Here is a 260,103-nt window from a genome sequence, read left to right on the forward strand (position 1 = left end):
TAAACTGTGTGCTTTGTACATTTATTGATTGATAGATAAATAAATAGTTATATGATATTATCCATGCAAATCTGTCTTTTGCATTATTTTACTTGAACATTTTGCTTTTATAGAGACAAAACAGTTCACTAACACTATGCAATTTCCCAAAAAAGCACCTTACCTTATCCAAAACAGTGGCACTATCCGATATTAGTTCACATACTCGTTATTCCAAACATACTGCAATGTTAATAGTGGTATTAGGGAATTCATAATGTGGCCATGCAGCAGGACTCTGTATTAGGTCTCCCTGAGTGGCTTAAGTGCATGTGAAGACAGTTCTCACTTCATCTCTACAAGCAAAGCACAGTAGTCGACACAGTAAATTTGGCTTGTGTGAGGAGGGGCCAGTGGGTTAACACTATATAGTCTTGACCACTATCTACAGCTGGAATGACAGTAATGCTGGGACTCTTCAACAGGAGCCTGATGCCAAACAGCTGACTGTGATGGAGGGGAGGGGAGCTGGTTACAAAGGGAGAATGAGGGGGTTGCCAAAGGTAAAGCTGAAGAACCAGATCTTGTGCACCCTGGTAAGAGGCCAGCAAAAATAATTATACTCTATAATATACATATATATATATATATATATATATATATATATATATATATATATATATATATATATATGTATATATATATATTCACAAAAATATATATTCTCTCTCTTTAATATTATAATATATTATTAATATATTACAAATGAACAATTTTATAATTAAAAGTGCTTACAATAGGCCTGTGTAAACAATTGAGAGAAAAAGATATGATTTGGTACAATTCATTTTTTTATTATTATTATTATTAATGCCAAAATACTTCATAGCAATCATATAACCACAACATCCTCACAAACAAAATACAAAACAATAATACAAGATAGAAAGTTTATAAATAAATAAACAAATAAATGAAAAAATAAATAAATAAAAACAATAAACTAAAAACAAACAAATTAATAGGATAGACCAGAGGAGTAAAATTATACAAGGTTAAACATTGAAAGCAATTTTTGACTTTTGAGTGATTTTTTGTTTTTTATGCCCATCAAAGATAAAACTCAATGAAATAAATATTATCATGATCCAGTGATTGTACGAATCAATCTCCGCATAACGGATTCTATCGATTCGATCTGGAATAGATTACAACAGGAAGCTCTCAATGCGCATGCGCTCCTTCTCCTCTCCCTTTCTGCCAAACTGTCGGCCATGGCTCCGATTGTGAGTACGAGCAAGTTTAAGAAAAACGATAAAATACAGTGTGTCACGTACCTCTAAGCCTGCAGAAACCACTGGAGATTAAGGCTAAACCATTGAGCATTTGATTAATTTGGTTAACGAAAGTATATATGCATCAGTGTTGTGTTTTTTAAAGCGTTTGTTTACTGGACGTTTGGAGCGAGGCCTGCTCGTGAATAACCACGTTGTAGCAACCACCCGTTAGCTGATTAGCATTTCCCATAGAACCGACGCCGATATACTGCGTGTTTTTGAGGATACTTTATAGATTGAAAATTCAGACAAACTGTGTCTTTGTTATTTTGTTTATAAATCAGTTTCTCCAGCAAAGATTCGAAACCACGAAGCTAGTTTAGCCCAAAAATGATATGGCTGCGTTGAAGATTTAATTTCATATTTTCCCCAAAGTTTTCAAATATATTTAGTTAACGTTATTGCCTTTAAATATGTGTAAACGTGGGTCGTTGTCACGTATACTGTCAGATTCCAGTTTTGCTAGAGCTCATTTTAATGAATGATAGACACCTATCTTTAGTGTAGATGTATTTTAATTAATTCAGCACTTATCATTTTTTTTATTGTCACCACTGATTGTCGTTGATTTCATCCATATGTGTCTTTTTGAATCTTATAGAAAAAGCAGGTGACCAAGGGTGGGAAAAAGAAAAAGCAGGTCCTAAAGTTCACCCTGGACTGCACCCATCCTGTGGAGGATGGCATCATGGATGCTGCTAACTTTGTGAGTAGAAACTGATCATCTGATGCCGAGTGCACACAGAACCAGAAATCTCCAATCAGATTACCTGATCAAAAAGACATTTTGGGTGATTTGCTAAATCTTACACATGCAAAGCTGTATTTCCTGCTTTCTTCAATATTTGAGCCTAATGCTTTTCTGCAGACTTGTTGAAATTCTGATTATGAAGAATACAATGTGCACATCACTCCTTTTTTCCTGCATTCTTTATGGGTGCCGTATTTTAAGTTTTTTGTTGATCCATCATTGAGATCCATTTCAGATAGAACTACCCATAAACGACAAGCTATAACAAAACTAACTTTTAGTTGTTTGTCAGTTTCTTCCATTCTGTTAATGGCCAGAAAAACTTGCATAATGGACTCGCTTCATGCTGATCGTCAAATGCGTCCTTAATTGTCTAGTCCAGCATTTCCCAATCCCAGTCCTCATGCCCCCTGCCCTGCATATTTTGTATGTATCTCTTATCACGTACAAATTTGTTCTATTCGACCGTAAGTGCCCTGCGAAGTGGACTTCACTGGATATTCTGCCATGATTTCTGTTAGAAACGAGTGCACATGTTCTATTCAAAGGGCATTAAAGTGTGCAAGATGTGAATTTAAATTGTATTTATTTATAGAGGTATATGTCCGTGTGTGAAGGTGCTGCAGGCAGCGCAAATCCATGACTGGGATTGGGAACCACTGGTCTTGTGTGAATTTTTAAATTTTTGTTTAAATACTAAAAATAAAAATGTACCCCCCCCCCCCCCCACAAATAACTGTTAATTGCATCACAGCTGCACTAGGGTCAGAATGGGCTCATGATTTTTTGGTTATATTTCTATGTGATCTGGCATGTCTGCATTTGTCTCTCTGCAGGAACATTTCCTTCAGGAGCGCATCAAAGTAAATGGTAAATCTGGTAACTTGGGTGGTGGTGTGGTCTCCATTGAAAGGAGCAAGAGCAAAATCACAGTGACATCCGAGGTCCCCTTCTCTAAAAGGTAAGTCTGAGATTAGAGATCCAAATGCATGCAAACTTATTTCTTTGACTATAATATTAAAGATTTAGTTCAGTTAAAGTGAAGATGTCATTAAGATTATGGAATGGAGAAATTTAGTTTATGCATTACCAAACAGAAAAACAAAATTTAAACAGTTTATTGCAATTACCTGTTATTTCCAGTGCAATTTTGATTAAAGGGATAGTTCACCCAAAAATGAAAATTCTGTCATTAGTTCCTCACTCTCATGTCGTTCTAAAACCGTAAGACCTCTGTTCATCTTCAAATTAAGATATTTGATGAATTCCGAGAGCTCTCTGACCTTCCATAAACAGCAAGGGTCCTACCACGGTCAAGGCCCAGAAACGTAGCAAGGTTTAATAAAGTCGTTATTTTTGTTTTCTTTGCACACAAAAAGTATTCTCGTAGCTTCATAAAATTACGGTTGAACCACTGATGTCACATGGATTATTTTACCATTGTCCTTGCTCCATGTCTGGGCCTTGACCATGGTAGTATGCTTGCAGTCTATGGGAGGGTCAGAGAGCCCTCAGAATTCATCAAAAATAGCTCTGTGTTTTCTGAAGATGAACGGTAGTCTTACAGGCTTGGAACGACATGAGGGTGAGTAATTAATGACATAATTTTAATTTTTGGGTGAACTATCCCTTTAAAGTGCCCCTATTATAGGTAATGAATAGTTCATATTTTGGTTTTGAGAGTCCCCAACAACAGGTTGACATGCATGCAAGGTCAGAAAACACTTTCATATAATGTCTTATAATATGCATTTACTTTTACCTTATTTGCTCTACGACTCCCAAATGATTCGCTCAATGATTCATTTTTGACGCTAATCTGCAGTGATTGGTCTCATTTTCAGTTCATCATGCCTGTAATGCCTGATAAAGCAGCGTTTGTGAGCACAGTGCTACTTTGTGTACAGTGTTACTGGGGAAACTGCTAGTTTACCAAGCTGCACCTAGTGGCAGAGAATAAATTTGCATTTTCATTCAGACTAGGGGTGTGTGATATTGAAAAAAAGATATCTTAATGTTTTTGGATTTTTTCGATAACTATAATTAGACAATATTTTGCAGAGTGTGTTATTGTGCTGATATCTGACTACCGTGGACAGCTGCAGTTTTTGATATTCTTCATATTCTGTGTGGTCAATTCACATCAGTGATTCATCTTTTCATTTAAGTTTAAATAGATTTTTACCTTTTAATAAAGCAATCTTTTTTCTGAAAGTGTACATATTTTGAGTCAAATTGTTACATTTAATCAGTCAGTTAAGATAATGCACATTTAGGCTGTTACCAAACAAATGAAACCAGTATCAAAATGAATCTTTGCAGAAGTTGCATTTGAAGTGGCATTTAGATGTATTTACACTCTATTTAATGCAGCTCAGAGGGACATGGAGTGCTTTAACCAGTTACAAATGCATGATTTTTTGACATTTTAAACAAAACATTGAATACTGTTATTTAAAATTATTTTAAAAATGAAAATAGGCTTTAAATTGAAACCGCCAGTAGGTGGCAGAAAGTCACTGGTAATAACGGAGTCATTGTGACTGAACCGAATCATTTAACGGTTGATTCACGAAACACCGTCATGATGCTCAGAGACGCAAAACAGTGCTGTAGCTGTTTGGAATTATTTTTTGTTGGCGAAATGGAGCAAAAACAGGCAATATGAAGTCTCTTAATTAACTTGTTTATTGAACTGTTGTATAAAGTCAATATCATACTTGTAATCATGCTTATTTTTGAAGAAAAAACGGCACTCTTCGTGTGATTTTAACTATATGATACGTAAATATATACATTTTTTTTTTTTTCATTTTAATAGCCTGAATCATGGAGTGAAAGACACTCTAAATACACACGTGCACCACGTAGGCTAATGTATGCGTGCTCTTTGTAGGTGTTTTGTTTGGTTTTTGCAAAATACTCTTATTGTCAAATTGCACATCATTAAAACAATTACGATATTATCGCAGACGATATATATCGCACACCCCTAATTCAGACTCATGTGAAAAGACCAAGCGGGCGGGCAATATGCTAATGTTTCATGTTGACTTCAAGAAACGGCTTGGAATTCGTTTTAAAAACGACTCTCTTCAATGATTCAGGGTCGACTCTTTCTTTTGAGAGACAATAACTTTATACATGGTGCACTTTCAGATTTAAAACTTTGCAGGATGTTTTCATTCACTTAGAGCTGTTACACACTGCATGAAATGTAATTAGTAAAAATCCATAATAGGGGCACTTTAAGATCTTATTTTTCTCACAGTGTGCACACTTTCATTCCCAGTTTTTCCTTGGATTGCAATTGCATGCAAGCTGTTGTTTCACTGCTGTATTGTGGTGATGTAAAATGTTTGATTATTAAAGGTGAATTGAAAGGTGCTATACATATTTTAAGTATTTTTGTCTAAAGAAATTGTCTGCCATCTTGATATCAGTTTTAGTAGTCTAAATTGAATAGATGTGTCAATGAACATCGTTTCCTCGCTATAAATCAGTCCCTGTCTGTTCACACAGTCAGAATGCTGTTAAATCATACACGTGCACACCAGAGTGAAGAGTTTAAGACGTGTACATCGTCATTGTGACTAACAGCCCACATGTTTTGCAAATTGAAAGTGGGCAAGTATTGTACTGATAGTTCTGTTAATGGTTTGAGGTTTTTTACATTTGTCCTTAATTTCTTCAATGAACTGAAGCATACTTGCACCTTGCGATCAAATGTATGTTTTTGTTTAGGTACGCTCAAATTATTATTATTTTTTGTTATATAGACTATAATCATGCATTTCATTTGATGCTGAATCCCAGTCTGCTTAGAGCTTTACTATTAAACACATGAAAGCCATGGCCATGGGAAAGGCTTCTTTCTGTGCCAGCTTTATTATTGTTAGTGTTTTGGACATAGCAAAGCGTTTTGAAAGTTGCTCCTTGTATATATCATCTATTTCATCTGCTCAGATGTGACTTAGTTAGGAATTAGGACACATTACTATGATTTTTGTTTAATGACTTGTGAAGTTTCATGCAAGGCTTTTATGAGACATTGCATATTTAAGTAGTTGTTGCTGCTTTTGTAATATTGCATGAACTTTTCAGAAAGTGTCATGGCATGTCATTTACTACTTGTTCTTGTTGAATATTTGTTTGAGAAGCAAGACCTTATAAGAAGGGCTTTAAAAGCTGTTAGGAGAACCACTACTACTAATTTTACACCTTATAATTGGAGGCTTTATGTACCTTTCAATTAAGATATTTTTGATAACTTTATTGATTGTTACACAAGGCAGAATTTAAGGGTCTTTTGTTTTACCCAGCAAGCCAAGTGGTAGGAATACAAGACAGTTAGTTATAAAACCTGTATCTATATTTATGAGTTTGGAATTACCTGTATTTGTAATTTTTGAATGCACATTGAAACATCTCCGGTATTCTTAGTGTTTATGACCATATTACTATCTCAGTTGCAACCATATGGAATATTTAAAACTTAACTGTTTGTTGTTTTCAGGTACCTGAAGTATCTTACCAAGAAGTATCTCAAGAAGAACAACCTGCGTGACTGGCTGCGTGTAGTAGCGAACACCAAGGAGAGCTATGAGCTGCGCTACTTCCAGATCAACCAGGATGAGGAGGAGGAGGATGAAGATTAAATCCATGCCACTCTTTTGTAAATTCAATAAAATTTCAAAAGAAATCAGTTTCCTTGTTTCTGGTGTGTTCATTGCATTATGTTCAAAACATTGTCTTTTGCTGGGAGGAAAAGAGTACTGGATAAATCCATTTGATTTATAATTGTGCATTTTCTTTCTATTTTTAGAGCCAAAGAAGCCTTTAACTACTTATTTATTTTACTGCATATAGGATTTATCTACCAAAGTTTGTGCACTCATAGGGTTCAGAGAGTCCTTTTAATCGGGAAAAACCTGCATGATATGCTGAAACATCTATACCAGTCTAAAATGGTTGCTAGTTTTAGCTGGTCTACCAAGCTTGAGCTCAACTGTTTGGGCCAGCTTAATGTCATAAGAACTAGACTGGGAGACCAAACAAATCTGCTTGAGTCAGTTTATGCTATTTTGAATGATTCTTGCATTGTGTAGCAGAGGTTATTTTAAATGTCTTTGTCTGGCTTGATCACGTAGAGCGTCTCTCTGCCGTATCCTTGGCAACGGCTCGTAATTCTCCGGTTGTCCTGAAGCAAGTAAATGAATTAGAGGGTTTAATATATATATGCATGCATATGCGGAGAGACCGCCCCAGTAGTATGCCTGTTTTCTAAAGGAGTAGCGTTTAATTTAAATAAGACAAACCTGGCTTCACCATGCTTTAGTTCACCCAAAATGAGGCAGAATGCCCCAAGTCACCGTTTACTTTCAGTGTACGTCAAGAAAATGAAAGGAGAGTGAATGGTGACCGAGGCTGCAAGTCTTTTCTCGTGGGACACACGTCATACAGGCTTGGAGCTACGTCAGGGTGGCAATTGTTTTTTGAGTGAACTGTACCTTTAAGTCCTTTAAAACATCTCAAAACAAAGTCGTCAAAAATGTACGTTCAGCCGTGACCTTGGATATTCAATTAGTCCGACCTCAATTTGTACAAAAAAAAAAAAAAAACAGCACAAAATTTTCAAGTTCCTATTATGCTCTTCCCTCGATTGAGAGGCAACTTTCTCCCGTATGTCTCCCTGTATAACCTCACATTCCTCGAACTTGAGCGGGAAAAGGGCAATGCTCTCACTACTAGTTAAGCCAGTGACCAGGCGAACAGCACTAACTAGTTGTGTCGGGAAACTATGGGATGGATTGCCATGGCAACCGACCAGACGTCACAATCTGGGCATGTGTGTTCCATTTTTGTCTCTTTCTTATTTTCAGACTGGAGGATTTGGATAGAGAAGAGGGAGAAAGGAAATTTTTTTTTTTAAACTGGGCAGCCATCTTTTATTTTATTGAGAGCATATTAAAAGAAAATTATCCTCACCCTCGGTGGACGTCTCTTCTGAACCTGAAAATCTGGGCATTCAGAGGGTTAAGTTTCAGGACTTTATTCCTGTATCTCGGATGTGATTTTCTTGTTAAGCGGTAAAGATGCCCGGATCGCTAAGCAATGAAGATGAGGGGCAAGACGATATGGATTTTGAGGACGACGTGCCAGGTGAGGGGGTAAAGAGTCACAGGGGAGGGAGAGTTCTGCCCTTCACAACTGCGCTGCTACGCCTAGTTGAATGCGGATGAAGAGGGGCTTGACGCGCGTGCGATTTATTATAGTCTCAATAGCTTCTGTTCTCACTCCGGACACTGTTCGTCCAAAAATAACAGCGCACTGTCCGACTGTATTTGAGTCACTAAAGCGCGGCTGTCCATCTGTCTGCGATTCTCTTTGAGATAAAATCGTTCTCTGTAGCTGTTCGTATAACATCATCCGGCTGTTTGTTTTTACATGCGCATTTTTCTTTGCATATAAATGAGTTATGCATGCACCCGTTGTCTTTTTTTTCCTCTTTCAAGTCAGGCTGCTCTGATATTGTACTCACTGTGCACAATGGTTTCCAAATCTGATGGACTGTTTTAATATAAAGTCTGGTGCATGGCAATGCTGCAGTCTCATTGTAAAAAAATGTATGCAAGACGGAGATGGGGGGGTTTATACATTGTTTAGAACTGATCTAAACAAAGAATCAGCTTCCCCGAAAAGGTGTTATGGCATTAGCTGATATTAAAGAGCTGATGGTGAAAGTGCTACTCTGTGGTCACTTTGTCTTGGAAAAGTAGTGCATGTGCTTGATAGAGCCACGTGTGACAGGAAAACATCAGCTACAATGATCCACTGCCTCTGTGGTCTGTTTGAGGGGCACAGACTTTAGCCAAGACAGCCTCCACAGTATCTTACAAAAGGTTTGTTAAATTTACAGTAAAGACTGTCAGTACTTTACTATGATTTTATAGGTTTGGTGATTTTATATTTTTGGCTTCCTAAAGGTATGTGGCATTGTATGATATTAACATATTTGATTTATTATTAATGTGTTTGTTGCTGTAAAATGGACTGATATCGATAGAGTTGATCAGAATTGTCCTGCTTAGCCTGTAGTTATCAATTATAAAAAGACTTTTGACTTATTTTCAGTCATTTATAATAAAATGTTATATCTTTTACCTTATGTATTTAGTAAGTGTATGGTTGTACTGTAGATTAGCAGGTTTACAATTTTTACATTTGTTTCCTGTTACAATCAAATGTTTTCTATCTGTGTGTTTGCTAAAAAAGGGCCTTTGCTTAATTTAAGTGAATGTATGAAACTGATGCTTTGTGCAACAGCTGCTTTACAGAAAATTATTGTTGAAAAGTGACACTTTATGTTGATGCTGCATATGCATTCTTAGGCAATATGAAGGCAATTATTATGCTCCCCTTTGCATTCAAGGTTAACTCCAAACCCAACCTTATCAACGGGTTAATCGCTGCTGGTGACTACTGTATCCTTATGATTTCACTCTGTTTATGCTTCCTGTTTAGGTGAAGGGCATGCACCTCATCAGTCTTATTATTATTATTATTAATGATAGATTGGTCTCCATTGGTTGTGAGAACAGGGTTCTCAGTGGTGTAATGGAGAAGCCGTGTAGTTAAGACTCCGTTCTGCCTGCATGCCTTTTATACATTCACGGCCCTCAGTTCAATAAAATCAATACGTTTATAGTTTTTCGCTCACAGCGTGGTCTAGGTTGCCTCTGAATTAGTCATGAATTAATCACGTGACAGACCTGAGCACAAGTATCTCATTTGCACCCCAATCGCGTATTTACCTTCTTTTTTTACGAGGCGGTAAGGTAACATGGCTGAGATGAACGCTGCTGAGGGCTGCAAACGATTTGAAATAATGTGCAATATGCAGAAGAATTAATAATTGAGAAATAATTCATGAGCCAGCGTGCTCATTCTGCGTAGACAGTAAGCCCCCGTATGTGCTAAAAATGAGAAATCTATGCAGTGCAGGACTGGCCAGGATTTTGGGTTATGCTGTTTAGTCCCATTCACTGTGATTGCTTTGATTGCAGGCCAGAACACCTTCACTGGTTCCTTTGCTGAAATTAGAACAAGGTATTTGATGAATGTTTTGGTGAGATTAATAAATGTAGCTAATTTTTAAGATGTGAAATGAGCTATTAAGTTATTTAATTGCGAACCACCGCATAATAATTCCCATACAATCAATCCAGTTCATCTCGGGCTTATCTATAAAGAAAAGGCATATTTTAAATGAATTATAGTGAATCTAACATGCATAAGTAAAGTAATAGGATGTATATTGAAAATGCAGTTTGAGATTTGCAATCAAGACTGTTCACTGCATGATCCAAACACTGCAGAACACATGACTGCTGCCCCCAGCCAGGAGTAATGAAGGGATCACTAGTGCATACCCTAACCGCAGATTTAAAGAGACAAACAGATGATTTATAAAAATGTTACGATGAAAACATTTCAGTGGTATGCTCAATAATTGCATGGTTTTTAATGTTACTTCACTTCCATTGGATTTGGTTAATGGATGTGCATCGCTTATGTTAAGATATGCACATTTTAATCCATTAGTTTTAAACTGTTACAACTTGAGTCCATATTCCTTGCGTGCCCGTCAGGAACAAAGGAGTGGAGTGGCTACATAGAGGCGTTTTCCTAAAGATTTGCAAAATCAATAGCAGATTCTATGGATAGTTTACCCACAAATTATATTCTGTAATTTACTAAATCTCACATCGTTTGAAACCCGAATCACAATGTGAATCACAAAAAAGAAGATATTTTGAAAACTGTTTCAGTGTTTTTTCAGTGGAATGAAAATGTTGTTTTGGCCCTCACTGACCTGAATTATATTGACAAATGTCTTCAAAAAATTCTTTATAATTTTGTCTGCAAAAGAAAGAATCTCGTACAGGTTTGAAAGGACATAAGGGTGAGTAAATGAATTTTCTTGGTGGACTATCCCTTTAAGTTATTCTTAAAAGAAAAGAATCATCATAGTCATAATGAAAAACATTCTATATTTTATCCCTTGTTCTTGTTATTGCCGTTTCATTCATTCGTCATAACCCAACAATGCTAGCAAGAGTTTCTTTTTATGTGGATCCTCATTAGGATGCATTAGGGTGAAGCTGAGCCAAAGTCATTTGAGTGTTTTCTGCCCCCTTCTTGATTTCCACCATTCGAAGTCTGGTTTTCTGTTACATAGTCATATTCTTTGAAACTGAAAGATTATCATGAGCTGCTCTGTTCGGTGGGGGCTATTTTTGGAAGCTGCACTGTGAAAGCTGACACCCCTTCTTCTTTGCTAGAGTTTGTGCTTGCACGTAAATCATTGTTGCATCACATGCTTATGTCTATGTGTCATCAGTCTCTGCATCAGACTCCACAGAGTGTCAAATTAACACATCTTGCAAATTTTACCAACAAATTACTGCAGTGTAGCATATGCATGCTGGAATAAAATAATTATAGCAACTAAACTCAATTACAATGGCTTTGTTCTTGTTATATGAGACTGCTTTGCTTGTGTACTTGCAATTTGTGCCACTGTATCTCTTTGTAAAGCAGAGCAAAGGTTTGTGAATCAGCCTTGGGACCTAGAGAATGGATATAGTCTTCAGAAAGTTAGACACAGCCTATAAAACTTGAAGGTCTCAATGAGGGGGTGTTCCAACCATGCTGTCTCATCACATTAACGGTGGGGGCACTATTAACATACGCAGTCTGTCAGACAGCTAATGTGTTTTCCTGTAAACGTCCCTCTTCCTAACAGCGAGACCGGCCGTGAATCCCATCTCTAATGGAGTGCGGCACTGACCCAGCCCTTGTTGCAAGGTCAAAGTTACCCTAATGTCCGTGCTTAGCTGACACACAAATGTGTGGCTGCAGTCATGACATTTTCAGGCCCGCTACCAGTAGCGAATGGCAGCAGCACAGCTTCTAAACACCTGGCGGTTCCTGGCCGAGGCTCTGTTTACTCGGGAACATGGGCACAAAACGTGACTACCTATTACAGCGAGTCCAGGATGCAAAAATAGAGCTATAGTTTTGGGGAAATCAGGCTACAGATGATTTATTATTCATACATTTTCTTTGCATATTAAATTGGAATTGGATTGGATTGAAAAAAAATATATACACTTCAGCTTATTAGTATGCATATACTGAATAAAAATATGAAATTTCACCAAAGTGCAAAAGAATAGGATAAAGTGCCTTAATATAAAAAAATATATATATACTTCAAACTATTCATATTTAGAATGAAAATATGAATCTGTACAACGACAAAATCTAAAGAGCTTAAATGTAAGTTGACAATGTAAAACCTTTGGCCGATATCCTCACTTCAAGAGTGCTGTGTTGCATCACCACGACTGTAAGTGAGACATGAATGAAGACGAGATGTGAGCTTGATGCGCCTGGCAGGCAGCAGACATATTCTGCCGGCATGAAAGAGCCTCCCTGTGAGATGTACTGCTGACGCACTGCCCTAAATATCCGTCGTCTCGCAGGCAACTGCTCTGTTTATGTGCTGCAGAAGATTGAAATAAGAAGAAACCTCCCAGCGGCTGACAGAGAGATGGGGAGCTCTGTATTTTACTTGAGTAAATACCCAAAATGCCCTATAGGGCTGCAAGTGAGGCTTGAACGGTGCAGGGGCTGCTCTCACCAGAGTTGAAGTCTTCAAACAGTGGCAGCTAAATGAAGGTTAAGTGGATTTCGAGGATAGCATCCAAGAGGCTGGGAAAGCCCCATCTCCGGCAGCTCCCACGAGGCGTGGTGGGCTGTGGGACAGGGCTTTAGCTGATTGACTCCACCACACACGCTGCATATATCATGGGCCGCTGTCTGAGCTGATGATAGACAGGCGGCAGGAGTTGCACCGTAGTGCTCCGGTTGCAGATGATGCCTTCCTGATGTCTTTTTTTCCCATATCGCTTAGCCTTTTTGACAGCGTGGCATCATTGAAGTGTTACATCGAATATGCGCTGCCAGACAGTAGTTTTTTGTTTACAGTGAGAGATTCACAGTTCAGCAGGTGGCAGAGACCTCACCTCTCTCCTTTCGCTCCCCTTTCAGTGTGTCAACAAAATCTTTGCTTTTCATCTAATGGAGTGAAGGAGCCTTCTCTTCACTCAGCAGAACAGACAGAAAGAGATAGATAGGTGCACACTCTGATCTTTAATTTGAGAGTATTCACATCAAAATTGGAGGAAAGGTTAATGAATTTAATAAGCTCTTTAATAAGTACCTCCCCCCCCTTTTTCAAAAGACCATAAGTAATTGGACAGTTGACTCATAACTTTCATTATGTCTACATCAATTAAGCAGGTAAAAGTTCTGGAATTGATTCTAAGTGTGCCATTTGCATTTGGAAGCTGTTGCTGTGAACCCACATCATGTGGTCAAAGGATCTCTCCATACAAGTGAAGGAGACAATTGTTAGGCTTCAAAAACAAATCCATCAGAGAGATAGCAGGAACATTTGGAGTGGCCAAATCAACAGTTTGCTACATTCTGAGAAATGCACTGGCAACATAAAAATGCCTGGTGGATGATTGGAGGATCCTCTCTATGGTAAAGAAAAGCCCTTTCACAACATCCAGCCAAGAGAAGAACACTCTCCATTCGGTACAGTAGTCAAAGTGTACAATCAGGAGAAGACTTCCCAAGAGCAAATAGAGAGGGTTCACCACAAGGTGCAAACAAGGCCAGATTAGATCAACCTAAGATCAACCTGATTAACTGTACATATAGTGTGACTCCCATCTAATAATTCGCTATAGGCTAAGCTTTGTGCATTGTTACTTTTGATATGAAACAAAGTCTGAGATTTCAAATTCTGTCCATTATATTAGGAAATTCAAGCAATAAATACTGTTTTGGCACTTTTTGATGTGGCGTGATAGATCACTGTAGACACCTAAGATCAAGTGAAGTAGCACTGCACTGAACTGATCATCTCTTTTGCTTTACTAGTGGATACTCGCCTGTGCGTAGTCAAACACGTAGCAAAAGTCTCATGGCAGTTTTATTTTTGTTCTGGAGCTGATGATCCCGCGCTCTGCTGCTACACTGGTACACACTCACCAACAACTGGACAGGGGTGGGAATTACAGTTATAAATTACAATAGATCACCTCAGTGTAATCTGTTAAAGTGATGGACAGCCTGCAGATTACGTAAATGATGGAAAATTTTGGTGATGTCCATGAGTTCCAGACTTAAGGCAGTCATTGTCTGCAAAGGATTCTCAACAAAATATATTTATGATTGTCCAATTACATTTGAGCCCCTGAAAATGAGGGAATGTGTATAAAAATGTTGTAATTCCTTACATTTGTTCAACCCCTTGAACTTGAATTAAAGCTTAATGTCTGCACTACAGTGTCATCTTGATTGTTTTATTTTAATTCTATTCTGGTGGCATACAGAGCCAAAATTATGAAAATTGTATCAGTGTCCAAATAATATATGGACCTAGCTGCAGGTAGATACGTGTGAACCTCTTGTGTTATTTCTCAGATGAGGATGAGGAAGGTGAACGTCGGAGGAGTGTTCCCCTGTCACCCTTAGAGAGGTTCTTCTCTGAGGATGATTCAGTTAAACAACATAAGAAGAAGAAACCCAGCAAGATAATGGAGGGAAAGGAGCCCAAAGTTAAGAAAAAGAAGAAGAAGGAGGTAAGAAGCCTTTTAATTTCTATCTAATTGATTGAAGCATGGATGAAATAGATGTTGTCATCACATCATCAGAATGTGATGACTTATCGCTCAACTTATCATTACTGAAACTTCCAGTGTTTTTTGGTTTGTTTGTTTTGTTTTAATTTTTTTATGAATGGGGAAAATTGAAACAGTTCTAGTTCAACACACACTCAAAGGGATAATTCATGTAAAAATGAAAACTGAGTTATTGGTACTCACTCTTATGTTGTTCCAAACACGTATGACTGAATTTCGCCTGTGGAATGTTAAGGAAGATGCTTTGATAACTGTCCATGCAATGAATATCAGTGGGGTCCAAAATGGCACGGAACCCCATTGATTTTTATTGTTTGGATAAAAAAAACTCACTTTTAATTAATTTTTTAAAATATATCTTTAGGGCTGCACCAGGCTTGTCAATATTGTTCAACTCTCTGATCTGAGCCACTAGATTCACCTTTGGGCCCGGTCTAGCCAATAGCATATAACACCTACTTGGGAAGCGGGTATAAAGATAGTAAGGCTCCATCTGATTGGTCAAACTTGGACAACCTATGCATGCAACAAATGCTTGGCACATAAAATAAATGTAATTTATCGCAACTCTCTTCGATACGGATATCATATATTCTATTATCGCGATAACGATAATTTTGTGATATATCGTGCAGCCCTATATATCTTCTTTTGTGTTCCACTGTCCTATTAAAAATATTTTCAGGGCTCCCTCCCAAAAGTTAGGCTGACATTAGACCACCCACACAACAAGTAGTGCCCTGATCTGACTTCAGTCTACATTACACACCACAGTACTCATGAAGAAATATTTAAAAAAAGGGCTAGGTGTGCTTTTGTCTCCAAGGCCGTGGCATAAATGCTGTTCCTATGAGTTGAATGATCAGTATGAAACAACTTGCCTGACCTAGGGGCATTTTGTTGTATTTTTTTTAGCGATCAGCCCTTTTCCAGTCAGCTCTCTCTCTCTCTGCGCCTTGGCGAGAGATAAAACGTTTGACAGGTCAGTCGGTCACAGTCCCCCCAGCTGACTGTATTTACCATTGAGATAATGAGAGGGATTCCTCTCTTTCTCCTCCCTAGCCCACTCTCACTTTATCTGCCTGCTTGCACAGATTCAGTCTTTCTCTCAAACCTCCCTGCTTCTCAGCGGTGGTAAATGTGCCGTGGCGAGGGCAGAGAGGTCTCCCCTCAGTGGCTAAGAGCCCTGCTTGGTGTCAGTCATGCTCTCCCTGTAGTGCTGTGTCAGACACGGGATCAAATCAATGGGGGTCAAAACCGCCGCCTGCCCTTCTGCTGTCCGCAAGTCTAACAGCTCAGCTCGCCAAAGCCGGCCACCTGCGCCGGAGCCCGTTAGACTGTGGAGAGTATAGGGATTGTGACAGCAGAGTGAGAATTGGTGCTTTGTCAGATGTAAACAATGATAAGTGACATTTCAGTAGTACAGATGAGCTTTTTTTCTGCTCTGGTGTGGTGAAGATGAGGATGTTTTGGGGAAAAGGAAAAAAAAAAGATCCCAAAGATGTCTGACACTGTTGCGCAGTTCTTTTCCACAGAAAATGCAGCATTTATAGGCATAGTTCAAGGCAAGGCAAGGCAAGTTTATTTATATAGAATATTTCATACACAATGGTAATTCAAAGTGCTTTACATAAAAGGAAGTAAAATAGTCATAAAAATAATAATAACAATCACAACAATAAAAATAAATAAATAAATAATAATAATAAAAACAAATATTCTCAAGCTTGGTTCAAACTCTTCTGCAAAAATGCAGATTCTTTCATCAATTTCTTACTCTCATGTGTTTCCAAACCCGAATGACTGACTTTCTTCTGCGGCAGAGTTCACGCTGCTTTTTTCTCCAGATACTGGGGCTGCCAAACTACAAAAAGGACAAAAAAAGCATAAATGGAACAAGCACTGCAAAATAAAAAGTCTTACAATTTTAGTATTATAAAAGGACTGTGTTGTTTTCAAGACAAAATATTGAAATGTCAGTCAGAAGATTAACATTTATAGCAAAAGCATAACCCTAAATAAATTTGGTTAGTTTTATGTTTAAAGAAGAAAAAAAGGTAACATATTAAAATAATTACTGTTAACAGTAAAACAATAAGCCAATAAATAATAAGCAATAATTTGTAATTTATAAATTACAAATGCATTGCAGATTGTTAGTTAATGCATTAACTAACATTAACTAATGGGACCTTATTGTAAAGTGTTATCAAAAAATGGCAAGAGGGAGATATTTTCTCTGAAAACATAATGTATAATGTGATATTACTTCAGAAAATATTTATCGTTTTATGTATGTTTAGATATTTTTACTAGAAAATAAGATTAATTAAGTTTTTTGTTCATTTAACTCATTTGCTATTTTCCAACTTGTAAAGCAATACAGTAACTATGTGTGTGGAAAAGCCTGAAATTGTAATAATCCACAGTAGGTCACAAAACTAATTTGTATCCAATTAGATTTAACATTAAAATGTATTGTGAATGGTTACAAGACAAAAGAACCAATGATATCTTATGCATGGAAATGATAATCTGCCTAAAACATATAATTTGTGTTCCACAGAAGAAACAAAAAAAAAGAGACAAAATTTTCATTTTTAGCCAAACTCTCCCTAAATACTGCATTTTCTATGGGGATGAACTGGAGGATGGTGTCAGCCTGAAAACCACACATTATTTACATCAGATCTTTTTTCTCCTTTTGAGGTGCATTGTCAGAAAATTGTGGTTTGGATTTTTGGAGACCTTTTAGCTCCAGCTGTGAAGCTCTTTAGTGGTTCTACTCATTGCCTCTTGCATGATCACCCCTCCTTTTTCACTCCCTCTCCTTCCTCTCTCACTTTCTCCCTCCCCCATGCACGTGATTGAGATTTGTCTAGACGGGCCCTAGAACACAGGCACTGCAACCATGGGGACTCTCCATAACAAGCTCGTTATGCAAACGCGTCTGATTGGATGGCGCTGTTCCATTGGCTGCTGCAGTAGAGAGAGCTCCCCCTACACCTCCAACACTGCACAGTTTGGTTTCCATGGCAACTCAGAACTGCTGCTGGTGGAGCTTGTGCGCTCTGCGGCAGTGCTGGCCTACCCTGCGCTGGAGAGACGTCTGCCAGCCAGTGCACAGCTGCAACACAGCAACAGGCTTTCTCCAATCATACACACACACACAGAGTAATTCACCCACTGAAACATGTGTGTTCCCTAGCAGCATGATCGTTTTGATTGGTTTCCCTGCTTCCAGATGTTACTAATAATAGTGTCATAATGATCTAGCTTTTCCTTTATTGAAAATGTGGAGTTGATTTTACATTAATCAATAGTTAGGCCATAGTAAAAACCTGTTTTTATTTAAAGTCTGTGCATTGAGGTCTTACCCAATTAGAAGGAACTCCGTTTCATGCCTCCTACAAGTACAGTTATATTTTTGCTCCTAAAATCTGAAATGGTCCATGATAAAATTTATAGCACTATTTTTGATAAGTCAGCACAAAAGTCTCTTTAGGACAAGCTCACTTGGTGAGAATGTCGGTAACACTTCCAGGCTTTTTTTTTCTATGAATGGAGAAATGATTAATTACATCATATTATTATTATTGTTGGTGTTAAATATAACAGTAATCATAATATTTAAATAATCTTTTTTATTTTACAGTACTGGGGGGTATATTACAGAAACTTCCTATCTTAGGTCTTAAGATATGATAATTTAATTAAGGGTTTTTCACAAATTCGTATTACATAAGCAAATCTTAATTTGATTTAAGATTCTTATCTTAATCTTATCTTATGTTTAGTTAAGAAATCTTCGATAATAAACTGTCAGGCCTGTTACCAAACAACCAACTATGTGCAACCGGCTGCTGAGGTAAACAAAACCAAAATTTCTAAAATATTCTTATTAATTATATATTGTAAAACAACTGTACTTTAAAAAAAACAAAAAAGGTAGCTTCATAACAATGGTAAAATTACAATTCTTAAATCTTAATTTTTTCACTCGCTGGAGCCGAGATTATTTTGGTGGGAAACTGCAAAGGAAACCTTCCAGTGAAAAATCCAGTGAATTGCTGTGATCATCTGTCCATAAAAATGTTTATTATGTAAATGTGAAAATAAAGCATAACTGACACATGTTGCATTCTTAAATGCATGTTAAACAGCACACATGGTGAGCTGCTCACATGTAAATGAACACAGTGCTACTCTTCATTCTGAAACACAATGCATTTTGTGGTTTGCCAAGCGCACTAAGTTATATCGCAATTTTGGTTTTAGCTTGATTGAAAGGTGCTTTGCTAAAGCAATGGCACAAAACACAATAGATCTTTTATGTTGTTTTGAGAAGTATACAAATGTTTATAGTTCATTATGAAACATCAGTTCCCTTTCAAGACAGTCTTTCAACAGTGCGTAATTTCTATGGGGAAATCCCTTTCTCCAAACTTTGTTGAAGCCTCATTGAATCACGCTATTCCATTGCAATAGCCAAGGTGTTCAAGCGTCCATCTGACTGGTGGGCTCAGCCGCTATAAACGCCTCACCAAGCGCACCATATTACCTCAGAATCTTCCTCCTTCATGAAGCTATGAAGCCTACTATCTCTGGCTGTTGAAGGAATGCTCCAGTGGACAGTGCCTGGATTGCCTTTCCCTGGAGTTTTCCAGTGAGTATGACACCTTTCATATTATGGTGGAAAAGCTGTCTGCACTTCTTTTCCCCTCTGCTGCTGAGCCATGGAGGCAGAAGCCTACGATGGGTCAACTGGCGCATCCCCTTGTTGACCCAAACTTCTCATGTCTACTCTTCAGGATGAATATTTGCAGCCTGTCTTTCTGGACTGCCCCACGCAGATGCAGTGCTATGCGAGTTTGCCTACCCTCGGGACTCGGGTATCAAGCCTCTCCTCACCCCAAGTCGGGACCTGAACTTGACAGGAAATTGGCCTCGTGCTGTTTATGAGAGGAGATTTACAGAGGTTCACAGTCCCTCATTCACATGATACAGGCATCCCCCTGCCTCGAAGCAACAGCCTGCTGTGTGCAGTTCTAGTCACTCGATCACTCATTCACACGATACCAACAGCCCCTCACTTCAGAGCAGCGGCCAGCCACAAACAGAGTGGAGACAGCTGCGCCATATAGGTAGCCTTAGAAAGTGGCCTGCCTCATATAAACCTAAAATGCACCGCTTGCTGTCTCACTGACTACAGCTTTTTTCTGCACTCTTCCTCTATGCACAGCACAAATGCGCAATGTTATCAACCCCAGCCTCAGCCTCTGCCATTCAGCCTGAGCCACATATTGTACTGAAGTCGTGGCGGTAATGCCATCTGTTCCCAACGCAAGAGGCTATGAAGCCTACTATGTGGACGTGGAGTTGTGCTCAGTTTGGTACAGGCCGACAAAGGCGCTCCTAACTTGTAACATGCACAGGCAGTGCCCATTGAAAAGCACTGTTTATAGTGTGTTTATATAGTGTTTGGTGATCTCAGCATGGCCGCTGTACTATTGTGATTGGGTATCATATTGTTAGGTACGAGGGTGTATAAGGCACTGGAACGGGCGACGCTTCAAATTACGATATTTTTGATGAAATCGAGAGCTTTCTGACCCTGCATAGATAGCAATGTAACTGAAATGTTCCCAGACCCAGAAGCGTTCCGAAGATAAATCAAGGTCTTACTGGGTTGGAATGATATGAGGGTGAGTAATTAATGACAGAATTTTTATGTTTGTGTGAACTAACCCTTTAATGTAACCTTGGGTCCCTGAAAGGAGGGAACGAGACGTTGCATAAAAATATCCTCAGGGTCATGAGTAGCTGTCACTCAGTCGAAAAATTCTGAGGAAATATTGTGCTCGGCGCCACCTTTATAGTAGCATTTATTGCAGCACTCGAACGCCATTGGCTATTGCAACGCAATAGTTTGAAATGTTGAGGCTTTAGGAAAGTTCAGAGAAAGGGATTTCCCTTAGCGATTACGCTATGTCTCATTCCCTCCTTTCAGGGATCCAAGGCTACGTCAAGTAACCCAAGCCGTTTCAGTTACCATTATGGCAATAAATGCACACTTGCTACTATGAATAGGGAAATTTGTTTATTACGATTGAGTTTCAATAACATCAAATCAGCAATAAAATCTGACATTAATGGTACAATTAATTATTCTTCATGCTAAAATCATGCAAAAAACTGTAAGGTAGTTTTCATTTGGGACCAGCTAAGGTATATGTGCAGGTTCCACCAAAAAGGAGTTTATCTCTTTACTGAAAGGCTCCCGTAATTCTCCATCCTATAATGTAGAGTGCTCCATCTTCTTTTCCTTTAATGTCTCTGCCTGTGCTCCCAGGGGATTCCAAGTGGGCTAGATGACATGTCAGACAGAGAGGATCATGGTCACAGGTCAGGAAGTGAGAGCAGTACCTACAGCACCCTGAAGAAGAAAAAGAAAAAGCCCAAAGAGAAGAAGGAGAGGAAAACAAAACAGCGAAAGAAAGATGATGATGAGGACGACGATGATGATGACGATGGAAACTTGAAGGTTCTCACTTGGAAATGCTCTGTTATGCTCTATTTGCCTTGAGAATAAATGAATAACAATTTCTCATGTGACACCAGGAGCCAAAGTCATCCAGTCAGCTGATGCAAGAGTGGGGTCTTGAAGATGTGCAGTATGCCTTCTCAGAGGACGACTATAAAACCATCACCAACTACAAAGCCTTCAGCCAGTTTCTTAGGTAGGATTTCAGTTTTCCTTCTACACAGACATTCTATTGCCCTGCTGTCAAGATGTCTTGTTCTATTTTAAAACGTTCCTTCTGGCAAATGCTAATGCCTGTATGAAGTAATGACATTATGATGACAGGTTTTCTAATAACAGGCATTGAAACAAGATGTACTCTCAGACCCACACCATGCATGTCTACTGTAACCAGCATACTATTTGATTCGATAGAGACTCTTTTAGTGTATACTTCCGGTTTCTGATTCATGCCTGAGAACAATCAGTACTTGAGGTAAAATCACCACAACGCATGGCCACTCTTAGCTTATTGCTTTAAAATTGGTCACAAATCTCTTTTTTTCTGTGGTTAGGCCCCTCATTGCCAAGAAGAACCCCAAGATCCCCATGTCAAAAATGATGACAGTGCTAGGAGCAAAGTGGAGAGAGTTCAGTGCGAACAATCCTTTCAAAGGTACCTCTGCAACTGCTGTAGCGGCTGCCGTAGCTGCTGCTGTGGAAACTGTCAGTGTGGCTCCACCCATCTGTATTAGAAGTATCCAACAGATCTCACCATCTGGCCCAATCAAAAAAGCCAAAACCAAAGAGGGAAAGGGTAACGTAAACTTCTTTTTGTTGATTTTATATAGGTATATATAGATTTCCAAAGCCGTTAGTGAAGGTTTTTACATTGTTTACATACTGCATGTAACATGATTAATGTTTGGCTGCAGGCATTTCTTTATTCAAATGTGTTTAGTGTAACTTTCAAACTTCAAAATTTCATCCTAGCTGATGCTGAATATTATAGGAAATATTTTAACATCAAAATATTTTATACTATAGCTTTAAGTGGACATATGTGAGTTTAGCTTCTTCACAAAAATACATGTTTGCAAATCTAGAATGTGTTTTATGTATGTCTGAAGAAAGGAGTATTGATCTCAGATCTCACAAAAAAAAAAAAAACGTTTCTGTTTTGTTTATCTCATCTGGATTGCATTGCAGGGCCTGGTGCTAGAAAAAAAAGTAAGTCAGTGAAAGAAACAAAAAAGAAAGGGAAACCGAAGAAGTCCAAATCAAAAGCAGGCCCGGGTGGAAAAAGGAAAAAAGGCTCTTCGGTGAGAACACGCTTTCACTGAAATCTTTCTAGGGCTTGATGCGTATCACATGGAATGATGCCTCATAGCTTTTCAATTGAGAGAGAATCGAATAATTTTTTAGCTTTTCCACTTTCAGAGCAATTCATGGATCATTTGTATAGATATACTTCCCCATTGTTCTTGTTCCAACCAGTTTTATTGGGTTCTTATTGAAGTTGTTTTCCAAGACCTTTTCATTTTTGATGAAGACTTATTGTGCCTTTTGCATAAACTGTCTTATTACTCAGAGCGAGGAGGATTTCCCGGATGACTTTTCAGACTTTGATGACATCAGCATTCACAGTGCCTCTGTACGCTCAGACACTTCAGCGGTACCCAAAAAGAAGTCAGCCCGCCGAGGACGAAAAAAAAGAAAAAGTGAATTTACTATTATAATTATTATATTATTGCACTAATATTTTAATTATATTTTATTATAGCCATTACTCCAGTCTTCAGTGTCACATGATCCTTCAGAAACCATTCTAATATGCTGATTTTTAAATATTTTTGTGTCAATCATGGTACATTCTTTCAAAGATTCTTTGATGAACAGAAAGTTCAAAAGAACAGAATAAAGTTAATGTGTCCTTGCTAAATAAAAGCACTTTTAGAGATACTGATTCTTTGAACAGTAGTGTAAGTTTAGATGACAGAATCAAAGGGTTGCTGCATTGAAATTTTGTTGTTAAAATTATGAAGTGTTTTGTATTGAAATTCCACAGTACTTCTGTTCAATAAACCATTTAGGTTTCTCTTTAAACTCCATTGTTAATGTAGGAGAGGATGGAGACGGCTACGAGACAGACCATCAAGATTACTGTGAGGTTTGTCAGCAGGGAGGAGAGATCATTCTATGTGACACCTGTCCCAGAGCATATCACCTGGTGTGTCTGGATCCAGAACTGGAGAAAGCCCCTGAGGGCAAATGGAGCTGCCCCCACTGCGTGAGGAAATCCCTCCTTGCTTCACCACAAGAATATACTTGCAAATAAATACACTCTAGTATATTCAAAACCAGAGAACCAGTGCTATTCAGACTGACAGTTTACTGCCTCATCTCTCAGGAAAAAGAAGGCATTCAGTGGGAGGCCAAAGATGACGAGGAGGAGGAAGACGAGGTTGCTGGTGAGGAGGAAGATGACCACATGGAGTTCTGCAGAGTGTGTAAGGATGGAGGAGAGCTGCTGTGCTGTGACACCTGCCCTTCCTCCTACCACATCCACTGTCTCAACCCACCACTTCCTGAAATTCCCAATGGAGAATGGCTGTGTCCACGATGCATGGTGAGAAACGTCTGCATAGGTCGGTTCAGTTAAAATCATTCTGAAGACTTTTTAAAATAGCTGAAAATAATACTAAACTTTTAAAATACATTTTTAATTCTCATTAAGGTTCTATTATTTAACCAAAAATACAGTCATATTGTGAAATATTATTAGAATTCAGCTCTAGTCTTCAGGGTCACGTGATCCTTCAGAAATCATTCTAATATAATGATTTAGAGCTCAAGAAACATTTCTTGTTATTATCAAGGTTGAAAACAGTTATGCTGCTTATTATTTTTATGGGAACCATATGGATTCTTTGATGAATAGAAATTTTCTTTGATAAATTTAGATCAGTTTAATGCAGTTTTATAAAAAAGCATTTTCATGACATTTTAAACCTGGCTCAAATCAAACTATTAAAGTCCAAATAAAGGCATGTATTGTTTTGAACATTGTGCATCCATATTTTTTCTAGTGTCCCCCGCTAAAAGGGAAGGTCCAGAAGATTCTGCACTGGGTGTGGAGCGATCCTCCTCTACCACCCGAGGTTCCCCTTGGGCGAGATGGAGAGAAGGTGGACGGTTTGGCCAAAATACCGCTGAAGGGTCGTCCAGAGAGGCAGCTGTTTGTGAAATGGGCTGGGCTGTCCTACTGGCACTGCTCCTGGGTCAGCGAACTACAGGTGGGATTCCCACATTACCTCCGCAGAGCCAGCTTTGTTAAATCATTAAATCATGCATGCTCTTTTGCCTTGTGCTTTTATCTCTGATCTCTGTTTCTTTCCCTTGATGCAGTTGGAGCTATATCACACAGTAATGCACCGTAACTACCAGCGGAAGAACGACATGGACGAACCACCACCATACGACTATGGCTCTGGGGAGGAGGAACTTAACAGCGAGAAGAGGAGGAGCAAAGACCCTCAGTATGCAGCCATGGAGGAACGATTCTACCGTTACGGCATCAAGCCGGAGTGGATGATCATTCACCGGATCGTCAACCACAGGTGCTAATGCTATACTTCAGACAACATACTTTTCATGCAGAAAATTATGATATAATTATATGCTTTATGACTGTGTTGTGTAAATTTAAGTTTTGATAAGGATGGAGATGTACACTACCTGATTAAGTGGAGAGATTTGCCGTATGATCAGTGCACCTGGGAGGCTGATGATTTTGACATCCCAGATTATGACAGCTTTAAACAAGCCTACTGGGACCACAGGTAAGCCACGTCACTTAAATTTCAAGTTGTTTTAAATGAGCACAAATAACATGCAGAGCTTTCCATGAAGTTGGTATTAAATACTGTAGTGCCTGAAGCATTACTAAATGCATTTTTATATGGCCAGTAAAATGTTGATCATCAGCCTCAGAAATTCAAGCTAAATATTTTATTTTTATAGCTTCATTCATTTAATTTAAGACCTGCAATTTCTGAAATCCTGCTCTCCATTTTAGCAAAACACAATAAACAAACATCCAATTTAAATAGACAGCATTTCTAAAATAAAACAGAAATTCCAGAATGGGCAACAGGTTTAATGTTTAACCTAAATTAAGCTTTCTCTAGTTAGTAGCTAGTTTAGGACTAAATGATGGTTAATAGTAATTAATCAGCCTATTTACCAACAATTAAAATTATTAATTTATTATCTAAAAAGTGGCCAAGTAGTATTACATACCATTTTCTAATATTTTGAACAGTATTATGTGCAATATTTCATATGTACATATTGTATATGTATTGTAATAGTAATTTCGGCATTTATAATTAGTAGGGATTCAAATATTTAATTGCGATTAATCGCATGATTGTCATGAGTTAACCCACGATTAATCGCAACTTAATCGCACATTTTTATCTGTTCGAAATGCACCTTAAATGAATACTTTTCAAGTTTTAAATACTCGAATCAACATGGGCATGGACAAATATGGATGGTTTATGCAAATGTATGTTTATTATTAGTGAAACCATAGTCAACATAGTGTCAGAGAGTCACAGTCACCGCCGTCAACAGCAATCACCAGATCACAGTCACCTGAGTTCTAATCACCCGCACCTGCAGTCCCTCATCACCAGTCCTATAAACGTCACTCTTTCTGTGACACTCATTGTTCGGTCTATGCTTCACTACCCCGAACAGTTACCTGACTCCGTATGCACTCACCTGTGTTTACTTACCTTGTAGACTCTCCAGCGTAGACTCCAGTTTCCTAGTTTCCCAGTCTCTCCAGCGATTCTCCAGCGTCGACTCTAGCTCTCCCGAGCTCACGGTTTCCACTCCTCTGTGAACGAGACAGATATCGGTTCTCACCAAGACTATCTGAATTGGACGAAGCATCAAGACACTCACCTGCTTCTCTCTCTCCTCACGATCTACATTACCTGTCAATAAACCATCCTGTTGTATCACTTACCTGTTGTTCCCGACTCAGTTTGTAGACAGAAGACCGGACCATTACCGACACTTCTATGGATTCCCGGCCTTCGTCTCTGACGGACCTCCTGGAGGAGCTGGTCAACGCACTCCATGCCTCGCTAATGCTAGCTCCAAACCCTCCACCATCTGTCTCTGCCAGTCCCATGGCTTTACCGGCTGTCTATGCGGGCGATTCGGCTGAGTGTGGCTGCTTTCTTCTACAACTGGCCTTGTATATTGAAATGCAGCCACAGACGTTTCCCACCGAGCGCTCGAAGGTAGCCTTTTTGATAGAGCCATATGGAACGCCAAAACTGCCATAATGAATTCCTATGAAGCATTTACTAAGCATTTTAAGGAGGTGTTTGGATGTGCTACCGGAGCACTCTCGGTGGCGGACCAGTTACTGCGCCTGCGTCAAGGCACGTCCTCTATCCACGAGTACATGGTACAGTTCTGTACTCTGGTGGCAGTTAGCGGTTGGAACGAGGCGGCTCTTCTCAGCGCTTATCGGCAGGGATTAGATACCAGCATCCGCGCCCAGATGGCGATATATGATGATACCGTCGGATTAGAGAGCTTTATGCTTTATGCAGAAGGCGAACCGCATCTCCCAACACTTATCTGGCTGCCACCCTACCGAAGTCGCTCACCAGCCAATTGTTCCCCAGTACCAGAGCCCATGCAAGTAGACGCCACTCGTCTCTCCAACTGTGAACGAGCCCGCCGATTGGCATCTGGGCTGTGCCTCTACTGTGCTTCTCCGGATCACATCATCAAGTCCTGCCCCGTTAGACCCCCACGTCCAGCGGTGAGTACATTTTAGATTGACCCAGTGATTTCCAGGTTTACTGTGCTGACTGTACAACTGCTCACTCCAGTCCAATCCGTTACAGCCTCTGCTCTTGTCGACTCGGGCTCCTCTGGCAACTTCATCTCCCAAGACCTCCTAAGTCGTCTTCACCTGCCCTGTCAACGGCATGCCCGGGAGCTCCGAGTCGAGATAATCAACGGAAAGCCGCTTGGACGTGGGTGTGTGAAGTTTGTGTCTCCTCCTATGAAGATTCAGATCGGCAGCTTGCATGAGGAGGAGATCAAGTTTCTGGTACTGGAGGAATCCACCGTGGATCTCATCCTGGGGCGCCCCTGGCTCATACTCCATTCACCAGAAATCAGATGGGAGTCAAGTGAGGTAATTCGCTGGAGCGAATTTTGTCACTAACACTGTCTCAAAGAAATTCCACGTCCACCTCTCAAATCACCCGCTGCTCAGGTCGCCTCCACGTGGGTTGAGAGTCTTGAGTCTGGCGCGACTCCCTCCATCCCATCTGATTATAGGGCGTTCCAGGATGTCTTCAGCAAGCAGGCAGCCACCCAGTTACCACCTCATCGGCCATGGGACTGTGCAATCGATTTGCTGCCTGGATTCAAACTCCCCAAGGGTAGAGTATATCCACTGTCCATCCCGGAGCACAAGGCTATGGAGGAATACATCAAGGAGACTCTTAATCAAGGTTACATCCGGCCATCCAGTTCACCAGCGGCATCAAACAACTTCTTCGTGGGTAAGAAGGATGATTGATTATCGAGCCCTGAATTCCCAGATAGTCAAGATCCCATATCCACTTCCCTTGGTCCCGCCCACTCTAGAGGAACTCTGTGGGGCCCACATCTTCTCTAAGTTGGACCTGCGAAGTGCGTACAGCCTCGTTCGGATCCGGGAGGGTGATGCGTGGAAGACGGCATTCATTACTGCTTCCGGCCACTATGAGTACCACGTGATGCCGTATGGCCTTGCCGTCTTCCAGGAGTTCATGAATGAGGTGTTCCAGGAGTTCCTCCTCCGCTTTGTGATAGTCTATATCGATGACATCCTTATTTACTCCCGGAACCTGGCCGAGCATCGCCACCACGTTAAGCAGGTCCTCCAGAAGCTCCATCAGTTCCACCTGTACCTCAAACTAGAGAAGTGCAAGTTCCATCGCCCCACCGTGCAGTTCCTCGGCTACATTATCGGTCAAGAAGGTATCCAAGGGAAGGTAACAGCAGTCGTGGAATGGCCAACCCCCCCAGTCAGTTAAGGAGCTTCAGAGATTTCTGGGATTCACCAACTTTTATCGCCATTTCATTAAGGATTTCAGTCTGCTCACAGCCTCACTTACCACTCTGCTCCGCGGGAAACCCAAGTCCCTGTCCAGGAATCCCAACGCCCACGAAGCATTCGAGAACCTCAAGACCGCATTCAGCACGGCCCCCATCCTTCGTCCATGTGCCATTCGTGGTGGAAGTGGACGCCTCCACCACGGGAATCGGGGCTGTGCTGTCCCAGCAGTTTGGTGAGCCTCCAAGCCTCCAGCCTTGCGCATACTATTCTAAGAAACTAACCCCAGCCGAGCAAAATTACAACATCGGAAACAGGGAGCTGTTGGTCATCAAGCTGGCCCTGGAGGAGTGGCGGCATTGGCTGGAGGGAGCTAACCATCCTTTCACAGTCATCACTGATCACAAGAAACTTCAATACCTCCGTGAAGCCAAGAGGCTCAATCCTTGACAAGCACGCTGGGCTCTATTCTTTACCCTAACATCGACAAGGACATCAGAACTGCCACTCTCACCGAACCTGCTCTGCTGGGAGGCCCAGAAGGGAAGACTTTCGTTCCATCTTCCCAGTGACAATCTCTTCTGGGCTCAGTTCACAATGTACCGGCCTCTGGACATCCAGGCAGTCAACGGACCCTCTCGCTCCTCCAAGCTCGGTACTTGTGGCCCAGTATTTTCCGTGATGTCATCAGGTACGTCCGTAGTTGCTCAGTTTGCGCCATATCATCGACTCCTCATCATCTGCCCGTGGGCAAGCTCGTACCTCTCCCCATTCCTCACCGACCCTGGTCTCACCTGGGAATAGATTTTGTGACTGATCTCCCTGAATCGGAAGGTAACACCTGCTTACTAGTAGCAGTGGATCGCTTTTCTAAAGCATGCAAATTTATACCTCTCCGTGGACTGCCAATGGCCTTGGAGACTGCAGAACACCTCTTCCATCAGGTATTCAGGAACTTCAGAGTGCCAGAAGAAATAGTATCGGATCGCGGTCCACAGTTCATTTCCCATGAGTGGAAAGCCTTCTTTCGCCTACTAGGAGTCATGGTGAGCTTGTCCTGCGGTTATCATCCTCAGACAAATGGCCAGGATGAGTGAAAAATCCAAGAACTCGGATGGTACCTCCGGGCTTACTTCCAAGAAGATTAGTTCAGCTGGAGCCGCTTCCTCCCGTGGGCCGAGTATGCACAAAATTCCCTCCGACAGAACACCACAGGCTTCACGCCTTTCCAGTGCATACTCGGTTACCAACCCCCACTCTTCCCGTGGACGGGAGAGCCGTCGGAGGTTCCAGTTGTAGACTACTGGTTCCGGGCGAGCGAAAGAGTGTGGGACTCAGCACACATCCACCTCCAGTGGGCAGTGTGGAGACATAAGAGCTTTGCAGATGCTTGGCATGATCCAACTCCCATCTACCACTCTGGAGACCGGGTTTGGTTGTCCACCCGTGACCTGCGACTCCGCCTGCCCTGTAGGAAGCTGAATCCCCACTATATTGGTCCGTTCAAGATCCAGAGGCAGATCAACGAGGTCACATACCAGTTCCAGATACCCCTCAGATATCGTATTCACCCCACGTTCCACGTTTCCCTGCTCAAACCATGCTCTTCTCTCACTCCAGATCAGCACGAGCCGGACGACCCTCCTCCTCCTGAAATACTGGACCAGCCGTCTGTATATCAAGTTCGCAACATCCTGGACTCGCGGCGAGGCCGGCTGGAGTATCTCATGGACTGGGAAGGCGACGGACCCGAATAGCAATCCTGGGTGGCCCGGGACGATATCCTTGATCCTATGTTATTGCAGGAATTCCATCGTATCCATCCTGATCGTCCCACACCCAGAGGCCGTGGTCGCCCCCGTCGCTGCATTAGGGCATCAGGAGCCGCGGAGGAGGGGGTAGTGTCAGAGAGTCACATGCACAGTCACCGCCGTTAACAGCAATCACCAGATCACAGTCACCTGAGTTCTAATCACCCGCACCTGCAGTCCCTCATCAGCACTCCTATCAACACCACTCTTTCTCTGACACTCATCGTCCGGTCTACGGTTCACTACCCCGAACAGTTACCTGACTCTGTATGCACTTACCTGTGTTTACTTACCTTGTAGACTCTCCAGCGATTCTCCAGCGTCAACTCCAGCTCTCCCGAGCTTACGGTTTCCACTCCTCTGTGAATGAGACAGATATCAGTTTTCACCAAGACAATCCGAATTGGACGAATCATCAAGACACTCACCTGCTTCTCTCTCTCCTCACAATCTACATTACCTGTCAATAAACCATCCTGTTGTATCACTTACCTGTTGTTCCTGACTCAATTATTATCATGTTAATTTTGACAGCCCTAATAATTAGATAAAACCTTTTTCCCCTAAAATTACATTACAAATATATTTATACTTTTCAGCCTTGGTTCATGCTAGCATCCTATTAGTTCTCAAAGTAGAAAAAAAAATGTGAAAGAAAAAAAGATTTGTGCCTTTAATGAAGAAATGGGACATACAGGGTGTTTCTCCAACGGAAGGCTGCATATCTCGGCTGCCACGTCATCATACGTCTCTGAAGGCCATCTCATTTGGAAGGATCCTTGGAAGGCAGCCTTCGTTTCGCCTCCTTCATTCAGCTGAATTTGAAGGATGCATGGGATGTATCCTTTGCGACCTTTAGTCACCCACAATCCTTTGTCCCCATTCCATTTCATTAAAATAAACTGACAAAAAACGAGGCATTAATGAGCTTGTCTGAATTCATTATGAAATTTTAGATACAAAGAATGTTTTCAGACATGAAATCATAGATGTTAGTTTTTGATTTGGTGTAAATTACTCAATAAACGCTAAACTGCCAATAACTTAAGCCACGGGAGACTGTAGACAGCTGTGATTCATTGTATTGCATCAACAGAAATCCAAATAATATAAAGGTTTGTAATACAAAGTATTTTTCCGAATTTTTTATTTTCGTGCTGTGACTTTGAGGGCGGGAACATATGTGACGTAGCCACACGCACTTACTAGACCGTCTTATTCTAGCGTTTATATGCCTATAAGGACTCTAGCCTACAAGACACTGAAGGACTGAACTAGGAAGGACGCAGCCTCGGTAGGATGCAGCCTTCCGTTTTAGAAGCACCCAAAGAAAAGTGTGAAAAGTGCATACACTCACTGACTCTGATTTTACCAGGGATCAGGTGCTCGGTGAAAGCCATCACCCCCTGCTGTTCAGAAAGAGACTCAAAGAGCAAGTAAAGAGGAGACAACCTCCACCAGACACTCCAGTTCTGGATGTGAGTGCAATCGCTATTTTGCTTGATTAATATATGGCTGAATTTATTTTGCTTTATGATTTTACACTTTTTCAGTTATATTTTCAGTTATCATTCTCTCCTATGTATGTGTCATTGGTCACAGCCTACCATCAAGTTTGAACAGCAGCCGTGGTACATTGATGACACAGGTGGAACTTTGCACCCATACCAACTGGAAGGCCTGAACTGGTTGCGATTCTCTTGGGCCCAAGGAACCGACACAATCTTGGCTGATGAAATGGGGCTTGGCAAGACTGTGCAGACAATAGTGTTCCTGTACTCACTCTACAAAGAGGTCTGGGCGCCAATTGAACTTTCTTTCAAATGCATTTGAGAGAATAAGGGAACAGAGTGTAACTGAGTTGCTTGTTTCAGGGTCACTCCAAAGGGCCGTTCCTGGTCAGTGCGCCACTCTCCACCATCATCAACTGGGAGAGAGAGTTTGAGATGTGGGCTCCGGATTTCTATGTTGTGACTTACACAGGGGACAAAGACAGCAGGGCTGTCATACGTGAGAATGAATTTACCTTCGAGGACAGCACCGTCAAATCAGGTCGCAAGGTTTTCCGCATGAAGGTGAGAGAGTGCTGTGGACTAACCTGATAGACATTTTGATGCCTTATTCCGTGTCCCATTCAAAACAGTATTTTGCATTAAAACCAAAGTTGATTTATGTTATTCTTTAACTGATACCTGAATTACATATTTCAAATATTCCAAACAATTTAAAAAGCATCCTAACTTTCGAAAGGTTTCATTCAGAAGTGCATTGTTTCTGATCAGAGTTTCTCATCACAGAAGGACACACCGATAAAGTTTCATGTCTTGCTGACATCATATGAACTGATCACCATTGATCAGGTAATACTTGGCTCCGTTACCTGGGCCTGTTTGGTTGTGGATGAAGCCCACCGACTGAAGAATAACCAGTCAAAGGTACAGTATTCAAGGAAAAATTTATGATATCATCATATTAATAACAATTATGTGTAAAAAATATATAAAGTAATATATATATAAACTGCCATATATATATATATATATATATATATATATATATATTACATATATTACATATGCTTTTTTGTTATGTTATTGTTTTTATATATGTGACCCTGGACCACCTTATGAGTCATAAGTAGCACGGGTATATTTGTAGCAATAGCCAACAATACATATACACTGTATGGGTCAAAATTATTTTATTTTATATTATTATATTTAAAATTATATTATTATATTTTTCTTTTATGCCAAAAATCATTAGGATATGAAGTAAAGATCATGTTCCATGAAGATATTTTGTAAATTTCCTACCGTCAATATATCATAACCTAATTTTTTATTAGTAATATGCATTGTTAAGAACTTCATGATTCATTGATTTTCTCAATATTTAGATTTTTGTATCCTCAGATTCCAGATTATAATAGTTGTATCTCAGCCAGATATTGTCCTATCCTAACAAACCATACATCAATGGAAAGCTTTATTTATTTATTCAGATAATGTATAAATCTCAATTTCAAAAAATTAATCCCTATGACTGGTTTTGTGGTCCAGGATCACATATACAGTATTTTATATATATTAATTACATGATGTGGCGCTTAATTAATCTAATTAATCGCACATCAAATTTAATTGAGGAATTACTCCCAAAAGATAATTTAAAGTCATTGTTGTGTAAAGCATCAAACAGACTAAAAAGTAGCTTCAGCAAGAAATATTTTGTTTGATAAAATTTATTACATATACTCTTTTGGACCATGAGGGTGAGTAAATGATGACACAGTTGTAATTTCTGGGTGGGTGAACTATACCTTTAACAATTTATTTTATGAATTTTATTATTTTTACTATGGAAATATGAAATTATTTCTTTAATGAAATGATGCTCTAAATAATAAACTAAAACTGCCAGTAGGTGGTGGTAAATGTCTTAATGATTAAGTCATCGAGTCAATAATTAATTCATTTGATTCTTTCAAATGGCTGATTCATTGCAGGAGTGAAGTAAATGGTTCTTTATGAATGGTCCTTTGAATCATTAGACTTGTTCGACTTGAAGCAGATCATCATCATCCGACCGATCGGTGTATGACATCAGTGTACCACAAGAGCTATACAGGTACATCTCAAAAAATTTGAATATCATGAAAAAGGTCAATATTTTTTGTCACTCATTTCAGAAAGTGAAACCCATATATTGTATAGATTCATTACACATAGAGTGAAATATTTCAAGCCTTTATTGCTTGAAATTTTGATGATTATGGCTTACAGATAATGAAAACCCAAAATTTAGTGTCTCAGAAAATTAGAATATTACATAAGATCAATAAAAAAGTATATTTTAAACAGAAATGTCAGGCTTCTGAAAAGTATGTGTATTTCTATGCACTCAATACTTGGTTGGGCCTCCTTTTGCATGAATTACTGCATCAATGCGGCGTGGCATGGAGGCAGTCAGCCTGTGGCACTGCTCAGGTGTAATGGAAGCCCAGGTTGCTTTGATAGCGGCCTTCAGGTCATCTGCATTGTTGGGTCTGGTGTCTCTCATCTTCCTCTTGACAATACCCCATAGATTCTCTATGGGGCTCAGGTCAGGCGAGTTTGCTGGCCAATCAAGCACAGTAACACCATGGTCATTGAACCAGCTTTTGGTACCTTTGGCAGTGTGGGCAGGTGCCAAGTCCTGCTGGAAAAGGAAATCAGGATCTTCATAAAGCTTGTCAGCAGAAGGAAGCATGAAGTGGTCTAACATTTCCTGGAAGATGGCTTGACTGTGGACTTCAGAAAACACAGTGGACCAACACCAGCAGATGACATGGCAGCCTAAATCATCACTGACTGTGGAAACTTCACACTGGACAGACTTCAAGCAACATGGATTCTGTGTCTGTCCACTCTTCCTCCAGACTCTGGGACCTTGATTTCCAAATGAAATGCACAATTTACTTTCATCTGAAAAGAGGATTTTGGACCACTGAGCAACAGTCCAGTTCTTTTTCTCCGTAGCCCAGGTGAGATGCTTCTGACGATGTTTCTGTTTCAGAAGTGGCTTGGTAGCCCTTTTCCTGAAGACGTCTGAGCGTGGTGACTCTTGATGCACTGACTCCAGCTTCAATCCACTCCTTGTGAAGCTCTCCCAAGTGTTTGAATCAGCTTTGCTTGACAGTATTCTCAAGCTTGCGGTCATCCCTGTTGCTTGTGCACATTTTCCTACCCAATTTCTTCCTTCCAGTCAACTTTGCATTTAATATGCTTTGATACAGCACTCTGTGAACAGCCACCCCTTTCAATAATGACCCTCTGTGACTTACCCTCTTTGTGACCCTCACTGACCATCTTCTGGACCATTGCCAAGTCAACAGTGTTCCTAATTATTGTGGTTTCAAAGAACAAGAGATACCCAGAATTTATACTGTATGGATGGTTATTTATTGAAACTCAAATGTAAATATTCTAATATTTTGAGATACTGATTTTTGACTTTCATTAGCTGTAAACTCTAATCATCAAAATTAAAACAAAAAAACTTTTGAAGTGTTTTACTTTACATGTAATGAATCTAATATATGTGAAAGTTTCACTTTTTGAAATGTTACAAGAAAAAATGAACTTTTTCACCATATTCAAATTTTTTGAGATGTACCTGTAGAGAGCAGACAGCTCCTTATACTTTTGAATCGCTCTCGTGGTCCTTTGATGTCATAGACCGGTCGATCTATGCAGCGCCGGTTCAAATCCAACGTGTCTATGGCCAATGGTTCAATGCGCCAAATGGTTCACCCAGTTCGTTCCAAACATGCATTAAGAAATGTAATGCCACTGTGTGTAAGAGACTAACAGTTCTGCTTTGTCTTTATATTTTCGTTGGCAAAATTGAGAAAAACAGACAACATTGTGTCTAAAATAACAATATTAACTTTTTACTTACTGAACTGTTATATAAGATCAGTATCACATTTGCACTTGTGTGATATTGCACTTAGCCTATTGCTCATGTGATATTATAAATTTGAGACAAAAACTCAAACAGGGGAATTTTTGCCCCATATCTTGAATTTTAGGGACATTCTAACTACGTTCTCTAGGCTCCATCAGGCAGTGAGTTGTTGCCCTGCCTCATAGTTGTCATCAATCAGCATGTATGAAATGGAAGATGACCCACATATGTCTGGGGCGGGGCAAGTGCGTTAAATGCATTAACAATTTTAATGCGTTATTTTTCACCGGAATTAATTAATCAATCTAATTAACACGTTAAATTACCAGCCCTAATTTTTATATATATGTTTTCTTTGAGGTACTTTGTTCACAATAATAACATAAGAAATTTAGAAGATTTTTTAAGAATTTAGAATTTTATAAGAATTTTGGGAAATTGAAGGAAATATAAGGAACATTTCAAAATGTAACATTTTAGTGAATAAATATTTTCAGGTTTGTTATTTTCAGTTAGATTTTGAATCAGATTTTTTTATTGTCTCAGACTTTTGACCCCACTTTATATTGTAATATTATTATTAATATAATAGAAAGTTCATGGTTACTTAATAGATTTAATAAATCAATTTATTAAATCTATACTTAATAATCAATATATCAATGCTCAGTTTTTCAGAATTCTGAACGGCTACAAAATCTACTATAAGCTGCTCCTGACTGGAACCCCTTTGCAGAACAATCTCGAAGAGCTTTTTCACCTGCTCAACTTTCTCACCCCAGAGCGCTTCAAGTAAGATTGCAGACTGCATGATTCACCTGGTGATTCATACTGTAGATCCGCTCGTAAAATAATGATCCCCCGCAGAGCGATTGCGGGGCTTAGATTGAAACATGTTTTTCATATGATTTGATGGAAGTGAATTCTATCTCTCCTTATATCCAAATTAAAATGTTGTTGTGAGCAGTAATCTGGAGGGCTTTCTGGAGGAGTTTGCGGACATCTCGAAAGAGGACCAGATTAAGAAACTACATGACCTGCTAGGGCCACACATGCTCAGGAGACTGAAGGCAGATGTGTTCAAGAACATGCCGGCAAAAACTGAGCTTATAGTGCGAGTAGAGCTCAGCCCAATGCAGAAGTCAGTCTTGAATGCTCTGTTCCTAATGCTAAATTATTAGACTCGGTATCATATTTCATGTTTTCCCATGCAAGATAATTTCATGTTTTTTTTTTTAATCTCTCACAGGAAATACTACAAGTTCATTTTGACACGTAACTTTGAGGCATTGAATTCCAAGGGAGGAGGGAACCAGGTGTCTCTTCTTAACATCATGATGGACTTGAAGAAATGCTGCAACCATCCCTACCTGTTTCCAGTGGCTGCAGTGGTGAGGAGAAAATGTGGAGGGCAGGCCCACAGTTTATATCACTGCAGTGGTTTATTGTTAGCCCATGTAATGGGAATACATTTTCTTTTTTATAAGATCTATTTAAAGACTTTTTTAAGAGAGTGTATTGTTTCTTATGTCTGCAGTGAATTTGATGGATAATACCGGCCTTATCTTACATTCTCATGTTCAAGGACAAAAAGTTCTGTGGTTTTGAAGTTGTTTACTCTTAGAAATTGCCTGCTGACTATTAATAATGCTTGCTAAGGCAAGCACTGCTTTTTCTGTTGCTTATACTTGAAGTTAAGGGTTTTCCAAAGTTATAGATGTGAATGATACCCCAAATGAAGTGGCTTAAGGAGATGTGCTTTCCTGCATTAATATAATTCACTTGGTGGATTATAAAACAATCTCATACTTACACTGGAGGGACATGAGCCATATCTAAGAACCAGAATATCGTAGACACTGAGGACTTTTTACTTGAACCCAAAACACTCAAGCAACCATATTCTACTCAGCTAAAAGACATAGACCACCTTAACAACGGCATAGCAATATCATGCTAGCGTTTTGATATTGGGCACCCTTCTTGTTTTCTGAGATGTTTTAACGGTTGCTGCAGATGGTGTCTTGTAACAAAACATAAAATTGGAAGTAAATTACCATTCAAAAGTTTGGGATCCTTAATTTAAAAAAAAAAATAGAATACTTCTATTATACTGATGAATAGTGACAGTTACAAAAGATTTCTATTTCAAATAAATTCTGTTCATTTAGATCTTCTATTCATCAAAGAATTTTGAAAAATGTTTCCACAAAAATATAAAGCATCTTTTTTACACATTGATAAAAAATAAATGATTAATGAGCACCAGATAAGCATATTAGAATTATTTCTGAAGGATTATGTGACACTGAAGACTGGAGGAATGACTGGTGAAAATTCATCACAGGAATAAATTATATAAAAAAATAAATAACTGAAAGAGAAAACTGTAATTCTGAATTATATTATTAATATTTCACAATATTATTGTCTCCTGTATTTTTGATCAAATAAATGCAGCCTTGGTGAGCATCATAAAATTAATTGTAAAACCCCCAAATTTTGAACGGTCTATAATACAGTATAGTTTATAAAACAGCTTGCATATTTAATTAACATTTGTCAAGTCTTTTGTATGTTTTCATTTTTATGTATACAGGAAGCTCCAGTCTTACCCAATGGTTCTTATGATGGCAACCTCCTGGTGAAATCCTCAGGAAAACTCACCCTGCTTCAGAAGATGCTCAAAAAACTGAAAGATGAAGGGCACAGGGTTCTCATCTTCTCTCAGGTATAGTGTATGGTACTTATTCTCTCTTTTAGAGCTTAGAATGCCCTGTGAATAACAAAAAAAGCCTTGAATATGTGGTGGTCTTGCCTTTATTTCAGTGGGAGATTAATTAGATGGTAAACTGTGAATAGAAAATAAGAGCGGAGCTCATTCATCTTTTAAATGGAGTTGACAAATGAAAAGGCGGGGCTTATATTTATCTCCGCTTTATTGTTTAGTCCTTAGACTCTTTTCCCTCCCATTTTAAATTGCCTGTGGAATCACTACATCCATTAATTTGATGAATGGCACAGGTAAAGGAAGGATGTCTCGACGAGACATTTTACCACCCTTTTATTTCCTAAGTGCTTGAAAATAAACATACATATTAATGTTATGGCGTGTTGTATGTTTAAGTCATTTAAGCTTGATTAAAGAGGAGAGCTGTGTTTCTGTCCCCTCTTGTTGTTATATTTCGCATAGATGGAATTAAGTATGAGCTTGCAAGCAGAGTTTGCTTAACATTTTGTTTAAGTCTGCCATTTGTCCCTTTGTTGGATATCCTCATGTTTGTGTCTCATCCTGCACTGTTGATCCCTCTCTCAGATGACAAAGATGCTAGATCTGCTAGAGGACTTCCTGGAGTTTGAGGGGTATAAATACGAGCGTATTGATGGGGGCATCACAGGGGGGCTGCGACAGGAGGCCATCGATCGCTTTAACGGTGAGGATGCCAGCAGTGAAGCCGCAGTGATGTGAAGTCAAGTCACCTTTATTTATATAGCGCTTTTAACAATACAGATTGTGTCAAAGCAGCTTTACAGTATCAAATAGGAAAATAGTGTGTTGGTAATGCAAAAGGACAATAGTAAACCTTACATTTTCAGTTAAAGGCAGTTTTTACTAACTCATTCATACTGTGTCTGTCTGTCACCCTGTGTGCAGCACCCGGGGCTCAGCAGTTCTGTTTTCTGCTGTCTACACGTGCTGGAGGATTGGGTATCAATCTGGCAACCGCAGACACAGTGATCATATATGACTCTGACTGGAACCCACACAATGATATTCAGGTAATGCAAACACCAGTGCTGGAGAAGCTACTTTGAACGGTGACTTATAATTTAAAGGGGTCATATGATGCTTTTTTTAAAGATCATTATTTTGTGTATTTGGTGTAACAGAATATGTTGACATGCTTTTACAAAGTCCCTCCTTCCGACAAGCGCATTCTGCTCTGATTGGCCAACTGGCACAGTGCATTGTGATTTGCCGAACACCACAAGCACTCGTTGAAAATGTAACTCCCCTTTCCATAATCGCGAGGTTCAGCTTTCAAAATAAAAGTAAAGACCATCAGTTCAAGCCTGAGAGGAGAAAAGAGTCGCTGATGATGATGCTCGTATGTGTTTTCACACAAGCCGCGATTAAGAAAGCTGACTCCATGGTGATGTGACCCTGTCTCTCTCTCTCTCTCTCACACATACACACACACACAAGCCGCGATTAAGATAGCTGACGTGCTGTGATGTGACTCTCTCTCTCTCACACACACACGACGCGCAAAATTCCGCATTTGAACAGTCAATAGCCATTACTTACACAGTCGCTGATTCAGAAGCACCAGATTGTCATAGCAAAGTCAGAATTACCTCCTCTCCTAGGTTCACGAAACGGTCGTCCATAAAATGTGTTGCTGTTCTGTTGTAAGTTATCTTAATAATTCCTAAATGCATCTAGTTTCGGAAGGCCAAATAAAGTGCTTTTGCTTTCACATACAAACACACAGCGTCTCCCTGACACAGCTGCATCAACACCAGACCTGCCGACCTGTACGCATTTTGCGTAGTGGGCACGCATTTTGACCTCAAGGTACGCAGGCACGATTTGTCACTTTAAACTATGCAAAAACCTGGTGACGCCTTTGTGCACGCACAAAGCACAAAGCAATCAAGCAACAGTAATTTTTTTACTCCCGCCGTCTGATTTCTTAAAAGAGGACAGTACACACGGTACTTACAACTAAGGTAAATGGGTTGGGGTGGATGTGGAAAGTTAAAATATTGAGTTGAGTTGAGATAACTTAATCCTCTGGAGTCGACCTGATCGCATTGATATTCTAGACGAACTGTGAAAAGCACTCATTCATATTCAGTCAGATCTGCTGCAGTTTATTTGTGTTCATATAGCTGCACTCACTGAACAGCGTCCTAATATTAGGGCTTTTAGTCCAAAAAGTGCACGTACTTGGATAAATGCTGATATATTTACACTAGAGCTTCGCTCGTGTCTAATAAACCTTTAAAAACGTATTTCCGGAAAATTCACATCTGCGTTCGCGCAGCTGTTGACACAGAGCAGACAGTTACCATGTTTGGGTAACAGCTTCACAAACAGTCTTTTCAACTACACAGTATTATTTCTGTATTACAGTCATTCATAAGTTAATAGTTCAGATATAAACACTGATGTTTATGATGTTTATTTTGTAGCGATTAAAATAGACCTTTTGAAAGTTAACTGGCACATCAAATAACGTTTGTGTCGATTGCATTGTTTCGTTCAAATTAAACACTTTTAAATAGGCTTAAATAAAACAGCAATGATATTTTGTCACACATTATTTTGTTTTGTGGGAGAATCGTGATCTCTGTTTGAGACCAAAAAAAAGTAGTGTAAAGTTATGTGCTCGGTGACAGAAAAGTGTGTGTGTGTTCATGCTTTGCAGCTAAAAAAAATAAAAACATGACATCAGATGAGGACACTGACAGGGAGAGAGAGAGAGCAGCAGACCTAAAAGAAACAAAAAGAGTCCATGCCCCACAGCAGTTCCTCACAAAGTACCCCCCCAAGTGGTTCTCCAAAATAATTTCAAAGGTTTTCAGGTCTGCAACACTAACTGCGGTTAATGAAACCATGCCTTCTTTCTTTGCGTGAACCTTTGGGCAGCATTACACAAATATTTCCACACCGTGACATAGACGTGTGGGGTGTGTTTGAATGAGCCATTTTAGGGGGAGGTAGCAGAGTCTTAACTTTGATAAAGAATATCTCTTTGGTTTTGAGACTTTAGTCTTTGCAACTTCAGGGATCTTATCTATGCACAAACAGCTTGTAACACTCCAAAGAGAAAGGAAAACTTGAAATTGCATCATATGACCCCTTTAAAGTAGTTAAAGTGTTTTTTTTTTTTTAAGTATTTAGCTGGACTACAAGCTACTAACTAAAAGTAGCTACACTTCCCTAGTAAAAAAAAGTTATACGTTTAAAATAAATATGTTTCATACAAAGTATAGTTCAAATCTATTAACATATTTACTAACATATCGCTCGGGACTTACTGATATAAATATTATATCAATTATATAAACTTTTTTAGAGTACCACTTGTGCACAATGCACAATTCTTAATATTAAGTCTAAAATGTGTTTTAATGTCACTATATTTGATGAGGACTGAATGATCTTTGAATAATAACGGTCTTTAAATGCAATATATTTAAAGTGTACCTAAAGTATACTTGCAATAGTTCCACTTTAGCACAATCATACATACTTCAGTGTATCTTTAGTTGGACCTCGGCACTACTTGTACCGTAAGTGCATTAAGTACAAAATTAAGCAGACTTTAGGTATACCAGTTTAGTATACCAAAAGTGCAATTGCAGGGTATTTTTATTAAGTACATAAATATGTAGATGTATTTTTATTATACAACCCGAATTCCGGAAATGTTGGGACATTTGTATTCATTTTTTATTTGAATAAAATGAAATCTAAAAGACTTTCAAATCACATGATCCAATATTTTATCCACAATAGAACATAGAGATTTTAACAAATCTTTAAACAGAGAAATTTTACACTTTTGTCCACTAAATGAGCTCATTTCAAATTTGATGCCTGCTGCAGGTCTCAAAAAAAGTTGGCACGGGGGCAACAAAGGGCTGAAAAAGCAAGAAATTTTGAAAAGATTCAGCTGGGAGAACATCTAGCAACTAATTAAGTTAATTGACATCAGGTCTGTAAAATGATTGGCTATAAAAGGGATGTCTTAGAAAGGAAGCGTCTCTCAGAAGTAAAGATGGGCAGAGGCTCCCCAATCTGTGAAAGAGTACGTAAAAAGATTGTGGAATACTTTAAAAACAACGTTCCTCAACGTCAGATTGCAAAGGCTCAGACAACAGTGCATCACTCATTGCTAAATGGACCCAGGAATACTTCCAGAAAGCATTGTAAAGTCGGTAAACACAGTCTGCCACGCCATCTGCAGATGCCAACTAAAGTTCTATCATGCAAAAAGGAAGCCATATGTAAACATGGTCCATCATGTCCCGTGGGCCAAGGCTCATTTAAAATGGACTGTTTCAAAGTGGAAAAGTGTTCTATGGTCAGACGAGTCCAAATTTGGCATTCTTGTTTAAAATCACGGATGCCGGGGGTAAACATGCTCCCGTCCCAACTATTTTGAATCCTATAGCAGGCATCAAATTTGAAATGAGCTAATTTTGTGCATAAAATTGTAAAATTTCTCATTTGATATGTTATCTAAAAAATATTGTCTCATGTGATTTGAAATTCTTTTAGTTTTCATTTTATTCAAATTTAAAAAAATATCCCAACATTTCTGGAATTCGGGTTGTGCTTAGCATGAAATAAACGTATTTCAAATCCATTTTAGTATGTTTATTTTTCCATAGGGTGAAGCTGTTTAACATGAAGCATATATGTCAGGGATAGGCAACTATCCAACCCTAATCAAGCACACCTGCCTGTAACTTTCTAGTGATATTGAAGACATTGATTAGCTTCTTCAGGTGTATTTGATTAGGGTTGGAGCTAAACTCTGCAGGACATCGGCCCTCCAGGACCAAAGTTGCCTATCCCTGATATATGTGACCCTGGACCACAAAACCAGTCTTGAGTGTCAATTTTTCAAAATTGAGATTTATATATCATCTGAAAGCTGAATAAATATGCCGAGAAAATATTTAAAATATTTGGCCGAGATACAGCTATTTCAAAATCTGGAATCTGAGGGAGAAAATCGCCTTTAAATTTGTCCAAATTAAGTTCTTAGCAATGCATATTACTAATCAAAACAAGTTTTGATATATTTACGGTAAGAAATTTACAAAATATCTTCATGGAACATGATCTTTACTTAATGTCCTAATGATTTTTGGCATAAAAGAAAAATTTATAATTTTGACCCTCGCAATGTATTTTTGGCAATTTCTACAAAAATACCCCAGCGATTTAAGACTGGTTTTGTGGTCCAGGGTCACGTGTGTGTGTGTTTGTGTGTGTGTGTGTGATACATTGTGTTATAGAAAGACATTATATTACAAACTGCGTGGCTGTGTTTATCTATAGCTCTCTATTATTTAATCATAGATTTTATTTTCCTTTCTGTGTTCTTCTTTGACTTTCTCTTCATCTGCCTTTTCTCTTTGTCTTTGCAGGCATTTAGCAGGGCACATCGTATCGGGCAAAATAAAAAGGTGATGATCTATCGCTTTGTAACTCGGGCATCCGTAGAGGAGCGTATTACCCAGGTAGCCAAGCGAAAGATGATGCTAACCCATCTGGTGGTGCGTCCCGGCTTGGGCTCTAAGACGGGCTCCATGTCCAAACAGGAACTAGATGACATCCTCAAGTTTGGCACTGAGGAGCTTTTTAAAGATGATGTGGAAGCCGCCAGAACGATGGGTGAGCTGAAGTGGTTTAAGATAAACATTTTGACACTTTGTGGATTCCAGTAGTTCATGTCCTAAATCTCTTCAGCAGGAGATAATAAAGAAGGAGAGGAGGGCAGTGTGATCCACTATGATGATAACGCCATTTCCAAACTGCTGGACCGTAGCCAGGATGCCACTGAAGACACAGAGATCCAGAACATGAACGAGTACCTGAGCTCATTCAAGGTGGCTCAGTATGTTGTGAGAGAGGAGGATGGAGAGGTGAGATACAGATGCTTTACTGTCTGTTCCTCATGCCTTTTTCTATTATACAAGGGATCAAAGATGAATGCTTGTCAATCCTTTCAAAATTAATACCTTAGACTACCTTTTCTTTCACTCTTCTATGCTCAAGAAGGCATAGCTGGGCAAGTTTCAGCTTTTTCACAAAAGCTTCTTGGACTGTTGTTTGTTAATGGAGTTAGTATTGTGTTTAGCAGCAGCATCGCTATGGCTTTGTTCAGGCAGGCAATCAGATTGAAGCCGGAAAAGACAAAAAGCTTCCAATGCAATGTTTAACCTGTTTTTTTTTTTTCATTAAAATTTGACCTGATGCGTACACTACCATTCAAAAGTTTGGGGTCTGTACAATTTTCTTTTGAAAGACATTAATACTATGTAAGGATGCATTGAATTAATCAAAATTGGCAGGAAATATATTTATAATGTTGTAGAAGATTTATATTTATATTTGAACTTTCTGTTCATAAAGTGTGCTGGAAAAAAAATGTACCACATTAAGCAACACAACTGTTTTCAACTTTGATTATAAGAAGAAAGTTGTGGCCTAATGGTAGAGAGTCGGGCTTATAACCCAAAAGTTGCGGGTTCGAGTCTCAGGTCCGGCAGGGATTGTCGGTGGGGGGAGTGAATGTCCAGCGCTCTCCACCGTCGATACTATGACTGAGGTGAGACCCTTGAGCAAGGCACCGAACCCCCAACTGCTCCCTGGGTGCCGCAGCATTGGCTGCCCACTGCTCGTGTGTGTGTGTGTCACTGCTCACTTGGATGGGTGAACTTCCGAGCACAAATTCCAAGTATTGGTCACCATGCTTGGCCACAAGTCACCTCCTTTCATTTTCCTTTCCATATAAGAATAATTTCTGAAGGATCAAGTGACACTGAAGACTGGAGTAAAATTCCAATTTGCCATCACAGGAATAAATTACATTTTAAATATATAAAAATGTCAAGTTGTAATAATATTTCACAATTTTACTGTATTTTTGTGTATTTTATCAAATAGATATAACCTATATTTTCAACAACATTTCAAAATCTTATTGACTCAAACTTTTGAGCGGTATATGTCATGTCATACAAAGTACACAACATTTGGAGCTGTGTTCGAATGTGTTCATTTTCACTCTCTTTTTCTTTATTGTCACTATGTGAATGTCGCTTGTTCTCTTATGAGGCTGAAGGGAGATGTCATTATAGACATGGGCAAAAGCTAAATTTCTAGTTTTCTATCCTCATTTCACACTGACAGCGACTCTCAGTATGAGAAAATCTCCTGGGTTTTTGCTGATGCTTACATCTTTACTATAGAAACCCATGTAGATGCACAGCTGTCAGAACAAACTGATCAGATTTTAGCTATAGCAGATTGACAGACATTAAGTCCGAAAGGTCAAATTTTGAGGATTTGTGTGAATTTGTATGCATAGTATGCTTTGAAGTACCTTGGAATACCATATGCATATTGTAATCATTTAGTACAATATCAGTGTACTGTGAATCATCTGATACCATATCTGTACCATTGTACCACCACAGTCCATTTTGTAAGGTATCTGTCTGTGTTGGAACAAAAGTGGAGTTTTGGACAATATTAGCATGAATCCTTTTTAATTTGTGATAATTTTGTACTGATAAGGGACAACACAAACTACGAAAACATATTTTATTACATAAACAGTTTATACATAGAAAAAAATTAAATTTTCGATTCATCAAATTATCCACCTTTAGCAGCTATTACAGCTCTGCATAATCTGGGCATCCGAGCTGTCAGTTTATTCAAACATTGACTTGATATATTACTCCAAGCCTCCTGAAGGATTGCCCACAGATGATTCACACTGGTTGGACACTTCTTACGGACATCACGGTCCAGTTCCTCCCATAGTACAGTAGCTCAATTGGGTTGAGGTCAGGTGATTGGGGAGGCCATTCCATGACAGACATGATGCCAGCTGACTGTTTCCTCTCCAAATAGGATTTGCACAGCTTGGAAGTGTACTTGGGGTCATTGTCTTGTTGGAAGGTGAAGCCAAAACCACACTTTGCCATGGGTGTTTCCAAACTTTTGGAGGGCAGTGTATATAATCTGCATTTGTGTGTGTGTGTGTGTGTGTATGTGTGCTCTTGCAGGAAGAGGTCCAGAGGGAGATTATTAAACAGGAAGAGAATGTTGATCCAGACTACTGGGAGAAGCTCTTGAGGCACCATTACGAGCAGCAGCAGGAGAATTTAGCCCGGAACCTGGGCAAAGGAAAACGCATCCGCAAACAGGTCAACTATAATGACGCCTCTCAGGAGGACCAAGGTACCCAAACTCAGATGATGACTGTGCTGTAATGTAGCATAGAACTATGTATATGAGTTTACAAACATTCCATCTCAATCCTGTTCTCAGAGTGGCAGGATAATCTTTCAGATAATCAATCTGAGTACTCCGTCGGGTCTGAGGATGAGGATGAAGATTTTGAGGAACGTCCTGAAGGTAGACATCATTATATATGTATAAACATACACACACACACACACACACACTAATGATTGTGTCAGTATGATTTTTATTCTCTGAAAGAAATATATATAGTATCTCACAGAAGTGAGTACACCCTCACATTTTTGTAAATATTTTATTATATCTTTTCATGTGACAACACTGAAGAAATGACACTTTGCTACAATGTAAATGTAGTGAGTGTACAGCTTGTACAACAGTGTAAATTTGCTGTCCCCTCAAAATAACTCAACACACAGCCATTAATGTCTAAACCGCTGGCCACAAAAGTGAGTACACCCCTAAGTGAAAATGTCCACATTTTGTGTGGCCACCATTATTTTCCAGCACTGCCTTAACCCTCTTGGGCATGGAGCTCACCGGAGCTTCACAGGTTGCCACTGGAGTCCTCTTCCACTCCTCCATGACAACATCACGGAGCTGGTGGGCCCAATTAGCCATTTTCTCTCTCCGGTGTCATGTGACTCGTTAGTGTTACAAAGTCTCAGGTGTGAATGGGGAGCAGGTGTGTTAAATTTGGTGTTATTGCTCTCACTCTCTCACACTGGTCATTGGAAGTTCAACATGGCACCTCATGGCAAAGAACTCTGAGGATCTGAAAAAAAGAATTGTTGCTCTACATAAAGATGGCGTAGGCTATAAGAAGATTGCCAAGACCCTGAAACTGAGCTGCATCACAGTGGCCAAGACCATACAGCGGTTTAACAGGACAGGTTCTACTCAGAACAGGCCTCGCCATGGTCGACCAAAAAAGTTTAGTGCACATGCTCAGCGTCATATCCAGAGGTTGTGTTTGGGAAATAGACGTATGAGTACTGCCAGCATTGCTGCAGGGGTTGAAGGGGTGGGGGGTCAGCCTGTCAGTGTTCAGGCCATAGGCCGCACACTGCATCAAATTGGTCTGCACGGCTGTCGACCCAGAAGGAAGCTTCTTCTAAAAATGATGCAAAAGAAAGCCCGCAAACAGTTTGCTGAAGACAAGCAGACTAAGGACATGGATTACTGGAACCATGTCCTGTGGTCTGATGAGACCAAGATAAACTTGTTTGGTTCAGATGGTGTCAAGCGTGTGTGGCGGCAACCAGGTGAGGAGTACAAAAACAAGTGTGTCTTGCCTACAGTCAAGCATGGTGGTGGGAGTGTCATTGTCTGGGGATGCATGAGTGCTACCGGCACTGGGGAGCTACAGTTCATTGAGGGAAGCATGAATGCCAACATGTACTGTGACATACTGAAGCAGAGCATGAGCATGCCCAAGAGGGTTAAGGCAGTGCTGCAAAATAATGGTGGCCACTCAAAATATTGACACTTTGGGCCCAATTTGGACATTTTCACTTAGGGGTGTACTCACTTTTGTGGCCAGCGGTTTAGACATTAATGGCTGTGTGTTGAGTTATTTTGAGGGGACAGCAAATTTACACTGTTATACAAGCTGTACACTCACTACTTTGCATTGTAGCAAAGTGTCATTTCTTCTGTGTTGTCACATGAAAAATATAATAAAATATTTACAAAAATGTGAGAGATGTATTCACTTCTGTGAGATACTGTACTTATATTCAGCAAGGATGCATTCAATTTATAAAGTTATAAAATATATCAATTAAAAAAATAAATGTTTCTAGAGCAATAAATCAGCAATATTATAATGATTTCTGAAGGATCATTTGACACTGAAGACTGGAGTAATGACTAAAACTAAAACTAAAATGGACCAGTTATTTTGAATTTATTTCACATTATATTTGACATTTTTATTAAATAAGAGTAGCCTTGATGAGCATAAGAGACTTCTTTCAAAAACATAAACATTTTTTACTGACTTTCATCGTACTTGGTACACACCTCCAGGAGGACGCAGACAATCTCGCAGACAGTTGAAGAGCGATCGGGACAAACCATTGCCACCGTTGCTGGCTAGAGTTAGTGGAAACATAGAGGTAAATCTTCTTGCAATATTGTAAAAAGAGAGAGTTTGTGTGTAATTCCTTGCTTCAGGTGAAGCTTTGGCTATTTACCTTTGGGATTTCAGGTTTTGGGATTTAACGCCCGGCAGCGGAAAGCCTTCCTGAATGCGATTATGCGCTGGGGTATGCCCCCACAAGATGCCTTCAACTCTCACTGGCTGGTCCGTGACCTGAGAGGAAAAAGTGAGAAGGAGTTCAGGTATGTGTGTTTCTCTGTTATAGTTAGTGTATGTGTGTGTGTGTGTGTGTGTGTATATATATATATATATATATATATATATATATATACATACACACATACACAGGGTGCGATTTGTGAAAAAGGCAGAGGGAGGATGCTTTTGAAAACGTTTTTCTCTCTCCATAGGTGGAAGATAAGGGGGCTATAGCTTAAGTAACCTAATGTTAGTGTAATCTGTTAATAACGCACATCATAAACCCGTCTTTTTAGGCAACTAGGCTACCATGAGTGTGATGTCATGAAATGTTTTTAATACGACGGAAACTGTCTTTATCATGATCACAATCTATTAAAAACATTGTAAGTTAGGCCTATTATTTGTAATGATTTAATTTCCACGGTTATTCAAGCAATGAATAAATTATATAGAGAAAGCGAGCAAAGAACACAGTAGCTGTCAACGGAGCTTTTTGAAACTCCGAATCAGTTAAACCATTGAGTCGCAAAATGATTCGAAGCGCTCCAATCGGATCGCGTATTGCGAATCATTTGATTCAGAACAGAACTTCAAAGTGCATAACGCAAATCATTTAATTTAAATTGGGACCTCGGAGCGATATATATATATATATATATATATATATATATATATATATATATAATATTGGTTTTACATTTTCATTTATTGTTTGTTTTTCAGGGCTTATGTATCTCTGTTCATGAGGCACCTGTGTGAGCCAGGGGCAGATGGAGCAGAGACATTTGCAGATGGAGTCCCAAGGGAAGGCCTATCCCGCCAACATGTTCTCACCCGGATCGGTGTCATGTCTCTGGTCCGCAAGAAGGTGATGAACTACTTCCTGCATTTTTCCTGGTTTTTAACTTGATGGATATAAATATCTAATTTGACGTTGATTTGTTTATTTATGATTAATTAAAATTATGTACTTTAACATTCTATGGCATTATGTACTTAATTGAGCATTTAAACTTATTTTGTATAAAATAATAAATATAAAATAATAAAATAGCAGTTTAAATTTGATTAAATTTGACACAAAACACTCTACTGAAATTTGAATGTGTGTATATAGGTTCAGGAGTTTGAGCATGTGAATGGTAAGTTTAGTACACCAGATTTGATTCCTGTGGGATTGGAGCTGAAGAAACTTCAAATCTTAAACACTGAAAGTGTCTCATCGGACCCCAATACGCCTGTTCCTGCCAGTCCGGTTCCAACTCAACCCAGCACACCTGTTCCTTCAGGTTTGTGAAAGTGTGCACTGGTTTGGGTGGTTTATGAGGACACAAATTTTTATAATGACATGGGTATGATAGAGGTATTACAATGTGAAGGTGGTTTAAGAGGACACTGCCTATGTCCCTGTACTGTAATTCAAAAGGCTTAGAAAACATGGAGTTTAGTTTTTTTGTTTTTATGAAAATCTAAAAATGCACAACGTTTTCTCTAAAGGGTAGGTCCAGGTGAACGGTTGGTGTAAGGCGATAGAAAATACAGTTTGTACAGTATAACAACTATTACACCTATGGAGAGTTCTGTAAACCACCAATACCAATGTGTGTGTGTGTGTGTGTGTGTGTGTCAGGGCTGGGTAAAAAAAAAAATTCTAATTTTTAATCAATTCTAATTTTTACGAAACAATATAGATCCCAAAAATTTATTAGTCAAGCCTGTTTTCAGTTAATGAACGGAACATTGTAGCGTGCCTCAAATCCAATAAATCACAGTAAGCTTTGTGTTTTGTTACTTTTTATATGAAACAAAGTCTCAGATTTGTTTTACAGTGTTCCAACAATAAAATCTGTCGCTCAATCAGTGTTTCAACCGTGGAAAGAAGTCAATATCAGCTTGTAAACAATAGAATGTCACGTAACGTCACATTTACCTAATTTTACTGAATATATGCACCATGACATATTCATTATAATTTTTACTGTTTTTCAATATTTATTGTATAAATTTGTCAAGTTTTTTTATGACAGCTGCCATTTAAATGTTTGTTTCAAAACACAAATTGGAGTAGAAATATAATTATGTAATTGTAAAGTTAGTATTACAACCTGACTCGTATATATTTTACAGCATTAGTTTTTTTTTCCCTTGAGAAAATTTGCCATATACTGTACCTGATATACAGTATATCCAAAATAATTGATATTGAATCGTATCCAAATTGAATCGCAAACTTGGAAATCAAAAGCAAATTGAATCATGAAGTTTGTCCCAAAACCCAGCCCGTGTGTGTGTGTGTGTGTGTGTGTGTGCACTACTCAATGAAATGCTGGTTGTTTGTGGTTAACTAGACAGTAGCATTTGTTTTTACAGAAAAGACAGAGTCAGTGTCCGGTTCTCAAGAAGACAAAGAGATTACAGAACCAGAGAGTACCAAATCGCTGGACCCTGAGGTCAGACTGAAGTCATCCAGAAATATCTTTTTTTCTGTTTTTTATTTCTCTTGTCTTAATTAAAATCTCTATCTTCTTACAGCAGCCAGTTATGTCAGAACCCACCGCTGCACCAGAGAAATTCAGGGAGGGAGAAGAACCAAAAAGCGGAAGTCCAGAAGGAAAAGGAATGGAAGAGAGCGAGAAGAATGACACTAATCTTGTCCATTCAGAGCCATCATCCAATCATGCACAGCCGCCCAATAAACCTAGTGAGCAGTCAGCCAATCAGACACCTTTAGGTGAGGGTTCTAGACCATGCGTATAATGATTCTATAAAACATTTCTCTCAATAAACAAAATATTAAAATATTTTGTTTATTCAAGACTGTGGTAAAGGGAAAGAAACTTCCCCGGAGAGAAGGGAAAATAAACCCAGCCCAGCAAAAATAGATGATAAGGAGCAAAAACCAGGTCAGTATTTGTGGTATTTGTTTATTATACTTCCAGAAACACAATAAAAGGAGTGGTCGAGATTCCAGAGCCATTATATCTTCAAATTGGCACCTTAAAGCTGCAGTCCGTAACTTTTTGTGTTCACAATTTACAAAATGTATATAAGCGAGGACACCATGAATCCATTTTCCAAACCATGTTTTGGCTTGTCTAGATACACCTATAAAAAGTGGCTATATTCTGACTATTTTCGACTGGTTCGGGTAGGTACCGCTGCGGAGTAGCCCAGTACCTGCGTGATTCGTCATAGACATAGACAGAGAGAAGTAGCTCCGGCTACAATGTTCTTCTGCAAGACGCACGCAGTTCTCTAGAAGTTTATTAACTGCTAGAGCACCATAAGTTACGAACTGCAGCTTTAAAAAACACACTTTCCACTAAATGGGTAAATAACTGGGCTTAAATCTTTTTTTTTTTTCTTCAAAAAATGTAAATGTCAGTAAAAGGACGTGCTCAAACTTCAGAAAATGTTGTTTGTTAAATGTTTTGTTTTATTCATTTTCTGTAGAGAATCCCTGTTACCAAAGAATATTTAAGTTTAGATTATTTTATTTTTATTTTTTTCTAGCATTAAAAATTAAACAGACATCCAAATTAAATAGACAACATTTAGAAAATAAATTAAAATTAATGATACAATTAAATAAAGTTGTTGTTTTATTGATAAATTTATTGTTCCCATAAATGAAAGCTCAATGTTGTCAATGCTAAAATTTGTGTAATTATTGGAATTAGATTTCTGTCCGTTTAATAATAAAAAGATCTAAACCTTGAGGCTTAAAAAATGAACTGATCAATTTGTACCCTATTGATGGAAAGTACAGGACCAACCCCTCTTCTTTGTCAAACTATGTAGTTTCTGCAGCCATTCCTGATGATTTAAAATCTGAAGACCCCCCTGAGAACCAACTGAATGGAGAGAAAGACATGAGGGACGACGTGGATGAGAGCCACAGAGATGACAAGAACAGCATCAAGATTCGTTTCATGTTTAACATCGCAGATGGAGGATTCACAGGTGAGTTGTAGTCTCATTGACGTTGTTCTGATTTGCTGTCTCGCTTCAACGGGAGTCAACACATTGGTCACGTATTTTATCATGGACAGCAGATTAAAAATTCTGGTGAATGATAGGAGAGATAAAGAATGCATGGATATGCATGAGTGTTTATGTGTGTTCAGAATTACACACGCTGTGGCAGAATGAGGAACGCGCAGCTGTGTCATCTGGAAAAATGTACGACATCTGGCACCGTCGCCATGACTACTGGCTGCTAGCTGGCATTGTAACGTATCCTCACTGTTCCTTCCATTGTGCATTTGAGCTGTCTTATTATTCCTTTAATAATCTAAAAAAAAAAAAAAAATTGTTGTTTTTGTTCTTTTCTTTTCTTTTGGTTTCTTTTTTTCTTTAGGACTTTTATGAAGTTATGAACATAAATGATTGTGATGTGAATGTGAATAAATAGAATGGAGAATTACAAGGAGACCAAAAATTTTAATTGGTTATGAAGTGATTCTTTGTTGAATAGAAGGTTCTAAAGGACAGCATTTATTTGAAATAGAAATATTTTGTAACATTATAAATGTCTTGACTTTTTTGATCGGCTCAATGCATAAATAAAAGTGAATAAATGGAATAAAAGTATTCATTTTTTTATTATTAAAAAAAATAATTACTGACCCCAAACTTTTAAATAATAGTGAGTAGTGCATACTAGTGTTCTAATCATTTTATCCACCACTGTATATATAGACTATATTGCCAAAAGTATTGGGTCACCACCTTCTATTGGTGTTTGGTGATGAGTTTTTGGCTCAAGATCTGCATTTAAAGTCACACCAGAGGGGTTCAGCTGGGATCAGGACTTGACTTTCTGCAGACCAGTCAAGTTCTTCCACACTGACTGAATCAATCATGTCTTTTTGAACCATGCCTTATACACAGAGGCACTGTCATGTTAGAATAGAAAAGGGTCCTGTTCAAACTGTTGTTTTAAAATTAGAAGAACACAATTACATAGAATAACATAATATGTTTAAACATTAAAATTTGTACTCATAGAAATGACTAAAGTAGTCAAACATGTTCATTAGAAGATGGTGACCCAATACTTTTGGCAATATAGTGTGTGTGTGTGTGTATATATATATATATATATATATATATATATATATATATATATATATATATATATATATATACATACATAGTGTATTCAAAAATAGTTCACTCAACTTATTGTTTAAAGTGCTGTTTTCCACTACAAGATCTTCGACACTTCGGGTTGTGTGCTTCATTGTAATTGTGGGTAATGCATTTCCAGTATATGAAGCAAATCCTTAACCAGGTGCTCTTAGACATGGCTATGCCCGCTGGCAGGACATTCAGAACGATCCACGGTACGCCATCCTCAATGAGCCTTTCAAGACTGAAATGCACAAAGGGAACTACTTAGAAATGAAGAATAAATTTCTTGCCAGACGTTTTAAGGTACAAGTTATTGTGTGTTTTATTTTAATTCATTCAAAATAATCTTTTATATTCACACATTCTTTATTCACATTTTAGCTCCTGGAACAGGCTTTGGTAATTGAGGAGCAGCTTCGGCGTGCGGCATACCTGAATATGACTCAGGATCCCAGTCACCCCGCCATGGCCCTCAACACACGTTTCGCAGAGGTGGAGTGCCTGGCTGAGTCCCATCAACACCTCTCCAAAGAGTCACTGGCTGGTAACAAGCCAGCCAATGCTGTGCTGCACAAAGGTCATTTTCTAAAAATATAATAAACACCCGGATGCTTGGAACTGCCCCATATTGCTTGCTGTTAATAACAATAGCTTCATCAACTGAACATAAATTAAATATTAATTACTGTTCAAACAATTTGTTAATTCTCTTATGCTCACCAAGGTTGGATTTATTTGATCAAAATTATTAGTAAAAACAACAATATAGTGAAATAGTAATACAGTTTAAAAAACAGTTTTTGTCATAATATATTTTAATGTAATTAATTCCTGTGAGTTGCCTTTATTCAGTCTTCAATGTCACATGAGCCTTCATCATTTTAATATGCTGATTTGCTGCTAAAGAAACATTTATTATTATTATTATTATTATCAATATTATTATGCTGTGCTGCTTAATGTGATGCATTTTTTTCCAGGATAGTTTTAAAAAAGAAAGTTTTTTTTAAAGGGGACCTATTATGTCCCTTTTTACAAGATGTAAAATAAATCTCTGATGTCCCCAGAGTGTGTATGTGAAGTTTTAGCTCAATATACCCCACAGATAAGTTTTTATAACTTGTTAAAAGTGCCACTTTTAGGGTATGAGTCAAAACGCGCTGATTTTGAGTATGTTGCTTTAAATGCGAATGAGCTGTTGCTCCCGGAGAAAAGGGCGGAGCTTAGCTCAAGCTCCTGCATTAGCAGTGCTAGCCTTTGCAAATAAACATTCCACGATTAGTACAAGCCTGTTATCTTTACAGAAAACATACTCTGGGTGCGTCTCAATCAGCTCCCTAGCTCCCGAGCTCGTGAATTAGTAGATTGTGTACACAAATTCGGTCACTGGTAAGTTCCCTGACTCACTGCACGTTGGGACAGTGATCACTCGAATTCCAGTGACATTATTACGTACAAAGTCAACGGACAACATAGTAGAACGTCACCGCTTGAATTAATAAACAACAGACAGGACAGATCTCTTTTTGATATAATTTTTTTATTCTCTTTAAACACATTGTTCTGTTACATGTTCTTACAACTTTTCAGCCGAATTTCAATTATAAATGTTAAATAAATGTGATCATTACCTGTCTAGCGATGTGTGTTTATATTGAAATAGACGAATTATGTTGAAAAAAAACGGTTTGTCTTTTCAAATCTTCGTGTATCATTATATTTATCGAGTTGACTCGTGTGGTTTATGTTTCACGCTTCAGAAATGTGACGTTATTTCTGGTAAGGGAGCATAGCGAGCGTCGATGCTCCCTAGTTTTTGCGGTGCATTGTGGGATTTTTCCGAGAGCGAATGTTCCAGTGCACTGGAAAAATGTTCCGATTGAGACTGCCCTTAAAATGGCCGACTCCCTGATCAGTGCCCTGACTACTGAACAAGGGAGCTGATTGAGACGCACCCTCTGTTTCAGAGTCAGTCATCTGATTATACTGTGCATAATAAATTTGCGTTTATGAATTACATAGATGGGGAGCACGGTGGGATAAAAATAACAACATAGCTGGTCTCATGCTATCACAAACTTTAAAAGTCCCACTTCTGATCTTTAACTACCACATTCCTATTCACGATCATTCAGATAGCACTTGAAGGCAGCATCAGTGAAAACAGGCAGAGACAATGATAGCTTCAGCAATTAGCCTTACAGAGTCCCAAGAAGCTCTTTCAGAAAGGCAATTTGGAAAACAAACGCATAATACTTACTTTTGTTACTTAGTCCACTGAACGGCAAGTTGTAGATGAATCCAACTGTAGCTTTATTATACAGTGTGAAATCCAAAATCCAAACCAAACACAAAGACTTGACTTGACTACAGACATGAAACAACTCACCAAACAGAGGTTGATACATCAAATACACGACAAGAGACAAAAGGCTTGTTCGAGGTGAACTACACTAGCCTACCGCCAGCTGGCAGAGGCAGACAGTAGTGAAGTATTTTTACTCTGCTGTAAAAGTACTTTTCAGGTGTCAGTACTTTATCATAGTGTTTTTCTTTAGAAAACTTTTTCATAACGTTCCAAAGCATAATATTGTACTTTTACTGCAGTATGTTTCATATGATATTTTTGTATATAGTTTATGCTTTTATCAGTGTTTTTGATAAAAATGACTCAAGATAACAGTGCGACTACACTGAAAAAGCTTTTACTGTTATAAAAACAGATTTGTGAGCATTATTGGAATTGAATTGTTAGAATAAATACGCAACACACTTCGTGCTTGTCATCACAGAATCTAACCAATGAGAACAAAGTGTCTCGTCATCAAGGCTCTTGCAGCCGATTTTGAGCAACTGCAGCTCCTGACCTTGGTGGCTGGTCTCGTTTTGCTCTCGCAGTACTTTGATGACACATGTGATCGTAAGGCGGCTGCAGCGCCGATCAAAGTCGGACAAATGTTCTAACCAGAATGCATTGCTTTTGTCAGTCGGCAGCCGATCTTTACGGTGCCGCATGAAGTCGGAACAAGCCTAACGGCTGCATGAGGGCTATAAATACCAAACAAAAAGGGTCACATGACACAAACCAACCAATGGGAAACAAGGTATATGACTAAAGCAACCAATCACAACATGACACACAGACAAGAGTAGCACATGACATGATCACATGAGGGGCAAGGAGCACATGACAGGAACATGAAACAAGGCAAAATATCAAAATAAAAGACCAGAAGACCTAAACAAGAATCAAACCCAAACCCCATGTGACACTAGTTGAATAATGAATACTTTTAGCAATAATGAATACTTCAAGTATACTTTTAGCAAAGTGAATATTAATTTCTTTCAAAACAAAACAAACTTTTTTCTTTGACGTTCACTGGTGTTGTTTCAGTGTTGAATCAGCTGGAGGAGCTGTTAAGCGATATGAAGGCTGATGTGACGCGGTTGCCCTCCATGCTTTCGCGGGTCCCACCTGTGTCCGCCCGGCTCCAGATGTCAGAGCGGGGCATCCTTAGCAGACTCACCAGCCGGGGGAACGAGCCGCCACCTCAGCAGGTCAGCGTGACATGTGTTTTGCCAAATGTGTAATCCATATAAGATGAATAATAGATGGGCCTCATGTGGATGAACCTTCATATAAGAATGTTCTGTTTCATCTCCCCTCAGCCTTTCCCTCAGGGCTCTTTCAGCTGTTCTCAGATGTATAATAGCGGTTTCGCCGGTGGCTTCCGTGGACCTGGAGGCACTGCGATGGTGAACTACAGCCAGATGCCCCTGGGGCCGTACATCAGCGGTTAGTGGCCTACATTAGCCTTGAAATGAAGAGCACATAGTAATAAAAAACCTAGTGATCTGGTTCAAGGAACAGTTCACTTAAAATTTAACATTCTGCCATCATTTAAGGCCAAGACGATAACTGTAGTGATCACTATATCAGCATCCACACCAAAGCACGATAATGTACTGTTTGTTATAAGTATGTGCTGCATTATGTTGTCTGCTGCTTTAAATTCTCAAGCTCTGATTGACTCTGATTGAAAAAATTGTTTTGAAAGTGATTCCAGTGATGTCATTCCTTTGTGTTGTTTTTGTTCGTTGTTGCATGGACTTCATTGGTGTGAACGGGCCTTTACTTATCCTCATGTCATTCCAAACTTGACTTCTGAACAAATGCCCATACAATTTTCAAAATATTTTTTCTGAATATCTTTGATCTGTGTTCTGCTGAAGAAGTAGCTGGTTTTTCTGAAGCAGATGATACCAACAATAAACTAGAGCATAGACATCTACATCAATATCTAGTTTACTACCAAGTGAACTTTGGCAAATTCAGTGATTAGGTTTTTTTTTAGTTATTGTTAACTAAAACTAAAATGAAAACTACTGGAATTAAATAAAAAGAACAAACTGAAATAAATGTTTAAGTTAAAGTACTAAAACTAAAATAAAATTAATTAAAGCTATGTAGAAATAAAGTTGACAAGCACATAACGAAATTACTAAAACTGAAATATCAAGAAAAAAAAGCTAAATCAAAATATGGATACATTCTATAATAGTATAACAATAATAGTAATATAACACTGTGTGCAGGCAGGCTGAGAATAAGACTTACCTGACTGAGAAAATAATTAAATAGGTTTAATATATAGAAATATAATGCTGCTGTTTTCTTCTTCTTAGTGTCCTCAAACGGACCTCCAGCCCCATCCAGCCTCCTGGAGAAGAAGTCCAGTGATGCTCTGCGAGATGTGGCCACCCCTGATTTAAAATCAGGCAAGCCTAGCGATGTTATATGCATTGAGGACTAACACGCAGCCGTTCCCTCCTCTTTCTGTACAATACCTACAGACAAAACCATGGAGAACTCCTCCAAACTATGAATATTAAACAGCAAACCTTATCAGTTGCACTTTTGTCTTTCAGAATCTGTACTTGTACGCGCCTGTAAGTTTTATTCAGTAGAGTTCAGTTTCTCTTTCATTCTTTTTCAACTTCTGCGATATGAAAGTCTTGATCGATTAAGGAGAGACTAAGGACGCTTACGAAGAGGGCACCATAGTTCTGACAGTCCTCTTGAGTTTTTTTTTTTTTTAATTACAATAATTATTTTTACATCATGGCTTGTTTTTCTTGATGGCCATGAAGGACATTTTCATCTCTGCTAATGTTGAGCCATCTGGAGGTGCTACTAGTTCCCGGCCAGTTCAAGGACCGGACGTCCCACCTCTACAGCCTGTGCTTTACTCCTGGCTCTGCTCATGGATTGCGTATTGTTGCTGCCTCTGGAGGTTATTGCTGTGTAGTGCATCTAAACACAGAATAGTGCAATGACTGTCATTTTCTCTGCAAAACATCAGATGATTTTACAATATGTCACCACTAATGTTTGCTTTTTGAATTGTGCTGGATTGTTTTTTTAGTTGACATTCCCCTTTAAAAAGAAAAAGAGTGTTGACCATGTAGGTTAAAAGGTGCTCTCAGTATATTTCTTTTTTTTTTTTTTTAATTTTGAAAAAAAGTTTTGAAACTCGTTTAAAACAGTGTACACTTAAAATTAGCAGGAGCCTAAGGAAAAGCTTATTTACATAGAGTTGGGCTGCCTCGTACTTGCTAAACAAAAATGTCAGATTGCACCTTTAAAGGATAGAGCAGTATTAAATCAATGGCAAATGGAATGTTTCATGATCTATGAGCTGATACTTTGAAAATCTTAAATGGAATGTTTAATTTGCAACGTGAACTCTATTCACATCATCTGGCAAGCTGTTGAATTATTAATGTTGAGACATTATTTTGATATGTCCCTCGCTTTGTAAAAAAACAAAACAAAATGCATTTACAGTAATTCATTTGCAATGAAAATATATGGGTTAACTGTACAGGCTTTTAACATGATTTTATCATAATAAAATCATAATTTTATAAGCCTGGAATTTTTGGTAACACATTACAATCTCACAATTTTGTATATTCATTTGTTTTATATAAATTCGATTTAATTTAATTTCATTTTAACTTTTTCAATCTTTACTTTTAGCTGAATAAGTCATGTAGGTGCTTCAACACAAAACAAGTTTCACATTTCTGGTACAATGCATTTTTGTAAAGACATTTTGTTTGATTTTACAAAGTGAGGGACAAGCCAAAATTATATTATACTATTATTATACTATATTCATACAATCAACAGCATGTCTGGGATTATTCTGTTTTTCATTTCTGGAATTCCGCTCCACAGGGATATTTATGCATTGTTTTTACCATGTTCCTGAATTCCTCACATTCAGATGCTTATAATTTAAAAACTTAATTCTCCACATTTTGTATTATTATCACATCATTTTATTGTCAGATGCATTTTGCTTGACATTTTGTGAATTGCTGAAAACTTGGACCCTAAGTGTGTCGGTTTTTACTAGGCCAAGCTTATGGATAGTATTGACATGATAGTTCTGGTGCCATAAGTGGTGTGGATATGGATTGTTTTTGTTTCAATTTGAAATAATATGCCTTGTGTAACTGTGTTTTTAAGCAGCGCACTTTATATGGAGATCAGATGTGACCACAGAGACGGCACCTCCAATGGGCCATTTCAAACACAGTAGAAACCTAACTTGTAAACTAAGTTTCAGTCTGTGGTATAAGTCATGTTAATTAATGTAGATTAAGTATTTTGTTTGTTTTCTGCATCTCAGCGTCAATGTAAATGGCACTAAAATCTCATGGCTGACCGTAAACGTGATCATAGCTTCTTTTTGCAGTGGTTTCATCTTTAAGGGGTTCAAGATGATCATTTTTGTGTAAACTATGAATGTGGAAAAATAAAACGCAGTTAGAGGTTCACACACACACACACTTACTCTAGGAAGAAAAAAAAAAACCTCAAATGATTTCAATGAAACAAAGACAGCCTCAAGAGTCAAGGGACCTTAAATCCAAGGTTATACAGAGAGAGCCAGCAGCATAAAATGTGTTGTGAAATTAAATTTTGTTTTAATCCTGTGTGATGAGTTTACATCATTTAATTTGTATTTTTTATCACAGTATTGATATTGACATTAAGCTCCATTTAAATGCAGTCAAACTGAAGCCACAATGAATGTATGAAGTATTTAAAAAGCTTCAGTCTAATATTAGAAGTCTTTTCATTCAAGTACACACTAGGCTTCAAAAGCTACTAAAAGACCCTGGTCAAGACACCTTTGTTGCAATGAACGCACAGCATGTGAGATGTCTTCAGATTACTTTGTACCAGAGGGATCTTTGTCTTGGTTTCTAAACAGCTGTGAGAAAAACTGTAAACAGTATTGTTGTTCTGCAGAGATAAGAATATGGAAAAAAGATAGGTGAACTACCATTTCACTTTGTACTCAGTGTATTTGTTTAATGTTTTAATAAATCCTCTCCAATAATGTGTCTGATTTATTTATTTACTTCTAATTTGAATGTTAAACCCTGTGGGAAACTAATTACCCAATGTGGGCCAGTTGAGATGTGGGCTTATAAGTTGGTGCCTGAAACCTGGAGTGAGCTGACTGGTAGCTGCCTTGTGCTGACTGCAGGCACTGGGTTGTGACACAGTCTGTAATGAGCCTGCCCTGGTTGTTGACAGCTCAAACATGCATTTTAGTCTGGGACTAGCCTTGTGAAACTGGGAGACAGAGCTTAAAATACAATTTGCATACAGAATATGATCAAATGAATGACAAAGTGACTTAATTACATGGAGCAGTTAATTCTGAATTTATAAAGCAAATGCCAGGAGAAGAGCTTCTAAAACTGACAACATATAGGCCTAACAAATGCACACTGCATCTGCAAAGTAGAAGTAAATACAAATGAAAACTCGCCATCAAAGGCAGAAACACTGAAATACTACAGACTGAAACATTACCAGTTTGCTGTTTAGGACTTGAAGCTTTACACGGATTGAAACCACTTTTCTGATTCGAAAAAGATGTCTTTACTCCTCATTAAATGGATAGTCTGATGAACTCAGGGCTTTCCACCACAAGGCAATGCCCCCAAGCCATTCAGGACCACAACGGAGCCATTTCTGCACTGTCACAGCAAAGATGATTTCTGACGCCTCCTTTTTCTCAGCTTTCCCTCGTTGTTGTTAGGCATCTAAAGTATAAAAACAAACAGGATGTTAAAACTGCACAATGTTGTAAAACATTTGATTAGTAGTAGTGTATAACTGAAAGAAGGGGGTCCTAAGTATTTGGACATTTTTAAGTTTACATTAAAGCTAAAACATGGTGAATTCAAATTTAAGCATTTCATTTTAATATAGAAAGTAAGCACCTATAGACATACGTATTATTTTGAGACCCTTAATATAAATCATTTTTCATGTTTGGAACAAATTGGATTATGCACTTTCCACACAGCAGCTCACTCTGTGCCCTCTATTTTTAAGATGTGCCAATAATATCAAACTACTGTATATTGATATTAATGGCATTACTTAATTATATATTGTTTATAAATTATATAATACAAACTCAAAGAGTATACAGCTAGCCTAACGCCTCTGTACGTGCTTGCACTTGCCTTCTGCCTCTCACTCTCTGGTGTTCCCCCAAGTGTGCCAGTGTGTCTCAGACATTCCACAGACATCTAGCCCTGCCAGCTCACCAGGACCACCTGAAAACCTGGCAGAGAACTGTGATGGACATCCTTCAGCCCAAAGCAGCCACTGACCTGCAATGGCAGAGACAGGAACAGCAAGACTGCAACACAAGTGGACACCGGACACCCAGCCTGAACCACCAGGAGCTGACTAGCATCATCATTTCCTTGGCCTGCACCCTCAAGGGCCTCAGACAGGAGGTAAATGAACTGAACCTGCAAGTCACAGAGTTCTACAGGGAACTGACACTCGCTCAGCGAGAGAAGTCACAGAACGGATGCAAAGAACCTTAAAGAATGGCACAACAGAAGGAAATCATCTTCAGGAGGCTCTAACAGTGGCTGCACACCAAGTGCTGCATGAAAAAGCCACCAGACATGACCTGGAAAGAGAATTGTTTCACACAAAGACACTGTTAAAAACAGCGTATGTGGAACTTAATGAGAGGGACACCAGAATTAAGGCCTTAGAAGGCCATCTGCATGCAGCCAGAGCTGAAGTCCAAACTTTGACTCAGCAATTCTGCAACATTAACGAGGAGCTTGACATGGTTCAGAGAGAACTGAAACAGTCCTACCGACTGTGCATGGACTCAAGTCAAAGGCACCCTGCTGCACGTCACACAGCCAGCAGTGCAAATCCCCTCACTCCTGTACACGGATACAAAGGGGGGAGCCAAAGCCTTCTGCTTGACATTTCACAATTCAGGAGAGCCCTGAAACAGCACATGGAGTGACACTCAAAGACCTCAACCGAATGGCCAGAAACATTCACACCAGAACTTGCAGGAGAATATGATCTGATAACACTTGTTTTATTGCTCAAAGGAATGCGGGAACTCACTTCTTTTCCCCTTAGGAAAGAGACATGGACTCTTCTCTAATTAATTCATAGAAAAACCTTTCTTTGAATGAACACACATGTCTTCAAATCATTGTGTATATTATTACTGTTCTTGTATATGTTTTTGCATATTGTATCCTGTTTTATGCATGATTATGATAGAATACTAGTTAATATTGCCTCATGTATATCATTTTTGGTCTCTATCAATTCGTCTTCGGATGATCTAATTGAGAGTGTATATTATAAGTTGTAATAATTTTAGAACTATTATTTTAATTTTAGCTTTTGGAAATCGAGTTGTATGGATTCGATATTGATATGATTAATTAATATTAATCAATACGTCCAACTTATACCTTATTAACGATAGTCCTGCAAATCTTTAAACATCAGTATATCCTAACACAGTAATACAGAATTGATTAGGTAATTTTGAGCATAGGTAACGCGATTTTTGGCAAATAGTTTCAGACTTGAAAATCACTTAGACCAGACAAAAGGTTCCTTTATAAATCAAAGTTTATTTGCTACTCTACAATACTATTAAGCTAAATAACACAAAACAGAATACGTACACACACAAACACACACACATTGCAGGCAATGAACTTGAAGAAAGCTTAAAAACTAGCACTCTTTTGCTAGTTGCTGAAACCTTCCCTGAGGAAGTTTCAAGCAGAGAACTTGTCTATCTTTACTCCTAAAATTACTTCAACCAGTTTCCAGCAGAATTATGGAGAATTGTTTGATTACTTGCTTTAAGTTGAGTTTGACAGCTGATCGGGTGTTTCCGCGTGGTCTCCGAGGGGTCTGAGGGAACCTCCGACTGATTGGCTGCTGATGTGTCGTCGTCTGACGCATTTCAAGGAATGCCCTTCGGTGGTTGGTTGGCTTCTTTGTGACGTGATGACGCTCAAAGTTCTTCCTTGAGTTCCTTTCGCGTAGCTTCAGACTTTCAAGGGTTTCTTCAGAAGTTTGACTAAGTATTGGTAGTTGTTCAATGCTCGGCCAGATGTTAATGGCAGGGAGCGATTTTGGCACGACTCAATGAGACGAAGCCAAGGTTTTCAAGCAGCGCGCGAGCAAGCAGCACAAGCCAAAGCTGGGTGTCTGTCTTTATCGGGCTGATTTCAGTCCGCCTCTTTTACTGTTTGATCCAATCACAAGTGTTTCTGTAGGGCAGAGCCCCGCCCTGTACGGCTCAGTTTTCCGTCTGTAAATTCTTTGCTGAGTTATTTCATCAAATGAAGCACATATCCTAGCAGATACCTATAAGTGTTTTAATCATACATTATGATGAGAAAAGTCAACTTTCATCTGCCCCAAATTATCGTTGACGCAACTGGCTTTCATTCAAAATCAAACAACAGGTATTTGGCATACACAAAGTACATACCTTAATTTTATATACTACATGCGTTAATGCATCGATTAACATCCTACCTTCTAAATAATCACAGCAAACATATGAAAGACAGGAGATACATTGTTAGTATTTATTGTCTATTGAGTATATTGCTTTATTAGTAGTGGTGATTATTACTTGTCCTTTTGGAATATTTTATAAAGGTCTGATTTTCTTTGAAAATCTTCTTGGAATGCGGGAGAGAAACAGGAGGTCAGGAAGTCAATTTGGGCATGCATCTGCAAAACTTCAACACTCTTCTCGTAAAACGGTCTCTCATTATTGAATTATGCATTAAATGGTCATCCTAGACCATGTCCAGATAGGGAGTTATTTTGTCCTGTTTCGGTTGAATTATGGTTAAGTGATAAGAACCAACCATGAAGTCTTGTTTTAAATACATTCCAGATTTTCTCCACAAATCTATCCATGTTTTAGGGGTCTCGTGAGACGTTAAAGAGAGCAGAGCAGGATGTTGAGCGCGGTGCTGGTCATTTATTAATTTTACGACCACAGATAATGAAAAGAGGGGAGTTCCTCAGGATTGTGCTGTCCTGTTAATATACTGTAGTTGTGTGTGTGTGTGTGTTCTTGGTTCGACAAGGTTCTACAATGTCGATACCTATGCAACATATAAGTGTTCTAAGAATCTTTAATAGTTTGTATATCAATTCCAATCCGGTTAATATGCAAATTACCATGCATGGAGAAAAAGAGTCGTAAACTTTCCCTCCAAAAGTTCAAGTCACCATAGGCCCTTTGACTCCCAGAGGTGTGACCTCTATAGCAGATAAAGCTTTCACGTAAGTGACGCCCTTGCAGTCTGCGGTTCTGTTAGATTCTGAGAAGATGAGGATGTGAGCTAGAACTCTTTTGCACCTTTTAAGTTTTGCGCCAGGCCTTGCGGCCTTGACTTTCCATTCAACCAAAGCTCCTCGGACCTTAGCAGATCTTTCTTAGCTCTTTTTCACTTTCTACCTGGGAAGAACATTTCTACCTCAGAACATCTTTGGAATTCATCACTTTTCAACCCGGAAGAACGTGATCGGGAGTCCAAAACCTTGAAACCATTAAGACTTTCATCTGAAACTGCATTCCGGACACTCGTCACAACCAAGAAATGCAAGTATGATATTTAACTAAACGAAACAGAGGTTTTGTATAAGTTATAGACCCCGTTATGAATGACGCTGATGGTTTTAATCAGGTGGTTAAATGACTTTTTCCATAACTGCATTCTCTGGTTTTCCTGATGTTTCATCCATCAACTCTCATTGCCATGTCCCCATGTATGAGTGATTGCACGTATGTTTGTTTGACTAGTTTGCGTTAGTGTTTAGTTAATAAAAGCCGTGTCCACAAATTACACGAGTTTCTGGTTCTGCCTTGCAAATTAAATGTCTCTTTACGATTTTGACCCTTACTACATACTAATGTATTAATACTTAGAAAGGTATTTTTTGTGTTGATATGAATTTACACTGAATGTTTGCTGCACGAACAGATTAGATGATGGCAATTTAATTCTGTGACGGTTATTACTGTCAGTTATGGTTGATGAGCCTAACTGGAAGGTGAAATTGCGATGAAGTGATGGTTTTGCTGAAACTACAATCAGTTCTGTCTTAAACAGGTTGAGTTGAAGGTGATGTATAACATTGTTACTTAGTGCTTATATTGCTTAAATACCATTAATTGGATGCATTTGTGGCCCAATATGCTGGGATTGTTACAACCAAACACAGCTTTGGACCCAAAAGCAGAACACAGACTAAAAATGCAAATAAAAGTAATTTATTGCCAGAAGTCAAAAAACGCATTCCATCTCTCTTTTGTTGATAGTTGTTGGCTGAGGTGAACTGGAACCCAAACAGGCCAGAGAATTATTGGTAGAGCAGAGGGAGTAATTTGTTGATCAGGCGTGGCAGGCAGAATGCAGGATGAACTCAGGTGGAGTGAGGTCTAGATCACAGGAGAAACAGAATTAGAATTCCAACAAAACACATAACTAGTGATGTGACGTTCGACACAGAGGCTTTGAAGCTTATATATTAAAAAACAAAAAAACATTGCGTAAGCATCGTTTTATTTTTATCCTAATTTATATATTAAGGTCAAATGAACTTTGCCCATGAAATAACAGTCTAAGGACTGAGGCAGAGTTAACATTTACAGATCACAGATTTAATTCATGAGTTTGTTTGTTTGATTTATTTGAATTATGTTTGTGGCAGTACACCGACTTTGACAATGGCCATTATTTTTATACAAAAAATTAAAACAAGGAAACAGTAGTAGAACCAGATGTGAAACCAGCAGCTGTAATGAATCACAGCACTTTGGAAGGTGTTATTCATTTTTATGACCACAAGATGGCCACAACATGAACCGTTTTAAAAAGCTTCAAGTAATGAACCTTTTTCCCGATACAATTGGGTTGAAAGCTTCACTGGTTCAGAACGCTTCACTTTGCCATCACTACACATAACACAAAAACTGGTCTAAAGACTCTGGGAGGCCTTAGCACAGTGCCACATAGGCTGACTGAACAATATGGCAGAGAATGTCTGAAGACCCAGGGTTTAAGTACTGGAGGCAGATGAGTTGATTGGCAGCAGGTGATTCACATTCAGCAATCAGCCACAGAGAAGTGCATAGCCATGCCCCGGGATACACCAACTCAAACACACAAGCACAGACAAAAAAAAAAAAAAGGAAAAAACAGCTGGCCAAAAAATCCAAATCACTCACAGGGATAGGCTTCAGCCCCCACAACCCTAGAGAGGATATGTGGTTTGGAGAGTGAATAAATGAATGCACGAACTTCCAAAATTCTTTGACTTGCTTTGATTTTGTTTTTATTCTTACTGCTGTTCAGCTTAAAAATACCTTTCCATTATGTTTGTCATTTTCATCAAAACACCTGTGCTTTTTTTTTTGGGGGGGGGGGGGGGGGGTGTTACAGGATCCTATGTATCCAGCCTAAACCATTCATCAAAAGGACTGTGAAAGCGGGAACTGTTTGAACAACCAGTGGCAGTTTTTCATTTCAAGTACTGGTGACTTTGATTTTGTCTGATTGCGACGCTGTCCTAACACTAACTAAAACTAACTAAAAAATGATCAATAATTGTCAAGTCTGAGTACTCTAGTACTTGTACACATGCCTTAATATATACACATATACACAGTCTTGATGTATAATGCATTGATGTATACTGTAAATGCAATAAAAAATGTAATCATACATCTTGTCAAGTCTTGTTACTTCTGGATTTTCTTTTTTTTCCAAAATTATTTTATGAACAATCCTATTAAAGACAATGTATAATATGATGAATGTAAGGATATTGACCTGGAAGAAATGGGGCCATAAAGAACCTACAGTATTCATTAGGGAAACAGCAGCTCCTGTGTCTAATTCCATTTCCAAGATTTCTCCCTATACTTTTGGTTTAAGACAGATGTGTGACAATTCCTCCGTCTTAGTCATCACATGAAGTGCAAGCTCTGTATCCATAGTGTCATCACTTGATGAATCTTTCACATCGATCTGATGCACTTTCTTTTTCTGTTGGACATATTTCCTCCACTTTGACTTTGCCTTTACATTTTCCATTGTGTGTTTCCCTTTAATTCTACACACTCTGGAAATGTGGCCTTTTTTATCACAGTTGTGGCACTGTTGGTCTTTGAAATAGCAATCTCTCTCATTGTGGTTTGTTCTTCCACAATGGTAGCACTTGTTTCCTCCTTTTTCTTGCAAGGACAGTGCATTCACTTTCAAAGAGACACTTGTTGAGATAGACACTGCAATCTCCACTGCATTTTGGAATGTGAGCGCTGCTTCTGTGAGTAGCCGTTTCTGTATGGACTCCGTTTTCAGTCCGCACACAAAACAATCACCCAACGCATCTTCCAAATGCATCCCAAATTCACACGGTTCACTCAGCTTTTTCAGGACTACGACATACTGTGCTACATTCTCTGTCTCGTGCTGACTGCTGTTATGAAACCTAAATCTTTCTGCAATCACGATCAGTTTCAGAGAAAAACATTCTTTCAAAACAGTCAAAATGTCATTGTATGATTTCGAACCCGGGTTCTCCGGGTGATTAAACTCCGCAGCAGTCGGTATGTAGATGAGCCCATTACACTCAACAACACAGCGACTCATTTCTCATCTGAAATGTCATTTGCAGAAACAAATTGTTCAAACCTTTCTATGTAGGTAGCAAACTGTCCAGCTGACTCATCAAAACGATCCATGTGACCAATAAACACAGCCATTTCGTCGGGTGTTGTTCCACAAATTCACAACAGTCTTCCAATCAAATGTTTTCAGTAGTCGGTCCTTCACTTCACACTCAGGGGTTTGAAAAGACAATCCTCCTTGCCAATGTTATACATTTATCTTTTATATAACATGAATGATACACTGAGACGACTGCTGTCAACTCACTTGTTTACTGAGAACTTTTCTATCAGTTTTCTTCACTGACAACAGAACACATACAAAGGGCAAGATCTAGATCGCCCTCCAGTGCTTAATTAATAATTGATTTTTTTATAAAACATCTAGTGCATATATAAACAGAATTGAGGTCACAGTTTTAATTACTTAGGACAGTAAAGAGAAAACACCAGAAGAAAGATGTCCCTGATCATTTGGTTGAACGTTCCATAGTCCTGCTGCAGGGAGACACGATGACTGCATACGAGGCAGAGCAATAAACTGCAATGTCCATAATGTACTGTAAGAGGCCTAAGACAGTGCTACAGGGAGACAGGAAAGACAGCTGATCATCCTTGCAGTGGCAAACGACAAGTCCCCCCAGACGTGTTTGAGAACTTGCAAGCACCTTGGTGGAAATGCGAGGTAATATCTCACAGCAAGAACTGGCAAATCTTAAATGTCCGAGGATAAGATGCACCGTGGTGCTTAAAGTAGCTGGTGGCTACAAAAGATGCTCACTGTGACATTTGATATTGACCCCCCTCTTTGTTCAGGCACTCCATTTGATCATCAAATGCCTTTAAAACTTCAGTTTGTCCCAGTTGTTTGACTTTATTAATATCATGTTAAGATTTGATGGAAACAAAAGCAGTAGAAAGTCAGAACATTTTTGGATTTATATGCACACTATGGCAAGCAACTGTTGAAATACCCACTAGTGATGTCAATGTATAACTAACAAGCAACCTGTGTAGAGGACCCAGAAACTAGTTTCCTATTTTTTGCATAACCAGCCTGTTATCAATCCTTGACCCAAGCAGTTGTAATCAGTACAAAAATAAGTGCTTTTAAAGAGACTTTAGACTAATTACATAACCACAAACTAAGAAAATATCACTCAAAGATGAAAATTTAAGATGAGGTAAATTTGTGCCAACAATATAGAACTTCCACTAAACACAAGTGGTTTTCCCTTACCTCTTTTCCAAACACCAAAAACCACAAGTCTGTTTAATAAGTGATATTTATTGTTCCAAAAAACCCAGAGCAAAACACAAAATGAACAAGTTAGGCTGGCCAAACACTACATGATTTTAAGGCCGATTTTAAGTCCGATTTGCAACCACCGATTGCTTGTTGCAAGCATTTTTTTGTCCAAAAAATCCTCTATTGTGTGCTGTCATTATGATTATTTGACTGCTCCCGATCAAGATGGAGCATCCCCAAACTCAAAAAACATGTTTGATATTTACGACTCTTGATCGGGGTGCCTCTGACGTGATACCCAAGATAGCCAATGAGAGCGAGCAAGTGTCACCTACCGGATGTTGCGTGCTTCTAAAGCTGAAACTTGGCAGCCACAAACATGCCATGAAAGCAGAGAGCATCACCCATATTCTTTTCTATACTTTTTCAATGTGAAACAGAACACGCAACAGGAGAGCCAGCTGACAACTTTGATTGTTCTCTATTTGTTTTTATTCTCTAGTCACTGTGAAATCGTTCCTACAATCTACAAATGTGTGGTCTCGCGGTCTGGTCGAATCATCTAGTATGTGCTTTCAGAGGATTATTAAGGCTAAAAATCCATTGAACTCTCTTCATGTCTGTGGTCTCCCATGGTTTTAAAATAGTTTAAGATTTAACAGCCTCAACATGCCTGGTGAAAAGTGCTTTTATTGAGTAGCGTTCCCCTCAGTAGAAATCGCGTTTCCCCTTCGGGGACCCCCCTTTTATCGGGCCCTTAGAATCGTTCTTTATTAAAATTGAATAAAAGTATTATTACATTTGTTATCATGCTGATATCTGGGGTGCAGTGGTGATGCTTCACAAAACCATAGTATAAGGCAGTGGCGTAAAACAGTTTTGATAAATAAAAAAATACCACGGCACATTACTAAGCACTGAAACAGGAAAAAAAAAAGATAGAAAAGGAAAAAGTTTTTTTTTTTTAATAATAAAACATTGTATCGTCAGAGTTGTTCTCATGATATAGACGATGAAGCGCTATATGTACAGGATATTTAAAACGTACAAAAGTATATTTGTTAGAACTAGATGGCAAAAGCTAAGACTCTTCTCTGCTCTTCCAACACACAAAAAACATTAACATTTACAGACAGTGTTTTAGTGAAGAAAACGCTGTACTTATTCAAACAGCAGGTATTTATTATTTACCCTTGCATTGCGAACAAGCCGAGATCTGTCTCCAGGCTGTGTGCGCTGCGTGGCGCTTCATTCTGAATGGAGGCGGGGTGAAGGTTTTAATGACATTTTGAGGATTACAATTTTAGTGGCAAGCTCTTTTGAATGCTTTTCATTGGTTAAATATTTGTGAAACCCTCAAACAGACATAAGGAAGATCAATAGCAGTGATTTAAAACAATAATAATGAAATATAATAGAGTTAGGATTTTCCACGGCACACCTGACTGGGCTAGGGCATGGCGACTGCCATACTATGTTATACGGAAATGCCGCCCCTGCTGGGGTGTATTCCAGAAAGCGGGTTTTGTTGGAAACTCAGAGTTTGTTAACCCCAGAAAAGGGAAAATCAGGGTTTTCGGTTCCAATAAAAGACAAAAACTAAACCTCTAGGTAAGTTACCATAGTATCGCACTCTGTGAACTTAGAGTTTCTTTGGGTCTCCTCCCCCTTTTTAAAGTGCATGTGATGTTTAAATACCTGTTTAGTTAAACAGAATTAAAATATGCAAAATATAAATGGGTTTTCAAAGCAGATTTAAACAAAGAAATAGAAGAAGAAGATCTTATGTGGAGGGGAAGACTGTTCCAGAGCCTAGGTGCTGCCACCGGAAGAAATTGACTAGACGACCGAAGAGATCTAGAGGTGGAATGCGGAAAGAGGAGATTACAGATATACTGGGGAGCATAACCATGTAAAGCTTTAAAAACAAAAAGCAAAATCTTAAAATCAACACGAAACTGAACCGGGAGCTAGTGTAGAGAGGCGAGAACTGGGGTAATGTGCTCACGTTTTCTGGTGCCAGTCAATTTGCCGCATTTTGCACCAATTGCAACCGGTTCAGAGATGATTTATGCAGACCCAGATAAAATGAATTACAGTAATCCAAACTTGAAGTTATAAACGTATGAATTACAGTTTGAAAGTCCTTCATGGAAAGCATCTTCTTGATTCTAGCAATTGATCTTAATTGAAAGAAACTGCTTTTTACAACAGTACTAATCTGCTTATCAAAAGACAACGCGGGATCAAAGACAACGCCAAGGTTTCTAACACGATCACGTACATTTGATGACAGCGAGCCAAGCTGCTTGACAATGCCAGAGGACACAGCTGTTGGACCTGTAACGTAAACGTAATATGTAATTTAAAGGGAAATAGTTTTCAATTATGAATCGGAGTAGTTAATATAAATTTTAGCCTCATTGAGAAACTCAAAGCGAGGGTTAAATAAGTGATTGATGTTTGTTCAGGTCTATGCAATAGCACATATTGCTGTAAACTCATCCTTTCCTCACTTTCTCTCTTTCTGCTACGTGTGAATGCTTGTGTTCATGTGTTAGATTAGTTAACATATCTTTATATAATTTTTATATAAATAAAATCGAATTTATCTTGTGTTTTGTGCTCACAAGTTAATGTCTTAATCTGCCGATCTTGTTACTGTGCTATTAAATAGTGTTTTCACTATATTTTGGATTTTAATATCCAGTGCAGAGTTGATGTTATATGGTTTGGTCAGTGAATCGCTGCCGCCTCAGTGATCAGCCGTGAAACAGTGAGTCTGTTCAAATTCCTTATAAAATCATAAAATGATTCCCTTTGAGCTAAATTAAACTATTTCTTTAAATTACATAATATTAATATGTTACACCACCACCACATCTGTTAAATATACACAAATTATTCACAATTAATTTGGTCATCTTTATTTCATACAAATACAAAAGCAACAATTATTCTTTTCTCTGTTGGATTTTAATCTTGGTATTGTGGCCATCTGGTCAAAGGCGCTGGTGCAGGTTCTCCCCGCATTTTACGAGTCTCTGCCTTCTTGCTGTTGACTGCATAGAAGTCAAAAGTTTATTTCATTACCTTAATTAAGAAATGTATGTTGGATTAGAGAATATTTAATGTGAAAAGAGCATTAGACGATGTGGAAAAAGCTGCTGCACAGTAAAATAGACACTGACATTTGTTGAATGTCTCAAATGTTTGTAAAGTCATGCAGCCTACACCCATGAACCTTTTACACTTGAAGCTTTACCTGATTGAATTGGGTTTTAGATTTAATTTTTTCTGCTGTCACATTTTTTTTTTTTTTGCCCATGGGGTACCATATAAATAAAGATTACTTCATTAATTTACCATTCCATTGATCATGGCTTTTCAAAATTGTGGTGCACGCGCTAAACTCAGAGTCAACATACTCAGAGTGGATTAAACTAACTCTGTTAACCTGTTTTGAAACTGAAAACTCAGAGTTTCCCATCTCAGGATAACTCAACTCAGATTTCAAGTTTTAATTCAGAGTTTGTTAAACCTCCTTTTTGGAATACAAAAAAAAAAAAACACTCTTTGTGAGATACAGATTAAGTTAACTACCATCCATATATATATATATATATATATATATATATATATATATATATATATATATATATATATATATATATATATATATAAATCATACATAATTATTTTAGCAGTCTACAAATTAGAATGCTTCAACTTAACCAGCTTCCTGTGGCCATACTTAAGCTCTTGGTTTATAAGGCCAGTCACAGCCTCACACCTCGATACCTAGCGGAGTTAGTGCAACCATTAATTCCTGCATGGACTCTCAGATCTAGCAATGATAACTTGCATGTTGTGCCCTATAACTCTACGGTGGGTGGTAGGGCTTTCTGTATTATAGGCCCTAAACTATGGAATAAGCTGCCCCCTCTCTCCAGACCTTTAAGTCTCAACGTAAAACTAATCTCTTTGCTTTTTTTCTCTGTAAAAAAAAAAACTAATTTACCTCTCTGCTTCTCAACTTCTGTCTGTTTGACACATGACCACCCGCTTGACATAATTGATCATATGATTGAATGACTGCTTATTAACTGTAATTCTTTGTCACCACTTATCTGAATGTCTGGTGTATTTTGAATGCCAATTGCTTGTATCATTTTGTAAAGCATCCATGGGTTTTAAGGCACTATATAAAGAAAAAGTGGTAATTAACAAGCAACCTGTGTAGAGGACACACTAGTTTCCCCATTTTTTGCATAGACAGCTTGTCGTCAATCCTTGACCCAAGCAGTTGCAATCAGGACAAAAGAGTTTTAAAAGACACTTTAGTCTAATTGCATAAAAAAAAAAAAAACTGAAGATGAGGTAAATGTGCCAACAATATAGAACTTCCACTGAACAGCGTTTTCCCCTTACCTCTTTTCCTAGAAGGTCACACACCTAGCATCATTATATTCCTATAGCAGTAGACCCCATTTAAGTTCTTTGCCGAATAGATGCAGAAAAAGAACCCAGCAAACACCAAAAGTCTAATAAGTGATATTTATGGTTTAAAAAAAAAAAAAAAAAAAAAAAAAAAAAAAAAAACACTAAATTAACAAGTTAAAATCAACTATGACTTGATGCAACAGCCTCAACATGCCTGGTGAGAAGTGTTTGTTTTGAGTAGCCTGGGAGCTCAGTGGTGCTGTATCCTGAAGGTCAGGCTGCACCACAGAATCATAGCTTGAAGCAAGTTGCACATTACTGGGTTGATCTAGGGGTTAGGAACCAAAATTGGAAAGAGACTCATAATTTGACTGCTCTGGAATAGAAAAGAGCTGGAATCCATGCACTGCAGAGACGACACATATGGGCCACTGGGCTGGGGCACAGACTGGTAGCTGGCTTTTACTGACTGCAGTCCACTAGGCTGTGAGACAGACTGGTACAGGGCCTGTCCTGGTTTTTGGCCACTGGACTGAGGCACAGACTGGTAGCTGTCTTGCGCTGATTGGTAAGGCAAGGCAAGTTTATTTATATAGCACATTTCATACACAGTGGTAATTCAAAGTGCTTTACATAAAAGAAAGTGAAATAGACATTAAAAATCAATAAAAACATGGAAATAAAAATAATAAAAACAAGGAATTTTAAAATGATATAGAAATTGATTTAAAATAAATTTAAAGAAAATGATTATACATAAAATTCATTGCAGTCAGTTCGGATATATAGCACAGTGCTCATTCAACAAATGCACAGTTAAACAGATGAGTTTTGAGTCTGGATTTAAATGTGGCTAATGTTTTAGCACATCTGATCTCTTCTGGAAGCTGGTTCCAACTGTGGGCCACATAATAGCTAAAAGCAGACTCCCCTTGTTTTGTGTGAACCCTTGGTATTTCTAACTGACTCGATCCTAATGATCTGAGTGGTCTGTTCGGTTTATATTCAGTGAGCATATCAGCAATATATTTAGGTCCTGGGCCATTGAGTGACTTATAAACAAGTAAAAGTACTTTAAAATCAATCCTAATGTAACTGGAAGCAAGTGTAAGGACCTGAGGATTGGTGTGATATGCTCAGATTTTCTGGTTCTAGTCAGAATCCTGGCAGCAGCATTCTGGATGATCTGCAGTTGTCTAATGGTCTTCTTGGGAAGGCCGGTGAGGAGACCATTACAGTAATCCACCCTGCTGGTGATAAAAGGCATGAACAAGTTTCTCCAAGTCTTGACTGGAAACAAAACATCTAATACTTGCAATGTTTTTGAGATGATAGTATGCTGATTTAGTTACTGCTTTGACATGACTACTGAAACTAAGGTCTGTCTCCAGAATCACCCCAAGATTTCTGACTTGATTTTTAGTTGTTTGACCCCTAGAGTCAAGGTATGCATTCACCTTGAGAACTTAATCTTTGTTTCCAAATGCAATGACTTCAGTTTTCTCCTTGTTTAACTGAAGGAAGTTCTGGCACATCCAACTGTTAATTTCATCAATGCATTGGCAGAGGGAGTCAATGGGGCTGTAGTCATTTGGAGATAAGGCTAGGTAAATCTGGGTATCATCAGCATAGCTGTGATAGGCTATTTGGTTCTTCCTCATTATCTGACTTAGTGGGAGCATATACATGCTAAACAAGAGCGGTGCAAGAATTGAGCCTTGTGGGACTCCACATGTCATGGACGTCCACTTAGACTTATGCTCTCCTATACTCACATAATAACCTCTCCCTTCTAAGTATGATCTGAACCATTTGGGTGCCATCCCAGAAAGCCCGACCCAGTTTTCCAGTCTCTCTAGAAGTATGTTATGATCGACAGTGTCAAACGCAGCACTAAGATCTAGTAGTACCAGCACTGATATTTTGCCAGAATCAGAATTGAGGCGAATATCATTTATTATCTTAATGAGTGCTGTCTCTGTGCTGCGATGTGCTCGGAAACCAGATTGAAAATTGTCCAGGTATCCATTTGAGTTTAAGTAGTTGTTCAGCTGATTAAAAACTACCTTTTCAATAATCTTACCTATGAAAGGAAGATTTGATATGGGTCTATAGTTGTTGGAAAAGTCCCAGAAAGTAGTGAGGCGTTCACCACTTCTAAGAGATCAGCTTCTAAACAGTTAAGCACATTTTTGAAAAAGGATGTGGGAAGTGTGTCAAGATAGCAGGTTGAAGATTTAAGGTGCTGTACTATTTCTTCCAAAATTTTGTTATCAATTTTTTTAAAAACACAGTCACTTCTTTTTGAAATTGCGGTCGAATCTGTGTGACCTCTGCATAACTTGAGGATGTGCCAATCTCCTTTATGATATTATTGATCTTCTCAGAAAAGGAGGAAGCAAACTCATTGCATTTTCTGTCGGAGAGCATTTCACTGGGAATCTGACTTGGGGGGTTTGTCAGTCTCTCAACAGTCGCAAAAAGAGTGCGAGTGTTGTTTAAGTTACTGTTCATAAGGTTTGAAAAGAAAGTCTGTCTAGCTGTGGCTAGTTCTACATTGAAAGCATGAAGGCTGTCTTTATAGATGCTATAGTGAATTTCGAGTTTCGTCTTCCGGCACATCCGCTCAGCTTTTCATGCTCTGAACTGCTGTTGATTTTCTCCAAATTGATTTTTGTCTGCCCGTCTTCTTGCTGACCTTTATCGGAGCAATATCAATAACATTCTTAACTTTTGAGTTAAATGACTCCAGGAGAAGATCAACAGGGTCTGCAGAAATGCTTGGTGTTAATGATATTGCCTTCATAAATAGCGCACTAGTGTTCTCGTTAATGCATCTCTTACTGATAGAGACAAATCTAGATTCAGTGGTGACTGAGATCAATCTATCAAAGAAAATACAGAAGTGATCAGATAGTGCTACATCCTTAATTGCAATGGATGAGATGTTTATACCTCTACTGAGGAGTAAATCTAGAGTGTGTCCACGATTGTGTGTGGGTCCGTGCACATGCTGACTCAGGTCAAAAGTGTTTAAAATAGTTATAATTTCTTTTGTAGTTTTGATTTCTGCATTATCTACTGTATGTGAATATTAAAATCCCCTGCAATAGCAAAAATTCAACCTTTAAAGGAAATCATTGATAACAGTTCAGTGAACTCATCAACAAAGGCTGGAGAATATTTTGGAGGCCTGTAAATAATGATAAACGGGGTGCGTGGAGCACCTTTCAGCACAATACCTAGGTGTTCAAAAGACAAATACTGACCAAATGACATTTGCTTGCACTGATAAACATCTTTAAATAGAGCAGCTACACCTCCACCTCTCCTAACAGTCCTGCAGACACTTATAAAATTAAAGTTAGGAGGGGCTGTTTCATTAAGGACTCTTGCACTGCAGCTGTCTTCTAACCAGGTTTCATTTATAAACATAAAATCCAGGTTGTTTGTGGTTATTAAATCGTTGATCAGAATTAATTTTTAAGTGAGCGAATATTTAAAAATGCTAACTTGATGGAATTACATGTTGTCTCTACAGCAATCTTAGATTGATGCATTATAGGCCGCAGGTTAGATGGGTCAGCCGTACGGCTTGAGAAGGCCTTAGACTTTCTATTGCATGATAAAACCGAAATAGAGGAGGCTACAGGCACGCTGGGTTCTCGCTTTTTCTGTAAACATTTGTGAATGTTGTGGCTAATATAGCGGGGACCTGACACATCACTGAGAGCGGTTATCAGTTGTTTTTGGCTCACCTACACCAGATGGAGAGGAGTTTGGGCCCTGGCGTTGTGGCAGCGGCCGGAGAGCTCTTGCAGGAGGAGGGTGATCTGGGCCTGCAGTCTTTGGTGGTTGTGGGGCCCATCGGTAGGTGGTTTGTGCTGACTGCAGGCCACTGAGCTGGGGCACAGACTGGTAGCTGGCTTTTACTGTCTGTGCCTCAGCTTAGTGGCCTGCAGCCCACACCTTCCAGCCTAACCTAACCCTAACCTTGACTACTGATAAAGCCATCAGCTAGGGATGGGGGTAAAAAACAAAAATAAAATTGACATGTTGATGAACCTGGGTTATAGAACTTGACTGAATAAACCTTACCACTTCCAATTTCACCATGGACAGAGAGACTGAGAAGGGCCATAGAAAAACTGTAAAACAAAAGACTTGTCTTCAGTATTTGACAGAAAGTATGATTTAACATCACACCTTAAGAGTCGTCTAGTGGGCTCCTCCATATCCAACCAGAAATACACCAGTTCCCTACCTCAGCAACACCACTACAAAACCAAAAAGTATGTTAGACCCAAACATGTTAGTGGTACTGAACTGTTCCCTTTATAGTGCCTGCACCTTCCATTTACCAGTTGTTTCCTGACAATCAGTTGTCATGGAAACCTGTAATACAAAATTATTAGGTTCAGGTGTTACAGCTCTGATTAACTACTGTTTTATTCTTGAGTCATGCGAGCAACAGTTTGCTGACTGTTCAGAAGTCTTATAGAATTGATTTGGTCAAGTATACATACCAGATGTTATTGATGTTTTTCTTGTAAATTTATACTTATGGCTTTATATTGTGTTCAATCAATCAACCGAACCGTTTAGAGTAGGAGGTACTACAATCATTATTTTCACATATTTGTATATTGTATATATGGATGTGTTAATCTGCACTTCCCAGTTGCAAAAATACAGACTGGTATCGGGTCTGTCCTGGTTTTTAGCCACCGGGCTGGGGCACAGACCGGTAGCTGGCATGTGCTGACTGCAGTCCACTGAGCTGGGGTGCAGTTTGGTAGCTGGCTTTTACGGACTGCATTCCACTAGGCTGTGAAACAGACTGGTACCGGGCCCATCCTGGTTTTTGGCCACCGGGCTAGGGCACAGACTGGTAGTGAGCTTGTGCTGATTGGTAGCTGGTTTACGCAAGATGCTCACTGTGACATTGGATATTGACCCCTCTCTTTGTTTAGGCACTCATTCCATTTGGTCATTAAATGCCTTTAAAACTCCAGTTTAGCCCGATTCGGACGGTAATTGTTTCTCATATGGACGTCTGTAAAAATTAATTTACATATCACCTCAGTGATAAAACTCATGGATTCGGACGGCGATTTATTCACAGTGGAGGATTGAGTTCTGTGATCCTGCGAACACGCTGCTCACGTGGCCAGTCACGTGATTGTGTGCTGTAAATAAAATTTATTTTATTTACAAATTTATTATTGTGTAAAATGTATTTTAAAATACTTATGTAAAATATATTATTATTCCAAGCAAATTTTATTATTTTATTTAAATTTATTTAAATCTCCGGTTTAAAAATAGGAAAATACGCGCTATAGTTGTATATAATATATATATGCGATATCCGTTTATAATACACATTTTAAAATTGTATTGCATACTTGCTACTACCATAAGACCCATTTCGAATGTTTATGTACTTTTCTTCTCTTTCTGCTCTCACTCCTGTGGCAGAGCAGTTATGAAGTATTGTTCTTTTAAATACTTTCCAGCATTTCAAAAATAAATATGCAAATTACACCGAAGTACAACAGCTACCGTATGGTATCCGGGAGTGTTCAAAAAGAGTTTAAACACTGAATTTAGAATCTATTTCTTCTCGTAAACTCAGAGATGTGGATTCTGACAGCAATTAAATTACCACACGACGTTGGTGTTCATAAAAAAAAAAAAACAGAAGGTAATTTGGCCGGGGATTTTCACGGTGGTGGTGAGAGAGAAAAAAAAAAAAAAAAAACCTGGATTCGGATAGCAATTAAATCACCAACTACCCCCTGTATATGGTGAAAATCACTTACGTCCCCCTGAGAAACAATTACCATCCGAATCAGGCTTTTGTCCCAGTTGTTTGACTTTATAAAAACATGTTAAGATTTAATGGAAACAGAAGCAGTTGAAAGGGAGGACTTTTTGGGATTTATATGCACACTATTACAACCAACTGTAGAAACACCCACTACTGATTGTTAACAAGCTAATTATAACAAGAAATCTGTGTAGAGGACACAGAAACTAGTTTCCCCATTTTTTTGCATAACCAACCTGCTATCAATCCTTGACCGAAACGGTTATAATCAGTACAAAAATAACACCTTTTATAGACACTTTAGACCAGTTACATAACCACAAACTAAGAAAGCACACAAAGACGAAAATTTAAGATTAGGTAAATTTGACCAAATTAGAACACATTTAAAGTTTGTAGACTTGCAGAACCCCCCCCCAGAAAACACCAAAAGCCACAAGTGTTTAATAAGTGATATTTATTGTTTCAAAAAACCCAGAGCAAAATACTAAATTAACAAGTTAAACTATGCAGCTATGACTTCACTTGTTGCAACACCCTCAAAACGCCTGGTGAGAAGCGCTTGTTTTGAGTAGTCTGGGAGTGCAGTGGTGCTGTATACTGAAGGTTAGGCTGCACAGACTGCAACACAGACTCATAGCTTGAAGAAAGTTGTACATTACTAGGTTGCTCTAGGGATTGGGAACCAAAACTGGAAAGGGACTCATAACTTGACTGCTCGGGCATAGAAAAGGGCTGCGGTTTTTGCCCAACGGGCTGGGGCACAGACTGAATGCTTGTTGGTGCGGACTGCAGGCCAGTAGGCCATGAGACAGACTGGTATCGGGTCGGTCCTGGTTTTTGCCCACCGGGCTGGGGCATAGATTGGTAGCTAGCTTGTGCTGACTGGTAGCTGGCTTGTGCTGACTGCAGGCCAGTAGGCCACGAGACAGACTGGTATCGGGTCTGTCCTGGTTTTTGGCTACTAGGCTGGGCCACATACCTGGCTTGTGCTAACTGGTGGTCACTGGAGTGGTCCACAGATTGAGAGATGGTTTGCACATGGACACTTGGCTGAGCCACAGACTGGGAGACTGCTTGTGCTGGTTGTTGGACACTGGGATGGGGCACAGACTGGTAGCTCGCTTGTGCTGACTGCAGGCCACTAGGCTGTGAGACAGACTGGTATTGGGCCAGTCCTGGTTTTTGCCCACCGGGCTGGGGCAAAGACTGGTAGCTGGCTTCTGCCAACTGGTGGCCACTGGGTTGGGCCACAGACTGGTAGCGGGCTTCTGCCAACTGGTGGCCACTGGACTGGTCCACAGACTGGGAGACTGCTTGTTGGACACTGGGCTGGGCCACAGACTGGTAGCGGGCTTCTGCCAACTGGTGGCCACTGGAGTGGTCCACAGATTGAGAGACTGCTTGTTGGACACTGGGCTGGGGCACAGACTGGATGCTAGTTGGCGCTGACTGCAGGCCACTAGACTGCGAGACATACTGGTATCGAGTCAGTCCTGGATTTTGCCCAAAGGGCTGGGGGACGGACTGGTAGCTGGCTTGTGCTGACTGCAGGCCACTAAACTGGGGCACAGACGGGATGCTGGTTGGTGCAGACTGCAGGTCACTTGGCCACGAGACAGACTGGTATCGGGTCTGTCCTGGTTTTTGGCTACTAGGCTGGGCCACATACCTGGCTTGTGCTAACTGGTGGTCACTGGAGTGGTCCACAGATTGAGAGATGGTTTGCACATGGACACTTGGCTGAGCCACAGACTGGGAGACTGCTTGTGCTGGTTGTTGGACACTGGGATGGGGCACAGACTGGTAGCTGGCTTGTGCTGACTGCAGGCCACTAGGCTGTGAGACAGACTGGTATTGGGCCAGTCCTGGTTTTTGCCCACCGGGCTGGGGCAAAGACTGGTAGCTGGCTTCTGCCAACTGGTGGCCACTGGACTGGTCCACAGACTGGTATCGGGTCAGTCCTGGTTTTTGGCTACTAGGCTGGGCCATATACCTGACTTGTGCTAACTGGTGGCCACTGGAGTGGCCCACAGACTGGGAGACTGCTTGTGCTGGTTGTTGGACACTGGATTGGGCCACAGACTGGTAGCTGGCTTCTGCCAACTGGTGGCCATTGGATTGGTCCACAGATTGCGAGACTGCTTGTGCTGGTTGTTGGACACTGGATTGGGCCACAGACTGAGAGGCTACTTGTGCTGGTTGTTGGACACTGGGATGGGCCACATACCTGGCTTGTGCCAACTGGTGGCCAGTGGAGTGGTCCACAGATTGAGAGATGGTTTGCACATGGACACTTGGCTGGGCCACAGACGGAGACACTACTTGCTCTGGTTGTTGTACACTGGACTGGGGCACAGACTGGTAGCTGGTATGTGCTGACTGCAGGCCACTAGGCCATGAGACAGATTGGTAACGGGTCAGTCCTGGATTTTGCCCAAAGGGCTGGGGGACAGACTGGTAGCTGGCTTGTGCTGACTGCAGGCCACTAAACTGGGGCACAGACTGGATGCTGGTTGGTACTGACTGCAGGCCACTAAGCCGCGAGAAAGACTGGTATCGGGTCCGTCCTGGTTTTTGGCTACTAAGCTGGGCCACATACCTGGCTTGTGCTAACTGGTGGCCACTGGACTGGTCCACAGACTGGGAGACTGCTTGTTGGACACTGGGCTGGGCCACAGACTGGTAACTGCCTTGTGCCAACTGGTGGCCATTAGGCTGGGGCACATACCTGGCTTGTGCTAATTGGTGGCCACTGGACTGGTCCACAGGCTGCGAGACTGCTTGTTGGACACTGGGCTGGGCCACAGACTGGTAACTTGCTTCTGGTAACTGGTGGCCACTAGGCTGGGGCACATACCTGGCTTGTGCTAATTGGTGGCCACTGGACTGGTCCACAGACTGAGAGGCTACTTGTGCTGGTTGTTGGACACTGGGATGGGGCACAGACTGGATGCTGGTTGGTACGGACTGCAGGCCACTAAACTGGGGCACAGACTGGATGCTGGTTGGTACTGACTGCAGGCCACTAGGCCGCGAGACAGACTGGTATCGGGTCCGTCCTGGTTTTTGGCTACTAGGCTGGGCCACATACCTGGATTGTGCTAACTGGTGGCCACTAGGCTGGGGCACATACCTGGCTTGTGCTAACTGGTGGCCACTGGACTGGTCCACAGACTGAGAGGCTACTTGTGCTGGTTGTTGGACACTGGGATGGGGCACAGACTGGATGCTGGTTGGTACTGACTGCAGGCCACTAGGCCGCGAGACAGACTGGTATCGGGTCCATCCTGGTTTTTGGCTACTAGGCTGGGCCACATACCTGGCTTGTGCTAACTGGTGGCCACTAGGCTGGGGCACATACCTGGCTTGTGCTAATTGGTGGCCACTGGACTGGTCCACAGACTGAGAGGCTACTTGTGCTGGTTGTTGGACACTGGGATGGGGCACAGACTGGGAGACTGCTTGTGCTGATTGCAGGCCACTAGGATGAGAGAAAGACTGGTATCGGGTCGGTCGTGGTTTTTGGCCACTAGGCTGGGCCACATACCTGGCTTGTCCCAACTGGTGGCCACTGGAGTGGTCCACAGATTGAGAGAAAGTTTGCACTTGGACACTTGGCTGGGCCACAGACTGAGACACTACTTGTGCTGTTTGTTGGACACCGGGATGGGACACAGACTGGAAGCTGGCTTGTGCTGATTGGTAGCTGCTATGTGCTGACTGCAGGTCGCTAGACTGGGGCACAGACTGAGAGACTGCTTGTTGAAAACTGGACTGGGGCACAGATTGGTAGATGGCTTGTGCTGACTGCAGGCCACTAGGCCGTGAGACAGATTGGTATTGCGTCAGTCCTGGATTTTGCCCACTGGGCTGGGGCACAAACTGGAAGCTGATTGGTGCTGACTGCAGGCCGCTAGGCTGGGGCACAGACTGGTAGCTGGCTTGTGCTGATTGGTAGCTGGTATGTGCTGACTGCAGGCCACTAGGCCGTGAGACAGATTGGTATCGGGTCAGTCCTGGTTTTTGCCAAACGGGCTGGGGGACAGACTGGTAGCTGGCTTGTGATGACAGCAGGCCACTAGGCCGAGAGACAGACTGGTATCGGGTCAGTCCTGGTTTTTGCCCACCGGGCTGGGGGACAGACTGGTAGCTGGATTGTGCGGACTGCAGGCCACTAGGCCGTGAGACAGATTGGTATCGGGTCAGTCCTGGATTTTGCCCACTGGGCTGGGGGACAGACTGGTAGCTGGCTTGTGCTGACTGCAGGCCACTAGGCCGTGAGACAGATTGGTATCGGTTCAGTCCTGGATTTTGCCCACCGGGCTGGGGCACATACCTGGCTTGTGCGGACTGCTGGCCAATGGAGCGGTCCACAGATTGAGAGATGGTTTGCACTTGGACACTTGGCTGGGCCACAGACTGGTAGCTGGCTTGTGCTGACTGCAGGCCACTAGGCCGTGAGACAGATTGGTATTGGGTCAGTCCTGGATTTTGCCCACCAGGCTGGGGCACAAACTGGATGCTGGTTGGTGCTGACTGCAGGCCGCTAGGCTGGGGCACAGACTGGTAGCTGGCTTGTGCTAACTGGTGGCCACTGGACTGGTCCTTAGACTGAGAAACTGCTTGTGCTGGTTGTTGGACACTGGAGTGGTCCACAGATTGAGAGATGGTTTGCACTTGGACACTTTGCTGGGCCACAGACTGGTAGCTGGCATCTGTTAACTGGTGGCCGCTGGACTGGTCCACAGACTGAGAGACTGCTTGTGCTGGTTGTTGGACATTGTACTGGGGCACAGACTGGTAGTTGGCATCTGTTAACTGGTGGCCACTGGACTGGGGCACAGACTGGTAGTTGGCTTGTGCTAACTGGTGGCCACTGGACTGGTCCACAGACTGAGAGACTGCTTGTGCTGGTTGTTGGACATTGTACTGGGGCACAGACTGGTAGTTGGCATCTGTTAACTTGTGGCCACTGGACTGGGGCACAGACTGGTAGTTGGCTTGTGCTAAATGGTGGCTGCTGGACTGGTCCACAGACTGAGATACTGCTTGTTGGACATTGTACTGGGGCACAGACTGGTAGTTGGCATCTGTTAACTGGTGGCCACTGGACTGGGGCACAGACTGGTAGTTGGCTTGTGCTAACTGGTGGCCACTGGACTGGTCCACAGACTGAGAGACTGCTTGTGCTGGTTGTTGGACATTGTACTGGGGCACAGACTGGTAGTTGGCATCTGTTAACTGGTGGCCACTGGACTGGTCCACAGACTGAGAGACTGCTTGTGCTGGTTGTTGGACATTGGACTGGGGCACAGACTGAGAGACTGCTTGTTGGCCACTGGACTTGTCCACAGATTTAAAAACTGATTGTTCAGAGTGCTGGCTGCTGGCTTTAGATGACTGTTGGGTGCTGGACTGGGTCACAGACGGTGAAGTAGCGTGCACCATATGTTCAAAGCTGGGCTCGGCCAGAGACTCATAGCTGGCTTGTGCTGAATGCTGACTACTGGGCTGGTCCACAGATTGAGAGACTGATTGTTCAGAGTGCTGGCTGCTGGCTTTAGATGACTGTTGGGTGCTGGGCTGGGCTACAGACGGTGAAGTAGCTTGCACCATATGTTCGAAGCTGGGCTCGGCCAGAGACTCATAGCTGGCTTGTGCTGAATGCTGACTACTGGGCTGGTCCACAGATGGAGAGACTGATTGTTCAGAGTGCTGGTTGCTGGCTTGAGATGACTGTTGGGTGCTGGGCTGGGCCACAGGTTGGTAGCTTGCCTGTGCTGGTTGCACACTGCTGGACTGAACTCTGGATTCATAGTGTGACCCATAGCTGCCTTGCACTAACTCGTAAACAGGTAGGAAGGACTCATTTCGTCGCTGCAAAGGCTCAAAGACAAAACTGGAACTTGAAGTCTGGACTGGCCTGCTACCAGAAAAGAGCTTGGAACCAACTTGTTCAAGTCTACCTTTCTGGGCCTTGACAAAGGGCTGTTGGCCACTAGACTGGGAGCTGGCCTGCATTAGTTGTTGGGTACTAGACACTACAGACTCATTACTACTCTGCACTAGAGTTTGAGAACTGAGCGGTGCTGGCTGGGGTTCAGACTCACTGCTCACACTTGTACCCAATGCGGTCACCACAGAACCAGAAACAAGACTGCCACTACCAGCTAAAGATTTCTGAGAGCCTTGAAGTTGACTTCTAGCATTGGAGTCAGAACCAGGTGTATAAACTCCTATAACTGGACCAGAGCCAGAAGAGCCAGTTTGAGGATTATAGTTTAAACTGCTATGTACACCCTTAACTGCAGCATTGTAAGTGATATTCTTGGCCCCTAGAGGCTTGATGGGATTGGATACATCTCCTTGGCCATACCAGCTGGAACTTTGGTGTTCCACATCCTGCAAAGGGGGACCAGTCTCATATCCAGGATAACCTTGACCGCTGATAAGTGCGCCAACTAGGGATGGGGGGGGTAAAAAAAAAAATAAGTTTTATCAAAATAATCAATATGAATAGACATTTATGGATCAACTTATTCTACCATTATAATCATGTGTATTTGCCTGCATGTATAGAAATCTGTATGAGAATGGAATGCACAGACATAGTGAAGCTGCATGTCCTGTTTTGACTTTAGGCTAAATATGATGGGGCTCTTTCACAGAACATAAGATTAAGGCTTCCTGGCTGCATTGTGGTTCCATAACAAATATGAAATATTGAAGACAGCTAGAGGAAGAACTCAAAAAAAAAAAGATTCTGGAAATTCTCTGCAGACTCTCAAATGAATCATCTTTGATAATGCGGTCTATTTTTCTGGCATCAAAACCCCAAGACTTCAAGAGTGATTCTCCATAGACATGGCAGGAGCCACCACATGTTGACAAACCTGGATTATAGAACTTGACTGAATAAAACTTACCACTTCCAATTTGACCATGGACACAGAGACTGAGAAGGGCCAGAGAAAAACTGTAAAACAAAAGACTTGGGTTCAGTATTTGACAGAAAAACAAATATACAAAAATAAATCAAAGACTTTGATTTAACATAATACCTTAAGAGTCGTCTAGTGGTATCCTCCATATCCAACCAGAAATACACCAGTTCCCTACCTCAGCAACACCACTACAAAACCATAAAGTATGTTAGACCCAAACATGTTATTGGTATTGAACTGTTCCTTTTATAGTGCCTGCACCTTCCATTTACCAGTTGTTTCCTGACAATCAGTTGTCATGGAAACCTGTAATACACAATTATTAGGTTCAGGTGTTACAGCTCTGATTAACTACTGTTTTATTCTTGAGTCATGCGAGCAACAGTTTGCTGACTGTTCAGAAGTCTTATAGAATTGATTTGGTCAAGTATACATACCAGATGTTATTGATGTTTTTCTTGTAAATTTGTATTTATGGCTTTATATTGTGTTCAATCAATCAACAGACCTGTTAAGAGTGACTAGATTAGGGAGGTACTAAAATCATTGTTTTCACACATTTGCATATTGTATATGGACGTGTTAATACAAACATTTTTCTTCTTTATTTAAATTGTTTAAAAAAACTAGAGCAAAGTGCACTGGTAATTTTTGCTCAGATTTATTTTGATGAACCACATAGCAATTGAAAAATCTGGCAGGACTATTTCTGTGAGCTTTCCTGTGGAGAAAGCTGTGTTCAGATGAGACCCTCATCAACTTAAGCTTTTGTTTTCTGTTGAATGGAAATTCCAAAAACATGTTAGTACTGTGCTTGGAGGTATCAAACAGGAGGTATCCAAAAAGCTCCAAAAAGACTCCAAAAAGCTTTTACTGTTCTAAAAACCGATTTATGAACAGTATTTTTATTTATTTGTATTTTTTTTAAATTCTTGAAAAAAAAAAAACTAAAAAAACAATCACAAATGTCATCGTCAAAACACAATACAACAACCGTTCGGGGACATTCAGTCTTCCAGTCCAAAGTTTGAATCTTAAAAAAAAGAGGTTTGCATTTAGAAAATTTACATTTATGAATATGATATTTAGCTAAAAGGAAAATAAGGTTTATAAAATAAGCATCACTTTTTTTCACATTCGTCAAAGCCAAAATGACATTGCTATAAGTAAACTCAAAATTAGGATTCACATAACATTTGATAAAGTCAAGAATGTCACACCAAAATGATGTTGTGTAAGAGCAATTCCAGAATAAATGTAAAGATGTTTAATTGTTTTCTAAACAGAAAGAACAGTTGGTATTAATATCATTCTTAAGTCTTTTAAGAGAGCACTTATACAAGTAAATTCTATGAATCAACTTAAATGCAATTTCTCTCATTTTGTTAGTAATTAAATATTTGTGAGGTAATGACCAAACTTTCTTCCAGGGAATATCACTTACTAAACCATTCCAATAAGAGATTACATAAGGCACAGAAATACTACATCTGAAACAAAACTCTAATTTTCTTATTGTTTCTTGACTTGGATGACAAAAGACACTGTTTTCCAACAAATGTTTTACAAAGATCCACTGAGTTATATGAGATTGGAAAAGAAAGACCTCTAAAAAGCATGAGAACTCCATGTGGCACTGCATCAGCAACAAGGCTAAGAACATAAGAACACCATTGAGTGTCTCTCTTTGCACATGTACAGTATTGGTGAAGCATTCGTATAGTTTGTATTTTTTATCTTCTATTTTTTAGTTTGTATAGGGTAAATATCTATGTGAAGCATTCGTATAGTTTGTATTTTTTATCTTCTATTTTTTAGTTTGTATAGGGTAAATATCTATGTGAAGCATTCGTATAGTTTGTATTTTTTATCTTCTATTTTTTAGTTTGTATAGGGTAAATATCTATGTGAAGCATTCGTATAGTTTGTATTTTTTATCCTTTATTCTTTTAGTTTGTATAGGGTAAATATTTATGCCCCTCTATTATATATATATATATATATATATATTAAAACAAAAAAAAAATATTACACTTTATCAAGCTAATCATTTAGAAGAAACAGTTGCTTGTTGAATAAGCATTGCCAACATGTTAAGTGTTGGCTACATCTTTAGTGGTCACTCTTTTACCCTCAATCACAGCAAATGGACTGTGAAAGCCAACTCTCTTTCCTTCCCATCTCGCCTTCTCTACCGTCGGCCACAGTAGAGATCTTGCTTCCTTGTCTTTCTGCGAAAGATCTTCGAAGATCTTGATCTTCTTTTCCCTGAGAAGGACGGACGTTTTGGCATCTCTACAAACTTTGTCCCGCTGGGACCGCAACGAAAATAAGACAATTATGCGACGAGAGGATCTTTCCGCAGCAGAACGAGGTCCCAGCCTATGAGCGATGTCAACTCCACGGGGCAGATCTGCAGTGATGCTCGGGGAGACCTGGGTGAAGAGGTCGATGATCATCTGCTTTACGTTCTCACCTGCTTTCTCCGGAATACCAGCGACGCGAAGATTCCATCTTCTCGTGTACGCATCCAGATCATTATACTTATCACGAAGTTCAACGTTGTGTTTTTCCAATTTTACGATATCGTTGTCCAGTTCCTCAGTTTTATCATTCAAATGCTTCACCTGTTCACCGTGGAATTCGAGGGAGCTGACTATCTGTTTAAAGACATGGAGTTGGACAGTGCAATGCCTTAGCTTTACAAACTGTTGTCATTAGTGGCAACAATTGGAGCTACATCTGCAGGTGTAGAAAGGAGCTTCTCCTGTTTAAAGCGGCTCAAGTCCTACACCCGTAACACAATGGGCCAAGGCCGTTTAAGCAGCCTAGCTCTGCTGGCCATTGAGAGGACACTGGTCAAGTCACTGGAAAAGACGCCTAGTTGGTACGACAGGGTCACAGAGAATTTTCTTGAAAATAATTTACGTATAAATAAATGGACAATTTTTATGATGTAAGCCGAAAATGAGCTTCCCCTCTTTGAAAGACCAGCAGCCGCCACTGCATGATGGTGTTTTGTGTTTGCATGAATGACTCTTGTGCACCTTCTATATATTAGTATATACTTCTGCTTGTGGCGAAGCTACTTGTGATGAGCTTTGATTCTTCATGTGACTTTCTCTTGTACCACCTGCATTATTATGGTGATTGTCAGTATGTTAAATCAACCCGGTCTCATCCCAACTCGTCACATATTGACGCTTGGTTTTTGCGTCGCTTTTTGACGCTCAAGGTACCCCTTTAGCGTCACTTTTCGACGTGAAGGGAAGGTACCCCTTTAGCGTAACTTTTCAGCGTCGATATGCTAACGCGATATTGGGAATTTTATCGTCATAATAAGGTTGCCATTATTTCATATATGTAGGAGTGTGATTTTTCAATGTAAACAGTCAAAATATTTTTATTTATATGACTTACCCAACCCCTGCCCCTAAACCTACCATCTGTGAAGAAAATGCAAGATATAGGAGGCAGATGCAAGTACTGGCATAATTTATTTAAAAATGATTAATATACGCTAAGTGTTTCCTATTTAAAAAAATTACCTTCCCAACCACAGCTGCCAAAATTATTTAGTAAAGACTATAGATTTTTTACAGTGTAGATGGGGCAGAGGGCTGGCTTTATAGGTTTGTGGAATGTTGCAGTACACTTGATCTAGAGTGTTTATTTATAAATTATGAATTTTTACATAATTTAATTGTGTTTTGCACAGTTTGCACAATACCGAATGGTCACCACTTAGCTAATACTATTTATTCCACTTTTGGCCAGTTTGTAGATGCTGTAATCCCTGTCTCTCTTTCTGTCTTTCTCTCTCCCTCCCTTCCAGGCTTGTCATACTCTGTTTTTCCCTTTAGCTCTCTAGACCCTACCCCTTGGTCATCTAACCTGACTTTAATTGGACGACAAGTCTACCAGCAGCTCAGCCATTGGTGGAGCTTAACAGCCATTATGCTTGTTCAGAAGGGCAGTAACTGTCCAACAGCAGGGGAGGGAAGGAGCGAGAGAAAAGAAGGGAGTGACAGAAGCCAGGGGAAGAGGGGGGCTTATTCAGCCTACGAGGAGTGGAGCGGTTAGTGCACGGAGTAGGTAACTTGCTGCCTGTGGGAAAGTAAACAGCACAGGGTATTTGCCACCCTGTCAGAGGCCTCAGTCCGACAGCATTGGATAAACGGAGGATGAGGATGTGTACAAAGAGGCAGCTGATTTCATAGCAGGAAGTGCATGGGAGGTTGTTGGGATTAAAATCCCTCTTGGGAGGTGCTTAAGCTTTCCTGTGGAAGTACTACTGAGGACAAAAAGGTGAGTTGTGTGTTTATTGGTCTATCAGTTTCATTTTTCTCGTGCACACTAATACTCCCAAGTTTGCTTCCCGTTCATGCAACAAAGGCAGGGGCACCATGAAAAGGGGTCTTTTCTCTAGAGTGGGGGTAGGAGAAGAGAAGACAGAAGAGGAAGCTGTGCACTCTCCCCAATTTCAGTGGGAAACAGTGGGATTTTACAAATCTCCGTAAACCCAGAAAGACACTCTCACAGGCAGATAGAAAAATAACATTCTGCCATCATTTACTCACCCTCATGTCATTCCAGATCTTGTATGACTTTCAGTGGAGCACAAAAGATGATATTTTTATCAATTTCAAATGGTTTTGCGTATGGAAGTCCTGTACTGAGACATTTTTCAAAATATACACTTTTTCGCTGTGAATGAAAAATGAAAGCCATAGAGTTTTGAAATGATATGAGGGTGTGTAAATGATTTTTACTATTTTACTATTTCTATCCCTTTAACCCAGTTCTAACCAGCAGTACTTCTGACACATGATACAATTGTCAGGTGCTCTAAACGCAAACTGGGAATGATCAAATATTTTCAAACTCCATGTGCAAACGTATATCTGATTTAGGGAGAAATTATAGCAGCTTTTTATGGACTAATTCCAACATAAGATACATAATCACACACTTTGTGTGTTACTGAAGGGCCTCACAACCCTGGCCTTCCAAATCTGCATCTAGCTGCCACTCAACTTTCACCGACTTCCTTTTACATTTACCAAATTGCATAGTTTAAAAATGGGCTGTGTTCCGTTTTCCTCCTTTTTTCTCTATGACAGTTCAGCGTCGTTAGCAGTCCATGCATGTTTGAGAGAGAGCTGCTGTACAAACACACCCTATCAGTGGTCTCTCCAATCCAAAGGGGGTTTTGGGCCCTCTGGGATGACATTCATACAATAGCAGGGGCCTCTTAGCGGATGTGATACTGGATATTGGTTGGAGGGAGTTCCGTCCACATTTTAGTGCGATTTTGAAGGTTTCTGTCTGACACCCTAAGGCATGAGAGAAAATCTTCAGAAAGTGAAAGGTGTTGTACAAAGTCCTCTGCCCTGTTTGAGAACACATTACGCAACAACAGGAGAGACACAAAACTCTATATGTTCAGCAGGTGAAAGAGGAGCTTGAGCTTTTTATGTGATTGTTTCTATAGATGTAAAGGTAGAATTGAACAGATCTTTTGAATCTATGCATGCCAAACCACATCATGCTTTGAAGGTTTGAGGATGTGAATGAACAATCTGACTGAACAATGACATGTTACATGACTCTCTTTGTTGTGTTTTATTTGTTATACTGTGTTTTGGCATCACTATTATTAGGAGGCCAATGGAATTCCTTGCTTCAGTCATTTACACACGGTGACTCATTTTATTTTAGCATTATATAGCATTTTAGCATTATTATAGCATTTTATTTTAAAGTTGCAATGAAACAGAATTAGCAACAGATGTTTTTTTTATTTAAAATGTAGTGTGTATTTTTATTTAAAATGTAAAATGACTTGATTCTATGCATCAGCTTTTGATGCATTTTAAATGAATGCAAATGAACAATAGCTGATTGGAGAATATTTAATTTTCTTTGAAAAGTCCAGTAATGCCGATCAAAATTCAGTAATAGTATTGCTTTAACAGCACTTATCAGATGAGAACAAAAATTTTAATTTAATTGAGTTGAACTGAATTGAGTTAGATGATGACACTAACTTGACACTCCTGACACTGTTATTGAACTGAACTGAATCAAGATTGAAGTGATTCGAGCTGAACTTGTTTCCTAATTGATGAACTCTGAAACATTGACAGTTATTGGGATGAACTGGAACAACACCTGACCTAAATCAAGCCAAATAATGACTTTATTATCTTCTGTCAAGTTGCTCTACAGCTTAAATTGTTTGTTTTTTTCATAATTTATATATATTTTTTACTATATTATCATTGTTTTTGTTTTTTGTTTGTTTATTAACGTGAAGCTGCACTAAATATTATGAGGTTCAAAGATTTGTTTTCTCCTAAATAAAACATATGCACACATAAAACGTTTACAACATGATCTATAAAATAAATAAATAGGCAGAATTTTCATTTCATCCTGACTTTAACACACTGTTAATTTAAAAGTGAATTATAGACAAGCCCAAGGATGAATAATGCCTCCTTGCATGTCTGTGGTCTGCAGAATCAGCCACTGCTGACCTGGCACATTTTGAGTATGTGCAGTTGTGAAAATAGAGGACATGTAGAGGTGTGTACACAGTCATCCTGCAGTTTAAATAGAAGGGTAACCTGCCATTAAGTCAGAATGCACTGGTGTATTTGTTCATACATCCTGCTAAAATTAAGAAAGGAGATACACATGAAAAAATTAAAAATTTTAAAATTTTAAAAACGGTAGCGAGTTGCAACACAACCTTATTTTATTATCTGACATACTTAATAATCATACTTAAATTTAATATTTTGCAGTGCATTCATTCATTCTGAGCACATGTCACATGTGGACAGGGATGGCATCATGAATCACTGTCAGCATATCTCTGAACTGTTTTGTGGTAACTCCAGCTATTTAATGCAACAGACTCTTGGGATACTGATAAGAAGCGGAAAAGGATGTTTCCTCCTTGTGTTGATACTGTACACTGCTCCATAGTTTTATTAGCAAGAACCAGTGGTTGTCAGCTGGTGGTTTGCAACTCAAAAATGGGTTGAAGTCTGCAGGAAAAACAACACAAATGTATGTTTGTAATATAATAATGTACAAAAGTTGCTTCAATCCTGTAAATATTCTTATATCAATCAATAACAGTGTAAATGCTGTTGTTATGTTGATGTTATAAAAATCAGCAGATGTACATCATGACAGAACATTCAGGGAATGACACTAAAAAAGAGTGTGAGGGGGCAGAAGATGTAGTAGGTTATATAAATAAATAAATATATATATTTATATATATTTTTTTTTCTTCTTTTTAAGAGAGGTATTGATTGAAAACACTTTATTTTATTGGGATTGACATAAAAAAAATCCAATCATAAATCCAATTAAATTATTTCAGTTCAAATTCATCCTTTACTTACTGTAGTTGAAGCTAGACAAATAAGGCTGATGCAAACACAGACAGGTATTGATGCTGCAGGGACCAGCATTGCAAATAATATTTATTATTGATTTACCTATCAATAAAAATGAAATGTAAAGGTTAGCATTCTATTCAGAATGTTCTATTCAAGAGAATGCAAGTAAATTAAATAAATGTACATATATTACATTTGTATTATTCTAAAAGAATTTTAACTCAATGGGGCGGTTTCCCGGACAGCTTTAAAGCCTAGTCCTAGACTAAAAAGGCCTTTTAAACCAGATTAACAGAAATCTGCTTTCTCTGTCATGGTTTTAAATAGTCTTAGACTTAGTCTAGTCCAGAATTTACAGGGTGATTTCCTGGAGGAAGACTAAAGTTACTTCAGGACTAAATTGAACCTACCAGGAGGCAGATTGACATTGTGTTTCCGGTCTTTATATATCACAATTATTGGCATCCTTGAAGAAATGTGACACAATGTGACACAAAATCCTAAACTTTCATTGAAGTAAAATGAAAGGTAATGGAAATCTCATTAAGGGAAATCCCTTTTATTTAATACTTTTTGCAACCTCCTTTTGCCAGTTTAGAAGCTATGGGTCTCTCCTATAATGCCTGATGAGTTTAGAGAACACCTGACAAGAGATCAGAGACCATTCCTTCATACAGAATCTCCCCAGATCCTTCAGATTCCCAGCTCCTTGTTGATACTCTCTCCTCTTTAGTTTTCTATAGATTCAGGTCAGAGGACTGGGACGGCCATGGCAGAATCTTGGTTTTGTGCTCAGTGACCCAGGTGTGTGTTGATTTTAAATCATTGTTCTGTTGGAAGATCCAACCATGGCCCTATTATAAGGCTTTCTGACCCCAAGACTCAACTATTTTGTGCAATTCTCCAGCTGTGATCCTTGGAGAGTCTTTAGTCACTCAAACTATCTGCATTTAGACAATACGGACAGACAATATACTGCAGGCAGATTTATAACATTTCCTGTTGATTGGAATTATTGTCCTAATGGTGGTAATGTAAATGTTCAATGCTTAAGCTGTTTTCTTACTTTATTATTATTATTTATTTATTTTTACTTTACACTATTACACTATTTTGTGTTATTTTCTTGACTTTTGCAAAGGTTTTGCGAAGCTCAACAATCTGTTGCTGCACATTTATAACGTAAACATTTAGAAATATTTGACGATAATGTACTTTTAAAAAGGCATCTCCTTTGGTTTTGGAGGTTATCCAAACTTCAAAATTTCCTTTGGTTATACGCTTGTTTTCATTAATATTTTTAGCTTAATGTTTTAGCTTAAGCTCCTATTTTAGCTTAAAAATTTCTAACTAGGAGTCTTAGCTTAAGCGTGATTCAGGACCAATCTGAGAGCAACTCTGAGCAAGGAAAAGACAAAAACATTTATCTTAGTGAGGAGGCGGGGCTGAGTCCTTTGCTAGGAATGACACAGTCTTTTTAAGAGTAGGGTATATTATAAGCCTTCACTTTGAAATTACAGGCATAATTTTACCTCTCGCTCTTTCTCTCTTTCTCTCTCTCTCTCTCACACACACACACACACACACACAAACACATTATATATGTATATATATTCTTTATTTTTTATTTACCATGCTGTCATACTTACCGTGTTTTATAGGGAATGAACAGAGACATAGCTTAATAAGTGCTGTAACAGACCCAAATCATCACTGCTGCATAGTTGCATTTTTCTAATTGTCAAATATGTTAATGTAGTGATTACGTCCATTTCTGGCGCTATGACATTTCTGTGCGGTGTCTGAGATGTTAGCATGTCTTTAATAAGATCGGTCATAAACCTGATCCCTGCACGATCTCATGTGTAGCGTCTTATTAACTCACTGTCCTGCATTGTGTGCAACACATTTCTTCTCCCTCTTCATGTTTTGTCCATTTTCTCCACTGCTAAAGAAACTCTTAAGCCCCTTAAAAGTCCTCGTCCGTACTCCTAACAATTTTGGACCTTAAGACCTCTTTTAAGGGTTAAGATGCTTTCTGAATGACTTTTTTCTTTACTAGGATCTTTTCTTTCATTTCAAGAGGAAACGCCCACATTTTTAAGAATTTTCTTAGAATTTTGTTACTAGGAGCAACTCTTAGCACTAAGATTCTTCATGAATACGGGCCCAGGTGTGCTAAAAAAAAAAAAAAAAGTAAATATAAATGGCAATATAGATCTTCAGAAGTTTTACTCATAAGAATTTCTAGGACTTCAAATTATTGTGGCAAATGTGTATTAGAGAGAAAAAAAAGCATAATGTCATTTTGTTGAAAAGTTAGATTTTGACTTTTTAATTTTCTATTTACTTTGACTTTTAATTTTCTTTTTTTTTTTCTTTATTTAGATCAAGAGGATGAACAATACAGATTTATTTTCAAAACCTTATTTGATTTTATTTTCTTAGGGTACCAGTATAAATCTGACAATGCCCCCCCCCCCCCCCCCCCCCTCTCTCTCTCTCTCTTTAAAACAGCAGCTTTATGTATAACAATAAATAATGTTAATAATGATAATTAAAAAAATTTTTTTTGCAAAACTGATAACAGCTGATAGTAAGAATTTATGCAATAATTAATTACAAATATATTTCTAGGCATTTATTTTATTAGACACCTGGGCCCGTATTCACAAAACATTTTATCTTACCACTTAGAGTTCTCCTAAATAGCAGTAAGTTTTTAGTTAAGGTTTTGTTCTTAAAACCTATTCACAAAGCTGCTGAGACAAACTTTTACTAAGGAATAGAGAGAATCCTTAACCTTAATTTTTGTTACTCAGCCAGTGTCCGTGGGTCTGGTGGACCCGCTGCAGTTTTGGGTTTTTAATTCAACACAATCAAAAATTATATAAAATACTCAACAGATGTTTACTTCATCCCAATTACAAGCAATATAAACAGCATGTATGGTCAAAATGTGCCCTTTACCTTTGTTAGATTACATTTATGATTTAAAGATACAAAATATATTTTTTAAGATTTTTATGCTACAACATTGTGTGGGAATGGCAGGGGCAGAAGCACAAAACTCACACTCTTACAGACTCTCTCTCCCACACACACACATACATACACATACACATACTAATATATCAGTCCCAGACAACAGGAGGACAGAGTGAAGGTACACAGGACCTACAATTTCCACTCTTTTATTAGCCCCGTTTTAATATAAATGTGTAGGGGGTGTACAGTGAGTGGTCATTGAAAATTTGTTCTGATATATGTTCTTCACAGAAAATGGGCCAAAGCCAATGAGTCTGAGTTTGAAAAATAATTAATAGTATAATTTTTCTTCTGATAAAAATTGAAAAAGGGTCCAACAGACCCGAACACCATACTAAGAGTAAGGGCAGGGTTGACCTTGTTCCTATGGATGATGTCAGCATGTTTACTAACTATGCACACAGTGATTGGCTGATAGTCTCTGTCAGAGATTTATTCATGGGAATATTGTAGAGAACAATATTTTGTTGCCTTATTCAAATAAAGGTTTATTAAAAAAGTTAATTGCCACATTCAAATAAAGATTTTAAAATGCAGGATAAAGCTGGCCGCACTCTAGATGATTTTCAAATCTTAAACGATTTTAAAACCATGGGAGACCACAGAAGACATTTCAATGATCAAGAGTCATAAATATCAAATATCATACATATTTTTATGATTTGAGTTTGGGGACGCTCCGTCTCGATCGGGAGCAGTTCAATTAATCATAATATTTTTTATTTTGTATTTTGACAGAATTTCATGGTACTAATTAATATATATGCAATAATTATGACAAATTGTATATAATATCGACTATAATACAAAAAAATTGTTTTTCAAATATTTTCCATTGCTTGTCAATTCAATTTACAATGCCTTTAAAATCCTTTTTTTTAAGCCAGATTAGTGCCATCTGGTGGGAGTAAAATAAGAAAAACAACTGCAATACCATGGTTTAGCCCATAGATTCTCTTATAAGGTTTATTAATTCTCAAATAATCACAGGGAAATTTGGAGTTGGGATAACCTCCAAAACCAAAGGTGATACCTTTTTAAAAGGTCATAATTGTCAAATGTTTCTAAAATGTTTACGTTCATAGGCAGATTGCTGGCAACAGCCATTATAGGATAGTTTGTGGTTTGGTCTTAGTGCCTAAGAGTCCTCTTCACTACTCCTAACGTTTCACAGATTTAGGAGCTAGTTTTAGTGCTAAAACGCTTTGTGAAATACTCCTAAAGCAAACATGTAGGAGTCTTAAATTTAGGATTGACACGCTCATTATATATATTTACATTTAGTCATTTAGCAGACATTTTTATCCAAAGCGACTTACAAATGAGGACAATGGAAGCAATCAAAATCAACAAAAGAGCAATGATACGCAAGTGCTATAACAAGTCTCAGTTAGCTTAATGTAGAACACGTAGCAAGGATTTAAAAAAAAATGATAGAATAAATAAAAATAAAATAGATAGAATACAAAAAAGAATAGAGAAGATAGTGTTAGTTTTTTTGTTTGTTAGTTTTTTTTTTAAGACAACAAGCAGTTAGTACACGAGTAGAGTGCAAGTCTAAAAGAGGCTTTTTTTAAAAGAATAGAATTAGAATAGAGAGTGCTAGAGTTAGAGGGTCAAATAAAGATGGAAGAGACATCTGGTTTGAGCCGATTCTTGATTCAGCTGCTCGGATTGAGTTGGGCAGGTCATTCCACCAGGAGGGAACATTATTTAAAAATCTGTGAAAGTGATTTTGTTATCATATTATTATAATATTATTTGTTATCATTATTTTTAAGATTTTCTCCTAAATCGGCGAGTTATGAGCTACTTTTAGACTTAAGATGTTTTGTGAATAGAGCCCCAGATGTGTGCAGTTTACTTAGCTTGATTCAAAATAATAATAATAATAATACAAAAAAAGTATCTTGCTCAGTAATGTTTTATTTATTTATTTATTTTTTATTTCAGTTTTTTCCCACTGCTATTGTTTGCCAATGAACAGCCTATCAAAACTGTTTACACATTTACAAAATGTTATGCAGTAATGTTCTTCCAAGTTCAGGTAAATGCCCCCAAGAAAAATATTATTGGTTTCTCTTTCATATTTCAATAAACTTCATGGAGTTCCCAGGTACGTTTCAATATTAACTTTGTCTCAGATGTTTCTCCTAAAATACAGTAATAAATAAAGCTATACAATTATTGTGATGAGTCAACAATTGTTATTTTAATTGTAATGCTGGAACAATTGATATCTTTTTTATATATTTCTTTTCCATGAGACTTTTTCTTGGGTTATAAACCACAACTGACAGTAGTTCTGGATATCCATGCTCTGTGCTTTGATGCAGACTGGTCTTAACTAATGCTGCATTACACCATGTGCAAATAGGTTTATGGTCTGCTTCATAAAAATATAAGTCGAAGCATTTTTGGTGGGACTGTGCACATTGGTGTCATCAGCCAGTCAGCATAATCATGATGTCAATTTCCTATGGTTCTCCTTGGTTGAGACTGTAATGTCATATATTGTCATCAGAAAATGGATGAAATATTGGAGACAGACGATCCTTTCTCTTTAGCAGTGCTTGGTCACACCATTTCTCACATCACATACCATTGACCTTTTGACTTGTGATTTAACAAACAGCCAGGCATTCCTCTGTGATGAATGCAGAAACAGCGCTTTGTGAGTTTGTTCCAAGGTCTCATCACAAGAGTGCCATTGTGTGTGGTATAACATGAAGTGGGCCCACTGGAGAAGCTGTGTTTGTGGTCCAATGTAAGGGACAGAAGGCCTTGGACACAATGGCTTTATCAGAATGGACTCACATGAATGTTCTGTAAAACATGTCTGCTGTTGTTCGGGCTCCCTTTATTACATTAGCATTTTTGTAACTGATTCAGTATTTGAATAAACATAGGTAAATCATTTGTGGTTAGGTTTTCAGACAAGCAGATCTTGACTCAAAGTGATGGTGTTCATTGTACACAAGACATATTTACTGATTATTAAATAATCTAGCGAGCCTGCCTAATGAGATTAATTAGTGATGCATTACTGTTTAGTTACGAAGCATGTAGATGCATTCTGATTGTACCTTTTACTTATGCAAACCAAATTTTTATAGTCCTTTAAGCTTATGATATTCCGTTGCAAAGATAGTAATTAATAAACAAAATCGATTTTCTGCCTTGTATGCCTGGCTGTGACATCATTTGTGTTCTGCTCATAAAACCTTATTAGCTGTAATCTATTCCCTTATCCCTACAGTTTAGCAGAAAATCCAATTCATATAAAATCATGTCCTTGTGGACAGTGAGGTCATCAACCAAAAGGCAACATCAGCAGACGTATCACTGCATGGAACTCTGCCACCAAAGGAAACAACTGTGAGGTCATTAAACTGCCAAATGTGGGATGAGGGAGCATTTGCCTTAAATGGTGCAACTCATTAAATGAAGCTTTTTTTTTTTACAGTGACGTAGATGTGATAACTAAAGAATGTTTAATAAACTATGTGTAGTGGTTTACGAGGGGGAGGAAAACCTCCCAAATGCTAAATCACTAAATTCCAAAGGAGGGTTGCCTATAATTACAATTTGATGACATTGTTTTCATGTGATCTTATAGTGTGTTGATCCAAAATAGAATGTCCCAGTGATACACAAACTTGCAATTCAGACAATAACGCAATTTACAATATATATTTTTTTAATTTTCAGTGTGTAAACAAATAGTAGGTCCTGTAAATGTCATTACAAATACACACACACATATGCACATCTTAGTCATCACATATACACACTTTATAGAAGTGCAAGTAAAAGACATGCAGTGTAGTATGTATAAAGTAACATTTGGCTCCTTTTTTACAGAGCCTATGTCCACAGCTTCATCTCACCAGTACCTGAAGAAGGATGAGGAGGAAGAAGAGCAAAGAGAAAAATTCAATTTCGAAGATGAGATTGGCAAACAAAAGGGCAAGACGACCTCTGGAGAGGAGACAGCAAACTGCAGTGAGCCTCAGACACATTCAAGTGACTTGAAAGTGACTCAGGAAAAACATGCAGATAATTTATCCCAAGCAGTCACTACAGTTTCTCCTGCTGGCCAGGAGTGTACCAATTATAGCACTAGTAAGTTTCTACTTTGTCATTTCCACACATTATATTCACCTAGGATCACATTTTGGTATTGGGAATTACTGAGCTACATTTTGGGGAACCATTATCATTTCAAGGCAAGCTTTTGCTATAAATAACCAGATAACTTAATGTTTGGCATATACCTGCTTAAACTTTGGAATATTTAACATTAAGTGGAACGGTTATATCAGCCGACTTAAAGTCGGCATGAAACGGAAGTTGCAATAGTCTTTTCTCTACTGTGATGTATATCCGAGTGAAACGGCATCTGAAATGAGAGGGCTGACTTGATTTTGTGCTTCGGGAATTGATGGATAGTTGGAAGTTGGGGCGTTACTAACAAAATAGAGGCAGATCTGAAATGAAAGTCTGCAGGTAGTGGTGGGGGATTTCGCTCCACTGGATTCACCACCGACACCAAAGCATGAATAAAATGTTTTAAGGATGACGATCAATGGCACAAAACTTACCTAAACGGAGAGAGTATCCATCAGGTTAAGTCATATTCATGAAGAGAAAGAAAAAAAAAAAAAAAAAAAAAAAAAAAAAAAGTTTGCAGTATCCTAAGAGTACTGTTGTCGTAATTTCTTTTCAATGTTTAAAAGGTAACCTACTCCCTCATGACTGGTGTCAGTGCTATAAAATGAAGTATAAGCTTCAGCTTTCCCCCAGCATTTACCCCTTGCGTCACTAGCTCCACTCTTGTGCCATAGCTCATGACCGGAAGAGTAGAGGAATCATTTTGAGGGAGAGTGGAAGTTAACGTTTTTAAAGATTACTAGGGCACAGGAATATAAAAAAATAAAAATAAAAAAAAGACTACAGCATTCCATCATAAAAATGAGTTGTCAAATTTTGATTTCATGCAGACTTTAGGTTATACAATCCTCACATTCTCTCCTTATTTTATTTACAGATGAATCAACCACCAACAAAAGGTAAGAGTTAGTTTGCACAGAAACCCACACAAAAATACATTTGCTAATGACACTTTATTGGACACTTTCAAAACATTAGAGCAAACATTAGCCAAGACTAGGAATCTTCCAACACAAGTAAATAGCTAGGCCTTCACTTGTTGCAAAAGCCTGAACCTGGTTTGGGACAAACGCTGGCTACTTTGAGCTTGTCCAGGAGCATTTTGGTTTGTGACAGGCTGATAAGTCAACTTTGCTGGATACGGAGTTCCAGGTTGTGTTGACTGCGACACAGATTTATGGCTTGAAATAAAGAGACTACTGGGCTGCTCGGGGGACTGGGAACTTGTTCTGGATACAGATTGGTAACGTGACTGCCCAGGCATAGAGGTCTGGAACCCAGGCTGTGATATAGTCTCATAACTTGACTGTACCTGGGGCTGGAACCTAGACTGCACTGGAATGGCTGGGGAAGAGTAGCCAGACTGAGCTAGTGACTGGCTGCTAGGCAGCTTTTGAGGCTGGGAACTTGACTGCCCAGCCACGGAATATATCTGGTACCCAGACTGAGAGATATCTTCAGAACTCGACTGTGCCTGGTAACTGGACTCGGCTGGGGAAGCGTAACTAGACTGAGATGGTGACTGGCGGCTAGGCAACATTTGAGGCTGGTAGCTGGAAGGTTCTAGCTTAAATATGGGCCGATGCACATCTTGCCCTGGCCAGGCTAGAGACTGGTAGCCAGGCTGTTGCAATTGTCTCAAAGGTCCAGATTGCTGTCCACTGGGCTGTGATACAGAAACATAGCTAGGCAGTCCAGGCTTAGCTAGAGGCTGTCGGCTTGGAAGGACTGGGGGCTGGTAACTAGGCTCATTAGGCAGCTGTGCTGGTCTGAAAGTGGACTGGAGTGTTGATTGTAGTGGTCCAGGAGGGCCGCTGGGCGACACCACAGACATATAGGTGCCCCACCCAGGCTTCACTGGGGCCTGGTATCCATGTTGTAGAACAGGTTTGATGTGCTGAGCCAAGGATGAAGATACTAGTCTGGATGGAGTCTGATACCCAGTCTGTCCTGGTTGGGCTGCAAGTTGGTAATTGGGCTGCGATGCATATTCCTGACATGAATAAAGTCTGGAGCCAATCTGATAAATGTGTCCCCCTTGGGCCTGCACTGGCTTGAAATCCACTTGCTCCCCATGCTGGACCACAGACTGGTAGCTGGATTGTGCCGTTTGCAGGCTGCTTGGCTGAGCCACAGAATAGTAGCTGGCTTCTGGTGACTGTTGGCTGCTGACTTGTGCAACCTGTGGCCTAACAGTTTGGGACACAAACCGGTAGCTGGCTTGCACTGGTTTTAAGATACTGGGCTGAGCCACAGACTGGTAGCCAGCTTGTGCCGGCTGTTGAGCAGCAGGCTGGGCCACAAACTGGTAGCTGGCTTTTGCTGGTTGTTGGATACTGGACTGAAACTCCAATGGGTAGCGGCTTTGTGCTGGTTGTTGGACAGCAGGCTGGGCCACAGAGAGGTAGCTGGCTTGTGCTGGTTGCTCAGGCCAGTATCCAACCTCAGATGGGTAGCTGGCTTGTGCTGGTTGTTGGATACTGGACTGAAACTCCGATGGGTAGCGGCTTTGTGCTGGTTGTTGGACAGCAGGCTGGGCCACAGAGAGGTAGCTGGCTTGTGCTGGTTGCTCAGGCCAGTATCCAACCTCAGATGGGTAGTGGCTTTGTGCTGGTTGTTGGATAGCAGGCTGGGCAACAGACTGGTAGCCGGCGTGTGCTGGTTGTTGGATACTGGCCTGAACCTCAGATGGGTAGCCAGCGTGTGCTGGTTGTTGGATACTGGCCTGAACCTCAGATGGGTAGCCAGCGTGTGCTGGTTGTTGGATACTGGCCTGAACCTCAGATGGGTAGCCAGCATGTGCTGGTTGTTGGACATCAGGCTGGGCCACAGACTGGTAGCTGGCATGTGCTGGTTGTTGGATACTGGCCTGAACCTCAGATGGGTAGCCGGCATGTGCTGGCTGTTGGACATCAGGCTGGGCCACAGACTGGTAGCTGGCATGTGCTGGTTGTTGGATACTGGCCTGAACCTCAGATGGGTAGCCGGCATGTGCTGGTTGTTGGACATCAGGCTGGGCCACAGACTGGTAGCCGGCATGTGCTGGTTGTTGGATACTGGCCTGAACCTCAGATGGGTAGCCGGCGTGTGCTGGTTGTTGGATACTGGCCTGAACCTCAGATGGGTAGCCGGCGTGTGCTGGTTGTTGGATACTAGCCTGAACCTCAGATGGGTAGCCTGCATGTGCTGGTTGTTGGATACTGGCCTGAGCCTCAGATGGGTAGCCGGCACGTGCTGGTTGTTGGATACTGGCCTGAACCTCAGATGGGTAGCCGGCATGTGCTGGTTGTTGGATACTGGCCTGAACCTCAGATGGGTAGCCGGCATGTGCTGGCTGTTGGACATCAGGCTGGGCCACAGAGAGGTAGCTGGCTTGTGCTGGTTGTTGGATACTGGCCTGAACCTCAGATGCGTAGTCGGCGTGTGCTGGTTGTTGGATACTGGCTTGAGCTTCAGATGGGTAGCTGACTTGTGCTGGTTGTTGGATACTGGCCTGAACCTCAGATGGGTAGCCTGCATGTGCTGGTTGTTGGATACTGGCCTGAGCCTCAGATGGGTAGCCGGCACGTGCTGGTTGTTGGATACTGGCCTGAACCTCAGATGGGTAGCCGGCATGTGCTGGTTGTTTGACATCAGGCTGGGCTACAGACTGGTAGCTGGCTTGTGCTGGTTGTTGGATACTGGCCTGAGCCTCAGATGGGTAGCCAGCATGTGCTGGTTGTTGGACATCAGGCTGGGCCACAGACTGGTAGCCGGCATGTGCTGGTTGTTGGATACTGGCCTGAGCCTCAGATGGGTAGCTGGCTTGGATTGGTTGTTGGATACTGTCCTGAGCCTCAGATGGGTAGCCGGCATGTGCTGGTTGTTGGATACTGGCCTGAACCTCAGATGGGTAGCCGGCATGTGCTGGCTGTTGGACATCAGGCTGGGCCACAGACTGGTAGCCAGCATGTGCTGGTTGTTGGATACTGGCCTGAACCTCAGATGGATAGACGGCATGTGCTGGTTGTTGGATACTGGCCTGAGCCTCAGATGGGTAGCTGGCATATGCTGGTTGTTGGACATCAGGCTGGGCCACAGACTGGTAGCTGGCATGTGCTGGTTGTTGGATACTGGCCTGAACCTCAGATGGGTGGCCGGCATGTGCTGGTTGTTGGACAGCAGGCTGGGCCACAGACTGGTAGCCAGCATGTGCTGGTTGTTGGATACTGGCCCGAGCCTCAGATGGGTAGCTGCTTTGTTGGCTACTGGATTGAGCTATAGATATATAACCATTCTGGAGTGGCCTGGTACCAGAAAAGAGCTTGGAGCCAAATTGAAGCCTACCTTTTTGGGGCTTGATAGGAGTCAGTCTACTGGGCTGTGCCACAAATTGGCCACTTCTCTGCACTGGTTGTTGGATACTGGGCTGGGACACCGACAAGTCAGTGGCCCGAGAGAGCTGCTGGCTGCTGGGCTGAGTCACAGATTGGTAGCTGGCTTGTGCTGGTTGTTCACCACTAGGCTGGATGACCTGTGCTAGTTGTTGGATACTTGGTTGAGCTACAGTTTCATAGCTACCTTGTATTGGTTGCTGGCCACTGGACTGGGCTAATTGCTGGCCGAATGACTGATGCACAAGTGCATAGCTAGCTTGAGCTACCGGAGGGCTGCTCGACACACTGCTGTGTTGCACTATTCGGTAGCTAGGTTGTGACGTGGATTGATTTTTGGGGGGCAAAGGCTTGAAAAATCCAAAGCTTGGATTCTGAACTGGCCTCGAACCTGAAAAGAACTTGGAACCAGTTTGCCAAAGCTGATCTCTTTGAGGCTTATTGCTTGACTGCCATGCAGACTGGGAGCTAGCCTGTGCTAATTGTTGGCCACTGGTCTGGGTTAACTGCTGGGAGCTAGACTGGGCCATGGTTCCAGAGCTAGCTTGTGCTGGTTGTGGACCATTAGACTGGTAGATTGTCTGCACTAGCTGTTGAGTGTCAGGCTTTGCCAAAGAGTCCCTGCTGGTCTGCAGAGGAATTAGGGAAGTTAGCTGCACTGGCTTAACAGAATCACTGCTTTGCAATGGCATCAAGACAGAGGAAGAATGGATAGTGTCAGAGCCTTGAACACCAACTGACCGACTTAAGCCATACTCTGCATTACCCATAGAGCCATGAGCAAGTCTACCATTTCCAACCGAAGCATGTTTGGAGCCCTGAAGCTGGCTTCTAGTATCTGAAGCCGAACTTCCACTTGCCACTGGACCACCTGACAAGCCAGTCCGAGTACTGTACCTTCCAGTACCATAGCCTCCCTTAACTGCAGAACTATAAAATACATTCCTAGAACTCAGAGGCCTGGTTGGTCCGGTTTCATCTATCAAGCCATTCCAGGTGTGAAAAGCTTGTGGTTTAACATCCTGCACAGGCTGACCATTTTTTGGGATATCTGGGTTATAATATCCAGGATTGCCTCCATTGCTGACAGAGCTATAGCCATCAACTACAGAAAAACAAACAAAAAAAAGGCATTAAGAAAGTGTTGACAATTAAGTTACATAATTCAACTAGATACACTTACCAGTTACAATACCGTCATGAACACTAAGGCCTAAAAGTACTGCCAAAGAAAACCTGCAAAACATTTATTTTTAGTAACTACAGAACACTTTAATAAAATCAGTAGTGGTTTGAGTAAGCCTTAGGAGTTAATCAGCAAATCCATAAAATAAACATACCTTAAAAGTTGCACCGTAGTAGTACCCATATCAAGCCAAAGCTACCCTCAACCTCTCATCAAAAAGAAAAGAAGAAGAAGATAAAAGAAACCACAACTTTTACCCAACTATTCAGCTGTGTTATTAAATATTAAACTGGTCTAATATTAAAGCGCTTACCTCAATCACAATCACCAATCACAGTTTACTAGATTATTACCACCAATCAGTTGTCATGGCAACCTCTAATGGATCATTATTAGTTTCAGGTGTCATAGTATGTCAAATGATATTTGTTAGTGACTTTTATTTTTTGATATTGTGTATTGTTGTGTGTTGTACATCTCATCATTCATTTGTAATGTTGATCTCAAATGATATTTTTCTTGGAGTATTGGAGTAATAATTTGGAATGGAATATAATTTGTGATTTGTGAATCAACAGATTTTTAAATGCATTAAACCATTTTCAAGTGGTTTAAAATCTAGATAACCTGCACATTACTTAAATGTATCTTTATGGTGAACTGCATGCCAGGCGATGGCCCAGTTAGTTCTATTGTGTTATGAGGAAATGCATGATAATAGAATGGCAGTATCATTCCTTTGAGCTTTCCTGTGGTGAAAGTTGTATTCAAAACGAGACCTTTTTCAGTTTATGCTACCGTTACATTCTGCTGAATGGATGTTTCCAACATGAAGTTGTCAATATTGCTGCAGGAGCTATCAACAGCCTTTTCAGTTGGTGGGGTGTGTGTCAGTAGCCTACTGTATTCAGTTTGTATTTATTTCCTGTGTAAATATTCTTGTTTTTTTTACTAGGTTAATAATCCCAAGCAATTTTTTCCACCTCTGTTAGAAGCTGAACATAGTAGAACCTATTTAACTAATTTTTTACTTACAATGCATCAATTAAATTATATAATAATAGCATAGTATAATATATTGCTTTGCACTCAGGAAGAGGGAAAGGTCATGTTTAGGGCTTTGTGGGAATGTTGCAAGTAGAAATTCTGTGTTTTGAGCTGCAGAGAAAAAGGATCTGTAACCCTGTTTCGAATATGTTCACAAAGCAGAAGCAGGTAAACATGCCCATGCAACATCTTCCCTTCTTAACCTGAGGAGAAGTGTGTTTTGTAGGAGTGGAAAAGAGAAAACACTAGATACATCTGTAGTGAGAAGAGATGCACAGAGCTCACAGCTGTCTTATGTGTGTTCTACTGCAAAACACCTGCTCTTTCCCCTAGAAACTGAGAGCTTTTGAGATTAGCTCTGATAGACAATTTTTAAGATGCAATTCCACACATTTTTACATGGAATAACTGCAGTTAAAATGATGTATGTCATGCTTTCTATGAAGTTACAGAGCTTATTTATATTCACTTGGCATGTTTACCTTATTTTATGTGAAGTGCATTACTGCCCTCGGAATGCTAAGTATAAGGTGCTGTCAATTGATATAAGCATGTGTGATGAAGTGTCATTGGAGGAAATAGATGATGACTCTCAAAAGCACTAATTAAACCTGTAGTAGACTGTTGAGACTGAATGCTGAAATACCTTTCAATGACCAGACGTGCTGTAACATGACAACATCCTTCCATGGACAGAATTTCCATCGTCTTCTTTCCTTGTAATTAACCCTTTTTGTGTACCATAACTAATAGATATTTGAATTTACTGTAAATTAAGTTGACAATAAGTACCACTGGGTTGACTAGCCTGCAGTACTAGCTTTTATTAACATTTATTTTAATTTAATCAAATTCTGTGAAGATTAAATTCCTCATATTGCATTGGTTATTCGACTCTGTACAGTGAATACTCTACCCCATTTCCATCTCATCTCCATTTCCACAAAGTCCTCTACACAAAACACTGTAGCACTTATAATAAAACACAAGCGCTTTTTGTGATAATCATTATATGGGGCGGATGGCATCTGAACTCTTCCCCTTCTACCACACACCACCCAGTCTTAGGCCTGAGCTGATCTCAGTACGGGTATACCCTTGAGAGGTCAGCAATAATATGGCTCTATTTTTGGGGAATGTTCCAGAGACCAAGCTTCCACAGATTCTGCTGCACCAGAGAGCTTAAATGAAAAGGAAGACCAGATTTGCACTGAGGTGAAGACCGAGAGGAAAACATGCACTAATAAAATTGACAAAGGAACAGAGGATATCAGACCCAGCCCAGCACAAAATGCTGAAGGTAAGAGATAAAACCTCAAATGTGTTACAGTTATATTTAATAAATACTATGTTATACTTGACAATTTAAAAATCAATGACACCTTAGCTTTATTTGTTTCTTATACAAAACAAGAATGCACTGATTGAGAAATCAGTATTTATACAAGTTTTAGATAATATTTTATGGATTCAACAAAAAGCAAGTGTTTGCTCTTATAGGCTATGTGTTATACAAAATGGCAATCAAAATGTCATCATCACGGAGCCTCTAACATTTGATGGAAAAAATAAAGACATTCACGTGTGCACTAGACATCTACATTTGAAGGCTAAATGTAATGTAGGCTTCTAGCAGTCTTGTAAATTCTACAATTTTGTTCTTGTTCAACGTTCACTTGTCGGCTACCACGTTGCCGATAGACAGAGCAGTGTGCAGTTTCTTCGCATTTACACGCATGATATGCACTCAGCTGCATGTAAACAAACACATTCTCGCGTACACGCCAGATTAGAATAGGAAGGATTTTCTGTATGATCAGATTTCACCTAAATCAACTGAATGAACGAATTATGGACCGCTTGTATTGTACACTTTTATCTTGGGCTTTTTGAGCTTAATTGGTCACCATCTTGACATCCCCGTGTAAGTTTTGCTTTTGTAACAGAATAATGTAAAAGCATGTTTGTATATTTAAAACGTTGTGTATTTTCTTGCAAAATGATACAGACATTTTTGAGAAAATTACTTAGAAAAAGTTGATTGTTTGCTAGGCTATTCAGAAAAATAGCTAGAGCTTTTTAGGTAATTTTAAGAAGAAATTGTTATCAACAAATCATCTTTTAAAACAATGTGGTACGCCAAGGTCAGTTTCGTTGTTTTGATTGATGCTATAGAGCACTACGAATACAGTGTAAAAAAGCCAATCACATAAACAGCGGATAAATAAATCTGCACAAAACTCACAAGTAATGATGTGAGCATGTGTTAGCTTGGATAAGCTTGTTTGGAAGGAGCTCTCAGAATCTTGTGCTCTGTTTTCTGTCAAGGGACTGTTCACAGATATTCATAGGCTTATTTCTTTGCTTTTATATGGTAAACACATCCAACTTAATGCACTCACAGTCCTTAAACGTGCATTTACGTTTTATTTATTTATTTTGTCATCTTTTTCTTTTTAGGTGAGGTCTCTGCCGGTCCAGATGTGATCTATGATGATGTACCCTGTGAAGATCTGTCTTCAGGAGAAGGTCAGCCATAGATTGTGTTTGGGTCTGTCTTTTGGCATGTAGATCTCCAAGACTGTTTGATTGTCTGAGTGTTTTCTCTACAAGCACTTTTGTGTACCAGGGGTTAGTTTTTATAATAAATATTTAGAACTAATTTACAAGGTTAATTATTAGAACATTTCTTTACTACTTTTATAATTAATCGTTCTACGGTTTGAATATATTTGAAAGTTTTACTCTTGTTTCTGATCTTAGGTGTTCCATCTTAAATTATGAAAATTCAATAGAAAATATGAATTGGTACATTTATAAATGATGGTAATCTAAACAAAGATTGAAAAAACAAACCATTTTAATATTTATTGTGTAACAAAAATAGATGGTCTTCCATGGTCTTCCATCTGATTGCCACCAGAGGTTGCTCTCCCATTATATTGATTCTCACAACACACATGACTGTTACACATCACCCTGGACTACATTTCCCCATGTTCCACTGCACTGATTGGATCCACCTGCAACCAATCACACACACACTATATTACACCCACTCAGATCCTGCTCAAGTCGCTGAGTATTGTTTAGTGTTTATCACTCTCCTAGCGATAACTACATTACAGAGCCAGTCCGTGTTTTATGAGTTAAAGACTAGTTTAGCCTGTTTATTGCCTGAGTCATTCGTGTCTTGATCCTAGCCTGTGTATCTTGTTTCTGTGTTATCTCTGCTTGCCCTGAAGTTTATAGCCTGCCTTGGATCTCTCTCTTGTCTTGTCGTTTCGACTTTCTTTACTCCTGCCTGGACCATTGCTTGTTTACCTGGATTATCTCTCTGTTTTGCCCCCTAGATTACGTTCGCCGCTGATCGACCCAGTCTATTCACTGGACTAATCTTGTGTCTTGCCCGTGCCAGACCCGTTTGCTGTTGTTCGACCCTGCCTGTGTTTTGACCATGTTTATCAATAAAAGCTTGCATTTGGTTCCGCACACCTCACGTCTCGAGGTAAACCAGGTAATCCAGGTAAATGAGCAATGGTCCAGGCAGGAGCAAACAAAGTCCAAACGACAAGACAAGAGAGAGATCCAAGGCAGGCTATAAACTTCAGGGCAGGCAGAGATAACACAGAAACGAGATACACAGGCTAGGATCAAGACACGAATGACTCAGGCAATAAACAGGCTAAACTAGTCTTTAACTCATAAAACACGGACTGGCTCTGTAATGTAGTTATCGCTAGGAGAGTGATAAACGCTAAACAGTACTTGGCGACTTGAGCAGGATCTGAGTGGGTGTAATATAGTATGTGGCTGTATCCGAAATCGCCCCCTATACCCACATAGGACAGCCATATTAAGTGGTGTTCGAAACCATAGTGGATGTTCTGGAGTGCACTCATTCAATCCCACAATGCACAGCAAAAACGAGTGTACAACAGATGTACACTCAACGGCTAGAGATGACCCAGAATGCACTGTGAGAGTTGTGCGCCGAGTGAATTCCCGCATCTCGCCAGAAGATGGCGCCCGCAGCTGAATCATCCATTCATTTATTTTAGAAGCGCTCGTCCACGGCATAATACAACAAAGGTACAAAATTAATTGTAAATTGACTATTAAGGTTTATACATAATTTCCTTTACAGAGTTCAAGATGTTTACAAATGATTATTAAACAGCAAGCAAACTATGCAAAAGCGGCAGTCCTTCCGGTGCACTCAGGCCCCGTCCACACGAAGATGGGTTTCTCTGTATACGCATACATTTTTTACCGTATAGGCGTTTCGTCCACACGAAACCGGCATTTTCGAAGAGTGAAACCGATCATTTTTGAAACCGGGTCCCAGGGTGGATAAATTTGAAAACGCCGTTTTCGTGTGGACGGCGAATCCGTGTCCGAATTCACTCACTCGTTTTCATTCACTCCTTCAAGTGAACTGTATGATTGGACTAATGTAGGGAATAGTGAATGAGGGTATAGGGGGCGATTTCGGATACAGCCTATGTGTGTGTGTGATTGGTCGCAGGTGGATCCAATCAGTGCAATGGAACATGGGAAATGTAGTCCAGGGTGATGTGCAACAGTCTGTGTGGTGTGAGAGTCAATATAATGGGAGAGCGACCTCTGGTGGCAATCGGACGACCATGGACCGGATTCGTGACAACTGCATACTGCTAAAGCTTGCAAATAAAATTTTTATATAATTCATATAAATTGGAATGTAGAAATACAGAAAATATTTTTTTTAAAATGGAATTAATGAATTTAAATTTTTTAACTATTAACATATTGATTATACATTTTATAAAATTTACAGGCCTCCATGAGGTATTAAGATAAACAGTCAAACACTTTAATTACATTTCAGCCATCTATCTAGTGTCACGCATGTTTTATTAGGCTGCTTTTAATGCTGAAAATAAAATACGTAACATTACATAATATGGTGACATTGGCAGTGCTTTTAGCTTACTATAGATAATCTTGCCAATCATGTTATTTCCAACACAGAATGTTATCAAATGCAGTTGTTAATTTGAGATTTTTAATACATATTATTTTACACTATCAAATTTTATATAGATTTGAATTCTACAAGGGCTAAAGTGCCTGTGGTTGAAGAAACACCCATCTTTGTGTTATATAGATATTTTTATATCGCCACATCATTGTTGGAAGTGCTTTTGATATTAACAGGACTGTACTGAAACCTGCTTTGCTTTGTTTGTCAGCTGACTTGATCTATGAAGACATACAGAAAGAGGAGGGCTTGCAAGGGCCCAATAATGGCTGGAGCTCAAGTGAGTTTGAAAGCTATGATGAGCAGTCCGACTCTGAGAGGGCGCCAACCCGCAGCAAGGTGCGTGTGTGTGTGTTAATTCAAGACTCCCCACAACTGCAATAATTACATCCTGACAAACATCTGATTTATTTTCACACATTTTCACATTCCTCATAATGATAAACCACAAAGGCCCGTAAAAAGATTTAAACCCTCCAAGGTTGCAGGCTGATTGACTGGTATGTGGTTTGATGATTTATTTGAGATGCAGGTTCTTGTGATACTTTAATGGTCTGTGAAGGGTTGCTGTGTGCTTTTCCACCACAAGAGTGCAGTATTGGCCAACACTTGCCTAATCGCTACTAACGCTGGGTGTAACTGACACACTTTCCCATTGCTCTATATTGCTGAAAATTTGAATTCAGTGTGCACTGTGTTATCTGCCCTTACACGTTCATGAGGTCACACTGGTATGGAAAACACTTTGCCCAGGCATCAGTCCCTCAGAAACCAATTTCCCATGGCCAGACTCACCTTTACCTCCGCTGAATTAGGCTCCATAAGATTCCTACTGTCAGACGACTCACGATAAGCAAGAATTAGATTGCCGAGTCTAATACCACAGTTATTTGAGCTCAGTTTAACAGTTATTCCTCCAGCTTTTGTAGTGCTTGTTTAATTGGAATGATTTATTTTGAAAGGTGTCAAGAGTTCCTATAGTGTGCTTGTTAAGATTAAAATGAACTCATAAGGACAAACAAGCAACAGTTGACTTCACTACAGTACTGGGTAATTGGGCTTTGGTCTTTGCAACTGCGTCAGAAACAGACATTTTTATTATGAAAAAATAATAGTGACTGAAATACTTAATGATGGCAGTGTCTGTTTATAAAATATTTTTGAATATACACTGCAATTTAACATTTTGGGGACAATAAGATTTTTAAGACAAAAATGTATGCTTTTATTTAGCAAGGATACATTTATTTCACCAAAGTATATAGTAAAAAAGTTGTTTATCAAAGAATATTGAAAACTGTAACATGTAAAACTGTTATCAAAACTGCATCAAAAAACCAACAAACAAACAAGCACTCAACTGTTTTCAGCATTGATAATAATAAATATTTCTTAACCACAAAAATTAATATATTATAATGATTGCTAAAGATTTATGCAACGCTGAAAACTGACATTATGGCTTCTAAAAATTTAGTTTTACCACCTCATGAATAAATTAGTTTTAAAATACATTAAAATTGAAAACTGTTACATTTAAACTGAGGCTGTCAACATTACCCAGACAGCAACATAGTGTTGGCCCAGATCCGGCCCACATCTGGCCCGTGTGAAATCCATGAAGGCCAGCCAGATGTGGGCCGGATCTGGGCCAACACTGCTTGCTGTCTGGGAACGTGTTAATGCACACGATTGGTTAAAAAATCCTTAACGCGTTAAAGTAATTTAACATAATTAATGCAAATTTGCTGAAACAAAATTTCTATTCTAACCCTTTAACCAGACGCTTCTCTTTCCAGTCCAATGATTCAGTTAGCGAGTGCATTTAAACAGTCCAAAACAGCACTGATGTAATGAAAACCAGGCTGATTTACATCAGAGATGGCAGAGAGAATAGAGACCCAAGTTACGTTTTTAGTAAATTATTCTTTCCAATGTGTTTCACTTTAAAACACAAGCTCTGTCATTTCAGTACATTCACATTGTTAAACATTTAGGATAAAGTTTTAATTTGTTGTGTATGTTGCTGTGTTTAGTCATTCGAATGGATCTGTGTACTGTAGTATGTATAAATAATCAGCTCAAAGCGGTTGGTTTAGGTTTTTTTTTGGTGTCTCCGTGTGGTCCTGTTCGGTATCGCAAATAGACTTGTCTACTGTACACTTACCACTTACTACTGTACACTTACTGTACACTATGAATTCTGAAACATTTTAAAATTTTGTCTTTTTTTTAATGTGTGCTTTGGTGTGCGCAAATGTATCAGTTGGTCTACTTATATAATTTAGTTCTTTGGTGTCCTTTTGGAGTCTCCATGTGTCCTTTTTTGTAAAGACATCTTTGCTAAACAATTGATATGATAGATATGATGAAAAAAACGTCTTAAGCTAAGTTTTGTCTGCTTCATTTCATAAGTGTGTACAAAAAGGGTGTGATTTAATCTGATTAAAAAATGTTCATCTATTGACAGCCCTAGTTTAAACTGTTATAATACTTCACCATTTTACTATATTTTTGATTAAATACATGCATGGTAATACATAACTCCTTTTTATGTTTTAAATATTCAGAGTGTTTTCAAATGTTCCATCTAATTGCGGAACTCCACACACAAGTTTCAGTGATATCAGAGGCACTGAAGGCAGCCTAGATTCATTCTTTGAAAATAGATCAGATGGAAGCATATTATTCGACAAACATTGGATTTGGATGTAATGCCTCCCTACCTCCGTTTTGGATGCAGCCTGTGGCTTTGTTTTGGCAATGAGGTGCTTGTCTGAGATTCACATTAGCGAGGGTGCATGCTTTGTCATAATCTAATGTTCCTCTGTCTGTCTGACACTGCTTTGACTTAAAAATTAAGCCACACTCCTGATTCCAGTCATTTCTCTTGCATATGCTTTTGTGGTCGATCCTGATTTTGCCTTGCCCTCATCACTCCATTTCCCTCACTTTTATGCTTACCCCTTCGTTCCTTCCTCTCCTCCATGTTGCCATGTTATTGTGCTCTCACCCATGCCCTGCATTGTTGCCGTGATGATACCCGTAGCTCTCCCGTGATGTTCGACGACTGAGAGAACGTTACTCCAGGACCAAACAGGAGCTAGCCATGAGACTGGGGGGCAGACATCAGGTACACTCATTCACGTATGGGAAGAATGGGCAATAGGGGGTGAACTAGCTCAAAGCTGTAAATTGGAGCGATCACACAAATCTGGGTTTAAGGTTACACTCATTCTCTTTTGCACTTTTCCCTGCTGAATGGACCAGCAATGCATTTCCATGCTGTTTTACGCTGGTCTGTTGTTGCTGACCAACATAGACTTGCTGTCAACCAGACAAACGTAAATGTAGTAAAAATGCCTGGTGGCGTTCTGACATCCCAGAATCCCATGCTTGGGACTAGTATCCAGAGCACAGTATATGTAAGTCTTTTTCAGCAGGGTAAGACTTTTTCATTTGAGTTTTCTCTCTCTGTGTCTTGCTTTTCTGTCCCTTTTTATCTGTGTTCTGAGTCTCAGGGTCCATACATTGTGATCACTGCTTCCAACAAACAGAGCAGAAGAGATACCTGCAGAAGTTCACTGCACTTGATCTTGTTTGGTCATATAAATTCCATGTCATCAAACACAGACAACAAAGAAATTGTGCTGATATTTGATGTTGTCTGCTTATATACAGTGTCCTCCAAAAGTATTGGAACAGTAAAGACAAAATTGCTCTGTTGGCTGTGGAGTCAAGACATATGCAAATATGATTAAAAGATGAATATGAGACAAAACTACAGAATGTCACATTTTATTATTAGCCGTTTCAACACATACATGTTTTACCAAATAAAAAGAACAGTACTTTTAGAGTTCATCCCACTCATTGATGTGAGCATAAGTATTGGGACAGTTGAACATAAGGCAGATATAAAAGATTAAAAGCTATTATTTAGTTGCAGATCCCTTGCGCACAATCACAGCAGTGAGTCTGTGACCCATAGACATCACCAGACTCTTGGTCTCATCCTTTGAAATACTTTTCCCAGCCTTTAATGCAGCCAATTCCAATTGTTGCTCGTTTTGGGGAGTTTCTGCCTTTCCTCTTCAGCTGGTCAAATTCATGTTCAATCGGATTTAAATCTGGAGATTGACTTGGGCAATCTAAGACTTTCCATTTCTTTGCAGTTCCCTTTTTTTCTTAACATATTTTTTTTTTTTTTTTTTAACGTGACGTATTGTCAAGTATGGTGACCCATACTCGAAATTGGTGCTCTGCGTTTAACCCATCCAAGTGCACACACACAACAGTGAGTAGTGAACAAATGCACACACACACACACACACCGTGAACACACACCCGGAGCAGTGGGCAGCCATTTATGCTGCGGCGCCCGGGGAGCAGTTGTGGGTTCGGTGTCTTGCTCAAGGGCACCTCAGTCGTGGTATTGAGGGTGGAGAGAGAGCGCTGGACATTCACTCCCCCCACCTACAATCCCTGCCGGCCGGGGACTCGAACCCGCAACCTTTCGATTACGAGTCCAATTCTCTAACCATTAGGCCACGACTTCCCCCCATATTTGATTTCCCATCACTTAGATAAAGGTTCATCTTTGTCTCATCGGTCCATAAACCGTTCCAAAACTCTTTTGGCTCACCTTTGTGCTTTTTTGCAAACTCTAATCTTGCCTTTCTATTTTTGGTGCTGGTCAGAGGTTTGCATCTTGCTGTGTAGCATCTGTAATTCTGTGTCAAAGTCTCCTGAGGACAGTAGATTGTCAGAGCATCACCCCAGCTTTCTGGAAGTTGTTGGTGATTTTACAGACATGTCTTTTATGGTTCATTTTCACAGCTTTTATGATTTGATCAACTACAGTTGTTTTCTCAGCCGATCAGGTCGTTGTTAGTTGCTGGTGGTTTCCAAACTCTTGATTTCTCCATGCCTTTGTTTTTGCTATAGCTCTAATTGACGTCCTCTTTTCTTTTAGCATCCAAATTGTTTGCTTTTCTCTCAAAGTCAGCTCCCTCATCTTCATCCTGATTTGTGTGTGTCATCATCGAATGCAAGATTCAGAATACAGAAGTAATGGATATAACTGATACGACACATTCCCTGCTTTTAATATCTGAAGAATTAATGCAACAGGACACAGCTGATCACTTAGAAAGACCTGTGAGGCAACTGTCCCAATACTTATGCTCACATCAGATAGGGGGATGAAACTCTAAAAGTGCTGAACTTCTTAGCAGGTAAAACATCTATGTGTTGAATCACCGAATGATAACATGTGTCATTCTGTAGTTTTGTCTCATATTCATCTTTTAATCGTGTTTGTAAATGTCTTGACTCCACAGCCAACAGAGCAATTTTGTCTTTACTGTTCCAATACTTTTGGAGGGCACTGTATATATGTGCTATTTATTTATAAAATGCTACGTACAATAACAATTGTTTTCATTGCAACCATTTTTTTAATATAACGTATTATATAAATATGAAATAATATAAATTTACACTACTGCTCAAAAATTTAAATACTTTTTCAACAAGGATGCATTAAACTGATTTAAAAAGTTTATAATTTGTTACATTTTTTTTCTTAGTGTTGTTCTTTTTGAACTTTGTTCATTTAATTTGATTACTTTGATTAAAGAAAATTTCCTTGTTCACTTCCTGTAATTATATATTGATTATTTTGATTATATGCTATATGCTCCATACAATTAGAAATTTGATGGCTGAACACTATGTAAAGTCCACTTTGCCTTGCACTCGACTGGAACATACCTTTTGTCTCTTCATTTTGCTCTTTGTTTAAAGTCCCTCTCTCTTTGTTTAAAGTTGCGCCCAGTAGTGCACAACACAACGAAATTCGCACAACACAATGGAAACAAGCCACAACACTGGTAAATTAGCACAACACAACAAAATTAGTCCTACAGTAAGCATTGGGTTGTGGAGATTTCGTTGTGTTGTGCACTACTGGGCCACCGTACTCTCTCAGTTTTTCTTACTCTGTTGTAAACAAACCATTCCGATCACTTCCACTATAAAACCCTCCATTTTGCTTCAGCTCTCCTGATCTCTAATTTGCTATGTATGACGGTGGATTATGGGCACAGTTATAAAGTAAACAGCTCTCATGTGGTTCAAGCAAAACATTTCCACATGCTCTCTATTAATGACCTGCTTTGGCAGAAATGGGATGCCCCCTCCTTTTTTAAATATAAAAATATCACTCTAGCTGGATGTACTCTCACTCGCTTAGCATCTTGTGGCTTGTGGCCATTGGAACAGACCCCCTTGAGAAGACACCCAACTGCTGCTGTGATGCACTGAATTGGTGTCTCACAAATGGCAGGCGAACCTGAGCACGGCGGTTTACACTCGAGGGCTTGAGATGGTCGACCTTTTTCCATAACAGTCCACCACATTACTGGTTTTGGAGGTACTCCAGCTCGGCTGCCTATGATTTTCTGTTCGCCTCTGGTGCTTTTTGCAGGTCCATCAGCTGATGCGGGCGGCACGTAGCGGAACAAAAGATGGCCTGGAGAAGACCAAAATCGCTGTGATGAGAAGAGTTTCTTTCCTACATAAAAAGGACCACTCAGGTAATCTAAGAATGATTTAATTTGAGAATTTTTCTTCTTTCGAGCACCCATCCTCACTCCTTTTCCTTTGATAGAAAAAAAAATCCCATTCAGGAAAGAAGCAATTATAGATTTTTTTATGCTTTTTCCCGCTCAGATGAACAGGGCTGTTCATTAAATTAAGATAGACCTCTTTACAGATGGCAGATGATCTGACTGTCACGAGTCAGACACGACAGAAAAAGGCTGATGAAGTTCAATACCTCTGAGTGCTTTCTGGTATTTTGCTTTTAAGAAGAAAATTGACTTGTGGAGGTGGGAGGCTGAAAAAAAGATGATGCGAAATATTTGGGAAGCTGAAAGGCATTATAAATCAGATTGGGTCTTTAAAATAAAAGGTAGGGAGAAGAGCTGATGAGGGCATTTGGTGCACAGGAAAATTGGCTGGGATTGGTCCCCATAATACCCTACTACACAATGGGGTAAGATTACATTTTGGAAGTGGAGACTGGCGCGATGCCTATTGAAATCGCACTCTAAATGAGGTACCACTCTACGTATAGTGCTAAACATTTTGATTTGGGTATTCTTTTATTATTTTGAGATGTTGCAATAACTTGTGTGAAGATTTTAAGCCTTTGGGAAAAGGTGTGAAATTGTATGTTGGATGGTTTTCCTTTGTAGCCGTGTGGATTGAAAGACTGTTTGGATGTAGCTTAGAACAGCTTGTTCTGTACTTGTTTGAATGTGCTTTTTTCTGTTTGAGCATCTCTTCTGAGTTGTAATAAGATAGTAGTATATTCTTAGCTTTGCAGGGATATATGGTATGTTTGAAAGTGTTTTTGTGTATCCTGACAGATGACACTGAGGATGATACAGGGTATCTGGATGTGATGGTATCAGAGGCAAAACACCCACCTGCAGAACTGGGACCAATGCCAGATGGGCTTAGCAGCCTGCAGGTGCGTATATGTATTGTATATGTACGTATATGTAAATGTAGTCCATGCCAAAATATACACATTGAGGGAACCCATCAATTTGGTAAAAAATTAATTCCAACCAAAGTGAAGATCTTTTCTTTTCAAATTCATACTAAGGGCCAGATTTACTAACAGCTTGCACCAGAGCAAACTGTCTTTTGGCGTTAAAAATGTAGGCCTAATGTCAGGATTTACTGAAGATGCACAGTGAAGAAAAGGTGTGGACAGTTATTTTTGCACCTGACTTTATGAATTTGCATTTGTAGGAGTTTCCCTTTCAGATGCAAAATTTATGGGAGGAGAGTATTCAAATGAATCGCACAACGCGGTTTACTAATGTTTGCGCTCATCAAATTACTGGTATTTGTGCCATTATTTAATACCCCAAAAAGCTTGTCTTAAAGCAGGCGGTAATTTAATCACTTAATTTGTGCTGCTCTTGGTAGATTGCGCTGGTCATTATGGAAATGATCTGGCTCCATCTGTGTTCTTTAATGTGCGCATTGTTAGTAAAAGAAATTATCAGTTGTCACGCTTATTGAGAATTTTTCATCTTGTACAAATTAAAATCAATATTGTAGACTTAACTACAAGAGAAATCAGCACAGCTTTATATTATACAGATATAGAATTGACTACTGTTCGAAGCAGGGCCGGCGCCAAGGAGTTACTGTGTCCCCCCCAAACGAGTTGCTGTGCCCCCCCAGAGGAGTTACTGTGCCCCCCCCCAAACGAGTTACTGTGCCTCACGACTTTCCATCCTCCCTCCTCCTTGTTGAACGCGATCGATTTTGAAAGCGAAAGTACTGATAAAACAGCGCTCATAAGACTGTGCCCCCCCCAGAGGAGACATCGTCACTGCGTGATTTGTGCCCCCCGCTAGAAATTTAAATGCACCCCGACGGAGGTGACCTGGCGCCGGCTCTGGTTCGAAGAAATAATTTTATTCAGCAGTTGCACATTAAACTGATCCAAAGTGAAAAAACAAAACATGTTTTATAATGTAAAAAATGTCTTAACCATCTTGACCACAGATCGTCCGACGCCATATTTTGGGCTCCATTGTGCAGAGTGAGAGGAGTTACCTGGACTCTCTTAAACGGATCCTACAGGTAAAGTACTATTGTATCTGTCAAACAAAAAACAGCTGTGTTGGTGAAATTGTTGAAAAAAAGCTTTTGATAGGATTCAGTAGGGTCAATTTGCAAAGACAAAATGTTTTCACGTAACAGTTTTAAAACCTTTGGTAAGTGTCTTTTTTCTTCTTCAGTGTGTGCTAACATCAAACTGAAACGCAATCCTTCGATAATTCATTCTCAGATAAATTCAAAAACGTAGTTAAAATTCTAAAGTCAAATATTACTGCCACCTTTAATATTTCTTAGAATGTTTTTTATTATGTAAACATTAGTCAAAATGTCACTATTTTTGTCTCGATGACCGAACAACAGAAGTCATTTGAAGGATTCTAAATATTGTCAAAACGCTTCCTAATGTGAAAACCCAGCTATTCAAAGCCTCAAAACAAAAGATAACACTATCAGTTTTCTTTAATAAGGAATTTGCCTCCACATTCACATTCCTTTAAATGGAAGCATGCAGGTCTGGTGGGTTTCATAGTGTGGAGTTTCATTACACATAACTCTGATCTCAGCCAGTGGTGGAGAGAAAGGCATTTGTTATCACACTCCTTTGAAGGCACAGGCACCGTCTAAAATCACAGATCAATGACAGCTTTAAGCTCTATGAAATCTAGTCATTCAGGATCTGTCTCCAAGCTTTGTTGTCAAATCAAAGCTCTGCTGGGTGTACTTTACGATTCCTGCTCTCTTTATAGCGTGCTAGACATGGTCTAGTGTGTTTAGATCAGTTGAGATGGCCTCAAAGCAGGCGAGTGAGGGGCTGCGTAATTAAGTTTAGTAGTGCCGTTGTGGGCAGACACATCTTTAGACAAAGGTATAGTCCCATTGCCTCATCCTTTGTCTTATTTTCTCTTTGTCGATAATTCATTAGTACTGGAGACTACAGGGTAGGAAAGAAAGCAGCCATGAAAAATCTATTGTGTCCACAGTCTAACTAGCAAAGTGTCATTGCTTTTAAAGATTAGGTCTTGTAGTTTATCTATGAACATCACTAGCTTGTTTTGCAATTTAAGAAAATCAAGCCTAAACAAACATTTAAACATGTAGGATTTTGACTCTACTAAAGCATAAAAATACCATATGTTTGCAGATATTTAAGAAACATGCTAAGTTAATATACTTGTTTATCTGAAAAACAATGCTACAGTCAGTTATTCTTCTTTGAAAATGTGCATTCCGGCCCGGAATATCTGTGTTTGTTATGGTTTGTGAAACCCGCCCACTGCCAGTTTACCCAATTGTATTTCGGCATCCCGGATTGCCAGTTGGCGGAAAACACAGCGTATATGATTTCATTCATCATCATGTGCGCTCGTTTTTGTTGGTGTCGTTAAACTGGCAACCTGCGTGTGCTTAAAGTCTGAGGAGGAGGCGCCGGGTGAAAGAAAATGTCTCCAATATTTTGAATTTGGACTGCAATACCTAGTTCAGCCGCTGTCAATCCTACATACAGCACCTTTAACTGAGCACAGGCTGAATTCAACAATGTTTCAAAACAGTCAAAGCCAATATCAGAGATTTAACAGTAGCAAAGTTAGAGGAATTGTTCACCCAAATGTTGTTATTCTACACCCACATATGCATGACAATTTATTTATTTATTTATTAAGTCATTTGTGGCCCAAATATTATTTTTGTGTTCCGTGAAAGTAAGAAAATCATGTGGGTTTAACTTTACATTTCAGTCTAGCATTTTTAGGTGTTGTGGGTTTCGGAGAATTAAAAGAGACATTTCAGAAGTCGTCTTTGAAATATTGTGAAATATTCAAATTTAAAAGAACTGTTTTTTTATGTGTATAAGATGCATTTCAGCAGCCATTACTCCAGTCTTTAGTGTCACACGATCCTTCAGAAATCATTCTAATATGCGCAAATTCTTCTTATTATATTATTAACAATTCTTATTGTCAATGTTTTTGTTGAAACCATTATACAGTAACATTCAAAACTGTGCAGTCAGTTAGATTTATAAAAATAAATACATAAATTAATTAATTAATACTTTTATTCAGTGTTAATTAATCAAAAGTGACAGTAAAGACATTTATTTCTATTTCAAAATATTTCTGTTTCTAATAAACTCTTTTCAACAAAGAATCCTGAAAAAATATCACCGTTTCCAAAACAATTATAAGCAGCACAACTGTTTTCAAAATTGATAATAATAATAAGAAATGTGTCTTGAGTACCAAACCAGCATATTACAATGAGTTCTGAGAGATCACATGACACTGAAGACTGGAGTAATGATGCTGAAAATTCAGCTTTGCAATCACAGGAATAAATGACATTTTAAATCTATTACAAAAGAAAACATTTATTTTAATAAATGATGTCTTGTTGAGTATCTTAATAACATCTTAAAAAATCTTAATGATTACAAGCTTTTGAACAGACTAAATCAATCTGACATCCTATACAATAGCTACAATAACTAACTGAATGACGAAAAAGAAGGTGATATGTATATGTGTTCATCTCCATGTGTTCCATTACATGCGTTGTTCCAAAAATGCATTCACATATGCAGATTGCACATTTGGAATCTTCTATTCAAATGAATGAAATGGATAATGCATAGTGAGACTTTCTTTTTTTCACCTTGCTGTTAAGATTAATTCAGCACATTTTTAATCTCACTTCCTTGTCAAGGTGAGGCAAATTGGCAGAAATGAGGCAAAAATTTCAGTAATTGCATACATCAGAAATGTCTACATTTCCTATGGTCCTTTAGGAATACCAGCGACCTCTGATGGAGGCCGAGCCTCGGATTCTCAGTGTCAGGAAAATCCGGCCCATTTTTTTCCGTCTGTGGGAGATCATGCAGTGCCACTCCATGTTCCAGATTGCCCTGGCATCTCGGGTGGCCGAATGGGACTCTTGTGAAAAGATTGGGGACCTGTTTGTAGCTTCAGTGAGTAGGAAAATACTTTAAAATTACTGATCTCTAAACTAAACTACAGAACACTGAGTGAGCATTGTGTGTTATTATGCTTTTCTGTTGGCAAGCTGTTTCAGGTACTAATAATGTTCTGCTCTAGTTTACTTCAAAAGCATAAACAATTACTATGAGTGAGGATGGCTGTCTTTTACCAAAGTAAGCGTGTTGGCACCACTGGATTGCAGGGTCGTCTAATGGACCAATGAATGAGGTTTCTTTAGTGACCCACCTCACAGGCAGCATCCATAAGCTCTCATTATTCTTCTGTTACAAGAGAGTGTTTGGCCTGTGTGACTTGCTTTTATTGCATAGCACTACTGGTCTTTACAAAGTCCCTGGAGCACAAAGGATTACCATAGAGAGAACACTCAAAGCTGAAGTTGCACTGCTGCGCAACTGAGAGCAGAAAATATCCACAAACCACATAACACATCTTATTGCAACGCTTTGCACAATTCTTCTGTTATTGAGTGCATATGTACTGTGGTGCAAATTTAATATGGTTGAACTGCAGACGAAGACAGCATAAATGATTTGCATGCATTGTCTGTGTTGTTTTAGCACCTGATTATGAAAATCCAGTAATAGCTCTAAAATACCCAAATTGTCTGTTTAAAATGCTGAAATTGTGCTTATCTACACCGTGCATATGGCTATATACTATATATGATGGTCTTATCCACTATTGGACTTTTATCACTTTGCCTTGATTAATAGAAGATATACACAAACATCTCTTATGAATAAAATAGTTGGATATACTGTACAAGTATATACATACAGAGATATATAAAACATAGCAAATCTGAAGTCCTTGTTTTTTTTGTCATTGCAAAATGTAAACTACTATATATTATCACTGACATCTCATTGTGACGTAAAATATTACAACATTGACATCATGATTTTCTGTAAAGCTGCTTTAAAACCATGTGTATTGTGAAAAGCCCTGTACAAATAAAATGAGAATGAGATAGTATGAATTCATACAAATTAGACACTAATTACATTAACCATTAAATTAATCGCGAACTAAAACATTAAATGAATTGCGAATTGTTGAACAGCTGTTCATAGCACAATCCTAATAGTTTTTGCACTGAAATACTGCTTGCTGCAAGGTGCTGCAACTATTTCGTAAATTTGCCCTGTATGTGTGTTTGTTGATCATAACATCTTTACCCGCGTGTATCATTTCCTGCCGTACTTGGCATCCCCAAAGGGGAGGTACAGTTTGACAGGGGTTAACGTCTATTTGTGGCTCGTTAATGTCCTCTCCAAGTCCTGCGAGCACTGCTGCTGTCAGCAGGTCTGTTCAGCTTCAATCAAAGCAGAGTGAATGGATGGCTGCCATTTTGCCTGCTCTAAAACACCCGGCAGTAATGGACTGTCAAAGATGTTTAAGTCCCAGGGATGGCAAAAAGTGGTGCTGCGTTGCATAATTACCACAATAAAATTACTGTTTACTTCCATTCCTTTGCCCTGTAATCACCTTTAGACTGGCCTACCCACCATGACGGCAAAATTCAAGAGCAGACTCAGAGCAGGAGAAACTGTTTATGTTGAGAGATGCTTTAAACTAAGAAGAAAATGAACAGGAAACCAAATTAAATGTGATTTCTCTGAACATTTGTTTGTCTAAATATCTTCTCTCTGCATTCCTCTTAGTTCTCGAAATCCATGGTGCTGGACGTATATAGTGATTATGTCAATAATTTCACCAATGCCATGGCCCTCATTAAGAAAGCCTGCATGTCTAAACCAGCATTTCTGGAGTTTCTCAAGGTAAGAGCTGATATTTGCTGTCAATATCCGCTTCAAGAATTACAAGTTTCACCCTAAATCACCTCTGTCTACTGCTGTGCTGCTATATGGATTATTGACTTCTTTATTGTCTGTTTTTCCTGTTGCACTGAAAAAAAAAAAAAATCCTATTATGGAGTACGCTTTTTTAAAATGTATTTTCCAGTTCATTCAATAACAAACTCATTTAATCACCATCATGTCATTCAAAACTTGACTTTTCTCTTTTGTGGAACATAACAGAAGATATTTTGCAATGACTTTAAAGATATCTCCTTTTTTGATTTTAGAAAATAATATATTAAAATAATATATTTAATATAAGTTTATTTAATTTAAAAAAGTGTATCAAATAAGTTAAAAAAGTAAAGATATATTCTCCAAAAAGTCTCAGTATCTAAAGCAGTGCTTCTTAAGACATTTTAAAAGTAAAAGTCGTGACGTATTGTCAAGTATGGTGACCCATACTCGAAATTGGTGCTCTGCGTTTAACCCATCCAAGTGCACACACACAGCAGTGAGTAGTGAACAAATGCGCACACACACACACACACACACACACCGTGAACACACACCCGGAGCAGTGGGCAGCCATGCTGCAGTGCCCGGGGAGCAGTTGGGGGTTCGGTGCCTTGCTCAAGGGCACCTCAGTCGTGGTATTGAGGGTGGAGAGAGCGCTGGACATTCACTCCCCCCACCTACAATCCCTGCCGGCCGGGAACTCGAACCCGCAACCTTTCGATTACGAGTCCGACTCTCTAACCATCAGGCCACGACTTCCCTTACTTTCTTTCAGGAATTATTTGTTATTTTAACTGAAAAAATTAGTCAGAAATACTAATTAAAAACACAAGAATTCATTAGACAAAATAAGTTTGTAGTGTTATCATGGCAACAAATTTCCACGGTGACTTGAATCTTTAGCATCTGTAAAAGTGACTGAATTCCTGCTTAGTTGACCATAGTCTAATATCCTTGCTTTGAAATCTGCTGGAGGGTTCTGAAGTGCACATAGTCTCTGACAGTGCACAGTCTAATGATTGCCAGAGTCTGCTGGCAGGCATGAAAGAATCAATAGTGTAATGCTAACCTCCACCCACCTCTCTGACTCCCTTGAGTGTCAAGATTTGTCTGCTCTGTATGTGGAAATTACTCTTGTCTGCCTTTTTCTCTTCCTTTGCCTTTCTCTCAATATGTGGTTGCATCTCTATGCACTTGCAGAAGAAGCAGGCGTCCAGCATTGACCGCATAACTCTCTATGGTCTGATGGTAAAGCCTATTCAGCGTTTTCCTCAGTTCATCCTCCTCCTGCAGGTCAGTATTTATCCATAAACTGTTCACACAGTGCTGTCGTTTAGAGTGCTTGAGGGGTCGTGCTCCTTTAAGTAACTGGAAATTAGTTGCCAAGCAAGTCTATTAGAAGCTGAATGACTGGCTAAGACCATGCCAGGTCTTCTTGCAGCCTATTGGCTCACAGGTTTGTTCTTCCCTTGGCTCATGGCCATGATACAGAATTGGGTGTATATCAAGGCTCCTATCGAGAGAACTTGAATAAACCAGCAAGCACGCACACTGCTTGAATAAATGAGGCGGTTCAGCCCAAAACGAACTTTCTTTTGTGAAATCCACAAGTAAAAATATTGAAGATTATGCTTGTAACTAATTTCCATATAGTGCATTTGGACCAAAATGACGATTTTGAAACATGGAGAGTCTGAGTTCCCATTCACTTTCAGTGACTAAAAATGAATGGTTAGCACATTGTTATACATTTCTCCTTTTGTGCCCAAAAAGTCAAATGGGCTTGGAAGGACATGAAGGTGAGTAAATTACATGGCAATTTTGGGGTGAACTGTTTATATAAATACATAAACACTTTAAATGTCCATTCTGTCACACAAACAAGTCATGTGCCAAAATGTCAGCGCATTATCAAGATCTACTTCAGAAATATCAAATTGACCTCTTCAGCCAGTGGGTCTCAGGTGACAGTGAAATTCACCAAATTTACATCGTCAAACAGTTTGTAGTACTGGCTTGATCTCTCTAGCGTCCTTTCTTCATTTCTGTTCATTTTTATGGACAAGGAACAAGCGAGGAATTCCCCACTGAATTTCCCCATGCAGGAGGAGTGCTGTGGCACTTAATTTCATACCTCAGTAGGCATCGATTACCCATGAATTTTGATAGATAAGTTATGAATGGGAATAAGGTTTTTTTTCTTCAATGCTCTGACTTGAGAGTAGCCTTTAATCACACATTAAACAGAACAAGATCTGATGACAGACTGAAACCTTTATCTGCTTCCTCCTTTTTAGTGACCTGAATCAACCACAAACAGACACATCTGATTAGAAACATAAAAAAAATAAAAATCTGTTAGGCAGAATGTCTAAGCTGTTCTTTTCCATATAATGATTCAAAGTACGTGCAATAAAAGTGTAATAAAACAGTGGCTTTTTAAGTAATTTAAGTTATCGAATACTCTCTGTTTTGCCACGTTTCATTCATATTGCAGTCACAATTGGTAATTTGACATCCACATGGACAAATTGCATTTGGCAATGGCGGCATCAAACTTGGCACATTTTTATATTGAATACCAAATAGAGCTGAATTCAAGTGCTTGATTTATGCTTCAAACGAAACAACAGCAACAACAAATTGCCGTTGAATGTAAAGAAAACATTAGTCGTTATTATGAGCAAATTTTTCGGTATGTTTAGATTACTAAGAAAATTACTTATATTATAATTAGTTGCTATTAATTAACATTAATATGTTGAAATAAAATATAATTATTGCCATTTATAGAACTTTTAAATTTATCAAACACATACAGCTTGGGTGTTATTAATACAGTACTGGCCTTTTGCACTTCTAGTTAAATTGTCTCTTGACTCCACAAAGTTGTAAATTTAATACTGGTATGAATGCTAATATGACAGTTGAGATCGTAGTGATGGTATGAACATGAGATGGTAGTGTTATTCTGACCCTCTTTGCTTGCTTTTTAGTGGGAGAAAAGAAACCAGCAGTGTTAAATGAATGCTAATAGTGCTATAGTACATCACAATGGCTAATGTGTTGTCTGTGCAGTAGAGTTGCAGTCATTAATCTCTTCCATTAGCTTCCTCAATTGAGTCCCTTTTACTCTTTAACTTTCTTTGCTGTTAGGCTCATTCTCTCTCTCTCTCTCTCTCTCTCTCTCTCTCTCTTTCTTTAGGACATGCTGAAGAACACTCCCACTGGCCATGTGGACAGACTGCCCTTGCAATTGGCTCTGACTGAATTGGAGACCCTTGCTGAGAAACTCAATGAGCAGAAAAGGGTGGCTGATCAGATCACTGAGACACAACAGCTGGCTCGCTGTGTCAGTGACCGCTCCCTCAGTAAGGTGAGAAAAACACGAGCATGCGCACACTTACTCAGCTGTGATAGCAAGATGCTGTTGCCTTGATGTAATCACAACAGTGTAATTCCTAATCAGAAAACCATTTCATGGTTTCGTTCCGACTTCCCTTTTCTTAGACTTTTTGCAAATACTTTTCACAAGCTGGTCTCGAAGTCATCATGTTCACACAGCTTTTCAGCTACATCTGTGGTTCATCACATTAACAATGGACGTTACACTTGCATTTGACAACCAGAAAGTGCTTTTTGTCTTAATTGTGTCTTATTTTATCATTTGAAACCTAAAAAAAGCTCTTCTTTTGTGAAATGCCTTTTTTTTCATTTTCATTTGTAACTTTTTTCCAACATACATTTTTAATGTGTTGTAGGTTTCAGAATTGTTTTTGGATCCACTGCACACTACCGTTGAAAGGTCATTGAAAAATTAATGGGTCAATATTTTACAGTATTGCTGTTTTTTCTGGATATAAATTATATGCAGACTTGTTAGGGGTAGAGACTTCTTCAAAAACATTTTAGTAGTGTATGTGTGTAAAGCTAAATCTGTATTAGAGAAGTTTATTGCAGGAGGTTCGCTAATGGCCAATTAACTGCATTACCACAAATAATTCTGAGAAGGGGCACTGCTATGGTTTCTGGGCCCCCTGAACAGCATATTGACTCAGGCCCCCCTCGGTAGAAATCACATTCCCTGGGCTTTGAGTCGGGCCCCCTCTTTTATCAGGGCCCTTGGAATCGTCCTAACCTCCTAAAACTTTGTGATTGCTACTGTTACCCCTGTGTGTGTATGAGAGGGAGAGAGAGAGTGAAGGAAAGAGAGAGGTGTTTTTAGTTAAAATGGGGATACTAGCTTCTCTGTATATTATTCCTCATAAAAAATTTATTTAGCATTCCTTTCACCTTATGATTTCATAAAATCATCTCAAGAAAGTTCACAAATTTCCATTTTGTCCAGCCACAACAGCCTGCGGGTGTCACGAATCCGGTCTGTGGCCTTCCACCCGATAGCCACCAGAGGTCGCCTCTCCATCATATTGACTCTCACACCACACAGCACACTGGACTGCATTTCCCATCATCCGTTGCACAGACGACACACACTCAGCTGATTACACTAATCACCCTCACAGCTGAGAACTATCTCACAATCACTATCACCCAATCACACACTCTTTATAAGCCTTGGACGTTCTCGCTGTGATTGAGGAGTATTGTCCTGTGTTTTCTGTTAAGCTTTCTGTGTATATGTCTAGCTCTGAGTCTGGTTCTGCGTATAACACTCTCCAAGTGTTAGCTGCCTTACCGAGCCATTCTGTGTGTATGTCTAGCTCTGAGTCTGGTTCTGCGTATAACACTCTCCTAGTGTTAGCTGCCCTACCGAGCCATTCTGTGTTTTGTAAGTCTAAGTTTAGTTTGTTTTGTTTATAGTCTCGTTTCCTGTTTTCTGCCCTTTGGACTCTGTTTGTACCTCTCTTGGACTATTGACCATGTTTATAAATAAAAGCTTGCACATGGATCCGCACGCCTCATGTCTTGTTCGCCCTGTTACAGCGGGCACTTTCCTGTCCGTCAGAATGTCAGAACGTGACATGATTAATGATGTAGAACAGTTGCAGTGCAGTTTTTCTCAGTCATGACCTCGACATAAGCCTTCGATGTTGCACAATCTGCGTTGACTTTTAAATGTCTCACTGGAGCCATGCATCTTAAAGGAAACTGTACTTATTAAGTATTAAAAATCTAAAACTAAATGCAATTTAATGACGTTTTTAAAGCTCACACTCAACTTACTGTGTGCTCATATGGCAACTGTAGGTCTCTATCACCTAACAAACAGCCTTTAAACAGCCTGTCAAGTATTTGGACATTACAGCTGACCCTGAAAATAACCGACCCATCTCCTGTTATACCTGACCTGCATTTTTTTCCATGGAATCATCAGCGAGCAATGATGGTCCATTAATGCGCTACAGCAGCACCTGAATACATGGCAGGGATGTTTCTCTTCCATTACCATGCTTGTATCACAGGGCAGCTGCTGCAAATGCGAACAAATACATTTCTGAATAAGAGGAATTAGAGAGTAAATGAGACACTTAATTGGAAAGTCTAAGTTGCTTTCAGTACCTCTTGGTTCACTTTTACTTTCTCTCTTTATCTCTCTCTATACTGCTCTGTCTCGCCTTCCACCACTGCAGTCATCACTCTCTTTCTCTCTCTCGCTCTCATAGTCTGCATCTCTCTCACTTTCTCCTTCTGATGTTGGACTCTTTCTCTTTAGCTCTGTTGCAAAGCAACCTGCATAAGCAGCATTTTAATTACACTCTCAAAATGAAGGGTGTTCAAATGTGACCCTGGACCACAAAACCAGTCTTAAGTCGCTGGGGTATATTTGTAGCAATAGCCAAAAATACACTGCATGGGTCAAAATGCTAAATTTTTCTTTTATGCCAAAAATCATTAGGACATTAAGTAAAGATCATGTTCCATGAAGATATTTAGTAAATTTCTTACCATAAATATATCAAAACTTCATTTTTTGATTAGTAATATGCATTGCTAAGGACTTCATTTGGACAACTTTAAAGGCGATTTTCTCAATATTTAGATTTTTTTGCACCCTCTGATTCCAGATTTTCAAATAGTTGTATCTCGGCCAAATATTGTCAGATTTTCAAAAATTGACACTTAAAACGGTATCGGTATTTATCGACGGTACACCTTCATCGATAACATAGATACATTTTTGGATATAGCGCATGATATAGGTGCGTGCTATGATTGACAAGCAGACAGCACACACAAACACATGCTGAGTGCTGTGCCTGCCAGTGATGAGGAGATTGTGAATAAAAAAATTATATTAGTCGAATTTAAAATAAAATTTTGCATTTGAATGCAAATACGGTGTAGTTGAATGTTATTGGGTGCGCGTCGGTGAGAGCAGAGGCGCACAAGATGTGGAGATGATAAGTATCGTTTTCGTACTTTGTTTTTGTTAATCTGTCCAGTTGAACCCACAAAACACGCCGCTGCTGCGTTATTCATTCAAAATATTAGAGAAAAAAAGAAGCTCAGTGTGGAGAAGTTATTGGTTATGTTAAAACAGAAGCCATTCACAAAGAACGCATATTAGGCACATTTTTGGGACAGACAACTCTGACTGTTGCACTCGTGTCTCATGCAAGAGATGTATAGAAAGCCATGTAAAATTAAAAGACTTTGTTGAGGTTTATGCATCTGCTGTTTAAAATAAAAACTAATTTCTAATTTTACTTGTCTGGAATTCAAATGTACACAATTTTAATCTATAAAATATGCCATTAAATTGTATTTTGTGATATTCAAATGTACAAAAACAAACAAACAAAAAAACATATTTTATCATGAAGTTGAATTTCAGTTAACATGCTAGAAAGCTCACTACAGTATGTAGGAAGTTTGACAGCAAGGCAGCTTTTCTCCAGCTGTTTGTTTGATTTTATTTCTATGGCCTTTTCAACATAAAGTCAAAAGTGATGAGAAAGTGGGCAGAGATGGAGATGTTTTGAACCTGTATGCCTGTGTGCACAACCGCTCTTACTCTGAGTTTAGTGAGCATGTGTGTTGTGCACTACCCACTGTGCAGTGGCTTCAACTTCACCATTTTTTTTCAGGGATTTCAGCTGCATTCCAATGTGAAACAGTCAGTTCTATTACCCCATATACACGCAATGAAATATTCATCGTCCGTCTCAGACTATCTGAGTTAGGCCGGCAGATATAGTATGCTGCACAGGCTAAGAGTGCAGCTCCTCAGCAAGCACATCACATACACCTCTGTGGCTTTCTCTCTCTCTCTCTCTCTCTCTCACACACATACACACAAACATTACAAACCATTTCAGTCACGCACTCAAGTCCCTAAAAAGGATATCTGTCCTTCCCCCACAACATTCCATTTGCCTTTTCAGCCTTTGGGTGGCGCTCTCTTACTATAAAAACACGGCGCCTGGAGCATGCCTTCTGACTGACTGAAGGTCTAATTTTTCAATGCATTTCAACAAAGGCCAAGCAGAGTTGCCAATTCCCTCTGGATCCCGCGACTCATTTTGAGTGATGCGGGCTACAGAAGCAGATGCATTATTTATAAAACTACTCTCCTGACTGATCAAACACCAGCACGCAGTATTTATTTGAGCCGCTGGACATTAGGTTTTGCTGCTGTGATGCTGCTTGTGCATTATTGCTGATATAATGAGGATGAACTTTGGTTAGTCTCCTAACACAATACAAATTATATGTTTATCCCTGTCTTGTCTTGCATTATGGATAAATATAGAAAGACTGTATAGTGCATTAATTGACTTTATACTACGGGGCCGCTGAATGCTTGAATCTGATTGGCTGATGAACGTTCTAAGCCTAGGTGTGCAATTATTTTCAGGGAAACGCACGGCGAACGTAGTTCCAGGCAGGTCTTGACCGCATTACATGTCCATATCACTTCACCAATTTCATTTAATGAGTTATTTCAAAGGTCCTTACAGCAAAAGAAACAAAACCCACAACGACACTGGCCAAACAAATAAATATAGTAAACAAACGGATAAAAACGACAGATCATGTCCATGTTTTTGCCACGTTTTATTATGTACGGAAAGCACATAGCCTATCTCCCCCGCTCTCTCGCTCACAGACGCAGTAACATAGTTTAACAACTTAAAAACTACATGACTTCTCACAAGCGAGGTAACAACAACGGCGCAGTTCGTGAAGAAAATGAACTTTAAGTTTCACTATAACTAGAGACATTGCTGCCGAACACTTTGGAGAGACGCACAGACTCACAGAGGTAATCTCTCCCTCATAAATTAGTTATGAACTGTATTAACTGCATCAGTCTTTTATCAACGGCTCAAGCCTCCTTTACGGTTTAAAATGACGTTTTGGAATTAGCAACGGAGGCATTGGATAAGATGCAGAAGAAATAATCCTACTTACAAGAGAGATTAGAAAAACTGGACGAATGCCTTGAAATATATCATCTGATCGATGTCTTGAGGTGTGGCAACCGTAGTATAAGCGGAATAATTGACTTCGGTCCATTGAATTAGTAGAAAAATAATGCACACTCGAAGTGTGATGGGCATCACCACCTCGGGTGTGAATAAATTTTCCTACTAATTCTATGGCCTGTCGTCAATTATTCCTTAGGTGGAGTGTGCATGTCAGGGCTGCCACACTTTGGACTGGGTCTGTCTGTTGAGAGATGGGGGTGTTCAGGAAACCTGTTTGGAAACAATCAGCCTTTTTCCAGTTCTGCTTGATGTTAGTGGCGCAAACATTATAATTCACCCAAAAATACAATTCTGTCATTATACACACCCTCATGGCCAAACCTGTGACTTATATCTGTGCAACACAAAAGAATGATTGTTTTTTTTTTTTTTTTGTTCTTCGTTTCAGGAAACAAAATCCAGCATATTATAATTTTGACTCGCATTGACCTAGAAGCACATTTGATATCAAATTGTTGGAGAAGATGGAGCATTGAAAGTACAGGTTTATGGTATATGAAACCCAAATTAAAAGGACCATTTAATATAATTGTATTAATAGAATTACAACGTTTAGAAATACTCCCTTTTTGTAGTGCACATCCAAATTTATTAGTTTGTAGATGAGAGTCCATACTTCTCAGTCCTAGTTGAAATGAGTATCTTTAAGACTGGGTTGTATTTCCACAACCTTTTCTGCTACAAATGTACTGCTGTGTTGCCAATCTTCTGCGTTGCCTCCATGTGAACCTTCAAGTGTCTTCTATGCCCCGCTGTGGCCTCTAAGTAAGTGTGTGTGTGTAATTGGGCGCTTCTATTTTGTAAGACTTACGTGCAATCTGTGTCTCCCCTGTCTTTTCTTCAGCTGCTGAACTCCGAGCAGATCTCTTTGATCCTTTGCGAGACGCTGATTGAGACGGTGTATGGCGAAAGAGGACAGGTCCTCAAGTCTAAGGAGCGAAAAGTCTTTCTCTTCGGTGACATGCTCATCTGTGCCAACATCAATGTTAAGTACGTGTCCCGGACAAGGTCGATTGACTTTCTCTTTGTCCCTTCGTCCCGCCACTAAGGCCACGCTGACTGATTGAAGCTCATCAGCCGATCTAGATACAGACTCCTGAGTCTCCTGAAGCATTACAGTGACGTTCCTCAATATGCCGCAGTCAGTGTGAGGGGGTTAGCGGCTAATGGCGAAGACACAGGACAGAATTGGACAGAGTCAAATGGGCCTTCATTATCTGGGAACAAATAGCAGGGTGTTTAGCTACAGCGACACGAATTGTCCCCATAGATCACAGGCATAAAGGCGCTCCTCTGTTCCACTCAAATAGATTATCTATGACAGCACCATTGATCACATCTCAGCAGTGCAAAAGGTAAACAGCTAAGTGAAAAAACTCACGCTGATGCTGTATCTCAAAGCTTTTGAGCTAGTCTTTTTACTGCAGCACGCTATGTCTCTGTTCTACTATAGAGTGACTCGACATGCCATTTAGAAGATCTTAAAGAGGTGAGCACAATGTTGATCCCACATTACAAGAAGAAAAGAATAATAAAAAAACCCTGAAACTAACTGGAGGTCCAGCCCTTCACAATGTGCTTACAGCTGTTCTGTAAAAAAATCAGAACAGAATTGGAGAAATGTAGCAGTGCATTACTTGCTCACCAGTGGATGAGCAGTGAATGGGTGCTGTCAGAATGAGTTCAAACAGCTTATAAAAACATCACAATAATCTGCAAGTAATCCACATGACTCCAGTCCATCAATTATTGTATTGTGAACCAAAAAGTATGTTTGTAATAAATCCACCATTAAGATCTTTTAACTTCAAATCATTGCTTACGGCTAAAATACAAATCCTCTTTCCATAATGTCGGTTTTTAGCTATTTTTTGGGTGGATTATTCCTTTAACAGCAAGTCTTGTCTGATACCCAAAATCAGTTAACAAAACTTAAAGCGAATGAAAAATGAAAATTCTGTCATTAATTATTCAACCTCATTTTGTTCCAAACACGTAAGACTTTTATTCATCTTCTGAACACAAATTAAGATATTTTTGATGAATCCGAGAGCTTTCTGACCCCACATAGACAGCAATGCAACTACCACGTTTAAGGCCCAGAAAGCTAGTAAGGACATTGTTAAAATAGTCCACGTGACATCAGCGGGTCGACTGTAATTTTATGGGGAAGAGAAGGGCAGAAAGCAAGAAATGAATTGATGAATATAAAAACTAAGCAGGGTTTATTAAATTATAGTCGCGTATTCTTAAGGCTTAGACTTCATCCCTAAATCATTTGGACTGTGTCTAGACAGAACTTCATCCTGTACTTTGTCTGACCAGTACAAATCCAACAAGTTTTATTTTACCAAAATCATGGGAAAATTACTGCTTCATAACAACAACATTAAAAACCTTGAAAGTGAGAGTTCCAAGTTCTCTTGTGAAGATAAATATCCCTTGAAGCCACACAATCATAAAATTAAACTAGAGGAGCAATAAAAATAGTAAAATAGAACAGCTGATGTATAGTCACTTTCTTGAAGTAGATTCTTTAGATACTTCATAAGTAAAATGAGGATTATTAGAAAGTGTTAGAAAAAATTAGAAAGTGTTTTACAAGAGAATACTATTTCTGTCCGTTTAATTCAGTGCATCGTTTGCCTTTTTTAAACTATTTGTGAATTTTACTGGCAGCTTCTGAGTCAGAATTGTTTCAAATTAAATCCTTTTTCTTCTCTTGTGATCTGTCAGGTTCCTTGTTTTTATAATTATGCCCAAGCATTTTTACATGTTGATCCTCTTATCACCACCAGGGGCCCCCCTGACATCAGCAGTCTGGTTCCAGTAGGTCCCAAGTACACCCTGAAGTGGAGTGCCCCCTTGCAGCAGGTCCAGGTAGTTGAAGTGGGTCAAGAGGGCTCCCAGACCAAGGACACTCTCTATCAGCTCGGAGGCGTCAAGCGCTCAGGCAGCTCTTTGGGATCAGGTAATAGCAACGCTGTTGGCGCCGATACTTTCTAAACAATCAGATAAGACGCATCCTTGATGTGAGTCTCCGAGACATTTTGAATTAATTGACCGTTTCTTGTGAGCAATGCGCCTTTTTATGGCCTCCGCAGATGAGTGCATCTCAGACAGGGTAGATAAGAACAACAGAGGCGCACTCTAAGCAATCTTATTTCACTGTCTGATAGACCACAAACATATTCAGCATGCTTTCATCAGTTTTGGCACATTATTTCCACCTCCACTCCCAATCAGAGAAAGCAAGTTCAGGAGATTGGAATCAGGACTGAACACTCTTACAAAACATTATTTTGTTTTGAGTTAGAAGACAAGGAAGAGGAAAAGAGCAATTGTGGGGCACTAAGATAAATATGCTGACAGAGCTTCAGGTACAAAGTGTTATCAGGATGTACAGGTTCTGGCTGTTTAAGCATTTTGCTTTCCGAGCTGAAATATTAATGGTGTTGTCTGTGGAACACCCATGTTGGATTGTGCGCAAAGGGGAGCCAGGAAATTAGATGACAGAAGATGTTTAATGCTGGGGCCTAGCAGACAGCTCGCAGGCAGGAGTGTTTTGAAGACCTCTTATGCCCCCTATACCTTATTTCTCTCTGAAATCATTATAAAACAGTGTTCTGTCCAATTTTTCTACCTTTGTTCGTTTCCTGCTGTTTTATAACTCAGCAGTAGCCTCCCTAAAACTGAATATTTCGCATTTTCACCATTTCCGTATCCCTCAAGTCAATTTAAAGTACTGGCATGATTGTTTGACATGAAATATTGCCAAATAATCAATACAAGAAAAAAAATTGTGACAGGATAAAATGTATAGTAAATATTTAAGAAATGTTTTTTAAATTTAATTTGATTATTTAAAAGACAATATTTTGCTATACACTGCCATTCAAAAGTTAGGGGTTTAGTTAGACATTTATAATGTAAAAAATAAAAAATAAAATAAAAATTTGTCTCAGCACATACTTGTGCCAATGGATCTCCAGCTTCCTGAAGGACAGACAGCAAGCCGTACGGATGGGTAAACACACCTCATCCTCCATCACCCTAAGTACTGGAGCCCCTCAAGGTTCTGTTCTGAGCCCCCTGCTGTACTCACTGTACACTCATGACTGTGTGGCCACTTCCAACTCCACCACCATCATCAAGTTTGCTGATGACACTTGTGTTGGGCCTGATCTCAGACAACGACGAGACGGCGAACCTGGAGAACCTGGAGAGTTGGTGCCAGGTGAATAGTCTACACCTGAACATCAGCAAAACTAAGGAGCTGATAGTGGACTTCAGTACGAAGCAGGAGCGGTCATACCAGCCGATCACGATCAACGGGACTCCAGTGGAGAGAGTGGACAGCTTCAGATACCTGGGTGTTCACATCACGCAGGACTTCACTTGGTCCTGTCATACCAGCACCCTGGTGAAGAAGGCCAGGCAGCGTCTGTACCATCTGAGACGCTTAAGGGACTTTAGACTTCCCTCTCGGATGCTTAAGACCTTTTACACCTGCACCATCGAGAGCGTCCTGACGGGCAGCATCACTTCCTGGTTCGGGAACTGCACTATGCAGGACAGACGAGCCCTCCAGAGGGTGGTGCGTTCAGCGGAACGTACCATCCACATCGAGCTCCCTGACCTGCAGGAGATCTACAGCAAGCGGTGCCTGACCAGGGCCAGGAAGATAGTGAAGGACCTCAGCCATCCCAACAATGGACTCTTTTCTCTGCTGCGTTCAGGGAGACGCTTCCGCTCCATGAAGGCGAACACAGAGAGAATGAGGAGGAGCTTCTTCCCGCAGGCCATTCGGAGTCTTAACCACTCTCCACTCTAATCACATCACCCCACACTTCCACTTTGCACATTTTTCAATTACAATCTGCACTAATTTGTAGAAGTTTACGTAAGGATAAATGAGTGGGACTTACATACCATTTGTCTTTGTCTTTAGTATTCCTTTACTCCCTTATACACTTTACTGCACTGCACAGCACACGGACACTTTATCACTGACATACACTTTACTTTTTATAGAATCTATATAGAATCATATTCTATTTTTATTCTTCATATCTATTTTATTGCTAGTTTATTTCTATATATATGTTTACTGTAGTTTTTCTATTTGTATTTTTGTAAAGTTGAGGTTTTTCTTAATTTTGTTGGACAATTTGTTGGACAGTCGTACAATACATTTCACTACATGTCGTACTATGTATGTATATGTATGTGACAAATAAAATTTGAATTTGAATTTGATCACAGAGAAGGATAAATTGTGACACCAGTCTCATGGTGTGCCACAGAATTTGTCTTCTTTTCAAAGCCCTTTTCTGTGTCTAGACTGGTCACGTATTCTGTACTTGGTGAGGATCTGTTTCGTTATCTCTTACTGTGTAGAGATGAAAGGCAGACTGTGTCGCTCTCTTCTCTTACTCTATTCAGGAAGCTCTTTGCACAGTTAGCACACACTTCTGGTTATGTAACAAGAGGTTGCCACTTTAATCACTATTTTCCAGACATCTTATGCGTAGTCTGGTTCGCTGTGTCTGAATGTGTCCATCTTCAGCTATTTATAGCAGCACATAGACATACAAGCCTGTTTTGCCTGGTCCGCGTCACCATCTCTCCTCCCTTGTGATGTCACTCCATGGGGCTTCTTGCCCAAACCAGATCCTACGCTCCCCCAGCATACCTCAAAATGGACTCATTATTCATCTCCTGAAGGCCCTAGTGCCCTAATTTATTGATGGAATAGACCAACATTCCAGGAAAAGGTAGACCAGACCCTCTGCTGCTGCCACTGTAAAGCAGCACAAAACAGTGACATACTGCATACTGATGGGGGAGCTATACACAAGCATTTGTATTGGGGGGGGGGGGCTATTCCTAATGGAGGCAAACTGTACTGTATAGTGATGTTATACTCTGACATAATTTTACCTTTATTTGTCCTGCTGGAAAATTAGACAAAGTAAACATGTCTTAAGAACATTTATTATTATTATCCAGTTCTCACTATTAACTAAACGTTAATTATGATTTTGCATCAGTAAACTCCTAATATGCCTCTTATTAATAGTTAGTAAAGTAGTTGTTAGGTAATGGGTAGGATTAGGGATGTAGAATGTGGTTATGCATAATATGGGCTTTATGAGCACTAACAAACAGCACTAAATAAAATAGTTACAAGAAATGGTAACACTTTATAATAACGTCCAGTTATAAGTAATTTATAAGTGATTAGTTAATGATTAATTAATCGTTTACAAAACATTCATAAGCAATTAATAAGTGATATGCTAACAATTTGTGTATGTTTTGTTAATTCATTTAAAAGTCATTTACAAGTAATTAGCTAATGATGAACTAATCATTTACAAAACATGACTATGCATTCATAGATGATTAATAATTGATATGTTAATATTTTTATCTATGTTTTGTAGAATAAATTTTGAATCATTTACAAGTGATTAGATGATGATGATGAACTAATCATTTACAAAACATAACTATACATTCACAAATGATTAAGTATATGCTAACAATTTATAAATCTGTCATAAGTTATCTTTAAATATAGCATCATGAAATAATCAAACAGATCCTTAATGGTTAATAGTTACTAGTTAATATATTATTAATCACTTATAGATCATTGAAATGTCAACATTGTACTATTATCTCAATAAACATTATAAATCATTTACAAAGCTTTCTGCATCCCCTAATCTAAAGTGTAAACTAATCATCAGTTGTAAATGTTTTACAAACTTTATGGTTTCCAGTCGTGTGTGCGTAAATATATATATATATATTCACAAACAACCTGTAACCTGGAAGGTTTGTAAAACATTTACAACTGATGAGTAGTTTACACTTTAGATTAGGGGATGCAGAAAGCTTTGTAAATGATTTATAATGTTTATTGAGATAATAGTACAATGTTGACATTTCAATGATCTATAAGTGATTAATAATATATTAACTAGTAACTATTAACCATTAAGGATGTGTTTAATTATTGCATGATGCTATTTATAAAGATAACTTATGACAGATTTATAAATCGTTAGCATATACTTAATCATTTGTGAATGTATAGTTATGTTTTGTAAATGATTAGTTCATCATTAGCTAATTACTTGTAAATGACTTTTAAATGAATTAACAAAACATACACAAATTGTTAGCATATCACTTATTAATCGCTTATGAATGTTTTGTAAATGATTAGTTAATCATTAACTAATCACTTATAAATTACTTATAACTGGACGTTATTATAAAGTGTTACCATTTGGAATCACACTTTGGTCCCTGGACGTTATCACAGAATTGTTTCCTCAGCGGTCATGCACATTATTTTTAGATTTGTTTAAACGTGCCAGACAGATCCTTGCTAAAATTATACATGTAAAAGCACTCCGATATGGATGTTGGTTAAAGAGCACAGATTTGAATGAGGAATCCAAATTTGAACTGCCCTTCTGGCAACAGCTTTGTTGACTTTAGGCTTTGGACTTCCGTATTGTGCCTGCATAGGCCTCCGCTGGCGGCCGCCCAGCGCGTGTGTCAGTTTACATATGACAATGTGCGTGAGAGAGATAGACTAGTAGAAATGGCAGAATACCATTCCATATTGTGAAAAAGCAGATCCCGGCACACCAACTGGATTACAAGTCAGCACATTCACCTGAGGCCAAGGTGGGCTACGAGCCCACAAACCTGTAGGCCCACCCGAGGACAGCCACAGCAACCAGAAGAGCATGTCAACTCTGCCAGCTTGCGCTGTAGGGGCCCACTGTGCCTTTTTTTATTCAAATGTGCCTGCTATTGATCAAGCCGTGCCAGTGACAGATGTCTCTGTGGCTGTGTGAATTGAAGACCCTATTAAATTTCTAAAGGTTAGAGAGAGACAGACAAAACAACGAGAGAAAGATGTAGAGAGAAGTGGATGGAAGCCTAGACAGAGAGTGAAAGACACAAAGACAGGTATAGAGAACCGAGAGAGAGAGAGAGAGAGAGAGGGAAATGGACCTTCCAGCACTACTTCGAGAATTAAGTTGAGCTGGGGGCCAACAAATGCCTGTGCTGCCCCAATTCTGCACACAGGTCACCTGATTATGCGGAGGTGCTGAAAGGCCAGACAGTCCTGCGGTCTGCTCATCCAGCTCCGGGATTTAATTACACTCACTCCTAGGCTATTGGTCGGACACGCAGAGCACATTCACCCCGGCTATTGATTCTGCAGGCAGAGACCGGAGACCGCAAAAAAGTGAATGGGGATTCAAATCGATGGTACATTTCACATCTAATGAGACACCTGCGTTTGTTTCGTTACCCTTAAAGGGCTTCGTATTTCTAAATGGCTTCATTTCATACTCTGCTCATCTTTCCTATAGCATTACCCGGTGTGGCTACACAAACAATGTGAGATCTTCGGCATCAATTCTCTTTGTTTGTGGTAGTGGCGCTTCTGGAGAGTATTGACAAATGAAAGTTTTGACATAGACCCCAAGTCTTTAAAAGTTAAGGCGTTTGATTTTTTTTCGATTTGCATTTGGGCAAACATTCAAGTGAAAGCTTAGAGCACAATCAGTCTGAATTCCTCTTTAAAGGTCAGGTATCATTGAGAATTCACCTTTCATGTCATTAGACCACTGTGCAGGTTGCAGATCGGTGTTTTGAGATTGAAGAATGTGCATTTTATAGGAAATGCTAGTGTCTTTATTATTTGAGCGTAGCTCAGTGTAACTGAGCCGTCCTGACTCGATTATCAATTCGAATGATTCAGCACCTTTACGGGAACCCATATCCAGAGAAATACCATCTCAGCTTTCAAGAACCCTGGATTGCAGCTGCTTTTTGCACTCTGGGGTTCATGCTCTGATAAAGCATGGTGTGCAATTTAAGTACTGCATAAGTGAAGTTGGCTATTTTTGATTGACAGGAAGTATCTTTCTGGGTCCGCCCCGTCTGTATCAGGAACTGCAGGAGTTGCAGCACGACCTCTCAGTGGTAGAGCAGGTCACTCTGCTCGTGAGGACTTTACAGGGAACTTACCAGGTAAGTACTGTTCATTACCACATGTACAGTGGGCCCAGGATATATTTGGACCCTTAAGTGGAAACTTGAAGGGAACTGACGTTATACATTAAAAATCAAAAAAGAGTTAGTTGAAAGTAGTTGTAAAAATGGTTCATAAACTAAAGTTTGTGCTAAATAAATTATGCATTTTATACGTTTTAAATATATAATGTATATAAATATTAAAATACAGTTGTATACTTGTGTCAGTGGAATTATTTTCTAAGTTTTTGAAAGGATTTGAATTTATTTTTAGAAATACAGTAATATTGTGAAATGTTACAATTAAATATAGCTTTTTTATTTTAATATATTATAAAATGTAATTCATTCCTGTGACGCAAAAATGAATTGTCAGCATTATTACTCCAGTGTCACATCCTTCAAAAAATATTTTAATGTGCTGATTTATGATAATATTTATTATTATTTGTATTATTATTGTATGTAAGGGTGGGCGATATGGCAAAAATATAATTTCACGATTTTTTTTTTGAAATATCACGATTTCACGAGTCTGTCATGTTGGTTTTACTATTTTGTCTGAGCAGTGCAGCCAAAATAATTTCCCTATTACAAAGACAAAGCCTTTCAAGGTTACAAAATAGAAAAAAAAGAATTGTGTTTTTGTAGATTTATTGATGCTTTGAGATGTTTGTGCGCCTATCGCTCTTATTTTATTTTTATTATTATTTATTATTACTGCAGAATATACAAGCTCAGGAAAAGATGGTAGTAGCTTTAACAATGAACAATCATGACACACAAAAAAAACCAACTATAATGGATTTGCGTACATCATAGTATGAGATTATATACTAAGAGATTTCTTCAAAAACAGATTGTGGAGACATTTTTATCATCCACGATCAAAAATCGTCATATCGCACACCCCTAATTGTATGTTGTGCTGCTTAATATTTTTGTGAAATCTGTGATAAATTTTTTTTCAGGACTCCTTGATGAATAGAAAATTCAAGGGAACAGCATTTGAAACAGAAATATTTGTAGCATTATAAACTGTCATCAATTTAATATGTTCTTGTTGAATAAAAGTTCCAGTTTCTATTAAAAAACAAAACAAAACACACAAAAAACCTGAACCTAACTGACCCAGCTTACTGAACCAAATCTTTTGAACGGTATTGTAAGTTGATGTGTATATTTACTTGCATATATGAATTTTAAAAATAAGATCAGATGTGTTTTTTAATAAATAAACAGAATTTTCATTATAAAAAAGCCCAAGAGTCCAAAAATGATAACAAGAACAACGTCCAGGAAAAGATCAAGGTAGAATACAATAAACAGCTAAACAAAAGCAGTATTAGTCACATATGCTACAGCCATCTGGGGATGGAAGCCTTTGGGGTAACACAGCGTAATTAAATTGTGATCAAAGTTTGGCAACATCATAAATTGATTATCATGGCATGCGCTTGATATTTGGATGACAACATGGGGAGATCTTCATAATCTGATCCAGAGTTAATGTTCAGAACAGCATGTCTATATGCCACAAGGCTGCTCTCAAACCAGGACAGCTCCCCTGATGGCTTGACAGCCACTAACCAGTACAAAAACAGCTAGATTGCTTCTTTTACCTCTGAGTGTTGTGTGAAAACAGTAACAGATCTTTGTCTTGCATGGTTTCCTGAACATAACCATGCCTTTGGCCTTTCTCCAAATGACTAATTCCTACCCACAATCTGATCAGAATATATAAATGCACAGCGAATAGAGAATGAGTGAACTTCTGCAGACCTCATTGATTTTGGAGATGTATTTGGATTAGGCTTTTGGGAGGTATGAATAATTTTGTTTATGTGAGGGAAACCTTTATTATTTTATCAATACTTGCAGGCCAAAAACATAGTTAACATAACAAAAAACAATAAAGACTTCTGCATTTAATGTGATATGATGTAGTGGTTTTTACCTGGTTGCAGGTTCCGACATGGTCAGCTGTGGTAAATGGATGTAAAAAAAAATAAAAAATTGCCAAATGTGCCAGTAAAGACATTTATAATTGTACAAAACAGTTTTCTGTCTGGTAGTTATTTTAGTCAAAATGCAGCTTTGGCGGGACTTTCAAAAACAGTGTAGTCCTATATGCTGTAGTTAGGATAGCCCCCCCCCCCCCCCCCCCCCCCCAATATTATGTATATTGGGCCTGTGCAGATATATATATATATATTTTTCATTTCATTTTCAGCATTTCTTAATACAATATTGGTACAATGTTGGGTCACCATTTGATGTTTAGTGTGAAATCAAGGTCTTAAAGCACATCCGTGTTTGCTAGGATCACAATTGTCTTTGTTTTCTGTGTTTATAGAATCTGAACACCACTGTAGCACAGGACTGGTGTTTGGCGTTGCAAAGGCTGATCCGCATCAAGGAGGACCAAATTCAGAGCGCCAACAAGTGCCGTTTACGATTGCAAGTCCCTGGCAGACCAGACAAGTAAGTAAACAGGGCAAAAGTGGGCAGTCGTGGCCTAATGGATAGAGAGTCAGACTTGTAACCCAAAGGTTGCGGGTACGAGTCTCAGGTCTGGCAGGGATTGTAGGTCGGGGGGAATGACAGCATAAAATGACTGCCCACAGCTTCGGGTGTGTGTTCGTGGTGTGTGTGTTCACTATGGGTGTGTGTGTGTGCACTTGGATGAGTTACCATACTTGGCCACATGTCACGTTCTTTCCTTCCTTTCCAAAAGGTTCTTTGCATGTTGACAAAGTTAATTATTTCTTCAGCAGCCTCTCAAAATGCAAAAGAACAAATACTGATGCATTCAGGTATTTGTTATAACCATTTCAAAAACACATTTTCCTCTTCTTGTTCTCTTGAAAGATTGCATTTGCCTCAAGAAAGTAGTAAGTAGTAAGACGTTGCTAAATGGCGTTTGAGATCTAAACAAGAAAAAACAGTTTTGTCTCGATTACACCACAGCTGGATTTCAGACTGGCAGTCTTACACATTCTCTGGAGCAGGTGATCCCAAGCGGCACTGAAACATAATGGCCGATGACAAACTTGTTAATGTTCATCTGCAACAATGTTAAGATGATGAAGGAGCCTGGCGCCATGTTAATTTCCTCTAATGAAAGCGCATTCCCCGGCTTTATTTGTGGCGTGCATTAAAAGCCTGCCCCATGTCACCTTTAACGAAGCCGAGCAGCAAATTACAAGCCTAATAGCATGACAGGAAATCATTAACTGATAGTTCTCAGATTTGGGAGATCAAGGAATGCTGGAGGTAAAGTTACACAGCTCCTTTCAGTCTGGGAAGTGCTACATTATGGCTAGTCATAGAGCTTATTCAATTCATTTAACTTAGTCTGGGAGCTGCTGTTTCCCATTTGGAGCAGTAGTGTCATTTCTCTTTGATGCGTAGACAGGGGCTTTAATGTACTCTTATTATGTCACATTAAGAGTCAGTGAATGTAAATGTGTCAAGGCGGAGGCTGCACATTTTTCACAGTGCACTGCACCTGAATGTGCTTATCTTAATGATGCAGAGTGAGAGCGGAAACTTCACTCATAGAATCTGCCGTGGAAGGAAGAGAAATGAAGACAGATTAGTGGAGGATTCAACTAAGAAAAGAGCTGAGGAGATGGGGAGAACATGAGAGAAGAGAAGAGACGAGAGAAGAGAAGAATCATTGGAGAAGAGACTCCAATGATTTACATATAAAAATAATACAAATCATATCAGTTATTTTACTTTGAATTTAGTAATTGGGATCATTCAACCAGAAATAAAATTTATGCCATCATTTACTCAGCCCCATGTCAAGAGTGCCTTTCTTCTGGGGAACAAAAAAGATGATTATTTCTGTTTTAGTCCATACAGTCAAACTCCAAAACAACACTGAACACCTTCACTTTTCAACATTTTTCAAAATATTTTCTTCTATGTTCCAGAAAAGAAAGAACGTTTGGAATGATATGAGGGTGAATAAATAATTTCCTTTTTGGATGAATTATCCCCTAATAAGTAGCATTGGTTTGTTTAAGACCCTAAAAAGAATGTGAGGGTTAAAGCCGTTATTGTGTAAACTCACTTGCACTGTTGCCAGTAAGTTACTGGAATTAAGATTTACAGTAGTAAACTGTACTGTTTTTACAGTAAGTTTACTGTGAAAAATCTAATTCATCGGTATACTATGTAATTCATTCATTTTAATTTTATAGATTTCATTTGATTTTATTATTTTTTTTATATAGAATTCATTCATTACTGGGATTAAATTAAAACAGACACAATAATTACAAAATATCAAATTCTTTATTTAAAACATTGCATGTATAACACTTAAAAATATAGTCTTCCAATGCTGGAACAGTGCATCTTCACCATTTCTCCTGTCTTAGGACGTTTTGCAGTGCATTATGTTGTATCCTCTTGATTTATCCTCACAAAGAATTTATAGGAAACAGAAACATAATGGGGAAAAAATACATAGCCATCTGCAAAACCCAGGTGCTGCTCCAAAACTTGGCCACCACCTTTGCTCTCCATCCACTTTGTTAGTGACAGAAATGTGTTCCCTGGAAAACAAGTAGAAATGGCACACTTTTAAAAGGCAAACCCCATGTAAAAAAACATAAACCTCTCACAACTATAGTTGTTCTCTTTCCATGAATTATCAGCCTCAGGGTGGCTAGCCTGCTCATGTCTTTCTTGATGCTTCATTGCAGTTGCCTTTAAAACAAACATTACAAAAAATGCATTAAATCTTAAATTCCATTAAAACCTATAACAAACTAATTCTAAAACTAGAAAGGCAGCTAGCCATAAAATTAGTTCAACCTAGCTAACTGTCACGGTGTGTCAGGCAGGAAATCGCAGGAGACTCAGGAATCTTCAATAGGAACATTTAATAGTCAAACTTAGAAACACGGAGGACACACACACACTAAACATAACTGAGATTGGACAAGGACTGCAATGAAACTGAATGCTTATAAAGAACAGGAAACAAAAAAGTAAATGAGATGATTAATAAACACAGGTGAACTAAATGAACGAATGTTAACTAATGACAAGAACCGGAACAAAACCAAATATGGGCAAACAGGAACTAAACAGAAACCAACACGTGACACTAACATACGTTTTTTTTCACACTAGGCTACTGGCCAGCATTAACTAACACCTCAACAAAATTTCACATTAGTTTAGTTAATGTTAATATAAGATAAGCGTTGCTCGTTAAAAATAATTTTAAATCGGTAATTCAATAAGCTGACAAAAGTCGTTTTTACCTTGCTTGCAGGTCTTATTCTCTCGTAAGGTGCATCGACACACATCGACATGTAACGCATCCAGTGTAGACAGTCTCAAGCTTGCGGCATTGTAGACACAGTGTTGGGCAAATCCTGTCAGTACAAATGTAAGCAATTAGGAAAATAAAACAACTTCAATGGAATGGCACCCAAGAGGCCGTTACAGCAAATACAGTAGTATACAGCGATTTAAAAAAAAAAATACAGTAACGCTGCCTCCCAATTCGCATACTATCCGTCCTAAATAGTATTTGAAAATAGAATTAGTATGTCCCAAATCATAGTATGTTTAAAAAAGTATGCCAAAGATTCCCGGATGGTCTATTACTTCCAGTTAGAATTTGAAGTGTACATCGATGCACATTCTAATGGCTAATATTGCCCACAACATATTGCACTGTGGACAAGGATTTGATTAGAACTACAAACATGCATAACAAGTGTTAAAAATATACAAACATGGCGGATATGCACGACTGACGGACAGGTAGAGAAAGATGTACCTCTTAATTTCTCTTAAATACAGTAGGAAATCAAATTAAACTAAATGTGGATGATGTTAACTGTGACCAGATGATTGACAGGGCAGTTTAAACAGTTACATAATGCACGTAACAAAGCAACAGTGCGTCTGTTAAAGACGCAGCTATGACGAAATAGTATGTCCCAAAGAGTGCCTACTATTCTGCTACATACTCGAAAGTATGTACTTTTTCTTCACAAAAAGAGTACATACTTTTAGGTCATAGTATAAGTAGGCGAATTGGGACGTAGCATAAATCTCTGTATGTGGGGTCTGACATCACAGAAAATTCCCATGATGCAAAGGGTATTATTTACTGTAAAGGGAAGTTGCAGTATTACACTGGATGATATACAGTAAATAACTGTAGACATTACAGAAATGTCTAACAGTGTACGTTAAGTTTCAGACACAAATATATATTTCATTACGTCCTTACTCCCTGACTGCAAAGACAAATAGTGCCTTGCAAACTGAGAGGAGGTGCAAGGGACTGATTTTCTGCCGTGGCGCATGGAAGAGACTCAGCAGAACGTTTAATCTCTGTGTGCTTTCTCAACCTAATGTGACAGCCCAACCGGCCTAGAGCGGCTCAGTACCCTGTAGTCCTCCCAATATCTGTCAGACCCCTGCTCTTCAGGCCTGCTCGGTTGGCTCACATTCTGCAGAACTCGCAAGAGCAATCTGCTCAGTCAGATGTTCACTAGAACCCCTGCCCTGCTTCTAAAAAAGATCTTCCAAAACAGTCACACACCCTGAATTTTCCAATGCCTTGTCAGCCTGCTGTGATGTCATAATGCATGATGTCATTAGGACAGGGAACTGAGATTTGTTCTTCAGAAAATAGCAAAATCAAATGATTAACTATTCTATAAAAGGTTTCATGAATCTCTAGTGTAAAATGTGGACTGATTCCCAAACATTAATTCAAAATTAATATTCTTTTATGAGCTATTTCTTTTTAGTAAATGAATTTTAATCTTTTTAGTCTGAATTCTAAATAGATCTTGTTAGCTGACTATTTTAGTGAATCAAAAACATATTGCACGATGGCTTTGTCTGATCCTTGAAATCAGAATTTTTATTCTTAGTGAATCAAGAATATACAATGTTGTTTGAATTTCAAATAGCTTTTATGAGCACGACCAGTGTAGTTTGATTCCTGAACAAATTCTTTATTGTAAATCAAAAACATACAGTGTATCTAATGATCTCTACATTTGGCATCAGACTTCTGAGGGCACTGAATATTGTAAGAATTGCATTGCATTTCTTCTTTCCAAACATTTGTTCCTCAGAAGTTCTAAAATATCATTAATGGAACCCGTTAATGAACCACAATGGACAGAAATAGAATAGAGCCTAGTAGAGCTGTCAGAGCTATAGTGGTCATTTGGCTGATGTTAGTTGAATCCGGCTCACAACATGTCCTGATTTGCTTTTGCCCTCTTTCTCCATCATTTCCTTGCCCCTCTCCACTTGTCTATAAATAAAGGGGGCAACAAGGCCAAACTAATTATGTTAAGAAAAAAAGAAGAACATGATCGCGGCAAGACCGAGAAGAAAAGAAAATCTTTGAGTACAAAGAAGAAGAACAAACTAATTTAAAACCTTCTCTTTTTCTCCTTGGTGCAAATACACTAATCCTCACTCTCTTTACCTATCCTTTTCTTTAACAAACAGACGCATACAGATCCGGAGAGAGAGGCAGCTCCCAGCATGTATCCACTGTTCTTTGTTTTTCACCTGCTGTTAGTCTAGGAATCTTTTCTAGCATCAGATAACTCCTCTCAGCAAGCAGCAAAAGGGGACGGTGACACTTGGAATTTCAAAGTGCTGCCATGTAGGCTGATGCACATTCAAGAAGCAGGATAATTAACGTCACCCATTCAACTTGCTCCAAATCCGTGTAAGCGCCTACGTGTCCTGCCTGTTACACATTAACAAAAACACAGTGGGTTGATTGAGAACGAAATATTCATGTAGTATACTGACAGATGGCTGAAACAGAGGCAAGCATTCCAATTTTTCATACTAGAATGTTGTTTTTCTTCTAGGTCTACTGAGATCTATTCGTGCACTGTATTTAAATCAGTTTTTAGATACATAAAATAAATTTTATGGCTTTTCACAATTGAAATTGTTAATCCAAGACCATTCATTTTCCATCCAGGGTTGCCAGGTTTTAAAACTTCACAAACTTCGCACTACATTGGATGTTATACCACTTGATACATTCCCTGGGAATCAAACCTTTCAGGAATTTTCATATTTATGAGGTTAGTAAGATTGATTGGACAAATACAGATTGGCCACACAGATTCTGTATTCTTCTGAAACACACTGGAAAAATCTCTAAAAAACACAAAAATAATAATCACTCAAGTTAATGCATTTGCTTTCGCTTTATACCCTGAAATTAAACGCAGTGTGAAATCATATGAATATTTAAAAGGTAAGAGGCAGTTTATGATCGGTTGTCTGTGAATAAACAACTTCAAAGCATTGCTAACACATTTGTGAGACTTTGCTTAACCCAGAATTTAAAAGAGGCCTTAACTTGGTTTTAAAAAGATGTTAACCTAGGGTTAAGTATAAATTTGACAGGTCAATTGATCTTGGACTAATAGGCGTGGGGTTTATAGAGCTTATAGGCATGGAGTGCTTTCTCCAAAGCCACTTCCTGTGTGATTTACAGTCTCCTCCAGTCGGCACATAGAAGAGCTGAGTGTCTTGCTTCCATTCCACCATCTGTCCTGTCATTCTGCATTAGTGTCACACATGCCACAGCCCTGACCTGCAGCCATAAATCAGTCTGTTCTCTGCTCTCCGTTCTGCCCTTTCTGCCTGGGAGTCTGCCTCCTCTGCTGTTTCTTCATTCCGGCCGCACAGAGACAGGCAAACTCACACACCCTCTCGCAACCACCCAGATTTTCAATCAGCCAGCGGGAGGAACCCAGGGCCATTCTGTTTATCGTGTTTAGACCAATGTGGGTGCCCAGCTTTATCCCAAGAATCAAATTAAACATGGAGCACACTTATTCCGCTCCGAACAACCAGCCCTCCCCCTATCCCACCTCTTTTTGCTTATTTTCCCCCGTGAAACCATTGTGCTGAATGAACGAAATCTGTGAGTTGTTATTTGTATTTGCCATTCTGGGAAGGAGCCAAGCATCACCTGAATTTCAGTCGGAATTCGCTTTCTTTATCTCGAAGCATCTTCGAAGGTTTTAGTTCATTCTTCTATATCCGTGTCTCTCGCACTTCACACTTTTCTTCCTACCTCTTTTCTTTCTCTCGCTCTCTCCGACTAGTGCTGTCTCCCCTGGGCTGGAAATGAATTCCGAGCAGGCAGAGGCTGCTGGTGTGACAGTAGCCAATGCAGGCGTCATCGTATTCTCTAGTCAATTACCCTCTAATGATGTTTGAATGTGAATTGCTTTCCGTGTCCCTGAGCCTTTGCTGAGAGACTCTTTACCAAGTGTTAGAAATGAAATTTAAGTATTTATACAAGTGTAGAATGGGTTCCTGACTCATTAAAGACTTGGACAGCTTTATTAAGGAGACTGCAAAACTGCAGTTCGGCTTGTAAGTTTGTGTATTTCTTGCACAAACTGCACACTTTTTTTTCAAATTAAATAAAAGGAATCATAAAAATGTAATCTGCTTTGAATTTAGTACTTCCCTTGTAAAGTTAGTTTAAACACTTAATGTATACACAAATTAAATTCAAAAAGCTTTTTTTTTTTTTAATCGTAGATGCTTTTGTTGACATCTGGTTCCATGACATCTGGTTGACTTTTCTGTTGCACAATATGTGTATAGATATGTGTGTGTGTGTGTGTGTGTGTGTGTATACACACTGCTGTTCAAAGATTTGGGATCAGTACGATTTTTAATGTTATTTATTTTTTTAAAGAAGTTTCTTATGCTTATCAATGCTGTGGTTATTTGATCAAAAATACAGAAAAAATGTAATATTGTGAATTATTATGATGTTAAATAAGGTTTTTATATTTTAGTATCATTAAATAGATAGATAGTTTAACTGATTCTGCAATTCGTGTGTAGTTATGATCTTATGAGCACAGCTGTACTTCATAAAAACAGACTTGCCTACTCTGGATACATCCGAGGTTTAGATAATAGAGTTTAGAATGATCGAATCCAGAAACTGAATCCCATTTTCAATTTCAAACTCATTCTTCAAAGTCAAATCCAGGTGGTTTTCTTGTGGCCAATCTCGTTCAATAACTAATATTGAAAACCTGATTCCTCCAGAAGCAGACGGTGCTAAGTCATGCTCGCTCATTCCCCCCTTGTAGAAGGCATTGCTGAAAAGTTCTGGTCCATTAACCTGGCTAAACATCTTGGCTTAGAATGCAGATTAACTCAGCATGCTCACCCCACCTGACCCTCTCCCTTCTTCTCCACATAACCTCACATCACCACATCTATAGAGCTTACAGTCTCCTTGACCTTCATATGTCTCTTTGATTAAATTAAGGGGCGAAATATGTTATGTATCTCCAAGCCGTTTTCATCTATGCTGTCTGCTTTTCCCCTCCTATAAGCATAGACTTCATGAAAAATAAGACTCAGCACACAGATCCAGACTCAGCTTGAGATCAAACTGTATTGGGAGAGTGGCAGCTGCTCTCCCCAGGGCTCCTTGGTGCACTGCAGCAAATCTATTTCACTGTATTATTAATACTGATAATTAAGGGACCACCATGTTGTCGTGTTTTTTTTATGAAAATTGTACAACATTATCTAATTCAAAGGGCCATGGCAACACTCCCGTGTTGGTTAGATCAGTATGTCTCACCACCTGTCCAATGTTTTTCTCATGTCCTGTAGGTCTGGTCGTCCTGTGAGCTTCACGGTGGTCTTCAACACTCCAAGCCCCGTCAGCAAGATCTCCTGGGTCAACCGGTTACACTTAGCAAAGATAGCACTGAGTAAGTTTAAATTTTATCCTCCGCTAACTCACGACTAGAGGTCTGTTGATCCAAAATATTGATTATGATTTTTAAGATCTAAAAAAAAAAGAAAAAAAAGAAATGTGTTTATTATTATTATAATTGTTGTTGTTGTTGGTCTTGTTGTTATTATTATTATTAGTAGTAATACTAGTAGTATTAGTATCATTATTATTGAAAACATTTTGAAAGATTATTTTAGAATTTTTTATTCAGAATTCCTCCTGAGACAAATGCCAGAAAACGTTAATGATAATACAACGTAATAATAATAATAATAATAACAATAATTTTATTTAGTTATTTATTTACATATTATTATTATTATTATTATTATCAATAAAAAAAAAAAATCCAGAACCAGATGGGTGTTTTGTGTTTATTCAGAGTTCATATAAAAAAGGCCAGAAAATGTTTGCTGCATGCAGTAAAATAACAGATGATAAAATAAAATTTCACGCTCTTATAGCTTGGTTATCTCATTTCGGCATTTACAAGGTTGTGACTTGTTGGCTTCCTTTGTGTTTGTCACATCAGTGATAAATCAGAGTGCAGCCAAGTTTTATACAGGACTTTTCAATGTGTAAAATTGTTTTAATATGTTTTAACCTTAGGGCAAGGCGATATTCAGGCAATGCATTATAAACTGTAACTCACATTCCATCTATAACAAGCTAATAGAAATTGCCTCTCTGCATCAGAGTACTGGCATTTTTTTATGACTCTAGAACAGGGGTGGGCAAACTTTTTGACTCGAGGGCCACATCAAGTTTTCCACATTAAGTGAGGGGCCGCATAATATGAAGCTTTGATTTACTTAAATTTTTTTTCTAAATTGACACTCACTTACTACTGTACTATGTATACTTGTACCTACATGGCAGTTCTATTCTTGTACCATCTCTATTTTTATGAGCACTTTATGACACACAGATAAGTTGCATCGGTGTACAAATCAATTAATGTATAAGACACATTTTATCATTTCATTCAGAAATAATGTAAAATACATGAAACGTTTACAAACATTAGAAACATGTATTTATATTCCCTACACTCCACAAACAATCCTGTAAATTTAGCAGTGTTCAGAATAGAAAAAAGAACGAAAACACAAATTATAGTGGCATTCACTATAAACATATATTATAAACGCCCAGCCTAAATATTTAAAGTGAAATTGAAACTAGCGGTGTGGTTGCTGGAAAATGCACAATACAAACTCAAAACAAACTCACTTGAATCTGATTGGCTGACGAACGTTCTAAGGTGTGCAATTATTTTCAGGGAAATGCACAGCGAACGTAGTTCCAGGCAGCTCTCGACCACATTACAGTTCCGTATCACTTCGCCAAATGATTTCAGTTATTTCGAAAGGTCTTACAACAGCAATACAACCAAAACCAACAAGACACTGGCCAAATACAAAAATCAGACAGATCATTTCCATGTTTAGCCCAAAAAAAAAAAATATATATATATATACAGTATATACACACATATCTGATCAATGTGTTGAGGTGTGGCAACCGTAGTATAAGCGGAATAATTGACTGCGGACCGTTGAATTATTAGAAAAATAATGGACACCCGAAATGTTGATGTGGCCACGACACAAAATTATTCCTTACATGATTGTGAAAATAATTCCATGTAAGATTTCCAAACAGCTGGACATTCATGCATTAAATATTGTTTTAGGGCCTTAAGCTATCGATGTAATAAAGGTGCTTCATTGAAATTGCCACATTAAGGCATCTAGATTGTTGTAAGTTGTGATAAAGCTCTTTAAATGTAGTTTTTGGGCTTGAATTGAAACTCAAATCTAGCAGCTTGGATTATTTCATTGATGCCATGCATGAAATCAGTCTCTCTGTCAGTCTGCAGACCATCAAAAACTACTACTGACTGATGGAGCTTCTCAGGGCCTTGTTTTTGCATCTTTTTCAACACCAGCTAAAGTTGAACTAAAACAAAGTAGCAGTTTTACTTCAAGGGGCAAAGATTGCTCCATCCTACTTGATGGGCACACAGAGAAATTAGCAGAAATAGGGTGAACTGTAGTACATCTAGGAGCTAATAGCTGTAAGAGTATTGAAACCTGGTTTTGCCTCTTATATAAGATTTGTAATCATTCTGAAGTGCAAAGTACAATTTTCCAAGCTTTGCCTTGTTTTTTTTTTTTTTTTTATGGTCTTACATATGCTGCCGATATGATTATTTGTGAGCTGTTGTTGAAAAGACTTTTACGGTGTGGTGGCTTCTGCCAGTGCTGTAAGGAATCATTCTCAAGGTCTTGGGGTTTTGATGCCAGAAGAGATCATCAGACAGTAAGGCTGAGAGACCCTGCAGGGAATAATCTCTCAAATTTGTGTCCGTACACTCTTTTATGCAGTTGTTCTCTTGGCGTTTTCAATACATTTCATACATAGCCGTTTTACCTTTCTTTGCTGTCTTTCCAGCCTGCCACCCAGAAGCAGACAGAAGGCCTTAATTTTCTGTTCTGTGACCAAAGAGGCCTCATCATATATTTTGTCTAATGTGAAAACAGGACCATATGTATGCCTCATTCTCATACAGACTTCTATACACGCAGGCAAATACACGATTATAACAGGATTATAATAGAAAAATAATTTGTTATATAAATGGCTATATTCACATTGATTATACTTGAATAAGTCATAATTTGATTAATAAAACTCTTCGTCATGGCAATAGTCAAATAGCAATCTCGGTTGACATTAAGTGGATGTTGGCAGCGTAAGTGGTAACATCTTTCACAAAAAACAAAAAAACAACTAGATAACAACTAGAGAATATCATACATTCATGAGAATCTTTCTCACTCCCCGCCTTTTTTTTTCTCTCTTTCTAAGACAGGACGTCATTATTCAACCTGCTAATATCGTTGCGCCCACACGTTACCTACTCATTTAGCCAAATGAAATTACAATAACAGAAATGCTGGTGCAATTTCATGGGGGGCCTGTTGTTGTCTTTTTAGGACATGTGAGTCTGATATAGGCAGGAAAAAACCTTTTGAATGGAGTCATTTGAGACTCTGCACCTCTGGAAGTGCATTACAACACAAGCCACTTCCTTGTGTTATCAATCCCTATATTCCTCCATCCTTCAGGTCCACTTTGACACATACTGGATTGATCCTTATTTACAGATCCTGCGGTTCTCCACCCCACCTGTTTTCTGATATACGCCCTGCTTTGAGGTGTAACTTTTGTTTGATATAACATGCACAGAAGCTGTTTTGTCACTTATGAGGGCCATTAACAGGTTTCCACGATGGGTAACATATGCTTGTATCTGCATAAAACAGGCTGTCAGAAAACAGTGTTTGTGATATTGTGGCAACATGCTGGGAACTCATGGGGCGTGAGATCGAGAGCTTTAGCATGACTGTGGATGAGTGTGTCCTGAGGGTTCCATTAATTATGAAGATGTGGTTCAGATTGCCACCACAACAACATGTGGTGCAAAGAAAAGACCCAATTCTTTTTCCAAATGCTCCCTTGTTGCATGTTCACATGTGCCAATTTAATTAATATTTTTGACATGCAGGCTTCAAGGGTTCCTATCAGAAATGGCCAGTTCTAGTGAATCGGTACTAATATGACAGTTCATGTAAACAAACTGATTCAAAATTGATCCATAGATTTACGTTCCTATGTGGCATTTTAGGTGTTTATTTTGTTTGTTTTTTTTTTTTTTTTTAAAGCAGAATATTTAGTAAATGCTAATAAACGCTGATGTGCATTGCTGCATTTAATAGGCAGCATATGTATTCTTTACCTACATTTGGAAAAAAATGTGTTTAGAATATATTATCTGTCTGTCTGTCTATCTATCTAAAGACATTCAAATCTATAGAAATAATATACACTGGTTTGTAGATTCAATGCAGTTCATTTTCCTTTTTTTCTGCTTGTAGTCTAGCTAACTACTAAATTGTGACTAGTTTATAGCTTGGCAAACTAGTTTCAAAATAGCTTCCTCAGTACTAGGCTTGTAGCAAATTTATGTAAGTAAATTTATTCAAACATAGGCCTACACCCCCCCCCCCCCTTTTTTTTTTTTACTCACATTGTTTTTAAGCATTTTACATTTGTTACATTTTGTTCAATTTAAATAATATTTATTTGTGAACTTATGTTCAGCTATTCCTTTTAATAGTTAACTTTTAACTATTTTTGCATTTTTTGGATTATCAGTCATCAGAGCTCTGTAAATATTGGTCACAGATGGAGATTTACTTAATAAATTTACTTATTCACTAAAAACTCCCACAGATCATGTTTTCACGCTATTGTAATCTTGCAAATCTTATTTTGACATCATAAAGTGGTTATCTGTAAGTGTGTGTCACGCGTTGATTTCTGTTCAGTTCCTGTTTGTCCTTATTTGGGTTTTCCTGTTCTAGTTAAGTTCATCATCGTTCATTCCTTTCACCTGTTTTGCATTAATCATCTAGTTAACTCCTTTGTTCCATTTTCTTTATAAGTCCTCAGTTCTGCCCTTGTCTTTGTCTGAGTTTAACGTTAATAAATGGATTTACGTTGTTACGAGTTGATGCTACTTCGTTCTCCTGATCGTTTGTTCTTGTTGTCTACAACCACAATTGTTGTCTCACACAACAGTGTGTGAGTTGTTTACTTACTTTTTAAAATGAGTCTTCCTATTAACACCATTATATTGTTTATTCAGACTGATTTGCCAATGCGCACGAATACGAGGTGGGATTTATCACATGAACCAATCATAGCCAAACATAACCAGTCATATCGCAATGGAGGCATTGCCTCCTCTCATGTGACTTTCCCCCATTCATTCAATTGCCCAACCCCCCCCAATCCCCCCCACACCCAACCAAACCCACCGCTTGCTTTAGGGGGTCTGTTTAAACCCAATGGGCCTCATTTATCAATCTAACGTAGAAACGAATGCGATCCGTGCGCACAAATCAATTTACAGAGTTCACACGTGATTCATGAAACATTCGTATGCTGCCAATCTCATTGTACGAATGATCACATGTCAGTTGAATATCACGCCCCTAAAAACACCTCGGTTTAGAAGCCTCACCCTAGAGTTTACGACACGGAGAAACGCAACCTGGCCTAAAAGAATACTGGTAAATATAAACATTATAGCCTATTTAGTTCCCCTCACTCTACAACAAATATTTTCAATTTAACATTATTCAGAACAGAAGAATTAAAAATAAGTAGTTATAAAATTATATATTAAACTATAAAATAAAACACAAAATAGGCTATAGTGGCATTCATTATACACAGCATACAAGCAAAACTGAAACGGCATTGGGCTCACAAGCCTGTCTCAGGGGCGAGAGACTCCTGCTGTAACTTTACCTGCTGGTGTCACTGTAGGACTATGTTTCTTTAGAAAAAACAAGTGATTTATACACTTTTTAATAATATATACACTGCGTTATATTTTGTAATATTGCCATTGTTTTATTTTTGTATTACACATTTTTTGTTTCATCCTATATTTTGAGGAGGCACTGCCTTCCCTTTCTTCCTCGGAGGAAATGCCCCTGGCACACATGCATAAATATATATGCACACATGCAAAAGAAGGCAGATTGGTTAGAGCTGACAGAAAGCTTAGAAATGAAAAGCTGGAGAGTTGCAAGATGTGAGATCTCAAATTCTAAGGCAAATTCTGTTTGTGTTCATCTACTCAGTGTTCTTTGTGGTAAACAAAGAACACAAGGATGTGACTGATAGTAAAACATTGTACATTAATCGCAGGGAAGAAGACCATTTGTAAACCTGTTGTTGAGATGGATCAGGTTGATGATAAACACTGTTTGTCAGTTTGAAGGAAAGGCAGTGGTAGTTCTCCCCACTCCACCTGAGTGACACACACTCCATCTCCTCTCGCTCCTGATCAGTGATCACTGCTGTGGTCTGTCTGGCACGGCCATATAATGAGAGAAAAGAGACCTTTTAGAACAATTCTGTGAAGCGCTAGTGGCCTTAACCTATCTGTTTATGCATTGTACAGCTTAGCAGGAATAACCTAGCAAGCAGAAATAACATCTATGGATGTCATAGCAACTGTGATTTCCTTATTTTTTTTCCCAACATTTCCCTGCGACCGAGTTAGTGAGCTTTCCTTCATCAAAGCACTTTTTAAAACCCATTGATGCTTCCTAAGAAAATGCTAATGCTAAAGTGAAAGGAAATGATGAAAGCCAGTGTTTTCTAATGCTGTTACTACACACAAAGGATCTTTTAAAGTAACTATACCCTTCACTGAGTCTTATGCTTCCAAATGACTGACTAAAGATTGTGACTTTTTGTCTCTTTGTGTAGTATGAGTTTGATTCTATTCTATTCTATTCTATTCTATTCTATTCTATTCTATTCTATTCTATCGTTAGCAGCTAAGCCATGGAGTTATACACTGACAAACATGCTTTATATGTAATTCACATTAATATTTAGAAATCATACAGCATGTACAGGACACTATGACCTTTTCTTCTAATGTGAATGTGTAATGGTATTAACTAAGCTATACTGTTATGCATTCACAAAATGAAAAATAAGAGTGTATTTTTTTATGATTTATAAATATTAATAGGAATTCAATAAGCAATTGTGCAGCTCAGCACTGATCCCTGAAGTGTCAGGCAGATATCCTGTGAACTCTTTTGATTCGACTATATCTTTGCTGTTTTTTCAAAGTACTTATAGATTGGTCTTCTTTGTAATTAATCATCACAGTAGATTTAAAGCCCACCGCTGTCAGTCGATGATGCTGAAGCATAATTAAAAGTAAATCCCTATTATGTGATGCTTCTGTATATTTGCTAAGCTCCTTCTGGAAAAACTGTTTGGTCCACGAGTGGTTATTAGCTACTGTTGTAAATGACAAACAAGTTCGATGAAGTTCAGTGTATTATATTGGAGTACATAGCTGTTAATTAAAAATGGTGGATGCACACAAATAGATGTGCCTGCTTGTGCTTTCACGGCTTGTGCACCTTTCTCAAAGAGTCAAGGCTGCAAACCCCTGATGGAAGCATCTGTGTATTACCCAGCAAGGCTGCGGTTCAGCTATTCATACCCTCACTGTGTGGTGGTTTTCTGGCCTGTTCTGATGAATGATTTCAATTATGCATTCAGATGGTACTGAAGACCAATTTGGATGTTTAAGGAAAAAGCAATACAAGAGCACTAATAGTTTGGGTGCTGCAATTAGGTGGTCATGTGAACCTAAGTATAACACAATATATTTTTTAATTGTGGAGCAAAGTACAAAGGGATGCCATGCAAAACTATTTACTGAAGGAATGTTTTGGAATATGGACAAGTATGCACTGAGGTATGCATTTGTGAAAATATCAATTACTGCAGAAAATAATTCAGGCTTCTTTTTGTACATGCAGAATATAAAAAGATGATAGGGCTGGGCGATAAAATGCTAATGATAATAATCGTGATTGAATTTTGCTTGCTATAACGAATGATAGCAAGAGGTCAATAAATGTTTGATAAATTGTTTATGCGCCAAAAGTGGAAATTTTCTACAAATTGCCATCATTTACCATGGGTTTACTGTAGTAACACCAACTGCACCATGGTATTGAGGCAGAAATGTGGGATATTTGTGTGAAATTGTATTATATTATTAATTAGGGCTGGGCAAAAAAAATGATGTTTTTTTTAAATGATGTTGATTTGATATCGATTATCATAAGCCATGAATTGATCTTTTCTGGTATTTATTTCAGCAACTATTTAAGATCTGATTAATGTGAATCTTATCATTAGTCGTCTCCATTAGATGTCACCCTCTTATTTACCTTGTGCGATGTTACAACAGAAAGCCTGTAATTCATTCTGTGCTTATCTTGGCAGAGATACTGTTGACAAGAACCAAGAACAAAGCAATATGCGCGATTTGCAATGCTCAATATTACAAATCTGTGGAAGCATTTGACATCACACGTAAAGGTGCCATGATTTCCACAGATAATGAATGAATGGTGCATGGCGCGATGCACTGTTTTGTTTTGTTTACTACACACTTACTAAAGCACGGACAACGTTTGCAATGGTTTCAGCCTCTGCAGTCTCACTATATGATGATATGAACACAAAAATATAATCTCCAGCTGCTCTGAGAGTCACTTCATTAGCATTTTACCATTTAATCTGAGAAAACAACCGTCATATCAGTGATATGATATGATATCACATACACAGCAGCTGCAAGTTCTTCATGGAAACCTGTCCAAATAAAAGTTTGGTTTAACATGAAGAAACTGTCAGAAACATAAATGACTATTTAGCAGGCTTAAGACTCAATAACAACAATGCTACTACTACTTCTTTTTAATTTTACAGTAATCATCTGTTGTTGCAGCGCTATGTTTGCAAAAAAATAAAAAGGTTTAATTTTCAGTTGATTAGGATAAATTAAATTAATGTTTTATGCCTTCATCTTATTACCAGAAAAATTAAGAACAGTTTTTTATAGGGCGCTATTATTGTTTAAAAAAGGACCCTATACAAAAAAGAAAGCAAAAAGAAAAGAAAACAAAGAATAGCTTTAAAATACAAGCCTGTGGCTCTTAATTTCTTTTTATTAATTCACCATTTGTAAACTGATGTTTACTGTTCATTTTTTTTTAAGAAATATCAATAGCAAAAAACGAGGATCGAATCAAGAATCGAATCGAATCGAGAGCTTGCAAATTGAAATCGAATTGGGACATCTGAATCGATACCCTGCCCTATTATTAATGTAGACATGAGTTAAATATATTAAAGGAGTAATGGAATAAAATTCATGTTTTTTCGAGATTAAGCTATAGCGTTTGTGGATTTATAATAATGTATTTAGACTACTGTTGGAATTACCAACAGTACTGTTACCATGGAATTGAGGTGCTATATTTGTGGTTTTAACTGTGGTTATCATGATCTAAATATATGCTACTGTGGAAGACCAGTGGTTAATTGTAATACAACCTATAAATAAAACAGTTAATTGATTACAATTCACCATATAAAACTGAGGTTGTTACAATGTTTACAGATGTTACTAGTGCTGGGTGGTATACCGGTTCATACCGAATACCAGTGTGTATTTTTCTTATGATATGATTTTCTTATTTTAAAATACCGCAATACCGGTGTATGTCATTTAAACAATGTTTGGAACATGACACTGTTTGAGAAGGGGTTTCTTTTCACTGTTGTACTGTGGTGAGGGAACAGCTGTATGTGTTACTGAGCGTAAAAGTTTAGAAACTGAAGCTGTAGAACTAACTCATCCACACTGACCGCCACAAATATCCACCGCCCCCTGCCATCAGCTCCTATGTCTCACACACACAAATGTGACTTTAGCACTATATTTAGCAACTTTCAGACCCTTTTAGTGGCTTTTTTTCCATATAATATACATACTGACAAACCTAGCGACTTTTTTGGTTCAGTTGGAGTCTGACTCTCCCGGCGCCCGACTCTCTCGGCGTCTGTTCTGTGCAGTGAGCAGCAGAGAAGCATCGCATTCAGTGTGCCCTACCGCAGCAGATTTGTCAATAAATGAATACAAAACAGCGTTTCCAAGCACCTGTTATAGTTTGTCTGTTAATATCATGTATTTTTATTTTTTTTAGTTTGTTACTCGGATGCAGCAGTGCCCTGCATGAGACAAAAAGTAATATAGCCAAATTCACTGTATAGCCGCTCTTGATTGTAGATGTATGTTGATTTTATCAGACAATGTTGCGATTATAAATGAGAGTGACTCCTGGTTAACATGTATTAATGGGTCGTGTTTAGTCATTATTAATGTGGAATTGTTCTATGGCAATCTACTGCAGTAGGCTATTTCCTCTCTCAGTCAGTAGAAAATGTGGTTAACATCCAGTCATGCATTAAAAAAAAAAAAAAAAAAAAAAAGTAATTTACTGTGAAACTGGTATAATTTTGAAAAATACCGTGATATAAATTTTTGGCCATACCGCCAAGCACTAGATGTTACTATTTTTGATAATAAACAAAAATTTACATCTGCATCCTATCTCGAGCTACTCCAACTGTCAACTGAAGCTACTGTTGAATGTGCATTTTTAAGAGACAAAAAATTGTTCATATATTATTAATATTGTAGCCTGCACTGCAAACTGTGCTGAAGATATGATTTGAAACAATATGACTTAGAACATGCTTAAACTAAGAAATTAATGTTCTATTACGATATTCATTTTGTTAATGAAGAATGACTTGAAAAGTATAAAGAAAATGTGAATTGTTTGTCATGTTCTGACCATTATGAGTAGTTTAAAACCACAATTAATGGTCTGGTTTCTACAACTTTCTACAACTGTCTTGTTACAACCCCAGTTTGAAAACCCCTGCTTTTAAACAACTGCACAGCTCAGATAACATACTTTCCTTTTATAGAAAATAATTATATTAAATGTAAGTGCTTTAAAAAATGTAAACTTCATTTTTCATCCTTTAAACCTTCCAGACAATGTAATCCACTGTAAAAGCCTTACTCTAAATCATTGGTCTCAAACTCAATTCCTGGACGGCCACAGCTCTGGACAGTTTAGCTCTAACCAGCTCTAAATCACACCTGCTTGGACGTTTCTAGTGATCCTGAAGAGCTTGATTAGCTGGATCAGGTGTGTTTGATTAGGGTTGGAGCTCAACTGTGCAGAGCTGAGGCCCTCCAGGAATTGAGTTTGAGATCAATGCTCTAAATGCTCTATACTTAACAAAAACAAATAGAAGAAGCTAAATGATTTTCTGTGGTACTTGACATTACACAACTAATGCTGCCAAGTGAGCTTCACTTCAGTTGAAGCCAGAACATTTGTTTAATACCAAAACAATACAGAAATAATTTGACAGCCCCATTTCTTATCATTCGCATACTTTTATCTGACAGCTTTGTGTGTGAGCATGCTTTTTGCCTATATGCAGATGTATTCCAAATACATTTAACTTTTATTTTATCCCAGTTTCTCATCCAGTGTCTGTCTGGTGGAGATACCTGTTAGCCTCGAGCCTAAATCGTCTCTCCTGTCCATCATTCTCTCACCTTCATTCTCGCTTTCTGCTTTTCCATTGTCTCTCTATCTCTCACGCTCTGACAGCGGCTATCAATGAGCAACCCCTGGTTAAATCCAGGCCTCCCTGATGAGGTGCACACTTGTTTGCTTATCCTTTGCTAAGCGGCTTGAGTTTTACGACACAACATGAATAGAACGATGGTTGCTGCATTGTTAATGAGGGAGTGAGCAGAGACTGTGTTTGGCTGCTGAGTTTTGGCTTGTTCTTCGCATTGTGTTAGCCGGGGTATTGGGAGCTTACGCCAACAGAATGCATTACGCCTGAGTCATTAGCAGTGCTAGCCCTTGCTATGCAGGGGCGCAAGACAGGCCTCAACAACTCTAATGCCTCATCTCACTTGCCAACGCAGCATTTATTGAGAGCGAAACATCGATTATTGTGCATTATTAATATATTTAAAAGGCCTGCATTTCAGTCGTACCATGCTCCTAGTAAACCAGTGAAAGCTAGCATTTACTCTTCTCTACTGAGAGTTTGAGCATGTATGTTTGGACAATCTTGGGTATGTCTGAAAAGTGTTGGTGTGTTGGAAACTGGGATATTGACCTTTTCTGACAAATAAATCAGCAAAGATCACATTTTGTGTTGAACTATTAGCTAATTTAATAGCTAGCTTAAGTGTTGCAGTGCGAGGGAGGTAAACCGCAAACCCAATGACCCCTAAGTAGGGCTGACTGACAGCTAGAATTCAATTACAGTGATTTAGAAGTGAACTACGCTCCTCGATCATCTCTCCAAAAGGACAACTTGTGATGAGATCATAGCACAACTGTTTTATTTAATGAGAAAATCTAAAGAATTCTGTCCTGATTGCGAATGGAAAGGAGACGTGGTGGGTGGAAGGGTAGACGCTTTTGTAAGTTAGTAAAATTCGCTTTCATGCTTCACTGTGCTGTGAAAATATAAACAGCCGCATCGAAAGAAAAACAGGTAATATCTATCAAGGCTCTGCTTCTAAATGACTAAAGACATTATATTTTTATTATATATTTCTGATAGTCTAGAGCTGGGGTGCCCAACCCTGTTCCTGGCGATCGACTGTCCTGCAAAGTTTAGCTCCTACTATAATCAAACACACCTGCCTTTAATTTTCACACGATCCTGAGTATCTTAATTAGTTGCTTCAGGTGTGTTTGATTAGAGTTGGAGCTATACTTTGCAGGACAGTCGATCGCCAGAAACAGGGCTGGGCACCCCTTGTCTAGAGCAGGGGTGGGCAAACTCGGCCCTTCCAGGCCATTTTCCTTCATAGTTTAGCTCCAACCCTAATCAAACACAGCTGAACCAGATAATCATTGTCTTCAAGACAACTAGAAGGCTACAGGCCGGTGAGTTTTATCAGGGTTGGACCAAATATCTGCAGGAAAGTGGCCTGGAAGGGCCAAGTTTGCCCATCATTGGTCTAGAGGGTCAGGGTTTTATTTATAAGGTGCAGGGAAAGATGCCAACCTGGATAGCGTTTACTTTCATGCAAAAAATCATAGTGTGCTCTTTGGCTGATGATTTACTTGATATTTCAAAAGAATGATAAAAAGCCTTGTGCAGTTATTGCATGCTCCAATGGGACGAACTGCTAAAGGTACCCAGTCAAACCTTGACCTGGTAGTCTGTGCAATTAATTGAAGGAGAAATAAATGTGAACAATGAGAACATGTTGTCCTCTAAGGCCAGACTTGTTTAAGTCTGTCTAGGGTACTGTCTGCATTTAAAAATGTTATGTGACAAACCTTGTTGACACTGTGTTTGTATATAATGCTTTTCCTCACAGTATGTGTGATTTATTAAGCTTTAACTTAACATTTTAATTATAAATGAGAACAGGCTTGTATGTAGAAACAATCTTTCAGAACAAATGGTAATTGCAATTTTTAGCATCCTACTCACAGGAGGCCACATGTTAGCAGAATCCAAAAACTAGTTCACCTAATCTTTATTTTCAGTTTCTTCGTGACCATTAGCTCACAAAACGTAGCCGAGTCAGAAGTGTTGTTTGTGTCTGCAACATTTGGTGTTTGAGATACACTAAACATACAAAACACAAATATATGAATGAAAAATCACAATAAGACTGTTTCAAATGCTATTTAAGATATTTCTGAACATCATCGTTATCAGTCTAATGTTTTCACAGATATGCAGAAATATTCCCTTAGAAATTATGTCAACTTCTGCTTTACCTTTGTCCTTCAAAAAATGTAATTACCTTTTAATACTTTTATAAATAATGCATAGATTTGCCGTAGCAGTCGGATAAACTTTGTATAAAAAAAGATTAGATTAAGAATTCCCATTTCTGGACTTAAAAGTATTGAAAGGGGATTATTGCAAGGTGTGTGCAATTATTAATTTGTGTGGTTTTATCCATAGTCTTACTGTACTTACAGGCAAAGAAGTCCCAGTCTGAGAAGTTTTGTAGAAGTAGAGGCGTTAGAAGTACGACCTTTTGAAGTATGCCATTGATTGCATTGATTTTAGAGAGTTGGCTCCATCATAAGTGGAGGGAGAACGGAAGCAAAAATCAAAGCGTTAATGCCTCTTAAGAGTGTGTCGACCGCAAAGCGCTGATATACAGAGATGTCACACTCTGACCATTTTGAAATCTGAAAGAAATCCTCCTGAAACCCTTGAGAAACAGTGAGACTAAACTCAAACTAATTGGCCGTTAAGTCTCCCGCTAGAGCCCTGCATTTCGGCCCGGGCCCGATGGGCCCCGACTTTTTTACGCCTCTAGGGCCGGGCTTCGGGCCAATTTTCACGTCAGAATTCAGACGCGGACTGGGCCTCGGGCCTGTTTTAGGTCTCTTCTTATTTTTATATTTTAGACATCCATGATGAAAAAATATTGGCGCGCTGGTGGAAACAACAGGAGACCGTGCTTCCGCGACTGAGAGTGGCTCGACGGTGTTTAGTGTCTCGCAGCAGCAGCGAGCGCAAGTGACTTCAGCGCAGCTGAAGAGTTCGGAGTTCAAATGCACGCAATAGGCTAAAGCTTGCTGCAAAGCCCCAGCAAACATAATAACCATGAATGTGTCTGCGGGAAATAGTAAGGAGATATTTGAATGATTGAATAATAAACTAATGTTTTCTGAGTCCGTGTTGCAAGGATGAAATTGCTGATCCTCACTCGTGTCTCCTCATTAGACGCATCTTTAGAGAGAAATGCTTTATTGATTATGATTAAGATTATAATAAAAGTTTGTTTTCCTTTTTTTTTTCGTTAAGTGATAATTTAAAGTTTTCTATAGATATATTTATCATTGTCTGTGAGGCATGTATTCGCTCAGCTTCGGTTCATTTTTGTGAAGTGCTCCTTTTCAAGATAAGAAGGCAGAAAGCACATCATGTTTTTTTTGTTTTATAAAAGCACAACGTTTTGTTGATATTGTGAGTGCACACAAATAAAAGTAGACCCTTTACAGTTCCGAATGATGTATTACTCTTACCTTTAACAGAAAAAAATGATGTCGTAGGCTATTTTAAGTTGTTTCCACTAAAAAAAAGCAAGAGTTTGTTCTGGTGCCTTCATGTCCTGCAGAGCGCGTTTTAGCTTCCACTCGCCGCACAAACTTGGATCTAGGCTAGCGCACATTATTATTATAGCGCAGGTTTAACGTTTAAACATTGTTAGATGCTTGAACTGTTTTAGTATATCAAAAGATTTTATTTTAGGCAAGTCGTGATGATTTGAGAAGGCTAAATTTATCAAACAGGCTATGATCAGCTCACTGTCTGCCGCTTGGTCGTTACTTTAAAAAACAAAAACTTAGGACTTATTACTATTTAACGAACAAAAATGCTCCAAACGTTTCTCTAAATTAACTTCATAAAAAAACTAAACGAAATATAATCATTTTGCCATTACATACAAAATTGAACTATTTTAATGCTATTTGAACTATTTTAATTGCCGAAATAGTAGTATAAGCTGTTTTGGGAGAAGGGGGAAAAAGACGGGCTCGGGTCGGACTCGGACCGGTAATTCTGATAAGCTGTCGGACACGGACACGGGCCGGGCTAGGGCCTGAGCGTCTCGGGCCAGGGCCGGGCTAGGGCCTAAATTTGAAGTCTGTGCAGGGCTCTATCTCCCGCTCTGACTTGCGCAGTGATATGGCTATGGTACATCGGCCGTCAAACTGTGCCACGTACCTTTCAAACTGTGAAAACAAATGAGCCAGGTCCAATCTGACTGCATTTGTTTGTAGCCTATTTTCGTGGTTTCTGGGGCTAATTTTGAGTTGATGTACTCACAAAGACGCAGGGGACCAGAAAAACACAACATTTTTATGCAAGAGTAAGATGGCCGTGATAGGTAATTACTGAATTGCTTTAATAGAGAACGGTTGCTGGCAGGCAAGTATTGTGCTTGGCAATTGTAAACACCTGTCAAAGTGGCTGTGAGGGAAGACCTAGGTGGCCCACGCCTCCAGAATTTAGACTTCATTAATTGAAACCTGGAGGTTGCTGCTTCACATGCTGAGACGGACACCTGCTGCAGGAATGAGACTTTTGAAGGCTCATTAGTCTGCTATACTGAAACTATCTTCAGAGAGTGCTCACCAGGAGCCTCAAACATCTTAACTACTGCCATACTTCAGTTTATATAATTAGATATACATATGAAATGTGATGTCACTCCACATGATCTGCGAGGGTAGGAACATGAATAATAAACTAACCCAACTATAACCTAATCTTTTGCAGGAGACGAAAACACACCGGGTTGGTTCTCTGCAGAGGATGATGGGAAAACAAAAGCAGCGTTTTGGTGTCCACTGCTGACCTGTCGCATGCCTGCCTTCACCTTCAAAGGCCAGGAATGTAAGGTGAGAGACTTCTAGTTTGAGGTCCAAAAGCTAAAGAGAAACTTTCCTTGAGTAGAAAGAAATGAATAGTTAATTTCCCGAAGACAAAGTGCTGTTTAGAAACTGTTGTATACCATGCAATAATTTTTTTTGAGCTAGGAAATTAAAGTCCCGCAGAAGTAACTTCCATGGGATGATCTTACAGCAACATTTCAAGGATTGTGGAATTACTAGGTGACATGGAAACTTTCCAGTCACACTAGTAGGAGAACAAGGTTGTGGATCAATAGGAGCTGTTAAGAGCAGCAAGCTCCTCATTTATCAAATGGTGAACTCGGGTAAGAGACAGACTAAAATGGCTTCAGAGTCAGTCAAAAAGGAATGAAATCAATTTTACTGTCTGGAAGATGATAATTCGGGCTAGATTTTAAGACCTAACAAAGTTAGGTGACTTACCCCTGAATAGTGAATCTACTGTAGGTGCCAAATTACCACGGTTACCATGCGAGGGTGTTATAAAGTGATCATGCTATTACGTTAATGACTGTGGGACACCCGAGAATAAATCAATCAGGTTGAATTAAATTAAGCTCATTGCAACCCGATAGATGGGAAGTCAAGGCTGTTGGTGAAATGGCTTGATCATGCGTTTTCTGCAGCAGCTTGGAGCTCTGACAAACAGATCGACGGTATACTTTTTCCACATCATTGCTTTCCACAGCTGCTCAGGGTTTTTTTTTTTTTTTAAATTGTGTTAAGCCTTCTCTTGGCTCAAACTCTAGGGTGCCATTGCTTTGTGAAAACCTGCTGCAGTGTTTCAGTCACCTTTAACAAGAATTGCTATCTGGGTTGGGGCAAATTTCTTTGTGCTCTAAAATTCCACATAGATCCTGGAAAACCTAGAAATATCTTTTTGTGTTTTAAGTGTTCTTTCCAGGTATGGAAAATGCATATACATTCTTATGTCTATCTATCTATCAAAACATTTCTGATACTTGAAATACTTAAAATTTTAAAAGTGGGCCTGGAAAAGTCATGGGCATAAAATATTTTTTTTAAAACATCTTACCAGTTTTGGTGGTGTGTGTGTGTCTGTGTGGGGGGGGGGGGGGGGGGGGGGGGGGGGGGGATTAATAATCCCTGTGGGGATTATTAATCCAAGCTATATTTGATCACAATCCTGCCAGCAAGTATATAAGATCTATGTGCCATCTAAAGGTAGTATGAATTTGGTCTGGTTATGGATGGGTGGGTTGTGCATCTGTCTAGTTTACAAAAAGAAAGCAGTGTCTTGAAGAGGTGAGATGTGTTTAAAGTGAGTGACTTCCTGACAGAGACATCTTCTGTCTTACTGTTAATTTATATCCAGCCTTGCTCCTCAACTGCCACTACCACTGAGCAGTATGTGCTGGCCAGTGCCAAGGCCTCCAAAACATCTTACATTTACGTTTTGGCAGCTGATGTGCTTGGCAGGACATTCATTGGTACAGAGATTGGAAAGGGTTGCACTTGAAGACCAAGATCAAAAGAGAAAAGCCGTTGGGGAATTTGCTCATCTCCAATAATAAAATAGAAGTTCTGTAGCATCACACCATGAACAACTGATCTGCACACACAGTTCTGCCATTTTTGTAAAAGCCTGGTGGGTGGACTTTTTAGGCGGAGGAGATAACCGTTATCAGGTCTTTCACTTCTGACGCAGATCAGTTGGGGTCTCTCTGTCCCACCCCTAACCAGTCCACCAGGCAATATCTGACCCACTTCTAAGCCTTCTAAACTAAAATCCTGTAATACCACTCAAACAGGCACTCATTGGCAAACAACACAAGCCAGATTCGAGCTTGCATTGAGGCTAGCATGTGCTCTAACTGTAAAGTTCAGTAACTTGTAGAATTGTGCATTCCTGGAGATTTGGAGTTTGGTTTCATCACGTTTTCTAACAAGGTAGCATTCACGTGGATGATACAGAAGCCTTAATGTGCTAAAAACCCTGCACTAAAAATCTACTTCAGCAGTAAAAGCTGTATGCTAGAAGTACCGAGAAGTATAAAGAGCATTAGGGTGGAGAGAAGATGGCTCTTATTTGAGTTTTTTTTAATACCGTGGAAATTCCATACCGGGTTCTTTGAAGTGTGGGAAGACAAGCTGGAAAAAGGATTTTTTGGATGTATCAGGTTTGGCTGTTTTCCTTTTTGGGATTAACACAAGGAGGGGGGGGATGTTGTGTATATATTATTTATTATTTTAAAAGTTTTTATTTTTTATTTTTATATTGTATAAATGGGAAAACAAATGGGAAAATTCAGCTGCCACTGTGGTTGGTGCGCAAAATGTGAATTTCCCACTTGGGTTGCACCCTTCAGATGAGGTTTGATATCCTGTATATAGAGTTTTGCTTGTTTTACAGTAAGTACTGACATGGTCTGGATTGCTTGAGAGTGAACCAACTGTAGTCCATAACTAATATAATGGCTGCAGAACTCCATGATTGACTGTTGACTGCTGACGAGATGGCACTATGACATCTCTTGCTATAGTCAATGTGTGGATGGAGTCTATTTATAGCACCATTTGGAGAGGGACTGATATATGACACCAATGACTTGAAACTGTTACAGCAGGAAGAGGAAGAAAAAAGATAAAACTTACATCTCAAGCTGATGCTCAACACATGAGACCAAGACAGAAAGCAAATGAAATATAGATCAGAAATGTCTTGGAGAAAGGTGCCCTTCCCCTTACATGGCAGCCCTCTGTTGATTCTACTTTTTTTCTCCTTTGTTTTTTGTCAGCATGGATTTTTTTCCCCATAAAATCAGACGAGGTTATGCCTTCCGCAATCTTTTCTGTGCATATATGAGGCTTGCGTTTTTTTTGCCTCTCTGCTTCCTTTCGATCCCTCTGTGAGTTCTGCATTTCATCTTCCTCCTCGTCTGTGACGAACAGATGCCACAGCATGGATTAAAAGCTTTTTCCTTCACATCTCCGCTGGACTGCTGTGACTTTTTCTCCTATACTGCAATATATCCTGCAAGCAAATACAAACACGTATACAGTACATTGAGCTGCATTTTAAAACCCATAACCCGACTTACAGCTAAATCCAGGAGGCTTCATCGAGGCTTTGCTATTAATTGCTGATAGCCTAACCTCCTCTTCATCTGCCCCTTCATCTCCAAGGATCAGTTTAATTAATTAAGAGCCCTTTTGTTTTTTACACAAATAGCTTTGCCCTAATCTGTCAAGAGTTCAAGTAGGGAGAATGCATTAGGCCCTCAACGCATTTAGATTACGCTGGACAGAAAGTGTAAATCTGATTTCCTTTTCTCTGTCAAGATTACAGAGGACCTGTCAGAAATGATGATATATACTTGCCGTCTCAGTCAAGGCTGCAAATCGCTGCACTCAGCGGAAGCTCCCGAGATCCAACTGGAGCTTTCACTGTCCATTGCGAAGTTTGGTGGCAGAATGTGACAAAAAGTCTCAATCTTTTGTTCTGAGGGTGACTTTGGTCATGTCTGGTGTTTAATAGTACAACTTTCAAAAGTAACTGTCAAGTGTCGCTCTTGACAGGAATAATATTTTGAACAGATTTCTAACAGAAGAAAAAATAGTTTTCATATTTTCATATCAGTTTCATGACTTCATGTTGTTCCAAACCTTTATGACTTAATTTCTTCTGTAGAACACAAATATTTGACGACTATTTTGAATGGTGAAAGTCAATGGGGTACAGGGCAACACTGGACCAAAATGACTTTCAGTGTATGGACAAAAACCACTGAGACATTTTTCAAATTCATAAAATCTGTTTGTTTACAGGACGTGCAAGAATTAGTGACTTCAGTGTCAATAATGTTGCCGTATTTTATTTGAGTTAAAGTGTTAGTTCACCCAAAATGAAAATTCCATCATTAATTACTCACCCTCACAAAGTCCTTAGTAACTTTCTCTGCCATGGTAGTAGCATTGTTGTCTATGCCGGGTCAGAAAACTCTCGGATTTTGTCAAAAAATCTCTTAATTTGTGTTCCGAAGATGAACAACGGTCTTACAGATTTGGACTGACACGAGGGTATAATGAAAGAATTTTCATTTTTGGGTGAACTAACCCTTTAATCTTTTGTGTTTCACAGAGGTCATACAGTTCAAGAACAACATGAGAGTGAGGAAAGGATAACAGACTTATTATTTTTAGATGAACAGTCCCTGTAATGTTTCCTCATCCACTTTGAGTCTTGTCTTGGGTCAGTTCATATGGTATCATCGCTAGAAGCTCCTTTACTGACTGACCATAAATTTTCCTTTAACTTATCAATATTTTCTATAGTCATAACCGTCCAGGTAGGCACTGGTGACCAGCCCAGGGCTTTTCAGTGCACCACAGTATGCAGCAAACAGCCCACTAGCGCAGTGACATATCTGTTATGGGCTCGCCTCGGGGTTGTGACCAGGATTTACCACATTATGCTATGTGAATAGCCCATGGTAGCAAGGCTATCATAGCATCTGTGTGGAGATCTTGTTCTAAGAAAGGCCAATTCGGTAATAAGCCCGGATGCCTTTCTGGCTTTGTGCTATAGCCCATTTGTTTTCCCCTCCAGTCATGAGAGCCATATTAGATTGTAATGATATCTCAGGTGAACTTGAAATATCGCAAGGCCATCAGAAATGGTGTAAATGGAGGACTTAGGGCTTATTAGGAGATAAAGAAATGTGGTGTAGTAAGCGACACCTGAAAATGCCTTTTTACTTAGAGCATTGGTGGTAAAATTATCTCTAATGTATGAGGGGTATTACAAAACAGACAGAAAAGGTTCCTTTTATCTTGTTAAAGTGATAGTTAACCTCACAAAATGAAAATGTTGTCATATTGTAGTCATCCTTTGTTTTTTGTCCATACAATGAGAGAACCCAATGTCCTTTTGGAAGCCATTACCTTTCATTGAATGGACAATAGTGAAAACATTCTTCGAAAAGGACAGGTTTGGAATAACATGACGGATTTTTCAGTTTTGAATAACTATACCTCTATTCTCTGCAGAATAATACCAGTGGATGAGATGTTCCCTTAACCATATGTCAGATTTTCCTGTTTGACACCACAAAGGTTTGACATGGCATCCATATTGTTGACTTTATCCAGCAGTAGAGGGCAGTGTGGATCTGTTCTTCTTGTGCTGGAGGTGGCATTGCAGCACAGTCTGAGAGCGAGGTCATCTGTAAAGGGGTTGATCTGTAGCTTTGACAGTTACGTGCTAATTATTGGAAATCATCAGTGCTCTAACAGAGCCTTTAAAACAAGCAGTCACTGTCTTGTCCTCCACCCCATTTCCTCACGCCCCCTCAGTTTTTATGGAGAAAACCAAGGGCAGAGACTAATATAACCACAAGGAGCGAAGCTTAGCGGGCACAAAATGTGCTAATTTAAACGTCAACGCTTCCTGTGATATACTTTCAGTGGAATATAGGAACGTTTTGAGAGCAATTGTTTAATGAGAGGAAACAAAACAGCCTCAGTCTTGGATTAAATCTGGTATTCGTAATTCTTTGAATTGCCTTTTCTCGCCTAATTATGCTGTCAGTCCTCTTCAACCGATCACCCCACATGGGCCATTGCAAATTAAACAGCGGTCGCACTCACACATCAACATTAAAGTGCTTTGCATGCTCGCTGTAGTGTAAACTTGGTCTTTGCGGGGAACCCGAAGCAACCTGGATCATTGTGCCTTCTGCTTAAATGTGGTTCATTAGCATTCCACCGCTATTAATGTGGATTCGTCTCCACCTTACCTGTCCCCCAAGGCTTATAAGACGAAGTGTACTGGAATTGAAAGTGAAGCAGGAGATTTGGTTATCTAACGTTACCACTTCCTTGTCAGCACCTGATTAGTAGCTGTTTCTTGTAATTATTATGATCATTCAGAGAATTTTAAGCAGTTTTTCCAGGGGCACAGCTGTGCAGGATAAAGGGGTGTTTAAAAGAGGAGCTTAATGCCTGGGATACATTCCTTGAGCCAGCATGGCAGCTTGGTGACAGTGCCTGCCGCTCAGCGCAGTAGGGATTTGAGGACTTTTTGTTCTGTGTTCCATGTCATCTGATCAAGGGGATTAAAGATACCCTCCCGTCACACCCCTCTGTGGTCCCTTGCAATGGCATCCTCCAATTAGATCCCGAGGGCTGGCGGAGATTGTGGTGGCTCACCACTTTTCCCTGTGCACGCGTTCCGCTTGGTAGAGAGAGAAAGGCAGAGATAGATATGGAGACAGAGAGATTCAGAGGCTTTATATTCTCCAGACAACTCTTGGCTTCTACTCATATTTTCAAACCCATTATTTGCAGGACAGTCCATCGCTTTCATCTCAACGACTCTAGGTTTGTTGCGCCGTGTCAGAGAAGTTGTGCCAAGGGGGATGAAGAGACGTTTTGGATTCTCATCGCATTAGCTGGATGCATCACAAAGTGCAAAGTGTCTGAGCAGGACATAAGGAGGGACATATCAATGCCCACATGAATATGAATGTTGTTTAGTGATGTCCTGCCAATGTCAGATGGTACTGTGGTACGCTGATATGCTAAATGAATCGCAATGCTATCCTGCCTAGCATTGATGTGACATTTTCATCAGTTGTCACCAGAACCAGAGTGTCTTGGTTAAAAGCACATGAGTTAAAAGAATAGTTCACCCACAAATTGATAACTTTGATAATTGATAACGATAATTTTACTGTAATTATTTTACTCACCCTCATGTTGTTCCAAACTAGAATACATTTATTTTTATGTAGAATTTTGAAATGCTTTATGAAATATTCAGTTTGAAATATTTTGTTTGGAAACTGGGGCTGTCAAGCTCCAAAACAAGTCATATTGCCTTCTGAAGTCCTCTGAAGCCATATGATACTGTAGCAATTGAACAAACTGAATCTTTGGATCTTTGGAGTCAATCATTGTTTTAAACATAAGAACCAGATCCATCAGATTTGTGAACAAATCATTCAGACCAGTTTTGTGAACTGGATCAAGTGATTCATTGAAAAGACTTGGAACTGAGTCACTTCCCTCGTGAATGTGCCAAAGTGCACATTCCAGGTTCCAGGTTTGGAACAACATGAGAGAGTGAAAACAGATAACAGGATTTTATTTCTGAGGTGAACTGTTCTTTGCAATTTGCGTATGTTATTCAATAGCTCAGCCATATGTTTGACCACAGGCCATGATCCAGCTCATGAACCCGACACCAAGTAACTGGAGGACAAAAATTTGAGAGGTCTAACTGAAAACTTATACTTCTGCTCACGTTACTCTAAATATTCTATGCAAAATGCATAACAGATAGCACAACAGGTTGACACTTTGATCTTTGCTTATCTTGGTCCGTGAAATTTAAATGATTGGATTTCATCCAGCTCATGAAATGGTAACCCTTGCAGCTCATTTCAGCTTTGATCCTGTTGTCCATCTGCGTTAGTCTCCAAGGAATATTGGAAAACATCTGGCAAACAGGGGCATTGTCATTGCCTATGAAACAGCACAATTGTTTCAGAGGGAGGGACTTGGGCGATTTATACTAATTTAGTCACATTGAGGGCTAAACTGCCACAAACTCTCTAGCTCTTCAGTCATGCCACGCTGTCACCAGTCCTTTTCCCCACATGTATTGAATTCCTATAGGCTAATCCACTCCCGTTTCCCTCTTCCTAATCCTGCGATGTAGAAGAATGCTAAAGGTACTCATGTCAGCCTTGCATTATGCAGCTTTTTTCTGGGTTCCTGGTATCTGCAGCTCTCCTCCACACCACAAGGATTAGCGGAAATGCTATGATACAGCATGAGCCCTGGACTAGCACTGATTTAGCCTGTGTCAAACAAATACAAATGCAGTTTGCTTCTCAAGCTGCAATTAGGTTAGCATTGGTGTTTTATTTCACTATCTTGGCTCTCCCTGATTCTACCTTGAGGCTAAGAATGAAGAAGAAGTGGTAAAGAGGACTTTGAGGCCTGGCAATTATCAGTTAATAACAAACAGAAGAGTTCTATTAGTGTTTGTTAGCGTGTGGGAGCCGCCTGTGATGCTGTTGTCAGGAGGATTTAAGATTTCTTTCATCAGAGTGGAGTGCCGCTTTGCTGCAGTGACTTAGACTAGACTTTTTATTCGGTTTGCTGCACTCAATGTTAACCAAACTTTGCAGCTTAAATGCTAACCATAGTTTATTTAATGATAGTGTTGATGAATGCGTGTTTATTAGTGTTGTTATAGGTCATTGTGTTTGTAGGATCATAGAGACATTAGATAAATCTCATATTTCATTTATTTCCACCATATTAGATTTGAAAAACCTACTTTTGTTAACTAATCTTTGTTTGTTTTACTAATCTGCACCCAATTGTGTCTGTGTCATGTTCTCCCATAGTTATGGATTAGCATAAACATTATGCGCATGCAGTTAAATATTAGGCAGCGCAAGTGTTTACCGAAAATTGTAGTAATATACTGTATTTACTGTATTTTTTATCAAATTAACAATGCCTTGGTAAGCATAAGATTTTTAATTGTGAATCTGAGTTTTTATAATTGTATAATATTTGTATCGTTATTGTGATCACAATGCATAATATATTTTGCCATTTCAAAGCTACATCTTTTATAATGTGTTCAGACATCATACTTAGAAGAAAAAAAAATTTTTAATTAACCAGCTCTACAAATTTGGCAGTTTTATTTGAGATGTGGTCCCTTTATGAATCATAAAGGGAGACCAAAACTTACATAATTACTTATTAATTCTGGGAGGGAGGATGTATGTTATTTTGTACAGCGTTTAAAATGCATTAAACAAAGCACAGGTAGAGTAGGGATTTGAATACTGTCACAGAAAATCACCTCAAAGCATACCACTCCATTTGTTTTGGTCTAAGGATTCCGTCCCCAAACCTTCTCAAGCCTGAAGACTCCTGATGATAATAATTGAGTTGATTGGGGATTATTGCGCATATAAAGGCCAGTCAAAAATCTTTAGTGTTGCTTTTTGGTTGAAAACATTGAAAGCGTTAGTATCTCCCTCGTTTATATCAGATGTCTACCTTTTAAAAAATAATGTTTGTCTAGATGCTGTGACACTATCATTGTGTATTTGATTACGGGATTAAATGTGGACATATTGCAGGCAGGATAGACTCTACAAGGGAAGCTAATATGGGTTTCCTCCAGATGAGTTCATGGCCTATGGAAAGGATGCTCACCACCTGGAGCTGGCATACAGCCCATCACCCAGAAGGGTTGGGTGGATACCAGTGGGTGTGTACCAGCAGTAGGTCACTGGGGCCAGCAGCTGTGTGGCCGCCCTCTTTCTTCATCAACAAATCTCTCTTTAATTAGCTCACCTAGTACCCTTTCCCCAGACGAGCACCCAAACACAAGCTCTCCTTCTTCCTTTGGGATCTCCTGCGTTGTATCTGCATCTGAGTGAGAGGCTTAGTGGAATAAGGCATCCTGATACTAATTAAATGGCCTTTCAGGTTATTTAGCCATTTTGAATTGAGCTGCTGACTGTGAACCTCTGATAACGTGGACTGAGTTTGAATGATGGACAGACACTCTTATGATTAATATAATCGGGCTTACCCTGAACTCTTGAAGGGACATTTCACCCAAAAGTGAAAACTGTCATCTTTTCCTCCTTTTTTTTTCCATTTGGAAAACAAAAGATGTTTTGAAGATTGTTGGTAAGCAAACAATTTTGGTGACCATTGACAAGCACATTATATATATTTATTAATAATACACACACATCATATTTATATAATTTTGTATGTTTATATCATTCTGTAACTAATTATATAATTGATCATTATAATTTATATATTTTTTGTAATTAATTTATTTTAAACTTAACTTAATTTATTTTTTGTCTAATCTTCTTTTCTTTAAAATTCCATATTCGTTTTTAGCACAGTGCAAAGTAATGCAAACGTGAAATGTATTTCTTCCTTGTTCTTTGTCAATCTCTTTAATGTGCTGAGCAAACTGAGATTGATATTAATGATACCTTATACCAATAATTGTATATTATATTTTTAAAGTATTTTAAAGTAAAGACCAGAAGTTAAATACAATCTTAGCATCTTATGCATTTGATTTCACCCATGCTGTATAATAACTGTATTAGCATATACCCATAGGTATGAAAGTAACCCTTCACTCTGGCAGGCTATTACGAGGTGTCACAGGTCACAAAGCACGTCTGAAATTCCATACATAAAAAGAAGCATTCAGGATGGGCCAGATTAAGTCAGTTTTCAGAAGCAGTATATTACCTCTGCAGTTGGACCGGAGTCTTGCAAGGTGCCGTTCGAGAACCCAGAATAAATGTGTTGCTGGGGAATCATGTAGCATGTGTCTTAGACCCCAAGGGACTGCGGCTGAAGCAGATATTCCGGCAAATGCACTTGCTATTCATTGGCGAATGGACAAGGACAAAGCAATCTCCACCTGTGAAGATTGCCTGTGCTCCTCACTGAGCAACAGTTCTCAAGTGACTCAGAAAGCCTCAGTCTGTCCCTTCCCTCCACCAGCCGAGCTCTGAGCCCGCAGGCTGCCATATGTGCTCCTGCCATGACTGACATTTAATTACAAATTAGACATTTTTGTCACCGCAGATGGATGAATGATTTAAAAATGGGATAAATGTGCAAGAGGAAAGGAAACTGCGTGCTAATGAAAAAAAAGAAGGAAGTGGTTCAGAGAAGGGAGAGGCAGAGCTCTCGGCTGATTGAAATTGTCATTTTGCCAGCATTATTTTGGACCTGTTTATGTTTGCACTTTGAAAAAGTGGTGAAAATGGGAAATGACTGCTGGAAATAGCTAGCGGTTGATGCCCAGTTTCCACTGGGGGCAACATGAAAGATATTCAATTCTCATAGATACCAAACTCTCCTCTCTTTCCCTAATTAAATTAGATGTGCTTTCTGCCATCTCTCCCAGCCTTCATTCTCACATTAAATATAAACATTCCCAAACAGCGGCTGTTTGTGGTCTGTTAATATGGCGTGATATCACGCAACATTATGGTCGCCGTAAATATGCCACCCACCACTTGAAGTGAGCCACATAGCTACACTGTTATCAGAAAATAATTTTCCTAATCAGTATGTTTGTCTTGTTTTCCTGTCTGCTTAACTATATTTGCTAAACATCCTTAAAATAAGTTTAAAATGTTATTTTTTCAAAGATTTAATTTATGCCGTAGTAAAAAAGTAATATATTTAAAATACATTTATTTCATACTAATTATAGTAAAAATCTACCGTACTAACATACAGTATTTATTGACATATTGCTTGAGACTTCCCTAGTGAAAAAAAGTATATTTAGTATACTTGCAGCCAGACTAATTGTCAGTATACCTCAAGTGTGTTAATGATTAGTTAACTTGAAGTGAGCTATTTTGGAACAAGTGTATTTTAGTTGTAATTAAATTATACTAAAGTATAACGTTAAGTGTATTTAGTGTACTTTTATGCTAAATTGGAACAACTTCAAGTATACTTAGTACACTTTAAGTACATGCCAATTTACATGCTTGATTAATGATATTAAAGTGTATTTTTTTGTATCACGAGTACATTACAAATTAATTATGAGTGTCTTTGAAACACACAAGCTATATACTATAAATTTATTATTTTTGAGTAAAAATATTCACATATTCACATCCACTTTTTAAGGTCATTACAATAAATACATAACTTCAATGACAGACAGAGACACATTATTACCAATTCAAACAGTATTTATTTAAATCTCAAACGATTTTAGCATTGCAAAACATAAAATGCACCAACCATGTTTTTAAATAAAAAGAACGCTGAAAGAAACAAACATTTAAAAAAAAAAACAGCAACACACAAACTTCACTTTTTTGAAAAATGTCTTTTAATGTCACTGTTGATGAGGATTGTTTGATCTTTGAATAATATCAGTCTTTAAATGCAAGATATTTAAAGCGTACCTGAAGTGTACTTGCAATAGTTCCACTTTAGTACAATCAAATATACTTCAGTATATCTTTAGTTGGACTTCAGCACTACCTTCACACAATTAAAGTGCATTAAGTACAAAATGAGTTGTTCAGATTTAGTAAACTTTAAGTATACCTGTTTATTATACCAAACGTACAATTGCAAGGTATTTTTATTAAGTACATAAAGATGCCAATGTATTTTGTACTATACTTAGCACAAAATAAATGTATTTCAAATACATTTTAGTATATTTTATTTTTCACTATGTACACATCCAAAGCGACTTGCACTGCATTCAAGATAGACGACCTCCCTGAGAATCAAAATTGATTACTTTGACATTATTTGAACCATATTTGAGCTATAGCAACATATACAATTATTTTAAAAGTGCTGACTCTGGTTATTTTTTATGTTTCATAATTGCATTAAATTAACATGTTCTCAGGTCTAAACGTTAGGTAAGATTTCATTTTTTTTCTTTTATTTTTCATAGCTGGAGGCTGCGCTTCACAATCCTGTTCAGTGTGCTTTACTTGGTTTCTCAGCAGCGAGTACTTCACTTCCTCAAGGCTACCTCTGGGTAAGTAGAAACAGAAGCACATAAAATATACATATTATCATACGCACACAGTGAAACGGTGACATCAGAGATCGAAGAGACTTTAATTATTTTTCCTCACCATTAAATCCCATTTATGCAAAACAGGTCTTAATTCTGAACGTTGTTTAAAACTGGCAAGCATTAATTTACCATTAAGTTATGGTGGATGTAACCTATATTTTGCAAAGTAAAACAGGTTTTCATAACAAGCCCTGTGAAATCACCTTTAAAACTTTCACACAGTAGTCTCGTTCTCCTCCCTCCTCTAGTGCAGTGGGCAATTTATCACATAATCCCCCAAAGCAGGGGGATAAATCCAATTCGAGCCTTGGTTGGACACAAAAGGACGCCCTTGCCTGTGTCTTTGAGTTAATTGTTTTTGTGGGTATTCTAAAGGGCACTGAGGGTGGACTTGGGTGGATTTAAAAGATACAGGGAGACATTCAGTAGGAAATTATATCTGGCCGGATTAGGACCTCATGCTGGTGCCAAAAATCCTCAGCATTGCATATCCAAAATATAATTTTCTCAGCATCTGATCCTAAAACTAAATCTCACTATGCAGCTTAAATCATAGGGATCACTTTTTAAAAATGATCTCAGTGCATCCATTTAGTCTCAGTGGGGCTGCCAGTGTTACTCATTAAATGTGTTAAAATGTGCTATTATACAGCATTCTTAAACTTCTTTTCTATGCTTCGGAGCTGTGTTTTGCATTTCTGCCTCTTTTTAAGATATATAAATGTATGTAGGCTTGGTCTACTGCATCCTATAAGATGAAATGCAGTCAAATAGGCATGGTAATGGTTTTGGGGAAGAAATAGTAATTTGATTTAACAAAGTTAAAACTGAAATATATACTCAGATGTTTATTTAAGGCATTTATTAGTAAGTAAACTGGTATTACTGCTTCATTTGGTTGAGTTGTGGCTGTGAAATAATTAATATTTATTAGTTTTTAAAGGACTGTGGAAAAATGATCATTGATCTAATTCATATTTCCATAGTTTTACAGTCATTTTTCTCCACACAGGCCTTTTATTGTGTTTGCAGCTATTTCAAATGCACCCAAGTCAAATACTTTTAAAGTTGCCATATTATCACTATAATAAGCTGCGATGTGGACCTGACTTTACACTGCTTGCCAAAAGTCTAGTTGTGCGAACCTATATAGCAGGGTTAAAGAAACCCCTAAAGCAATCAACACATCTTCCGCTTATAGCAGGTGTCATTTTCTCAGTGAATTCGACTGAATCATTTCCCCTCTTCTCACATCTCTCAGTCCAGTCGTTTGCTACTTCCCAACTTATAAGTCAGTGATAGCACATCATCATATCACAACAGGCAGTTTTCACTGCTAGCGTTCCAAATGAGCAGTGACAGTAATCAGATCACTCAAGATGGGCTGCTGGGATTTTTCTCATGGCTCAGATCAAAATAATGACATTGTTTATAATCAGTCCAAGACAGTAAGCTAGCCAGTCATCCACCAAATTCACTCTTCCTTAGCCTCTTCACTTCTAAGACTGAGGCTTATTTATTGATTTGTGTGTGTGCTCACAGTGTTCTTCCTGGGATTTTATTTATTTAGTTGGTTAGTGATAATAAAAATAATTTGCTTAGCAGTAGTTGCTTTTTTATTGTTTGCCAATGCCATGTTTTTGGGTAAAATATTGTTTACAGGGGCCTTAGGGAGTATTTCAAAAAACAGTGTGGAAATGATACATGGCTTTTCGTGCTGCTAGTAGCAGAAGTAGTACTTTTTTTGGAATGTTATTCCAATTTTAACCACAGGATGTTTCATTGGATTTGGAATTGGACTAAAAATAAATTTAAATTTTAGGAATTATTGCTTCTTTTTTTTTTTTTTGCAATTTAAAGAAATTCAACAAAGCAAGAGCTTTAAACAAAATGGAAAGGAAAGATCTGTTTTCTGGTCAAGGTCTTTGTCTTTTAGCCTGAATATAGATTTTCATCTATTTAAATTTTACTTCCTTTAGTTCTATTTACACGACACACCAATAATTGGAATTTAAAACTCAATTCTGAATGGTGCATAAAGCATCATTTTCACAGTTTTCTATTCTCTAACTATAAATCCAAAGAAATCTAAAACACTGGGTAAAGAATGTCAAAGGCAAATGTTTGAATATGTCCAGTGTGTACAAATAGACAGATGAAGTTTTTCTCCCCAGACTACCTTTGCTCCCTTTAGGCTCTTAGTCAATTTCAGCCTAATTAATGCTCTGTTGTCTAGAGCTTTGGCTCTAAGGCTGGTTTTCACGGCTTTCCGGCCAAAAAACAGAGATGCGTCCAGGGCACGATTCCAGATATCCACTCCTCCAAACAAGTACTGATGAGTTTGTCAGGGAACTGTAATTCCACCTAGTCTGTTGAGGAATTGAATCGAAAAAGGAGGGGTGGATCATCGTCAAGTTTGCGAACATGGATTTGCGCCTGTGTGAGAAAGCGGGAGAACAAGGGCCCGCTGGAGGTTGTGGCTGAGTAGGGAAAACGCAGAGATATTCAGTTATTTTCCGAGCTTCTTGCCCGAAGATAAGCCCTCCGTATCTCCCACTGCGCTGCTGCAACAGTCCGTTATTTGCTCTGCCTTGCTCTTCCCAGCCCAAGAGACCTTGGCCATCCAGATTGTACGCTGTGATACAAATCAGACAAATGATTGCATGCAAATTAGAGGGGAACTGTAAGGCTAAAGACTATATTTAGCCCTGCCATTTTGCTCACATAACATGGCTCTAAATGAGAATTAATCTCTGCTGTCCGGCAGCATCCCTCCCATTTTGCTGTTGTTTTCCTGTTCTCTGTTTGAGATTACACTCCACTCGGCCAGCCCCAGTCGTTCAGTGTCCTGAGGTAATCATAAATGATGGCCCCTAAACAAGGGCCACTTATAATGAGGCCAGCAGACTCTCTGTAATACTCTTCTCCTTTATCTCCCTTGGTTAAACCACTTCTCGAAGGATTTTTTTGTATGGATTTTGTAATTGGGGCAGTTTAGTGCCGCACAAGGAGAGATGAGCCAATTTGTGTGCTGGGTATGATGAGATGCTGATCAGTTCGTTTAATTTCTAATAGCGAGCGGGTTGCTTTCATTGCATTATGCATGAACGAGTAACCATGTGAGAGAGCAGGATGCGAAGACAAACACTATTTTTCACAAACTGGGGGATTATTAATTTATGATGCAGTGCAATCCAAATGTGTTACAAGAGTCTGCATTTTAAAGCAACTCGCTAGGAAAATGAATGGGTGCAGAACCTAGATCAATTGTTGAGGCAAGGCACCAGAGGATGGATTTATGAGCAGCACTGTGCAGAAGTCTTATTCTGTCAACTACATGTAATTTCACCAAGGATCGAGTTTGTCATCTCAGTCTCTGTCTTAAGAAGGCAATCAATCATCAACCCAAAGGAAACCCTCCATTGTCAAACAGCTCAGCGGCTTTCAAAAGACATCTCTCCTCCCCACCTTTTCCTCTGCTTCAGCGATGAAAAGACCCTGGAGTTTAAAAAAATGATGTTTGAAGTTATCAAGACGATTCTGGGAATGCATTAGGGGGGATAGAGTATGAATTTTAGAGACTTTATCAAGCGAAAGTCTATGGGTTAGATTTTTGCGAGATGTATGATTTTAACTTTGCCGTTACTGTGGAATTGAAATTGACAGGAATAAAATAACAGGGCTGGGAAACATTAAAGTACACACAAAGTGAAAGAGTTTTCTGCCTTTTGAAATTTCCTCCACATGGTTCTCGGCATTGGAAGTAAAAAGCAAAAAGCAGAGGGAGTTGTTGAAAGCGGCAGAAAAACAGAAAGCCCCTCCCTTCCTCTATTATTTTCTTTCCCTACCTGTACAGTCATGGATGTGAGAGAGTGGTTTTGGTTGGATGACTACCTATAATAGAGGTGTCCTTTCTCTGTTTTTGCAGGTAGCCGGTGGACGTGATTCCACTCAAGGCCAGGTGGACATCTTCTCCTTGAACAGACCCACACCTCGGCCTGTAAAATCCCTCCAGATGGGAGCTCAAGTGAGGTGTTTGGAGTATGTGCCTGAGCCCACCCCTTCAGAGGACGCTGAAACCGGCCCTCACAACTCCACGGGATTTGGAAATACTATCTGTGTGGGACTTGATGATGGCAGGTAATACGTACACAGGGGGAAAAAATGGAAAAAGGGTAGCATATACATTGAAAAAAGCAGTTGTCACTCTGAAATTGCTAGTAGATTTCAAAGTTAGTATAGACAAGTAACACATTGAATTAAGCATGATTTTTGTTTTACAGTGTAGACTGTTTTATTTAAATATGTATTGTGCTCCTCAATTAAAAATATTGGAGTACCTGTTAAATATCTAAAGGCACCTACAGAGCCAAATTAAGGTTGCTCTGATGAAACTAGATTCACCCAAACCTTCAGTATCAAAGATATTGATGCTGCTTTGGTTCTATGTAAATGAAGTGCCTCATCAATGCTTCCTTTATTTTCCTGTCAGCTCACTTGGCCGTGAGAACCAAGCGGTAGCCAAGACTAATAGCCTAATAGGTGTTGGTTTTGAGCACATGTCTAGCAATAGGGGTAACGAGAAAGGTAAAAGGCTTTTAATCAGATTTAAAGTGCCATTACAAACACTGCAGTGCACACAGGGATAAGAAACAGGTGACGACTATCTCGTAAGTTTTAGGGACTCCAAAGTCATTTAATATTAAAACTATTTATATATGAAAAGGATAAAAGATTTTCGACTTCATTCATCTCCTAACATTTTACATGTGCAATCTCATTAATGCCATCTGTGTAGATGAACCTTTTGTGGAATATATCTGTCTTTGTAGTATTAAAACAGGAAAAGTTTACCGCTTTGTTAAAAACTTTTGGGTAGATATGTGGGGAAGTTTTTGAGGTGCAGTCATTTTGGCAGAAATTTAATTTCTCTCTTAAAATCACTGTGATTTTCTGAGTAAGATAAATCGTTTATGAAAGTTGAGAAGAAAAATAGGTATTCTGAGATATTATGCAAATGAAAGGGACTGATTAGCTACAGAGAACAGAATTTATCCTTTTAAAAAATCATTTCACTATATCAAAGCAAATGAACAGTGGAAATAAGGCAATAGCTTTCCTTTCTTCATTTTAAAATTACACGTCTTCCTGCATAGATGCCCTTATATATCCTTCAATGTTTATCTCCCAAAGCATTATGGTCTATGGCAGTATGGACACAGCTGCCCAATGTCTTGTGACTCTCCATAACCCCGAGGGCTGTCCAGTTCTGTGTCTCAAACATTCCTGGAACTTCCTGTTCGCTGGCCTGCGGGATGGAACGCTGATGGTGTACGAGAGACATCACGGAGGTACGAGTTACATAACGTTTGATGTCTCATTATATTGTACGCTCATGCTGCCTTTAAGTACACCTGAGAACCTCATACTTCTAAGTTAGTTTCCAGCTGTCATGCAAGTTGTTTTCCATTTCCACAGCCCTTCTAATGTCCCAGTTCAGAGATCATAGAGTCTTGGTGTTTCAGCATTTAATTCAAGGCCTCATAATTTGCACGAGGCTGTATATAGTTATTTATTTATTTTTTTTATTCATTTAGCTGACGCTTTTATCCAAAGCGACTTACAATTGCTATATATGTCAGAGGTCGCACGCCTCTGGAGCAACTAGGGGTTAAGTGTCTTGCTCAGGGACACATTGGTGTCTCACAGTGGATTCGAACCCGGGTCTCTCACACCAAAGGCATGTGTCTTATCCACTGCGCCATCACCACCCCTATTATGCCAAACAAAGCTTATTTATTCCACATACATTGCTGGCATTTGTTTAGGATTGTGGATAATCACTTCAGATTTAAACGTCTATGTTATTTCTATCCTATTAGGCTTGTTTTACTCTTTATCACATTAGCACAGAAAGGGACAGTTACATTCAGTATGTTTTCTCTTTCCTTTTTCTCACTAATGGGATTAAACACTAAATGGGTGGGATAATTAAGAAGGGGAATTATTAGTATGTCCCCAAATGAAAGGGACTCTATAGAGGGAAAGGGTAATCAAATAAAATTAATAGTACAAATGAATCTGATTGTCCCCGTGTTCAATTTGCTCTTTCATCAACCTTCCATTCAAACATTCAGGGATGTTTTTTCAGTCCTTCCTCTGTTAGCTGAATGCCTCAGTGAGTATGTGAAAGATATTAGTTCTGTCATGTATTCTGAATGCATTCAGAGATGAGACAGGGGTGATAAGATTGTTATGGGTATGTATTAGTTAGATGGAAAGCCAATGGATTCGGGATTACCTTGAAAGCATTTTATGAATTCACAAGTCTGTCTTCTGCCAGCGCCTGCGCCTTATTCATTTGTAAGTGTGGGCTAATGACAACAGAAGACGGGCAGGCATGCAGAACTCTTGCATTCAGAGACATGATAGATAGCGAGGGACTGCGCTGTGTGTGTACGTGTATGTTGGGGGTGGTTCAAGGCAGACAAACCTGGCACAATGGGTTTATCACAATGCACTACTTACCTGGCTGTCAACAAGGAATTACCTCAGTGAAGTGGAAAGTAAGATTAATTATGCTGATGTGCAATGTGGCGATTGAATATTACTATTCATATAGTGGAAAGAAATGAATTACAAAGATATATTCCCTGGGAAGTACAGGCTGGTTTTTAAAAAATATATTTCTTTTGAATTTTAATTTTTTTTTGTAAACTTAAAAAATTAAATTAATTCTGCAAACTATTCTGTGGCACAATATGTTGCCCACAAAACAGTTAATATTGTAATAAACAGTGGGGTCTCACATGAGATTAATCAGAAAGCTTTTTGAAACGTATGAGCAAGCCGAAATTGCTTGTGTGTGTGTGTGTGTGTGTGTGTGTGTGTGGATGGGGGGGGTTCGTGATTTTCTTCCCGTTTTTTTCTAGCTACATTAAAAGGGCAGGATCATTTTGTTGTGTTTAATCAACAGTTTGCAGAATTTATAAGGATAATAATGAGGTGTCTGAATTTCCGTAGAAAATACATAAATATATTACACCCAGAAGCAATACGCGCCCATCTGAATGAGACTGCGTCTCTCCTCCTTCCACTTTATTACTTTTGGAGCAATAAAGTAAAGACTGCAGATGCTTTGAGTGTCCAGATAAGTCCTCTCTGTCCCAAAGGTCCTCGCTAGGCTTTGCAAGATGCAAATCTGAGGCGGCCCTCGTTTGAGTATGAGGGGATACAGAGGGGATGTTTTCAAAGCATATGCACGAAAAAAAGTGGGAAGATATTTTGAATATGCCATGCAATTAACCTGAGGAAGTCGGAAGTCATTGTAAAGCTATTCTGGTTTCAAAGGCAGAAATAAACAACTCGAAATGTTAATTAAATGGCTCGCTGTGGTTCCCTCTCTAATTTTGCTTCATTAACACACTGTGATGGGGCGAAAAGAAGAAGAAAAAAGCTTATGTAATGCATCCCATAATGGTGTCCATGGTGGCTACAATGCAAACTCTGTGATTAAAACTCAAGGAAAAAGTCTGGCGTGTTCTGAGCACACTGGAGAGAAATGTATAAATTGGATTACACAACACGCTGCAGTTATTAACATGGCACTGTTAGCGCATTAGCATAGAAAATGCTAGTTTTATTGAGGGAGATATGCGGTCCACAAACATGCTTTGCAGTGCTTGCTCTAGCTGTATGTTTTTAAGACATAGCCAGAAATTATACAGTTCCACCACCAGTTATACATATTTGTCTTGCAAACACAAGGATTTACTCTTGAGTATTAATGAAACCAATTTACTTTAAGTGACTTGCTCAGGGCAAAGCAGTGGAATTAGCATGCAGCACATTTTTGTAGCTCTGCTATTTGAAGCATTAATTTAAAAGGAAAATAACATATGAATTTACTAGCTTTGAATATCTTTGGCCATATTTGAAATGTTCCACCAGATAGGATTAGTGATTTGTCTTCAAGCAAGGCATTTCATAAGCCTAATTATATTCGCTACTCATGTACTTTTACCTTGTTTTTCTGTTTTCTCTGTCATAAAACTCTGAATATGCAAAGTGATATATTTTGGGCTATTTTCTGACTATTACATTTTTAAAGCTCATTACGATCAAAACAAACAAACCATTTTTATATTTATTGTGTGAGAATTATTATTATTAATAATAATTAAAAAACAGTTTGCATTATACTTTTTTTTACAAGGACACAGCAGTGTCAGCATATGATTTATGAAATGTATTTGAAAAAAACCAGGGGTTCCAATTTTATAACAAAATCTATTTTGTCAGTTATTGCTCTTGATGTCACATTAATGATTATTAATATTAGTTAATAGAATACAGTAATAAATATAGCTCTAACCACACAGGCAAAACAATCTAAGAACCGTTTGTGAATTAGTTTATTGCTTTTTACAAATTACAAGAACAAGACTTTACATTGGTTATTTTAGTAGCATAAAAATACAACTGTTATTCAAACTGGGAATAAATTATTAGTTATAATTGTTATAATGCTCAGTTCTCAAAGTAAATGTAATGCTGTAGTTGACACATTTAATTTATTTTCACATTTCACTTTAATCACAAAAGACATAATAGATTTTTTCTTATCTTGAATTCTGGGGCCTTTAGCTGCCCATAGTGAACTTACTGTGTCTTTTTGTCTTGTAGGGGAACTGTGGAACCAGGACTCCTGTAGGAAAGTAACAGTTGGCTCAGATCCCATCAGGACACTACTTTCCTTGGAGGACTCGGTCTGGGCTAGCTGTGCTAACACAGTAACTGTAATTGACGGCTCCAGTTTGTCCACTCAGGTAGACTCATCATTTCAAAGCTCTATTCATGCTGATATGCTTTCACACCAAACTTTAGCAAATGGAAGAGCACAGACTATGTTTCACGGGCACTTGGCCAACACTGACTGACCAATTAGATTTTGTGTGAAGATCAATAATCCTACCGAGGAGCTGCAATATGACCAGGGTGTCTCCTCCAGGGTCTCTTTTTTCCCCCTCTTACTTTTAAACCACACAGGATGAGTAAATACATCTGACATACTCATAATCTTCTCCGGCTGTCTCAAATATGGAGGAGCTGTACCCCGGGGATCTACCCCATGGGCCTCCATAACCCTGAGCCTTCCTTTAGTTCTGCCTTCTTGGGTTTTATCTCTGGAATCAAACATCTCTTTTATCCTTTGAGATTTCTCTGGATGCGCCCATCAGAGAGGAGATTTGAGCTAGTGGTAGGTGAGTGGGCCCCTGCTGCTTTTCGGTTGATCCTCCACGGTTCAGGCCAGTGCTCTGTTTTGTTCGACTGATTACATTGTATCCCTTTCCCTGTGGAGCCATGCAGGCCCAGCAGCTGGAAGGGGAAGCATCTCCTCTACAGCTGTAAATCTGCCTCCTTGGGACTCGTGGCAAAGTGGAGTACAATGATGTGTGTCGGTGGGATAAGCAACAGAGCCTGTGCGAATTTGTCTCTCTCGTCACCAGTTTTTAGGGAAGAATTCCACACTACGCAGCGTGCCACCTTGTTCCCCTGACCCGAAACAATTGAGGCCACTGGATCGCTATTGATGTAGAATTCCGAAAGCATTTCAACCCACAGTACTGCAGAGAAAACAAACAATGGTGGTTGGGCACGTACGCACTATGCAGAGAAAATCCTGCACAATTTTTTGGGATTGCAGCAAACTTGATTTTCAAGTTTGGCTCATTAATATGTAAGCCCTCTTTACACCTGGTAGTAAAGGCCATGAAACACCAAACTGACATCTAAGAACTAGCTATGATGTGTGCATGAAAAAAGTTGTGCTTTAACACACCGCAAAAACTACAACCATTGGCCAACTAGAATGTACATTGAGGAAACAACCATCTGTATAATCAGGTGGCAGCAGTGTATATTCATTATTCAAAAAGGAAAACGAATCTAGGACTGACAGCCAACTGGATCCAACTAGTGCGGACAGTGCAGAACATACCGTAAAAAGCTGAAAGGTGCTCAAAGATGGCCCAAGGTTAGCCACCTGGTGGCTTGTCGTGTAATGGCCTAAAGATGCATCAATCAAACATCTTGACCTAACGTGAACATTATGGGATGTTCTGATAGAGCGTACGAAAAACAAATGATTCAGACTTCACTATGTTGTGCCAAAACACACAGATTACAATGAAAATCCTTTGCATTTCCTTCATTTACCGCTCCCTCATAAGCAACGTAATGGTTTCATTCATTCAGTGGGCCACACTCTGCTCTACCTTAGAAAGTGATGTGTAGTTTTACACAGTGTTAATTTTGACAGCAAATTTTGATTTAGTTTTAGTCATAGTCTTTTGACTAAAATGCCATTTAGTTTTAGAATTGTTTTTAGTTTTAGTCTAGTTTTAGTCGACTAAATATCATAAGGTTTTAGTCGACTAAATATAATCGACTAAATCTAATGGGTTTAGTTACAGTGCATTTATTAAGCATTTCTCTAAAATTTCCAAACTCATTAGGCTATATAGGTTTGATATTGTTTTTTTTTTTTTTATCACGATAGACTGCAATTTAACTGTGGTGACACACAACATGCCTTTGTTAAAATTAAATAAAACCACTTCTCATAAAGATCAAGAACATGATCTTCTTTTTAATGAAATACCAATGGTTATATATATTTTTTTTTCAGTCAAGAGCAGTGAATGATTGTATGTCTTTCTTCTGTTGCTTGATTAACATCGATGGACAATAGCAACTAAATTAGGCTGCTATCCCTTTAAAACCGAATGTACGGTGACGGATGCAATGGATGCAAAGTACTGATACACGTTCTCCCTACTGTGTATGCTCACAGCTGTTTACGTGAATACTTGTAAAAACGGACATCTTGATATCATTTTGTGTGTATTTCTCTGTTCAGTGAAAGAGTATTCGCGCGCTTTCTGTGTGTGTATGCATCATTGTCTGTGCCTCGAAAACCGGACGGAATTGAGTTCTCTCTTGCATCGTCAGGTTTATCCATATGCCTGCTCTCCTTTTACTCCCACAGCTTATGTTCCGCCGGTTTATATGTTCGCATCTAACCTTCTATGCAGCAGATTCGTTCTGAATTAATCTCTTCCCAAATCATCCCTCCCTAACATTTCGTCTCGTTTTTATTCATTGACGAAAATGTCAATAGATTTGCGTCATAATTTTTGTCATTCAAAAAGAGTTTTTGTTCATTATAGTCTCGTTGTCGTCGGTGAAAAAAATGTTGTTGATGTAAATTATGACAAATTATTCATCAACGAAATTAACACTGGTTTTACAAATGGCGCTTTTCCACTGCGTGGTATGACTCTGTTTGGCTCGGCACGGCATGGCTAGGTTCGGCTCAGCTTGCGTTTCCACTGCAGTTTAGTACCACTTTAGAGAGGGCAGGATTATTCATATGTCGTTATAGTTGCATCGCCTCTACTGCTGTGACTTCTGAAAAACCACGTTCATTCCTCAACACCCCATCAAGCTCTCGCTGGATCCGCTCTTCGGCTATCAACGAAAGGAATGTCTGTACTTCCTCAAGAGACCACAAAACAGCCATTGGTTGTTAAAAAAGGTGCGCTTATTCAAAACAGTTGTGTTCGATCCTTTGCTGGCTGTGCTGATTTAAATCTAGCGGGTCTGTTGTGTCTCGTGTCGCAAGTTCAATGAGGCAGGTAGTGACGATTCTCTCCGGCCAATCAGTGATCAGCAGAGTTTAAACGTCACGTTTTGGTAATGGTACAGTTTGCTTGGAACCTCAGCCAAGACTGTACCAAGTGGAAACCCCCCCAAAAGTGAACCGTACCTAATGGTACCATGCCGTACCATGCAGTGGAAAAGTGCCAAAAATAAGAGGGGAGGAGCTGAACAAAAGTGGTCACAGGAGATGCATTTGACATGCATGTTAAGACCAAGTGTAAATGGTAATGTGTCTCAGCTGATCATTTGTGATCACTGAAAGTGCATCTTAATACCAGGTGAAAACAGGGCTGTAGAACAGTATCATTTCAGAACAGTAAAATCCGAAGAGTGAAGTCCCACACACATTTAAATGAGTGGTTGTTTAAACTCTCGTAAGCACTGTCACCTAGTATTACTGTGGACTAATGAGGGGTTAGATGGTAGGTGGAGGCGTGCTGTGTTTTGTCCGCTGGTAGAACAGTGCTCTCCTGCTGTAATAAACTGTTGTAGTGTCTTGGGGTGAATCGGTGGAGGCAACTTCTGTCTCTGTATGAGACTCAGTGACTCAGACCATGAGTCCTGAGGCCCAATTTATACACATATGTAGAGTCATCATAACTGTAAATGTATACAGATTTTCAGAATGTAAAATAAGTAATAATAATAATCATATTATTATTATTATTATTATTATATATATGGAGAATGTGGTAATATTGTAAAGAAATACAGTACATCAGTATTTGTATCTCAAATTAATCTTCTGTGACTATGTACATGACTTACAGTAACAGTGTTACTGTACTACATGTGGATAAATGCTTTATTTACACATCGCAAACATGATGTTGCAAACTAAAACCTCATTGTTATTTCAGCAAGCAGCTGAGATAAATTAACTTGGGATGTATGTGCTTCGCATGGTCATTTATGTACTAGATGGTTTTATTCAAATCAAATTTATGTAGATGCCAGGCACATATGTATGAGATTGTCATTTTTCAGACATGTGTTTGTTTTAGTTTATAGCTGTAAAGCATTGGCTGTGCTTAGCACAGTTATAGTATGCTGTACGATTTAACATTTAGGACCCGTTTACTCCTGTAGTTAGCTCTGTCCACCTAAGACAGCTGAAAATTGTAACCTTTCAGTTTCTGAATGTGAGCCCACCATTTGCACTGAGAGATTTATAGGCCTATTATTAAAATACAACACCATTCAAACATTTGGCGTGTGTAAGATAAAAAAAAAAAAAAGGTAAAATACACTTTTATTAAAAATGTGTTAAAAATAATAAAACGGCAATAAAATCAACATTTTATATTTTTTAAAAGTAATTTACCCTATTTCTCAGATGGCGAAGCAGCCATTACTCCAGTTTTCAGTTTCACATGGTCCTTCAGAAATGACTCGAATATGCTTATTTTGATATTGTTTTGTCAAGAAACAATGTTGTTATGTTATTATTATCAAAAACAGTTGTGCTGCTTTGTTTTTGTGGAAACCATAATGCATTTTTTTCCCAATTTTTTTGATGAATAGAAAGTTCAAAAGAACAGCATTTATTTGAAATAAAAATAATTTGTAACAATGTAAACATATATACACATTCATAACAGTATTACAGATGGATATAACCAGTTGACAGAAGTATTCTTCTGGTGTCTTGTCTCTGAAGAAATAGTCCAAGAAAATTAAAATGAAAACAGAGAGTGAACAAGAGCAAAGGCAAGCACTGCCAACAAGTCAATTAAAAGCAAAAACACATCAAAGGCAGTTTCAGTCGTCTCCCTTGCTCTCAAACAAAAGAAGCTCCCTTTGGCAAGGGCACGCAAACAGGTGCTAATCCCTGTCCGCTAGTGTGCAGAGGAGAGAAAGGTTTCTCGCACCCACCTCACCCCCTCCAACTAATCTGCCTCAACCCCAGACTGGAGAACTAGCGGTTTGTAAAGGTTCTCGGGGCTCCTCGGCAGCACCACAGACCTCAGGGGGCTGCGTGCAAACCCTTGATAAGGAGCACAGCTCCCTCATGCCTCATTAGAGGATCAGGCATGAAATGGCTCCTCTTTCCCTGTGGACTTTTCAAAAGGTGTTTGGGAGGGGGTGTATTGTTTTGTGAGACAGTGGAGCAAGGCTCCGCTGTGAATCACTTTGAAATCAAAGAAACTGGATCCTGAGTCATTGAAACCTTCCTGATGTGTGGCCCTTGAACCCACTGGTCGGATGGTGATTTTGAAGGCACAATAATCCTGTTCATTGCAGAAAAAGATAAAGGAAGGAAGGTGTTCATTTGCTTTGGATTTTGCTTTTGTGTTTGTACAACTAAATATATTTTTATAACAAATAAAATAAAACGGTAAGCAGAAATGCAGATTAAAAGCATATTGAAAGTGAAGATTCTGAATAAATTACATTAGTGGAGAACAACTAACAGTGTTGTGCAAATTAACGCTAAGCTAAAGTATACTTTTTGATATTGTGTTGTGGTTTCAATAGCATTAGATCTTCTGGAATACTCTTCTGCTTGAGAACCTTAATGCTGGATCCCCATAAAACAAGTATCCCAGTGTTAGGAGACTATTTAGAATAAGCCTTATGAAGGATTACAGCATTTTGAAATTTTAGTCTAGCAAGGACTTTTCCTGGAAGATTAGACAGAATAGTACTGTACCGTACCTGCATTCTGCCACTGACAGACAAGTGTAACAACAGTGAAGCCTGTTTCCTCTTTATATCTTAGACTTTAAATTTATATGTCATATATCTCACAATTAACACTTAGGTCTTTATATCTCAGAATGTGTCATTATTTCATAATTTGACTTATAGTGCAGTTTATAATTCTCACAAGTGGAAATATTTCTTGTAATTTGTACTCATAATCTCATATTTGTGACTTTCTCATAAAATTACCTAACTTTATTTCTTATTTTAAGCTATCTCACAATTATTTTTTTACTCCGACTGAAACAGGCTTCCATTTGACTCGTAGAGAAACTATTTCTACAATGATAACATTTATATTTACATTTAGTCATTTAGCAGACACTTTTATCCAAAGCAACTTACAAATGAGGACAGTAGAAGCAATCAAAATCAACAAAAGAGTAATGATATGCAAGTTCTATAACAAGTCTCATTTAGCTTAACGTAGTACATGTAGCAAGGGTTTTTTTTTTTTTTATTATACAATAAATAAAAAGAAAAATAATAGAAAAAGATGGAATAGAAAAAGAATAGAGCTAGTGTTAGAGGCCTTTTTGCTTTTGTTAATTGTATAATAAATACAAATTAATTAATTAGAGAGCAAAAACAATAGGGAAGTTAGAGTTAGTAACATAACAGTGATGTAACAGTGACATAGTTGGTCAAAAATATTCATTTGAGATATATTTTGATATTGAGTACAAGAGTTGGATTTGAAAATGTTTTTATGTTTGGACAGGATCTAAACCAACTCATAACTGTCCCCAAAAAGTAAATTCACCTCAACAGTTCACAGTCAAACTGGTAGCATACAGTATACAGCATCAAAGGCTTCACTTTTTTTCACTGATCATCAACTTTAATTCTGAAATCAATCTTAAATTCTGCCGTGAAACTCTAGATGGCGCAGTCTAATATGTCAAAGTCAATCTGACATAATGACATCATTATCACATGGCGCAGCTGATTGGTTCTTTTTGTATCAGCAGCCAATGAGCTTGCTGCTCAACATTCAAATACTTGGCTAGTGCTTGCTGTAGCAGTTGTAGCACGTTTCAGAAACCCTTCACCTTCCCCAGCTCCACCTGTATAGATCTGCTACAGGGCGATTTATGTATGCTATATGGGGTTTATTTCATATGTTATGCGCAGCAGCAGTATTTCTTACATGCTCACAGCAGCATGTTGTGGATGTACTAGCAGTAGCAAGTCTCAGTACTTGCTCTACCGCAACAGCAGTGTAGCAGATCTATTCCGCCAAGACAAAAGAAATAGAAGCCAAATAGAAAGTGGCATGACATGACATGTGGCCAAGTATGGTAACCTCTACTCAGAATTTGTGCTCTGCATTTAACCCATCCATGTGCACACACACAGCAGTGAGTACTGAACACACACACACCCGGAGCAGTGGGCAGCCATTTTTGCTGTGGCACTAAAGGAGTTGGGTTCAGTGCCTTGCTCAAGGGCACCTCAGTTGTGGGTATTGAAGGTGGAAGCAAGTGTTGTTAATTCACTTCCCCCTCCTACAATTCCTGCCGGTACTAAGACTCGAACCCACGTCCTTTGGGATACAAGTCTGACTTTCTAGCCATTAGGCCACGAATGCCCAAAGAACATATTAGTAGGCCCTCTGGTCAAACAAGTTTGGAAGCTGCTTCAGTCATATGTGCTTTTTCAAATTCAAAGATTTTTATTGATTGCTTATCTATAAAAAGTTGCAAAATCATCACAGTTGAGAATTGAGCCCTTCAGGCTCACAGAGACCAATTTAGAGAACTAAGCACATTGGGCAGCTCTAACTGCGTTATTGAACAGATCTGTGTTGCCTTAACATGTCATTTCCACTCAGCTCCCCTTCAGTTTGTTTTGAGGATGATAATATTTTCACTGTATAATGGAGTTTTAACTGTAGTTGATCATTCGGCCAGTGCAAAATTGTATTAACTTCTTTGACATTTGACAATAAGAAACAGCTGGGTTCATATTATTGTAGTTTCAGGTTTTAACATTCTGAATAGACTCAGAGTCAAAATCAATGTGATATTTTGGACTGACTGATGTGAAAATGTATATTTTGAAGAATGTTTCAACTAAAACAACATTGGATGTCAAAAATCACTGGACACGAAAAATACAGACATTCTTCAAGATGTTTTCTTTTATGTTTCACAGAACAAAGTAAATCATACGGTTTGAAACACCATGAGAGTGTATAAATAATGACAATGTTCATTTTCAGGTGAACTATCTGTATCTCTTATGCTCCTAATTCAGTGACAGAAGTGAACTGTCTGGACCAGAAGGGGACCTCCAGCTTAATCTTTGGGTTAGGTATCTGTTGTTCAATTAGAGGTCTTTTGATAGAGTATGACCAGAACAATGCCGACCTCTTAACTTTTTTTTGCCACAGGCTAAAATCCAGGGTTTCTCAGGAGTGGACCCAGCCCTGTGGTGTTTTACAGGGATCAGACCGAGGAAAAAAGAAATGTGAAGATGTGAATGCCCTCTTCCACCTCAGTGGTTGCTCTTGAGATCTGCTTACATTGTTTTGCTTCTCTACATAACACTATAAATCAGCTCTGAAGTCCAGAAAGTTTGGAATTTATGCTGGCACACTGTGTTCTCATGAGAATAAAATGATACAAAGGGCCTTAAATTGCTGCTAACTTTGGTGGCTCATCATAGAAGAGAATTCTTTCCACATTCTGGATCTTCCAGTTCAGAGAAAACAACCTGAACCATATATGAGTATGGTCTCCTTGCCACAATATAAAATAAGTGCACATATATGCAACGTCCATGAACTCAAGCTTCCAGTCACATTTTTTTATTTACACAAGTGTGTAAGGTTTTCACTTTCGTATGCCACCTTGAGACTTGTGAGGAATTCCTTGCATAGGTACTGTATTGAGAATAAAAGGGCAAAATAAAAGCTAGATGCATTTGTGATGGACCCTTTATCATTCTAGTTCAATATTCAGTTTGTAAGCTAATGGAGAAAAGATGAGAGAAGAAAGGAGATGCATTTCTGTAACTGCTTGTTTTTGTCATGCCTTATTGAGTTCTGTACCAAACGGTGTTCCAAACCTTTCTGCTTGTTGATCCTCATTGGTCTCTGTTTTTGCAGTCCACCTTTTAACCCATTAGTAAAGCTATGCAACTGCAGTCTGAAATGACTTTATCATGAAGGGAATGTTATTGTCATGTTTATACTTCCCAGTTGAACATGTAGGTCAAACATCTCAAATGCAACTTAGATTAGATGGTTCTGTTATACAGCATTATTATAGTTTATTCTTGCTGTGTATAGAATTTGTTACTGTTTTTGTGTGAATTTTGTGTTGGAGATAAGGCATGCATCATCTTATTGGAATGGGTATTTGCTGGATTCCCGCTGAATAAATGTAACTCAAATGCATAATGGGTCTTCAGATTTCAAACGAAAATGTGCCAGTTGTACACAGGTACAATTTAGTAAAATTATTGTAAAAACAACTAGCATAAAATGCATAAAAAATGTGTTTTAGACACTTTGAATGATGAAAATAATGGCCGTTTTACATGTAAACATGCAATTTCAGTGACTTATTTAGTTTTTAAGAATCTTAAAATGCTGGATCACTTGGCATCTTGTCAGGTTTTCCATTATCACAATTATGTCTTTGCCTTATTGATAGTTTCTTTTGTGGGTAAACTATATCTTAACTTTTCCTCTCATTTGTGTAGTGGAGTTCTTCACCTTTTTGAAGTTGGCATTATATCTTAAAAACAGCTCTGACAAACTATCAGAAAAGGACCCACTAGACCTGTATTGATATGAAGTTAGATATCTAATGTAATCTCATTATCTTCTGTTCTGTTTTAGAGATCTGAGGTCCATCAGGACCCGATGGTGAGCGTGGCCCATATGGTACGAGCTGGGGGGGGCGTATGGATGGCTTTTTCAGAAGGTTCCTCTATACGCTTGTTCCATACGGAAACACTGGAGCACCTGCAGGAGATCAACATATCTATGCCCTCATCGTTTTACAACCCCAGTGAGTATCTCTCCTTTGACCCTATGGAAGGAGCCGTTTGAATACAAAAATTATTTATGCCTTCACACATGCTTGATCAGTATTGTTTCCATCATTTCTTTGAACTGCACTTCTCATAATAAAAAGGTAATGACGGAGAAGTTCTTGTTGGAATGGTTCCTGTAGGCTGGCTCTCCAGGGACCGACCGTGAATAAGTAGCTACCTTAAGACCCCGCAGAGCAGTAATGGAGCTGCGGGATTACAGGCAAGAAAAGTCACAATGGCACAGATAAAGCTTTCCATTCGAAATGTTGCCATGGAAACACTCTTGTCATGACTCCAGCAGCCGTGGCATGTTGGTAATGTGCCAGCGTTTTGCCATTGTGCCTTTTCTCAGTGCAGCTATTATTTAATTCAGCTGTATTCACTTTTTTTTCCTCTCTGCACTCACCTTTAGCCATCTTTATCTCCCTCGGGTCCTGTTAAATCTCAAATTTGTCAAATTCTTTGTGCTTTAGATTAAATATATGTAAGCCAAAGCCATGGTTTTTGCTACCTTTTTGCAGAAGGGAGCTTGTGTAAACATTAATTATATAAGCAAGGACACTGAAAATAATAGTTTAAGTAAATATCCACATCACTTCAGTGCAATTCAGCTCCACACATCAGACTATATAAAGAGAAAATCTGGGCGGCCTCGCACCAGTAGCTCGCAGAATCCTCCGGAGCAGAACTCTTTCAGGCTGTCTAATAATGTTTGATTTCACTTGAATGCGATTGTCCACATTTAGCTAAAAAAAGAAAAAAGCCCAAGAATCTCCAGTTGTCACAGACAATTGCGATCAAGTGGAATAGAAAGGAGAAGGAGAAAAATAAACCCAAAGCTGTGTAGCAGACTTCGGGAACTGGCCAGAGCAAGTTAGTGTCAACGAGCCTGTTGCTACAACCGTGTCTCATTAAAAACAAAAAGAAAAAGATATACCTTAGAATTTTTTTTTTTTTTTTTTTGTCAAACAGCGAGAACATCAAACTTCTGGATCAAAGTTCAGCTGTATTTCAGCTGTATTTCAAAAGACACGTAAAGAAGCAAAGGCGAGTGTTGTGGCAAAGATGTCTGAGAAGGTCCTGCAACCCTCAGGCTGTTGTCGAACTTACGCAGCTAGCTGTGTTTAAATATGTAGTTCATGTTGGGTGAGGTAACTCTGCGATTCCATGTTATGTCAAGGGGTTTACAGTCAATGGAGCACAAAAGTGAAAATAAGCTATGCCTTCTTCCCCTTTTTCACTCTAGGCCCAGTGAACGTTCCACTGGCTTTCCTGAATATGCTAATCTGCACACATCTTACATAGGAGGACTGATATAGTTATTACAGATCAATGGTCTGCTAATCCCACAGGTTTGCACCCAAGTGATGGATGATGAATTAATTATTGTCTTAAAGTGAAGCGATTATTCTGCAGTTTCTCATCAGCTAGAACCTTCAGACATGATAAGCAAGCCAGATGTCAGGCTGAATCCTGGAACAGCTGGAACAGTCAGATCCATATTACATCAAAGAGAATATTTTAATTATATTATATTATATTATATCACATTTTACATATAAACTTCTGCCCTTAACATTATATTGTATCATGATAATCTATTTGAATGACCTGCGGTGTGACCATCTAAAATTGTTTTAAACTGCATTTCTTACAGTAAGCATGCAGCTTTTATTACCTCTGATTAATTAACTCTAATATTTGAATCATTTGATGAGTGAAAGTGCATTGAAAATAACTGTTTTTACCAGTTACAGGACCTAAGACACACACTTTACTTTATATGATCATATGATATGACATAAGGTTCAACTTTTTAACATTATGCATTGTTAATTGTTTATATTTATATATATATATATATATATATATATATATATATATATATATATATATATATATATATATATATATATATATATATATATATATATATATATATATATATATATATATATATACACATACACACAGTGCCCTCCATAAGTATTGGAACAGTAAAGACAAAATTGCTCTGTTGGCTGTGGAGTCAAGACATTTGCAAATATGATTAAAAGATGAATATGAGACAAAACTACAGAATGTCACATTTTATTATTAGCCGTTTCAACACATACATGTTTTACCAAATAAAAAGAACAACACTTTTAGAGTTCATCCCACTCATTGATGTGAGCATAAGTATTGGGACAGTTGAACATAAGGCAGATATAAAAGATTAAAAGCTATTATTTAGTTGCAGATCCCTTGCACACAATCACAGCAGTGAGTCTATATTATTTATTATATATATATATATTTTTGTTGCTTTGTACATTGGCTATTGGCTATTTCTTGTTATTTTGTTTTTATTACCTGTGTCCTGTCCTGTTACTGTCTTTCTGTTGCACTGTGGAGCTTCTCTCACTACAACAAATTCCTTGTATGTGTAAACATACTTGGCCAATAAAGCTCATTCTGATTCTGATTCTGATGACCCATAGACATCACCAGACTCTTGGTCTCATCCTTTGAAATGCTTTTCCCAGCCTTTAATGCCGCCAATTCCAATTGTTGCTTGTTTTGGGGAGTTTCTGCCTTTACTCTCCTCTTCAACTGGTGAAATATGTGTTCAATCGGATTTAAATCTGGAAATTGACTTGGGCAATCTAAGACTTTCCATTTCTTTGCCCTTATAAATTCCTTGACAGGACTGGCAGGGTGTTTTGGGTCATTGTCCTGATGCAATATGAAGCACTTCCCAATGAATCTGGTGGCATTTTCTTGAATATTGGTAGGCAAGATGGTTTTGTACCCTTCCAAATTCATTCTGCTACTGTCATCATACATTCAGTCATCAGTAAAGCTGACGGGGCCTGTTCCAGAGGCAGCCATGCATGCCCATGCCATGACACCACCTCCACCATGCTTTACAGATAAGGCTGTATGCTTGGGATAATTTGCAGTTCCCTTTTTTTCTCCACATTTTTGCTTTCCCATCACTTAGATAAAGGTTCATTTTTGTCTCATCGGTCCATAAACACAGTTCCAAAACTCTTCTGGCTCACCTTTGTGCTTTTTTGCGAACTCTAATCTTGCCTTTCTATTTTTGGTGCTGGTCAGAGGTTTGCATCTTGCTGTGTAGCATCTGTAATTCTGTGTCAAAGTCTCCTGAGGACAGTAAATTGTCAGAGCATCAGCCTAGCTTTCTGGAAGTTGTTGGTGATTTTACAGACATGTCTTTTAAGGTTAATTTTCACAGCTTTTATGATTTGTCTGTCATCAACTACTGTTGTTTTCTCAGCCGATCAGGTAGTTGTTGGTTGCTGGTGTCGCTGGTGCTTTCCAAACTCTTGATTTCTCCATGCCCTTTGTTTTTGCTATAGCTCTAATTGACTTCCTGTTTTCTTTTAGCAACTAAATTGCTTGCTTTTGTCTCAAAGTCAGCTCCCTCATCTTCATCCTGGTTTGTGTGTGTCATCATCGAATGTGAGATTCAGAATGCAGAAGTAATGGATATAACTGATGCGACACATTCCCTGCTTTTAATATCTGAAGAATTAATGCAACTGACACAGCTGATCACTTAGAAAGACCTGTGAGGCAACTGTTCCAATACTTATGCTCACATCAGATAGGGGGATGAAACTCTAAAAGTGCTGAACTTCTTAGCTGGTAAAACATCTATGTGTTGAATTACCCAATAATAAAATGTGACATTCTGTAGTTTTGCCTCATATTCATCTTTTAATCATATTTGTAAATGACTCCACAGCCAACAGAGCAATTTTGTCTTTACTGTTCCAATACTTTTGGAGGGCACTGTATATATAAAGGTTAATACATTTTAACCTAAAATCTTAATAGTTATAATCCAGAAAGAGACCAAGTACAAATTATGCATCAACTACAAGGACATCTAATAAAATATGAAATATGCTTTTTTTCCCACAAACCTCAGCATCTTATGTTTTCAGCATTCATGAATTCATATGCATTGCTGTAGAACTGCAGATTTATTTGACAATCTATTATTAAGGTGATCCCTCTTGCACAGAAAACGAATGTATAATAGGTGAATGCTCTGCAGAACTGGACAGCTGACATTTCTAAGAAGGAATTCTGCCTAATGCAGTGCATTCGCTCATGTTTTTTCATGACCTTCAGTGATTTCCTGATGACTAACTACCATACTGAAAATGCTTCATTTACACATTTGCAAAAGACTTTGCCAAGTACTATAGCAAACCAAATACAGCACGCAGTGAAAAGGAATCAATTAGCCACTTGCCGATCACTCAAGCAAAGCGAGTTTTACAATATGTGGCCACCATCCATGCTTGTTGAAGTCTCTGCTGTGCTGTTCTTCTTTGATTTTAATTAGGCTGTGGTGGCTTTCTGATGTCTAAAGACCCAGGGTCAGGGATTTGGGCACTGCAAATGAAGTCGTTTTTTTTTTAGTGTTGGTGACACCTGCATTTTTCTTTGAAGGTCAGAAGAGCATGAGAGTTACCAGCCTGCTGATTTGCCAGGGGCTGCTGTGGGTGGGAACTGCCCAGGGCATTATCATCACCCTGCCTGTGCCCAAGCTGGAGGGCATCCCCAAAATTACAGGTACACAGATGGTACATAAGTGCCTTTAGTCCTTTTGGAAAGTCTCTTCTACAATGATAGGACAATTACATACTGATACAAAGAGACAATTATGTAATGATTCCTTTGTTAAATGAATATTTCACTCTAAAATTTAAAGCTGCAGTCCTTTTTTGGTTAAAAATTATCCAAAATCAATATTCGAGCAAGTACATAACCAGCCAGTGTTCAAAACATTCTCCTTACTTTAGCCCAATTCACAACGGTTAGCTTATAATAATGTCCTCTACACTGTAAAAAATTATTGTGATTTTAACAGTAAAAGACTGGAAAAATGTCACTGTAAAAACCGGTTAAATGATTAACAGTGAGTTTCCTTACTATATACGGTGAATAACTGTAATAGATCTAACCTTTGTTTTCGAGAAAGTAGCCTCAGAGTTGACACTCATAGACTGTGTCTGAAACCACACCCTAAACCCTCATTCACTTGTCCCTACATTAGTTCACTTTATTGTCCACTAGACAGAGTGATTGAGAACATATGAGTGAATTCAGACGATGAACACCTGCTGTTACTAACCAGACTGAATTCATTTCTGTCATATGTCTACAAATTAACAGAGGTTTATATTTTATTTCAGATGTTTTGTTTGACCTCACCATTTTGGTGATTGGTGTTTGCTTTAGTTATGCTCTTGACCCTTTAATGTTGGTTATTTTTTTTGGCTGTTATAACTGTGTTTGTGAAGCATATTTGTTATGACAAGAAAAGCCAAGAGAAGTTATTAAGTAGACTACTGATGGTCATCATCAATTACTGACCTGGTTCACTGATCTCAGTTAGTATGGACCAATATGGGTGATTCGTATTGAATTTCTTATTATTCATGGTAGTAATACTACTCTTCAAGATAAGTTGGCAATCTATTATGAAGGAATTTAAAAACATTTTATGCACAAAACCTTTAGAGCTACGGCGCAATTTAGACAAACACAGACATCAAGAATCAGCACATAAACCTCAACAATGGTGACTATTAATAATAAAAAAACAAAAACAATTCATGCCGCAAAGCATGCTGGGTGCCAGTACAAAACTCTCAGCATGCATTGCAGCATGAATAAATTATGCAGCTGAAAGTTCTTACGATTTTCTTTATTTGCTTTTATTTTGGTGTTGTTTTGATTGTGACTTTTCAGTAAACTGTTTTCTGATGTTCAGAGTTGAACTGATTTTTTTTATTTGTTATACATTTTTTTTAATCATTTTTGATTGTCACCAATTTTGAGATTCATACGCTGATTGTTGATGTCAAGTCAAGCCAAGTCAAGTTGAGCTTTATTGTCATTCCGCTACATGTGGGGATATACAGTGGAACGAAATGTCATGCCTCTCAGGACCATGGTGCTACATAAATACAGACATACAACAATTAAGTAAAAAACACTATAAAACTATACACAACTAACCTACTGACATATTTAACTATAAGTATACTATATATAAATATTTACCCTATACAAACTAAAAAAAATTAAAGATGAAAAATACAAACTATACGAATGCGTCACATAAATATTTACCCTATACAAACTAAAAAAAATAAAAGATAAAAAACACAAACTATACGAATGCTTCACATAAATACTGTACATGTGCAAAGAGAAACATTTTGAGTCAAGCAGCTGGTTGGGGAACAGTGCAGGATGATTTGTAGTGCATGAGCATGTAAACATACTTATATTGCTGAGTCTTTTGTGGGATTGTGTGCACGCAGCAGTGTGTGTAAAGTGTCTAGTACACATAGAGGAGAGTGTGTTACTACAGGTTGTTTGTACAGGCCCACACACCTGTGTGTAGCACACTTCGAATTGCACAAAAAAGTTCCATACAGTTTTTTCTTTGGTGTGGTAAGGTTTGGGGTGGGGGGTGGTCCATGTTTCAGGAGGTAGGGGTTTGCATGGGGTTTCAGAGGTGGGCGGGGTGGTTTTAGTTCAGGGCTCTCACAGCCTGGGGGAAAAAGCTGTTGAGCAGTCTGGCGGAGCAGGCTCTGATGCTCCGGTACGGTCTTCCTGATGGTAGGAGCTGGAAGAGACTGTGGGAGGGATGGGTGGAGTCCTTCACGATGCTGTTGGTTTTGCTGGAGCATCGTGTAAGGAAAATGTCCAGGATGGAGGGGAGAGGGGCACCGATGATCTTTGCTGCTGTGTTCACTGTCCGCTGGAGGGTCTTGCGGTCAGCAGCACTGCAGTTCCTGTACCAGACAGTGATGCAGCTGTTGTGCCTTTTTGGAGAGTGACATGGTGTTGGTGGTCCAGGTGAGATCCTCTGTGATGTGCACCCCCAGGAATTTAGTGCTGCTGACTCTCTCCACAGTCAAGCTGTCAATGGTCAGTGGGGGGGTGGTCAACGGAGTTTCTCCTGAAGTCCATCACAACCTCTTTTGTCTTCTCCACATTGAGGGACAGATTGTTAGTGCCACACCATTCAGCCAGCTGTGCCACTTCCTCTCTGTAGTGCGTTTCATCGTTGTTGCTGATGAGACCTACCACTGTTGTGTCATCAGCAAACTTGATGATGTGGTTGGAGCTGAACTTGGCAGTGCAGTCGTGGGTCAGCAGTGTGAAGAGCAGCGGGCTGAGCACACAGCCTTGTGGGGCACCTGTGCTCAGTGTGGTAGTCCTCGAGGTGTTGTGGCCGACACGGACTGGCTTGGGTCTTCTGGTTAGAAAGTCCAGGATCCAATTACAAAGGGAATTGTTAAGGCCCAGCAGGTTTAGTTTATTTATGAGCTTTTGTGGCATTATTGTACTGAATGCTGAGCTGAAGTCAATGAACAGTATTCTAACATAGAAGTCTTTATTTTCTAGGTGGGTAAAAGCCAGGTGGAGGGTGGAGGAAATCGCATCGTCCGTAGAGCGGTTTGGATGGTATGAAAACTGGAGCGGGTCGAGTGTGTTGGGGAGGCTGGTTTTGATGTTGTGCATGACTAACCTCTCAAAGCACTTCATCATGATTGGAGTCAGTGCTATGGGATGGTAGTAATTTAGACAGGACACAGGTGATTTCTTTTGAGACATGTGGGGACGACTGCCTGGCTCAGCGAGGTGTTGAAGATATCTGTTAGGACAGCTTTCAGCTGTGCAGCACAGTCTCTCAGAACACGGCCAGGTATGTTGTCAGGACCCACAGCCTTGCGTGGGTTAATCCTAGATAGGGTCTTCCTTACGTCAACTGGAGACAGACAGAGCACCCGGTCGTTGGGAGGTGTGGGCAGTTTTTCTGCAGGTGTGTCATTCTGCATTTCAAACCGTGAATAAAAGTGGTTGAGTGCATCGGGGAGGGATGTGTCATCATCCTGTGTGTTCTGCCGTAGCTCTGTACATTTATTTGTGCATATTGTGCTTAGAACTGTTTCACAACATTTGATTGCTGTAGTATCAGCGGTGCAATTTAAGTGTATTAATGTATCACATATTTACAATCTCATAAGAGATTAAACATTGGGTAAGATCAGTGAATTAGACTAGATCACGATGGTTTTGACACCACAAACATCAGTCTCATCTGATCATAGATTATTTTGGCTTTTCTTGCTTTAAAAACTGTATTTAATAAACACAGTTAAAGAAACCAAATTAAAAACTAACTTTAAAAAGTCAAGGTTCAAGAGCCCAACTAAAGCAACCACTGATTGGACAATTTAAGTGCAGTCGGTTTCTGCAAATAAAATTAGTTAACTGAAAAGTTTGTATATTAACATTGTATCAGTTAATGAAATATGTTCTGTAAATCCTAAAATGTTGCTACCGTATTTTTCATAGTAAAATTCTGGAAACCACAGCTGCTTTTTACAGTGTAATTTGAGTGGTACTGGTAGGAATTTGCGGGAAATTCGAGCATGGCGCTACGTCATTACGTCACGTCTGTAAACAAAGAAGGCGTGTGTGTGAATGCTGCAGGTAGAAGATCGTTTATAGCCTTTCCTCACAGCAGCTGAAATAATTCAATTGATCATTTTGATGGTGGATTGTAATCCAGAAAGGATTATGTGTTTATGAAATACATGTGACATAAATTAAATTATATTCCAGTTTTAAATGTGCATCTGATTACAGATAACCTACGTGGGATTACACAAGTTTTTTGTATTTTGAAGAGAACCAGTTCGAAAGAAGAACAATTAGATTTTTGGATTAAAATAATTTATTTATATTAAATTCAAATGGTATGACAATTAGAGATTAGACTGTACAGAAATTGAAATCTACATGTAACGCTAATACAGAATACACGCATTTAACAATTTGAGAAAAAAAGTATAACAGTAATAATCATTTACATGTTTTGATGTGATATGAGCTAAGTGATCATTAGATTTAATCACCATTGGTAGCATGATTTATTGTAATGTTTTTTTTCCTCAGGTCGTCAGAACGAAAGTAGCAGACTTGTTATTTACTTGTTCAGATGACAATATCCGGTGAAAATTATTATTTGGTCATATATTCCAAGACGTAGGCTAGAATCTGTGGTTGCGAAGTACTGTGAATATCCACACCGGTACAGTGACTGACAGTGACACATTCACCTCAAAACATTAGATTCATAATTCTGCAAATATCTGCAATTGCAGGTTTTCAAACATCTGTGGCGACAAAGAGGGAAAACTTACGGACTGCAGCTTTAACTTCTGTCATTATTTACTGGCCATCATGTTTAAAATCTGTTTTTTTTTGTTTGTTTGTTAGTTTTTTTCTGTGGCACACAATTAAAAATCTTGAAAATGTTTTGTTTAATCAAAAACACAGTAAAATCAATAATAGTGTAAAATATTATTACAATTTTAAATAAAATAATTTTGTATTTTATTTTATTATTAAATGTTATTTAGTATCACATAATGGTTTAAAAAATTCTAAAATGTTGAGTTGCTGCTCAATATTTTTGTGGAAACCATGATGTACGTTTTTTTTTTTTTTACGTTTCCTTCGTGAATAAATTAATTCTTTTTTTTTATCTTTCTGACCCTAAACTTCTGTATGGTAGCATAATTTTAAGGTCATATGAATTCCCTTTTTATTCTATTTCTATTCTATTCTATTTCCCCTCTGATCTGGAGCTTGTCCTTATATGGAAAAAAATCTTCATAATGTATTTGTGTTATACGGGGGAAAAAACGGAAGAAAAAAAAAAGATATGGGGATGGGAACAACCGAGGATGATGACCAAATAATGACCAATTATTTGAGCTATTCCTTTAATTCAAAGTCATTTCAGTAAGTAATATGAGTAATAATGGAAACGAGTTATCAAATTTTAAGGTTTCTCTGACCCTCTGGCATTGCTGTTTTTTTACTGATTAAAGCAATTTGAGCTCTCTTTCAATGTGGCACAGGTAAGGGGAAGACATCTCTTAATGCACACTGCGGGCCTGTGGATTTCTTAGTTGCCCTTTCCAGCAGTTTGTCTCCTGATCTTCTGAAGCGGGATTCTATGGTGGAAGGGCATGACTCGGCCTGTGGAGTGGAGGACCGCAGTGACTCATCCTCTCAGGAATCTCTCCAGCAGACCAGTATTCCCACCCAAGTGGATGGCAAAGGGAAGGGACGGGGCGGGATGTTACTACAGTACCGCCTCCGCTCAACCTCAGGTTTGCCCGGGCGACCATTAACCGCGAGAGGGGACGAAGCCTCGGACTCGTCTTTAGAATCTTTGGAACACAGCATGGAAGACAGCTCTATATATGAACTCAGCGATGATCCAGACATGTGGGTCAGGGGTCGACCCTGCGAGAGGGACGTGGTGAGGAAGGACAGAGTTGCCTCAGTAGCAGTCATCTCTGGCGGGAAGGGCTTCCGCCGACTGAGGGATGGTTCTGTGGCGACCACCGCAGAAAGCACACTTATGATCTGGCAGCTTCCTCTCACGGTTTGAGCTGAAATTGTGTTTAAGGAATTGTGAAATGAAAATTTTGACAATTTACTTACCCGTACTGTACTGTCATTCCACACCTTTCTTTTGAATTAATGTACTGGTCACTCTTTTCAGCGCTGTTACAATGAATGAAAGCTTCAAAAAAGATACAAAAGTTGTCATAAAATTGGCTCATCCTCCAAAGTTATCGTCCTACAGTAAGTTTGTGTGATGAACTGTCCATTTAAAGTTAAGAGGTTATTTCTCTGATAATTTTCCTCTCTTGAGAACCGATTCATGAACAAATCATCCAGAACAATTTTGTAAGCTCCAGCGATTCAAGTCATTCAGACATCACTAGGGTAATAACAGGGAACGATACAATTAAAAAATATTCACGCAAAGCTGTCAGCGCACCACTTTTATGGTGTTTTTTGTTTGATTGTTTGTTTGTGTTTTTTGGTCATTTTGGAGCCTGACAGCTCTAGTCCTCAATTTTATTATATGGAAGAATAGTGACCAGGATATTTGAAAGTAACAAAGTAATTTGGGTTTGGAATTACATGAGGATGAGTAAATTACAAAACTTTCATTTGAGAGTGAACTTTCCCTTTTAGCATGTGTAATACAAAATGTGAGGCACTTGGACTGTTCACTTTCTCAGAAAGAAATGTCTTCCATATTAAATGACCTTGCGATTTCGAGAAATCCAGGTCCTCCAATAAGAATGTTCCATAACTAATAGGCTCAGAGTAACACATTCTCAGTTAATTCAGCCTCTGTCACTCATTCCTGTACAGTACCTGGAAGGTGTTTCCTTACGGTAGAGAATTTAAATCAATGTATTTAATCTCAGACTTCACCATAATCAGGGCCTAAACTATTCAATTAGAACATTTCCTTGAGGCCTCAGTCTGGTCAGCCTTTAGTGAATCATGAATTTACCACACCAACGAACTGCTGAGGGTATTCTTTTTTTTCAATTCCCCTGCATCTGAAGAAATCATTTCAGTGGAAAGTGAAAGGGGTTTTCATGCTTTTGTGCAGTCACTCTCACCCTTTGACTCTTTATAATGTGAACGCATGAAGTCAAGCCTGTGCAGGTCAGTGTTAATAATTAATATTTCAAAACGATTGACAGCCTACATTTCTGTGGTGAATTGTGAAGCCTCGTTAAAAATCTTTTTAGTGGACACGTTTTTTCTTATGCACGCAACCTGAAAACATTTTCACCATATGGCAGTCATTTGAAACGTCTGCTAAAATCACCATTACTTAACAAGCAAGTTCATTAGCAGCTGGTAGGAGAAAGATACAAGCACCACTAATTGCAGGAAAGTTGGAGATCTTGTGAAGCTTTTGATGTTTATTTGATCTTGTTGAAGGGTATTCACTGCTGATATTTTGTGTAATATTGCAGCTCCATCTGCAAGCTACAGTTGGTTGCCCTCATTCTTTTTTTCTTGTTTCATTGTCTTCCAGTCTTCCATTAGGAATTGTGCCAGATGCACATTGTATTGTGTAAAAAGGAATAGTTTGAGGTTGTTTTGGGGTACAAATGAACAAGTAAATGAATAATAAACTCATTAATGAATACAGCTTTGAAAAGCTATGTTTAAACACCAGCTTGGCCAAACTTGGAGCCCTGCTGGACCAGCAAACTACCTTAGGCTGGTTTAATCTTTGTTGAAGATAGCAAATTAACTGTATTAAACTAAAATTCCTCAGAAATAGCTGCTGAATAATGTAGTTAAATGGTTTATTTTTCCACCCCTCACCACTTTGTCATCATGCATTTTTCATACCATGCAACATTATGAATGTACGAAATGTATAATTTGTCCTGGTACTGCAAACTTGTATTAAAACTGTTAAACTTAAATTGTTTTTATGTTTTTACATTATAACATAAAACATTTATGAAGGCCATAATATCCCACTGAATGTAATAACTGTAGTGCTACAACAGTCATTCATTGTTTGGATATGAAATTCATAAGTAAAAGTGAATTAAATTAAACATGAATAATACAAATTGTGCATTAGCCATCCATATAAAGTAACCACTTGAAGTTTCCATTTGTGTCCCAAATGCACTGATTTTTTTATGCTAATAAAATGTTGCTTCATGTTTGTCAATTCACTGTTACTAAATTAAAAAACAATAAAATCTACCTCTGTGTGTGATTCTTGTAAACAGTGCACTTTATTAGTCTAAAGTAAATGTATGAAATAAGAGCAAACCCAGTGTGCTCTTGGCTGCTGCTAAGCTGACAAATTTATGCAGGGCCGTGCTTTTTTCCCATCTCTTGTTGACCCTCACAAAAGCAAAAATCCCTGTGATTACATACGATTTACACAGAGATGGTGGATAAGTACGGTGCATTAAATGACATGCCACACTGGAAAAACCCAGAAGCTGTACTAAAAGGTCAGATCTGAATAAATGTATGCATGTTGGGATGGTGACAAACTCGACTGTTGCCGCTGCCAGAACATCTTAGATTTGAAAATGATCACTTTTGCGCAACACAGTTCAGCACCTCTGCACTCAGCAGACATATGAATTTTTTTTATGGAGTTTGTTCTGGATTTGAATTATTCATTGCAAATGGCACTAATGTTAAGAGTATTATGTTATGCATGCTACACTCTCTGAAAAAAGGTACTAATGTGTATACTTTAGGTAGAAATATGTTCTTTTAAATTACTACTATGTACCTTTTAGGGATAAATAAGTTGCAAAGATGTAACTTTTACCTTAGGATACTGCCCCAGTGTCATCTTTGCAGCTTTTTTCTAAGAGTGTATTATGAACATACAACTGTGCTGTTTATTTGTGGTCAGTTATGGCATAATTCAGCTGTCAAGTCCAAGGAAATGAGCAAGTTACAAATTCGCATATCCTCTTGTTGAACACCAACACTGTTTTGGTGGAAAAAGTGGTACTTATAACCCAAGGACTCTTGGGTGTATTCAGATGATACATGACGTGTAAACACAGCTGTGAGAGTGGAATGGAGGTTCTGGGTTGTGAGGACAGACCAAAGCTCCCGCTGAATCTCTTCAACCTAGCCCTGCTGGCTTCAAAACGCTGGCCTTAAACAGATACATGTCCAAGGACCCACTTAAACCCATGTGATTTGTGATCAAATTGATTGGAGATCGCAGTTCTGTGAAACAGCTGCACTTACATGCTGTTTCCCTGAGAAGTTTTGTTCGTTAGACAAGAAAATCAGCCAGGCATGTTATTTGCTGAGGAGAAAAACATCAAACAAGCTTCTGATACTCTGCATATTTACTTTTAAGGTCAATCTTATTTGCACTTACTTGGTGTTGTGTGACTGGTGTACTGAAAATCTCTTACAGAGTTTTTAGGCAACTTTGAGAAAACTAAGGCACTTTAGAGTGATTTGTTTTCATAATAAATTGTGCCAATATAATCACACAAGACAATTCTGTCTCAGAGCATGACCTTGGCATTGCTCTTATCAGTTTTAAGCCTGTCCATTTGGCCAAGCTTGACCCACAATATTAGAAATTCGCCATATATCATTACAAACACATTCATCTTTGCAGAAAAAACGAGTCACAGCAGTGGTTATTTCAATTGCTTTTCAATTTGCATTAGTCATTTACTCATTTCCTGTGAACCCTTGTAAAATATTCCAGTGGGACAGTCGCAGCACAAACAAACCGAGATCACATGGTGCCACATGCTGAGTCAGTCCGTAATACAGGATGGGTGCGAACGCTTTATTCACCCAACATAAGCCAGCAATTGTACAGCAGTGCTGAATTGCATTCTGAAATGGAGTTTAGCTCTAGAACGACCCGTATACCAGCCACACTTTTGCCTTGGAGTCAACAAAGAGAAAGGCAGGTTGCAGTGCAAGCATTTTGGTTGCACACAAACAGTGTGCAAACAAGCAGATACATGTGCGTATCGTGGCACTAATGGTGTCCTGAGAGACTTTCACCTATCAAGCAACACAGCTGTGAGCAAACTGCATCTTTCTTCAGAAGATTTAGGAATCATTTACATATAGATGAATGTTTTATTTTTGATAAAAGTCACACCTGCTAATGTTGACAAAGAATGTCAGAGTTAATTATTCGTACAGATAATACAAAAGACTGCTTCTCTGTTGCCCAAATCTGTCTTTTTTCCATTAAGATGTGTTAAAAGGCCTGTGGCTTGTGACCAAGACATTTAGTATCTGTGATATTTGGATGAAATATAGTAATGCTGACGCCAATCAGACCTGTGTGAAAGCGAAACGTGCGGTCGGTGATGTATTGAAGGATGACAGTTCTGAGCATGAATTGTTAACTGGCAGCTTGAAAGAAAACACGCCGCTGCATTTGAATGGTGTTTACTAAATCACAGGTCTATCAATTGTTCATTTCTCTCTGTTGGACTCACTGACCGTTGGCTCCAATGGTTGGTAAAAAAAAATTATTTTATTCGGAACCAATGAAACATACAAAATGAATGAAAATTTGATCATCCTACACTGGGTTATACATCCACCAGGAGGAGACTTGTGGCATATCCATCATATGTATAATACATTGTCCCAAAAAGTAGTGAGACTTGTTTGAATTTTTGGAATTTCATTCTAGATAGCAAATATCAAACCTAGTGTGATCTACAAATATGAAAAGTTTATGTGAACTAACTTTTAATTAGTACTGTCAATCGATTAAAAAAAATAATCGCGTTAATCACATTCCTTGACTGTGATTAATCACGATTAATCGCAAATTTAAAATATTAGGATTTACCTGTAAATGTGTTGAAATAAAGAAATGCATGACAAACTAGTTTAAGGAAACAGAACCTTTCAAATCTCTGCCAGGAATGAGACATAATCCTGATTATTCTTTTGTTTTAATTCAGCCATTATCAGCCTTTATTGGCAATAAAATCACTTCAATCCCAGTACACATTTACCCAACTATTATCAAAAGTTTTTCTAAATAAATACAACAAAACATCTTCTTGCGACCATGAAGTATTAGGACAAAATTCATTATGAAGAATAATTGGACCTGTTCTGCAGGTGCATTAGAGCTAACATTAGCATCATAAGACAATTTATGAGATTAATAGTACACTTTTACTCAGAACTCACTTTAAACCACCATCGAGTGTTTGTAATAACTTCCTTTTGCGATCACGTGTATATATAGGCTACACTTTGGGCGGCAGCGGTACATTATAAAAGTAGCCCAAAAAAACGCATCCCACGGCTCTGTAATTTCTCCCGCAACTGTAACAGTTCAGGTGTTCATGACAATCTCAATAATCGTTTAGAGTTTATATCAGTTTACAATTTATGTAAATGCAATGCTGTTAAAGAGTAATCGATTCAAACTTGCATCAAAACCCTGCATCTCCACGATAGATAATTAACTCTCTACCAAGAGTCACTCTCGTCACCTGAGAAAGAGGGGCGGAGCTTCATTTTTATTTTATTTTTTCCACCAATAGCAAATTTCCATCTGCTAACACACTCTAGTTACCAGGCAGATTCTCTGATATCAGGTTTCACAGACCAAGGTGACTTAATGGCACAATTAATGATAATGAGGTCATACATATATGCCACAACATCATTATTTTTTTACATAGGGATTTTACATTGGGGTTACATCCTCCCCCACTAAATTGACATGAGTCCCTCATGTATTTTAAATGACATGATACTCTGAAGATACAGTGTTCCTTGGAATTATGTTCTGACTGTCATTCAGTGTGTCAACAAATGCTTCATGAAATAATCCCTCTAACAAGGTCTGTGCAAAGGAAATTAGAGGTTTCCCTAACTCTGGATAATGAAATACCCCGGGTGGTCTGCGAATTCTTTCCGACCTACGTACAGGACAATCTTCAGGACTCTCATCTGGCATACTCCTAACATTATCCTTTGCCTCACTGTGTTGCTTTTCAGAATCTTTGTGGTCTACACCTTGCCCATTGGAAGAATCAAGAACAAGTGAGCTCTGCTCAGATGATTCTCTGGGTACTGCTTCCTCTTTACCATCCATTGACGTCTCAGGCAAGTTGTATTCACCCTAACTTTCTAAGGAGCCATCTGAGTTCTGGAACTCGATTCCATTTCTTAACGGTTTGTTGGCAACTGTGTCACCAGAAGAAATCTCTGTGAGTGATTCACCAGGTACTGATTGCTCTCCTGTACTTGGGTTTTGACTAAGCTCACCTTGAATACAACTTGGTAGGTTCCCTGTATCCAGTAGAAGGGCTGTAAGAAACCTTTTGGGCACTTCATACACTTCCACAATCCGCCTTTCTGTAGGCTCTAACACAGTAGATGATGGTTGCCAATAATCTTCTCCCTCTGAGTCAACATGATCTTCCTCTGACTGAACATCATTCTGTCTTGTTCTTGGCTGGACTATTTGATTCCTCTATTTCTCTTGTTTCAGGAAGGAACCCGCCGGGTAGGAGGTGATCGCGGTGCAGCGTTCGTACAGGTCCATCTGCATTTTCAGGCTTCACGGAGTATACCGGTAAATCTCACATCCGTCTGGTCACTACATAAATTGTAGATTCCCACCAGTCAGTGAGTTTGTGCTTGTTACATAGTCGTAAGTTCCGCACCAGTACTCTATCCCCTACTTCCAAGGTTGACTCCCTGATAACCTTATCAAACCGTTGCTCCTTCTGACAACTTTCTTGGCATTTTCAATGGTGATGCCATAGCTGTGTTTAAGCCGTTACTTCAAATTCTTGACATATTAGTGCGCAATCAGTGTATGGGTTTGTCTCTTTTTTCCTCCTTCTTTTAGATGACCAAGAGAAATGTTTTCTTTCTGTCGAAATCAGTTCTGTCTTTTGGGTCCAAAAACGAGTGAAGCAAAAATAAAAAAAACTTTCAACAACAACAAAAAAAATATTCTATCCAATCCAAATCCGGAATTAGGAGATGGGGAAAAAAAATGCATTCAAGGGTCCACTGAGATCCTACCGCACAGTGTTATCACATGAGACATCACGCCGCAATCATTGACTCCATGGATCCACCTGAACTCTTCAACTTCCTCAAGTGGACCTGCTTCAAGTAGATAAAATGCTAATAAATCGTCTTATCTGACACAAGTCTAAACAGATTCTGCAGGACAACAAAAAATATGACTCATCCTGTAAAACAATAACCCAGGGGCCAAAGCAATCTTTACCCTTTCTCCTTGTATTCATTCTGAGAGGCTGTTGTTCTAGGATGTGCTGTGGCCTGATCCGAATCAGGCACTGCATCGCTCATAGCTGACAAATAGATGGCATTCCCATGCCATTTATTTTCAACTAACTCTTGTGTGACAGATGCACCCTGAGCAAAGATGCTTGTGAGTGAATGTTAATGGAAGAGCTCTTTTTCACCTGGCTTGTTCTTCCCACTGTGAAAGCTTGCTTACATGTAAAGCACAGCCTAATCATTCAGAAGCACTCATTCAAGGTCATCCTGAAAAAGGTCTCCTCGTGGTGAAATAAGAGAGCTGAATATGTTGGAATGGAGAAATATCAGAGTGCAAAGCTTTTTTGTCTTGTGGTATGACAAAATGGGGTTAATGGAATAGTTCACCTCTAATAAAGTATAGGCTGTACTTTAGTGGTGGGGATTTTTCAGATTCTTTCTGCAGTTAAATTAATACACCAGTAGGTGGCATCAAGTGACTGTACTGAAGGAATCATTGAATCATTAATTCAAACAATTTGTTCAACAACTGATTTGGGAACAAAACAAGTGACCGTTTGAGTCATTGAATCATTTACACAAACCAATTAGTGCAAACCAAACAAACCAATTCACAAAATATTTTACTGTGATTTGTTTCATTGCATTGATTCATTAAGGAACGCTACTGTACCACTTCTATACAGTAAGATACAAACAAAATGTGAACATGTTTAAATTAACAGTATTTATAAAGCAGTTGGTAAAAAAGTACCCGGATGATATACTACTTCAGTCGAGATTCTTTACTACCAATTTACTATCCAATATGATGAATGTAGCATGTTCAGATTACATTTATGCTAAACACATTCATACAGAACAAACTTTTGGAAAGTAATTATTCAAAAGGATTACCTAGGCTGAAGGTATATAACAATTTAATGTGCAATCAATGTTTTTAGTCAGTGAATCATTCACTCAGCTGATTTGTTCTAAAACACTGACTCATTCATCAAGCTATTTTTTATTAGTGATTCATTGAATCATTTACTTAAAACCATTGATTTATTCAGGAATACCTTTACTGTGTGTCACTCTACGGAAGTTCTAAGCGGCCATGCATTATTATAATTTTTCTGTCTTGTTTTCTTGTGATCACGACTTAATTTTCTCGTGATCTCGACATAACGAGTTGTTTTGTCATTATCACGACTTAATTTTCTCATGATCTCGACATAACGAATGTTGTTTTGTTGTTATCACGACTTAATTTTCTCGTGATCTCGACATAACCAAAGTTGTTTTGTCGTTATTACCACTTAATTTTCTTGTGATCTCGACATAACGAAAGTTGTTTTGTCGTTATCACGACTTAATTTTCTCGTGATCTCGACATAACGAAAGTTGTTTTGTCGTTATCTCGACATAACGATAGTTGTTCATCTCAACGTAAAAACCGGTTTCTCACGACGTAATTGTAGCTATCGTGAGAAAATCAGGGTCGCTATATTGTCTTCGACGATAAAGTTGCAGACCCGACAGCCTCCTTCTCAAGTCTCGAACACTTATGTGTAAGTCGTCAATCACTGACAGACACAGAGCTATTTCAGTTTGAGTGAGTGCCTGATCAAAGTAAAAGCGAATACGATCATCCATGATGCTGCGATGATGCTGCTTCTATAGCATTTTCTCATGCCGAATACACAGAGAAAATTAAGTCGTGATAACGACAAAACAACTTTCGTTATGTCGAGATCACGAGAAAATTAAGTCGTGATCACGAGAAAACAAGACAGAAAAATTATAATAATGCATGGCCGCTTATAACTTCCGTATCACTCTGTGGCTGTTTTAAACAATTTTTATTGGCATAGCTAAAAACAAAGTAACTGCCACCTAAAATGTAAGTTACTCAGTATTAGCTTCTTGATATAAAATAAATATTACACTCCTCGCGATACTGCTGTCATTCTGACCAAGCTCCTACATGGTTTAACATATCTACACAACCTCTTAATTCTCAAGAAAAAGAGATAATTTAATATTTCTTGCCCTTTTATTTTTACTTGGTAATAAATGGGACAATGTACCATACATTATCACAACCTGCCTGTTCTCCCCGTCAGAATTTATTTTGCAGTAATGACCAGCAGGCTGCACATACTACTTAATGTAATCAAGCCAGAGGAGAAATAGGTGGGTAATGACATAAATAAGGAATGCTTGAAAGAATTGCAGCTTGTTTGCTTTGCATTTGCTAGCAATATCCTGAGGACATCCCAGTGTGCTAAGTAACTACTGCGCTCTCGTACTGCCGGTTGTTTTCTTAGGCAAGAAAACAAAAGGGTTTGCCTGAGGGGGAAGCAGCTGTCACCAGGGATTCGAGCTGGCACACAGTTAGGGGAGCAATTCCCAATTCTCCTATCAATATTTTACTGTGTACAAACCAGTGAGATGGTTTTATGCATGTTTATGGAACATGCGGTCTGTAGTGGTAAATAAAATGGGTGCTGGAAATTAATATTTCAATGAGATACAAGTACCATATCAACAAAAATACATCCAGAGGCTTCATGATATCATGAGAGTTGCATCACCCTGGTTTTTGTCAACTTAATGCACCTATATATATATATAGATATATATATTTTTTTTTATAAAATAGTTGCGTAATGTCATTGACTGATGTATGTACACAAGTATATATTTTAAACTAGTGAAAAGTACTGCACGTTGGCTTTTATGTTACAACTGAGCTCTGTACTGAACAAAATTTAGCCAGTTTGGATACAAATAAGTTTAATAAGGTTTCAAGACAGGTAAGCAAAGCTAGATTAAATATTTAAACTCAACATTGCTTTTCTTTTGATATCAGAGGGAGGTTAAGCAGCAATCTAGATCTAGCAGCTACTGCCTGACAGCAGGTGGACCTTAAAAGTAGTGCGCAGGCTGTGTCTATTTTTATCCTAGATCATCAATAACCCTCATTACGCAACGTGATACCGTTTTGTTTTATTGTCACATGAAATCAAAGAGCTATGAGTCATACTGTCTTACCAGGGATCCATAAGAAGTTGCTTTATAGTGAAAACAAACAGGGTTTAAATAATCTATATAATTTGAGAAAATCACCTGTGTTGTTCACACAAAACGTGACTCCGGTCTCAGTTTCAGGATCAGGTCCACTGTTCCCTCCGAGGAATTTTGTTGATAATGCAGCCCAGCAAATGTGCTGTGACAGATGGGACATAAAACCCTAAATCCTCTACGTTAAAAAAAGAAGAGAAAAGATGATAAACAGTGTGAATTTCCTATTTTAGCTTTAGAGGGAGAACAAATGCTATTTCTGGATCATCTAAATGAACTATCAATCTGTCAGAAAGCATGACTTCTAATTGGGCTTTCAGTGGAAATGTTCTACCCAGTTTTGAAACTATCGAGGAAATGTGCAAATCTGTCCGATGATGTGACAGCCAAGGTTTCTATGGATATCTTCCAAAGTGCTGCTAATGAAGTACATACTTTCAAGCCCATCAATCGTAACTGACAAGACATTAGTCAGAAATCTTAAAGTAAGCAGATGATACTGTAGTAATTGCTAAGCAGTCGATAAATGTGGCCTTCAGTGTCAAAGTAACATGTTTTTGCCTTGTGACCAAATCACGACAAGCCCTTGATTTGGAGTCTGGCTGTGCAGTGCCCTGCTGGGTGCTTTTAAAGGCATGCCTTTCACAGAGAGCACAAAGGGGTTTTGATCAGACAACAGCCCCTCATGTTAAACATGCCCTTCCCTGGTTTAAAGCGCTGTCATCTCTTTTAAAGAACGCTTTCATGATGTCATGGCAGCCATTTCATTAAGGGCATCATTCCCGTTTAAAGCAGCCAATGGAATAATCAGTACATTCTGGAGAAACAGGCCTCTGATAGTTCTCCAGAACTAGGCTAAGGCTCAAATAAGGAGCAAAGAGGTTATTTTACCATTTAATTTCCAAGGGAGATTGGTGTAAGCTATGCCAGTTTTTACTTATGTTGTGTGGATGTATGGATGTATATTATTCATATTGTTTAATCCATAAATCAACTGTCATATTTAGACTGTGTAGTGGAGCAATGTTTTGATGCTTTAGCTTCTTTTCTATTGGACTGAACAATTTCAATTATTTTTTATTCTACATTCTATTCATCAAGGTTGCAGAGAAATATGAAATTTCTCCCTGCATGCAGTTCCCCAGTTTGTGGTAGTTTCTTTGGTACATCATTTTCTTTTTCTTTCAGAAGTGGCATTTTCTTTGCCAACGCCTCTGAGATTCTTTGAAGAAATTTGGCCCCCACTTCAAGTTTTTCAACAAAAAGTATTTCTTGCATTCGGATTCAAAGCTTTTCACCATTTGTTGAGCCGCTGGGCATCTGGCACACTTTCCCCCACAGCTTGGGGGGGGGTTCTTCAATAATTCATGCTAATCTTTAGCCTCATAATTATACATTGGCAGTTCACCAACACACAAATATATTTTTAGATCTGTATATATTTGCATTGACTTAAAGCCAATTTTACTCATCATGTAGACAATTTGCTTTGAAATGTCAAAACAATGTCATGCATTAGGAAAATGATCGTCACATTTTTTCATACACATCTATAAGTCACTCTTTCTAAATATATGTGCAAATATATAACAAAAATTTGTTTTTATTAGAATAATAGGTGAAACATCTATCTGACATATTACTCCACTTTCCTCTACACTTAAAGATTGGCAATAGGCACAATAGGCAGCAACTTACACCATACATATACATACACCAGACACCTGTGAAATGTGAGTCCTTGTTTTCTAGAGGACTTAATGGATGAGTAATTGTATTTGTTTTGTAGTAGTCTGGAAACTCAATACACCTTTGTACTGTGTCTCATCTTTAATGAGGCAATGGCAGCACAAGGTATCCAGATGAGCATGACTGGCCTTGACCGACACAAACATGTGTTCCACCCTTGCTAAGTGAGTGAGTGAGTGAGATCTATACATTATATTGATTCTCACCTCTGGGTCATAGCGGTTCCGCTCAAAACCAAAGGTCTGACACTACTGTAACAAGCCAACAGTGCCACATAATTACTCCAGTCAGAAGCTACACGTTCACAATCAGTGATGCTGTGGCTTCACCAATATGAATCATCTTTATTCATTATGTCATAAAAGCTGTCTTTATAACCCCAGAAATCTGATAACATATTCAAGTGCTACAGGTATAAAGCAAAATAAACAGGAAATTACCAGTAAGTTTGAACTTTTTTAGTTCCATTCCATTATAGGTCATTATAGATTAGTTTTAAATAAACAGATCTTATGAAAACATCATCAAACTTTGGGGTCAGTAAGGTTAGGAAATCAATACTTTAAAGATGTATTAAATTGTTTTATTCTTTTATTTATGACCGAAATTATTCGTATGACCTTATACTTTATGCTGTGAAGTTAAATAAACAGCTAATTTGGCTGGAAAACCGTGTCATTTCTTGTTTGTCGTTAGTTTTGTTTTCTTTACACACAAAAATAATTCTCGTAGATTCCTAAAATTATGGTTGAACCCTTGATGTCACATGGACTATTTTACCAATGTCATTACCACGTTTCTGGACCTGGGAACATTTCAGTTGTATTGCTGTTTATGCAAGGTCTCAGAGCTCTCAGATTTCATCAAAATTATCTTAATTTGTGTTCTGAAGATGAACGAAGGTCTTACGGGTTTGGAACGACATGAGGGTGAGTAATTAATGACAGAGTTTTCTTTTTTGGGTGAACTATCCCTTTAAGCTCATTCAGGTAACTGTATTTAAATGTGCCATTCACAGCTACTACGGACTTCAAAATTACATTACCATACAAAAGTTTGGGGTCAGTAAGATTTTTTAATGAAAGATGAATACTTAATGTTTTATTAATATAATACAAAATAATTGCATTAAATCAGCAAGGACATGTTCTTTTGAACTTTCTATTCATTACATTTTTTATACAAAATTGAGACTTGAAAAATAGAAAGGAAATGTTTCTTGAGCAGCCAATAAACATATTAAAATGATTTCTCACACTGAAGACATGGAGTAATGGCTGCTAAAAAGGCAGATTTGCCATCACAGGAATAAATGACATGCAAGTAAGTTAAGAAACGCTCCAAAACAAATACACTATTGCGTGAGTAACTATGAAAGCGCAGAGGTTATGGTGGTTATATAATATATACTGTATGTTCTCAGCTACTTTTCAACTCCCTAATGACCCAAAATATGTTGAGTGGGAGAGCGCTTGTCTCCTTGCCTCATTTGTGTTTATTGCCAACTTCAGCAAATTTATTCACTGACCTTATTTCCTGCTGCATTTGTTTATCTGATGATTTGTACTTCAAATAATTATGGCTCTACTCACATCTAATTTCTAATTTGTTAATACAGAAGAGACGAATAGCAGATGCTCCAGCAGGTATCCACAAAGAACATTGCAATTTATCCGCTCACTTAAAAATGGAGGATGTCTCGGTTCGCTTCAAATCATTTTAAATATAACATATTATCCTCTTTGAAAATCCAGCCACACACTGTGAAATGGCAGCGGCAGTGAATTGCAGCAGAGGATTTTCTATAATCATATGGTGTTCTAAAACAAACACAGATGAGATTGAAGAGTCCTAATGACATTTCAGACACATTTAACAAGAGGGCTGTGAATTGGAAAGGATCTCTCTAACCTGATTTGCAGAGATGAGCCTTCCTTGTTAAGAGGTAATGGTCCCATTTGTAATACAATAAAGGGAATATGCGATTGCTCTCCAAAACGCTGGGGCTTAATTATATGTAATTAGGCACGTTGCTTTGGGTTGCTCGTACGAGGGGCCAACCCCTTTATGATGCTGTTATTACAGCATCATAAAAATGATGCTGTAATAACTCTGAACATGACAATATTAACATCCAAAATAAAATTATTTTAAGAATGCAGCGTATCTGTTCCTATGGGTTATGAATGCTTAATGAGGAAAGAAATGTCATAGAAAGAGGAAACACTGTGTAAATATGTTTTTGTCAGTGTGAAAACAGAAATGTATGCATTAATTGAGGACGAATACAGACCTGTTGGGCCCTGACTTTAGCTGTAGAGTTAAGACAAATATGCAGCTACTCTGATACAAATGAGTCTCTTGATGCATTTTAATCTGCTGAACTGCAAATGCAATACTACTGTCATAAACCTAGATTATTCCACACTCACATCATTGAAAAAGCATTTTCTTAACACACTCTCAAAAGTATTTCTTGTTATAATCATAAAACTGACCATTTATGCCTATACTGTTATTTCATGGATAGGTTTTTTTTTTTTTTTTTTTTTTTTTTAGGAAACTGAAAAAGAAAATTTTTAGCAGTGCAAGTTTTCTTTCACATTCTCTTAGACACCTTAAGGTGTTTTTTCCCCCTTCCCCAGCTGCCTTGGGCTCTTTAGGGGCTTTACAAAGCTGGAACAATATGTACTGAGCAGTGCTTTATAAAAAATAAATTCAGTTAATTTGTGCATTCATGTGTGTTCTCAGGAGATATTTACCATGCTTGACAAGAAGAGCACCACTATGTTCATGGCTGAAACCTACTTTAAGCTACTTTCTGCTTGTCGTGCACTCACATGAATAAATATTTGCATCTCTGGAGAGCAGAGCCTCAGGGATTATGCAAGCAAGTGCAGTACGGCATGTAAGGGTAGAAGTAACACTTGATGTTATGTGCGTAATCCCTGATCACAGGTGCATTGTGCTTCATCTGGTCTCTGGTGATAGAAACAGTAAAATAAGTCGTAGAGAAAGTGAAAGAGAGAAAATGAGAGAGAGACAAAGGCAGAGAGAAGGAGAGATACCATGAGAGTAAGTAAGCCAGACTGACAGCTGTTAGTTCCAGAAAGGCACAGCATGCAAATGTTTCCCTAGGCAGAAAAGTATGAAGTCATGGAGGAGAGTGAATTGCATTTTCTGTAGCACTGCACTGACTTAAAGGGATAGTTCACCCAAAAATGAAAATTTGATGTTTATCTGCTTACCCCCAGGGCATCCAAGATATAGGTGACTTTGTAGAACACAAACGAAGATTTTTAACTCAAACCGGTGCAGTCTATCAGTCATATAATGGCAGTCAATGGCAGTCGCTTCTGCGCATGCGTCTACTATGCCAGAGCACATTGACGTGTCACGTGCCGGATGTTGTGAACGCACTAAGGACATTACGGTGGATCAGAGGTAAAAAAAAATATATAAATACTGTTCAGTTTCTTGCACAGACTGATTGTTTCATGTCTTAAGAGCTCAATGTATCGTCACAAGCCGCAGGGTTCAATTTGGTTTTGTCTGTGTATTTTTCTTTTTTTTTTGCTCTCAAAGCCGTGGGACCCACTACCTGCTGTTATATGACTGACAGACTGCAACGTTTTGATTTAAAAATTTTCGTTTGTGTTCTACTGAGGAAACAAAGTCACCTATATCTTGGGAATGCCCTGGGGGTAAGCAGATAAACATCAAATTTTCATTTTTGGTTGAACTATGCCTTTAAAGGGATAGTGCACTCGAAAATTAAATCCTGTCATCATTTTCTCACCCTTATGTCTTTCTGAAACCTGTATGAGTTTTTTTCATCCATGGAACACCAAAGGAGAAAATTTGAACATTTGTGCTGGTTGATCATTGCAGTTCCATTATAGTTAATGGAAAGTGAAACTGCGTACTGGGGTCAAATGTGAGTTAGTTTTATGTGATTACTTGATATTCATAGTTGTTGTAACTTTAAATTTCACTATAATATTGTGTGTTGTGTATTTGTGTTACCATTGTTGAATTGTGTAGTCACTCACACACACACACACACACACACACACACCCATGTTGGTTTTTGTGGTTCCCTATCAAGGGAACTTCGAACTGTGTCCTCTAGAGGTCGCTATGGGGAACTCCATCTACGTGACCTGTGTCTGAAGCATATATACAAAAACACAAAATATTGGCCGGCGACAGCCTATGATGTCACTCCCGGTGCGACCACAGTATAAAAGGGCGCCGGGAGAAAGCGTCATCCTCTTCTTCGTCTTCAATGACTGTTTTGTTTGAAGCGTGCATCTTACGGGGTAAGTTTGCTTTACTTTTGTAATGGCGAGCACTAGCAAGGTGTTTGAGAGATGTGTGCATCCGTGTCCACGTTATCTGATGCTTGATGACTCACATGATCTTTGCGTCTTTGGTTTGCGCGCTGCATGTACTGCGAGCGTTTTTCTAAAAGCTCCGCTCTCGTCTGTCTCTCTTTTCGAGGAAAGAGGGGCAGCCGTCTGCTTCCCGCGGTTCAGGACCCTCCGCTGCTGAAGCACGGAGGAAAATGAGCTTGTGGGGTTTGCAGGTGGTTCTCGCCAACGAGTTATAGAAGGGATTTTCCTTCTCGCGCTCGTCTGCCGCGAGCGAGGGCGAGCTGTTGGATGACAATGACGCGATTTCGCTGACGTCATCTGAGAAAAAGAAAAACGCTGGAATGTGATACATACGCAGCAGCAGGTCAGGCTGTCGCCTCATTACACACTATGGCAGTGTTTCGGGCATATCAGGCTGATCTGTTGAAAGACCTGGATAAAAGTCAGGGTTTGTAAAAAAAAAAAAAAAAAAAATTTACTTGACGAGGTTGCTGAGCTGTGCCGCACCACTGATTTAGCTCTTTGAGCCACTAAGCAGGCCGCCTCTGCTATGGGCAGTTCTATGGCAGCCATGGTGGTAACGGAGAAACATCTGTGGGTGAACCTGGCAGATATTGAGAAGAGAGAGAGGGGCTTTCTTCTCAGTGCTCCGGTTTCGCCTTCCGTACTTTTTGGTACCTCCGTCGAGTCGGTGGTTGAAAGGTTTAGGGAGGCGAAGGCGCGTTCAGTGGCTTTTTAAACCTTCATTTAAACGAGAAGGTCCAGGTCTGAGCTCAAATAGTGCAGGGGTCCTGGCCCATCCCGATCTGAGGATCAGAAATGGGCACAGAAGGCTAGTGTCGCGACTCGCGCCCTTCCCCGCCTGCGGGTAGGGCTTCAGGGTGGCGCGGGTCAAAGAGAGCTAGCAAGACCTGAGGGAGGTGGTCTGGACGAGGCGTTGCGATGCTCTCGCCCAGGCCAGGGTAGAGTTGAACATCTCTCCTTCCCTCAGGGGCCCTGTACATCTAAAGCCCTCATCTTCCCCTCTCTAATTCCCCTGCAACCTCAGTTTTTTCTACCACCTGACCGAGGTTAGGTGAGCACCTCCTGCGCTCTTATTCAGCCCCTACACTGGACCGTTCTTCTGCGCGGGATCCATGGATGGGTGAGTACGATCCAATTTTATCAGATTCACTGGTATGTGTGTTTTATACCATTCGAACTACCTTTCTTCCAGTACTGCAGGCTGGTATCAGGTGTGGTGCTGAGCAACTTTATTACAATGCTTTGGCTCTGAGGAGCAGCATTTTCTAGTCTGGCCCTTTTGTTCTTCAAACGAGGCCATGATAGGTGCATAGAGGTTTAGGTTAGAACTGCTCACCCTTATTAGGGTTTTAAGTAGCAGTTTCCCTGACCCCTTGTTGCCTTCTGTTCAGCTACCTATTACCCTGATACTATTTCCAGCAGCTTGTTCGGGTTGTTAGGTATCCCTCTGTTTGTAGGTCGAGCTAGCTTTGCTCCCCTCGCCTAGAATGTGGAGGGTTATTTATGAGCATGCCGCTCCCTCCTGAGTGTCTGAAACTCTTTTGCTGTAAGTAGAGTTTCCGCTCCCAGAGCTTTGTTACTTAACAACCTGATCCTCGTTGCTGCTGTACCCCTCCGAGCTCTACCCTGTTGGTCGAGCTGGCACTGCTCCCCTCACTTAGAGGGTTGCCTATGAGCATGCCGCTCCCTGCTGAGCGTCCGAGTTTCCTCTCATATGAGAGTCGAGTCTCCGCTCTCAGAGCTCTGTTATTCAGAAACCTCAGCACGTCAGGCCTTTCTCTAGGCCTCCTTGTCAGGTTGCTCTCATAGTTGGTCGAGCTAGCATTGCTCTCCTCACTTTAGAGGGTTATTTATGAGCATGTTGCTCCCTTTCTGAGCTCTCTTTGTTGGGTGAGCTGGCATCGCTCCCCTTATTTAGAGGGTCACTTATGAGCGTGTCGCTCCCTTCTGAGTGTCTGAGTTCCCTCTCATGTTGAGAGTTGAGTTCTCCGCTCTCCAGAGCTCTTTCTTGTTAGAGTTAGCATTGTTCCCCTCATTTTAGAGGGTCATCTATGAACATGCTGCTCCCTCCAGAGAGCATCTGACAATACGGTTTCTAAAATCCATATTTGGTAAGTGCGCACGCTAGTCTCTGTGCACTTTTCTAAAAACCACGCTGTGGTAAGATCGCACACCAAGTGTTTTGCGGTCTTTTCTAAAATCCTGTATGGTATGGGTTACACGCTGCGGCTTCGTGCCCATTTCTTTGAGTTGGTTAGGCCCGTTTTCTCCTTGGGCCCCAATCTACTTATATATGTGCTGAGTATCCTCTCTGTCTTGGTAGAGCTAGCATTGCTCCCCTCATTTTAGAGGGTCGCCTATGAGCATGCTGCTCCCTCAGGAGCTCTCTTTGCTGGTCGAGATAGCATTGCTCCCCTCTCTTAGAGGGTCACTTTTGACCATGAGCATGCTGCTCCCTCCAGAGAGCATCTGATAGAGAGTAACGTTATTTAAAGCTAGAGCATTTGGAGAATAGAATTTTCAAATCCATGATTATGGTAAGTGCGCACGCTAGTCTCTGTGCACTTTCTGAAAGCCACACTGTGGTAAGATCGCACACCAAGTGTTTTGCGGTCTTTTCTAGAAATCCTGTATGGTATGGGTTAGGCGCTGAGGCTTCGTCCCATTCTTTGAGTCGGTTAGGCCACGGTTTTCACCTTGGGCCCCAGTCTACTCATGTATGTACTAGTATCCTCTCATGAACTGAGAATTAAGTTCTCCGCTCTCTAGAGCTCTGTTTTTTGGTAGAGCTAGCATTGCTCTCCTCTTTATAGAGGGGTACATATGAGCATGCCGCTCCCTTCTGAGCGTCTGAGCCCCTCTCATGCTGAGGGTTAAGTTCTCTGCTCTCAAGAGCTTTGTCTTGGTAGAGCTAGCATTGCTCCCCTCATTTTAGAGGGTCACCTATGAGCATGCTGCTCCCTCACGAGCTCTCCTGGTTGGTCGAGCTGGTATTGCTCCCCTCGCTATAGAGGGTCACCTTGAGCATGCCGCTCCCTTGTGGGCGTATGAGTGCCCTCTTATGTTGAGAGTTAAGTTCTCTGCTCTCCAGAGCTCTGTCTTGGTCGAGCCGGCACTGGTCCCCTCGCTATAGAGGGTTATCTATGAGCATGCTGCTCCCTCCAGAGCATTTGAAAAGAACGATGTTTATAAATCCTTGTTATGGTAAGTGCGCACGCTAGTATTTGTGCACTTTCTGAAAGCCACACTGTGGTAAGATCGCACACCGAGTGTTTTGTGGTCTTTTCTAAAAATCCTGTATGGTATGGGTTACGCGCTGAGCCTTCGTCCCATTCTTTGAGTCGGTTAGGCCCCGGTCTCCTTGGGCCCCACTCTACCTATGTATCCCCAGTGATACTATTTGAACGGGGGTTACTACTAAGGATCTGTTGATACAGTTCCTTCAGCGAGCTCTTGAGCAAGCAGTAGCCCCTGGGTGACAGGCCAGGCTTAGTTACTATCCTAAGAGCTTGGTCGTATCCCCTTAAAGGAATCCTTCTTTCTGATTCCAAGCCTTGAGTTTTACCCTAGGTCCAGGAGGTCCGGCCTCTATCAGGTAAGTTCCAGGGTATGAAACTCAGGCCTTTGGCTGAAGGGGATAATGTCACTGACAGCCGTCAATTCATCCAAGGGACAACTCCTTTATCTTTTGATAAGAGTTGATGCTTAGTGCTCGCCTTTGAAATGGCATGCACTTCCCTCAGCATGGCGGCGTCTGTATATCGTTCCCCATAGCAACCTCTAGAGGACGCAGTTCGAAGTTCCCTTGATAGGGAACGTCTCAGGAACGTTTCCCCTGAGAGGGAACGAGACACTTCGTCCTCTAGACTTTAGGCCATGCTTCGGATGCATATTCAGACGAAGAAGTGGATTACGCTTTCTCCCGGCGCCCTTTTATACTGTGGTCGCACCGGGAGTGACGTCATAGGCTGTCGCCGGCCAATATTTGGTGTTTTTGTATATATGCTTCAGACACGGGCCACGTAGATGGAGTTCCCCATAGCGACCTCTAGAGGACGCATGTGTCTCGTTCCCTCTCAGGGAACCATGGTTACATACATAACCTGAGACGTTTATGGGGACTCTCCATAGGCGTAATTGTTTTTATACTGAACAAACTGTGTGTGCTATTGCCCTACACCAACCCTACACCTAAACTTAGCCCTCACAGGAGACTTTGTGCATTTTTAGATTTTCAAAAAAACACCATTTATGATGTTTTTTAAGCCATTTGAATTACGGGGACATAGGCAGTGTCCTCATAAACCACATAAACATGCACATACACACACACACACACACAAATAATAATCTAAAGGACCCTTTTCCACTCAAAGGAAGCTTTTCTGCAATAGAAATGTTCCATGGATGTTAAAGGATCTTCATGGAACCATATAGGCCAATCAAGAACCTTTATTTTTTTAAGAATGTATTATAGAAGCAATCAAAACGATTTTGTTGAGACTTTGTTTGAGGAAGAGTCCAAAAGTAATTCGTTATGGAAAATCATGACATTTAACCTAGCTTTTCTTTGGCACATTTCTGAGAGAAGTAGCAATGCCTGATTCAAGACCGAATTCTTTGTCTAATTGATAAAACTGGACTGATTCAATGAGCTAGTCACAAAGACTAACAGCTCACTGAAGAGGGACATTATAAGAGAAAAACAACTTAAAAGCTGTTGGATGGCTTCAGATAGTGCATAAGCGGTGGACCACTTTTGTTGTGATTGTGTGTGTTTTTGGAACTTGTCATATCATGAATATGTCTGGAACAACATGAGGTTTAGTAACTGATGAAAGAACTTTCATTTATGGCTGAAGTTTTCCTTTGATGCTGCTTCTATATTTGCTCTTCTCTACTTTCTGTCTTTGTTGTCTTGATTCTATTCACTAAGAGGTTAAAGCAGTTCATAACAGTGCTGTGTTGCGGCAGCATACTGTGACAAATGCTAGACTATGTTAGGATGTTCGATAAAGGATTTTGTGTTCTATTGCTTTTTATTCTTGTCGCTTCCTTTGTGTAACCAATGTTCTGCTATCTTTTTACAAGCTAATTCTTCCAACACTGTTTTAACTTGCAACGGGCATATAACTATAGCAATCAATTTCTTTAAGTGAAAGGTTTTACCTCTCCCCCCACTATGACATTATATTGATCATGTGTAAACAGCATGCATTATTAATTTGCTGCCACACAATAGAGAAATCAATGCTGAGATCTCTCACAGTAAAATCACACAAAGCTATGGCTTTGAAACTATGCTTTGTAAACTTAGTGCAGGGAACTTTTTTTTTTTTTTTCTTGGAAAAAGTATTTCAGAAGGCTGCAAAGAGTTTTATTCTGTTACCTTCAAAATAAAAGAGCTTGGCTTTCTCACTGAAACTTTTTGAACAAGGTTTGGAGTTACAGCTCTTATGCCAAAGCTTATATGAAGGCTGTTCTACAATCAACAGCCCATGACTTCAAATTAAACACCATATGTCCACATCCTGATGTATAACATCCTGTCATTACATTTTACATCAATCACAGCCTAATTTGCATGCACTATCTATAAAACACATATAACATTTATTCTATGAATAAATTGCTTCCAGGACATTTATCTCACTTTCTCATTGTATTCAATTCAATCCAATCGCTCGCCACTTCAGCATGGAAACTCTCTTAAATACCCTGATATGTACAATCACCTGGGACATTTATTAATGGATAAATCACATCTCACATAAGATTTTACTGAAATATCAACTAGGCAGAATGTAGCATAGTATCAAAATGAAATGTAGCCGTCTAATGAAAACTTATTGGTGCTAGTGGTAATTCTGAGCACTCTGGTAGCAATGAAATGTAATTACTGCCTGAACAGATGACAAGGAGATCTATAATACCTGGAGAGAGCTATTGTTTAGCATTGGCATTCATTCAAATAACAGTTGCTTCTGATATGTTTCTGATTTATATAAATAAAAAATTCAGTCAGAAATGATTTAGTCGCTAATGGAGAAAGATCCTTTTAGCCCCCATAATGGTGACGTTAGGGCAACCGCTAGCAGCGGCTAACTGAACCATGCCAACCACCCAGGCCTTGACCTTTGACTGACAAGCGTGTATGTCTTCATTAGAGTGGAAAACTTTAGGGGAAATGGTCGAATGAGGGACAGACCATTTTGCTTTAAGAGAAAGGGCTGACAGGAAAGCAAGACACATTAGCTTTGGTCATTAAAAAGGCTTTTGCGGTTCAGATTTTTAGAGGAAATTAATTCCACTGTGATGCCTTTTAACTTTTATCAGAGCCCAGTAAGAGTTGGCATTAGCGGTTATGTTTCATAATAATAACAACGTTAAAAAACATTATACATTACATAATGTTTCATAAATCTTAATGTACATTAATACAGATGGAAATGTCTTAAAACTTGAGTCATAGATTTTCATACACATATTTATGACATTCTGGGGTAAATTCTAGCAATTTATAATATGAATGATACTATTATATAAAATTATATATTACCGTTTCTCATTTCTTGTCTTTACAATTCTTGGTGCTTTTTAAAACCTTGCAAGTTTATCATTAGTGGGTGCTTGCTAAAGGCATTACTGTTACCGCAGCTTTTGTCACAGACCCACGAATGAGGCGTCAAATCGTGCGGATTATTCGGGAATGGTGTACTATGACTTTTATAAGCGATCGGGGGTATGGTGTTCGCCCAAGGGGCGAAAAAGCGGCCAAAAAATCCCATAGACTTAACATTGCGACAAACTTTGACAAGTCATAGCTCAGAGCGAGGATTTCACAGAAACTTGTGATTTGCCACATTTAAAGAGGCTGGCAGGCTCTATAAGAACATACCTCACAATGGGGTAAAAGTTGCACTCCTGGGGGGCAGGAGCTGCCCAAAATTTCCCATTGACTTACTATGGAGCAGGACGTCCCATGAAATGCATGCATTTCACCTACTATGGTAAATTGCATAGGGGACGGGCTCATTTTACTCAGACGACCAGTCAATCTCTCAGGATCATTGCGAATCTATCAAGCCACGCCATAGCAACCATTTAGAGCACCTTAGCAACAAGTTAGACATAGACATCCATTGAAAGAGATTAAAGGGATATCTCCGGACTGAATTGTCATAGAAACATGAGGGTGGTCTCATTTGACTCAGGGCAGCAAACAGCCAATCATGAATCACCTCAACACTTCCTAGCCCCTCCCTAGCAACCATTGTCGAGCACCTTAGCAACCAAATTCCAAAGAGGGATATCTTCCATTCTGAATGTCACAGAGAAATGGGAGTTGGTTTATATCATTCATACTGACAAGCAGCCTTTGGAGTTTCATCATTGGCAGCTTCCAAGCAACTCCATAGCAACCAAACAGAGTACCCTAGCAAACAAAATCCAAAGAGGGATATCTTCAATTCTGAATGTCACAGAGGCACGGGAGTTGGTTTATATCATTCATATTGACAAGAAGCCTTTGCAGTTTCATCATTGGCAGCTGCCAAGCAACTCCATAGCAACCAAATAGAGTACCCTAGCAACCAAAATCCAAAGAGGGATATCTTCAATTCTGAATGTCACAGAGGCACGGGAGTTGGTTTATATCATTCATAGTGACAAGAAGCCTTTGCAGTTTCATCATTGGCAGCTGCCAAGCAACTCCATAGCAACCAAATAGAGTACCCTAGCAACCAAAATCCAAAGAGGGATATCTTCGAATCTGAATGTCACAGAGGCATGGGAGTTGGTTAATATCATTCCTACTGAAAAGCAGCCTTTGGAGTTTCATGATTGGCAGCTGCCAAGCCACTCCATAGCAACCAAATAGAGTACCCTAGCAACCAAAATCCAAAGAGGGATTTCTTCCAATCTGAATGTCACAGAGGCATGGGAGTTGGTTTATATCATTCATACTGACAAGAAGCCTTTGGAATGTCATCATTGGCAGCTGCCAAGCAACTCCATAGCAACCAAATAGAGTACCCTAGCAACCAAAATCAAAAGAGGGATATCTTCCATTCTAGCACATAGAAATACTACTTACACCCTAGCAACCAAACGAGTGGCGAGTTTTGCCACTGCAAGCACCCACTCACATTTTCTTCAGGAAATGTACATTCTAGTTATTATTGTAATTGAGTATATGACATTGTGAATGATGAACTATCCATATTATCTATATTTTGGAAAACAATATAATGACTTTCTGACAGGAAAAGAAAATGTCTCATATAATAATTGCCCCCAGTTCAACCTCAAAATTGATCAACTAAACTGATCACATTTAATTCCAGACCAGGTAATTATCAATGGAGTGTGCAGAGGCTTTGTTATGAAACCACAGATAGCATAGTCTGAAATTTACATATATGAAATGCATTTGAAATGTGATGTATTAAAGATTATTTCAGTCTGGGGGTTTGGGTTGCAACCAAAAAATGGAACTCAAATCTGTTCTGATAGGTTATAAAAGCAATGCTAAATGCAATAATTTAATTTTGCATAGTAAGCAAAATAATTTAAAAGGGACCGAAAAGCTCTTGTTTTGCTGCACCAGCAGAAGCCATGGTACCGTACTAACCAGCCAAACCTTGATGTCCAATCTAAAATCTGGAAACTAAAGCAAAATCAATTAAAGGTGTCAAATCATGAAATGCTATGATTAGATGTTTAAGTGCTATAATTGGGTCCCCGGTGCATCTACTAACCCAGGAAAAGTGGGAAAGAACAACCCAGTCATTTTTTTTTTTTTTTTGGTAAGCCTTTCTCTGCAAGCTTGTGAAAAAAAAAACAAGCCACTCAGATTTCGCTCCTCTTATTACAATATTACCCACCCTTAATCTGCAAGTTTCCACCCACCATTGTGTTTTTTGCAAGTGACAATGGTGTACCAGTTCTAAGTTTGAGCAAAGCATGCTAACTGTTCTGTCTTTGGCTGAACTGATGTGCACAGAACACTATTTAGAGTCCCAGCCTCAGAGGAGACAAGCAAGCAGTGGATTTATTGATTTATTTACTGTATATTACACTGCTGCCACACAGATCTAATATAAACATGCAATTTCTTTCCCAGCTGTTTACCATCACAGACGTAACTGACAGTCATCGGTATTTGGTGATGCGTTTTTGGCTCAAGGTCTGCATTTAAAGTCACACCAGAGGTGTTCAGCAGGGTTTCTGCAGACCAGTCAAGTTCTTACACACCGACTGAATCAATAATTTATTTTTGAACCTTGCCTTATACACAGAGGAATTGTCATGTTAGAATAGAAAACTGTTGCAATAAAATTACAAGCACATAATTCCCTAGAATGTCATTAAGATTTGTATTAATGGAAATGACTAAAGTAGTCAAACCTGTTCATTAGACGGGGGTGTTCTAATACTTTTGGCAATATAGTGCATTGTAAAAAGGGGCATAATAGGTCTCCTTTAAAACTACTCCATATGTTTTTGTTTTATTAAATCAGGATTTTGAACATGGAAGTACTAGGCTATGTGTACAGATAAATGTACTTTCAGACAGGTAACTACAGTATATACTAGTAGGGTCAGCACTATATTTAATTTTGAACAGGAATCAAAAAACGAGGCAGTGAAGGACAGAAGTACAGTGTGTTTAATGGATTGTACTGCACAACTGTCAGTTGTTCAGCTGACCAAACATCTTTCAAAAAGAAAAAGTAGAAGAAGAAGAAGAAGGAAAACAAATCTAAGCAGACCATAAAAAATGTTTACAAGGTATTGAAAGTTTTTGTAAATTGTATGTGAAGTTCAATATGGTGTTTACCCTGACTAAGATCTACAGGTATATGTGAAATGCTGGGCTATTCCAATTAGCCATTTGTTGTAAAATTCGATTATAAGAAAAAGCATGAATTTGTGATTGTTAAAACTGTATAAAAGCTGATAAGCTGAAAGTACTTTCTGTTTTCCTCTCTGTTTATCTGAAGACCTGCACAAATGAGTCACAGCAGTACTAATTGGAAATATAAAATGGAATGCCTGGCTTGGAAAGGGCGTTACAAGGCATTCCTACTATTACAGAGTGTTCACAACACAAGCACACAAATAATGAGTCGAATCCTATTGAGGGTTTTAGTGCAGCTCTGTCATTATCAGATGAATGCACAACAGAAACATGGGCCAGAGACAGAAGGGAATGCAGGGGACCATAGGAAGACTTCATTAATAATCGGCGTCACCTTTGCTGTTTAATTGATTTGTTTAATTAATTCAGCTGCACATATTGAGTGAGCAAACAACAGTCGCATTGCTCTTTAGGACTATTAAATGGCAAATGGTTTGTTTGCTGTCACGGAAGTGAATTGCGCCGTATGCTAATGCGGAAGGCAGATCATTTGTTTCGGGCTTTTAATGAAAAGAGCTCATCAAGGCGAGCCAAGGAGTCTGTTAATTATCCCTTGTCCATTTTTTACCCATATTGAAGCATGCAAAGGTAAACAGAAAATGATCTACATCATTATGATTGGTATGGCTAGTTTACGAGGTGCTAGCTTCTTTGATATAAATAGTGTACAGTGCTAGCAGGGGTAAACTGGGATTTTGAACGTGCGACAATTAGGCTATGTATATGAATAAATATACAATCATAGGAGACTACAGACCTGAGTCAGGGTAGCGCCAAATTTTTGACAGAAATGTAAACAAGGCGAGAAGTACATTGTGTTCAGTAGAGGACTATATAGCACATACAGTCTATAAAAATACTTGGAAATGTTTTGATAGATTTTTGCAAACTGCTTGGGATCGAGGACCTTTGTATAGTGCATGCCATTTTTAAGACTGTAAGTCTATTTCTCACAGCTTCATTTTCATCCAGATTTAGGTCTATATTCCATTTAGTTGTTTGGAGATAAATGCCTGAATAAAATGTGAAATTATGTTGTTTTATGCTATTTTTTTTCTATAAAGTTACCCAGCTTTCATGAATAGGCAATATTTTTTTATTTTTGTTTAGTTTCATTTAGTTCACTAATTTGAAGTAATAATTAACTACATAAAATTAAACTTAATAAAACCTATTTATTACAGGTTTATTTATTTATTTTATTCAGAAAACAAGACTTAATATCTTAATTATGCTTCTCAAGTGAATATATATTGATATGTTTAGATTTTAATGAAAAACAAGACAGCAATACTGAGTAAAATTATTTACTGCAGTGTCATGTAACATTTACCTCAAAAAAGTAATTAAACATCCATAGCACATTAGTTAGAGATACTTGAGAGAACAGCATATGACTAAAAACATAAATATAGTGTTAAATATATACACCATATGTTAAATGCATGTCTATGATGTACATTGATTGGGTAATGTATACAGGAATAAATTTGTTTCTGTCAAAAAATCTTTTTTCACAGCCATTTTTCAGGCCATTTTCAGAGTAGTTTTTTTTTTTCTTCTTTTTTTTTCACAGCCGCTATTCAAATGATTGTATTTCTGCAACGGTTTGGAGTTAAAACATAATTATCTTATTATTATACTCTTTTTAACCAGTCTATAAAAAAGGAAAAATAAATAAATAAATGACTCGGGTCACAAATGGTCACCTGGATCACTTCGGACCAATTTAACCCCTGTGTAAGCTTGTTTTGATACTATAAAAGAGAAGAAGAGAGCGGTCTGTGGGGAGGAGGACAGAGGGAGAGGAAAATAACGAGGTTCAGGAACAGATGGGTGTACTCGCACTTCCCACAGAGAATCCAAATCAAAGAAAAATAACACCGCCAACATCCCTTAGCGCTGAATCATCATGCTTCAAACTGTGTACAGAGAAAGAGAACACAAAAATCAAAATGTCCTTGGTGTACAGCTCATTTTGTTCAATTTGATTTGTTTTTTCCGCCAGCTTACTATGAAATGACAGGTCTGCCATATGACCCATTCATTCCAAGGAACACTCTTAGCATGACTAGCTTCCCCTCACAAATCAATCACCGAAGGTTAATTAGGCAATACTGTCTCAAACCGCCTCTCAGGCATATCAAACTTATTTTCTGACCTAATTGTCATTTTGATGACATGTTTAAGGTGAATAATTTCAGTGTTTGACATTTCATTAGCTGCATAATTGGAGCAGTTGATAGACTGACTTTGATACTCAGTGGATCTGCTCTGGTCTTGTTCTCCTTAGACACGTTTTCACCAGCTTTCTGGCACTGGTGGGAACTTGTCATCTGCTGGAGCTGAAGTGTCAAAACACTGCCTTTTTTTATCAATGCTCTTCGTGAATTTTACGTACTCACATCCAGCAGGCCTGTAGCTGAAAGTACATTATTCATGTTGCCCAAAAGCCCTCTCAGAACACTGTAATGCTCCTCGCAGGCAAGGAAAGAGCTTGTCAGTGTTAAAATTTATAGTCCTAGTTAAAACAGGGCTGTCTGCTAGCAGGAGAATAGTCATTGTTTTTATCGCTCATTACACATTTAATTGGATAAGTACAAACGTTTATGAAAAACAGAGTCAAGTAGCATCATAAGCAGTTTTTCTTTCTGCATCTACAATATTCTATATATTTACAGCCTTCAGGCTCGATATGTCTCTACATAATATATAACTTCAGATAATAATTATAGTGCAGTTATTTGGTAGTTGAATTTCACTATTTTCTTGCAAGGCTGCAGAATTCAAAAAGTTCTTTAGACTGACATACAGTGGACAGCAGGCTATGTAGAGATAATATAGAGTGTGGTAACCTTTCTTTGGTCCTCTACAAATGGCAAGACATCACAAAGTAGTGTATTGGAGTCACGAAACAATCACCCCCAACTCCTCACTTCAATCATAACTCTTAAAAGCAACAATGGAAAATCTAAAATAAAACTGAGAGGGATTCTGTAATATGTCAGTTTTGGTTTTGTTCTGTTTCTTCCTTATTTGGTTCTTCCTGTTTTAGTTTCTGACCTAGTTCTGTTAATTAGTTATATGCATCACCTGTGTTCGATTAATTACCTTGTTTGTTCCTCTCACTTTAAAAGTCCTCAGTTTCCCTTAAGTCTTCGTCTAGTCTTGAAGTTACGGGAATGCAGATTACTTGGAGTTTTTTCTGTTTCTTTTAATAAAGTTGGAGTTTTGTTTTGTATCCTGTGTCCGCCTGTCTGCCGGGGAAAGCATTCTGTTACAGATTCAGGTAGACCAAACATTTTTTTATAGACCTGTACGGTACCGTCCTTGGACATTATGGACCTTGGCACAGGCCAAAATGCTCACCTGGTTAACACAGCCTTGAGAGAACCACAGGAGAAAAGTGGTAAACATTTTCTATCACCAAAAAGTCACTAAAAGGACATTTTCACCTCAGGTAAAATGCTAGGACAAAATATTTTTAATATTGTCCTTGTCACCCTTTTTGAACAGAAATGGAAGAGATTGCATACCCAAATTAAAATGGTTGCTTTACAAGAACCCTTTGGATTACAGGCATAACTTAAAATGAAAATAATTGGATGTTTGGAATGTAAAAGTCAGAAATAATGATAATAAACCTAAAGAAAAATAGATAGAAAAGCTACATTTTGTGGAAAGTGATTGCAAGTGAGTTTTTATCAAATATTTTTATGAAAAAAAAGGTGAAATTATTCTGGTCAGAGCTTAAAGACCATTTCAAAGCCACTTTGTTCGATAATTTTTATACTGTCGAAGTCATGTGTATTGAAATTTATTTATTTGTTGCAAATATGCTGATTAAGATTATTATTAGGTATGCTTTGTATGCACTACATTCAGCTCATAATACAATTACTAGCAATTTTTAGTTTTATGTAAAATGAGGAGGGGAAAACATGAGAAATTCACATTGAAAGTTATTTCCCTGTGTTGTTCTGCTGGCACAGTTGTCCTGCTGGCTTCTGTGTGGTTTAGAGGTGATCAATTCACACTGCCATATGAGCAATGTAAGGCTTTCTACTGCTACAATCTGACAGGAAGAATCCTGTCTGCTCAGCTGAGCCTCTGACAGTCACTGAGTGGACACTGACAAATACATCTGACAGCTCTGATATGAAACATATCTGACCTGACTTGCTTCATATATGTATATACTGTATATATAATGTGCATGTTTTACATGGGTATGTGTTTATATAAATATGTATATACAGTTTTTAAGCCCTGAACAACAGCTGTAAATTGTCCACTGTCAGAAACCATGATGATTTCATCATTCTTTTGTCTGCAAAGTTCAGCTCAGTGTCTCTGGCAGAACATGTGTATTCATACAATGTGAATATAAAAGGGTCGGCACAGGTAAACACGTGTGTGTGTAACAGGACAAAGGAAACTACATCTAGCCACGACTGACTCACAGTGTATAATTGGATATGACAAAGTTCAGCGTTCCTGGAGGGGGAGATTAAAAGCACATCAGTGAATGTAGCCCCTTGGAAACGAATTGATTAGGACAGAAAGCCTTGATGAATAATAAATGTGGACATTATCCTGGGAAATAATGCCTAAGGTGCCCAGCGTACTGGTGAGAGGTCCAGAACAGTGAGAAAAAGAAAATGCAAACACAAGGCCAACTGTTTTTTTATTTATTTTTTTCTCTCTCTTCTTTTAGCAAGAAGAACAGATACATATGATTATGTATGTGCTATGAAAACTGACTACACAATTTTTACTGGTGAGCAAAGGCTAATTGTAAAGAATGTTTGAATTTCAAAAGCACGATCAGCTCGTGGGTGTGACTGCATTAGAGATATGCTTATTTGGACGTGACTTCATTTAAAAGTAGAAATTTCAAGCTTTCTATACATATATTTCTTATGTCATTGAGGCAAGTATTCGCTGAGATTCCTGCTTTTTTATTTATGTGTCTGTGAAGAGAGGTGACCGAGACAGAGACGGCAGAGAATGCACCCTGTTTATTTCCTTTATTTTACAAAAGCACATTTTGTTTTTATTATGACTAAACACAAATAAAAGTAGACCCTTTGCAGTTTCAAACAATACCTTATTCTTATCTGTACGATCAGGAGTATTTTTAGTTCTTTTCATGGTCATAAAGAAAATATGAGACACAGTAGAAGTTAGTATATTTCTGCACGTGTTATCATTACACCAGAAGATAGTGACACAAGTGACTGTAAAATCAAAGAAACATTCACTGTAGCAATTCATTCAGAACTGATTCAAGAACCTAGTGACTGTATTTGTTGGAGAGACTTTTGAACTGTTAGGTTCTGATTGGCTAGTTGATGAGTAAACCGCCCTGGGTGCCGGTCAGAGCACCAATAATGAGGAGACAGGTGATCAGCTTTAGATGGTGTATTGGCAGAGAAAAGTCGGGCCACAGATGTACAATAAAAGGTGAAGATAGTCTGCAAAAAAATTAGTACAATGAAGAAAATGAATAAACAATTATATAAACAACAATAAACATTCACTGTTACATAATGAAGCCAAAATATTCCTAATTCACATCAGTAATATTTCTCTATGAAACATACGGTTAAATGAAGGGAAAGAAGGTCTTTCACAGAGTACTACAAGCCATGAGTGATAATTTGTCACTATGAACATACAGCTCCCATGTATGGATAGAATCGGGCGCATCTGAGCAGCATTTACATGAACATAACGCTCATCACTCATTCTGTAATTTAACAGCTCAACATCGCGTCATTCAAACATCTTTAAGAAACACTGTAACACATAACACTGGTTTACAACCAGATAATGAATGAATAAATCACAAGTTAAGTAACATTCCCAGACTGAATAATACAGAACGATCGTTACAGGACATGTCTGGGCATGTTCGTCGGATACAGACGCATATAACACTGTTCTGATCACAAATATAAATAAAATCTGCTTACTGTGCGGTCAGTGACTAACACCTTGATATTAAATCTGCAGCGATCGCAATCACCACGAACAAACTCGAATAATCATCCTGGTGCCATTGGCTCGAACAGATCACCTGAACACAGCAAACAACGGCAGCTCAAAAGAACTGCACTGCCCTCTTCTGTCATACTACGACTACAGTTTCTAATTAAAAGTCCCTCTTGCAGGAGCCTTTAATACAGCCGCCCCCAAAGATGCCATGCATCTTTGCTTCCAGAAAGGCGACTTAACTAGTCAGTATTGGGGCTTTAAGTCTATCCTTTGGTAAGGCCGGCAGGATTACCAGGCGGGCTACCGGTCTGGTATAGACGTGATCCTTTATCTGTACATCAGCAGACCTGATATGACCATCTGGACTTGGGTAGGTCTTGATCACTTGCCCTACAGGCCATAAACTCCGAGGTAGTTGGGGGTCTACAATCATAACAAATGTCTGCTCCTTCAGGTCGGGAGGAGAGGCTTGCCATTTCTGCCTGGTTTGGAGGCTAGGGAGGTAGTCCCGTATGAACCTGGACCAGAATTGGTCTGCTAGGATCTGGGAGTGTCTCCAGTGCCGGCGACTCAACATCTCTGATTCGGGGTAAACGACTTGAGGCAGAGATCCATCAGGCCGCCCCATGAGGAGACTGTTTGGCGTCACCGGGTCAGCATCTGCCACATCTGACGATACATACCCCAAGGGTTTTGAGTTCAGGATGGCCTCTACTTCCAGCAAGACTGTCATTAAGACTTCCTCAGGAACTGATTGTGAACCCAAAACTGTGTACAAGGCCGATTTAACTGACCTTACTTCCCTCTCCCAAACTCCACCAAAATGAGGGGCTGATGGAGGATTAAAGTGGAAGTGGATCCTTTGGCGTGCAAGCTGACGCTGTATATCAGGAAGCAATGCGGCATATGCTTCCTGTAACTCCCTCTGACCCCCGCGGAAGTTTGTGCCTTGATCCGACCATAATTCTGCTGGTGTTCCTCTTCTCGCGATAAACCTTCTAAGGGCCATGAGAAATGAGTCGGTACTCATGCTAGGGAGTAGGTCTAAATGGACGGCTCTTGTGGTCAGACATTTGAAGAGAATACCCCAACGCTTCTCAGTGCGTCTCCCGATTTTGACAAGTAGGGGTCCAAAGCAGTCCACTCCACAAGAATGGAAGGCAGGTTGGTAGAGCTGAAGGCGCGCAGCAGGTAGATCCGACATTTTAGGGATTGTCGGTTGGGCCCTCCAACGCTGACATTCTGGGCAGTCGCGTTGAAACCGGCGGACTGCTTCGCGGCCTCTGAGAATCCAATAGTATCTCCGTATTTCACCAAACAACCGTTCCGCTCCAGGATGATGTAACTGGTCATCATAATGGTGTATGATCAAACGAGTGACGGGGTGGCTAGGATCCAGAACCAGAGGATGTAACATGGAGTCTTCAATGCCTGCAGTTCTCCGCAAACGACCTCCCACCCTTATCAGACCACTGGACGGATCCATTTCAGGAGCTAGGGTAACTAATCGACTGCCGGACCTAACTGGCTTTCCTGTCCCTAACAGTTTATAATCCTCAGGGAAGGATTCCTGCTGCACCTGTTGAAGGATATGGACCTCAGCCTGGCGGTAATCCTCAGCCTCCGGAGAAGTCCCTGGAACCAAGTTGTTCCGAAGTTCTTGGGCGGTAACATCCAACAGTTCTTGCCAGGTGTTGTAGTTCCATCCATCAATCTTATCAGATGAGGGAGGAAAGGCACTGATCCCACAGAAAGTAGATTTCCGGAGTTCAACCTGGTCTATTCTGGTCTCAGTCTTAGGGATTACCGGCCATTCGTTGGGATCCTGAAGGAGAAAAGCGGGTCCTTGTGACCATCGGTTCGGTGCGGCCATGTATTGGAGAGGTCTTCCTTTCATAAGGTCGTCAGCGGGGTTGTCCGCAGAGCCTACATAACGCCAAGAGCACTTGTCCGTCAGCTCCTGGATCTCAGCGATTCGGTTTCCCACGAAGACTCTGAAGCGACAGGACTCAGAATTCAACCACTGGAGGACCGTGGTAGAGTCTGTCCACAGGAAAATAGACTGGACATGTAGTGTTAACTCGTTTTCAAGTAACTTAGCCAACTGTGCTGCGACAAGACTTCCACAGAGTTCCAGTCTTGGAATCGAGTGAGCTCGTTTAGGAGTGACACGGGAGCGTGCTATAATGAAGGACAGGTAAGTCTGACCGCCCTGGTCGGTAGTCCGGAGGTAAGCCACCGCACCATATGCCTGCTCAGAGGCATCCGAGAAGATATGGACCTCATGGATAACATCATCCATCCCAACCTCAGGAGGGACATAAGGCCGAGGAAAGGAGATACAAGGAAGGGATTGGAGTTCCTCCTCCCATGCACTCCAAGACTGGAGGAGCTCAGGTGGCAAGTTGGGGTCATCCCACCCTCTCTCCTTGTTCCATAATTGCTTAATGATGACCTTCGCCCGAGTTGTATAAGGTAGAAGCCATCCCAGCGGGTCGTACTGGGTAGCTAGGACCTTATAGATGTTTCTCAAAGTTGGAGTCTTGTAGATCACAGGTCGGTGTTTGTAGGACAAAGTGTCTGTCTGCCAGTTCCAGCTCAGACCTAGTGTCGATTCAGGGACGTCTGATTTCTCCTGTGTCAACCACAGCTCCACACTCGCAGCGCGGGCATCGGATGGTAGATGACTTGGCACAGTAGGATCATTGCAGGCCCACTGGCGAATTTCGAATCCAGCTCCAAAAAGGATATGCCGTAGTCGATCAATCAAGTTCCGAGCCTCATCTGCAGTAGGCAGACTCTGCAGGCAATTATCGACATAGAAACACCTCTCCACTGAAAACCGAATTGCCTCATCAGTCAGGGGGTGTTGCCGGACGTGGCGTTGCAGTGCATAGGTGGCACAGCACGGACTGGAAGTTGTGCCGAAAGGCAGGACCTGCCATTCAAGAATCTTGGGTGCCTCATCCATTTTCAGGTTCCGCCAAAGGAAACGGAGTAAGGGACAGTCCTCAGGTATAAGGCGAACCTGATGAAACATCGCCTTAATATCCCCACTCACAGCCACAGGATGTTCTCTGAAACGGATAAGGACGCCCAACAGTGAGGCTACGAGCGTGGGTCCTGGCAACAGGTACTGATTAAGGCTTTGTCCTTGGTACTGATAGGAACAGTTAAAGACAAGGCGGAACTTCCCATTGTGACTAACGATGTGGTGAGGGATGTACCAACATTCAGGTGAGGCAGGTATAAGATCGGTCACCTCCCGAACAGCTCCTGTCTCAATGAGTTTCCTCATCTCCCCTTCATAGACCTCAGCTTTTACAGGGTCCTTCAGAAGACGCCTCTCAACACTACGAAGGGTAGGTAGGACTGATTCTTTAGGTGCATTCAACAAAGGCATGTCCTTTCGCCGCAGAAGGGGTGTAGCTAACCGATGGATTCCCTCCACTTTCAAGATAAGAGTCTTACGGTCAAGCAGCTGAAGCGCCTCCTGATCCTGCTTGGACCGGGTTACCTCTTTGCCCTCCCACTGTGGAACTGTATCCAACTGCCACAGTCGTTGAACGTTCTGCAGTAACTCGTCATGAATTGGAGCCATGGAGGTTAGCAGGCATTGCTGTGGGGTAGGAGGACACCCCATGGAAGGTATAGGACCCTGGAGCGTCCATCCTAGGCGTGTGTGAACTGCAGCTGGCGCACCCCTGCCGCCCCATCGAACAGGCTCAGTTGGGGTTATGAGATGGGGCTGATCAGAGCCAATGAGAAGTAAGGGTTGGACATCCGTAAGGGTACGGATCGGGAGACCACGCAGATGTCTGTACTTCTGTTGTAGCTGTTCTACAGGGTAAGATTGGCGAGACAGGTTAAGACGATCGGCAGTAAAGGCATGATTGATCTGATAACTGGTCTGAGGTTTACACGGTGGAGAGATATGAAAGGAAATAGAGCAACCCTGAATGACCTGGACATCATCTCTCACTGTCCGCAACGGAAGGTCTTCTGGGACACCCTGAATGCCCAAGGCCTTAACTGCAGTGGAGAGTAGAATGGTCCTCTCCGACCCATCGTCAAGAAGAGCGAAGGTGTCCAAGGTTCGATCTTCATAATGCAGATTCACTGGAACCACTTTGAGCATAACCCGCCCTTTGACAGAGGGTTTATCCAGGAGTAACTTATCTGGGGAGGAATTCGTCAGGCAGCTCTTCTCCATGTTAGTTGAATCCTCCTTCTGGGAAGGACTGACATTCACTTCATGAAGAGGGCGGAGATGGATGCCTTGGCAGATGTTGCAGGGCTTTTTAACCTGTTAACCTTCAACCCCATTTAGGGCCTCGCAGGTGAAAATAACCTACCTGAATTAAAATGGTAACAGTTTGTGACAAAGTGTGCTTACACAAACAAATTAGGTATCTTTGGAAAGAAGAGACTCTGGGCTTTACTATCTATCATCCAGAGTTGATAATGCTCAAAAAGATAAAAAGTTATAGACACTAACGTGCCTTGAAAAATATTTTTCCACACTGAATGTTTTTTTATTTCATATACAAATACATGAAATAAGTCCTGGAGCAATCCAGAAAAGTAATGGATCGAAAGCCATGTGTCTCATCAGTTCATATTTCAAATTTGAAGAAGATACCATGAAAAATGAGATTCCTGCAATATTTTTTCTGAAACTATTTATAGTCCCCCCACCCCCCTGTTTGAGGAAAAATAACCACCAAATGGATTGCAGAATTATACAAGCTATTTTAGTCATTATACATGTTCCTGCATAGTTTTTCAATTATAAAATAATAGACAGATTTATTTGAGCACTAAAAAATACAAAAATAATTATTGAGTAATAAAAAAGGAAAAAAAATAGAAAAAAATGCTTTGTATATAGTATGTATACTGAAGTATTCTTCGTTATTCGTTATTACAATGATAAATATCACTGCCAGACGTGAAGTGATATTGCCAGACATGGTCATAGAGTCAGTAAACACACGCTGATGTGCTTCCATTCAGATTATAATCAAACAGATGGGCCATATAATCAATAATAGCTGATCAATGAATCACAATGATAGCCGTCATAGAGTCGCTAATAAACACGCTGATGTGCGTCCATACAGATTATAATCATGCAGACACGGCCACATTCCCCACACAATACACACACACACATATAAAAAATGTAGAAGAAAAAAAAAACAGTTTTTTATGGATAAAGCAGATCGCTAAATTATGCCCCGCTCAGATGACAGCGTGCGTCACAGAAGCGTCACTGCCGGCAGGAGGGAGCGCCAAATTCAAATAATCTATATTCCGCTTTTCTGAGACTTTTTTTTCCGTAGACGGTCTCATTATGTTTGTAAGACCGTATTCTACAAAATCGTTTTGTTTTTTTACCACCAAGACGCTGTTTTTGAGCGTAATTTATTCCATAACGGACGCGAACAATAACTCTCTGAAGAAATGAAACGTAAACAAAGGAATATTCATCCTTATTACAACGTTATTGTTTCGCTGGACTAAAAGTGCTCGCTGGGATGTTTTTCTGTGGACCCTTACCTCTCTAACTAAACTGGGATTTCAGCAGTGGACGCGTTTGTGGCTCGTTATTACAATGATAAAGGTACGTACGGCTTTTTTACTCTGCGTGTTTGGATGTGTACTGCTTACACAAATGTAGCAAATTTGTGCCACTCATTCCTTATAAGCTTTCCATCGAAAAACAGCGATCTGTCGTCGATGCTTGAGGCTTAGACCCTCAGAATGATATAGAGTTTGACAAGATTAACTTTGTCCCGTTTCATTTATTCTATTAGAAAACAATGACACATGCAAACAAAGAGCGTTCAGTGCGAGGTCGCTCTGGTGCAGGCTATCAGGTTAAGGTCACATTGAGCAGCATGGTGGGCCCTAGCACAGCGCCAACAACGGTTGTTACTGCGAATCCATGTCCTTACCTGGTCGTTGGTAAGCTTAGCAAAGGATGCACACTGGCTCAGGTAATGCTCAGTCTTATCACAGAAAGGACAATAACGTTTCACTTTGGCAGGTTTGATTTGTGAAACAGGACCTTTCCGAGGAGCAGAAGTCTCAACCGGGAATTCTCCAATCCCATGCAGGATGGTCACAGTCCTCTTCCCAGAATCTGACTTGACATGTGAGCCTTTAGACATCAGCTCGGTATCGTAACTGTGGCACCAAGTTTCGTAATGGAGCCAGTTTGAAAGGTCATCCAGATTAGGGGTTGTGCCAGGTTGGCGGAACATATGGCGACGAAACTCAGCTCGCTGCTCAGGGGGGAGCTTACCCAGGAGACGCGCAACGTGAGACCCACAACTCAGCTCCAGCTCACCGTCATGTCCCAGGGTTTTCAATAGGCCCACTAGTGACTGCACCTGGAGAGCAAACCTCTGGAAGGCTGAGATATCACCTCGTTTTATGTCAGGGCTCTCAAGGACACTAGCAATCTTCCTTAAAGCTAGCTGATGCGGTTGGCCAAATTTATCATAAAGAGCTGCCATCGTATCAGTGAATGGGGTAGGTGAGTGCAGGTAAGCATCCGCTATCATTCTAGCCTCCTCAAACTTAAGGTGATCCATTAAGATCTGATACTTGAAAAGTTCAGTCCCGTCGGGAGGAAGCAGGTTCATCAGAGCTATCCGGAGACGAGCAAACTCACCAGGATCTGGCCGGCTGAACTTAGGAATCGAAGGAGAAGGTCCCCTGTATACATATTCAGACCCAGAATAAGGTGCTACAGGACGTAGGCCGGGCTCTGCCTTCGGTGCAAAGACTTTAGGATTCGAATGAGCCGGTACCGAAATGAATCGCGGAGAAACAGGCACGGTTGTGCGGTTAGCAGGCAAAGGCATGGCCGCAGATGTGAGTAACTCTCGAAGCTCTTTAGGGGTAGGAGGTGGGGGGAATCCACAAGTGTCAGGAGCATAAGGCTGAGGAGGGTGTGTTTCAGTAGCCGGGAACACAAATGAATACTTCCTAGTCTCTGGCACCACAGGTTGGTAGATATCCGACAGTGCAAGGTCACCCACCTGGTTCATCAAGTCAACGTCAGGCTCAGGCCATGGCGGTGGAGGAAGATCAGCAAAGTTTCCATCCTCCATTAAAGGTGTGGATTCATATCGCCTCACAGGAGGACTGGATAACTGCCATGCCGGTGGCTGTGCTAGTGAGAGATTCTGGTCTCTAGCTTGACTAAGGTCAGCTCGAAGGGACTGAGCCACTTGAACTAATTCTCTCACTTCAGCACGGACTTCTCTCAGCTCCTTCAGGTCTGCCTGGAAAGCCTGATGAGTCTGCATTAGCTGTGCATGTTCATGACGTAGGTGCTGTAGCTCGCTGTCGTGTGCAGAGGTAATGAAACCAGCCGCTTGAGGTGAGAAGAATGATGGCTGATGGCATTCAGCATGCTGTGAAGGCTTATAACTTGAGGACTTGATCTGTGAGCCATCAGAACAGACCAGGTCACCACCAGGGGAAGTGGTGTATGGCTGGAAGGATGGTGGAGGAGTCCGATGGACAGGAGTCTCCCAGGGGTGAGGGACATCACACTCAGCAACAGGTCTGCCTTGAGTATACTGTACTTCATACTGCTGTAGGTAAGCAGGAGGACGTGTATGGCGTTTAGGGCGAGCACCTCCAAATATCTCTTCATCAGGATCCATTATATCAGAAGGGAATACTCATCCGGCTCGAAGGACCATTTTGTTGGAGAGACTTTTGAACTGTTAGGTTCTGATTGGCTAGTTGATGAGTAAACCGCCCTGGGTGCCGGTCAGAGCACCAATAATGAGGAGACAGGTGATCAGCTTTAGATGGTGTATTGGCAGAGAAAAGTCGGGCCACAGATGTACAATAAAAGGTGAAGATAGTCTGCAAAAAAATTAGTACAATGAAGAAAATGAATAAACAATTATATAAACAACAATAAACATTCACTGTTACATAATGAAGCCAAAATATTCCTAATTCACATCAGTAATATTTCTCTATGAAACATACGGTTAAATGAAGGGAAAGAAGGTCTTTCACAGAGTACTACAAGCCATGAGTGATAATTTGTCACTATGAACATACAGCTCCCATGTATGGATAGAATCGGGCGCATCTGAGCAGCATTTACATGAACATAACGCTCATCACTCATTCTGTAATTTAACAGCTCAACATCGCGTCATTCAAACATCTTTAACCTGTTAGCCTGCACCAGAGCGACCTCGCACTGAACGCTCTTTGTTTGCATGTGTCATTGTTTTCTAATAGAATAAATGAAACGGGACAAAGTTAATCTTGTCAAACTCTATATCATTCTGAGGGTCTAAGCCTCAAGCATCGACGACAGATCGCTGTTTTTCGATGGAAAGCTTATAAGGAATGAGTGGCACAAATTTGCTACATTTGTGTAAGCAGTACACATCCAAACACGCAGAGTAAAAAAGCCGTACGTACCTTTATCATTGTAATAACGAGCCACAAACGCGTCCACTGCTGAAATCCCAGTTTAGTTAGAGAGGTAAGGGTCCACAGAAAAACATCCCAGCGAGCACTTTTAGTCCAGCGAAACAATAACGTTGTAATAAGGATGAATATTCCTTTGTTTATGTTTCATTTCTTCAGAGAGTTATTGTTCGCGTCCGTTATGGAATAAATTACGCTCAAAAACAGCGTCTTGGTGGTAAAAAAACAAAACGATTTTGTAGAATACGGTCTTACAAACATAATGAGACCGTCTACGGAAAAAAAAGTCTCAGAAAAGCGGAATATAGATTATTTGAATTTGGCGCTCCCTCCTGCCGGCAGTGACGCTTCTGTGACGCACGCTGTCATCTGAGCGGGGCATAACTTAGCGATCTGCTTTATCCATAAAAAACTGTTTTTTTTTTCTTCTACATTTTTTATATGTGTGTGTGTGTATTGTGTGGGGAATGTGGCCGTGTCTGCATGATTATAATCTGTATGGACGCACATCAGCGTGTTTATTAGCGACTCTATGACGGCTATCATTGTGATTCATTGATCAGCTATTATTGATTATATGGCCCATCTGTTTGATTATAATCTGAATGGAAGCACATCAGCGTGTGTTTACTGACTCTATGACCATGTCTGGCAATATCACTTCACGTCTGGCAGTGATATTTATCATTGTAATAACGAATAACGAAGAATACTTCAGTATACATACTATATACAAAGCATTTTTTTCTATTTTTTTTCCTTTTTTATTACTCAAATAATTATTTTTGTATTTTTTAGTGCTCAAATAAATCTGTCTATTATTTTATAATTGAAAAACTATGCAGGAACATGTATAATGACTAAAATAGCTTGTATAATTCTGCAATCCATTTGGTGGTTATTTTTCCTCAAACAGGGGGGTGGGGGGACTATAAATAGTTTCAGAAAAAATATTGCAGGAATCTCATTTTTCATGGTATCTTCTTCAAATTTGAAATATGAACTGATGAGACACATGGCTTTCGATCCATTACTTTTCTGGATTGCTCCAGGACTTATTTCATGTATTTGTATATGAAATAAAAAAACATTCAGTGTGGAAAAATATTTTTCAAGGCACGTCAGTGTCTATAACTTTTTATCTTTTTGAGCATTATCAACTCTGGATGATAGATAGTAAAGCCCAGAGTCTCTTCTTTCCAAAGATACCTAATTTGTTTGTGTAAGCACACTTTGTCACAAACTGTTACCATTTTAATTCAGGTAGGTTATTTTCACCTGCGAGGCCCTAAATGGGGTTGAAGGTTAAAGTGTTAAGAAACACTGTAACACATAACACTGGTTTACAACCAGATAATGAATGAATAAATCACAAGTTAAGTAACATTCCCAGACTGAATAATACAGAACGATCGTTACAGGACATGTCTGGGCATGTTCGTCGGATACAGACGCATATAACACTGTTCTGATCACAAATATAAATAAAATCTGCTTACTGTGCGGTCAGTGACTAACACCTTGATATTAAATCTGCAGCGATCGCAATCACCACGAACAAACTCGAATAATCATCCTGGTGCCATTGGCTCGAACAGATCACCTGAACACAGCAAACAACGGCAGCTCAAAAGAACTGCACTGCCCTCTTCTGTCATACTACGACTACAGTTTCAAATTAAAAGTCCCTCTTGCAGGAGCCTTTAATACAGTATTTATGACTAGGGCCCCATCATACACCCAGTGCAATGCGGTGCCAGACGCAACTCAAGTGTTTTTTACTAGTTTCAGCCTGACGCAGTTATCATTTTCACATCCTGCGCCACATTGTTTAGATAGCAAATGCATTGGTGCCCATAGGTGAGCTGGTCTGAAAATGAGGTGTGCTCAGACACAATGTTGGCGTGTTGCTATTTTGAGGCAACTGAAATAGACTGTGCCATTGACAAACTATCTTTGCGCTTGCAAAATACGCCTTATAAATAGCGAATCTGCCATGGCGCGAGTGCAGCTGGCTCTTAAAGGGAATGGGAGATGAGACTGTGATTGGTTTATTGCAGGTTATGCCCAAAACACACTCACTACTCATTAAGAGAAAAGGGACAACTCTTTTAGACCATGCGCCATGCGCACTGACCGTTTTTTTTCCCCATGGTTATACAAGCAAATGTGAATTCGGACACGCGAGTCATTGAATCATTTACTCAACCACTTTGTTAAAAAAATGGGTTCTTTCAGCAACAAAACAAATGACTGACTGTACGAGTGATTCACACAGTTGTTCAATCGATTTATTCAAAACACAATTCATTCAGGACCAAAAAAAGTGACTGTCTTTATGAATAAATCAAAGAATCATTCACTGAAGCCATTTGTTCAGAAACACTGATTCATTCAGGACTGAAATAAATGACTGTTTTTATGAGCGTGCTGCTGAATTATTCACTCAAATTATTTGTTAACTGATTCTTTCAGAGAAGCAACTTTTGTATGTTGCTTGGGGAAGTGTAATGCCTGTGGTATAACTGGCTGGAAATATTGCTTAAAATGTAAGTTACACTATATTATATTTTTGTTCATAGCAGTCGTGTTTTTAGGGGAATCAACCAATTAATTGCTTACTTATAGTTCTCTCTGGGATGTTAACATTGAAATTCCACACTTCGCTTTAAGAGATTAAAGTTACTGCTCTCAAATTGATGATGCCGGGAAAAGGCTTAAAATAGGTTAAGATAGGACAAAGTACTTCATTAGAATGAGAACAACTTACAGCACTTCTTTACTCTGAGTAGTGTCTGAAGATAAAAGACCTAGGCTTGTCATCTCAATGACCCAACAACTTGCTTTTCAATTTGACTTTCTGTGCCAAATGGAGTTGATTCCAGCTCAGATTCCTGATGAATAGCCCCTGCTGTCTCTCCCTCTTTCGTGTTTTTTTTTTTTTTTTTCAGATTTTACCTGACCCTGAAGATTCATGAGTGATGTGAGCGAGCTGGATCACTCCATTTATAACAGAGACACAGCCTGACTTACTGATTTATGAACAGTCATGTTCTCACAGGAATCCATTAACTGCAAGGGTCATGGGGGCTTTGAGACAGATAAATACGTAAATGAAGGGAAGGCCTGTCCCAGCCCAATGGAAGGTGGGAGAGGGAATGTATAAATTTGTCTTTATGAGACCAAGACATGATGTTGAATCCTATCACATCACAAACCAAGCACAAAGTGAACAGCAGACAACAGCCTTGGGTCAGTCCAATTACACAGTAGTTTTGAATGCAACTTTTCTTTCTTCTTTTTATTATTAAAGTAAGTATTTCTATATATGGATATACAAGACTGTGAAAATATGCTCTGGGCAAGCTCAGGTACTAAAATTATTCACACAAAGACAATACTTTGATTTGCTATTTGTTATTTCATTTCATCTTACTGATTTCTGTCAGTTTACAGTATCTAACAAATAATACTACAAAATATTATAGAATTCATCAAATCCGTTGCTAATACTTACTGATGTTTGTTGTTTTCTAATGATGTCAGTTCCTGGAAGATGACATTTAAAGAACCTTTTTATTAAAAGGGATATTACATCAAGACAACAGATTTCTTTCACACTCAATGTTATTACAAGCATGAAGACAAATGTATTGACAGTTTTGTAAACTTTATAATTCTAAAAGGCAAATTCTCTATTCATGAATGCCAAATGTCCCTGTCTCTATTTAATAATAATAATTATTATTATTATTACCACTCTGTCTTTGGAGTTCATGTTAATGCTGTTTATTGTACGTTAGGTTTAGATTACTGATCCTTTGTTAATGAATAACTACACCGGAACAAGTCACTAATGCACTATTAACATTGTAGTAACTACTATTACCTAACAATAAACTATGATTATTGATTTAGTAAATAATAGCACTCAGTTGAAACTGGTAGTTCCCTATTAGCTAATTAATAACTACTATTTTTGTTATATATCCTGGAGAATGACTAAGAACTACTGTATACAGGTTCATAATTAATGTAACTTATGCATAATGTGTAATTAATTCTAAAATGAAGATCATGGTAACCCACTAGTAATGACTCAAGAATGATCAAATTCTTTTAAAGGAACTACTAACTACTAAGCATCATAACTCCCTAATATTGACCAATGTCATTTTCAGCTTTTGAATATATGTAAGGTTTTGGATAGTAATGACTCATGTGTAACTACATCCTTCTGAATAAATTACTAATGATTTGGATCAGTATTCTAAAATGAAGATCATGGTAACCCACTAGTAATGATTTAAGTGTTACCAAATCTAGCAAAATTAATTACTAACAAAAACTTTAAAAGTTTACAATGACTTCAGTAATTACTAGGGAGTATTATGATCTTCACTTTATAATACTGATCCAATTTTTTTTTTTATTATTTTAGAAGTATGTAGTACCACCTGAATAATTACTATCCAATGTGTCACAACACTCTCAAAAGCTTACAATGATTTCAGTCATTACTAGGGAGTTATCATGATCTTCACTTTAGAATACTGATCCAAATAATTAGTAATTCCTTCCGAAGAATTTGGTAATACTTGAGTCATTACTAGTGGGTTACCATGAACTTTACTTTAGAATTAATGATACATTATGTATTATTCATACTAATTATGAAACTGTATACAGTAATTCTTAGTAGTTCTTAGGGAAGAACTACTAAGAAAATAATAGTTACTGATTAGCTAATAATGAACTACCACTTTCGACTAAGATCTATCGCTTACTAATTCATTAATCAGAGTTTCTTGTTAATTACTAGTAGTTACTAGAGTGCTAATATTGCGTTACTCATGTGTTCTTGTGCAGTTATTCATTAATGATGGAACAGTATTCTAAAGTTTTACCGTACGTTATTTTAAATAAATAAATAAATAAATGATAATACCAAAACAATAGCACACACACACACACACACACGTTGGTTTTTGTGGTTTATGGGAACTCTCCATAGGCGTAATGGTTTTTATACTGAACAAACTGTGTGTGCTATTGCCCTACACCAACCCTACACCTAAACTTAGCCCTCACAGGAGACTTTGTGCATTTTTAGATTTTCAAAAAAACACCATTCAGTATGTTTTTTTTTTTTAAGCCTTTTGAATTACGGGGACATAGGCAGTGTCCTCATAAACCACCTTCATATTGTAATACCTCTGTCATACCCATGTCATTATACAAATTTGTGTCCTCATAAACCACATAAACATGCACACACACACAAACCTATTAACTGGTTTATATATTGGTAATATTAGATGTCAAAGGGGAAAATGTCAAAGTCTACTCAGACCTGAATATAAAATTATGAACGTATGTAAAATTATTCCTATTCCATTCATGCCAAGAAATGTAATATAATCTATTCTCTTTTTGAGACTGAGTTTAATATCTTGTCCAGCATAATGCGTCACATGAAATGCATGATGTGAAATTGACCTCCTAACCTGAGCACTCAAATGCATGTGTTTGTTTGTGTTTTTTTTTTTTTTTTCCATTACTGTGCAACACTATGTAATCAGACTACCTGATCTACCAACTGCATTTCGGAAAGAATACCATTTATATGAAGTAGTGGATGCATTGGATCTCATCATTTTTGCTAATCCTTAATTAAATATTCTTTATGTCAAGGCATGTGGGATTCATCTTTTGCCCATTTTTTGGAATAAACAGCAACACCGCTCAGGGGTCTTTTCATCGGAAGAGCACGGCAGGGTTGGTCTCACAACTCCCCTCTGAAATGTGTTG

At 39.1% G+C, this 260,103-nt stretch overlaps 4 protein-coding genes across 4 annotated transcripts; 3 read left to right on the forward strand and 1 right to left on the reverse strand.

Moving 5' to 3' along the window:
• Positions 1 to 1,238: 1,238 nt before the first annotated feature.
• LOC306857012 (large ribosomal subunit protein eL22-like) lies at positions 1,239 to 6,773 on the forward strand. The gene is made up of 4 exons (XM_079396628.1): positions 1,239 to 1,265; positions 1,918 to 2,022; positions 2,904 to 3,028; positions 6,584 to 6,773. Exons 1-4 carry the CDS (start codon positions 1,254 to 1,256, stop codon positions 6,723 to 6,725), a joined length of 384 nt encoding a protein of 127 aa, XP_079252754.1. The 5' UTR covers positions 1,239 to 1,253; the 3' UTR covers positions 6,726 to 6,773.
• A 1,094-nt stretch (positions 6,774 to 7,867) lies between these two features.
• On the forward strand, positions 7,868 to 61,659 carry LOC306857013 (chromodomain-helicase-DNA-binding protein 5-like; the record flags this gene model as incomplete). The annotated part of the gene is made up of 41 exons (XM_079396629.1): positions 7,868 to 7,919; positions 8,155 to 8,229; positions 14,632 to 14,789; positions 21,202 to 21,393; positions 21,471 to 21,589; positions 21,948 to 22,189; positions 22,582 to 22,694; positions 22,964 to 23,093; positions 23,496 to 23,662; positions 23,783 to 24,001; positions 24,462 to 24,668; positions 24,781 to 24,992; positions 25,083 to 25,214; positions 31,703 to 31,805; positions 31,930 to 32,121; positions 32,202 to 32,402; positions 32,625 to 32,762; positions 36,449 to 36,570; positions 36,746 to 36,919; positions 37,028 to 37,169; positions 38,378 to 38,509; positions 39,095 to 39,212; positions 39,434 to 39,558; positions 43,951 to 44,197; positions 44,273 to 44,448; positions 46,603 to 46,777; positions 46,868 to 46,954; positions 48,833 to 48,921; positions 49,014 to 49,147; positions 49,830 to 49,974; positions 50,224 to 50,395; positions 51,477 to 51,556; positions 51,639 to 51,837; positions 51,923 to 52,009; positions 52,908 to 53,069; positions 53,234 to 53,342; positions 54,413 to 54,545; positions 54,624 to 54,819; positions 57,640 to 57,803; positions 57,915 to 58,041; positions 58,932 to 61,659. 41 exons carry the CDS (start codon positions 7,868 to 7,870, stop codon positions 59,057 to 59,059), a joined length of 6,075 nt encoding a protein of 2,024 aa, XP_079252755.1. The 3' UTR covers positions 59,060 to 61,659.
• Positions 61,660 to 91,773: 30,114 nt separating this feature from the next.
• Positions 91,774 to 215,610, forward strand: LOC306856646 (rho guanine nucleotide exchange factor 10-like protein). Its single transcript, XM_079396004.1, has 26 exons — positions 91,774 to 92,111; positions 102,137 to 102,397; positions 103,323 to 103,344; positions 110,197 to 110,351; positions 111,512 to 111,580; positions 114,286 to 114,413; positions 120,565 to 120,673; positions 121,511 to 121,614; positions 122,670 to 122,747; positions 125,512 to 125,691; positions 127,387 to 127,503; positions 128,743 to 128,835; positions 130,748 to 130,918; positions 136,840 to 136,985; positions 138,794 to 138,966; positions 144,952 to 145,067; positions 147,427 to 147,554; positions 155,763 to 155,863; positions 171,736 to 171,857; positions 184,357 to 184,443; positions 188,414 to 188,625; positions 189,679 to 189,836; positions 193,171 to 193,313; positions 202,766 to 202,937; positions 207,433 to 207,555; positions 212,937 to 215,610. Exons 2-26 carry the CDS (start codon positions 102,142 to 102,144, stop codon positions 213,473 to 213,475), a joined length of 3,702 nt encoding a protein of 1,233 aa, XP_079252130.1. The 5' UTR covers positions 91,774 to 92,111; positions 102,137 to 102,141; the 3' UTR covers positions 213,476 to 215,610.
• Positions 103,470 to 108,212, reverse strand: LOC306856591 (uncharacterized protein; the record flags this gene model as incomplete). Its single annotated transcript, XM_079395953.1, has 1 exon — positions 103,470 to 108,212. The coding sequence occupies exon 1, from the start codon at positions 107,586 to 107,588 to the stop codon at positions 103,470 to 103,472; it is 4,119 nt and encodes a 1,372-aa protein (XP_079252079.1). The 5' UTR covers positions 107,589 to 108,212.
• Positions 215,611 to 260,103: the final 44,493 nt, after the last annotated feature.

This window comes from Barbus barbus (genome assembly GCF_936440315.1).
Source record: "Barbus barbus genome assembly, chromosome: 37".
NCBI classification, from domain to species: domain Eukaryota; kingdom Metazoa; phylum Chordata; class Actinopteri; order Cypriniformes; family Cyprinidae; genus Barbus; species Barbus barbus.

Coding starts and splice junctions, on each gene's coding strand:
- LOC306857012 (XM_079396628.1), top strand. Junction 2,023..2,903: donor TCATGGATGCTGCTAACTTT/GTGAGTAGAAAC, acceptor GTCTCTCTGCAG/GAACATTTCCTTCAGGAGCG. Junction 3,029..6,583: donor GAGGTCCCCTTCTCTAAAAG/GTAAGTCTGAGA, acceptor TGTTGTTTTCAG/GTACCTGAAGTATCTTACCA.
- LOC306856646 (XM_079396004.1), top strand. CDS start 102,142: ATGTCCACAGCTTCATCTCACCAGTACCTGAAGAAGGATGAGGAGGAA. Junction 111,581..114,285: donor AGATCTGTCTTCAGGAGAAG/GTCAGCCATAGA, acceptor TTTGTTTGTCAG/CTGACTTGATCTATGAAGAC. Junction 120,674..121,510: donor ACATAAAAAGGACCACTCAG/GTAATCTAAGAA, acceptor GTATCCTGACAG/ATGACACTGAGGATGATACA.